General features: G+C 52.4%; 4 protein-coding genes and 1 non-coding gene across 27 annotated transcripts; 3 read left to right on the top strand and 2 right to left on the bottom strand.

The window, feature by feature from the left end:
- The first annotated feature begins 7,336 nt into the window (after positions 1-7,336).
- Positions 7,337-7,474, top strand: LOC147821625 (small nucleolar RNA SNORA1). Its single transcript, XR_015446801.1, has one exon. It is a non-coding gene; the product is annotated as a small nucleolar RNA SNORA1 (small nucleolar RNA).
- A 35,621-nt stretch (positions 7,475-43,095) lies between these two features.
- On the bottom strand, positions 43,096-56,167 carry E2f6 (E2F transcription factor 6). 4 transcript variants are annotated; one of them, XM_004869941.3, is made up of 8 exons: positions 55,800-56,167; positions 51,894-51,948; positions 49,149-49,365; positions 47,745-47,900; positions 45,790-45,904; positions 44,484-44,595; positions 44,096-44,130; positions 43,096-43,979 (listed from the first exon to the last, which is right to left on the bottom strand). In XM_004869941.3, exons 1-8 carry the CDS (start codon positions 56,145-56,147, stop codon positions 43,854-43,856), a joined length of 1,164 nt encoding a protein of 387 aa, XP_004869998.1. In that variant the 5' UTR covers positions 56,148-56,167; the 3' UTR covers positions 43,096-43,853. The 4 variants fall into 4 exon arrangements, with proteins under 4 accessions (XP_004869998.1, XP_004869997.1, XP_021104019.1 ...); XM_004869940.4 differs by having other exon boundaries at positions 43,096-43,575; XM_021248360.2 differs by lacking the exon at positions 55,800-56,167 and adding an exon at positions 53,354-55,595 and having other exon boundaries at positions 43,096-43,575.
- Positions 56,168-60,690: 4,523 nt separating this feature from the next.
- Greb1 (growth regulating estrogen receptor binding 1) lies at positions 60,691-136,893 on the top strand. 5 transcript variants are annotated; one of them, XM_087199695.1, is made up of 33 exons: positions 60,691-60,780; positions 87,985-88,232; positions 91,738-91,857; positions 94,919-95,095; positions 99,363-99,545; positions 100,836-100,982; positions 102,367-102,510; positions 104,865-104,978; positions 105,604-105,747; positions 107,345-107,530; positions 109,288-109,638; positions 110,832-110,960; positions 111,283-111,411; positions 111,843-112,040; positions 112,831-113,011; positions 113,471-113,666; positions 114,088-114,224; positions 116,929-117,268; positions 117,441-117,556; positions 118,350-118,543; positions 118,848-118,952; positions 119,110-119,660; positions 121,762-121,864; positions 123,812-123,970; positions 124,926-125,065; positions 127,662-127,823; positions 128,721-128,925; positions 129,122-129,296; positions 130,396-130,608; positions 131,969-132,104; positions 133,062-133,262; positions 134,505-134,643; positions 135,692-136,893. In XM_087199695.1, exons 2-33 carry the CDS (start codon positions 88,076-88,078, stop codon positions 135,853-135,855), a joined length of 5,796 nt encoding a protein of 1,931 aa, XP_087055821.1. In that variant the 5' UTR covers positions 60,691-60,780; positions 87,985-88,075; the 3' UTR covers positions 135,856-136,893. The 5 variants fall into 5 exon arrangements, with proteins under 5 accessions (XP_087055821.1, XP_087055822.1, XP_087055823.1 ...); XM_087199696.1 differs by lacking the exon at positions 60,691-60,780 and adding an exon at positions 61,018-61,149; XM_087199697.1 differs by lacking the exon at positions 60,691-60,780 and adding an exon at positions 79,742-79,894.
- A 7,309-nt stretch (positions 136,894-144,202) lies between these two features.
- Ntsr2 (neurotensin receptor 2) lies at positions 144,203-152,062 on the bottom strand. Of its 2 annotated transcripts, none has more exons than XM_021248394.2 (4): positions 151,425-152,062; positions 146,875-147,141; positions 145,187-145,277; positions 144,203-144,675 (listed from the first exon to the last, which is right to left on the bottom strand). In XM_021248394.2, the coding sequence occupies exons 1-4, from the start codon at positions 152,019-152,021 to the stop codon at positions 144,638-144,640; spliced, it is 993 nt and encodes a 330-aa protein (XP_021104053.2). In that variant the 5' UTR covers positions 152,022-152,062; the 3' UTR covers positions 144,203-144,637. The 2 variants fall into 2 exon arrangements, with proteins under 2 accessions (XP_021104053.2, XP_021104052.2); XM_021248393.2 differs by having other exon boundaries at positions 146,868-147,141; positions 151,425-152,056.
- Positions 152,063-155,188: 3,126 nt separating this feature from the next.
- On the top strand, positions 155,189-227,998 carry Lpin1 (lipin 1). Of its 15 annotated transcripts, none has more exons than XM_021248353.2 (23): positions 190,577-190,679; positions 191,505-191,586; positions 197,055-197,255; positions 198,506-198,601; positions 199,907-200,214; positions 202,090-202,215; positions 203,546-203,653; positions 206,582-206,711; positions 207,533-207,818; positions 208,679-208,772; positions 209,392-209,582; positions 210,000-210,093; positions 210,700-210,769; positions 215,354-215,431; positions 215,568-215,660; positions 217,576-217,655; positions 221,041-221,167; positions 222,538-222,686; positions 222,904-222,990; positions 223,406-223,558; positions 223,942-224,056; positions 225,043-225,146; positions 226,301-227,998. In XM_021248353.2, the coding sequence occupies exons 3-23, from the start codon at positions 197,064-197,066 to the stop codon at positions 226,458-226,460; spliced, it is 2,841 nt and encodes a 946-aa protein (XP_021104012.2). In that variant the 5' UTR covers positions 190,577-190,679; positions 191,505-191,586; positions 197,055-197,063; the 3' UTR covers positions 226,461-227,998. The 15 variants fall into 15 exon arrangements, with proteins under 15 accessions (XP_087055812.1, XP_087055811.1, XP_087055813.1 ...); XM_087199692.1 differs by having other exon boundaries at positions 190,591-190,679; positions 191,505-191,642; positions 203,549-203,653; XM_021248358.2 differs by having other exon boundaries at positions 190,591-190,679; positions 191,505-191,642.
- The last annotated feature ends 15,775 nt before the right edge of the window (positions 227,999-243,773 follow it).

Here is a 243,773-nt window from a genome sequence, read left to right as displayed (position 1 = left end):
CCTCTCAAGGTCACATGCTGGGGTGGCTCTCAGAACATGTGTCTGGCCTCCAGGCCACCCAGGTGCTCTCTGGGTGACAATTCTAGAATGCTCGCCTGTGGTTGGTGTTCTTCTCCGGCCCCAAGACATTGGTGTAGCCAGGCATAGTGGTGCACGTCTGTGATCCCAGCACTCTGGGAGGCTGAGGCAGAAGGATCTCTTGAGCACAGCCAGAGCAATTTAGCAGCTTAACAAGACGCAGTCCAGAGCTCCAGTGGCGCAGTTGGTTAGCACACAGTACTTATACAAGACCCAGTCCCAAAATATTGAAAAGCAGGGAGGCTAGAGATGCAGTATGTCCTCCAGAGTCACTGTCCTGAGGGACACTGGTGTGGCCACTCCAGTCTGGATGCAGCAGCATCTGTCCCCTCCTCTAGTCCCATCCCAGAGCTCCATGGAGCCTGCAGGGAAGACCCTGTCTCCATGCGTGGCAGCCAGTGTGGCTCTGAAATACAGTCCCCCAACGAATTGTGTTTATTTAGAAACCAGGAAACGTCCTCAGAACTACAGTGCCAGGCACTGTGCCTTGGGAAATACTTCTCTGTGGACTAAAATCCAGAGTTTCTAGTGGTCAGTAAGGCTTGCCTGTGTTGCCCACCTCAGAGCCCTACTCCTCTGGGCACCCCAAATTCCACCCACTGAGCTGAGCTGCGGTGGCTGATGATGATGGTGATAATGGTGGGTGTGAGGCTATTGCAAAAATACAACCCAGAGAAGAAACAGAAGGGCAGGGAAGGGAAGGGAGAAAGAGAAAGAGAGGAGAAGGGCAAGGGAAAACCTAAAGCGGTATTATTACCCAAAGGACCCCAGGTTTCAGGTGAAAGGCATTCGTAAGGTTTAAATGATTCTAACCATTTGCTTACTGGTTTTGGCCCATCAACTAGGCATTTGCCCTCTCCAGAGCCCAGCTCCCACCACTCTGCATCTTTACTGAGAAGCCTGTTTATCTTTCCAAGCTCTGGGGCCGCCCCAAGTTCTGCAGGAGAATCTGTCACCCATCACTCTGTGTTCTCCTAGCACTGTCCCCAGCCTTCTGTTGATTCCTTCTCTGTCTGCCTTCCCTGCATGTGGCACGGCTGTCATCTGTGGGCACTGTTCAGTGCCAGGATGGGTTGGAGGCAAGAGGCATACAGGTCAAAAAATAAAATAGCCAAGCACAGTGGTGCAGGCTCCTAATTCCAGTACTCACCAGGCTGAGGCAGGAGAGTTGCCAGAGGTTTAAGGCCAGCCTGGGCTACATAGTGGGTTCAAGGCCAATCTGAATTATATAATGAGACCATGTCTCAAAAAGCAAAAATTTAAAAATTTATATATAATAAAATAAAGACATGTGCCTATCCTCCAGGCTTCTGGGAGTCTTGGGTGACACCTTGGACTCTTCCCTGACATTAGGCCGGGACTCAGGCATGAACTGGCCTCCACTGAGTCTGCCTGTGAAACCAGAAAGAGAGGAAGTGGGACATTCATTCCCAGCACTTCCCACCTTAAGGGTCCGATCATTTGATACTCAGTCAGAGAGCACCCGAGACCAGGGCCGTGGATACCAAAGCCCCACCTGAGCAGGCAGAGGCGGTGTCATGGAGCCTGGGCGTCAGGTTGTAGGCCTTCCCCGAGTCTTGTCTTCTGGACACAGCCCCGAAAACCAGGACTGTGCTGGAAAGAGCGACGGGAAGCGTGGGTCACAAGGCAGAGAACCTGGTGAGGCCACAGGCACCACAATGGGTAGGTGATGTGGAGTTGATTCAGGGGAGACCCACAGGGAGGGACACTGAGGGACAGGCCACAGAGCTCTGACTGCTGTGGACATCACCGCACAGGCCCCCACTGGCATACACAGAGAGGCCAAATTGTCAGAAAACGCCACCTGCCACACCTTCCGTTCAAAGCCAGCTGACTGCACATCAGCTCTTTCGGAGAAATGGTTTTTTGGTTTTGGTACCTGGGATTGAACTTGGGACCTTGCGCTTGCGAGGTAAGTGCTGGAACCACTGAGGTAAATCCCTGGCCCTGTTTGTTTTTTTGAGACAAGGTCTTGCTATGTAGCCCAGGCTGGCCTCAAACTCATGGAGATCCATCTGCCTCAGCCTCCAGAGTGCTGAGATCACAGGTATGCGACACCACGCCTGACTGAGAATCTTGTTTTGCAGCTCTGAGTGTTTGCTTACAGGGCCAAGTTTGCCCTCAAGACACCCTCGCAGTCCATGCCTCTCATCTCAAGTCCTTGTTCCAATGTCACTTCCTCAGCACCTTGATTTAAAGGGCAGCCCCTCCCATGGCAGCATCTCCTTCTCCTTTTCTGACTGTATTTAGCTCAGTGGTTCTGCTCCCTGCCTCAATAGCGCAAGGCCCGGAGTTCAATCCCCGATACCAAAAAAAACCCCGAAACACTCATGATGGGGATGCTTCATTGCCAACTTGATTGGGTTCGGAACTGCCCAGGGGGTTAGCAAGGCACATTTCTAGGTGCATCTCGGTGGTCATGGAGGCATGACCTTGGGTACTATACTGAGTTCCTGTCTCCTTCCTCTCTGGTGCTATCCCTTTCTGTGCTTCCCGGCCACCAGGAACTGAGCAGCCTTGCTCCTCCACACCCTTCCGCCATGATGTTCCTGCCTTGGAGCAGCCGACCGTGGACTGAATCCCCTGAAACTGTGAGCCAGATTCAACTTCTTCTCCTTTAGGCTGTGGTTATAGGGTATTGTGTCCTCACAATATTAAAAAAGCCAACTAATACATTCATCATTGAATGAAAGCATACACGAATAGGTTTAGTTACCTGGATGATACTTAAATTTTTAAAGTCAGAAAACAATATGAAAATTTTAAACATAAAACATTAATTCATTGGCAGATTGAAGATTTGCTTTTTTTTTGAGACAGAGTCTCACTGTGTACTGGTCTTGAACTCACTATGTAGCCCAGGGTGGCCCTGAACTTGCAAAGATTCTCCTTCATCCTCCCAAGTGCCTGGCATTGCTTATTTTTTTCAGTTACACTTTTGTGTATGTGTGGTACTGGGAATTGAACCCAGGGCTTTTGTACTGAGCTACAATCCCCAGCCCTTTTTAAATTTGTGTGTATTTATTTTTTACTGTGAGACAGGGAATCACTAAGTTGTTAAATTGCCCAGGCTGGGCTTAAACTGAACATCTTCCTGCCTCAGTCTCCCGCAGTACTTGGGATTACAGGCATGCACCACAGTTACAATTCAAGTGGCCTAAAGCACCAAGTATTCCACGTGCCATCATGGACACGCTTCACACACACTCTGCACACGCACAGGTGTGATGTTCTGGTCCTTCCTGGTAACCTGTTTAGATCTTCTCAGTGCTCTTGTGTAGTTTCTGCAAGCCTGATCTGTGTCTCCCTCAGACACTTCTTAGAAGGAGGAAATGATGACGCTGATTAGAAGGGATAGTGTTTTCCCACAAGTGAACCGCAAATCAATATTTAGCTGCCGTTCATCGCAATGCTGAAGGCAGGTAGCAGACCATGGAAACAGAGCACTTGAGTCTGAAGAACCGGACAACTCTGGCAAGTGATTTAACCACAATTACCCAGCTCAGGTGGCTTTTTCACAGGACTTTGTCAGCTCTAATGTGTGTGCAGTTTTAAGGCGTCATCATTATTTGGCCGAGAAGTAAAAAGTACCTTATGTAGCACCAGAAATGGCGTGAGATCTTCATCACTCAGGACCCTGGAAACACGTGGTATCCATCTCGCTATCGCTGCCAACCTCACTGTTATGTAAGTGGCTGCATGACCTCCAGTCAGGGCGTTGGTTTCATTGTGTGTACAAAACTAAATGAATAAACAGCTTCTACCTCATTCCAACAGGTTGGGAGGATTCTTTCTCTGATCAGAACTGCCAGGGTCTGCAGCAGTACATTGGGCCGCTTCCAATCCATCTCGAAGACTTCTGTGCCTGGTACTTTTTTTTTGGCCTGGTGCTTCTGTGAGAGTGAAACTTCAGACTTCCTTTACTCACACACGCAGGCATTGATTGGATTAATACTTTTTTTCTTCAGCACTGGGGACTGAATTCGGGGCCTTCACACTGACCTACATCCCTGGGCCTGTTTTATTTTTCCTTTTAAGACAGGGTCTCATTGAGTTGCCCAGGTGGGCTCCAACATGGAATCTTCCTGCCTCAGCTTCCAAGAGTACCAAAATTACAGGCGTGCACCTTCATGCCTGGCTCCCCTTTGGCAGTTTGCTAAGCCCCTACCATGCGCCTGTTGTGTAGTAGGCACTACAGAGGAAAACAAAAGCATAGTTGCCAAACAGGACACAGATGGCTGCAGCTGATGAGGGCCATAACGTTACACTGAACGCCGCGGTCAGGACTGTTTGGTGGGACCCGAGACAGTTGAAGGCACGGACACGGGCTGTTGAATGAATAAGTCTACAGACTGAGATCTCCTTGCGTGCAGTCACACACCTTCCCCGTTCATTCAGTGGCTGCTGACAAGTGCTAACTGCACGGCAGCACTTGGACACAAGCTTGAGTAAGGCAGAATCCCTATCTCTGAACCAAATGTACCAATGAAGTGTAATAAATGGTGTTTCCAGGCCCTGAGCAGGATGACTTAACCAAGCCCAGGAGGAGGGTGTTCATGAAAGGCTTCCCAAAGAGCGTGATGTTTTAAGCCGACTCTGAGGGTCAATAGGATGTGTCAGGGGCTGGCCCAGGAAGGCGGCCACACAGACACGGAAGTGTGGCAGAGGCTTCCTGTGATGGTGTGGTGGTGCATAGGGGTACACACATGGGGCGTAGGGGTCACCCCATGCCCACACCTGCAGTGAGGAACTCGGAGCTTCACCACACGGAGGCCACAGGTGGGTTTTCAGCAGCACAGCAAGAAGACCAGCTTTGTACTTTGCACGTGTAGATCCGCAGCCACATCATGAACACGCCCTGCCTCCCCAGCTTGGCAAACAAAGTCGGCACCCTTCCTTAATACTCAAATCACCATCCCAGGAGCCCTACCCACTTGGGTTAGAGGTGTCACGGTGTAGACCGAGATGTCCCCCGGAAATCTCCAGTGTTCAGAGCTGGGCTCTGGAAGGTGACTGGATCGTGAGGCGCTCGCTGTGCTCTTGAGTGGGTTCTTTATGGGTGAGTTTAGGGCTGACTGTGCTGTAAGAGGCAGGGCCTGGTTGGAAGGGTCACTGGGGCGTGACCTGGGAGGGTGCGTTCTTGTCCCCAGCTTCTCCCTTCTCTCTGCTTCCTGCCAATGTCCTCTTTGCTTTCTTCCACCTCACCCTTCTGTGGTGATGTTTCCACCTCTGGGCCAGCTCCCCATGGACTGAACCCTCTGACAACATGAACCATATGAACCTCTCCTCCTGTAAGTTGTAGGTGTGGGATATTCTACTCCAGTGATGAGAAAGAATCCATCTCCAAGGGCACCTTCCCCAGATAGCCCTAAAGACCAAGTCTGCACATCACCATACCCATTCTTGCTGTCACCTCCTGAGGACCACAAATGTGGCCTTTGATGCTGACCCCTCCACAGACATGCCGTTCCTGCCTGGCTGTCTCCACTGAAGTTAGCACAGCAGGAGCTGGTGTCTTCCCAGAGTGACCATCAGGGCCGCTGAAAGGACCAGGTCTCTTCTGCAGCCACCTGAGCTGCGTCTTCAGGACCCTCTCTGCCACTTCCTTGGTGGCTGGTGTAGGCTGTGTCACTTTGATGTCTTCTCAAGAGGAAAGGGAGGCCCCTCCAGCCTGTGTCCCCTTGTGAAGAAGCCTCCTGCAGTGACTGGGCCTAGTGATTGTGACAGCTGTAGTGGGTCAGCTCCTTCCTTCACAGGAGCAGAATCTGCTTATCGAAAGGCACAGGGGGACATTTGTGGCCTGTCAGGGTCTGTAAGGCTGGCCTCGAGCTCTGCCCTCCCTGGCTGGGACACAGCCTCTCCTGTGCAAAGGTCAGTGCCTGTTTCTCCACAGCTATTCAGGGAGGGAAGCTGTAGGCCACCAGAAATGCTACCCTGTCGTTGTCACGGTTCATGAGCTGGCTGTGCCAGTGGCTTCCTGCACAGGGACCACCTGGAGCATTTCTGGTTTTTGTTTTTTTTTTTTTGGTACCGGGGATTGAATTTGGGTCCTTAGCTTGCGAGGCAGGCAGTGGAACCACTGAGCTAAATCCCTGGCCCTACCTGGAGCTTTTCAAAGCACCCTTCTCCCTCTGTCCTATGACCGCCCTTATTTTCTGCCTAGGATCTTCCAGTTTCCGGAATGAGTAACCATGGAAATGTCCACTTCCTGCAGGGGGAGTAGGGGAGCTCCCTGTAGCCTCAGCACACTGACACTGGCGCCCTTTGCAACCACAAGCAATGGGCACACAGGCACAGAGAGTCATCACAGGGCTATTTTCCCACTTTTATTTTGTTGAGGGTCTCTCTCTATAGTTCAGGCCATGAACTCACTATGTACCCCAGGCTGACCTTGAACTCACAGTGATCCTCCTGCCTCAGCCTCCCTAGTGCTCAGATTATAGGTGTGCAGCCTCATACTGGGCTTGATTTTTGTGTTTTGTGGTACAGGGATTGAAACTAGGGTCACTCTACTATTGAGGCACATTCCCAGCCTGAATTATTTTTGTATTTTTAAGACAGGGTCTCACTGAATTACCTAGGCTGGGCTTGGACTTTTGATCCTCCTGCCTCAGCCTCCTGAGTAGCTGGGATTACAGGCAGACACCACCACAGCTGGCCCTTTGATGCCTCTCTTCTAGTCCAGCTGCTTACAGGATGGTTCTCTGCCAAACTCAGACCTATTCACCCATCCGCAGAGAAGTGCTGATTGGGCCAAGGATTTAGCTCAGTGGCACTGCGCCTGCCTCGAAAGCACAGGGTCCTGAGTTCGATCTCTCTACCAAAAAGAAAAAGAAAAAAAGAAAGAAAAGTGCTGACAACTTAGAATGCACCATGCATATTTTCTCTGTAAATAATACAATCACAGAGTTATATAAATATTCACTTTTAAGTAAATGTGCATGGTCATCTAAAAGATCTTTGGGTCTTTTTAAAAAGTGGATCATACTATACACAATTGTACATATCCACTTTTTAGTAGGCCATCGCAATCACCTGAGAAAACTCTGATTTTAATGACTGCATAATATTTCATGATTTTAAAAATAACATAATATTTTCATCTGCTCCCACTATTTCTAGCTTTTGCCACTGTGAACACTACCATAACACATGCATGTGCACACACACATCCACACACCCCTGTATTGTATTGATGATGTTATTTCTTTGCAACAGATCTTCAGGAATAGGATTAAGCCTCATTCTAGATTAGAATGGGCTCTGTTGATTGGTGTCCAAAATTGGTCAATGTGGCTAAAATTGAGGCACAGGTAGGTCACGCTTCCATCACAGTAAACGTATTACAGTGGTGACAGTGAGAACTGTAACATTTTGCTCAAGAATAATGAACAATGTGGACTTTCAATATTAGAAATGAGTGACTAAGGAATAATACAGAATCTAGATCATATGCCACAATACCGATACTATGTGCAATTCAAATTCTAAACTCCTAAAGTGTAAATTGCTGGGAGGAATTTGCATATAAGATTCCAGGAGTTTTGAAGTTGTCATTTTCCATAATTCCAGTGGAGATAAAAGAATTGTGGCAGACAGGATGACTGGATTAAGCATCAGTTCTTTGAAAAGGGCCATCTTGAAGACAAAGAACCTCATTAAAGAGGACTTGATGAGTACTGAAGGAATTACTCGTGAAATTCCTTAAATAAAAATGTATTTAATTTAGAAAGACAATAGGACTTCTGGGTAAAATAGATAGGGCCAGCAACATAGATATATATATTTGGTACTGGGGATTGAACCCAGAGCCTTTGTACTGAGTTATACCCCCAGCTTTCTTTCTTTGTTACTATATTTTAAATAAATAGTAATATTTTGAGACAGGGTCTTACTGAATTGCTAAATTGCCCAGGATGGGCTTGAACTTGCCATCCTCCTGCTTCAGCCCTACAGACTGCTGAGATTATAGATGGATCTCCCCACTTCCAGTTTCTCTTTTTTTCTTTCTCCTCTACTCTCCTCTTCTCTGTTCCTTCTCCTTTTGTCCTGGAGCTCAAACCTGTGGTTTCAGGAATGTTAAGCATTTGCTCAGCACCAAGCTACACCCCAGCCTCAGCAGTATTTTTACTGTGTGCCAAGGCCTGTTGCATAGTGATAGCTCAATAAAGTGGTATCTGCTGTTCTCGTTATTAGCGGGGTGTTGTATTTTGAAACTTCAGTAGTTTATTGGTGCCCACTAAGATAAGCTGCGTTTGCTGTGAGGACAGTTATCTGCAATCAACTAGCTAACTACTGTCCTTTGCTTGTGTATCCAAAGCCAACCGGAAAAAGGACTTTGCTGGAAAACTAAAATAGACACGAAAGTTGGCCTCCTCACTTCCTTCTGCCCATCTCAAATCCATTTCCTCCAGGAGGCAGGAGGCAGGAGCTCACAGGAGGAAGGGTTCCCTCCCAGGATTCCAAATTCTCATTTTAGAGAATTTTTCCAAAATTCTTATCAGCTTATTTGCATATCTGATTTGAAAAACAAAAGCTCCTTTAAGAGTTTGCCCCTGGCAAGAAGCAGCGGGCAGCTCCTGAGCCCTGGAGCTGAATGGGCCCTGTGTCTGTGGCCCAGCAGGCCACTCTAATGTCCCCTTGTTCTCCTTGGCCACTCCCAGCAGCCTGAGGTCGTGGCTCTCACACGCTCAGTGCGTTCTGGACACCGGGGCTCGAGGGCTGCTGCCCGCAGCGTCCCAGCCTGGGCAGAAGTCTGACCCCACACTGCAGTGGAATCTCGAGAGCTGGCCGCGGGCCAGGTGCTGGGCCCAGACTCCGCCTGCAGCCTGGAATGGCAGCGATGCTGGCGTCCAGAGACAGGAAGTAGAACTCTCCCTCCATCTGCCACTTTGTTCTTTTTGTCTGGACACCGGTGGCCTGGGGAGGCCGTGGGTGTGGAGGACATGTCCCGAGCAGAGCGATCAGTCTGGGCGCGCTGTCCACACAGGAAGACACGCGCCAGCCTGCCTGGGCTCTCTCCCGTCAACTCTGTTTCATTCGGGGGTTTTGAGACAGGGTCTCCTGTAGTCCAGGCTGACCTGGCACTCACGGCGATCCTCCTGCCCCAGGCTCCTCCCCGGTGCCGTGCGGGCGACAGGTGTGCTCCACCACACCCTGCAGCGCCGACTTTTGACCCCACAATAGCCTGCTGGGCAGAATTCTGCTCTCCTGGATTGAACCCGGGGCTCTGTGGCACCATGAGCTGTGGATTTTCCCACTCCGACTACCATTCTGCCCAGAACCTCTGCAGGCTCAGGCTGTGCTGTCCACGCCGGGGGCCTTGGGGCTCCTCCTGACAGGGTCACCGGCTCAGGCTGGAGGTGAGGGCCAAGGCAGAGCTCAGTCAGATGGGAGGAAAAGCCGATTCACACTTCAGTTCCAATGCCTACTTTCCTTCCTGGTGGCTTCTACTTGAGGTTCTGTATTTAGGAATTTTTTTTTTTTTTTTTTTTTTTTTTTTGAGACAGAGTCTCACTGTGAAATTCAGGCTGGCCTTGAACTCACTATGTAGCTCCAGGCTGGCCTCGAATTCATGGTGATCCTCCTGCCTCAGCCTCCTGAGTGCTGGAATCACAGGTGTGCGCCACCACACCCGGCTCTCCTGGTTGGCTCTATATCCACTATGTTTTTAAAAGCTTGAGGCCTGATCCTTACCCGGGTGGCATCTGCTACAGCCAAGGCCAGCCTGATATCCACAGGGTCCAGGAAAAGAATAACAGGCTCTGAGGCTCAGCTGGAGTCCCTGTGTCTGCGGCACTCCAAGTCTGGGTTGGAGATGTGCATGCCCGGGAGAGAGACAAGTCAGTCCAAGCTGCCCAGGTTGGTTAGTGGCCATTGGCAGAGGAAGGGGTCAGAGGTGGAAGGGTTTGGAGGAGGGTGTCTGCCTGGGGTCTTGTACAAAGTGGGGGACGGCAGCGTCCGATACTCGCTGTGTGGTGGCAGTGAGACAGCACTGGCTGGTGTTCTCTGGTCATGGTCAGGTCTGCGGTCGAAAGGGAAAAGGAAGAGGCATTTCAAGCAAGGAGACATGCGGTTGAAGTACCCACCGCAAGGCTTGAACTTGGATCTTTTCAAGCCATGGGCCTTTGGTAGACCAAACCTGCTTCTCCTGGAGGCCAGGAATAGCCATGAGCTGCCTGCGTTCAGCAGCTCAGGGCAAGTTGAGTTGCGCAAGCGGCAGCCATGGGGTGCTTGGGGTGCCTGCAAGGCTCTGGGAACTGCAGCTCCGGAATGGGAAGCTATCACAGGGATCCAGGGATTTGCTGAGAGTTGTGGCCAAGTGCTCAGTGTTCTTGAAGTGAGCAAGATCACATGGACATTTGTGGCCTCCTGAAAAATCTAACCCGAAATATCATTTCTCACATCATATCTCAAAAGAAGACCAAAGAACAATAATAAAAGAGAATTTTAACCAGGCGTGGTGGCATAGGCCTGTGATCCCAGCATTTGGGAGGCTGAAGCAGGAGGATCTCCACAAGTTGGAGGCCAGCTCAGGCTACATAGTGAGTTCAAGAGAAGCCTGAGCTACATAGCGAGACCCTGCCTCAATAAATAAACACATAAATATAATAAGAAGAAAGACTTTTTAAAATCAGACAAGCTATATGTAAATCCTCAATTTCTCCATTTATTCCTGCTGCTTGTTTGAGCAGAATTCTCTCAAAAGCTTTTTAAGTACTAGGAAGGAAGACAGCAGGGAGCAAAGCCCCAGGGTCCTAGGCCCGAATGCCTGGTCCAGGTGGAGAGGTGGACATGGAAGAAGGCAGCCCACAAGCGAGCCTGTGGCCGTGGTGAGCAGCCAGCGCTACGCTGTTCGGGAAGCCAATGGGGCTCCTACCTGAGAAGGGGACATCTGGGGCGAGGTCTCAGCAGCCCCAAGGCTCTGCCTGGGCAGAGTGGGGCCGAAGCTGGTGCTCTTGGGCTGCCCTCGGGAGCCTTCAGCACTCAGGACTCGGCCACAGCACACAGCCTCGGGCCCAGGTTTGTCCTGAGGTGGGAGCTGTGGAGTGTGTGTGAGTCACCGGCGCACCAGATACGACACCTGTGTCTGCTCAGGCTCGCAGCAGGACCCTCCCAGCATGGGTCCCGGCTCTGCGCTGCTCTCTGACCTTGACTCTCACCTCCCTGCCCTCCGTGGAGACGCTGCACACTCAGGGAATGGAGATCCAGGCCCAAGGGGCCTGGGTTCTCTGCCACAGCAGCAACTTGGTGGACAGCAGAGGCAAATGCTGCTGCTCTCTGGGAAGAAAACTATCAGCTTATCCACAAGAGCAGCCAGGAAAATCCCAGAAGGTATTTGGAGATCCTAAAATAGAGCAGTGCTTGAAGGTCATGTAGAAGAGGTGATTGAAATATATGGTGAATATTTAAATTTTAAAGATTTATTACAGCACGAGACACACAGCCATGAACCACCCCTCTCCCCCCCAAATCCTCCCCTCACTCTGAGCACACTCATCCCACCGTCCTCGCCACTTCCTGCAGCAGCTCTGGAGTCCTCTGTCCTGAGGGTCTTTACCAGCTGTGATCACAAATACAGTGACTGCTGCTGCCGAGGACCATCCACCAGAAAGGCAGCTCGTAAACACATGATGCTGTTGGGCTGGGGGTTTAGCTCAGTGGTTCCGGCGCCTGCCTTGAAAGTGCAAGGTCCCAAGTTCAATCCCCGGTACCAAAAAATACAAAAACCAAAAACCATGATGCTATGTCCTCATCCACCTTAGTCACCGCACCTGGCACCATGTGACTTCCAGCTCTTCCCCAAAGTCACAATGACCATGAAAGGGAGACGTTTTGAATCCATCAGGACATCAAGGCAGCCAGGACAGCGCAGCTAAAGACCCTCAGGAAAGAGGACTCCAGAGCTGCTGCAGGAAGTGGCTAGGACGATGGGGTGAGTGTTCAAAGCGAGGGGAGGATATGAAGGGGGATTCATGGTGATGTGTCTTTTTTTTGGTACCAGAGATCGAACTTGGGACCTTGAGCTTGCGAGGCGGGCGGTGGAGCCACTGAGCTAAATCCCCGGCGCTTGGTGATGTGTCTTTGACTGCAACGCATTTCCAAAATGTAAGCATTTGGTGTGTTTTTAGACCTTCCGAGTGTGCACATGCACTTGTACCAAACTGATGGGCAGGCCTTGGGCTGTGCTGTCTCACACAGGACACAGAGCCGTGGGTGGCAGCATGACTTGCCAAGGGCCTTGTGAAGCTCTGACCAGAAGTGCAGTTCCGCTTCCACCATGACACGCTCTGTCATGAACACTGGGAGGGGACACGGGGAGAGGACACAGGAGGACAGATGCCTGCCCATACTCCTCCATTTTCAAGTTCAGGTCTTTGTGCCGGACCCCGCGGAGGCACTGTTTCTGTGACACTGGCAGAGATGTCACAGGGGAATGGAGATTTCCAACTGTGCTACAGACCAACCTTGCTCTGATGGCCCCAGCTCTGGACTCTGCACCAGACCTGGGGTGACCTTGCTAGCCTTTGGAACATGATCTGTCCCACTGTCCCCATGGTCTGCCAAGGGGATGGCTGGACCAGAGGCTTGGCTTCCTCCCTTACCAGCCTGAGGCTCCAGGACACAGGCGGAACTGCCTGGCACCAAGCTTGTCAGAGCTGCAGCTGCCCGAAGGTCTTGTCCCCCTTCCTCAGTTCCTCCTCAGTCTAGCTGTGTGTTGAGTGTCTGTCACCCCAGGGCCAATGGGCCCTAAAGGCACCCACTGATGATCCAGCCGCCTCACCCAAGGCCAGCCCCTGGGGAGTCAAGGCTTCAGCAAGCTTTATGTCACCAGGCTTCCCAAAGCTGTCCTTGCTTGGAATGTTCTTTGTCTTTGGCCAGGCTGAGGCTCCACCTGCCCCTGGGCTGTCACCGAACCCTTTCCCCAGCCTGCAATGGGTGCTCATGGCATTTGTCATGCCGACCCTGATCATCCTCTCCTCTCAGTCCCCGCTGGGCTGTGCCATGGTCTCCACATGTCTGCAGCTTTTAGCCTGGTGCCTAGCACACAGTAGGTCTTCAATAGTACTTAATCTGCTAGGCATGGCGGGGTGGCCCACACCTGTAATCCTAGCATTCAGGAGGCTGAGGCAAGAGGATCACCTCAAGTTCAAGGCCAGCCTGGGCTACATAGTGAGTTCAAGGCCTGCCTGGACTACATTGTGAGTCCCTGTCTCAAAAAAACAAAGAGATAAACAAACAAGCGGTACTTCATTAATGAACAAGAATGACCTAACACTTCCACACTTGCACCCAGATCCCTGCAGCCCAAACTCTCACCCCAGCCTCCATTGGAATCTGCCCTTTGGGGGGCTCTGATTTCTAGCTTTGAGGCCTCCCTGGGAATTCTGTCTTCTTCACTGATGACTTTGGCACTTAAACTGAAATATGCTGCTCTAGCCTCCTATCTACCTGGTACTCTGCTGCTGTAACACGGTAGGGAACCTGGAGTGAACGCCATATGCACCTGTCTTAGTCATTTTCCCATAGCGGGACACAAATATCTGATACCGTAACTTAAAAGAGGAGAGGTTTACTTAGCTCAGTGGTTCTGCCACCTGCCTCGCAAGGGCCCGAGTTTGATCCCCGGTACCAAAAAAAAACACCTTATTTGGGAAGAGGAGAGGTTTACTTGGCTGACAGTTTTGGGGATTCTGTCCATGGTCAGCTGCTCCAAGGCAGGAACATCATGGCAGAAGGGTGTGGGGAGGGAAGCTGCTCAGTTCATGGTGGTCAGGAAGCAAAGAGAGAAGGGAGGAGCCAGGGACAGGAATGCACCCTTCCAGGTCACAGGCCAGTGACCTCCTACAGCACAGTGAGCCCTGACCTCATGCATGATAGATTCACTGATAAGCATAGCACCCCGTGATCCAGTCACCTTCTAAAGTCCCCCTCTGTATATAGGAGACTTTGGGGGGACATCTAGTCCTAAACTACAACAGTGTATATGTCAAGATAGGGCTAGGGTGGCAGGGCGTGTCCCAAGTGCTGGTGGGCTGACCCCGCGAGTGACCAACAGCTACCCACACCCCCTCTGGTCCTCGGAGAACCCTAAGGTAAATAGATCAGCCCTCGCCCTCCCAGCCTAGACTGAGGGTCCGGGATGGAGAGCTGTCGGGCGAACAGCAGGAACAGTGCCTAGCTCCGAAGACTCCTCGGTGAGCCCCCTCCAGGCTCTGACGCTGGGATGAGTGGGTGCCCCACAGACAGCGAGAGCAGGAGGTTCTGGGTCGGGACTGGAGATGAGTTTGCCCAGGAATGGCCACACTCACTCCTCACCATGATGCCGTGCTGGGCTCTGATCTCCATGTCTAACGTTTTCCCCTGTGGTACCAGGGAACAATCCCGGGACCTTGCAGCTGCTAGGCCTGAGCTCCGGCACTGCGTACCCTCCAGGCCTGGGGTCTCATCCGAAGTGTCCCTGTGCTCCTCCCTCTTGTCTCAGCCATCTTTTTGTTTGTTTGTTTTGGTTTTTTGAGACAGGATCTCGCTGGGTAGTTCAGACTCAGACCCGTGGCGATTCTCCTGCCTCAGCCTCCCAAGTGCTGGAATCCCAGGTGTGCACCAGCGCACCCTGCAATTAGTCCCAGCCATCTCGAGGGGATTTTTCTCTAGGGCCCTTAACAGTGGCGTTGATGGGCAGGAGCCTGGGTGACGTCTATCTTGGTGCCACCAGGGCTGTAGGGAACACCTGTGCTTCCGTTGGGGGCGACTCTGAGGCCCCGATCCCAGAATAGGCACCGTCTGCCCGCCGGAGCTGTGGCCTCAGTCTTCAACTTTTTGACAGTAAACTCCAACTCCCGACTCTGTTTCCTGTGACTGAAGAGAAGAAAAGCAGTGGCTTTGGGAAGGACTGGTTCCCACCTCAACCCTGGGCCCAAATCAACAGAGGTTAATCGGTAGCAAATAGGCGGCCTGGCCACATAGCGAGAGCCTGACTCCAAATAAATGGAGAACGAACTGGAGAAGACTGGAGTCAGGAAGGCGAGGACCGGACCGGCCTGCGCCTTGCCCTGCGGCTCCCTGAGAAGAGGGCTTAGGTCAGGTCCTCCCTGGCCAGGGACCCTGCTGGCCTCTCCCGCCGCCTGCTCTCTCTGAGGCTTCCTCGGGGACTCACCGGGGCCTCTCCCTGTCTCTAAGGCATTTGTGGAATTCCCTTTCCCCTGGGTCCACAGGACTTTCTCCTTAGTGTGCAGCAGGGAAATAAAGAGGCCTCTTCTGCAGCTCGGGCCAGGGCCAGTGGGCTCAGTGTCAGGGACTGAAAATGCAGCACTGCTGAGATACCTGTGCAACCTGGAGCCAGCCCACCAGGAAGGGTGTGCAGTGGTGCCCTGTGAACTCGGTGGAGCTCAGGGCTGCCCTGGTACAGCCCCCCGAGGGGCTCCAGGATGGAAATGGTGACTTCTTCCCCAAGGAGAAAGGGAGCCACCTGCTTAGGGGTGACAAAGGGCTTGTGTAGGGAATAGAAGGGGAGTGTTACTATGTACATTTTATTTGTTTGTTTGTTTATTTATTTATTGGTACTGGGGATCGAACTCAGGACCTTGCGCTTGCGAGGCAGGTGGTAGAACCACTAAGCTAAATCCCCGGCCCTGTTGGTTTGTTTTTTGAGACAGAGTCATGCTGTGTAGCCCAGGCTGGTCTGGAACTTCCAGTGTCCCTCCTTGATTCTTTTTTTTTTTCCCCAGTGACGGGGATCGAACTCAGGACATTGCACTTGTTAGGCAGGCATGGTGCCACTGAGCTAAATCCCCGGCCCTCTCCTTGATTCTTGATTCTTAAAACTGAATAGAGAGAGCCAAGAATGGTGGTACATGCTTGTGATCCCAGCACTCTGGGAGGCTGAGGCAGAAGGATCTCAAGTTCAAGCCCAGCCTGGGCAACCTAGCAACATAGCAAGACCCTGTCTCAAAATAAAAAAATAAAAAGGGCTAGGGATGTAGCTCAGCATGAAGACCCTGGGTTCAGTAACACACACACACACACACACACACACACACACACACACACACACACACACACATGGTAGGACAAGTCATGTGGTAAACCAGGATGTCCCCACCACAAGCACTGTCAGAGCACCCATGATGGCTGCTGTGGGCCATCATGTGGGTTGGGCCCCAGCCAGAGTGAGTCTGTGGTGATGCCTCCCTCACCTCATGACTTCAGAGAGCTCCTGGTACCCTGGGCATCCTTGCAGCTGGATGAAGGCAAACACTGTCGCCCTGTCTCCCGCCACGAGGTGCAGGCTGCATGAGACCTGAGGTCTGCTTCAGATGCCCAAGTGTCTGTGTGTCACCCTTCCAATGTCGCCTCCTTTCATGCTTAGCCTGTGCAATGAGACTGAAGAATTGTGCTCAAGCCAGGTGCTGAGAGGTGCTGAGTCTAGGTCCCTACCTGATGGGCTCACAATCAGAGTGACTTTATTTTTTGTTTTTGTTTATTTTTCGGTACCAGGTATCAAACTCAGAACCTTGCACTTGCCAGGCAGGTACAGTGCCACTGAGCTACATCCCTGGCCCCACAATCGGAGTGACTTTAAATCCGAAGTTGTCCACTTTTCTCTAACTCCTGTCTGGAGCTCCCATCTTCCAGAGCTGCTGGGCAGCAGGGTCCCTGTTCCTCAGGAGTTCCAACCTCTGCACCGCAGGTGTTGGGAGAAGTGAGAATCCATCAGAATTCTGAATCCAAACCCATGGTGCCACAAATCCCCTAGCACCTGCAGGTGACCAGACCCTCATCCGCTCCCTCCCAGATCCCTGCAGGGCAGAGCTGTGGGCCTCAGAAGGATGCTCCCATTGAGTGTGGTGACACACATGCCTGTGATCCTGGCATTCTGCACGGCTGAGGCAGGAGGATGCAAGCTTGAGCCCAGTTTGGGCAACTTAGTGAATGAGTGAGACCCTGTCTCAAAATAAGAAATGGAGAAAGAGCTGGAGATGTAGCCAGTGTGAAGGCCCTGGTTTCAATCTGTAGTACTGAGAAAAGGTAGAAAAAAAAAAAAGAAAGAGAGGGAAAGAGCTACTCTCTCATCCCTGCTACCACCTCCGGATGTGACTTGAACTCCAGTCCGCATCCTCAGGCCGCCACTGACGTCCTGTGGAACAGGAAGCCCCCTGGGGACCTGCGCTGGGGTCAGCTGTTTCTGGTCAGAGGACAGTCCAGGAAGGGGTGTGGTGCTGGCTGCTATAGGTGTGGGGTTTCTTTTGAGGGCCTTGAAAATAGTCTGGAGTTAGACAGTGGTGGCGCTTATACAATTCCGGGCCTCCCCAGATCTCTGCGCTGGGCACGGGGAAACAGCCATGCTATGAGTGTTATGTCTCCGTAAAGGTCTTGTTTAAAAAATAGTGCAGAATTTGAGAATAAGGAACAATACACCCCCAGAAAATGTCATCTCAAAGACCTCTGGCCTGGCACAGGAAGCCTTACCTTTGTTCTGAATCTCAGGCTCTCTCTGTTACCCAGCTCAGAAGACAGTGGGATGTGATTTTCCGAGGAAGGAGTGAGAGATCAAAGCAGGGACTGAGGTCCAATGCAGCCCCTCCCAGCCACACTGGCTTCAAAGTCCCCGCCCTGTCCTGACGTCTCCCCCATCCCTGTCCGCCTTGTCCCCAGCCTCCACACAGTGCCCTCCAGAGCCAGGCCACTTGGACAGAAGCAGCTACATCTTGCTTTTTTTTTTTTTTTTACAGTGCTAACTATAGCTGGCTGGATATTGTGGGTCATTTATTTTTAAAGAATGTATTTTTTAAAAATGTTTAGGAGCTGGGCATGGTGGTGCATGCCTATAAACCCAGCACTCGGGAGACTGAGGCAGGAGGATTGCTGCAACTTTGAGGCCAGCCTGGGCTATGTGGTGGATTCAAGCCCAGTCTAAACTACACAGTGAAACCCATCGCAACACCCCCCCAAATCTTTAGGAATACAGCCTACTCACTGAGACCCTAGATTGCCAAAAGCTGACACGTCATCCTAGAGGGTCTCCAGCCTTTCAGCCTCACTCTGTCTAGAGATTTCCTTTGTCTTCTAAGGCTGATTTCTTCTTTCCTTCTTTGGGTAAAGCTTAATATTTATCAATTGCTGCCCACTCTTAGAATTAAAAAAATTTTTTTGTGTGTTTTTTTTTTCGGGGGGTGGTGTTGTTCTGGGCACTTCTCACTGAACTACATCCCTAACTCTTTTTTTATGTTTTACTTTGAAATAGGGTCTCACTAAGCTGCTAAATTGCTAGGCTTGAACTTTTTCTTTTTTGGTACTGGGGATTGAACTCGGGTCCTTGTGCTTGCGAAGCAGGCGCTGGAACCACTGAGCTAAATCCCCAGCCCTAGGCTTGAACTTTTAAGCCTCCTGCCTCAGCCTCCCGGAGTGCTGGGAGCACAGGTGTGCACCACCATGCCTGGATCACACTTAGAATTATTAGAAAAAGAACCTCTAAGGAAATGAGAACATTTGGTAAGGTATGAAACGTTGGCCCCTCGAATGTCAAACTCATTTTCTAATTAGGATCCAAGCACCAGCTTCCCTGGAGAACAGCGTGTTCCCCTCCCCTGCTGCCCGTGACAGCATTTACGACCTGTCTAACTGCTGTGTTCAAAGCCACACAGAAAGCCCTTCTGCCAGCCCCGGAGCCATCTCAAGGTGGAATATTTGATATGCCATGTGTCGAAAGGCTCCCAATGCCCTTGTTTTTATTATTTATTTGCCTATCAAATAGACAGCATCCATCAAAGACTAGAACTCCGTCAGCATGTCCGAGTGCGGTGATAAAGTGCAACAAATATTTCTCTTCCCAACACCCCTGAGTTCACAGAAATGAACCTATGACTGCCGCTCTCCTGTCCGCAAAAATAAAGCAGGCTTGACTAGGATGCTTTCCTCCCTGGGGGTTTTCAAGCCTCTTGGTGGCTGAAATATGAGGTGTGATAGAAAAAAATTGTGAGTGTTGAAACAAAATTCATGACAGTAAAAGCCACGCTGCCGTGAATCCGCCTGAGGCTCCCCTGGCTTTGAACACAGTCATCCCCTCGTCCTCGCTACTCTCTGCAGCAGCTCCCACCGAGGCACCATCTGTGAGGGGCGGATGGAGCTGGGCACCTCCTGGGTCCTCTCACTCCGGCGCCCCCAGGTGGGGTGGAGCAGCAGCGCTCAGCAGGGTAAACGCCTGGCCTGGGGTGCGGCTGACTCCCAAACCTGCCCTCCAGCCCAGAGACTCCTCCCTCATGGGGGCGGGGCATGGCCCTTGTCTGCCCTCCTGCCTGCTCCCTCCCACCACAGCTGCCTCCTGCCTCTGCCTCCTGGTGGAGCTCAGAGAGGAAAGGCCAGGTCTTGCCACCCAGCCCGGACCTACTGTGGGCCTCCCTGCAGCTCCTGTGGGCAACAAATCCCTGGGAATAAAAGATCCACAGGACGAGAGTGACCCTGCTGCCCAGGTCTCTGTGTGTTCGGGTCTTGTTGGACCATTGCTGGGACATGTCCTCAGCACGGAAGGATCACGTTCCTCATCGTGGGGAGTCAGCAGAGGTGTAGGACACAACACGTGTTCCTGTGTCACCTTCCCTCCACCCTCCCTCCCTCAGTCTCCTGGCCCCCTTCCCTTCTGCAAAACAGTGGCCTCCTTGTTTGCGCTGCTCTGACACCCGGTAGTAATAGCAGCTGAGGGTCACACCTCAGGCACCATTCCCGGGAGCTTCAGAGAATCCACACGGCAAAGGGACACTGTGAAATCAACAGGGAGGGAGCTGGACACGGTGGCGCATGCCTGTGATCCCAGCACTTGGGAGGCTGAGGCAGGAGGATTGCTGGGAGTTTGAGGCCAGTCTGGACTGTACAGGGAGACCCCGCCTCAAAAAACCAAAAATAAAAATATGTCTATGAACATGACCCTGGGGTAATTTTCAGTGTCTTGTTTTTCCTTTTAACAAGATTATCTTCAGTTATACAGAGCAGTTTTTCAGTATTGTAATAACATCACATGAAGAGAGAGAACTGTAGTGGAAAATGCTGGATTATTTTCTTCTCCTTGTGAAGCTGGCTGGAGCTTTATCGTTCTGCTATAACTGAATTTCTGAGCCAGGCTGGCGCTGCAGGGCCCACTCCTGTTCATCTCTGGAGCCACCTCCTGCAGCCATGGGGACCCTGAGAAACACGGTGTGCAGACTTCGCAACGTGCCTGGGGTCAGTACGCCCTCCGCAGGCCCACGTGGGCCCGGCCCGGCTGGTGACAGGGCAGGGTCTTGCTCTGTTACGGTGAGAAGCCCCCTCCGTCTTCTCCAGCCTGTCCTGTCCCAGGGCAGTCCTACTTCCTCAGGGAGCCCCTGTGGGAAGTTATTTTCGTTCCTTCAGAACCCGCAGGACCCCAGGTCTTCTCTAGGTGAACAGGAGTGGACTCTGTGCTGAAGAGAGGACTTGCTACACACCAGCCCCGCTGGCTCTCTGCAAAAGCCTCGGACATTTCTGTCTCAGACAATGGGATTATAGCTTTGGCAATCTAGTGCTTCTCAAAACTCACTGACTGGCTAACTCTCTTCTTTGTTTTGGATTTGGTTTTGGTGTTTTGAGATGGGGTCTCACTATGTAGTTAGTTCAGGCTGGTCTTGAACTCACTATGGGCCCCAGGCTGGCTTTGAACTCTCACCGATCCCCCTGCCTCAGCCTCCTGAGGGCTGGGATCACAGGTGTGGGCCACCGTGCTGGCTCTTGTGCACAATTCAGTGTCACATTTCCCAGCCAGGGCCGAGTAGGTAGAGGACGCCTACGTGGGTTAGTCACGAACCAGACCACTTTTTGGCCGTCCATCTCTAGTGCCACTTTGTCTCCTGTGTGCACGGTGACTGTCAGGCTCTGCAGCCTCGCGTCTGTCTGTCCCTCGGATGGAGTCACAAAGCAGAGGGTGTCCGTGAAGGCTGTGTGTGAACCTGCCTTTCCCGTCACAGCCGGCAGCCCTGACTCAGCGCCTGGACCCTGACCTTATTTGGAAACATGGCCAGCGACTGTCATCAGAGATGAGGTCACCCGGGACCCAGGGGCCTGGGGTGCTAATCAGCGCAGGAATTTGGTCCCGGACTGGTGGTGTCTGGTGTCTGTCAGCTGCGAGGGCCGGACTTGTCCTTCTTCCTTGAAGCTCTTGGAGAATCAACCTGAGAACAGCGAGAAAATCAGTCTGTCATTAGCCACCACTTGTGGTTAGATTGTGGCAGGCTTGGTAAACCAGTTTCCTCTCTGTGTTTTGTGTTACTTTTGATTCTCTCTCCTCTCTCTCTCTGCTAGCCTTGCGCTCACTGTGCTGGCCTCAAGCTTGTGGTGATCCTCCTGCCTCAGCCTCCCAAGTGCCCCACCTCTTTTCACTGCTTGCAAAGCCAGAAATAGCAGGGGCTGGGGAGCCAGCTTGGACTGTGCCTGACGCCAGGGAGGGTTGCCATGGCTTGGGACACCTTCAGGCCTTCGGGGGAGCTCCTGGGGCCAGGCTGAGTCCTCAGCCAGTCGCAGATGCTGTGTGTCTTTGCCAAGGTCCCGACCCTCCGATCCTCCTGGGCTTCGGTTTCTTCAGCTGTAAAACAAGGCAGCTGCTTGGAATCTGCACGCAGTTCTGTTTATAACAGCGTTTTTAGGTTGCAGGAATAAAAATATTCTGCTTCTGCCCACTCTCCCCAGACTTGGCTGGCGAAGATGATCTCAGTCATCGATCAACCCAGCCACACATGGCCCCGTCTCGCCTGAGTGATGAGTTTTAGTCTTTGTTTTTTATTTCTTCTTATTTATTTTATTGCTATTAATATTATTCTGGTTGTTGTTGTTGAGGCAGGGTCTCACTTTGCAGTTCAGGTTGGCTTGGAACTCACTGCTTAGCTGAGGCTGGCCTCGAACTCACAGCGATCCTCCGGCTTCAGCCACTGGGCAAGGCTTTTTAAAACTCTGCGCCTCTGCTGTTTTGCTGATGTTATCTCTAGGATTGTGTATTGTGAGACTGAGGTATGCTTTGCGTGTGTGCGTGTGTGTGTGTGTGCACGTGTGTGTGTGTGTGTGAACTGTGATGCTTGCTCACAGCGTAGCCACTTCCTTGATTTCCAACACACACTGTCGGGGGCCAGGGTCTTCAGAGTAACCGAGCCCAGATGGACTGCGGCAAGGTTGGACCCAGAGCCCTGAATAATGCAGTTCCGTCTTCCCTGCCCCCAGGAGAAGGCAATGGGAGCCACTGACCCCGGAGCTGCTGTGTGCGGCAGCCCCAAAGGACTGGAAGTCAGCTCCCGGGTTCTGTGCCCGGCACCTGGCCTTCCGCGGGCCATAAAACAGCAGTTTCCGGCCTGCTGGTTGGAACAGTGACTGTTACAACATCCACAGCAGGTGAGCTGTTACCAGGGGAAGCCAGGCCTACACTGGGCTTCTCTGGGGCCTTCTCCTCTGTCGTGTTAATTTCTAATCTCTTCCCCCCGTAACTATTATTCCTGATGTTTCAGATTTGAGCCAGAAAAACTTTGCCAAGGTCACACAGCCAGGGAATCTGGGGGCAAATCTAGTGTTTATGTATTTATTATTGGCTTCTTTTTTCTTTTTGGTACCGGAGATGGAACTCGGGAACTTGCACTTTCGAGGCAGACCGCAGAACCACTGAGCTAAATCCCCGGCTTTATTGGCTTCTTAAGACAGGGTCTTGCTACGTAGTCCAGGCCGGCCTTGAAGTCACTGTGTAGCGCAGCATAGCCTTGAACTTGTAACAATCCTCCTGCCTCAGCCTCCCTCCTGAGTGCTGGGATTGCAGGTGTGCACCACCACACCCGGCTTCTGTGTCTGAACAGCAGGCTGACCACACTATGAAGGAACCACCTGCATCAAGTGGCAGGCGAAGGCCTGGCACCCATAGGTGTTTCTCAGACACAGGCTCAGAGTGGTAAAGGGTGAACCGAGGCCCAGGCCTGTGAGCCTTCAGCTGTCCACAAATAGGGCACGACCAGGCTGTGGGCAGTTGAGGGCCTCCCTCAGCCAAGAGGAGGGGGCAAAGCTTGTACAAGGTGTTCAGAGAAGCAGCACAAAGGAAATACAGTGGACCCTCAAGTTAAGACCGACCTGACATACAACTTGGGTTATGACCAGAATTTTAGTTTTCACTTACAAAGCCTTGAGTTACAACCTAAATGCCAGCTGCTTGTGCTTCCAGGTGGTCTCAGATACAGATTTAACCCTTAAAGAGTTCTGAAGGAACATTATTACAACAGCCTTTCCTGTGCTGGGTTAAGTGAGAAATCCTGGGCCAGTGTCTCTCTGAGGACACTGAGATCTGTCTGTGCACAGGAGAGAGACTTTGAAGGCTGTGTGGAGGAGCCTGAGCCCTCAATTGACCAACCTGAGTTACAACCAGCCCTGGAGAACAAATTGAGTTTGTAAGTCAAAGGTCCACAGATTGGTCAGAACAGAAGTCTTGAGCTGCTGGATTCTGATTGGTGGAGCTTCGGGTTTTGTTTTGCTGTCCCTATGGAGCTGGGTTCAGAACCGAGACACAGGGCCATCTTGGCCTCAGGGCCTTCAATGCTCATTTTAACAAGAGGACGAGCAGGTGGGCGTCCACATCCGGTAGCTGCTTCTGGCTGCTTCCTGCTCTGACTTCTGCAGGGGTGACCTTGGGGGGACAGGGTGATGGGCCACCCACATGTCCCTTTGCCTGACACAGTGGCTCCCTGGTTGCTGGGAAGGCTGCCACCCCTTCAGGGTCCGCCTCAGCTGCAGAGCCAGCCAGTCGAAGGGCGTGACATCGCCCTGTGCCCGGGGAGGGAGACACAAAGGTGGCCAGCTGGCCAGACACTTGTGACAGTCACTTAGCTCCTGACACCTGTCCCCAGGCCTTCCTTCTTTCTCTGCCCCTCCCTCGGGAGGGTCCCCGGCACTCCTTAGCAAACATCCTGCCTGTGAGCAACCCGTCTGTGCTCCCGCCTGCTCTCCTTCCTCAGGACAGTTCTGGGAGAGCAGCCTTGCACCCAGGAGCCTTCTCACAACCTTGGGCTTGGCTTGGCTTCCAGGTGGGCTGCCATCTTGGACTCTCTCCATGGCCTCCACATCCCAATCCTTGGGGCTGGTGGCTATGGGTGGTGGGTTTTCTGGGCTATTCCCAAGACCTCTGGCTATCTCATGACTGTAGTGATTGTCACTCAGTGGCTTCTAGCACAGAGAGAAGCACTGCTTCTGCTCCACAGGAACTCATTTGATCATAAAGCCCAATCATGGCCAATCTTTTGCCATCCAAGTCTCTCCTGCACCAGCTGGGAGTGAGCTTACCAGGCATCAAAGGAAGACAGTGACGAAGTAAATACAGAACACTGGTGTGTTCTTCTGTAAGGCTCTTCTGCCAGGAGAAGCTGAGATGATAAAAGGCCCAATAATCTTTTTGCTCAGTGCCGGAAGTTACTTAATTTTATTTAAATCAGCCTGCAGAGTAGCATGCTGGTGAACAGAGTTCTTCAAGGCAGACAGCCTTCACCCTGCCCTTCATGCTCTGGCTCTGAAGGGATTGGACACGTAATGTGGGGTCTCTGTCCCCAAATTCTGCGTCTGTGTATCAGTGACTGAGTGTGTGTGTGTGTGTGTGTGTGTGTGTGTGTGTGTCTTGTCCCAGATTAAGTACTTCACGGTGGCAGATGGCCAATTCTCCATCCCAGGGGTTTACATATAAACATTTTAACCACTTCAGGATCCCAACTGAGCTCTCTCTCAGACCCAGTCCCAAATTCCTGACAGATGCAAGTCTCTGGGTGGTTTTGATTGGCTGTTACCTTCTGACACCCTCGGGCCAGGGTTCTTGGAAAGGGTCATGGAGTCCACAGCCAGGCTAGGGACCCAGCCTGGGGGTGTGACCAGGGACCCAGCAGGAGCACCCCACGGCCACCCCCTTGGCTGCCTGACCCAGACAGCAAGAGCTCTGGGGCCTCTGAGATCATTCGTTATGCCCTCCTGCCGCCCAGAGTAGCACAGGAGGTGACACCATGAAGAAACCTTCCCGGGTCACGTTGGGACAGACCGTGTGAGGTGCAGTCCTGGCCTCATGATGTGTCCATGCGATGGGGAATTAAAAGAGCCATGACAAGTCATCAGTGTTTAACGGAAAGGTGTTGAATGACGTCTAAATTCCAGGTACTTTATCATCTCCCCTCCCCACAAAGCTGTTGAGAGATAGTATTATCTGCCTGTTTAATTTTATATTTGTTCTTTTGAGACAGAAACTCAGTGTGCAGCCCAGGCTGGCCTTGAACTTGCAGCAATCCTCCTGCCTCAGCCTCCCAAGTGCTGGGATTACAGGTATGGGGCTCCACACCTGGTGTATTTTATAGCTCAGAAAACTGACCCTCATGGAGCTTAGTTACCCATCCAAGGTCACACTGCCGGTGGCGAGGAACAGGCAGTAGAATTTAGGCTTTTGATTCCCAGGGTCAGTCTAGCCCTAACTTTGGCCGTCTCCTGAGCGTGATATCTCCCCTTCCGAATCAGGTGTCAATGACACAAGTGAAACCTCTGTAGTGCATCCATGGCACAAGTCGGGGAGACCGAAGAGGCCCTGAGACACCTGCCTCCGCCAGCACTGCAGCCTAGACAGCAGTGTGGACGGGTTCCCAGCACCTCACTGAGCTGGTTCACTCTCCTTTCTGGGATTGGTCACTGCTCTGTCAGCCAGGTGCTGGCGTGCACTTGGTCTTGGCTTAGGGTGCAAATCTCGGGTGATGCGGGCAGAGTCTTGGCTTGAGCCACAGAAAGGAAGCGGCAGGCTGGCGGTCAGTGCACCTACCAGGCAAGAGGAGCTTGGGTTTGGAGTCCCAGTGCCTGGCTTTGCCTGAGTCCTGCTCTCGATGGTGGGGGAGGGAGGTGCGGGCCGACTCACTGCCTTCCCTCACCCCCAGCTCCCTGCTCTGCCAAACGGCCTCGTGACAAACCAAGCATGGTGGTGCAGCCCTGTCCTTGGGAGGCTGAGGCAGGAGGGTTGCTGTGAGTTCAAGGCCGGCCTGAACTACATAACAAGACTCTGTTTCTAAAATAAAATAGCCTTACGATTTCCAACTTGTGGGGGAAGGGAAGTGAAAAGGGTTGAGACGTGTTGTGTATACGCTCCAGCTGCCCATGCTGGGTATAATCATTGTGTGTTGCAAACGTGCACTGGTAAAAATAAGAGAATGAAATCCGACGCGCTGGCATCTACACTGCCCGCCCAGGCCAGCTCATGAGAAGGCAGGCGCGTGTGGGACCCTCAGGGCTCACGCCTACTGGCGCCTAACAAATGCCGAGCCCCTTTCTGTCCTCCCGGCCCATGTGGGTTGATGCTATTACCGGGCCCATTTTACAGAGGGGCTCACTGACCCCAGTGGTGGAACGCTGTGCACCAGGCTGAGTCTGCCCAGACCCAGGCTCAAAGGCAGTGTTGCTCTCCTGGCCTGGGCAGCCTCTGTCACCCGGAAGCTGTCATTGCCTCGTGAGCTCCTGACCTCGGAGCCCTTTTCCAGAGGGGCAGCCGGCGAGGGGGCAGACCCGGGGAGCCCAGCCACCTCTCCCTTCCCACGATCACCAAGGCAACAACCACCTGAAGCGATTGCCATGGAAACTGTTTAAACACTCTCTCCCTCTCGCCTTCACCTTGGAGACGGCCAATGGGAAAGGAGTTTCTTGCGTGGGCAGAGGTGGAGGGGCCAGGGAGAGGTGCACTCGTGCCTGGCTGGGGCCGTGTCCTCACCACAGAAATGCCCAAAAGGTTTGAGTCTCCCCGGGAAATCTGCTAGGTCAGCCTTTTCTTTTCCCAAATACTAGGGAACCAAACCCAAGGATGCTTTACCACTAAGCTGCATCCCTATCCCTTTTTAACACTCGTAAAAAATTTTTCCAAACAGTGTCTTCCCACACTTCCCAGGAGATTTTCCTGCCTCAGCCTCCCACTGTGCTGGGATTACAGTTGTGCACTACCACACCCAGACAGGTTTTCCCTACATCTAACTTTGGTTCCCATTGGTTGGATGATATTGGGGAATTCAAGTCCACCACCTCGGGCAGCTGTTCAAGGAATCAGATGTGGACCGGTCAAGTTCATGAAGAAAACAGGCAGCTCCAATTGGGCATCGCCAGACTTTCCTTCTGGGAGAACAGGACATAAAAATTCCAAAACCACCTGTAATCTACACAGGCAGGGCAACGGGAAGGGGAGAATGCGCGTGGCGAGGTCAGACTGGCTCACACAGCGCAGCTGGGTCCTGGCTCGAGTCCTGCTGGGGGACGGAGGCCAAGGCAGTGTCTCTGGAGCCTGGGTTACTTGTCACACCTGCCCCTGAAGTCTCCTGTGGGGACTGAGTGAGATCCATGGCCCTCAGGCTTTCACACCACTCTGGGCACCTGGTGGCACTGGATGAACGCTAGCCTCCGTATCCCTGCCACCATCACGCACAAGAGAGAGGCTATTTTAACAGCGAAAGAAGAAAGGGTCACAAAGTGAGCCGCCTGGGTGTTAAGATTGTACCCTTTAGCTTTTGGAAAAAGTCACCGTCTTGTTCCTACGGCCTTCAGAATGCCTGCATTTGGTGATATTTAGGTTGCTTCTGTTTTAGGCAAGCTTTTGTGGTCTTTCTCTTTCTCTTTCTTCCTTCCTTTCTTTCTTTCTCTCTCTCTCTCTCTCTTTCTCTCTTTTCACTACTAGGAGTTGAACCTTCGCACTAAGCTACATCCCCAGCCTTGCTTCAATTGTGAATTTCGAGCCAGAGGTCTTTGTAAGCCATTCAAGCTGAGCTCACTCTTGCAATCTTCCTGCCTCAGCCTCCAGACGTGTGCCTCCATGCCCAGTGGGCTGCCGTGACCTTAGTACCCTTTAGGAGGGCCTGGCATGTCCACGGGTCTGTGGCCAGAGAAAGATGGGGAGAACAGCAGCGTCCTCGCGCGTCTGGGCCAGAACCTTTTGCGCCGGGCCGGGTGGCTTCAGGAACTGAGCCTTGCAGACAGGAAACCGTTCCCTCACCCTAAGTCCACACTACTGTCCCGCCTCTGCTGGTGACATCAGCGGAAGCCACCTCAGCAGCTCACCGTGGTCCGGGCCTGGCCTGGAGACAGGTGTCCACTATCGAGCAATGTGCGGTGTCCCATCCGCCACTTGGACTTGAAGAGGCCGGGTTGAAACTCCGTGTGCCCAGCACCCTCGGGCTGGCCGGGCTGGCAGAGGGCTCGCCCGGCTCGCTGCTCTCTCCTCTTCCTTCCAGGAGGAGCCGCTGGGTTTGCACCCGGGAAGGGCTTCACACACGTCTTGGCCACCGAGGCTCCAGGTGTGGGGTCTGCAGCCAAGAGCTCCTCCAGCCTCGGGTTTGCACACCAGCGTGGGACACCACGGCCACCACTACCCAATCACCCGAATGCCATCCCCACTGCCATCATGGCCACAGCCCAGGGTCTCCTGTGAGCCCTGTAGGACAGACAGATCTGAGCCTTGGCCAGGTCTTGGGGATCCGCTCTCCAGGACCCTAGAGGCGTGCCGTGAGAGGCCTGGGGGAAGCGCACAGAAGACAGGGCGGAGCCCCGGGTCCACTTGTGCAAAGCCACACACAGACGGAAACCAAGTCTCTTCCCCATTGGACTGGAGGCTCTGTAGAGAAATGAAATAAAAAGTGGGAGAAGCAACACTTCACATCCTGGACACTGAGCTGCTCCGGGGAAGGTGTTGCTTACCACACAGGTGATGGCAAGGTGGCCAGAGCGTCACAGACCCCCGAGTGTGTCCCTGTGGCAACTCAAGCCCTGCGAGGGTCACAGCTGCACATTCCCACCCCCAGGCCTGCTCTGAGCTTCCCCTCCATTGCCTGCGGCTGTGGGGCCCGACTTTGTGGGCCTGGGTCGCGGCCTGGCAGCCTCCGCCCATTGCACAGACCCCGGTTGCCGCTCCTGGCTTCTCCAGGCCCCAGGTGCCAGAGCCCTCTTGGGTCCCCCGAGCCCTGGGATAGGTCTATGGGATCCCTTGTCACTCTCAGAAGCCCCTCTGTGCAGAGCGTCATGTCTGTGCGGGAATGCGCCGCGTGACAGCCATCTCTCCTATCACTTCTGAGAACCACGCAGCCAGAGGCCCTAGCTGAGCCTCAGTTTTTTCATCTATTCTGTGGGAAAATAATGCCCCAGGCTTTTTTGTTGCTGATAGACAGGGTCTGGCTATGTAGCCTAGGATGGGCTCAAACTTGCAGCAATCCTCCTGCCTCAGCCTCCCAGAGTGCTAGCATTACTGGTGTGCACCACTGTGCCTGGCTTTTCTTCCCCAGGCTTTTCTACTTCAGGGGGATACTGAGAGAATGAATGAGTTGATGTGGATGAAAATACTTAGAGAAAAATGTACAGTAGAGGCTCTATTATTAAAATTATTGAAAGTAGTAATATAAGGAGATTGTTCCTGTCCACAGATCTCCGCTGCTCTCTCTTCCCTCCAGCACATCAGTGGGGACTTGTTCTTTGTGCTGTGGCAAAGCCGCTGTCCTCTGGTGTGGAGTCCTGTGCTGTCTACGGCTGAATCTGCAATTGCAGACGGGTCAGTTCTCAGGGCTGCTGCCACCACACTTGGCAGACATCAGGGGCCTGGCTGAGCCGCAGTCCCCAGGCCTTGCACCCCAGTCCCTCCCACCTGACAGGTGGTGCAGATGCAGGCTGCTCCGAGCCTGGGCAGAAGAACTGCTGGTGGTATACTCATGGCCGAGGGAGCTGGGTACCACAGAGCCAAGAGGGCAGCAGCCCAACTGCAGACAGTTTGTTTCCTGTGCTTTTTTCAAAAGAGGAGCTTGTCCCTTGAGAGTTCCTCCTGCCAACCTCGTAATTCCTAGAGTGCATCCATTGTCGCTTCCTCCAGTCAAGGAGGGACTCCAGGAGTGGCAAAGCCAATCAGGGGCCTCATGTGAGCAAAGCATCTTGGAGCCCCAGTTGCTTACAATCAGGAGTCAGTGCCGCTGGAGATACGGAAAGAGTGGTTGCTGATCAACTTAAGACTATGTTCTGCTGCAGCACTCAAATGGGTTTGCCTTTTCCTTTTCCTCTGTCCCTTTCCTACTTGTGGGAAGGCCTAGCAGACGGACCACCCTGGACTGCTCCAGCTACTCAATAATGCATGGCTGTTAGCCCAGCATGGTGGTGTGCATCTGTGGTATCAGCACTGGGGAGGCTGAGGCAGGAGGATCCTGAGCTTAAGGCCAGCCTGAGCTGCAGAGCAAGACTCTTGTCACAGCAGTAAAAAAAAAAATGAGATTCATCTCTAAGTGTTTGTCTCACACATCTGAGATTTCATGAAAAGGCCAGTCAGGTCTATGCCTTTAGAACAGCTGGTCTCAGCCAGGCATGGTAGTGCACACCTATAATCCCAGCACTCAAGAGGCTGAGGCAGGAGGACTGCTGTGAATTCGAGGCCAGCCTGGGCTACACAATGAGTTCAAGGCCATCTTGAACTACATAGTGAAACCCTGTCTCAAAAAAGTGCTGACCAGGGCCAGGGATTTAGCTCAGTGGTTCCGCAACCTGCTTCAGAAGCGCACAGTCCTGAGTTCGATCCCTGGTACAAAAAAAAAAAGTGCTGATCCCTTGAATGTCACTAGCATTTTGGGGTGACATGGATGTCTCTGGTCTGCCCTGGGAATCTAATCCCTTGTCAAAGACATGGGTGGTGTGACCTGAAACTTGGAAAGACAGCTGACATTTAGACATGGCCAACCATATGTTGGGGGATCTGCATCAGTCATAACCAGACGTGTCACACTAGCAGGGAAGTGGGGCTTGGGAAGTGTCAGAAGGAGAGAAGAGAGGAGGGAGTGTAGGGAGGACAGTGCACCATGCTGGGGAGGCTGCAGGCCGGCCCGGCTCTGCTCTGCTGTCTCAGAAACCTCTCCTCAAGCCGCCCTTCCTGTCCCTTCTGTTTAACAGAGTCACTCTGTGTCCCACTCCCTCCCTGAAACATCCTGGGGTCCTGGCACTGGTGTGAGCTATGGAAACAGGAGCATTAGATCAAGGCCTCTGGAAGCTTCCAGATTTAAACCAATCCCACAGACAAGGGCCAGAGTTGCCCGAGAGAGCTGTACTATAGCCAAGCACCAGGGAATATATATATCTGTGCCTGAGATTTTCATCTCTTTTTAAAGAAGAAGCCACACACACACCCCCCTCCAAAAGTGGGAAAAATGTACTGTTGAACAAATATTCAGGATGATTGCTCGGAATAATGGGCTGAGTGGAATTAGAAAAAACAAAACTGCCTGCGGCAAATCATCAGCAGACTATATTTGGGGGTCCAAATCCAGGGTGGCTGCCAATGAGCCCACAGAGCCCCAGTCTTTTCCATTTCTATTTATAACTGCACGAATTCACACACAAAAAATGCAGGGGACATCGGACTTGGGTTTTAAAATGTCTAAAATGCCTAAAATGTTCTGAATGTATCAGGTTATGGCATGTGAGAGCCTTTTGGGGCCATGACTATCCTCACTTACGGGATGAGGGATAAATCAGTGGGGGCAGAGGAGTAATTGGATCCTTCGGGAATTTGAAAGTATGAAAACAACTTTTTCTTTATTTCCTTTAAAAAATGTAATTCACTTCAACCAAGCTTGATTGAGCTACAACCATGTGAAGGAAGCCAGGGGTCAGGGTGGGACCAAGACACTACGGCCTCTGGTCCCAAGATGCTGGGAATTTCCTGAGGGAGGAAATACGACACAAAGCAAGGATGACCAGTGCCTCAGTGGAACTGTTGGCCCACATATTGGGTACACAGAAGAGGGAGCAGATGTGAGGGTTGTTTCACTATTGTGTCTCAGCATGTATTCCTCTCCTGCCTTTCCAATACCCCCTTTCTACGTGGGTACCATGTGCCTTGGGGGAGTGGATCCACCCTCTCTGGTTAATCACATTACCTGACTTGGCCAATCAGTGCATACCATCTCCCCATGTACACAGTGATTGCTTCAAGGGTGACCACACCCTCCAAGGTGGACCAATCAGACTGGTTGTTTGGGTTACCATGTTGGGTGAAGCCCTAGGAGCTGCTGGAAGCTATTTTGTTTTTGTTTTGGTACTGGGGATCGGATCGAACTCGGGTCCTTGTTTTTGCAAGGCAGGCAGTGGAACCACTGAGCTAAATCCCCGGGTTTGTTTTGTTTTTTTGAGCCAAGGTCTCTCTATGTAGTCTAGGCTGGCCTCTAATTCACAGCGATCCTCCTGCCTCAGCCTCCCAAGGGCTGGGACTACAGGCTGCTATTTTGTTACCCATGAGTCAAAGAGGCTGAATACAGAAGGTGAATAAAGAGACAGAAATAAACTGGTCCCTGAGTCACCAGAATATTCCTCGCCTAACTCCTCCTATTCCAGGTTTTACAGTCACCGGAGGCAATAAATCCCCCTTGCTGTTGAAGAAGTCAGTGCTGTTGGGTGTTTCTGAGCTTCCAGCCCAAAGGACCCTTGCGGTGCCAGAGAGACTCGGGCACACTTCCTGGAGGAGGTGACACGGAACCTAAAACTTGAGACTGAGCAGGATTTAGGCCACAGAGCTGGCGGAGGCCGGGATGTCCCCGTGGCTGGCCTCAGGGCCCACCCTAAATCCAATGTAATTTCATCTCAAGATACTTAGCTATTCCAGCACTTGGGAGGCTGAAGCAAGAGGATCACCATGAGTTTGAGCCCAGCCTGAACTATGTTGGGAGACCCTGTCTCAAAAAGCAAAACAAAACAAAACAAAACAAAAGAGAAAAGAGACTGGTTCACTGTGGGTGTTTGAAGACTGGAGTTTTGGCCCTGAATTTGCAGGTTTGGCTTTCATGTACTCAGGTGTGAAAGGAGATTAATCCGAGGCCCGAAGGACACTTTGTTTCCAAGCTGGGGAGAGGCCTCACAGCGGGGGGCAGGAACAGGACCGCCCGGGTGGGGTCACAAGCTGCCCGGTTTAGAAATAAATCAGTGACTCAGCTCTGGACCGAGGCACTGGAGACAGCGTCTGGCTCCGGGGCCAGCGTGCTTGACGGCTCAAAAGACGCAGCCCCGGTGGGCAGGATTTCTGAGCAGTCAGGGAGTCGGTGCCTGGCACTCGTGTGTGTGTGTGTGTGTGTGTGTGTGTGTGTGTGTGTGTCTGTGGCCTCGCCCCGGGCAGTGGCTGCATCCTGTGTCTGGGGGATGTCAGAATGGGCCTCGTCACAAGTGCACCGACACCTGACTTCCCCCGCGTGAGGAGGCCCCTTCCCCAGGGCAGTCTCGTCCTCTGAGACTACAAGATGAAAGGATGACTCGGGTCACTGCCAGGACACCCTCGCTGATGCTGCCAGGGGGCCGGGAGGGTGAGAGCCCAGGCTTTGGGGCCGGTGGACCCAGCTTTGAATCAGAGCTGTGCCCCTCAGCTGTGTAATTGTGTAGGATGATTTTATCGCTCAGCTTTGTCTCCTCCTATATAACCTGGAGATAATGCTGGCCTTGAATGACTCTGCAGACCAGGCTGGCCTTGAACTCACAGCAATCCTCCTGCCTCAGTCTCCCAAGTGCTGGGATGACAGCTGTGTGCCACCACGCCCGACCCAAAGAGCAATTCTAATAAGTGTGACACACAAGGACAGCCCTGCAGTCAGCATGTGTCACCTCGGAAGGTCGGGAGCACCCTGCATCCGCCCAAGGGAGCCGCAGAGAGAGCCCGGGTTGTGGGCCCCACCCCACAGAGCAGGAAGACTGTTGTAGCACATCCAGGAGCTCAACCTGGCTTCATGTTCAGAGCACCTGGAGAGCGTTCTGAACAACCCTACTGTCCGGGTGTCTCCCTAATCCTGCTGAGCTTAACAGAAAGGGCGATTTGGTGCCTTAGTGTGAAGAAAGCAATGATTATTTCCATTCAGTTATAAGCAACATAGCAAATCATAGGACACTAGAACTAAAATAACATTAGAAATAAAAGTCTGTACTTTCCTTTTTTTTTCGTTACTGGGGATCAAGCTCAGGGCCTTCACCCTGACCTGCATCCCCAGCCCTTTTTATTTTTGAGGCAGGATCTCAAAGGGCTGCTAAGTGGCCCATGCTGGGCTCAAACTTGCAATGTTCCTGCCTCAGCCTCCCAGGGTGCTGGGTTGACAGGTTTGCGCCATTGTGCCTGGCTTGTCTGTGTTCTTAAAAACATTTAGCTGTGGATCTCTCTGTGGATGAATCCATAAGCAGTGGCCCAGTATTTTAAACAGGAAGAGTGGAAGGACGGAGCGCACTGGATCACTAGGCTGGGGGGACCAGGAAGCCCCGGGCCGGTGGGACAAGTGGAACAGTGCTTTGGTGGTAGAGCAGCCTCAGATCTGTTTGCCCTGCTCACCTGTCGGGGGGCAGAGGTGCCCGGGAGGGAGGAGGAGGCTCAGGTAGGCAGCGGCAGGAGCCTGGGATATATTCCTGCCACACAGAGCTCTTGGAGTCTGGAAACCCACCAACTCCTTAACAATGGCTTTGTGGGAAGGAAAGCACAACTCCGTATTAACTCCAATGTCCAAAGCTTTGAAAAGTACCAGTGAGTAGCAGCACTGGTGTACACAGTGGGCAGCTGAGGGGCCTGGTTCCAGGAGCTCCTCAGAGGCTTAGACCAAAAGGCATGGGGTCTGCACACAGGGCTGGCTGGCAAACACGGTGTGTGTTTAGGGTACAGAAGGCACCACAGTAAAGCCCCACTGCCATGAATCCCCTTTGCACACTCTCCTCCCGTCGTCCTCACCACTTCCTGCAGCAGCTCTGGAGTCCTCTGTCCTGAGGGTCTATGGGGTGGGATCACAAATACAGTGACTCCTGCTGCTGAGCGCCACCCAGCAGAAAGGCAGCTCATAAAACAGGATGCTGTGTCCTTGTCCACTTTAGTCACCAAATCAGTGTGTGACTTCCGGCTCTTCCCCAGAGTCAAAATGACCAGGAAAGGAACACGTGTTGAATCCAGGACCTTGAGGCCGCCAGGACAACGCAGGTAAAGACACTGTGCTGAGGCACAGGGACCAGAAGTTGTCCACCTGCCAGAGACTTAGGTAAAGATGAGTTTATTAAGAGCTGAATGCAGTTACTACTATGAAGTTAAAAGCAAGACTTAACTATTAATTCTGAGCGAGCTGGAGTGTTATAAATAAGCAATTACTACAAGATTTCCATTTCCCTTAATATTTCAGATCTCTAAGCAGGAAAATCACATCATTTGTCTCTCATGAGCATGCAGCAAAAGTTGGGGTCCTCTCAGCCCCTGAGTTTCTTCCTTGTTTTTTTGAGACAGGGTCTCGCTATGTAGTCCACGTTGGCCTTGAACTCACTATGGAGCCCAGGCTGGCCTCAAACTCTTGGTGATCCTCCTGCCTCAGCCTTCTTGCTCGGATCACAGGTATGCACCATCACACCCAGCTCGAGTTTCTACGAGAAGAGCTGGCTTGTGTTTCTCCAGGCAGAATGCTGAGTGTCTCTTCGGCATTTCCAAGCCTTTGGAACCACTGGGATGGTCTTGTCCATAAATGAGGTGGCAACGGACGCAGATGCGTGAGATTTTGAGTCTTAAGACTCCCTGAATGTCTGAGATTCTGGCAGAGTCAGAAGACATCTCAAATGTTTATAAAGTTCAATTACCTCTTTAATCCATTCCACTTGAAGGAAAAGCTAAGCATCTGGACCCCAGTTTTCCAAAGTGATCCAGAATGGATGTTGACCATTTTCTCCCCCTGAAGGACTGGGTCCTCTGTGGACAGATTCCAGAGAGACTAAATTGTGGCTGGTCTCAAAGTCACAGCAATCCTCCTGCCTCAGCCTCCAGAGTGCTGGCGCCAGGAGGACAGGCACCAGGCATTCTCTTATCTAAAGCTCCACAAAGTGCCTCTGCTCCTTTGGGCAGGATACCAGCTGCGTGGGTGAGAAACACTTTGAGACTATCCTGCATCAGAGAAGGGACTGAAGCTCAGAAAGATGAAATTGCTTGGTCAAGGCCACAGACAACATATGTGGTGTGTTTCGGGGGGCTGGGTTTGAACCTAGGCTTCATGAGCCCTAACAACTTCCTCTTTCCTGATATTCCATTTGTGCTTCCAACTGTGAGGCTGGCTAAACCTGACACAGCCACTCACAATTGTTCTGCTTTCCTTTTCATGTTGGAATGTAATTTCAAATGACCTTGACTTTGGCTTGTTGGTTTTTTGTTTTGAGTCAGGGTCTTGCTGTGTAGTTCAGGCTGCTCACTAGGTAGCTCAGGTTGGCCTTGAATTTATAGTGATCTTCCTGCCTCAGCCTCCTGAGTGCTGGGTCTACAGGGATGTGCCACCATGCCCGGCTGTTGCTTTATTAAGCCTAATATTGCTGCATAAACCTAAGGCGCTTGTCTGAAGTAGATTTTTTAAAAAGCCCTTCCCCCCAAAAAAGTGAACTACTGGACAACGTAGGACGTTTGGGAGTGCTGGGTTTTCTTTCCTACAGTGCTTGGCAGAGTGCTGGGAAGAGCCACACACTGTCAGCAGAGAAGCGTTAATGCCGGTGGGTGAGTGGTCAGCAAGTCTGATCCAGGAATGCTTTCCATTTGTTGCAGTTATTGTTACTGTGTAACAAAGTTTCCCACACCCAGGGCTGGGTGGCTGTGCGACAATGTATCTCACACTGAGCAGCTGGCCACACCCACTTTACAGCTACAGATTGTGTGGGCTGGAATTGTGAGGGCGTGGTGGCTCTGGGGCTGGGAGAAGTGGTGTCTGGAGGGGTGCAGCCCCCAAGGCCCAAAACCTGGGTGCAGCTGGAGGCGTAGGTGTGGCCACTGCACTGAACCTGGTCCACAGTTGCTAGTGAATCCTCTGGGATTGGGCTCCTCCCAGCATGGAGGCTTCCCACACCCAGACGCTAGAGTCCCAGTTTTCAGAGTGGCTCTAAGACCCTCACGTTTGCTGGTTAGGAACCTGCTGGTTAGGAACCTGCTGGTTAGGAACCTGTGCCTCTCTGTCTGGGTCTCCCCGGTACTGGAGACTGAACTCAGGGCCTCTGCACTGACTTCCATCCTTAGACTTTTTTATTTTTTTATTTTGAGGTAGGGTCTCCCTAAATCACTAAGTTGCTCAGGCTGGGCTTCACCTTGAGATCCTCCTGTCTCAACCTCCCAGAGTGCTAGGATTATAGGCACATGCCATCATACCTGGCCTCACCCTCTCTTAATGAGAGACAGTCAAGGTCATCCTGAAGGACAGTGGTGGAGAACTTTTGAGAGCTTTCAATAATACAAACAGCCTGCTGATACACGCCTGCCATAGGTTCGCTGGCACTGCTGTAGGGGAATGTGTGGGATGGGAGACCCTGCTGCAGCCGCCTTTGGAGAACACTGTCTCCAGTTCTAGTGAGGGCGCCTCCCCTTCCACTCACCAAGAACAGTGAGGGCAGGGATATGAGACACTCACAGGCCAGGACCACTGTCTCTCAAGCAAGCAAGAAACCAGCCACCTGGCCCAGGAGGCAGCCTGCCCACAACACCCTGGAAGAGACAGATGTTGGGGTGAAGCCCAAGGATACAGCATTGGGCAAGCACGGTCCATTCTCAAGGGGCTTCTGAATGCCAAACTTTAGGGGATTTAAAGTTTATCAGCAGAGGGCGCTGGAGAGGCACTGCAGGAGGAAGGGGCTCTGCTTCCCCAGCACAGGACCCTGCACAAGCTGCAGGGCCCCACAGATGGAACAGCGTCCAGCAACAGGAGGACACGGATCCCTCAGACCCGGGTGTGGGGAGGGCAGCCAAAGCTGTGCACTGCAGGCCAGCGGCCCCCAGACCTCCCCTCACCAAGACCTGGTGTCAGATGGTGATTTTCCCAGACGAGTCTTTCTCTGTGTACGTTCGTGACATGTGATGATCGCACCCCAACACCAGCATCACCACCTTGGCCCCACCGTGGATCACTGGTGCTGGATTTGCCTAAGGAGCCGCAACCCAGGTCCCTGCATACACAGGCCACAGCGGGCTCAAGCACCTGTAAAAATCCATTTTCACAGCATGTTTTTATTATGAGACAGGGTCATTAAGTTGCCCGGGCTGGGTTCAAACTTATTTATTTATTTATTTATTTTTGAAACCAGGGATCGAACTCGGGTCCTTGCGCTTGTGAGGCAGGTGGCAGAAACACTGAGCTTTTATTTTTATTAGTGCATGCCCACACCACATGAAGGTCACATGCATTGTGGGGAGGTGCTCCGTGCACACGACGTGCCTCAATTCTTTCATGGTCCCCACTGCTCGGTGAGGCGGAGCTCAGCTAGGATGGAGCCAGGCGCACCCCTGATGCTGCCCACAGCCTGGTTCAGAGACCCTGTCCCAAAACAAAAAATAAAAAGCCAAGGCCAGGTATGGTGGTGCACACCTAAAATCCTAGCACTTGGGAGGCTGAGGCAGGATGATCACCACAAGTTTGAGGCTAGCCTGGAGTACATAGTGAGTTCAAGGGCAACCTGAGCTATGAAGCAAGACCCTGTTTCAAAAAACCAAAAACAACCATAAAAACCCCCCAAACCAAACCGAAACATCAACAAAAGAGCTAGGTGTAGTGGTGCACACCTGTGATTCCAACACTTCAGCGGCTGAGGCAGGAGGATCAACTCAAGTTTGAGGCCAGCCTGGCTACATACTGAGATCAAGGCCAGCCTGGACTAGATAGTGAGATTCTGTCTCAAAAAAACAAAACAAACAAAAAATAAAATAAAATAAAATTTAAAAAGGACTGGGGATTTAGCTCAGTGTGAAGGCCCTGGGTTCAATCCCCAGTGCCAAAACCAAAACCAAAAGATGTTAACATAAGAAACTGCTCAGGAAGTGGGAGGTATATGGGAACTTTGTATGTTTAGCATCATTTTTCTATAAACCTAAAACTTCTCTAAAATTAAACTGCATTAAAAATTCCTTATTAGTACGTTTGCAATATACAATAAATACACTTGTGGAGGAAGTGGTACATATATATTAATAGAGTATGTTTTTATTATGAGACAGGGTCATTAAGTTGCCCGGGCTGGGTTCAAACTTTCAGTCTTCCTGCCTCAGCCTCTCAGACTGCTGCGATTCCAGGTATGCCCCACTATGTCTAGCTAAACTGTATTTTAAAAGTCACTGATGGAGAGGGAGGGGAGAAAGAGAAGTGGACATAAGCATTAAGATGTGTTACATACCTGTGCCAACTCCCCACAATGAATGTATAGCTAATTGTGCACTGCAAACATGTTCTTTTTACATAAATATAAAATTTTAAAACATTTTAAAAAAAAGCCGGGTGTGGTGGTGCTTGCCTGGAATCCCAGCAGTCAGGAGGCTGAGGCAGGAGGATTGCTGTGAGTTCAAGGCCAGCATGAACTGCATGGTGAGACCCTGTCTCAAAAAAACAGTAACAACAAACCCCCCCCCCCCCGGCATCTCCCAGGGGCAGCGCCAGCTACTAACACTGCCCCTGAACGTCAGTGTCAGTGTCAGAGTGGAAACGTGAGCCGGGCTATTTTGAAACTGAGCTGAGCGGGATGGCAAGGCCAGGCCAACACAGGTGCCGTGGATTCGCCTTTCTCCTGGTCCGGGTTGGCTCCACCTGTGTTTACCCTCTGCCCCAGTTTCCACTTTTCTTTGTTTTGGTGGTGCCAGGGATTGAACCTAGCACCTTCACACCGAGCTATGGCCTCACCCATCCATCCATCCATCCATCCATCCATCCATCCATGCATCGAGACAGCATCTCACCAAGTTCCTAAGTTGCCCAGGCTCGACTTCCACTTGGGATCCTCCTGCCTCATCCTCCCAGTGTGCTGGGGTTTCAAGTAGGAACCACCAATCCAGCTTCTTTTTTAAAACATGGTGAGTGTATTTTTCTAAGATGCTGGAAATCTAACTTAGTACACGGTGAAGTATAAACATGTAAAGATGGGATATTTCAAGCATTAACGATAATTCCCTACATTTGCTGTGGCAGACTGTTTTCAGTGGCTCTACTTAAAAATATCTTATATCAATTTCCCTGGCTGAGTATCAACATGAATAGTCCAGCTCTAAAGTTCCTCCACTCAGCGAGACTCTTGTCTCAAAATAGAAAATTCAGAAAGGCCCTGGGCTCAACAGAGCTGCATCCCCAGCCTTTATTTTTTATTTTATTTTTAATTTTTCTTTTTTTGTACCAGGGATCGAACTCGGGACCTTGCGCTTGCACAGCAGGTGGCAAAACCACTGAGCTAAATCCCCGGCCCATTTATTTTTTATTTTGAGACAGGGTCCAAGTCACTAAGTTGCCCAGGCTGGGATCAAACTTATGATCCTCCTGCCTCAGCCTCCTGACTGCTGGGGTTACAGGTGTGCACCGCTACACCCGGCTGAGAGGCTGTAATGTCCATGCCTTTCTCTGGCGGTATTTACTTAATTGAAAACAGATCAGAATCGTCCATTCTCCCTTCTATGGCAATCATTATACAGATTCCTGTTAGGATCTCACCATACTGGTATAAACAAATAGATTAGCCATTTAAAAATTTTATTTATTTAATGGTGCTGGGGGTTTCACCCAGGGCCTTCTCCCTGAGCTATATCCCCAGCCAGTTTTGTTTTTTTTGAGACAGGGTATTACTAAGTTGTGCAGGCTGGGGTCAAACTCATGGTCCTCCTGCCTCTGCCTCCCAGGTCAGTCACCTTGCACTGAGCGGGCAACGCCTGGGCTTTGTCCAGCACGGCTTGGTGTGAGGCTGTCTGCACTCCCCCACCGGTAGCCAGTCCTTCGAGTTGCCCCGAGGACTCCCTAAGCCCAGCGAGTTCTATGGCGCCGAAGAGCTGTGTGTGCACCTCGCTAGCTCAGCACAGTGCCCGGACCTAGGCTTGGGGCCAGGCGCTGACCCTTCAGAGACCTGGGCCTCCTGGTTGCTGTGGCCGGAAAGAGCCAGCAGAGACTGCAGCCCACGCCCCTCGCGCTATCGCACTCGGGGCCGGCTGGTGAGGTGGAGTCCGGGCCCATTCCGAGGTTTGGTCTGGGTGTCAGAGGGCAGAGCGGCTGCTGAGGAGGGCGAGCTGTGCCACCACATGCTGCCCCCCGCCAAGGATCTTGGCCAGCGGCAGCAAGGCCACACCCAGGAAGGGACCCTCCCTCCTGCCCCCCTCCCCCGGCTGGCTATGGCTTCGGGGAGAGCAGCTCTGGCTGGTGTCACGGTTTAGGCCTAGAGCGCCCCCCAGTGTGTCCTGTGCAGAGGTGGGGCTGTCTGAAGGCGACCGATCTCGGGTACTAATCCCCGCAGGGGAACACAGCTGACGGCACCGTGGGGAGGGACCCCTGAGAGGCGGGGCTGGTCATGGGGTGGGACTGCAGCGCTGCCCCTCATCCCGGTCCTTGCTCTCCGCTCCCATGGGGCAAGCAGCTTTCCTCCGCCTCACGCTTTGCTGGAGGTCTGCCTCACAGCCTGCCGACCGAGGACCGGACCCTTCGAAACCGTGAGCCAAAGTGACAACCTTCTCCTTGGGGTTGGCATTCCCAGGCTGTGGGCAGTGAGGAGCCAACACAGCAGCCGGCCGATCTGAAGGGAACCGACTCTGCACCTCGTCTGTGGGGCTCCTGAACGTGAGAAGGAAGCCAGTTCACAGCTGCACCAATTCCCCACTCACGTGGGCCCTGTGCTGAGCCGGCTTCCAAACAAATGATCCCCTTTCTGCCCACGCAGGTCGGTGAAAGGCCACTGCAGTCTGAGACGGCGAACCAATCTCTGGCAGCCAAGGTGACTGAGGACCTGGCTGTGGACCGGTAGACAAGTGGGCCGAACAATGGACTGCAGGCCTGTACAGACCGTCTGCTCGTTCCCGGTGCACAGCCGCACACCTCAGCCTCAGCGGCACCCATGACGCAGGCAGAATCTTGGCTGTTCAGCTTCGTCTTTTGCTTCATGTTTTGTGGCATCCCTGTCCTCCACCCCTTGATGGCAGGAGCACCCTCCAGGCACGAGGCAAAAATATCTCCAGGAAGTGGCTCACACCTGTCACCTCAGCACTGTGGGAGGCTGAGGCAGGAGGACTGAAGTTCAACCTCAGCCTGGGCAACTCAGTGACTCAGTAAGATCCTGTCTCAAAAACTAAAAATGGCCTGGGGACGTAGCTCAGTGCGAAGGCCCTGGTCCAATCCCCAGTACAAGAAAACCCAACCAGAACCAGTCACTGCCAGATGCCCAGTGTGGGGGAACTGGTGTAACAGGTCTGCGGCCCGCCTGGCCCTGGGTGTCCAGTGTGCATTCCTGTGGGCAGTAAGGTCCCTAGACAGGAGCCGACAGCATGCGCCTTCAGCATCCAGGTCCCTCCCCGAGCCCGTCACTGGAACAGCTGCTCCTCCCATCCACAGAAGTGACCGGGGCACAGCCCAGGCGGGCCAGGGACCCTGCCAGAACGCCCTCTTCTCAGGCACACAGCCGTCACAGAACCCCAGGATCCACAGACACGAGTGCTACGCCGGGCGCCTCAGTGAGGAGTCAAAGGCTGTGGAGGACAGGGCCACTGCACAGCCCAGGGCCTGGTGGGGACTGGGGAATGGGCTGGCACACACGTGTGCACACCACGCCCTCCTGAGCAGCAGTGGCCGTGACATCTGCAGGTGACACTCAAGCGTGGCAGGTGGGGCAGGAGCCCGAAGGACAAGGGCTCCATCAGTCCCAGAGCCGACTCCGGGAGACGGAGACTCCTCTATGCGGGCAGCAACAGCACTGCTCAAAGACATGGAGGGCAGAAGGCTCAGGACCTGGGCTCGGGCACCCTGGCCTTCGGTTCTGTTCTTCCATGCTTCCCTGTGGCTCCTGACAGCTGTCCTCTCTCGCCCCCACCTGTGTCTACTCTCGGGGTTTAAACCACTCCTCCCAGCCGCCAGCCACCCCTCCTGCTCTCCTGCGTGTGGACACCACCCTCACGGAGCCCGCCAGCGGCCGGGCCCTCCTATCTCCCGGGCACCTATTTAGTGCCGACCCACAGCGCCCCCTGCAGCCTGTCCTTGGCTAATTCCACACAGCTTGGTAGTTTCAGATCTTTATTTTTAAACTTCTATACATAGTCAAACCTTTCTTTGAAAGTGAGAGGCTTAACATATGAATCCATGATGCTCACAGGAATCCACCCGCCCCACACTGCACTCTCCCACACACCCACCTACCACTTCCACTGTTCACTTCCGACGGGACAGGTGGGAAGCAAGGCGCTGGGAGGGACGGTGACGACAGCCCCTCAAGGAGCTCACAGTCTAATGGTAACTACTGAGTAAACTGAGGCACGGGGTGGTAAATGACTTACCGCTGAGGTAGAGCGTGAGGTGCTTGGGGAGAGGACCAGCGCTGGGGGAGGGGAACAAGAGCCCCGAGAGGGGAGGGCCACACACAAGCTCCTGATGCCTCTGCATGCAGAAAGCTTGGCCCAGGCTGCAACGTCACCATGACTCGGTCAGCCGTCACGGATGGCATTCGTGCGTGGGGCCCACAGCCCGTGCACACTGGGAGCTGAGGGCGACACTGCGTGCTGTGGTCCTTGTATGGGCAGACCCATGGAGAGCTCTCCTCTGACCTCACCCAGGAGTCTAATAAGTTAGAGAACCGAGGGCTCAGCGCCCATCGGCCACTGTCCACAGTACATGATCTCGTGCAAGGTGCGGGGGTCACGGGATGTATTTCACAGGGAGCTAAACATGATACAGGTATGTACAGACACCGCATGGATCTGTGTGCACACGGCCCGTGCACCTGTGAGCTGCCGGTGTGACCCAGCATAAGGCAACTGGTCATGCGTCTGCAACGGGAGCCGGGAGGCCCTGCCTGCCCACTGTCTCCCCGAGGCTCTGACAGGGCAGCGAGTCGGAGTCGTGACAGAGCTGTTTTCCGAGCACAGACCACCACCATCCGGGCACCTAAGGAGGGAGCTACTTGAAGCGCTACCGGCCCGACTGCTGCCACTCCTCGGGGGTCACCGCTCCTCAGGGCTGAGTCCACCCTGCTGGCGGCTCTGGTAGCATCAGTTGCTCACCTCCAGCATCTCTTCAGTCTGCTGCGGTGGCTCCTCTGTGGGAAAGGGGCAGAGAGGGACAGGGATGCCTCAGGAGAGGGGACCCCGCTGGGAGCCTGTGCTCACAGTATCGGCGGAACCCCACTTCTCTGAGCCTCACTTGAGTAAACAGAGTAGCGGATTGCGACCTGGGGCCAGGAGCCCAGTGGGGGAGGCAGAGTCCCCACGAGAGTCCTCGCCAGCAGGGCCACCGTGGGGGGCCCATCTGCGGGCGCAGTCTGGGCACTGGCCTTCAGTCAGCCCTGCCACTGAGGACGGCGCTGGTGTCTGAGCCATTTCCGGGGCAGGAACACGGAGCATCTCCAGGGCGTCCCACCCATCCACACATCGCTAAGCCCTGTGAGGTCACCTTTCTCGGGACGTGCGGGGTGTGTGCTGGCGGCCGGGCGGCTCTGCTCCACCTCACACAGGTACACGTCGATGGGCCCCTTGGTGCTCCGGATGTGCACGGTGATGGAGTCCTGCGGGGACACAGCACAGCAGTCTCAGACGCAGGGGATGTCCCAGGGCCGCAGCCTGACACCCTCTCACCCATGGGGCTGGGGCCCCAAGGAGCAAGCCAGCGCCCCACACTCTGAGGGTCTACCGAGGAGCCGGGCTGGGGAGCCGCCCTTGCCCTTGTCTCCAGGGAAGGACCAGGAGGCCAGGACCACAGGGAGCGCCTTGTGATGGAGGCGCCACACCCCGGAAGACAGGCACGTGAAGCGCGGCCTCACTGGCTGGGTGCTCAAATCCTCAGCTTCAGCTTCCCAGGGGCGATGACAGCGCTGCTCCACAAGGAACCCGGCGAGCCACACCTGGCCCTCAGAGCAGCCGTTAGGCGCCTGTGTCTGTCAGAGTGGGTCAGCCATGCTCAGGCCTGGCCCTGTCCAGCAGTCCGGCTGAATGCCCCATGCCTGGGCTCTCAGCTACACCTGAGGCTGAACCAGGAAGAGCTTGAATTTGAGGCCAGCATGGGCAACTTAGGGAGACCCTGTCTCAAAATAAAACTCAGAAAGGGTTTGGAATGCAGCTTGGGTATGGTACTCGCTCGTGTAGCATGTGCAAAGCCTGGGTTTAATCCCTAGTACTAGGAAAAAAAGTAAAATAAATAGACTCAGCATCCAGAGGGTCTGGAACTCATGCGCCACCCTTGCTGTGCCCCTGGTCCCAGGCAGGGGCTGGACAGCACCTCCGCTCGGGTGCTGGGTGCCAGCCAGCGCTGGTCCACTGGGGACACCGAGCCTGCAGAGCCACTGCTGAACAACACAAGAAGGAGGTGCGCTGCCCTGACCACGGCGGCCCCAAGGCCACCCCTCACCTCCCCGCAGCAGGGGCAGCCGTGCTTGGTCCCAGTACAACAGATTACGAGGACAGCTGGGGCGGGTGACACTGGGCTCAGGACCCCAAGCCCTCTGAAGCCAGTATGCTCTAGTGTCCTGCTGAGCACGACTCGCGAGACTCAACTCTGGGAGCTGCCAGGCTGAGACCGACCTCGGCGACTCCAGGTTGTGTCACGGCCCCAGAGAGCCATCTGCACACCCCTCGTGTCCACCTGGCAGCCAGGCACCACGCCACCTGGGAAGGCAAGCCCTCGTCCTCAACTCATCATAGCAAGTCAGTGTGTGGTGTCTCCTCCAGGGCCACCCAACCTTCCGGGCTTGGGGGTCACCCACCTCTCTGGGCGCAGGGACGTCCAGCCTGGTCTCCTCCGGGGCCTTCACTGCGATGACGATCTGCTCGTGGAAGGCCCGGATGCTGTGGATGTCCTGGTACGTGACATAGGCCAGCGTGGGGTCCAGTCAAGGATAACTGGGGCTTTGGGCTGGGCTCAGAGTGAGAACCCAAGTGCAGCAGCAGCTTTCGTTTTCAGACTCACAAGTCAGGAAAGCAGTTGGTAAAACAAATTATTTCATAGGCAACTCACTATTTCATATACACTTCTTAAGTTTTATAGGGTCCTGTGGTATTTATAAGTCAACTTAAAAGAGTTCTTAAAAGAATTCTTGTGATTGCAACAATTGCTTGAGCAAAGTGTTAACAGAGTCTGAGTCCCTACATTCGGGGGTGCAGCTGCGTCCCTTACCCTGGGGCCACGTCCTGAGACCCTGGGGGAGGTCGGAACCACAGAGAGCACCCAGCCACATGGCTCCGAGGCTCCTTCTTGCCATGCACATGGCCTGTAGGCCTCGCCCGCAGGTCAGGCACAGTGGGTAACAGCAGGAACTAGCGATAAAATAAACACTCCTAATGACATGCAGGGAGTTATTTAAAACTCACAACTGCTCCTTCTGGAATTTCCCCCTTGATATCTCTGGACCAGTCACTGTGGGTGAGACCACAGAAAGCAGAGCCACAAGCTAGGGCAGATGACTGTGTTCCAATCCCCACCTCCACCCTATTCAGGGTTAGACCTTACTAGAAACGCTTCAGGAAAAACTATTTGGGGTTTTGATAAGCCCATTGTTTCCCTAATCTATAAAAAGTAGAAACAACCTAGAGAAGAGTTTTCGTGAGACTATCATGGACTCACGGACTTTCCTCTTCTAATATTATTTTCTGCTTCATTATCTGAACGCTTTTCAGCTTGTTTGTGCTGCCTGAAACTTAATTCCCTGATCCGGTCGTGTTGTCATCGTCGTTGTCATCGTCTTCAGTGGCACCGGGAATGGGCTCCGTTCCCAGCCCTGTGCATTTGGAGCCCGGGTCTCACTGAGTAGTAGCGCTGCCCGCCGGCCTCAGATTTGCAACCCTGCCTCTGCCCTCGGGCTGTGCAGTTGCGCACAGCCTCACCCCCGCACCTCTCTCACACCGCACACTTCCTGGCTGGCTGCAGCGGTGCAAGCACTGACTTGCGTTTTCTTTTTGCTGACTGTCCTGTGGGGAGGAGCAACCTGGAGCATCGCAGAGCAGCCTGGAGTCAGCCCCAGCCCGGCAGGGTTCAGACTGAACCCTAGTGCGAATGTGCTCACCTTGGGCACTATGGACTGCACCGAGTCCCCAGTGCGCATCTGCTGTGAGGGCTGCAGGCAAGGGTCACAGGTAACGGCGAAGCCCTTCCCTTCCCTACTGGGGCACCTGAATACCTGGCGACTGGACCACCGTGGGCATGGGTGGCATCCAAGCACCGCCTCACTGGTGAGTCTTACTGCTTCAGAAATAAACTGGTTCACAGATTAGGGCAAAGTTGATTTAGTATGAGGACTGAAACCACCACAATGGGGAATGCTGTGCTGACTGGAAACATCAGCTTGGTCGCTTTGGACTTGGGTCGCACACAGAATGTTACCCCAAGGCCGCCACTGCGAGAGGCACCAACCCACAGGACTTTGCTTACTTTCACGTTTAACGATGTAATATTATATTGTGAGCACAGAGATGAAATCCCCAAGCTGGTAACATCACTTAATCAGCTTGGGCAGCAGCAGTGTTTAAAAGAGAGATATAGCCAGGTGTGGTGGTGCACGCCTGTGTTCCCAGCACTCAGGAGGCTGAGGCAGGAGGATCGCCATGAGCTCCAGGCCAACCTGGGCTACACAGTGAGTTCAATTCCAGCCTGAACTCAGGCTTATTCAGACCTTGTCTCACTAAACAAACAAACTACAAACGTATGTACAGATTTAAAGGATATCTTTCATTCTCTTTGTCATCTGTTAACTCAAACAGCTGCTGAGCACAGTCCTTAATCAACTCATCCAGAGCATCCTCCATCGCAGACAGGTCGGACAGCTCCTGCTGCAGCTGCTTCTGCTGGGGCACTGCTGAGAAGCTGTTCAGGTCGGATCCTCTGTGGAAGACAAACCGCTCTGAGGAGCAGCCGAGACCCTGAAGAGCTGCAGCTCTGCAGAGTGACGCAGAGTGCTGAGACAGTTGCTCCACTAGCGCGCTGTGTGTGCGAGTCTGCAGGCTCTCGCTCTGTGCACGTTCTTTCTGAATACAACGTCACACTCTGCTTTTCTTTCTCTTTTTGGTTTTTCTGAGAAGGGGGTCTCACTATGTAGCCCAGGCTGGCCTTGGACTTGGGACGATCCTCCTGCCTCAGCCTGAGTGCTGGGACTACAGGTGTGCGCCATCGTGCCTGGCTCATTATTCTTAAGAGATCTTCTTTAGTTACGAATGGCTACTCCAGCAAGGTTAAGACTGAGCAACAACTGATACACACTTTCTCTCCTTTAGTCATTTCTGCAGGGTAGGAGGTGCATTTTTTTTTTGGTACTGGGGATCGAACTCAGGACCTTGCACTCACGAGGCAGAGAGTGCCACTGTGCTAAATCCCTGGCACGTGGGGGGTTATTTTTTTGGTACCAGGGATCGAACTCAGGACCTTTCGCTTTCGAGGTTTGGGGAGGTTGAGACAGGGTCTCGCTATGTAGTCCAGGCTAGGGCTTGAACTCAGAGTGACCCTCCTGCCTCAGCCTCCTGAGTGCTGGGATCACAGGCGTGCGCAACCATGCCCATTCCCCCCTTCAGGCTTTATGGGAAAAAAATAAGGCAAAGGCTGTCACTGGGGTCTGACACCCCTCTTCCGTCCTGACCCTCAGATCTAATTCACATTAGTGACACAGAGCGCAATCTGAGGAGCTCCACAGTGAACAGATCACCGAGGGAGGCCACAGCTCCCCCACACTCATCCCGGGGTGGTGCCTCTCAAGCATCACTGTTCTCAACCTTACTGGTTTCCACCGGGAAGCAACTGGAACGACGGAACTGTGGAAAAGACTTTCTATGTCTAAGTTCCCCACTCAGTCCTAAGAAATTTTGTTTTGGTACTGGCAATCGAACTCGGGACCTTGTGCTTGAGAGGCAGGTGGCGGCACCACTAAGCTAAACCCCCACTCCCAGCTAAGAAATTTTTTTAAAAGCCCATTGTGGGACAAGGCAAGAAAATCTTACAGAATCCTTTCCTATTGAGAATCACACCTGGCTTTATTACATGCTGCCTATCATTGCTAATATCTGCTTTGGTTTAAGAACAAAACTGTCACCTAACAGGAATGGGAAGCAGGAAAGCAAGGAGCTGCAGAAGCCCACTCACATCCACCGGATGTGGTTCTTGGATTTCTTCTCCACCAGGGCGATGCCATCCAGGACGTTGGTGATGTCGTATACTCTGCGCTTGCGCACACCCAGCTTGGTTGCCACCCTGTTTAAATCCAGGATGCCCCCAGGAGCAGATCTGACAAGATCCATGAACCTCCGAGTTAAATACACCAGTGATACATCGAAACGTGGCCTCTTCACTTTTAGAGCTTCTGAGAAACAAAATAAACACATTTGTAAAATTTAAGTCACATTTCCCAATTCATTTAAATAATCACTTATTCCCTTTTGACCTGAAAGCACTGACAACTGTAGACATTCCTGCCCACGAACTACATCATAGCTGATTTCCAGGCAAGTCTTCAAACTGGATAACCACCTCCACCCCTGGCCTAGGGTAAACAGAGGCCTTACGTGTCAGTAAGGGGCGCTGTGTCTACATGAAAGGCAGACTCTACTGTGTGACCAGTCTAACACGTCTGCTGTCCCTCATTGAAGCGGCCAGTTTATGTTTGGACCCACACCCTTTTCAGGAATAAGAAGAGAAAAATTTAAAATTAAATTTCTCTTCTGGTCTTTTTAAGACAGGGTTTCACTATGTATTTCAGGTTGGCCTCAAACAGCGATCCTCCTGCCTCAGCCTCCCGGGTGCTGGGATTATAGGTGTGTGCCACTATGCCCAGCTCTCTTTTGTTTTTTTTTGGTACCAGGGATCGAACTCGGGACCTTGGGCTTATGAGGCAGGTGGTGGAACCACTGAGCTAAATCCCCGGCCCTCTCCTTTGGTTTTTAAGTTAAAGAACATGTATTTTAGGAAAAAAGGTTTCACTTTTATTATTATTATTATTATTATTATTATTATTATTATTATTTTTGGTACCAGGGATCGAACTCGGGTCCTTACTTTTATTATTTTTTAATGTTTCTAGCCATGTCACAGATATAACCCTATCTGATGGGTTTTTTTCCCCCGGTAGGGGTATTGAATTCAGGACCTTGTGCTTGCCAGGCAGGCGCAGTGCTACTGAGCTACATCCCCAGCCCTGACGACGGTTTTGGAAGAACCCAGACTCGTCCTGTGGAAGGACGACCGTCCAAACTGAGGAAGCGGCGCATCCATCTACACGCGCTCATCAGGGCTCTATTTCCAGGCAGGCACAGGAAAGGGGACAATCCCGCCACACAGAGAAACTCCCGACACACACACTGTGCTGAGTTTTAAAAGCAAAAACAGGAGCGTACCATTTCTGTAACAAGCTCTCGTAGTACTATGAACATCCTGGTATGCTGAGAATTTTGTCATCCTTAATAGTCTCATGGAATATTTGCTGAAATTATTCCCATGCTGGAAATTCAGACTCTCTCCAACTCTACTATTCTGCACGACACTTCGGGGAACCCTTGCCAGGTAATTAATGTACCCTCGGCTCCTTCCCTGAGACAAAGCCCGACAGGCGCGACTGCCGAGTGGGAGAATTTTTAGGGCCTGCGGTGCTCAGGCTGTTGGCTCTGTCAGTTTACTGTTGTGCCGTGTGCACGAATGCTACCATTCTTTTCATCTTTTCCAACCTGATGCCATCCAGAAAGTCCTATGGATGGGTCTTCTGAGGAAGTAAAGCTTCACGCCTCAGCTGTGAGTCTGGTCTACATGCCCAATCTGCACACCGCTGTCCCCTCCAGTCAGGCCCTGAGGTGCTGAGGAGCAGCACACACTTGGTAAGGTCAGCGTCTTCCCAGGATGCCCAGTCCTGGGCCAGGTAAACTAGGAACCTGGGTCTTTTTAAAGTACAAGTCACAGTTCCACAACAAACCTTGGAAGACATCAAATGAGAAATTCTCCCTTTAAAAGCACATTTAGTTACACTGTTAGTAACAAGCGCAGGTGAGTACGTTCCCAGGCCTGCTGCTCATTTTCTGCAATGTGACAGCCAAGGGACACAGATGTGACCACACAGGCCTCTCTCAAGTCTCCTGGGGCTCTGAGGGCTGCTGCTCCTCAGACCCGCATGTGGGCACCTGGGCACGGAGAAGCCACAAAGGGCCAAGCAGGAGGAAGCTGGGGCAGAGCAACCTAGTGCCAAGACTTCCGGCAGGACAGGGAGCCCGAGAAGCGTCTGTTCTCCAGCCACCCATGCAGGGCACGATGGAGACAGCAGGGGAATTATGGGGAGGAGGGGGGTGTTCTTTGCGCTGACTGCCAACCCTGCAGGCAACAGCAGGTGACCTCGCTCAGGGGGCTGGGAAGACGTCCTTAAACACAGGCTTGGGTTTACGTCACTGTCACCAACCGGCAGCAACTTGATGCTCTGACACTGCAGGTCCTGCGTGTGCATCACTCAGCGCTCAGCCTCTCCTGCAGTGAGGACACTCAAGGACCTCGCCCTCGGCGACTCTGGAGCACATGCTACTGACAGCAGGCTGCGTGCAACAGCCCCAGAAGTCCCAGTCCCACAGGAACACTGCCCCCTCACTCTGTCCAGTCCACTGTTCCGGCTGCACCGAGAAGGGACAGCACATGGGGTTTAAGGTGACATCACTTCCACAGCACGGAAAGAGAAACTGCCGCTATGGCTGTGGTCCACTCCCAGGACTCGCTGCTTGGACCTCACACTTCACAGCTCAGTGCAGAAAGGTGGCAATGTGTACCTTATGTTGGTCCTCATCACTTCATGTAAATTTCAAGTAAATGCTTTTAACAACATTCCCTTAAAACCGAAAACCCAGCTAGGAATCAACTTACTTCTCATGGACACATACTGCACATTATCTTCTAAATTAATCCTGATTTTTGATGGCTGGAAAAAAGGGAAACATTTAATAATTTAAGAACAACAATGCAATTGAATAGCATTTTACTCTACAATACAAAGGTTTAAGGTATGTTTAAAATCAATTAGCAGTCAGTTGTGCATTCCTATTACAGTCAATGTAAAAACAGCGGCATTTTTTTTTTTCTCAGTACAAGAGATAGAACTCAGGACCTTGCACTTACAAGGCAGGCGCGGTGCCACTGAGCTCCATCCCTGGCCCCAGTGGTATTTTTAATAATGGGAAATAAATAGGGTAAGCTGTGGTTAACCAGAAACTCTGCTGTTGGAGGAATGTCTTAAATTCCTGAAGACGCCTTATCAGTGCTCACCATCCTGCTAGCTACTTAGTATCAAAGTTTGCATTAACTAGTAATGGTGGCAACACAGATACTGTTTTTTGCAAAAAATAAATAAAATAAAACTTTAATCTGAAACTGTATTAAGAGAAAGGCACTAATAACCTTACGCTGGGGAGGGGTCAAGGGCTCAGTGGGTGGCAGGCAGCCTGTGATCAGAGGCCAGGCTCGCTAAGGAACAGCCGCTCCACACATCACAGGCGGGTGGGCAGGAAGCACACAGGAGCCGGGAGCGGGCGCCCAGACACAGGAGTGTGGGGCAGGCAGCCCTCGGGTGGCCTGGCGGGCACACCAGACTGTCTGAACAGTGAATTGTGCACATGGAAGCAAAGTGGCTTGCCTGAGGAAGGCTCTGTGGCCGGGCAGTGGCTGGGTTTGGAAGTGGGAAGGGCACTGCAGCACCACACAGGGGCGTGAGCAGAGGAGACGCTCCAGGGATGTCGGAACAACACTTCAGTATCCGAGCTCGGGCTTTAGAACTAGTCAGTAGGGCGGTAAGAGGTCGGAAGGAAGGAGCTCTTCAGGTCAGTGTTATGGCAGGCGCTTGCATCTGGAGCAAGTCCCCTCCACGCCACAGTTCCATGGAGCAGAGCCGCCGGGGAAGGAGCTCCACCCTGAGGGAGCGCAGGGCCTGTGGTGCACTATTGGGCAGGGGCTGTGTCCTGCTAACTCTTTTGGGCAGCGCTGAGGAGGGACCAGCGACAGGACAGTACTGAGGCAGCCCCGTCACAGCCAGTGCCAGGCACAAGCAACTGTCGCTGCCGGTCCACACGGATGCCCTCTCCTGACGGAGTTTGAGACAAGGGCTGCCCCACTCAGCAGGCCCCAAAACCCTGCGGCGCTTCCTTCCGTTCTCTCCCTCCAGCCTGCATGTCCTCACACAAGTGCGTGCCAGGGTGGGCGGCCTCAGCTCCTCGGAGGAAACCCTCGTCCTGCACAGCGGCTCATAGGCTGCACAGGGACGCCCGCAAAAAGGCTGGCGCTCTGATGCAGTGCCAACTGGGGACTGAGAAAACAGGCTGGACAGCGCTCACCGATTTCTTCCCCTTGAGCGTGAACTCTTCCTCAGCAGAAGCACAACCATGGTCTCCCCAGGGCAGACTCCCCACACAGGCAGCTCCCTGGTCTCAGCTGCACCAGGGGCTGGTGGCACTGAGGAAGGAGAGGTCATGCGTACAGAGCCAGCGAATTCCCAGCCCCACAGCTAAGACCTACACAGCTGAGGTCCCAGGAGAGGGTGCCACCCCTACCCCTCACACTGGAAACTCAAGCCTGAAGTGATCGTCAGCTTCTTTAATGGTGGAAGAAAAATAAAAGGTGAGCTTTGGGGACTAACATTCTAAATACCACCTCCAAATTGGTTAAGTTTCCGCACTCAGAGGCCTTTTTCACACCAGTGTCCAGTGTGGGGAGCAACATTCTCCGTGGCCTCATGGAAATACCCCTCACCAAGGTGACGCACACTCTGCCTCATTCTTTCCTAGCAGGGTGAACCCCACAGCCCACTAATTCCATCTTCTGCTGCTTGATTCCAGCCAACGTTCAAGGCAACTCCCAGGAAACAGTGAGATATGGAACTGACCTCCTCACACCAGTTTATTAAAAATGCCCACTCACTGGTTAAGAAACACTGAAGCAGGTGTTCAACTCCCCATTTTGCAGAGAAGAAAATACACATTTAGGTGCTTACAGAGTGTCTACTCCATTCATCCAGCAACAAAACAACAGTGAAACAGACAGAGACAGTGGCAGTCCTCAGGGACCTCCAAAGGATTTGGGGACACAGAGCAGCTGCCTAACCTGTCTTGAGGTCGGGGACGGTTCTTCAGACAAGCAGCCAACGAATCTAGACCCAGAACACCACAGAAGTAACATGGAAACACATGTGTATTTAAAAAACACTTTGGGGGAGGGGAAAGGCAGTCAGCTCCACAGCCCAGATATGTGGGGAGTTCAACCCAGACTGAAAATCAGCAATGTAATAACCTAGGGAAATAAAAAAGTGGAAATACGGAATATTTAGTAGCTGTAAGCAATCCAGAAGAGGGAAGCCCAAGGCCCAGATGAGGTTAAGAGGTTTCTACTCTATCCTGAGCACACAAGGAGACCATAAAAGATCCCTTCAGCTGAATACCATGGTCAAAAACACACTCTGAAACCAAATCAGTCTCACGAGGAGCACACATGGAGTGCCGGGGTGAGAATGCAAGCAGCAAAGCTGGCCAGAAAGACACAGGACCAAAGGCAGATGATGGCAGAGGAGGCAGGGCTGGGGATCAATGCAATGGACACTTGGAGCCCAGAGACCAAACTGGAAAAGAAAAAAGGCCGAGATGATGCCCAGGACACTAGCTGGGGCGCTATGGGCACCACTCATTGGGACAGGGGACAGCAAAGCTGATGGCTGCCTGGGCAAAGAGATGATGAATTCAGTTCCAGATGTAAATCTGCAATCCACGTAAGAACGCTGCCTACATCTAGCAACAGAGATTTCAGAGTACTACATGAGCTCCCGTGTGAACAAAGTGCGAAGGAGACAGAAAACAACCCCAAGAACAACCCAGTGTCAGGAAGTGGGAGGGGCGGAGGACAAAGAGGTCAAATAAGCAGCTGAACCACGAGAGGAATGCTGTCAAAGGAGCCCAGGGGAGAGCGGTCACTAGGGGCCCAGAAAGTCAGCATCGAATCAGCTGCTGGAGCCAACAAGACAGCTGGTGACCTCAGCACTCTTTCAGGTGTTCCCAGGCAGAAGTCCCGGCACTGAGGGCCAGGTGATCTCCAAAGGTGAACGAGTGGGCAATGAGTGCAAACTGCTTCTTTCACAAGCCCGGCTGCGCAGGAGAAGACACAGTCTAGGGGAAGAGACAGGGATTTAAGAGAGGAGATGGAGTTAGGATGTAGTTTAGTCAAAACATCCTCTGGAGTCAGACATTATGACGTTCCATGGGCTTCTCCACTTACTAATTAACCACGCACAAACTACTTAATACCTCCAAATCTGACAACGACAAAACATGTATAACGATCATTTAGCCCGGTGTGGGGCGCACACTTGTGATCCCAGCACTCCAGAGGCTGAGGCAGAAAGACTGCTTTGAGTTCAGGGTCAGCCTGGGCTACAGAGTGAGTTCAAGGCCAGCGTGCATTACATAGCAAGATCTTGTCTCAAGAAAAAAAAAATGTGTATGTGTGGGAGATGCAGAAAAAGGATGGATTGATCCGGGGCCTAGCGAACCACGAAGAACACAACACCCTTTGCTAAATGGGGGGCTGGGGGAGGAGGAGGAGGAGGAGGAGGCAGGGAACGATCGCGAGGTTGCGGAGGGGCGCGGGAGGTGCCTGGCTGTTGCACAGCCGAGCACTGCGTCCAGCCAGTTCCACAGCCCAGGAGCGGCGGCCGCGCGCCTGCGCCGCGAGCAGGTGGCGGGAGCGCGCGGGCCGCACGTGATGCCCGCGGAGCCGACGACGGCTGCTGCTTACCAGCAGGCTCTCCACGTTGATGGGGTCCCGGCAGCGGCGGCGCACCGTCTCCTCCGCCGGGTCCACCAGGAGGCTGGGCAGTCTCCGCGCCGGCCGCTGCTGGCTCATGACGCCGGCCGCCCCGCGCTCCTCGCGCCCCGCGGGCTCTCCCGCCTTCCGCCGCCTCGAGCGCCAGGGCCTGGGTACCCCGCACGCAGCGGGTCCGCAGTCGGCTCGGAGGAGAGCGGGGGCAGCTTGGCGAGGCTGCCTTGGCCGCCGCCTCGTAAGCCCGAGAGCTCCCGCCGCCCGCGCGAGGGAAGCACGGCGACCCGCGGCGATCAAGACGCCGAGCCCGCCATCTTCCCGCATGCGCAGTGCACCGCCTCTTGCGCATGCCCCCACCCGCGCCTTCTGCGCATGCTCGCCACCCCTCTGCGCACGCGCGGCGCGCTCACCCGCCGCTCCCGCGCTAGGGTCCTCGCCTGGCAGCCGGCGCCCGAAAGACCCGGAGAACGGTGTACGCGGAGGGGATGGCGAGGGAAAAGGAAGACGCGGAACGGGTGTCAGGGGAAGGGTGCACAGCTAGAAATACGGGGGGGGGGTGGGAGAAGGGGATGAAAAAGAACGAAGATGTGTTATTTACCTGCACCAACTCTTCACGAGGAGTGGGATCAGTATGTACTGCAAGTATGGACTCATAACAATTTTTAATTTTTTTAAATTAAAAAAATCAAGAAAAGAATAGAAATGCAGTGGTTGCCATGAAAAAAAAAATAATTTGGACTGGGGATTTAACTGTGTGCATTCGCACTGAGGTATATCCCCAGTCCTTTTTCTTTTTTATTTTGAGACCGTCTCCTTAGTTACCACTCTGCCAAAGCTGGGCTCTAATTTACAATCCTCGTGCCTCAGTCTCCCAGCACTTTTTATTTTTAAATTTGAGAAAGGGTCTCCTTAAGTGATGAAGTTGCTTAGGTTGGCCTCAAACTTGCAGTCCTCCTGCCTCTGCCTTCCAGATGCTGGGATCACAAGGGTGCGCCGCCACGCCAGGATGTGCCAGAGAAGTCTTTCTGAAGCCCGAGATCTGTCAGTGTACTTTGGATCCTGGTACTTGTTAGGATTTTGTCCCTGTACACCGGTCACTTCCTGCCACTGTCTTCCCCATAACTCGGCCGGCTGCTAGTGGATAGGGGCTGTGTCTAGGCTCGCAGGAGCCCCTGACTTTATCATGTCCTATTTGTTGCACTGGTCTCTCTGATGCAGCCACACGAAAACTCAACTAACTCCTCCAAAGCACTCAGGGAGGCTGTGAGTTCAAGGCCAACCTGGGCTACATAGCAGGACCTTGTCTCACAAAACAAAACAAGGCAGGTGTAGTGGCGCACGCCTGTGATCCCGCACCAGGGAGACTGAGGTAGGAGGATCTTCGTGAGTTCAAGGCCAGCCTGAACTACATAGTGAGTTTAGGATACCCTGAACTGCCTAGCGAGACCCTGTGTCAGAAAACCAAACCAAACCAAAATAAATGTTCACCTGCCACGCACTGCCTCTATGAACTGTACCACAAGCGGTTTGCCCCTGTGAGCCTTTCAGTATCGCATCGCCCGAAGACTTAGTTTTCTTAGCGGCTGTTTTCCCATCTGCAGAGCATCGGGATTCCGGGCGTCATGTTCTCCGACTGCCCAGCAGGGGGCGCCGCTTCCCTCAGGGAGCCGGCCGCAGGGGCCTGTGCTGGGGTGGCCGGGTGCCAAGGGGTGGGCGGCTGGGTTTCAGTCTATGGACCAGCAGGGTGCAGGGATCCGGCCAGCAGAGGCCACCACCTCCAGACTGCGGCACCACGCGGTTCGGTTCCGGCATTGAGCACCGAGAATGCGTATTGTATTAGGAACGCCAGCGTCCCTGCCCTTGCCTGTGTTGGGACATGCAAGAGACCTGGGGTCAAGCCTTTCCCTGCGCGGGAGAAACCTTTCCTCTGGAAGTGCTGGATAGCCGCACAGCCGAGTTGCGGTTTATAGAGACATTCGTTCTTTTCTTTTCCCCAGTTCTGAGGATTGGACCCAGGGGCTTCACACTGATCTGTATCCCCACTCCTTTAAAAAAAAATTATTTTGAGACAGGGTTTCACTAAGTCATTAAGTTGCTAAGGCTGGGTTCAGTTTCGATTCTTCTGCCTCAGCCTCCCAGGGCTCTGGAATCACGGGCATGCACTGCCCCACTTGGCGTGGAGATACTTATTGTGAGAGAATTAACTTTAAGCACCACTGAGAAGCCTGTTTGACATGGAAACAAGTGGGAAAGTAAAAAATGATTCTAAACTGCTTGAGGTACACAGATGGGTGCTTCTAAAGGCTCCCCAACTCCGCAGGGTAGCTTGGGATGAATGTGACTTGGAGAAAAGGCTACTTGTGCAAAGGCAGGAAAGGAAGGAGTCTGCAGGTGTACGTGTGTGTGATGGGATACACAAACATACAAATGCACAAGAGAAGGAAATGGTATTTGGCTGGAGTCGTGTGCAAATACATGTACGGAGAAAGAAAAAGATGAGAACTGCATCTGCAAGAAACATACAGTGCAACAGGAATGCATGAATTAAGATGTTTGTGTGACACTGTGTGTGTGCTTGTGAGAGTGGGAATTTTGGTGCTCGTGGAAAGAAACTCATGTTGAGAGACATGGATATAAGTGAAAAAGCCACGTGTGTGTGCACTTATGCACATACCTAAGCACGCATGCCATGTGCATTTGTGGAAGTAGGTGTGAGTTTAAGGATCATTGCGAGCACAGGAATAGATATAAGGGGAAAATGTGTGAGATGTGTGTGTGTGCAGGAGAGGGCGAGTGTGTGTGCCGGACTGCAAGGTGTGATTCTGCAGGACAGTGTGGCAGAGGGATGACCTGGCAGCACCCAGCAGCCACTTTGCGTTTTGCTGGCTGCACACCATGTTTATACTGCTCCATTCTCACCAGCAACATTTAAACCAGCTTGAGGGCTAGGGGTGTGGCACAGCAGTGCAGCGCGTGCCTTGCAAGCGCAGGGCCTGGCGTTCAGTTCCTGGTACCAAGAAAGAAAAAAGAAAAGACCAAAGAACAAAGCCCCTTAAAAAAGGAAATCCTTAAACCAGCTGGATTCCCTTCCTTTGAGAATATATCTCAAAATCACTCATTCAAATTCAATAAAGACAGAAAGTTAGGGGGTCAGGTTCAGCTCCACAAATTGCATCATTTGTATTTGTGTTTGGTGTTTACGTCACCATGATTCTTAACGTAGAAAATAATAAAGAGCCTCTCCATGAAACCTCATTTCTTGTTAATTACTAGTTGGGAGGAGTCTATGCGTTTCTAAAATTCACGCCAGGTCTTCAAAAACAGGATTTAATTTCTCTCCATGGTCTCTGTAACGGCCGCCTGAAGTGTACAGGACGCCACACCGGGACTCTTCCCCTAAATGCAGCATCATCTTCGCTTTGTTTTGTTGTTGTTGAGCCAAATTGTATCTGTGGCTTTTAATGAAGTAATTGAGAGAACGCCTTTCTCTCATAACAGTGGGGGGCAAACCAACGGTGGCCTGTGAGCAGCATTCACTAAGCTGCTTGTTTGGTTTTGTTTGTACAGCCCAGAGCTAAGTAGGGACCCCCCTCCCCTCCCTCTCCTCCCTCCTGCCAGGCAATGGAACCTGGGGCCTTGCACACTTCCTAGCCCACTGTGCTATATCCCAGGCTCTTCCCACTTCTAAAAAGTTCCGTCTTAGCCAGGAAAAGTGCATGCCTGTAATTCCAGCATTCTGTGAGGCTGAAGCAGGAGGATCACAAGTTCATGTCTAGCCTGGGCAGCCTAGTGACTTAGCAAGTCTCAAAATGAAATGAAATAAAATAAAACAACAAAATAAAGTGCTGGGGATGTAGCTCAGTTAGAGGTCCCTGGGTTCAGTCCCCAACACTGAAACCACAGTTCCATTTTGGCTCCAAGAGGCTGCTTGTTTTCTCATGGGAGTGTGCTCTGTGCTGTGGCTTGTACATCTTTTCTTTTTTGGTACTAGGGGTCGAACTTGGGACCTTGCGCTTGCCAGGCAGGCGGCAGAACCACTGAGCTAAATCCCCAGCTCCATCTTTTCTGACTTTGTTTGGCCCAAATTCGCTCTGCAGAGCCCTTTCTCTACTCCAGTGCTTTGTATTTAAAGTACTTCCAAGGAAAGGAAAAAGACAGCGCTGCCAGACACCTTGGAGATCTGTGATTTCTTCAGGTAACAGTTCTGCCTGTTGCGGGCTGGCCGGCCGTCGCCCTCTGCAGGGGACACCTGGTTGTCAGGTGGCACAGGCCTTCGCAGGGGGTCCTGGTGAGGAGCCAGAGAGCCCAGGGCAGCTCCTCAAGTTGGTTCTCTTGCTCTCGCTTTCTGAAACACAGAGGCCCTGATATTTGCTTTTTACAAAAGATGAAGCAGGACATGGTTATGCAGGCCTGAAATCCCAGCACTCTGGGTAGGCTGAGGCAGGAGGATTGCAAGTTCAAGCCCAGCCTGGGCAATTTAAGGACTTAGTGAGACCCTGTCTATAAATAATAAATAGAATAAGAGCTGAGGTTGGAGCTCAGTGTAAAGATCCTGGGAGAGAGAGATTGAGAGAGAAAGAGAGGGAGAGAGGGAGCGCGAGCGATCCTTCCGAGCCTCCGGTCGTTCCGGGGCCTCCTGAGTCTTCCTCGCTTCCCTGTGCCCTGGCCTGGCCACCCCGGCAGCGCTGCCCTCCTCGCTGCTGCTCAGTCCTCCTGAGTGCACCCGGTGGGCACCCTGCCTCGGCCGTCGCCGGCCGCCCCAGAAGCGCCCCAGTCCGAACCCCCCGCCCCTCCCCGCTCCGACCTCGCCAGTGACCCGGCCCAGCGTCTCCGCTCCCTCTCCTGGGCCGCGTGACCCCGGGACCCCGGGTGGCGTCTTCGCCCCCCACTCCCGGCCTCCCCGCGACACGGCGACCTCCGTCCTCCGGGTGCAGCGCGGCCCCGCGGGGCCATCCGGGTGAGCGACCCTCGGGGACGGCGGGGAGCGCGGAGCGGGCCAGGACTCGGGCGCGCGTCCCTCTCCCTCCTGCGGGGACCCAGGCGCGGCGCCAGGCGAGACTTGGTCCCGGGGTGCAGGGCGACGCGGACAGGGTCCACAGCCTTGAGGCGCGGCTGTCCCGAGTCCCTGCGGCCCCACGACTCAGACCCTCCTGGCCGAGGCCCCGGGCGGCCCGGAAGACCCGGAGAGTGGAGCGCGGGGGTCGGCGGTGTCAGGGGTCGCGTCCTCCAGGGCTCCGGAGCTCCGGGCTTTGCGCGCGCCCCGCGCCCGGAGCGCAGTCTGCAGGCCGGACAGCTGGGCCGGGCGGCCGAGGACAAAGGGCGCGAGGTGAGAGCGGCTCCGCGGGTGGCGAGGGCGCAGGGCTGCGCCGGGAGCGTGGACTCTGCACGCGGGGCCGGGGAGGGGAGGGACGCATGGGGGCGGCCGGGCTCCCCGGAAAGGTGCCCGGGGTGTTCGGGTGCAGCACCGCGGGAGCGCGGGGACCCGGGAGCTGCTGTCGCGGGCGTGCGCCTGGGGAGGCAGAGACGCGGCTGGGCGCGCGCCCGGTACGGGGTGAGAGCTGCAGAGATGACAGCGGCGGCCGGGGTCAGTGACCGTGTCCAGGGCGTGCGCGCGTCTGTCCCTGTTTTAGGGAGGCTGCAGGGAGCCCCGAGGGCGCAGCACGTGGGACGCTGGAGAAAAGGGGGCTCGTCCCCCAGGGCGCCCGCACTTGGAGGGGCTGGGGCTTCGGAACTGGGTCCCGCTGGGAGTCCTGGGAACAAAGGCTGCTTCCTGAAGTCCAAGAAAGGGAGGGCGTGCGTGTGTGCGCGTATGCGTGTGTGGCCTCCAGGGCGCCGGCCGGGCGGCAGACGACGCGACCCGCCATTCAGGCCCCGGGACCCCCGGCCATTCTGCTGGGAATGTTCTTTTGATCCCTGGTCATGGGGACCGGCAGGAAAGAGAACACCGACTTTATATACTGCAGGTTTTCTTTAATCAACTTTTATTGTCGAGCCAAGTGTTACTTAAGGGTCTGAAAGGTTTTTTTTTTATTATCGCTTTAAAACAATAAATGTGTAAATTTCTCTTGAATAAACACTTTCCACCCAGGAAGGGCGCTTTCACGCCTTGCCTAGCGAGGGATGGCAGGCCAGGGGATTCTGCGCTTTCGTCGCTGTGTTGGCCTCTAGTTTGCAGAACTTTGCAAAAAAAAAAAAGAAAGAAAAAGTGCACGGGCGTCTCAACGGAAACAGGATCCGGCTTCTAGCTGTGTTCTTGGGTTTCTTAGATGTCCCGGGAGATTCCCAGAATTGTTTATTACCAATTCATTGTGCTCCCTGCGAACGTTTGTTTCTAGGAAACAAAAACCAAATTTCAAAGGTGCAGCAGCTTCGTGGAAGGCAGAGAAGGGACAGAAGCTTCTAAATACGGTTCGCGAGAGCTCGCATTACGTCCTGTGCCATTTGCAGCCCAGATAGCAGGGTGAGGGTTTCTTCTTTATTCTGAGACTCCAGTCTTTAATGTGGGCAGAAGCCAGCGCAGGCTGAATTCCACCCACACCTTTCTGGTTACCACAGGTGGTTTCCGATGGTTTATTTGTGGTTTCAGATTTTTTTTTGAGACAGTGTCTCGCTATTTAGCTCAGGCCAGCCTTGAACTCACTTTGCAGCCCAGGCTGGCCCCCGTCCTGCAGCGATCCTCCTGCCTCAGCCTCCTGAGTGCTGGGATAACAGGCATGCGCCACCAGGCCTGGGTCAGATATTTTTAATACAAGTCCAATACTTGAAATATTTTACTGGGCTGGAAATTTGAAGCTAGACTTATAAATATCTGCATTTTGGTCTCATTTTTAGTATGGAAGTTTACAGCCTCATAGAGCCTGTTAAAGGTTTCCATGCTTAATAGAAAGTTGGTTGCTCTTTCTTTCACGTAGTAAGCAATTCACCAAGCTCCTGACCTACAGCATTGCATATGTTCATTTGTTGAACCTTAGAAACTCTTTTCTTTCTTTTTTTTTTTTTAAATCTGTGTTCAGTTTGGAGCTTCAACATTTTAGCTATTTAGAGATTCCAGCATATTCTGAGGCTGACTCAAAACAGAGCTAATAAAAGGTTTGAAAATTCAAGCTGGGGCATGGTGGTGCACACCTCAGCCCTCTGAAGGCTGAGGCAGGAGGGATGTTGTGAGTTCTGGGCCAGCCTGAGCTACTTAGTAAATTCAAGCCCAGACCGAACCTCAAAGTGTCTCAGAAAACCAAACCAAGGGCCAGAGATTTAGATCAGTGGTGCCACACCTGCCTTGTAAGTGCCTTGAACCGCTCACAGTTCCCTCTACACTTTTATTCTGCCTATAGCTGTTACAGATAACAGCGGTATCACCACTCTGTATAGCACCACTCTGTATGGTTCACAATCCGCCCCAGGGATGAGTCTGAGGCTCGCACCGCACCTTCCCTTTACATAGCCAGTGTAATACAGCACAGATTAAGCAATTAATAATTATTTATTGTTCCAAATCGCTGAATCTTCTCTCAAACTAAAATTTTATATATATATATATATATATATATATATATATATATATATATATATTTTTTTTTTTTGGTACTGGGAATCGAACTAAGGACCTTGTGCTTGCAAAGCCACTGAGCTAAATCCCCAGCCCCTCAAACTAAAATTTTAAGAAGAAAATATGTCCTCCAAAAATGTGAGCTTTCAGAAATGCGTGCTTTCTGCTCAGTCAAGACCCTCTCTGCTCTCACTTCTGGCGAGCAGACAGGAGGGAAGCTGATACTAGAAGATGAAGGCAGAGGACCCCCTCTTGGAGCTACAGAAACCAGAAAGCCCAGTTCTGTCGGCCAAAGGATTAAGTCCTCTCCATCTGAGAAATGGCCAGAAGAAGGGTCCTTAGTTGGTCTTTCCTTTCAGTGTTGAAAATCCTACATCTTTTAATTTTGCCTTACCAATCTGTCAACCAACCAATCAATTAATTATTTTTGCGGTACTGGAGCTCACACCCAGGTCTCCTGAATGCTAGACATCCCCAGCCCTAACCTACATCTTTTTAAATAGTGGTGATCTGCCAGGCGTGGTGGCCCCTGCCTGTAATCTCAGCGTTCAGGAGGCTGAGGCATGAGGATCACTGGGAATTTGAGGCCAGCCTGGACTGCATAGTGAGATCCTGTCTCAACAAAACAAAACGAAATGAAACAACCCCAACTAATGAAGCAAATAAAGTTGGGATCATGTGCTGTTCCCAGCACCTCACATATAACTAACTAGCAGTGTGTTTGGAACTTGGGCCAGTGGGGAGAGCACCCGCCGCACCTGCCACTGGCTGCGTGGGTGCCGACTCCATGCACTGGGGTGTGTCTACCTCTCGGATCTTGGCTGGTGTCACCAGTGGTCTGCGTCCTATGATTGGCTCGCCAGGGATGGAGACAGAAATTCCTGGCTGAGAGTGAAGCCTTGGTCTGTTTCGGGGTGTTTGCATGTGTGAAGGCGCCGGCTCCGCCCCTCTAACCCCAATAATATGGGAAAAGGCTGCAGAGTCCTGGGAGATTCTCACAGGCAGCACAAGAGCAGCAACACCTGCCCTCAGGGTCAGGGACAAAGCCAGAGTCTGGAGCCAGGGACTCGGTGCTGCTCCTGTGGCTGGAGGTAGATGGTCCTTAAAAATGATGTATATCATTTATTTATTATCTTTGTTAAAATTTTTATTTTGAGGTAATATAGGTTTATATGCAAAGAAATGAAGCAGAGATCTTGTGCACCCTTTATGCAACATCTCCAATGGTAAACTCTTACAAAGCTCTCATGCAACAGTGTAACTCTGGTTCAGTCAGGTGCAGAGCATGAGGCGGGATTGAAAAAAACTGTGTGTTTACATTTAAAAAATATTGCAGTAAAAAACACATAGTCCCAAATCCCCCTCAAAATCCTCCCCTCACTTTGCACACACTCATCCCATCGTCCTCACCGCTTCCTGCAGCAGCTCTGGAGTCCTCTGTCCTGAGGGTCTTTACCAGGTGTGGTCACAAATACAGTGACTGCTGCTGCCGAGCGCCATCCCACAGACAGGCAGCTCATAAACACACGACGCTGTGTCCTCATCCACCTTAGTCACCGGATCTGGCACCGTGTGACTTCCTGCTCTTCCCCAAAGTCAAAATGACCACAAAAGGGAGACGTTTTGAATCCATTCAGAACATGGAGGCAGCCAGGACAGGGCAGCTAAAGACCCTCAGGAAAGAGGACTCCAGAGTTGCTGCAGAAAGTGGCAAGGACGATGGGGTGAGTGTGTTCAAAGTGGGGAGAATTCATGGCAGTGTGTCAGTGTGTTAATTTTTTTTTTTATAGTACTGGGGATCACACTCAGGACCTTGCGCTCGCGAGGCAGGTACGGCACCACTGGGCTAAATCCCTGGCCAATGTGTAAAATTTTTAAAGGTTAAACAGTCATCATATTTTTGATCACCCCTTGTAGTTCTTTTTCAGCAAAGATGTTGGAAGCTGCTCTTCTGTAACTGTAGCTATTTCAGGTCCACATCAGTGAGCTCTGGCCAGTGATGATCTGTTCTCTATTTTTATAATTTTGTTAATTAAAATGATAATAAATAGGATTAAATAGTGTGTGACCTTTTAAAATTGCTCCATTCCTCTACTCAGAGCAATTCCCTGGAAATTCATTTAAGATGCTTAAATATCAGTAGTTCATGCTTTTTTATGGCTGAGTACTATTCCATGGCATGGATGTACTGCAGTCTATTTAATCATTAACCTGCTGAAGGATGATCTATTTCCAGTTTTTTAAAAAACTTTTTATTGGTATGATTGTGATACATGATAATTATCATCATCTTGGAAAATGGGTACATATACATAGTACATCTTGATGCTTCTGGTTTGGGGCCATTATGAATGAATAAAGCTAAAGAGTGAGTGTAAGGTTTCTCTGTGGGTTTGCCAGCATCGGGTATTTTTATTTCAGCTCTTCTGACAGGTATATACTGAGTCTTGTGCTGCTAGGGTTTCCCTTCCATTCATGACGTTGCACAATTTTCTATGGGTTTTTTTTTGTCATGTCTTTATCCTATTTGTCTCTACATGTCTTTTGCACCCTTTTGAGTTGGATTATTGTGTTTTGTTTTACTAGTGAGATTTGAGAGTTTAAAAAATAGCCCAGGCAGCCGGGCGTGATGATGCACACCTGTAATTCTAGCACTCGGGAGGCTGAGGCAGGAGGATCACCACAAGTTTGAGGCCATCATGGGCTGCATAGTGAGTTCAAGGCAGCCTGAGCTACAGAGAGAAACCTTGTTTCAAAAAACCAAAAACTGAATGAAAACAAAACCAAAAAATAGTCCAGGCCTCCTGGGATACATCTTGAAGCAAATATTTTGGATGTGTAGTTTGCAGATATTTTCTTCCATTCTGTAGCCTTTCATTTCTTTCCCTAAACAGGTTCTCTTTCAGAATAAAACTTTTTAATTTAAAGAAATCTAAAGTATCAACTTTTGTTGTTGTTGTTGCAATATTGGGGATTGAACCCAAACATCACAGTCTCACACATGCTAGGCAAGGATTCTATCATTAAGCTACATCCCTAGCCCTTTTAAAATTTTTAATTTTGAGACAGGGTCTTGCTAATTTGCTAAGTTTCTAGATGGGGCTTGAATTTGGGATCTTCCTGCCTCAGCCTCCTGAGTAGCTTCAATTATAGGCATTCACCACTATGTCTAGCTCCAGTATCTCAATTTTTTATGGGTCATGCTTTTGATGTCAAATTTGAAAACCTTGACTAGCCCTAGATCATGAAAATATTTTATTTTAAAAAATGTTGAGGCCAGACATTTAGCTCAGTGGTTTCACCACCTGCTGCACAAACTCAAGGACCCGAGTTCGATCCCTGGTACCAAAAAAAAAAATGTATATATATATGGTTTTATGTTTTACATGTAAATTTGTGGTCCATTGTGAGTTAATTTTTGTATAAGGTATTAAGGATTAGGCTAAGGTTCATTCTTTGTGTATGGATGCCCAGTTTCTCTGGCACTGTTTGTCAGAAGGCTGTCTTCCACTAAATTTCTTTTGCATTGATTGATTGATTTTAAGAACGGATATAGCCAGGTGTGGCGGTGCACACCTATAATCCCAGCACTCTGGGAGGCTGAGGCAAGAGGTTCCCAAACTGGAGCCCAGCCTACGTAATTTAGTAACTTAGCAAGACCCTGTCTCCAAATAAAAACTAAAAAAAAAAAAAGGGCTGGGAGGGGCTAGGGATTTAGCTCAGTGGTTCTGCCACCTGCCTCGCAAGTGCAAGGTCCCGAGTTCGATCCCCAGTACAGAAAAAAGAAAAGAAAAGCTTTGATAGTGGAGTCAAATAATCGTGACAGTATCTACAGTCTGTACCCTAAATCTGAGACTTTCTGTACGTCTAGAAAGCCAATCCTAGGCTTTCCGAGCTGCCCCAGGTCTGCTCAGCTTAGGGACATGGCGGCGGGTCAGGACTAGGTGTCGGGTTAGTCAGGGGCTGGCTGCCAGCATAGTTCAAGTCCCCTGCTGCCGGGCATCTGGCCAGCCAGACTGCCCCTGCTGGGTGGGGTGACATTTAGTGTCCCAGCCAATCTGGGGCACCCTGACCTGCAGGGTGAAGTTGACCTTGTGGCCAGCCATGGCTCAGCGGGCTGACTCCGGAGCTGCCACCCCCCCAAAGTGCTGGCTAATTTTAGCTGTCAACTCTGGGGTGATGTCCCTACCCTGCCACAGCCCCAGCTCCCGGCGCTGCCTCTTTAAACGCAGCCTCCTGAGCCCGGGGAACTGCTGCCTGCGTTTGGAAGCGGTGTATTTCCACTGTTTAAAATTACTTTTGATTTTTAAAATGTTTTATCACACAGATGCGTTCCTTGGAGGGAAAAAAAAAAGAAAAGAAAAAGAAAGTTAAGCGGAAATGTATCTGTAACCCACATACCCCAAAAGGCTCCACAACCGATTGTGGAAGATCGCTCTTTTGTTCTTGTCCTTCCAGAATTCCATTCTTGCAGCAGTTGGGTCACCAAAACACAAAGCCAGCCAAGGAGAAATTTTTTTTTTTGCTCTCCTGGGCTGAATATGGAGCGGGAATGTGGTCTTTGTGTGCGGGTGCGGGGTCAGGCCGGGAATCAAAAGGTTGCAGCCAGGCCTGGCGGCAGCCGGCACAAAAATGACCTTTTGTTCCCAGCTCACTGTGCAGTCTGACAGCCACAGTGACATCAAAGACCAAAGACGCTCTGCTCGCTGTGCTGGCCCTGTCCCCTGTCCACTGCTTCGCGGTGGGAGGGCCCCTGAGTCCCTGCTCCTTCTGGGCGGGATCCCATCTGGAATGTTGGCCTCAGCCACCGACCACATCCGCACCTCTATTTTGTTCACAGGAGAATGCTTCGGCTTCCTTACCTGATCAAAAGAAAACAGGCCTTTTCTTCAGATTTTAAAAATTCTGTCATTCCAGAAAAGTCATAAAACGGAGGATTACAAAAGAAAACATGAATTCCACCACCTTAGAGGTGCATGCATGATTAGCATTTTGGGAGGTTCTTCCTGAATTTGTAATGTGCCATATATACATTTTATTTTGAAAAGGGTTATTATGTAGTACATATAATTTTCCTGTGGCTCTGCTAGGAACCTTTAGCCGTCTCATTACCGTGAATGCTTACTACACAAATCTTGGTAACTGAAGGTAACAGATACCCTTTGACAGGATCCCCCAGCTCTGGGGCTTGAGCCACATCCCCAGATCTTTTTTATTTTTATTTTGAGACAGGTCTCAGAAAGTCATTAAGTTGCCCAGGCTGGCCTTGAATTTGCAACCTTCTTGCCTCAGCCTCCCAGAATGCTGGAATTACTGGCATATACCACCACGCCTGGCTGGAATTATTGCTTTAAAAAAATTGAAATAGTATTGTTACCTTTTTTGGTTGGTTGGTCAGGTATTTTTATTGTAGCAACTAAGATATTGCAAATAATATTACATGTTTCCTTTCCAGGAACTATTGAAAAGTATCATTTGCACAACAGATTGTTACTTTATTAGTACAGTTGCGGCATTACTCACTTAATTTCTATTTCTAGTGGTGGTAGGTCTTGAATCCCAGGCTTTGGCGCAGGAGGTGCACACCCTGTCACTGAGCTACATCGCAAGCCATCAGTGTGCTCAGTGAGGGGTGCAGGTGGGACTTCCGCCCGCTGCACCCCTCTGGGGCAATGTCAGATGAAAAAGACCCCACAAGAACTCGAACAGAGGAAGTGGAGGGTTCTGTCAAACTCTGATTTTTGGTTTGCTTTTTTGAGATAGGGACTCGCTATGCAGTTCAGGCTGTCCTGGAGCTCACTGTGTAGCCCAGGCTGGCCTCAAACTCACTGCCATCCCCCTGCCTCAGCCTCCTGAGTGCTGGGATGACAGGCGTGCACCACCACATTTGGCCAGTTTGGGCAATTTAGCAAGACCCTGTCTTAAAACAAACAAACACACCCCAAAAGACTAAGTCCTGCTGGTGCCACCGGGCTTCCCTGCTTCAGGTACTGAGCCTCCTTGCTAACCAGGAAAGAAAGCAGAAAAAGGAGCCCGCAGAGGCAGCTGGTGAAACATTTCCGAAGGATCAAGAGGCAATGTCCTAGTTGTGTGGGGGCCGTAGACACCCTTCTCCCCTTCTGCTCTCGAGCCCCTCATTGCCCAAGGCCCCAATGGTAAGATACAAACATTCCTGTTAAGGTAAAATCCCTTCATCCCCAAGAGGACACTCGGCCATGTGGCACGCCACCTCCCTGCTCCCATGTTTACGCGTACACCACATAACTGTGCATCTATTGCTCTGAGTGCTTAAATTTGTCCCATCATAGAGCTGGGCGTGGTGGCACACGCCTGTCATCTCAACCCTCAGGAGGCTGAGGCAGGAGGATCGCAGAAAGTTTGAGGCCGGTCTGGGTATGCACCACCATGCTGGGCTAGAAATGGAGTCTGTGCTAATAAACTGGGGGGAAGGATAGTAGGTGGGGTGACAGCTGTGCATGCGGCCAGAAGTCCTGGGGGGGAGTTGGAAGCCTCCCCGACCCCGCAGACTCGGTGACCCCAAAAACATCTGGCGAGGCTTGCACAGCCAGAGCGAAGCTAGCAATGGCCCTGCTCCGCCTTCCTGGTCTCAGGGCTGAGGGCTCCAGCCTGCCGAGGAGGCGGGGCGCAGGTCAGAGGGCCTGGCCGTCCCAGTGCCTGAGAGGGAGGTGAGATTCGAGTCCCGGGAGCGCGCCAGGTGCTGGGGACATCGAGGCAGCGCGGGGAAGAGGCAGAGCTGCAGGAGTCGGCGCCCACCGTTCCCCCTGAGCACCAGGCTCCCCCCGGGACCGGGACGGCATTTCTGCAAGGCGCCAGCACTGCGTAGTCAGAAGACAGCGGACTGGGGGCCGCTGACAGAGGGAATTTGTTTAACCCACGCAGGGCCGAGTGGCCTGGGGATGGCAGAGGTGTCAGACAGCCCTTTCGGCCTTCCCTCCCTCACCTCTCGGCGGAGAGGAGGCGCTCGAGGGCCAAAGTTTTGGCCATGTTGTACCCAGTGTGTACCTGGGACCTGGAAGGCTGAGGCAGAAGGATCTCAAGTTCAAGCCCAGCCTGGGGAAACTTAGTAACTTAGTGAGACCCTGGCTCAAGATAGAAAGGGCTGGGGGTGGACCTCAGTGTGAAGGCCCTGGGTTCAACCTTCAACACTGCAAAAATCTAGAAAGGGAGAAAGCAATAGTGGTAGGGTGCTGCATCTTAGGAGCTCAAAGGCCTTGCCTGATATGGGCGGTGCTGGGAAATGGGGGTTATTTTAACCAAGATGGGAGCTTCGTGCCAGGCCACTGTCACTTCCCCAAGTGGCCTCCTACTGCTCAGTACCGTCTTCTGCTTTGGAGACCTGGGTGGCCTTGAACTCCAGAGATCCTCCTGCCTCAGCCTCCCGAGTGCTGGGATGCCAGGCGTGCGCCACCATACCCGGCAAACTGCTGTGTTCTTTATCATAACGCATTGATGCCATTAGCCCTGGAAGCCCTGTAACCAGTGTGACTGGGGTCTGCTGTCTTCTGACAGACGGTGGGTGGGGGGGAATAACCCTGCCTGGGCTTTCCTGCCGGGTCCCCCTGCCCTTGCCCTGCGCTCCATCCTAGTCTAGTTTCACTCCTCTCCGGTCCTCTGTGAGGATTCTTGTCAGTGGGAATTTTTATTTCCTCCAGGAAAAGCTCCTGCTCCTTCCATCTGGGGGAGGCCTGGTCCGCCTCGGGTCTCCTGTCTGTATCCGGAGTGCACAGGTCTGACATTGGCCCAGCCCCCGGAGTGTCACTTGAGCCCCTGCAGCCACGCTGGTCCCAGTCTGGCTTGGCCTTCGGCTGCACACCTCCCCCGCCCCCAGTGGCAGCTGTGTGCAGGACACATTGGAGCCCTCCCAGAACGGAGAGTCATCTTCCAGGACAGTGTAGTCTCAGCCCAAATTTAGATGGAAAGAAAACAAAACAAAGCGTTCTTGTACGGGCAGTGTCAGCTCTAGAGATCTGGCTCTGGCAGCATGGAAGAGGACATTTTCCTTCTGGATCTGCACCACTTCAGATCATTGCTCATCAGAGTATTTCTGCTGTCACCACCGGCCCAAATGTCCACCGAGGTGTCCCCGGGACACAGAGAAATCTCCATCCCAGAGCCCACACTGAGTTATTTCCCTTTACCGTGATTTGCCAGGAATTATCATTTCCCCCCAGATTGTCTGAAGATTCTAGGGCTAAACCCACTTAAAAAAAATTTAACCCAGCTGGGCATGGTGGTGCACAGCTGTAATACCAGCACTCAGGAGGCTGAGACAGGAGGATCACTATGAGTCAAGGTCAACCTGGGCTGCATAGTGACAGCTTGTCTCAAAACAACCAAAGAAAAATTTTTTAATCCTTTTTCTATGGAAAAATTTTAACACACGCAAAAGAAAAGAGAATAATGAACTTCCATATATACACTTTCATGCTAAAAAATAATTAACACTTTTAACAATTCTGTTTATCTGTACTCCTCCAACATTTTTCTTTTCTCTGCCTGATTAATTTGAAGCAAATCTCAGATGTATCCTTTCATCTCCAGATAACTTTTGTATGTGTCTCTGAAAGTATGCTTTCTAGAAAAAGCACAACCATAATACTATTGTCACATGTGCTCCATGTGGTAGCACATTCTGTCATCCCATTCACTCAGGAGGCTGAAGCAAGAGGATCCCTGCAAGTTCAAGGCCAGCCTGGGCTAGTGGACTACATAGCAAGATCCTGTCTCAGAAAAAAAAACAAAAACAAAAAAAGTATTGTCACACGTAAATCAAAAAGTAATGATAGCTGGGTGCCATGGCACAAACCTATAATCCGAGCCACACACATATAGAACAAACCAGAACTGAAACAAAACCTGAAGCAGGCTGGAGGTGTAGCTCAATGGTAACACTTCTGTAGTGTGCATGAGCCCCTCAATCCAATCTGTAGCATGCCCCACCCCCCAAAAAAGGAAAGAAAAGAAAAAGTAATTAATTTTACTGATTGATTACAGTACCTGAGGTCAAACCCGTAACACTTGACTAACTCAGTTACTGGCTGGTGAACGCTGGTGTCCCCATAGTTGGTAGGTCAGCCCTAATGTGGTTGGATTAAGAGCCAGGCCCCGAGGAGTGGATCAGCCCGTGGGTGGCCTTGGTGCCCTCAGAAGCCCAAGGACACAGCCAGAGGTGCGTCTGGGAAGCACAGGCCGAGCCTCACCGGTTGCCGAATCTGTTCGCTCCTTGGTCTTAGACTCAGCAGCCTGTAGTATAGGAGCCCCAGATTTCTGTTTTCTTTTCTGTTGTTGTTGTTGTTGGATTTTTTTTTTGGTACCGGTGATCAAACTGAGGTCCTTCCTTGCGCCTGTGCAGCAGGCGGCAAAAGAAACCACTGAGCTAAATCCCCGGCCCTGTGTTGTTTCTGTTTTTTGAGACAGTGTTAAATTTAGGATCAGGCCTTGAACTCACAGTCATGCTCCTGCCTCAGCCTCCCCAGGGCTGGGATTTCAGGTGTGCGCCACCACGCCCGGTTTTACTTTGTCCTTTAAGCAGTCCTGCTGTCCAGGTATTGTCATTTCCCGAAGCTGAGGGCAGAGGTCGTCGGTTGTTTTCCAGTGAGTGGCGAGTGGCTGAGCTTGGGCTCCAGCTGTGGGTCGACTTTGACCCAGGGCCTTCGCCCGCTAATGTCCACCAGCACGGCTCGGCTCGTTCAGCTTGGTGTCCCCAGGCATTTGTTCTGTGTGGCCGCTTTTGAGGGGAAAGGGTGACCCAGCAGTGTTGGTCAGGAGAAAGGGAGGGGCCGCTGCTGAGGTTTACGGGGGGAGGAACTGGAACTGGTGTCTGGGAGAGTTCAGGTGGGGTGAAAGGCGCTGCAGTCAGTTTGGAAAGCAGGCTCCCGGATGATGCTTGTGCATCCCTTGGGACTCAACCCGTGTGACCTCTTGATCTGTACGCCCTCTCTGCACACTGTGTCCTCTGCTCATCCCCTGTTCTACCACATTTGTGCTCCTGTCATCACTGCCCATGCACATCTCTGAAACCTCTGCGTCTTGGAATGCTGGTAGGCTCCCAAGAGCCAACTCTTGAATCCATCCATCCACCTACCTATCCATCTTCTCATCTATCTGTTTACTCATGCATCTGCCCACTTATCCATCCATCCATCATCCATCCATTCATCCATTCATCCACCCATCTAGCCATCCATCATCTACCCACCCATCCATCCATCCATCATCCATCCATTCATCCATTCATCCACCCATCTAGCCATCCATCATCTATCCACCCATCTACCCATCCATCCATCCATCATCCATCCATCCATCCACCCATCCATCCATCCATCCACCCATCCATCTACCCATCCATCCATCCATCCACCCATCCATCCATCCATCCACCCATCCAACTACCCATCCATCCATCCATACATCCACCCATCCATCTCTCCATCCATTCATCCATTCATCCACCCATCTAGCCATCCATCATCTACCCACCCATCCATCCATCCATCATCCATCCATTCATCCATTCATCCACCCATCTAGCCATCCATCATCTATCCACCCATCTACCCATCCATCCATCCATCATCCATCCATCCATCCACCCATCCATCCATCCATCCACCCATCCATCTACCCATCCATCCATCCATCCACCCATCCATCTATCCATCCATTCATCCACCCATCCATCCATCATCCATCCATCCATCCACCCATCCATCCATCCATCCACCCATCCATCTACCCATCCATCCATCCATCCACCCATCCATCCATCCACCCATCCATCTAGCCATCCATTCATCCATTCATCCACCCATCCATCCATCCATCATCTATCCACCCATACATCCTTCATTCATCCATTCATCCATTCATCCACCCATCCATCCATCCATCTACCCATCCATCTACCCATTTATCCATCCATCTACCCATCCATCCATCCATCCATCCATCCATCTATCCATCCACCCACCCACCCACCCACTTATTCCTCTGTCCAGTTTAATCTGCTCATCCAGTCTCTACTTTCCATCCGTCCACCCACCCACATCTCCGGCCACCCATCAAGCCCTCCATCATCCTCTCTTCACCCACCCACTCATTCAATTTTTGGAATTTTTTTCATTGTCCCAGTGCTGAGGTGACAGGTGTTGACCCCATATGGACCACGCTCCCAAAGACCTCAGAGTCCAGGTGAACGAGAGGAAAATGTGAATAGAGTTGGATGAACAGGTGTAGACAGTATTATTTCTAAGCCTGGGACTCTCCAGGAAGAAATGTTTTTGTTGTCGTCTTTTTTTCCCTTCAGTATTGGGCATTGAACCTAGGATCTTCACACTGAGCTGCATCCCCCAGCTCTTTTTAAAGTTTTTATTTTGAGGCAGGATCTTGCCAAGTTCCTGAGTTGCCCAGGCTGGGCTCAAACTTATGCGCCTTCTACCTCAGCCTCCCAGAATGCTGGGATTGCAGGCATACAATGCCACACTGGATTTAGGTTGGCTTTAAAAAGTGTCACATGGAACTAATGTGACCAAGGAAGCCTCTTCGCCCCTGTCTCCTTCCAGGACATCCGTCCCTCAGAGGTTGTTGGCACCATCTGGCTCCTGCCTTCCTCCATGGGAAGCCCTGAGATGTGAGGCTGTGGGAGCCTGCTGTGTGGGGAGGGGTGGGGCCCTGTCCAGGTAGCCTCAGGACGCTCACTCCTGTGTCTCCTCCAGGAGGGAAGCAGCTAGAGAGGCCAGAGCAGGTGTTCTGGGGCTGGACAGTCACTCATCAGCCCTCCTCTGGGGACAGGGGTGGCAGCACATCTTCCTGGGAGCAGAGGCAGCAATCCTCCTGCCTCAGCCTCCTGCATGCTGGGATTGCAGTCATGTGCCCCCACACCCAGCTGCTAGTCCAGTGCTATAGATCCATTTTTTTCTATCCTAAATTTTCCTATGAACAAAAATCCGTGCATTAGAATTTTCTTCTGGGAGAAGTCATGGCTGGCTTTCTTCTAAGGGTGAGTAACTTTTCCCAAAAGGTCCTTATTATATTTGCAAATATTTTTCCATTTGCTTCTCAGTTTGGAAATCTCCAAAAGGTCACGGCTTCTTTTGGACTCTCATAGAATATCTGCCGTCACATCTTGTGAGAACCTTTTGGGCTCTTTAAAGTAAGTGTTCCTTGACATTTCCACTTCCTGAGTTCTTTCCAGGTATGATGTTGGACCAAGTAGGCTGAAGTTTGTAACCTGTCAAACTTTTGATTTTACTATCATTTCTTGCTGTGTGACCAGCCTGAATTTCTTTTGCTTTTTTTGAGACAGGGTCTCACTATGTAGCCCAGGCTGGCCTCAAAGTCGCATTGATCCTCCTGCCTCAGCCTCCTGAGTGCTGGGATGACCCACCTGCGCTGCCACACTGGTCTAAGTTCTTGGTATGGAGGTGGCTTCCTGCAGCTGTGTCCTTGTGCTGGGTTTGGGATCTTCCTGTTTTACATGTGCGAATGTAATTCTTGCTTCAGCTCTACTGAACAGCTGGAAGTGCCACATTTAGGAGGAACTAAAGGTGCTGGTAATTGCACAAGATCCCTAGCATTTCCCAAGGAGTGTCCCCCACCGCTCCACCTGGGGCTGATTTGCTCGGTAGGGTGGTTTAGCCCCAAATGAGCCTGCAGTTCAGGCAGAGCCCAGCATGCAGATTTCTTTAGCACAGGTTTAATTCTTGGCAGCGACTTCTGCCCAGTGCAGGGCCTGCTAGGGAAGGGGACTCTTTCCAGAAAGGGCTGGCGCCAGGTCAGAAGGAACATGTAGTGCCTCCCCAGTGGGAACTGAGGACTCCATGTTCACTGAAAATTAAAAAATGAGCACAGTTGGAAATTTTAGTATAGGAAAACAAACTCATGTTCTTTTTAAAGATTTTTTTAGTTATTTACTTTTTGCAATATTGGGGATTGAACCCAGGCTCTTTGCACTGAGCTACATTCCCAGCCCTTTTTATTATTATTGTTGTTGTTATTATTATTATTATTAATCTTGAGACAGGGTTTTACTAAGTCTCTGTTTCCTGGGTTGCTCCTGAACTTGTGATCCTCCTACCTCAGCCTCCCAGAGTGCTGGGATGACAGGTGTGCACCACTACGCCTGGAAATCATGTTCATTTGAAGGTGGAGGAGGGCTGCCCCAGTAAGGTCTTAATAGAGAGGTAGCAATGACCTGCTTTCTCTGTGGTAAAGTTTGGGACAGTGTATTCGTGCACATAGATACTGTTTCCTGCATCACTGGGAAGAGGACTATTCCCATGTCAGTTTGTTTAATTATTAAAAGAAGGTATTTGGGCCTGGTGTGGTGGTGCACACCTGTAGTCTTAGCACTAGGGAGGCTGAGGCAGGAGGATCACTGTGAGTTTGAGGCAAGCCTGGGCTACAGAGTGAGTTCAAGTCCAGCCTGAATTACATAATAAGACTCTGTCTCAGAAAACCAAAACCACCGCCTGCCTCACAAGTGCAAGGTCCCAAGTTTGGTACCTGGTACCAAAAAAAAAAAACCCAAAACCAAAACCAAACCAAAAAGCAAAAACAAACAAAAAGAAATCAACTTTAAAAAAAAAGCATTTTGAGCATAGGAAATGACCAACCATCTGTCTTTCTTTCCTTCCTGTGGTATTGGGGGCTGCATCAGGGCCTTTGCATTCAGCTGCATCCCCACCCCTTTCTCATTTGAGACAGGGTCTTTCCGTATCACTCAGGCCGGGTTTGAACTTGGCAGTCCTCCTGCCTCAGCCTCTTGAGTGCTGGGATTATCGGCGTGTTCCTCAATGCCCAGCTATAAATATATTTTTAAAAAATTTTAAATTTTATTAGCACATGTCTGCAGTACACAGTGGTCACACTCCCCTGGGGAGTTGGAGCATGCGCACAGAGCATCTCATTTCTTTCTTTTTGGTACTGAGCTAAATCCCCACCCTCTTTATTTGTCCCCTCCCCCCCATCTGTTGATCCCCTTCCTATTTGCAAAAGATCTGTCTTCTTGTCTCCTATGATCTCTGTTCTATTTTGCTCTTTAAACTGTTTAGATTTTGGGCTCTCCTGTAGGAGGAACCATGTGATGTTTAAGCCTGGTGTCTGATTCTTTCACTGAACACTAGGGTGTTTGCCGGGGAGTTTGTGGCCGTAGTAATGGGGTGACTGAAGAGGCAGCTATAAAACTGACCTCTCCGTCCCCGCTTTGCGGGGAAGGTGCTCTCCAGAGCTGGATGCGTCTTGGTGCAAACCCACAAAAGGAAAGTGGGGCGTGGTGGCGCACGCCTGTCAGGACTTCCAGACCAGCCTGGGGTACATAAGCAGACCTTGTCTTTTAAAAAATGAACCGAAACAAAAAAACTAAATCCAGGCGGGGCGTCCTGCAGGGAGAGGCTGGGGCGGAGCTCACGGGGCAGCTGCCGCCGCCTCGAAGCTTGGTCAGCACCCAGGCTCCTTCTACCGCACAGCCCCAGGTCGGCGTGACCCGCGCTCCTCAGCCTGGGCCTCGGTCTCGGCGTGCTCACCGCGGCTCTTCAATCTGTGCTTTCCAAACATCACTCACCTCATCGCTGGCCGGGCCTCGGCGCCTGTGTCAGCAGCTCTTTCCTCCCCTCCTTCTTCCTGGCAGATCCCAGATTCTTTGGATTCTTTTCTCCTTTTTTTTTTTTGATACCGGGGATCGAACTCGGGTCCTTGCACTTGTGCAGCAGGCAGCGAAACCACTGAGCTAAATCCCCGGCCCCTCCTTTTGTTTTTTTGACAGGGTCTCACCATGTAGCCCAGGCTGGCCTCGAACTCAAGGCCATCCTCCTGCCTCAGCCTCCCGAGTGCTGGGATCACAGCTGTGTGCCACTGCGCCGGGGTCCCTGTGTGCTGTAAAAGGTGTCCGTGGCACATGTGTCCCCCGTGTGCTGTTCCCTTTCAGAGAGACAAGCTGTATAGAAGCCCTTGGCGGGGCGCAGCAGCACTTGTGGCTCGGTGGGAGGTGTGGCCTTGGCCCCCCAGACCAGCGCTGCCCCAGGCCTGGACCAGCTAGGGGTTTGGAAGAGCTCTGGTGCTCAGGTGTGTGTCCCAGCTCGGTTCTGACCCACTCACCCATGTGTCCTTTGTCCTCTTTCCATCTCCCCCCTCTTCCTCCTCCTCCTCCTCCTCCTCCTCCTCCTGCTCATGTGCCTCACCTGGCTTCTAGTTACTTACTTTTTGTATGCAATCCATCGCTATCTAACTGGTGATCAAAGCAAAATAAGGTCTGGGAGTGGTGCCCCATGCCTTTCATGCCAGCACTTGGGAGGCTGAGGCAGGAGGATCACTTTGAGTTCGAGGCCAGCCTGGGCTACATACTGAGTTTAAAGCCAGCGTGAACTACATGTCAAGACCCAGTCTCAAACAAAACAAAACAAACAAACAAATATAAAACAACAACAACAAAAAAGAGAGAAAGTGGTAATAGCTAAGTATGCTCATGTCAGCAAGGAAGGGGCCCCTAGTTCTTCAGAGAAAAGGACTTTTCCTTCCAGCATTAGGTTCTCCAAGTAATTCGGGGTGGAACATCGTATAAATGGAATGGTGGATTTCAGCAGGTAGCAATGCCAATGCCGATCCCCCCTGGCGATGGGTTTGGACAAAGCCCAGGTTATATTTCCAGGGGACCCCGGAAGGCCACTCCAAGGGGGCCAAGCCCAGGCTCATGGGTAAGTTGGTCACAGAGCGGGGTTGGTGCTGGCGGACCAGCTGGCATGTCCTTCACGCCCATCCAAGCCTGCCACCTCCACGGGCTGCTGGCACCAATCCCTGGCTCAGTTTTTCTCCCCTTAGCCTTGTGGAAGGCTCAACTGCCTTCTGCACTGCACTCCATTGGCTGTGGGAAAAACACGCAAAATCTCAGTGTCGCTCTGGCTGTAAACCCAGTTCTTTCAATGAGGACTGGCCCTGGGGACATCCGCACCGGAGACTCTCCAGGCCTCTGTTCCGGTCCCCGCTGCTGTCTCTGTGGAACAGGTCACAGAAACCAGTGATATGACTTTTTAAAGACAGGGTGCTTTTTCTCACTTTGCATCTCCTCCGAGTTCAAGACCGGAAGTTAATGAGTGGCAGAAATCTTCCCAATCTGTCTAGAAGAGACAAGGATTTAGTCAAGTGTGACACTGCATGCCTGTCATCCCAGCACTCCAGAGGCTGAGGCAGGAGGATCCCAAGTTCCAGCCCAACCTGGGTGACTTAGTGACTTAGCAAGACCCTGTCTCAAAATAAAAAAGAGGACTGGGGAGGTAGCTCAGTGCAAAGGTCCTGGGTTCAATCCCCAGTACTGAAAAAAAAAATCTCTTTTTTCTTACTGCTTGAAAATTAACCAGCCTCCAGCCAGGCATGGTGCCACATGCTGTGATCCCAGCACTTGAGGGGAGGCTGAGGCAGGAGGATCGCTGTGAATTCAAAGCCAGCTACAGAGTGAGGCACTATCTCAAAGAAGAAGAAATGAAAATTAACCTGCCTACCGGAGCTCGCAGTGAGTGCACTCGGTCACAGAGTCCGAGGTGCTGGGGACGAGGGAGGCAGCTCTCTGGGAGCTCTGGTCTTGGGGTCCTGGAACATCGCACTCGGCTCTGTGGCCTCTGGTACCACGAAGGCTGAGGGCTGGAGGCTCCTCGGCTGGGACCTGGGGCTGCAGGGCAGAGTTCCCATCCTTGCTGTGGCCCCAATTGCCAGGCTGTTGTCTTTTTGGAAGTCACCACCAGCGATAGCCTGGGAAAATAAAGAGTGGTGCCAGGTCACTGCGACCCAGAGCCGAGCAAAACACTTCTAATCTGCGCTGCCCATGGCCCTGGCTCCGACTGCAGCCCCACCTCGGGAGGGAAGATTGGTTGGAGCTTCTCGGCTCCACAGGTGCTCGAGGGCGCTACCAGGTGGAGACGGGTCTGCTCCGTCATGGCAGGACTGTGGCTTCTTCATTTTCTTTTTTGTTTATGTTTTTGGTATTTTGAGACAGGATCTTGCTATGTTGTCCAGGCTGGCATTGAACTGGCAGTCAGCCTGCCTCAGCCTCCTGAGTGCTGGAATTATAGGGCTGCACCACCATGCCCAGTTTTATTTTTATTAAGAATAGTTCTTGTGTACATTATCCTTTATTGAGCACCTACCTTACGCCAATATTGTAAGAAGCACTTTACGGTTCTGTTGTCACTTAGTCTTTCAACAACCTATGATCAAAGTATCCAAATCCTCATTTTGCTGAGAAAACCCAGGCTTTGAAAAGTTAAGATCCTTAAATACCTATTATATTCCAGGCACCCATAAATGTTTGTTGAGCGAATGAGGGAAGGAAAAAAATAACTTCAAGCTAATGGAAGAGAAAGGTAAAGGGAGAGGCTGGTGTATTTGAGCCAGAAGACTTGGTTTTGTTTCTTGTTTCTTTTTTGGTACCGGGGATCGAATTCTGGTCCTTGCGCTTGCACAGCAGGTGGCAAAACCACTGAGCTAAATCCCCCGGCCGCAGAAGACTTGGTTTTAAAAGCTAAGATGTCTGTGTACCTCCTAGTGACTCATCTTTTTTTGTTCTTTTTTCTTTTTCGGTGTTTTGAGAGAGGGACTATGTTGAGTCCAGGTTGGCCTGGAAGTCAACTACACAGCACAGGCCGGCCTAGACCTCGCAGCGATCCCCCTGCCTCAGCCTCCCCGGTGCTAAGACTGCAAGCATGCACCACTATGCCCCGGCTGCGCGTGTGTAAATGATTAAGAAATGCACGAATCCTGCAGTGTGTGTGAAACTTCACTTTGCGTGTGCAGAGGAATGGAAGTTTTGCACATGAGGGGCTCCAGAAGCAGGGGGTACTTGCGTGTCACTGTGGCGTGGAGGAGGCCAGCACTGTGGGGCCCTGTGGAAAGGTGTGCCAGGCAAGTGCACGAGGATGCGGCTCACATTTTCCTGAGCAGCTTAGTTCCACTGGGCAGTGAGTCTTGCAGAGGTCTCGGGAGCCCGACCGGATGTTGAATTTGTTTGGTCACCCATCCATCTATTGCTGGAAATCTTTGTTTTGGGCACTTGGGAGGCTGAGGCGGGAGGATCACCAGGAGTTCAAGGCCAGTTTGGACTACACAGTCAGACCCTGTCTCAAACACACAAGTCTGCAGTGGTGTAGCAGGACTGAGAGAGCAGGGGACGTGGTGGAGCAGCTAATGGTGTCACTGACCGAGTAAGGCTTCCTGCCAAGCCCTCTGGCCTGGCCCTGGGTCCCCTATGGTGGCTCTGGTGAAGGTTCCAGCCACCAAGGGTGCCCCGAGGTTCCCGAGCTGCCCTCTGGGAATGGCAAGGGTGGGCAGCAGTGTCGCTGCCAGTCTCCCCGGGGCGAGTAGTTCGATTTGGTCTTAAAAATTCTGTGTTAAAATCATTCTTTATGAGTCCATGTTTGCATGCGTGATGGTCACACTCCTCACGGGAAGTCTGTGCACACAACGCATCTCAGCTCTTTGTACCGTCTGCCCTCCGTTGCTTGGTCCCCTTCCCATTTACAAAGGATCTATCTCCCCACTTGCTATCATCTGTCTTTGATTTTGCTCTTTATTCATATTTTGCTTTTTTCATATAAGAGAAACCATGTGCTATTTATGCTTGTGTGTCTGACTTATTTCACTTAACATTGTGGTCTCTATGCATCCATTTTCCTACAAATGACTTGTTTATCCTTCTTTATGGCAGAGTAGTGCTCCACCATGTGTAAGTACCGAATTTTGTTTATCCATTCTGCCAAGGGACATCCAGGCTGCTTCCAAGATTCAGCTATCAGGAATCATGCTGTAGAGAGCAGGGTGTGGCGGCACATGACTGTCATCTCAGCAATCTGGGAGGCTGAGGCAGAATTATGAATTTGAGCCCAGCCTGGACAACTTAGTGACTTAGTCTCAAAATAAAATTTTTTTAAAGGGCTGGGAATGTAGCTCAGTGCAAAGATCCTAGGTTCAATTCCAAGAAAACAAAACAAAACAAACACCTCTGTGTGTGTCCCTGGCTCTCTGATTGCTTCTCTGTCTTCCTTCCGTTCCTTCTCTAAGTTCAGGGTGACCTGGGGCTTCCATGTGTATTTTGAGAGGGGCCACTGGGGATTTGAGTCGAAGGTGGAGCCAGAAGGCTGGCAGGGGTTGTTCTGCTGGTCGCTCAGGATAGATGCAGCCGGCGGCCTTGCTGTGTGGCCCAGACTGGCCTTGAACTCGCAGCGAACCTCCTGCCTCAGCCTCCCCAGTGCTGGGATGACAGGCGAGCCGGCTGCCTGGACACGGCGATGTCCTCGCCATCATCTTTGTACGTGGCTTTGTATTCCAAGTCCCAGCGCTGCCGTGTGGTTGAAAAGGGATCTGTGGAACGAGTGGTTAGACAGACGATCGATCGGCCTGTACCTGCGGAGAGCGCCGTGACCCAGCGCGCTGCAGTTCTGAGAAACCCGGGTGGCCTTGGCCCCTGAGGCGGCGCCGGCTTGGAGCAGCTGCTGCCGGTCCTGCTCTGTTGGGTGGGCGTGGGCGGCGTGGGCCGCGCGGGTGGAGCTCCGGGCCTCCCGCGGTCCCCAGTGTCCTGGGCCTCCCCGTGCCCCGCCCCGCTGTTAGGCCGCCAGCTCCGCGGGGGCGTTGGGCGCACCCCGCGTCCCGGCCCAGATCAAAGAAGGCACGGGAGGAGGAGGCCGGGCTTCCCGCGCTCCGGGCTGCGGCTCGAGCTGTTTTGGGGGCTGCCCGCCCCGCCCCGCCCCGCCCCGCCCGGCCCAGCCCTCGCTCCCCGGAAGGTACCGAGTGGTCGCGGGCGCCGCACCGCCGGGCTGCGCACTCCTGCGGCTCGGGGCTCCTGCCGCCCGCAGCCGGGGCGGAACAAGCGCAGCAGTCGCCGCGCGGGCCTTTCCCGAGGGCTGGGCCGCCTGCCCCGGTGGCTCCCGCGCGGTCTGAGGGCGTCTGGAGGGCGCTGCACCCGGGGGCGCCGCGCACGGAGGGCTGGCGGGGCGGAGGCTGCACGGACGGGCAGGTCTGCGAGTCCATGCAGCCGTCTCTCAGTGCAACTTCGCAGCGGCTTTGTGGCGACGTCTGCAGACACCGCCGTGACGCGCGGCCGCCCGAGCTTGGAGCCGGGCCTGTGGGTTGGCCAGAGCCCCCGACCCCACGCGCACCTGCGGGCCGGGACCCTCCCCTCCGTCCGGATGCACTTCCCGCCCGGCCTCGGAGCGGGAGGAAGCCGCCCCTCCCTCGGGCTCAGTGCCCTTATGGCCGTACAATCGGTGCCTCCCACGGGAGCAGCGTGGGTGCAGGGCAGGCTGCAGCTCCGATTGCTGTGCGCCGTTTCGGCTTTTCACAGCTTTGGACTCGGCAGAAAGAAACCCCGGACCTGGGGACATATCCGCCTCTAGGGGGGCTGGAAGAGGGACAGCATGGGTGGGGTGATGGAGTTTGGGGCGCTGCGGGGAGACTCTGGGCAGGGCTGTGTCACCAGGGCTGGCCGGGGAAGTGTCTGCGTCCTTAGCCACTGGCCCGCAGGCCCAGGAGTAGGGCAGGGAGGAGGACCGGAGGCCGTGGGCGGGGTGCCTCCCTCCCGCCGGACGGGGGCAGGCTCCGCCTCCTTTCCCCTCCTTCACCGGGCCCTGGGGATCCCAGCAGAGGTCGCCAGGAGTGGGGGATGTCGGAGCCCCCAGGGGCCTGGACTTCCCACCATTCACAGCCCGAGGCCGCCTGGGCTTCTGCTGTTCCCTGCTGTCATCCCAGCAATTGGGAGGCTGAGGCAGGAGGATCGCTGTGAGTTCAAGGCCAGCCAGGTCTACAGGGTGAGCTCCATGCCAGTCTGGACTGCAGAGTGAGACCCTGTCTCAAAAATCCCCCGATATAAGTTTATTTTATTAGTCCATGGTTGCAGTGCGTCATGGCTGCTTTCATTGCAGGGAGTTAGCGCCTGCACACAGCGCATCTCAGTTCTTTCTCCTCCCCTCTCCTCCCCCCTCCCTGCTTCTCTTGGTGCCCTTCCCTTTGCAAAAGATCCATCTTCTGATTTCCTGTGATCTGTCTTTTATTTTACTCTTTATTTATACTTTGGGTTACTTATATAAAAGGAATCACACAATATTTAAGCTTGTGTGTCTGATTTATTTCGCTTAACATTACAGCCTCAAGGTGCATCCATTTTGCTACAAACAACTCAAGCCTATCCTTCTTTATGGCAGTGTAGTACTCCACCGAGTGTAAACACCACATTTTCTTTATCCATTTGTCTGCTGATGGACACAAGTGGCTTCCAAGATTTAGCTGCAGTACTGTGAATTGTGCTGCTATAAGCACGGTGTGCACAGATCGCTCTGACCCGATGTCTTTAACTCTGAGACAGAACCTCCCCTCAGCACGTGGTGCCCTGGAAGCTGCGTTCTGTTCTGTCCCCACCCCCAGGGGTGATCATGCTGTGTCCCTGCGCGTTCCCTGGGTGTTGCCTGCAGCCTCTCTGTCCTGCCCAACCCCCCCCCCCCGCATTCCGTCTCACTCCCTCTTCTGCACGGATCCTGTTAGTGTTAGAAGCCAGGGGCTCCCACCTGACCCAGCTGTCCCCTCCTGGGTCCCAGTGGAAGTGACTGGCTGGCAGAGGTGACACCCTGGCCATCTCTGGGGGCCCTAGGTGACACCTCAGATGTGCTCACCTGGGCTCCTGGGCTCTGTGCTGTGGATCTAACGGTTTGTTTTGATTTTTTTTTTTTTCAGTACCGGAGATCAAACTTGGATCCTTGTGCTTGCAAGTGTTTTGATTTTTTGAGACAGGGACTCACTGTAGCCCAGGCTGGCCTTGAACTCACTCTGTAGCCCATGCTGTCTTTAAACTCATGGCGATCTTCCTGCCTCAGCCTCCCAGTGCTGGGATGACAGGTGTGGGCCACCACGCCAGCTTCCCTTGGGTTTTTCAGCTTCAGTGTTTGACCGGGAGCTAGGCTCTTCTCAGTCCGAGTCTTTAGTTCCCCAAGGGTCAAGCTTAGGGTTCCAGAGGCCACAGGGCACACAGGTGTGACTCCGCCCAGGCCTGCCAGGGTCCCTGGTCCTGAGCGCCCTCACCTGGCAGGTGCGGTGGTGGCCTGGCCCCGTGTCAGGCAGCGCTGCCTGGCTCGGGCGAGGCTCCCGCACTCTTTGGTGGTGATGGATGATCCAGAAGTAACTAAGGGCAGCCCGGGAAGACCAGGACGCTTGTTCTCCATTAGCGTGTGACTGTTGTGTGACTCCAGAGATGCCCTTAGGTGCGGAGTGCTGGGCTCTTCCTTACTGCTGTTTGCTTGCTGACATTAAAGCTTTGTGGGAACACATGCCTGTGATCCCAGCACTCCAGGAGGCTCAGGCAGGAGGATGGCAAGTTGGAGCCCGGCCTGGGCAACTCAGTGACTTCCCAAGAGTCTGTCTCAAAATTTAAAAACGAAAGGTCTGGGGCTGCAGATTGGCAGGAAAGCACTGGATTCAATTCCCATTCCCACAAACAAATGTATAAACAAGGAAAGCAAAACAAAATGCTTTGATGTTTGCTTAAGGTTGCAGGAGATTTCAATTTTTTCTGAGTTTGAAAACTTTCCTCTTTTATTCTTTTTGCTTGAGGTACCGCACCCCTGCAACCCCCACTCTCCTTCCCTCTTCTGTTTCTTTTCTTTTCTTTTTTTGTTTTGAGACAGAGTCTTACTATGTAGCTCAGGTTGGCCTCAAGCTTACAGCGATCCTCCTGCCTCGGCCTCCCCAGTGCTGGGATTACAGGAGTGTACCACCATGCCTGACCTGTTTCCATTTCTATTCCTTCTCTGAGGATTTATACCTCCTGTATTGGAACTGATCATCAATAACTCAGGAACCACAAACCTTTCATAGGCAGCCATCAAGAAAGCAAGCAGAACCTGGCTGGTGTGGATATCTGTAATCCCAGCACTCTGGGAGGCTGAGGCAGGAGGGTTGCAACTTTGAGCACCTAGTCTGGGCAATTTAGCAATTTATCAAGACTCTGTCTCAAAATATAAAATGGAAAAAGGGCTGCAGATACAGCTCCGTGCAAGGTCCTGTGTTCAATCCCCAGTTCTGCCACAGGAAATAACATGCAGACAGAGAGGGCCTCCTGGGGGCCGCTGTTGGCGTGGGGCTCGGACCTCTCCCCTGCGCCACACTTGCTCTTTGTTGGTGGGTCCCTGCCCGGTCCTCGGACAGCTCCTTTCTGTGGTTCGAGCAGAGCCCGGGAGGGACCCCCACAGGTGGGAGTTAGGGCCACAGCCCAGGTGCGGTTAATTATTTCCACTGGGTCTTAGGAGGGCAGCGAAGCCCCGACCACACCAGCGCCTGGCCCCTTCCCAAGTGAAGCCGCCGCTGCCACGGGCACACGGGGACTTCTTGGGGCTGCTGGGCCACCAACAAAGCCAGGAGAGGGGACGTGGCTGCTTCTGTCCTGAGTCTCGGTGACGGTGACATTTGCCAGGCGGTGAAACCTGACGCCTAACTTGTGTGTGCTGCGCTTGTGGAGAGGGCAGGGATGGGTTCAGCATGGCATCTTGTGCTACTTCATGTCAGACTGACCTTGAAAGTCAAGTGTGCACACTCGGGAGGCTGAGGCAGCAAGATTGCCGTAAGTCAAGGCCAGCCTGGACTACAGAGTGAGCTTAAGGCCAGCCTGAACTGCACAGCGAGACCCTGTCACAAACAAACAAACAAAAAAGTCAAGGGCACAGCACACAAGAAACACTCCGGGGTGCGGAAGAATCTGATCCTCTACCGTTTCCTTTCATCCCCTGAAGAGAGTTTGCGCATTTCTGTTCGCATATCTGTAGTGTTTTTGTAAAACTCCATTAGGAATCTGTCAAAAATGAAGCATCAATATGTTTAAAAAGCAGTTCCGAGCCGAGCATGATGGTGCAGGCCTGCAATCCCACCACTCTAGGGCGCTGAGGCAGGAGGATTGTAAATTTGAACCCAGGCTGGGCAATTTAGCAAGACCTTATCTCAAAATAAAATTTAAAACATTTACAAAAGAGGGGGCTGGGGATTTAGTTCAGTGGTTCTACCGCCTGCCTTGCAAGGGCAAGGTCCTGAGTTTGATCCCCAGTATCAAAAAAAAAGGAAAAAAAAGAGGGACGATGAAAGTGTACAGTGGACTGTATCAAAGCTGAGTAGTGGTGTGCACCTGTCTCCGCAAGACTCGGTCTCAAGACAAAACAAAACAAAAAATTGATTGTATGATGGTTGTTCAATGCTGTGAAAATCCCCCAAACCACTGAGTTGTATACTTGTTACAATTATCTTTCAATTAGGATGCTACAGAAAAAAAAAAAGGAAGCCTTTACCTCGGGGGTGGACTCAGGATTTTCCTCCGGTCTTTTGTAATCTGGGTTTTGCAGATGTAACTGAATCACCCGAGCGGCAGGGGGAAGATCTGACCAGCTAAGCACAGTCTAAGGGGAGAGAGCTAAGGCTCAGCAGGTCGTGGGAAGGGAAGGCATTGTCTGGGGCTTCGGGGACAGGTTCTCATCGGGGGCGAAGCGGGGAGCAATTTCAGGGCAGGACTGTGCCGGGCTCGGTGGGCCAGGCGGCGCTGGCTGGCGGGGCTGTTACTTTATACAACTTCCTGCAATCCCGCAGAGCCGCCTCTCCGCCTTCTCCCCCTCCCGGCCGGCCGCGGGCTCTGCAGGACTCGGCTGCTCGCGGGCCTGAGATGCAGCTGTGACCCGAGATGGGGAACTCGTACTCGGGCCACCTGAAGAGCACGCGCTTCGAGGAGGTGCTGCACAACTCCATCGAGGCCTCGCTGCGCTCCAACACCCTCGTGCCGCGGCCCGTCTTCTCCCAGCTCTACTTGGAAGCCGAGCAGCAGCTGTCCTCGCTGGAAGGTAGGAGACGCCTGTGTTTGTTGGGCTTTCCCTGTGTGCGGTTGGCTGGGAGTGTGGAGCCCAGGAGAAAAGAATCGTGAGCAAAACTTGCACACAAGTTCTCTCTTGGCCGAAAGGAAGGAAGTTTTAGCCAACAAAGTGCAAGACATAAAATTGGGAGGAACCGGGAAAGAAAGAGGACTCCGCTCAGCTGCCCTGGGTGGTCTTTCCTGATACTCTCTCATGGGAAGGCTTTGAGTAAGAATTTTTAACACACCTTTGACCCTCTCTGTCTATCTGTTCTCTCTGTCCTGTGATTTGGGGCTGTATTTTTGCAAAGATGTCCAGGTAATTTCTTAGGATAGCAGCTACGAGAACACTTTAGAGACTTTTAAGAACTGGGAGCAAATTTTTCATGTGCCAAGAATAAGTAAATAACCCTCAGGCTCGGGGTGGCCTACTCGAGGATTCACCTAAGTATCTAGGGAATCAAGCAGTTGCAGTTTCTTTTTTTCGGTACTGGGGATCAAACTCAAGACCTTGCACTTGCAAGGCAGTCACAGTGCCACTGAGCTAAATCCTCAGCCCTGGAGTTTCTAGTAGCTGTGTATTTCTATGTCAGTAGTAAGCCCACAACACCCTATAATATGAGACAGCTGCGGTTTTAGTATTTCTTTTTGGAAGCTTATGCTTTATTTATTTTTGAGGCAGGAGCTTGCTTTGCAGTTTAGCCTGGACTTAAACTCACTATGGAGCCCAGGCTTGCCTCCAACTCGCAGCAATCTTCTTTCTGACTGTTCTGCGTCCTAGCAGGGATGCCTCCCCTGCCTCCCTTTAAAGTGTCCTCACCAGCAGGCAGGGTGGCACATGCCTGTAGTCCCAGCACTCTGGGAGGCTGAAGCAGGAGGTTGCAAGTTGGAGTTCAGCCTGGGCAGTTAACAATTTAGCGAGATCCTGTCTCAAAATACAAAATTAAAAAGGGGGGGTTAGGGATGTTGCTCTGTATGGAGACACTGGGTTCAATCCTCAGTACTGCAAAAACAAACAAAACCCAAACAAACAAAGTCCTTATTAAATTAACTTTGCAGATGGCACAGCTAAGGACCCAACAGAGCTGGATCTGGGTCTAGGAACACACTGCATTCTGGACCAAACTACAAATTAGGAAAACCAAAAATTCTCTGGTATTCACGCAGAAAATACCACAAGAAATATCACCTCAACATCTCGGGGGAGTTCAGAAATCCTTAGCAAAAACTTTAGAGACTGCCTTTTTGGGCAGCTGACTTTTGGGAAATACTGAATTCTGTGGTCTGATTCAACTGTTTGCTTGCTTCCCTCCTTCCTTCCTTCCTTCCTTCCTTCCTTCCTTCCTTCCTTCCTTCCTTCCTTCTTTGCTTTGCTAAATGTCCCCATAAACCCATGGCCCATCTGTCTGTCTGTCTCCTCCCCATCACCTCTTCCTTCTCTCCTCCCCAGCTCTTCCCAGGCAGCTGGATTGCAGATGATTTTTATGGCCAGGGCGCTGGGGGATTGAGCACCCTTGGGACCCGGTAGCGTGTTGCGTATCTGTGTGGGAGACTCAGCAGGGGTCTGAGTATTTTGTTCTTTGAATTAGGACTCTTACCCACCACCTCCTTCCCAGGCAGAAAAACCTTTTTACGCATTGCTGACTTTTTCAAGAGGAAGGCCCACCACACCAGGGCACCCGCCCTGTGGGCTGAGCGTTTATCAATTAAACTCCTGACAGCTATCAGCCCTGTCTCCCCTTTCTTTTCTTGGAAGGAAACAACTGAACGTAAACCCTGGAGCCCCTGCTCTGGATCCTGGGTCTTGGGCTCCTGGGTTTCCTGTCACTACCCTGACCCCTGAGCCCTCCGGCTTTGTCTGCCAGCCCCCTAAGGCCACACCCCGTGGGGACCTCGATCCACACCGTGTCTGGTTGTCTGCTCGGCGTCGAGACAGTGCTGGGGCAGCCACCGATCCCATCAAAGGCCCTGGAATGTCCGGGGCAGACCTCTGACCTTTAGTCCTGCTTCTAGCCGCTGGACTGGAAGCTCTTTGACTCGCTGGGGCTAAAATCCTCCTGGCTCATTCTTTCCCAGAGTCCAAATTCCTCTCCTCTGCAGCTGCAGAACAATGCACAGCTGTTCAGTTCCCGCACCCTCATCCCAGCCCTGGCTGTGGGGCTGCTGTTTCTCCTCTGGGATTTTCTCTCCCTTGTCTACTCCAGTAGGAGATACTCATGATGCAATGTGACTCCCTGGAGGTGCTGGAGGATTGGCTCAGAGACACATGGCAGCTTTGGAGACAGAGTATTATTATTATTGTTGAGACAGGGTCTCACTGTGTAGCCCAGGCTGGCCTCGAACTCACAGCAATCCTCCTGCCTCAGCCTCCTGAGCTCTGGGATTACAGGTGTGCTCCACTGTGCTCAGCCCCAAGGGCACCTTTAACCTGGTGGGGACGTGCAGGTTATATGCCTGGGGCCTGTGCTTAAATCACCTCTGGAAATTCTGCACCAGCTCTGAGGCCCTTTTCTGTCAGGCCCTGTCAGAACTCTAGGTGGCCTCCAGGCCCAGCTGGGCCCACTTCATTTCCTGAGCTCTGTGTCTGCATGGGGCGTTTGCTGGGTGCCTGGGTATAGGGACCGGGGGTGGGGGGAGACCTGTATCCTCCAGGCACATGGGGATGCCCCAGGGGGCCCAGGTCACAGCAGGGGTGGAGCAGAGGCCAGGCAGTAGTGGGATTTCCGTGGCCAATTCCAGGCTCTTCTGGCCCTGTCTACCTTTCCCATTCTTCCCAACACACTGCTCCCCTTAAATAGTTTCTGAAAGCCACAGAGCAATAGGCCCTGTTCTAGAATGTTCTGGAACCTTCTGGAGTCCTCTGGAGTGTTCTGGAATGGCTATTTTTTGTGTACATATGTGTGAGATACTTAGGAGTGGTGATTATTTAGAGCAATGTTTAGATGCAGCTTTCCCTTGAAGATAAATAGCAATGTAGAGTTTAACAGATGCCTTGTGCCCCATTAAGGCAGTTCATGCTACTGATATTTTGTGTTCTGAACAAAGTAGCATACGTAGTTCAGTGGGGAGAATTCCAGCATGGGTGTCAGGCACGGCTGGGGACATCAGGCTCTGATGCTTAGCTCTTAAACTGCTGTGGGTCACTCTCTGGGCCTCTCTGACCCGCAGAGTCTGTGAAATGTCTACAGACACCATCGTACCTCACGCACACTTTTATTTTTAGATATTAAAAGCTGCATCCAGGGCTTCCCACTGAGCTACATCTCCAGCCCTTTACACATTTTAAAATTTTGAGACAAAGGATAGCTACTTCACTAAGTTGCCCAGGAACCTTGAACCTGCCTTCCTCCTGAGGCCTGCTAGATGGCAGGGTGCTCCTGGGGTCTAGTCCCTGGGGTCCTGGGCCCCAGGATTGTCAGAGTTTCTGGGGAGAGGACAAGACTCAGGCCCTGGTGGCAGCTGTCTTGTGAATCATTGCTCTTCTTCCCTGTGCCCAGGGGGCACCCGAGCAGACAATGAGGAAGAAGAAGAGGAGGGAGAAGGAGGGCTGGAAACCAATGGACCCGGAAACCCCTATCAGCTGGCTCCTCCTCCTGAAGGGTGCTGTACCACAGACGGTAAGTCTCTACCCGATCCCCTTCTGCAATTTTAATTTTTAATATTTTGAGACTTTGAACTTGTGGCAATCAGCCTGCCTCAGCCTCCCAAGTGCTGGTATTAATGGGCGTGTGTACCATGCCCAGCATCTGGCAGCCCAGCCCAGTGCCCACAGCGGAATCTCCCTCTGGGCCATGGCTGGACCTGCACTGGGTGCCTCAGGCACCCTCCACGCCCGTCTTGTGTTCCGGGCTCCCTCAGGGGGCGCCGTCTAGCGGTGGACACCTGGCCTGGTCCTGGCTCCTCCACCGCTCTTCGGCAGCCTCGGCTTCACAGGTGATTTGAGACCCAAAAATCCGCTTCTGAGTGTCAGTGGTTTGAAATCTAGAATATGCTCCCCTCTCTCCAGATCTGCTTCCACAGCACACTTAATCAGAATTGGTACAAGGGACAGAATTTCACATCTCTCAGTACTTCACTGTGGAATGAACAGAACACGTGGTGGGATTAAAGATATGGTGAATGTTTAAAATAAAATTAAATGAATTTTAAAACATTATTACAATTACTTACTATATACCTAAAGCTTTAAAAAACTAATAAGTAGGAAAAAACCATTATTACAATGTCTTTATGAGGTGTGATCAAAATACAGCGACTTCTGCCAAGTGCTGTCCCACGGAAAGGCAGCCCATAAAACACGATGCTGGGCTGGGGATTTGGCTCAGTGGTTCCACCGCCTGCCTCACTAGCTCACGGACCTGAGTTCGATCCCCGGTACCAAAAAACCAAAACAGAACAAAAAAACACCCATGATGCTTTGTTTTCATCCACCTTAGTCACCGGATCTGGCACTGTGTGACTTCCAGCTCTTCCCCAGAGTCACAATGACGAGGAAAGGGAGACGTTTTGAATCCATCAGGACACGGAGGCAGTCAGGACAGCGTAGCTAAAGACCCTCAGGACAGAGGACTCCAGAGCTGCTGCAGGAAGTGGCGAGGGTGATGGGATGAGTGTGCTCAGAGTGAGGGGAGGATTCTGAGGGATTCCTGGCAATGTGTCCTTTACTGTAACACATTTGTAAAAATGTAGGCACTGACTATTTCGATCACACCTCATATTATTTAGCTCTTGCTCTGCAGATGTGGAAAGAAATGATACAAGAGCCCCCTGCTGTTCCAGAGCCACATGCTTTGCACCCTCAGAGGGGGGTGCTGGGCTTAGGACAAGCCAGCATGCTCAGAGCGGACGAAAGTTTCCAGACACAGGTTGAGAGTTTCCAGGAGGCTTCCTCCATTGGAGTTTTGCAGAATTTGTAGGAGTTTGCCAGGAAACTTCAATGGAAGAACCAGAACATGGGACATATAGAAGGTGTGATGTTGCCCATCAGGGGAATGTTATTGATTAGGTGGTGGCCCGAAGTGTAGCGGAGCGATCAGACTGTGCCGGAGCCATGTGGCCTGCTGGAGGCCTGGACTTGTCCCTGAGCCTGGTGCTTGGCCTCGGGCTGCTGTTGGGGGACAAGGTGGTCCTGGAGGAGACAAAGCAAGCAGGTGCCCGAGGGAGGAGAGGCTGTGAGCTGCTTGGGGTCCCCAGGGAGGCTGTGTCCTTGCCCTGGGGGGCTGGGTAGACAGCGCCTGCTGTTGGTCCTGCATCCTCATCCGGCCAGATCCCGGAGGGCAGGGGCAGGTAGAGCTGGGCCCTTTCCCTCTCCTACCTTGTGGAAACCCAAATATTTTGAACCCAAAATATATTTAAAAGGTTCTGAAGGTATAGAGGGCCGGGAATGGTAGTGCATGCCTATAATTATTATGCTCTGGGAGGCTGAGGCAGGAGGATCGTACGTTTCAGCCCAGTCTGGGTAACTTAGTGACTTAACTAGACCTTGTCTTAAAATAAAATAAATAAAAAAGAGCCAGGGATGGAGCTCAGTGAGAGGTCCTGAGTTCAGTTCCCAGTATGAAACAAAACAACAACAAGGGGGAGAGAGGACAAGCCCTCTATGCGCACGCCTTTTCTGTGTATGTGAAATGCAACATAAAAAAATGTGAAATCACTCCCAATTTCTTTCTTTTCTTTTTTTTTTGTTTTGGTACCAGGGATTGAACTCAGGACCTCACGCTTGTGAGGCAGGTGGCAGAACCACTGAGCTAAATCCCCAGGCCCCACTCCCAGTTTCTTATGGGTTTATCTCATCTACATTTGAAAAAAAAAACCTTTCTGTTTTTGTTTTTTGGCAGAGTCTCTATAGCCTGGGCCTGCCTTGAACTCACAGTGATCCTCCTGCCTCAAGCCTCCCTAGTGCTAGGTTTACTGGGGTACACCACCACACCTGGCTGGTCTACATTTTTTTTGTTTTTTTGTTTTTTTTGAGGCAGGATCTTAGTTTGTAGTTCAGGCTGGCCCGGAACTCGGGGTGATCCTCCTGCCTTAGCTTCCCGAGGGCTGAATTACAGGCATGCACCACCACACCCGGCTCTGGTCTACATTTTAATTTGTCATCATTTGTGTATATGTCTTTCCTGTTAAGCTTCAGTTGCACGTTAATGTGTATTAAGCAGCAGTACCGATAGGTAATTTCCGTGATTGGTGTCATAACTAGTTAGGATTTCTTAGTATTTCTATCTGTCCATGTTCACACTCCTCCTGGGCCTTGGTGCATGCATGTAACGCATCTGAACTCTTCTTACTCCCTCCTTCCCCTCCCCCTGCCCCGTCACTTGGTCCTCTTCCCATTTTCGAAAGGTCTATCTCCCCGTTTCCTATGATCTCTCTTTTATTTTGCTCTTTAAATTATTTAGACTCGGGTCTCTCATATAAGAGAAACCATGTGATATTTAAACGTGTGTGTCTGATTTACTTCACTTAACACTGTAGTCTCAAGGTGTATCCATTTTCCTACCAACAACTTAAGCTTATCCTTCTTCAGGGCAGAGTAGTGCTCCACACAGCTGTGACTTTATCTCTCAGAATTAATTAATTTTGTACCCTAACCCAGAGTAAGGGCTACTCCTGTGTTTGCCGTGGGAACCCTGATTCCTAGGCATCCCAGGCAGCGTGTGACCTTGCTGTCCCTACCAGGGTTCTGCCAGGCCGGGAAGGACCTGCGCCTCGTGTCCATCTGCAGTGAGCCCTTGGAGGTCCCTGCGGGCTTCTTGCTGGTGGGCGCCAAGTCCCCTGGCCTGCCTGGCCACCTGCTTGTGTGTGCTGTGGACCAGCGCTTCCTGCCGGATGACAGTGGCCACAACGCCCTGCTCGGTGAGTGCCCCCTTTCAGGGACCAGGGCAGCGGCGAGGTGCTCGGGTGCCACAAAGACTTATCAAGGCCTGAACAAGAAGAGGGAAGAGTTGGCTTAGATCGGAGTACACTGCCAAGGTGGGGAGTGGGTGATGCCCAAGACAGGAGTCTTGCGGCCAGGGTGAGAGGTTGGAGTTTATTAAGGTATTGAAAGCCCAGCATGGTGGTGCATGCCTATAATCCCAGCACTTGGGAGGCTGAGGCAGGAGGATCGCCAAGAGTTTGAGACCAGCCTGGGCTGCATAATGAGACGTGGGCTGGGTCAGTAAATATAGATATCTCGGAAATGTGCTTTCTGGGGCACCCTGTTCCTCGTTAATCTTCCAGGAACATCTGCACTGTGTCTAGATTCATACGTCAGTGTTCTGAATTCACAAGGTCGTTTGCCCTGGCCTCACAGAAGGCCCCTTCTCATGGAGAGAAACACTCATCTTTATCTCCTGCTGTTCAGGCAGCACTTGGGTAGGATTTCTCGAGTGTGCAGGGCCAGGATTGGGGGATTTAATTCTTTTGTTGCTTGGAAGTGGGAGTTAAAACCTGACCGCCTTCCTGTAACAGCCACCATTCCAGCATCCAGGTTTTCATGTGTGTGTCACATACCTTCCTTCCCAAGTGGCCCCCTATGTGACGAATGGGTCACCTGTCTGGCTTTGAACTCGAGGTGATCCTCCTGCCTCAGCCTCCCGAGTGCTGGGATTACAGGAGTGTGCCACTGTACCTGGCTGTTTTTTTAATTCTTTACTTTTGAGACAGGGTCTCGCTAAGTCACTAAGTTGGCCAGGATGTGCTTGAAGTTGCGATCCTCCTGCCTCAGCCTCCCAGAATGCTGGGATGACAGACATGCACCACCAGGCCTAGCTATTTCTGCCCTCAATCGCTGTACTACAAGGGCCTGTGTCGTGGTCAAGGTCAGGAGCTGTGGATTTCCCTCTGGCTGTTGACACCCCTAGCTTTTGATTTGTGAACAATCACATGTTGGGTGTGCTGCCCCAATATTGGGGTCATCCTGAGCTTGGACTGAACGCCCAGAGCTCTGGGTTCTGCTGCTGCGCCTGACCCCGGGTCTCCGGGTGGCCCGTGGGCCGTGGGCTGCCATCTGGAAGCGGAAGCTGACTGCATGTGTGCACCCAGCCTGGTGGCTCTGGGTCCGTCCCCTCATCCTGGCTGGGGAGGGTGGAAAACGACCCACCATCCCTGGAACCGCCCAAGTCCGACTGAGGGACGCTGGGGATGAATCTGGGTTCAAACCCTCGCGGCCTCTTGTGTCTTTCCCACTTGCACCAGTGCTTTGAGACTCCAGTTTGGTGCTGCACTGGCCCCCAGCCGGGCGGCACTCTACCCGGTGGCGTTTGTTTATCAGGCGCCTTTGATGTCGCTGGTGTGCAGGAGGGCAGGGAGGCAGGAGGGAGACGTGGGCGGTGCCCTCGGCAGGTGCCTGGCGCCCATGGTGTGTTGGGGTCTGACCGGATCCTGCACTCTGGGAGGAGCGGGAGCTCCGGGGCCATAAACGAGTAAATCAGGGCGGTCCTGGCTCTGGATGGCGGCCGCGTCCGACCCCTTCCCCGGCGGCCCCTGGGTGGGCGCTGGGCCAGCAGCAGGAAGCGGGGCTTTGTTAACTGCTCGCCAAGAGCCCTCCTCGGCGGGGGGTGATGACCGCCTTCTTCTTTGAAAGCAGTTTCCACGCCCGGCTTGTGCGCCTGGCCGTATTTAGGTTTCCTGTAGTTAAACCCGCAGGCTTTGGGACCAGGTGGTCGGAGCCCGGAGGGGCTTTAGTGACCTATAAAGCGGGCGGTGCAGTGTCCTGTTTCAGTGACAGAATCCACTCTGTTCCGGGAAGCCGGGAAGACATAGCCTAGATGTGCATCACGGTTTCGCAAGGAAATCCCCCAAACTGGCTTGGATGTCAGAGACGGAAACACAGGGGCGGCTGAAAGATGCCTTGAATGGTTAATTAAGAAAAACTGATTCCACTGAGACACGTTGCCAAGGACGACGGGATGAGTGCGTTGGGAGCGAGGGGGAGGATTTTGGGAGCAATTCATGGCGATGTGGCTTTTACTGTCATAAAATTTAAAAAATATAGACATTTGTTGTACTTTTGGGTCACATCTCCTATCTTGCCGGAATGTTCATTTCTTTTCTTTTTTTTTTTGGTACTGGGGATCAAACTCGGGTCCTTGCGCTTGCGCAGCAGGTGGTGAAACCACTGAGCTAAATCCCCAGCCTGGGAATGTTCATTTCTTAGGAGTGATCGAGTCCTTTGTTCACTTAGCAAGCGAACAGTTAAGGCAGCGTTTAGGGACCATGGGACCTCAGAGGCTGGACATTCAGCTGTACCCCTGCTCTGCCCTGAACCCTGGGACCAGGAGATACAGGCAAATACAATCAGTAATTTCCCTGTCCATAAATCTTCCAACCCAGGCCTGTTACAGTAGCGCTTACCTGAAACCCCAGTATTTAGAAAGGCTGAGGCAGGAGACTCACAAGTATGAGTCCCGCCTAGGTAACTTAGGGAGACCTTGCCCCAAAATAAGAAGAAATTTTAAAAGGTGGCTGGTGGAGCTCCCTAGGGTTGAGGTGCAAAATAAATTTAAAAATTGTTCAAGTAGCCAGGGATTTAGCTCAGTGGTTCCGGCGCCTGCCTTGGAAGTGCAAGGTCCCGAGTTTGATCCCCAGTACAAAAAAAAAAAAATTGTTCAAGTAATTCCTTGGAGGCACCCTCTCTCACAGAAGACTCCAGGTGTGGGAGGCCACTGGAGCAGGCAGGATTTGAGCTGAAAAATGGGTGAGATTTTGCCAGCGGGCGAATATCATCAGAGGCAGCTAAACAGTAGTCAAGGCTGGTGTTTATTGAGCATTTATCATGTGCCAGAGATTGTTCTAAGTTAAAATAACCAGCGAGGTGCATACACTGCAATCTGGGAATTATCTAGGCAGCAGTGAAGACACAGAAAGGTTCACAGACTCACTGGGGTCACTCAGGAGGCGGCTGCCAGACTGAACTTGAACCTGGTGGTGCAGGGCTGGCGGCCACACCTCGGGAGGCAGGGCACCTTGGGCAGAGGCCCGGGACAAAGGTGCTGCACAGAGGTTGGGCTGCCCGTGGTGGGAGTTTTGAGGTGGGGGCAGGACGAGCCAAAACTGGGGCTGTGAGAGGGCCCTGGGGAGGACGGAGTGGCCCCGGCCGGCCTGTCTTGATTTGTGTTGTCCTCTTCTCCCCGAGAGGGTTTTCCAAAAGCAAATTCCAGACCTTGTGTCATCTTGTGTGTAAATATTCCAGGTGTGTCTGTCTCTAAAGGACAGGGGCTTTTTGCCTGGCTGTAAAGGACAAAGCGCTACTGTCCTGGCTCAAAACTTCGATGGCGTTCTTCAATGTGCCCAAAGATCCAACATGTTCAAATTTTATCTTACCTTTCTTTCTTTTTATAACAGCTGGGGTTTTTTTTTGGTACTGGAGATCGAACTTGGGACCTTGCACCTGCAAAGCAGGCTCCTAAACTACTGAGCTAAATCCCCGGGTGACAGTTGGTTTTTTAAAAACTCAGGACCTAAGGACCGGGGATTTAGCTCAGTGATGCTGCTCCTGCCTTGCAAGCGCAAGGTCCTGAGTTCGATCCCTGGTACCAGAAAAAAAAAAAATCAAGGCCTGGATAAGTTTTTCTTAAACCAATTGGTTGCTTCATCTTAAGTTGTTTTTTTAAATAAAGGTCCCTTTTCCTTATTTTTCCTTATTTAATTTATATTTTTAAGAAACACTGAAGGTGTTAAAGTAAAGTACCATGTTTTGTGTTTTAGAAAGCTCTCAGTTATTGTACACATAATTGTTTTTGTTTGTTTGTTTGTTTTTGCAGTACTGGGGTTGAACTTAGGGCCTTTGCACTGAGTTGCATCCCCCGCCCTTTTTTATTTTTTTATTTTGAGATAGGAGCTCACTAAGTTGCTAATTTGCCCACGCTGAGCTCAAACTTGCAATCCCCGTCTCAGCCTCCCAGCGTGGGCCAGGATGTGCGTTTTAAAGAATGCCCCTAAGCAAGTGAAATCTGCCAACCCTGCCTGGCCCCATTTCCAGGGGTGAATCTCCCTGGTGCTCCCGAATCAAGGCCGTCTGAGAGGACGGGCGCTTTGCTGGGTGGCCTTGTCTGGTGCTACTGGGGACAGGCACGCGGGGTCCAGTCGGAGTCCGAAGGGTCTGGGCACTGCGGGAGACCCATGCTCTGCTTCTCCCTAGGTTTCTCCGGGAACTGCGTCGGCTGTGGCAGGAAAGGCTTCTGTTACTTCACCGAGTTCTCCAACCACATCAACCTGAAGCTCAGCACGCAGCCCAAGAAGCAGAAGCTGCTGAAGTATTACCTGGTCCGAGATGCCCACGGCACCCTCACCAAGGGGCCCCTGATCTGCTGGAAAGGCTCCGGTGAGGGGCGGCCCGAGGGAGGGGTGTGGGAGGCGCCCCTGCATGTGCAGTGCCTGTGGGGTGAAGCCGGGAGAGCTGCTGTCTGGTGACGCAGAGAGGAGATCGTCCTTCTGGGCGCAGGCGCTCACTGGGAGGGGATGGAGGTTAAGCGCTGACCACCAGCGAACTGTGCTGCCTCTCCTCCGCGACTGTCTGGAGCAGTGGGGACAGTGTCGATGGTCGTGGCTGAGGGTGCTACTGGCCTCCAGGGGCAGGGGCCAGGGATGTAGTTAAACAACCGCAGGACCCAGCGTGATGTGGTCCCAAACGTCACAGTGTTTAACGGGGCTTGGGGAGTACACGGCTGTCATCCCAGCTCGAGGGAAGCTGAGGCAGGAGGATCGCCACAAGTTCAAGGGCAGCCCTGAAGATCCTGTCTGAAAAATGAACCAAACCAAACCAAAACAACAACAAAACAAACAAACAAAAAACCCCAAGACAAACACACACACACAAAACCCCGCAAAAGGGGCCAGGGATTTAGCTCAGTGGTTCCAGCGCCTATGGAAAGCTCAAGGTCATGAGTTCGATCCCCAGTACCAAAAAAACAAAACAAAACAAAAAATCCCCCAAAAATGTCACATGGAGAAACCCTAACTTTGCAACACGGAGAAACCCTAACTTTGAGACATCTTGGCTTCAACAATGCACCATGACCCTGTGACCTTGAACCCCGATAACTGAGCCCTCAGGGACCAACCCCATCCTACAGGCTGTGTCCCGAGAGGAGCCACCGTGGCGTGGCCTGGAGCAAGGTCCGCTGTCCCTCCAAATCCAGGGTGACACCGGTCATCTGGACTCTGCTGGGTGGGCTCTTCGGGCAGGGGAGGAGGCATGGGGTGGGAGGGTCTGCGTCCTCCCTCTGCCCCCTTCCTTGACCTCCCGTCCCCATCTGTGCCCAGGCCTTGTGGGTGGCGTGGCTCCTCCCTTGTGGGTCTGATTTTCTCCTTGTTTTCTTCTTTGCAGTGCTGGGGGGCTTTCACACTGAGCTCCACTCCCAGCCCTTTTAATTTTTATTTTCAGACAGGGCCTCCCTAAGTTGCTAAATCGCCCAGGCTGGGTTTGAACTTGAGATCCTCCCGCCTCAGCCTCCCTGAGTGCTGGGAATTTGAGTATGCACCCCCATGCCTGGTTGGAATCTTATTTCTAGGGAGCCCGCTCACCTGCGAGAGAAATCCCAGATTGGGAAACCCTTTGGTAGCTGATGGAGCGGAGCACATCGGTGCTCACACTCACCTCTTCCTCCTGCAGAGTTCAGAAGCCGCCAGGCCTCTGCCAATGTGAGCTCCGGTCCTGTCTTCCTGCCACTGGAGGGCTCGGGGCCTCTGGCTGCCTTTTCCGGGGAGCCCGGTGCTCCTGGGCTGAACCCCGGCAACCCAACGGGCGCCCAGCAGGCAGGTGAGGCGGTGGAGAAGCAGTGAGGGCTGAGGGGTGGCTGCAGCAGGCCTGGCTCACTATGAGGCGTGGTGGTGCACACTTGTAATCCCAGCATTCAGGAGGCTGAGGCAGGAGGATTGCTGTGAGTTCCAGGTCAGCCTGGGCTACACAGTGAAATCCTGTCTCAAAAGGAAAAAAAAAAAAAAGCAAAGGGCGGGCCTTGCTTTGCAGTCCAGGCTGCCCTCTAACTCGCAGTGTCCTCCTTCAGGTGGGCCTGGGACCAGCGCCTGGCGTCTCTGCCACCCTGACTGGGTGGGCGCTGCCACTGCTGTCTGAGACCTGCAGTAAACCCCAGGGTCGCCGCCCCTGGTGTGTGACTTGCGGGGAGTCACCTAGGCCCCGACCCCCGCTTCCCGCCCATGGCGTCTGGGACAAGCGCTGTGCCTGGTGCGCGCTCTCCCACGGGTGCTGGGAGAAGGCAGCAGCGCAGGTGCACACGGAGCCGCCCAGCCCGGCTTCGAGCTGCCGCCACCCCGAGTGGGGAGGGCAGTGAGGCCCCGCCCCAACTCGTGGCGGACTGCGGTGTACCTGCCCCTCTCCGGGCCGCCGCCCCCCCAGGAAAGGCCAGGCCGGCGGCAGAGGTTTCCTCCCCAGAGGCCTCGGCCGGGAGCTGAGGCTCAGCTGCAGAGGGGGACAGGGCGCGGCCCTGGGGCGGGGAGCCCCCCACACGTGGTCCCCTCGTCCTCTCCTCACCCAGGGTGTGCTCGCTGGGGCGTGAGCTCTTGCGCGTGCAAGTGCTCCTGTGTGACCACGGGGAGGAGTGTGTGCAGGAGCAGGACTGTGCTTGCCGCGGTGTGTACCCGCCCGCCTGTGTGTGAGCAGAGACATGTATGCGTGCATCAGTGTGTGGGTGCACGTTCATGTATGTGCTGCACAAGTAGGAGTGTGTGCGAGGAGCGTGCACACACGTGCGGGCAGAAGTGTGTACGTACGAGCGGGCGTGTGTGCCCCGTGTTCACACGTGCAGGAGTGTGTACGAAGCAGTGTCGCCCGTGTTAATGCACACTGCACACACAGGAGTGTGCACGTGTGTTCATGTGTGCAGGAGCGTGTGTATGCACGCACATGTGAGCGAAACTGTGCACGTGTGTGTCCTGTGCATGCAGGAGTGTGTATATGTGTGCTTGTGTGTGTGCGTGTGTCTGCAGGTATGAGCAGGAGGTGTGCGCGCGTGCACAGTTGTGTCCACACACGTGTGTGTATGTGTGTGTGTGTGTGTGCGTGCGCCTGGGTCCCGTCCGCTTCCGAGCTCTAGCTCCCCGGGAAAGGAGGAAGCTGTGCGGTGCAGCCCCGGGAGCCCTCCCCTGCCGTCCGCCCAGCCCTCCGGCCTCCTTTCCGCCTTCAGGACCTGCCCCGGCCTCGGATCAGCCTCCGTCCGCAGCAGCCCCCGGGCCTGGCCCGGCCGTCTTCAATGGCAGAGACTCGCCCAGGCGCCAGCAGCTGGTGCGGGGCAGCGCGTCTGGTCCTTTGGCCCGGCCCTCGGCCTTAGGTAAGGCGCAGCCTGGGGTCTCGGGGGCCGGGGCGCCGGGGCTGCCTGATGCCCGCGTGGGAGCCGTCACCAGGGTGAGGAGCAGTGGGAGCCAGTGAGGCATCTCCCAGCGTCAGCAGGGCTGTGGGGCTTGGGGGAACCGAGGAAGAGGGTGGGGGGGCAGTAGCGTGTTGATCGTCAGAGGGCTGCAGCTTCCAGTCCAGGGAAGTGCTGAGGAGGCAGAGGGGAGAGGGAAGAGCAGAACCAGGTGTGCTGCACACACCTAAAATCCCAGCACCATGGGAGGCTGAGGCAGGAGGATCCCAAGTTTGAGCCCAGCCTGGGCAACTTAGCAAGACCCTGTCTCAAAGTGAAAAATATCACAAGGACTGGGGATGGAGCTCAGTAGGAAGGCCCTGGGTTCGCTGAGACGCTGGAGGAAGACACCTGAGGGCCCCTCGGCCCCCAAGTCCAGCGCTCTGCCTCGGCCATGCACCCCAGAGGTCTCCCTGTCCCCTCCGCACACAGCCAGGCTGCGGTGAGGACCCCAGACACGCCCCGCCCCGGGCAGAGGCCTTCGACGTGGGCGGGCCCGGGGTCCACAGGCAGGGCGGGGCGGGGCTCCGCCTCTGTCTCCACCACCCTGGACAGCTTCCCCGCTCCTTTCCAGACCACCGTCCTGGGCCAAGGGGCGAATGTGAGTTCTCACTGAAGGCCCCCAGGGCGCAGCAGGTCTGCAGTGGAGGCTGTGTCACCCCATAGGGCAGCCCCCGCCCCATCCCTGCCCTTCCCCCTCCAGGCGCTGAGCTCAGGGCAGCCCTGTGGCCAACGACCGGACCGGGCCTCTGCCGGGGGGTGGGGGTGGGGTGGAGACTGAATCCTGTCCACAGTTCTCTCCCTGAGCTGGATCCGGGGGTGCCTGGCCCACACCCCACACGGCAGAGTTCCCAGGGCCTCAGCAGCCCCTTTTTTACATTTTTTATTTTTAGATTTTTAAATTTTCTATTTTTAGTCTCAGGAAGTTGCCCAGCTGGGCTGGCCTCGAACTTGGCAATCCTCCTGCCTCAGCCTGTGAAGGAGCTGGGATCACCATGTGCATCCCCGCAGCCAGCATGTTTTTAGCTTTTCATTCAGTTTGGTTCTGTTTCAGTCGGTCTAAAGAAGGGGGAGGTACTTTGAGGGGAACTCCAGGAGACTCCGAGGCGGCCCTGTCCCTCGGGTACTGGGGCTGAAGGTGGCATTCTCTGTGCCACAGCGGGGGCCGGGAAGGGACAGCAGTCTCTGGCCCCTGCCCCTGCGGGGTCTGTGCGGCTCCTTCTGGGGTCAGACTCCAGGAATCCCTGCTCCAGGGCCCAGTTCTGAGGTATCAGGTGCCAGGTGGCCTGCGTGCCCGGCTGCTGGGCTCCCGGGATGGGGTTGTGTCCACACAGAGAGCTGTAAAAGCCTGCAGGTGAATTTAATGTGACTCAGGCTTGAGGCCCGGGGCTCTGGACAGTGGGGAGGTCAAGAAGCTGTGGGACCAGGGCTTGGTGTCTGGGGTCCCTCATGCATGCTGCCTGGGTCTGGAGCTCACTGTCGTGTGGAGGGAGGGGGCAGCATCGGGTCCAGCTTTCCTTCCTCCTTTTGATCTTAAATGAGCTTCCTAGGCCCAGGGATTTAGCTCAGTGGTTCTGCCGCCTGCCTTGAAAGCGAAAGGCCGGGAGTTTGATTCCCAGTACCAAAAAAAAAGAAATGAGCTTTCCAGGCCAGGGAGGGAGGGAGGGAACAAAGTGGATCAGCACCGCCCCCATTGGTGGAACCCAGGGAGCCCATGGAGCGCTGCGAGGCTGGCAGGAAGCCCACTTCTCCCCAGCTTCCAGGCCAGCTCTGCAAGGTGTGGGGCGAAGCAGGGGTTAGCGTTGGTCACCCGATGAGTGCCGGCCTCTGCCAGTCCTTCACGAAGTGCTTCACTTTGGTCCTCTTTAGTCCCGAATGAACCACTCTCAGAGTAGCTTTTAATTGATTACTTTATTTTGGTCTGGGGATTGAACCCACGGCCTTGGCACTGAGTTACATCCTCAACTCTTTGTTATCTTTTTATTTTGAGACTAAGACACTAAGTTGCCCAGGCTGGGCTCTAACTTGTGATCCTCTTGCCGCAGCTTCCCATCTGAAGAGGCTGAGGGGGAAGGGTTGCCAATTTCAAGGCCAGTCAGCTTGGGCAGCTTAGTGAGACCTTGTCTCAAAAATTTAAAAGTTACATGGGTGTGTGCTATAAAAATCCACTGTAAACTGTGCTCTAAAAAAATGTCAAGTAAGTGTTTTCCAAATTAAGGGGAAATTGTATTGAAGCTCATTCCTAGTTGCAGTCTAATCTGTGGTCTCAATGTTTCTAGGGATCTTGCCGAACTCCGGGCCCCCAAAAAAGCGCCACAAAGGGTGGTCCCCAGAGTCCCCATTGGTGGCAGATGCCGGCTACCCTCAGGGCGGTGTGAACAGAGCTAAGTACGGTGAGTGACCACGGGTGAGGCTCCGAACGTGAGCATCAGTGCTAGTGGTGTGCGGGCGTGAGAGTGAGCTGGCAGGTCTGCGGGTGTGTGGGGAGGCCCAGCTGACAGGCTCAGGGCACAGAGGCCCCTGCCCTCCATCAGCCACTTCACGGAGCTTCGGATGCTGCTGAGCCCCAGAGAGGTCAGGAAGCAGCAATTGGGCAGGATCTTTAGCTGTGCCGACCCGGCTGCCTCGATGTCCTGAATGGATCCAAAATGTGTCCCTGTCGTGGTCATTGTGACTTTGGAGAAGAGCCAGGAGTCACACGGTGCCAGATCAATGACTAAGGTGGATGAGGACACAGCGTCGTGTGTTTACGAGCTGCCTTTCTGCTGGATGGCGCTCGGCAGCAGCAGTCACTGTGTTTGTGATCACAGCTGGTAAAGACCCTCAGGACAGAGGACTCCAGAGCTGCTGCAGGAAGTGGCGAGGACGGTGGGATGAGTGTGTTTGAAGGGAGGAGAGGATTTTGAGGGGATTCATGGCAGTGTGTCTTTTACTGTGATGAATTATTTCATGTCAACATGCGTCCTGTCTTCCGGGCATTCCTTGTGGATTTTGCTAACGGTCTCCTCGTGTTCCTAGAAGGCGTGGGCCTGGCCTGTGTGCCCCAGGCGGGAGTGGTAGGCCCGGCTTCAGTCACTTTTCCTGTTGTGGCCTCCGGAGAGCCTGTGTCTGTTCCTGACAATTTGCTGAAAATTTGCAAAGCCAAGCCGGTGATATTTAAAGGCAAGTTTGGCGGGGCTCCCACCTTGTGGCAGAGGGACAGGCGAGGCACAGGCCACGCTGGGACCGCGTCCCCGTCCGACCCCAAGGTGTCCTGAGCAAGTCCAGGACTGTGGGTGCTGAGGTCACAGCTCGTCCCGCACACGCAGGCCCCTCGCGTGCTCTCCCGCTCTCCTGGCTTCCCTCTCCTTCCCCCTCTTGCTGCTCTTCCCGGAGCTGTGCACCGGGTGTCACTGTTGTCCACAGCCCTAAGCGTCTTCTGAAACCAGACCCGGCCTGATCCAGCCTGGGCTTCGGCTGACCGGTGCCGGGGAGGGAGATCTTTGGCTCAGCGACAGAAGTCCCTTCCCGAGAAGCGGACTGGGCGGGACTCGAGCGGTACAGACCTGCGCGCACATCCGGTCCTTGCCTGTGCCTGTGGGATTATTGAGCGCGTAGCGAGAGCGGACGCCGCCTGGTGGGAAAGGGGAGCAGCTGCCGGCTCTTCATTAAGAAAGGACACACTTCTTTTTATTCCTGAAAATAACAGCAGCAAATCCAAAGAAGCCATTGTGGCGGCTCACGCCTGTCATTCCAGCACTCAGGGAGGCTGAGGCAGGAAGTTGCAAGTTCAAGCGCAGCTTGGGTTACACAGCGATTTAATGAGACCCTGTCTCAAAATAAAAAATAAAAAGGGCTGGGGATGCAGCTCAGGGTGAAGGCTCTGGGGCCAGTCCTCAGTGCCACAAAATAACCAAAAATAAAACAGACACCCTGCTCCCTCCAGAAAACTGCCACCGACGAACACATGGAGGTGGCCCCGAGGGAGTGGGGCTTGGGGGTGGCAGGGCCCAGGCAGGGCTCCCGAGGGGCCCACACGGCCTTGTGCTCTACATCTTTCCTGGGTGGCCACCACCTGTCTGCCCCACAGGCTGAGAGAGCAGAGCCAGGGCAGCTGCCAGGCCCTGGGAGACCAGGGTGGCCCTGACCCTGCTGCCTACATCCGGAGCTGCTCCAAGGCACCATCCTTGTCTCCCTTTTGTGTGGCTCCTGTCGCAGGGCCCTGAGTGTCCTTTATGAAAATTGTCCTTTTGAGGCAGGATCTCACTACGTAGTCAGGTTGGCCTTGAGCTCACTAGGTAGCTCAGGCTGGGGTCAAACTCATGGAGATCCTCCTGCATCAGCCTCCCGAGTGCTGGGATTACAGGCATGTGCCACTGCACCTGGCTGACATCCTTTTTTTAACAGTCACTCTTCACATTGCCACTTGTAAGTCACTGTGTTCATGGTTGTTGCCACCAGCTGTGGTCCCTGCCTCAGCATCCCTGAGCTCCGAGTTTGGCAGAGATGTGAAAGAATTTGCAGGCAGAGCCAGGCCACCTCTGCCCCAGAAGCCCTGGGTGTCTGAGCGAGCTTGAGGCTGGTGTCCCAGGCACCAGACTGCCCCAGAGCTGGCGCAGCGCCTGCACGGCCCGCATGCCGGGCACGGAGAGGTTGGCGCGTCATTCTGGTGGCAGATGGAGATGCTCCTGCTTCCTGAGTCCTCCTGCCCCAGGATCTGTGCAGCTGGTCCCAGCCACCGCCAGGCCACATGCCAGCAGTGCTGTCTCCTCCTGCACAGGCCACGGGAACTTCCCCTACCTGTGTGGGAACCTGAATGACGTGGTGGTCAGCCCGCTGCTGTACACCTGCTACCAGAACTCCCAGTCCGTCTCCAGGGCCTATGAGCAGTACGGCTCCTCCACCGTGCAGCCCATCTCCGAGGAGATGCAGCTCCTTCTCACAGTCTACTACCTCGTCCAGCTGGGTGAGTTCCCATTGGCCGCCAGGTCCAGCTGGTAAGGCTGCATTGGCTGCCAGGTCTAGCTGGTGAGGCCCCATTGGCCACCAGGTCTCGCTGGGTGAGTCCCCATTGGCTGCTATGTCCAGCTGGTGAGTCACCATTGGCTACCATCCATGGCATTGATCACAGACCTCACCATGAAGACTAGCTTGGGCAACGGAGGCTGAAACACCAGGGCACAGTCCCAGTCCCTGGGGACAACACGGTCACTGCAGTGCTCACTGCTGCAGTGTCTCAGGCAGGGCTGTGTGTGTGGTGGTGACCTGCAGAGATCTACCTTGCTCTTGTGGGGGCGTGGGGGGTGCAGGGCTGTTGCTGTGGTCCCGAAGGCGGGGGTGGGGAGGAGGGGAGTGGGGTGGGCCTCTCCTTAGATTTGGTCTCCCTGGCTCCTGACTTTCCACTGGTCTCTGAGGATGACGATGTCATTTCATCGGGAAGTGGACGCCCTGTCCTGTTGCTGAGGCTGTGCATTTCTCTGTGTTCCTCTCCCACCTATAAAGGCATTGCTGGGATTTTTCATTCAGGTGAAGTTGAGGAGGTTCTGTCTTCGGGACCTCCAGCCTGGGTGGCCCTTGGGACACCTTGTGTCTTCAAGCAGGCAGGTCTTTCTCGTTTGTGTGTTTGTTCGCTTTGAGATAGGACCTCACTATGTAGTCCCGCTGGCCTCAAACTCGCAGTGATCCTTCTGCCTCAGCCTTCCAAGTGCTGGTGTGATGGTCCTGCACCACCACGCCCAGCTGGATTCCTTTCTTGCTTTTGCAGATCCGAATGGATCTGGTTGGCCATCATGGGTTCTCACCCTGTCTCTCACCCAGCCCACTCGGGGATGCTTCCCATGGCCCTGTCTCCCACGTCCCGGAGAACTGTGAGGGGGCAGAGAGGGGACCAAACAGAGCCAGAGGAGAGGGTTGGCGGTGTCAGTGTGGCTGGGAGTGGAGACTGGGGTTGAGTGACCGTGGGTTTGGCTGTAGGGAACCCTGGCCACCTCGATGGGGGACTCTCAAGGGGGTGGGGACTGAAGCTGAAGAGGGGAGGACTGGAGAGAAGACAGGTGTGGGGCAAACAGCAGCTTCCCTAAGGAGCGATGCTGGGAGAGAGGGCTGTAGGAAGGTTTGGAAGACCAGGTTTCCACCAGCTACTCTAACTGGATGCTCACCGGATGAGTGGATTCTAATTGGATTTATCTATTAAAAATGGAAGCCAGGTGTGGTGGCACATGCCTGTGACTCCAACATTCTGGAGGCTGAGGCAGGAAGATCACAGGTTCAAGCCTAGCTTGGGCAACTTAATGGACTTAGTGAGACCCTGTCTCAAAAAAATAAAGGAAGAGCTGGGGATGAACTCAGTGCTGAGGTCCCAGGTTCAACCCCTGTAAGAAAAAGAAAGGAAGGAAGAAGGAAGGAAGAAAGAAAGAAAGAAAGAATAAAACAACGATAAAAGCAAACTCATGGGATAGTGGCTCTAGGAATTCAGTTTCAAGAATTTCAGCATTTAAAACCTGTGGAGATAACAGATTGAGAAATAGACAAAATCAGCCAGGTGTGGTGGTGCACATCTGTCATCCCAGCACTCAGGGGGCTGAGGCAGGAGGATCTCCGCAGCCTGGGCTAAATCATGAGTTTAAAACCACCCTGGAGCCCAGAGTGAGACCCATCTCACAACACCAAGTAATGACCTGTGGCGCCCGAGTCCCGCGCTGACCCCCATCCCCTGCCTTGCAGCGGCCGACCAGGTGCCGCTGATGGAGGACCTGGAGCAGATCCTGCTGCGCTCCTGGCGCGAGTCGCACCTGGCTGAGGTCCGGCAGTGCCCGCCGGTGCCCCTGCAGTCCTGCCCACCCATGCCCGGCCCTGTGGCACCTGTGACCTCGGCGCAGCTGCCCTGGCTGGCCGGCCTGGCTGCCAGCTCCTGCAACGACAGCGTCCACGTCATTGAGTGCACCTACTCGCTGGCTGAGGGCCTGGCCGAAATGTTCCGCCTGCTGGTCGAGGGCAAGCTGGCCAAGACCAACTACGTGGTCATCATCCGCGCCTGCCGAAATGCCGCCATCGACTCCTGCATCGCTGTCACCGGTGAGCTGGCCCTTGCACTACCTGGGGGGCCCAGCTTTGCAGGAGTGGTTGGTGCCCAAGGCCTGTGACCCAAGCTGTCTTCAGCAGGCAGCCCTGCTGGGTACAGTGGTAACACACCCCTGTTGTCCCTGCCTCTGGGGGCTGAGGCAGGAGGATCTCAAGTTCAAGTCCAGCCTGGGCAATTTGACATTATCTCTCTCTCAAAAAAAGAATCATTCACAGCAAGACTCAGTCCCTCATTTTCCTCACCGGTGGAAGGGAGATAAGAAACAGTGAACTTACTGTGTTGTGGGCTCATGCACCAGCCCACTTGCTACTGAGGTATAAAAGTGCTCAGTTAACCAGGCACTCAGGAGGCTGAGGCAAGAGGATCGCCATGAGTTCCAGGCTATCTTGGGCTACATAGTGAGACTCTGTCTCCAACACAACACAACAAAAAGTGCTTATTTAAAACCTACCGTGCTCAGCCCAGCTCGTGGCCAGGGGCAGGGTGCATTCATGGAGCAACTGCTCTGGTTGGGAAGTCAGACAGCAAACTCACTGTGTGTTCCGGGCTGTAGAAATGTTCACAAACTTTGTGTATTTTCAACCCCACATTTTGGTACCTCCTTCTCTCTTTTGCAGTATTGGGGATTGAACCGAGGGCCTTTGTACTGAGCTACATCCGCAGTCCTTTTATTTTTAATTTTTTAAATTTTGAGACAGATTCCAGCTAAGTTGCTAAATTGCCCAGGTTGGGCTCCAACTTGGGATCCTCCTGCCCCAGCCTCCAGAGTGCTGGGCTGATGGGTGTGCACTGCCACACCTAGCAAGCTCATCCTTTTTAGCCCTTCAAATTATTCTAACTGTTCAGTGGAACTGGACACTATACACTGCTGATTCCTTCAACAAACAGGGGCTCTTGCTAGCTGTGGTGCTGGGCCTGGGGGAGGGGAGAGAGATCAAGACACGACCTGTGATCAGAGAGCACGTGCCTGACATCCCAGCACTCTGGGAGGCTGAGGCAGGAGGGTTGAAAGTTCGAGCTCATCCTAGGCAATTTAACGAGACCCTGTCTCAAAATAAAAAATTTAAAAAGGTCTGAGGATGTAGCTCTGAGAAAAGGCTCTGGGTTCAAGCCCTGCCTTTGGAAAAAAAAAAAAAACAACAACAACAACAAAAAACAGGCCGATGAGAGCTGCCGCTGTCCCCAGGGAAGTACCAGGCCCGAATCCTGTCTGAGAGCCTCCTCAGCCCTGCTGAGTACCAGAGGGAGGTGCACTGCGAGCTGGTGACAGGCAAGGTGGACTCACTCGGGGCCTTCTTCAGCAGCCTCTGTCCAGGTAGGAGGCGCCCCTGGGGCGGCCCCCGTGTCCCCGTGTCCCGCTGGCCTGCTGGAGCTGCACGGTGCTCGGGCTTCCTGTCTTCAGCACCATCCTCTTACCCTGCCGGCCCTCGGGGCCACCGTCCCGCCTGGGGACCCCGCCGCTCAGCCCAGCTCCTCCACAGTGCCCTCCCTGGACCCCTCGAGCCTCCCCTTTGAGCCTGTGACCTCCTCATCCCTGCCCGGGGACGGGACCATGCCGTAGACGAGACGCTGGTGCAGACACTCCGCTGACTCCAGATGCAGCAAACCCACTTCCGTTTGTTCTCTGTTCCGGGCAGAGGGTGACATCGACATTTTGCTGGACAAATTTCACCAGGAAAATCAAAGCCATATTTCCTCTTCACTCACCTCCACGTCGGTCACTAAAGCAGCGGTCCTGGAGGCTGGCGGGACCCTCGTGTGCACAAGTGAGTGTCAGGGAGGGAGCAGGTGTGCAGGGCTCGCTGGGGCAGCCGTGTGCCTGGCTCGGGCCTGCACCTAGAGCACCTGTTCCATCTGCCGGAGAGCCGGGCCTCCCTGGCCCAGATGCCTTGTGTCCCACTCCTGCTCCCAGGGCAGCACCAGCTCGGCCCCCGGGATCTGATCCAGATGGCGCCCGGGCGCTGGGTGGGTGGGGGGGCGGATTTCTGCTCCTCTAGGCCCCAAGGACCTGTGGCCACTGCTGTCCTCCCGGCCGGTGTCATCCTTCCCGGGCGCTGCACCTCTGTCCTGCAGGCGCGCGCAACTCCTCCTTGCTGAGTGAGGTCGCGGTGTCCTGGTCGCCCAGCACTGGCCCTGTGACCCCGGCCGGCGGGGTCAGTGTGGGTCCCCTGCTCATCGACTGGGCGCCTGGCTGCAGGTGACCACCCCGAGCCACGAGGTGTGCGGCCCTTCCAGCTGGCTGTGGCGCACAAGCTGCTGTCACACGTGTGCTCCATTGCGGACTCCAGCACCCAGAACCTGGACCTGGGCTCCTTTGAGAAGGTGGATTTCCTCATCTGCATCCCACCCTCTGAGGTCGCCTTCCAGCAGACCGTGGGCCGTGTGTGGCACTCAGGTACGGGCATGAGGAGACAGGGAGCTTGGCGAGAACCTCGGATGTCCGCAGCCCACAGCCAGATGTGAGCACCCCCCTTGGAGGTGGAGTAGACAGAGCAAGGTCATTGCTCCTATTTTATTAATTAATTATTTTTTTGAGACAGGGTCTTGCTATGTAGTCCAGGCTGGCCTCGAACTCCTGGCGATGCTCCTGCCTCAGCCTCCGCAGTGCTGGGATGACAGGCGAGCGCCTCCATGCCTGGCTTTGCTCTTATTTTATTGACCGTGAAGCTGGTCTCAGATATGGATTTGCCCAGGGGTTTAGGACCTGATGAGGGGGGAAACGAGACAAACCCTTGCTGCGTCCCTCAGGCCAGGGACCCAGCTGTGTGACCTGGCTTCTACCTGATGTCTGTCCAGGGAGACTGGATTTAAGTGTGGAGCACACAGGCAGCTGGTATCTTAACACTAGGGAGTTGCTCTCTCCAGGCTGGTGGTGCATGCTTGGAATCCCAGTGCTCTGGGAAGCTGAGGCAGCAGGATCTCAATTTGGGCCGACTTAGCAAGACCTTGTGTCTAAATAAAAAATACCAAGGGCTGGGGCCGTAGCTCAGGGGAAGGCCCTGGGTTCAGTTCCCATAGTCTCTCCTCAGTGCTGCGACTCGGACCCGAGATGGCTTTGCGTGGCGGTGGGACCTCTCGCGCCCCTCCGGCTCACCTGCTTTTCGGTCTGTGGGTGCACACAGCCAGGCCGTGCTTGGCGCGGGGTGGGCGGGGCGGGCGGACACCTGGCTCTGTTGCCGTGGCAGGGGTACTGCGGGAGCTGGGCCTGGAGCCCGAGCCCGGGAGCAGGCAGAGGGCGGAGCGGCACGTGCTGAAGCTGGACGCCGAGGCGCATGCCAGGTTCCAGGCGTTTCTCCAGAGCTCCCTCCAGAACCCGCACACGCTCTTCTTGCTCATCCACGACCATGCGCACTGGGACCTCGTGAGGTCAGCCGCTGCCCGCGCGCCTGGGGTGGGGTCCTCGCACCAGGGGCTCAACCCAGCCCCTCCCCTGGAGCACCACCTGGCGCTGGGGCCCACCCTCCCTGACGGGTGACTTTGCTCAATTAAAATGAACATGAGCTGGGCGTGGTGGTGCCACATAGCTGTAACCCTGGCACTCTGGGAGCCTGAGGCAGGAAAATCCCAAGTGCCTGAAGTCCAATGGCACGTTTCTTTTCCTAGTTAGGGGCAGAGCTAGAAGCTTCAATTACAGGGAAACTCGAGGCTCATTCTAAATCCATTTGACTGCTTTCCCCTTTATAAAATCACAAAATGAAGCCCAGTGTGGTGGTGCACACCTGTCACCCTACCACTCGGGAGGCAGAGGCAGGCCAGTCTCAAAAAAAAAAAAATCCCCAAACAGTATTAGTAATTGCATTCATTCTCTCTTCTCTCCCACCTCAGTAGTGCCGTCCACAATCTTTACTCTCAAAGCGACCCATCCGTGGGGCTGGTGGACAGACTGCTTAACTGCAGGGAGGTGAAGGAGGCCCCCAACATTGTGATGCTGCACGTGACATCCTTCCCGTACGCGCTGCAGACCCAGCACACCCTCATCAGCCCCTACAATGAGATCCACTGGCCGGGGCCCTACAGCAACGTGAGTGGGGGACCCTGGGCTTGGGTGAGGGGTTCCAGCTCCTCGGAGCTTTGGTCTCATCCAGGGTTGGATTTTAAAAGCCTTCCCCAGCTCAGGAGTCGCCCTCTGGACTGCAGCTGGGGTGCTCTCTCTGGGGCCGGAGTTCAGGGCCTCAAGCAGCATTTCGGGTGTTGACCTCCTGGTAGAGCCCTTGGGGCTTTGGTGATGTGGACTCCGGGCAGAATGACTCTCCATGTAGCCAGCAGGCTGGGCTGGGTATGCAGGAAGATGAGGCAGGAGTATGGCAGATTCAAGCCCAGCCAGGGCAACTTGGAGACTTAAGAGAGACTGTCTCAAAATAAAAAATTAAAACAGGAAGTAGCTGGCCCTCACCCTGTCCTTCCCTGGAGCCCTGACCCAGCGGCTGGGCTCTCTGTTTCAGGGTGTGGACCTGTACCCTGAAAATAAGAAGTACTTCGGGCTGGCCGAGTTCACTGAGTCCACCCTCTCTGGACACAGCCTTCCCTTGCTCAGATATGACAGCTCCTTTGAGGCCATGGTCACCACGCTGGGAAAAAGGTACCGGTCTCCCTCTGAGTCCTAGAAGTGCTCAGCAGCTTCCAGTGTGGGTGCAGCCTGCCGGGGTCCCGGGATGGGGTCACCTGGGCCTCCCCAGGGAACGTGGCTTCTCTCTTCTGTGTGTGAATCCTGTAGGGGCAGTGATACTTTTCTCATGATGTTGCATCAGAAAATTTTATTTTATTTTTTTGAGGCAGAGTCTCCCTATGTAGCCCAGCCTGGCCTCAAACTCACGGGGATCCTCTTGACTCAGCCTCCTGAGTGCTAGGATCACAGGTGTGCACCCAGCTCAGAAAATTTTAAAGATGAGACCTGGCAGAGGTCTGTTGGGATATTTCTAGAATGTGCATTTGTCACTCATCAGAGGGTAGGGAATGAGAGATAGCTCTAGAAAGGGTTCACGGAAACAAGGCTGATGATCGCAGTGGTTTCATTTTTAATCTCTGAACCCGGTGCTATTATCATTCTCATTTTTTTTTTTGGTACCGGGGATCAAACTCTGGTCCTTCCACTTTCGCAGCAGGCAGCAGAACCACTGAACTAAATCCCCGGCCCCTGTTGTTCTCATTTTGCAAATGAAGAAACTGAGGCTCAGAGATACTGTGTAACTTTCTCAGGTCAAAGGTCTAGGAGGTGCCAGAGCTGAGTGACAACCCACTGTTGGTCTGACTTCACAGCCATTCTTCCTTTCTTCCTTTTTCTTTCTTTTCTCTTTTCTCTCTTTCTTTCTTTCTTTCTTTCTTTCTTTCTGTTTTTCAAGGCAGAGTCTCACTTTGTAGTTCAGGCTGACTTTGAACTTACTATGTAGCTCAGGCTGGCCTCAAACTCACAGAGATCCTCCTGCTTCAGCCTCCTGAGTGCTGGGATTACAGGTGTGTGTCAACACACCTGGTGATTTTTTCTTATTTTTATTAGGCCATGTCTGCAGTGCGTAATGATGGTGTTCATTGTGGGGAGCGGGTGCATGCACATAACACACTGTAATTCTTTTTCTGTTCCCTCCCCTCCCCCTGCTCCCCTTCCCTCCCCTCTCTTCATCTCCTGGTCCCTTCCCTTTTGCAAAAAATCCATCTCCCTGTTTCCTATCATCTTTCTTTTATTTTGCTCTTTATTTATACTTTGGGTTTCTCATGTGAGAAAAATCATGTGGTATTTAAGCTTGAGTGCCTGATTTATTCCACTCAACGTTATGATCTCAAGGTGCACCCATTTTCCCACAATGCCTCAAGTGTATCCTTCTTGATAGCAGTATAGTGCTCCACGGTGTGTACCATATTTCCTTTTTTTGGTACCGGGGATGGAACTCAGGACCTTGCCCTTGTGAGGCAGGCGGTGGAGCCGCTGAGCTGTGTCCCGCCTCTGTACCGCACTTCCTTTATCCACCTCTGCTAATGGACACAGGCTGCTTGCAGGATTGAGCTACTGTGAGCTGTGTGCTGAGAGACCTGGCTTTACAGATGGATGAGGAAGCTGACGGCCGAGAGCTGACCGCCCCGTGCGAGCTGACCGCTGCCTCTCCCCAGCGGGGCTGAGCTCGGCTGTCTCCCCAGCTGTGCGCTGCTTTGCTAGAACACCGTGGCTTTCGGGCCAAAGGGCCCCGGGGTCAAGGGGGTTTGCAGAGCACGACAGGACGGGTTTCTCCGCGGCCCTCAGCGCCCAGGTGCGAGGGCCCTCTAGGCCAGGGGAGCCAGGCGCTTGGGACTGGGATTCCCCAGAACACCCGGGAGGAACAGGCGCTGTCAGTACCGCTGGGTCCTGTGACGTTGAGGACGTGAACCAGGACGACCACACAGCTGAGCGGAGGGGCCCTGAGGCTTTACCTGGGGACCCAGAAGCCAAGGCGCCGCTGTGTGCTGTAGAGGCGGGGTCAGCCTGAGCTTGGGCCTCAGCCGTCCTCAGCGCAGCCCTGCGCTCACCCGACTCTGCGGACGGAGACGCGGGGCCCCGCTGCCCTGGGGCTTGGCTTCCAACTTCACTGAGTCCCACAGTTTCCCTGAGCGGCCCCCACGTCTGGGTGTTTGGTTTTCTGCACTACGGGGATTGAATCCAGGGCTTTTCACTGAGCTGCATCCTCAGCCCTTTCATTTTGTTTATTTTTATTTTGAGACAGGGTCTCGCTAAGGCACTAAATTGCTTAGGATGGACTCAAACTTGAGATCCTCCTGCCTCAGGCTCCCAGAGAGCTGGGATGGCAGGCGTGCACCACCGCCTGGCTTGTTCAAGGTTTTTACCGTGAGCAAATCGTCTCACCTGCCCAGACCCCGCACCCTCCTGTAGATCAGGGCCTCTGTGCACACACGTTAACAGGTGTGTGCTGGGAGCTGGGGCCGGGTTTGAGTCCTGGGTCTGTCACTCACTGCTGTCAGGACTCAGTGTGGGTAATAATACCTCACAGGAATAACGGTTACAGGAACTCACACCTGAAAAGCACGGAAACGTGCCGGACACGTTGAGCGCCTGAGTCGCTGTCCGCTGCCCCCCGAAACTTTCCTTTCTGGCTTCTTCTCCCTCTGCTAAATCAGATCAGGCTGAGCGCGGTGGTGCACGCCGGTCAACCCAGCTCTCTGGGAGCCTGAGGCAGGAGGATCCCATGTTGGAGCCCAGCCTGGGGGACTTGGCAAGAAGACCCGTCCTTGCCCCGGCCGGGACTCGCGAGCTGTGTGTCCTGGGCCCCCGGGTCACGCTGCTGCCCGCCCACCCGCAGGTTCCCACGCCTGCACAGCGCCGTCATCCGCACGCTGGTCCTGGTGCAGCACTACGCGGCCGCGCTGATGGCGGCGCGCGGCCTCCCGCAGATGAAGAACCACACGTCGGTGGAGACGCTGGAGATCACGCAGAACCTCCTGCACGCTCCCCGGCAGTGTCCCCGTGGCCACGGGCTCATGGTGCTGCTGCGTGTGCCCTGCCCGCCGCTGGCCGCAGTGGCCTACGAGCGGCTGGCGCATGTGCGGGCGCGGCTGGCCCTGGAGGAGCACTTCGAGATCATCCTGGGCGACCCGCGCTCCGGCCTCTCCGTGGGCACGCACTTCGTGAAGCAGCTCAAGGTGGCGCAGGGCGCGGGGCCACGGGCTCCAGCCAGGCCAGTACTGTGGAGGCTGAGGCAGGAGAGTTGCACGTTCGAGCCCGGGCGGGCTGGGGAGCCAGGCGTGGTGGCACACACGCCATCACAGCCCTCGGGAGGCTGAGACTCGGGGGGCCTGTCTCTCTCGTCTCTAGATGTGGCAGAAGATCGAGGATGCCGAGTGGAGGCCGCAGACGTACCTGGAGCTGGAGGGCCTGCCCTGCATCCTCATCTTCAGCGGGATGGACCCGCACGGCGAGTCCTTGCCCAGGTGTGGGGGGCGCCCGCGGGGCTGCTGCTGCCTGCCTGTAGGGGGCACCGTTTGCATCCCCAGGGTCAGGTCATGTATTTGTGGCCGGCTTCCAGGGGCAGCGCGGAGCTGTCCTCAGTGCTCGAAGCCACCGCTGGGCTCCTCGAGGAGCTGTGGGCGTGCAGTGGAGTTAGGGTGCAGTGGGTGCCTGTGTTGGGGCCGACCGTTGCAGAACCACGCAGCATGAGCTGGCGTTGCGGTCGCGGTTCCACTGGGACCCAGGTCACCCCCATGTCTGTCTCCAGGCCACTGAGCAGGGCAGATCTCCAGGTCAGTGTGGCCGAGACCCACCTGAGAGCTGTCATAGCCCAGCTCCCACACAGACCCTGGCCCGGAACGACTCAGTGTCAGGCTCACAAGTGTCGATGCGCTTGGATCCCATCTGGCAGATCCAAAAATATCAGAGCTTCACATTCGGGAGGCTGAGGCAGGAGGATCACTTTGAGTTTGAGGCAGCCTGGGCTACATAACGAGACCCGGGAAGAAAAACAGAAAAAAAAAGTCCCAGAGTGAGCACAGTGTCAATTTTAATCCCTTAAACAAAGCTGGGTTCCAGGCCCGCTTGGTCTGACCGGAAAGTTGGTGCCGTTCTGCTTACGTGCGACAGTGTGCACTGCAGCCGGTGTCGGGGGAGCCCGCGGAGCTCCATGCTGCTGGGGCGCAGGCAGCGCTGTCCTGAGGCGAGGGTCAGGGCCGCCCCGAGCACAGGCCCGGAAGGGAAGGAGCCCTGACCCCGTGCCCACCCATCCGCCAGGTCCCTGCGGTACTGTGACCTTCGCCTCATCAACGCCTCCTGCCTGGTGCGCTCGGCCCTGGAGCAGGAGCTCGGCCTGGCCGCCTATTTTGTCCACAGTGAGGTGGCCCCGGAGCAGGTGGCCCAGAGCGAGACCCCAGACAGCGATGGCGAGAAGCCCAGCATCTCCGAGGACGAGGAGGCAGGGACAGAAGGTGAGGGGGCCGCCACCTGGGGCGTGGCCAGGCCGCCTGTGAGTTCAGTTGGGATCTAAGTGTGGTGAACTCAGGATTCCTGGGAAGTGGCAGATGGAAGGGAGGAAGGAGGCAGGCCTGTGATCCCAGCACTTGGGAGGCTGAGGCAGGGGGATCACCCTGAGTTCCAGGAGACCTTATCTCACAAAAATCAAAGCAGGAATGATGGAGGAGCAGGGTGAGAGACATGGGATGGCGCCGGCCCGGCCACGTAAGGTGCGGGGCTGGGAGGGGCTGGTGACGCCGGTGGATTTCCGATTTCCAGCACATTTCGGAGCAGCCTGGCCTTCGGAGAGGCGCAGCCCCATGAAGAGGGAGTGGTCCTGCTCCCACGACTCGGCGTGCTCCTCCCTGTCCTCCCTCGTGTCTGGTGAGGGTCTGCGAGGGACTGGTGGCTGGGCTGTTGTGGGCTGCAGAGGCCGGTGGAGTGCAGGACCCTTGGGAGCTGGGGGCCTGGGTGCGTGCCGGGGGCAGCGGGCTTTGTGCCGAGGGGCCTGGGCTTCCCTGACCCGGGCCTCTCTCCCCAGGCTTGGGCCCCTGCAGCGAGACCGCGGCTCAGCCCCCTGGCCCTGTGCAGGGGGAGCCGGCCAGGTCCTCCCCGCCCACTGGCCCCGTGGAGGAGGCCAGGGCACCCGGGGAGAAGCCACGGTCCAACTGTGCCCCGAGGGCCGGCCAGCGGAGCCTGCAGGTGCCAGCCACCTCGTCCTCGCAGCAGTCCTCCTCCTCCCCGGGCGCGACCTGCTCGGGCGACGTGCTCCTGCAGGCCTCGAAGTGCGCCCTGGCCAAGGCCTGCCGCCAGCCACCCGTCGTCTTCCTGCCCAAGCTGGTGTACGACATGCTCACTGCCACCGACAGCAGTGGCCTGCCCAAGGCCACCTCCCTGCTGCCCGCACCCTCCGTCATGTGGACCAGCTCCTTCCGGCCCCTGCTCAACAAGACCATGACCTCCACTGAGCAGTCACTGTACTACCGACAGTGGACGGTGCCCCGGCCCAGCCACATGGACTATGGCAACCGCGCTGAGGGCCGTGTGGACAGCTTTCATCCCCGCCGGCTGCTGCTCAGTGGGCCCCCGCAGGTGGGTATTGTGCCCATGGCCCAGGCTCTGGGGTTGTCCCGGGGTCACACTAGAGAGGCAGGCTTAAGGGTGACAGTATACAGTTTTCTTAGCCATTTTCCTGTCATTGCTTAAAGGAGGACAGGTTTATTTGGCTCATGGTTTCAGAGGGTTCAGTCCATGGTCGGCTGCTCCAAGGCAGGAACATCGTGGCGGAAGGGCCTGGTGGAGGAGGGCTCTCACCTCATGGCCGCCAGGAAGCAGAGAGAGCAGGGAGGGACTGGGGACAGGAACTCACCCTTCCAGGTCTCCCCCCAGTGACCTCCTCCCAACAGGCCCCACCTCCTACAGCACAGTCAGCCCTGAACTCACCCAGGATGGATCCACTGAGGAGCACAGTGCTCCATGGCCCAGTCACTTTCTGAAACCCAGCTCTGAACACACAAGGTTTTGGGGGGCATCTAGGTCTGAATCATAACACCATGGTTTTTGCCATTCCTGTGGTGGAGTGGGCAGGTGAACTAGGGCAGACTCAGCCTCTGCTCATGGCCAGCTGACTTCCGCTGTCTAACCACCCTTTCCTCCTCTGCCTGGTTGGGGTGGAGGGAGAGATATCCTGTGGGTGCTCGTCACAGTTTCCAGTTAAGATTCTTCCTTCCCACGTGATCACATTTGGTCTTGACAGCAAACCTGTGCAGTCTCCACTGACTCTAACCATTAGAAACAAAGCTTCCAGATGGGAATTGGGGTCCTCCTGCCTCAGCCTCCCAGAGTGCTGGCATTATAGGCATGTGCTACCACACTGGCCGGATAGTATCAATATTTAGGGTTCTTGGCTATTCCATAGGAGAGAAATAGTGTATCACAGTGTCATTAAAAAGATGGGACATAGTTTTACGTGGTCACTGGTTGTTGTTACTTCTTTTTCAATTTTTTTTTTCTATGAGTATCTCTTGTTTGTTTTTTCTTTAGGCAGTTCAACTGTTTTGTTGATTTGTAGACTTTACATAGCATAGATTTTCATCTTTTGTTGATTATATGTATTGTAAATATTTTCTCTGGAGCTTCTCCTGGTTGTATGTCAAATTTTCTGTTTGTTTGTTGGTTGGTTGGTTGGTCTTTGAGACAGGGTCTCACTATGTCATTTAGGGTGGCCTTGAACTCACTATGTAGCCCAAGCTGGGCTTGAATCCGAGGTGATCCTCCTGCCTCAGCCTCCTGGATGCTGGGATTACAGGCATGTGCCACCATGGCTGGGTCATGTTTTCTTTTCTTGTACTGGGAATTGAACTCTGGACCTTGCGTTTTCGAGGCAGACACCGGAACCACTGAGCTAAATCCCCGGCCCCTCATATTTTCATTTTTGAAGTTAGTTGTTTCTGTTTGCAGAGATTTGCTGAGTTCCTGCTCCAGAGCAGGAGTTGGGTTGAGGTACTCGGAAAGTGCAGTGCTGGGTGACCATGTGGTGGTGGTGGGGGCCTTAGGAGCCCTGGGCCCCTCAATCAGCTGTAATCTAAATGAACTAGATGCACAGGGAGAGCACTGGCCGGGTGCCGGGTTGGGGAGCAGGGGCCTCGGGTCCAGGAAGAGAGAAAGATGAAGAGAACAGTTCCTTTCATGGGCTCAGCAGGAGAGAAGCGAGGCTTCACCTGATTGTGTCTTGTGCAGAATTCCTCGAGGATATTGTGTTTCACGTGGCCAGTTCTTTTGTTTTTCAGGGAGCTTTCTTCAGCTTGTGAGAAAGTCCTTTTTAAAACCCGGCTGGTGGCTGGGCGTGGTGGTGCACACCTGTCATCCCAGCACTCTGAGAGGCTGAGGCAGGAGGATTCCAAGTTCCAGCCCAGCCTGGTAACTTAGTGAGTTAGTGAGACACTGTCTCAAAATTAAAAAAAAAAAAAGGCTGGGGCGCAGCCAAGTGTGAAGGCCCTGGTTCCACCCACAGTGCTGCAAAAGCAAACAAAGCAACCACGGCTGGTTCAGGGTGAGTGTGGAGTGAGCTCGGGTGACGGGGTCACCAGGACTGCTGCTCCTGCCGTCCCCTGCCCACGCCCCCTGGCTTCAGGCTTCATCCTCCGAGCCTGACAGGAGCGGGTGGGTGTCCCTCACGACCATGTCTCTGCAGATCGGAAAGACGGGGGCCTACCTGCAGTTCCTCAGCAACCTGTCCAGGATGCTCGTGCGGCTGACGGAGGTGGACGTGTACGACGAGGCAGAGATCAACACTGGTGAGGGTCGGCCCGGGGCCCGGGGCTGGGTCTCTGCTGACTCCATCAGTGTCCCTGCACCTGTTGTTGTGCTGTCACTCTCAGGATGGGATTTTCCTCCGACAGCCCTGCTGGGACTTTCCACTCTCACTCCTTCCTTTCAGTATCTGAGCCAAACCTTAGAGAGCTTTGCAGGGATAAAATTCCTGGTGTTAAACAACTCCCAACAGCTAAATCTTGGAAGCAGCCTACATGTCCATTAGCAGATGAATGGGTAAAGAAAATGTGGTATTTACACACCATGGAGTACCACGCTGCCATAAAGATGGATAAGCTTGGGCCATTTGTAGGAAAATGGATGGATCTTGAGACCATAATGTGAAGTGAAATAAATCACTTATGGTTTCTCTTTTATGAAAACCCCAAAGTATAAACAGTAAAATAAAAGATAGATCATAGGAAAGAAGGAGATAGAGTTTTTTTGCAAAAAGGAAGGGGACCAAGGAATGAGGGAGAAGGGGATGTAAAAAGACTGAAGATGCGCTGGGCACACGCCGGCACCCCACGAGGATGTGCTCATTCTGTGCTGCAAATGCGTAAGAGTAAATTTCACGGAAAGTTTACAACAAAAGCAGGGAGAGGGCAAAGATTGCAGGTCCCCGAGTGATCGGCGAGTGGAGCGCCCTCTCGTGGCCGGGCTGAGCGAGGGGGACATTTGGGGCAAATGAGGAGTAAGCGGAACGCGGGGGCCCCTGGAGCTGGCTGTGGACCTTGAGGTGCAGCCCCCGCTGTGACCGGCTGTGGCCGAGCCGCTGTTCTCGTGAGTTCGAGGGCCCGCACGGCGTCTCAGAGACCCAGTCTGACGAGGACAGAACTCAGGACTCAGGGCTCCGTCTGCTGCAGGGCTGTCGTCTCATTTCCCGGAGAGACCAGTGACAGGGACAGGATTGGAACCCACTTCCGCAAACGTCCAAGCCCATTTTGAAACATCACCACTCCCTCTATTTTGCCTCATAAAATAGTTATTGCCGTTGTGCAGGGGGTTATGGAGATCTGATACGCACAGGAAGTGCTGGGCATCTATGCAGTATACAGTAAGTCTTCATCTCCCTCCTCCTTCTCTCTCTTTTTTATCCAGCAATTTGCTCTGTCCTACATCCCCAGCCCTTTTAAAAATTTTTATTTTGAGACAGGGTCTCGCTAAGTCACCAAGTTACCCGGGCTGGGCTGGAACTTGGAATCCTCCTGTCTCAGCCTCCCAGAGGGCTGGGGTGCCAGGCATGTGTCACCATGCCTAGCTCCCTCCTTCTGGGCACATCCCTGCTCTTGTGTTCTGGGCAGTTAGGAGATCGTGATGAACGTGGGCATGAATCACTGCAGACTGACATCTCAGTGCGCTGCAGACGACAGGTCATGCAAAGCGTGCATTGCGCTGTCTGAGTCACACAGCCTGACTGTTATTGCCCCGTGCAGTCGGCACAGGTTTGGGGAGCACCCGGTGGTGGCCCAGCGGTGCCCGTCATGTGGAAGCTGTCGCCGGTGATGGGAAGTGGGGTTGGGGCTGTAAATGCTGCTGGCGGCAAACGGGAGGCCCAAGGCTAGGGCTGGCTGCTGTGGCACCATGAGGGCTGGCGGGAGAGATTCAGGCCCCCGGGGTGCCGGACCCTGTGGTCCCAGAGGTGGCGCTGGAGGAGGCGCGGGCCCAGGGCCCCGGCAGGACCCGGGAGGAAGCAGTGTCAGCACGTGGATAGAGCCGGCCCCTGGCGTCACGGACCAGAAGGCACATTGTCACCTCCCTGGCACAGTCCCGAGAATCAGACCTTGGCAGGAGGCCCTGAGACGTGGCAATCCTCCTGCCTCAGACTCCTTGAAGCGGCTAATAAACGACAGCTCTGCTCCTGGCCTCTCCCCGGGCACAGGGAAACAGCGTCCTCTTCCTCATGCCATCCCCTCCCTGTCACCTTGCAGGCCCCCGGGAAGAATCCGAGGGGCATTACGCCCAGCTCAGTGACTCCTGGCCGGACCCAGAGCTGCTCCAGAAGATGCCCTTTGATTACCTCATCCACGACCCCAAGTACGAGGACGCCAGTCTGATCTGTTCCCACCAGAAGGGCGTCAAGAGGGAAGGTCAGACTGGGGCCCTGCTTTGCCTGAGAGTCACTGAGTTGCCCAGCTTTGGCTGTTTGAGATCCCCCTGCCTCAGCCTCCCAGAGTGCTGGGATCACAGGCATGCACAACCACGCTCAGCTCATACCAACTTATATATCACTAGAGCTCAGCTGGGCTAAGCTGTGTCTTCTTAATGATGAATCTGGTGGTGGTGGCAGACTCTGACCTGCTTCCAAACCAAGAAGGCCAGGCACCTGCTCGCAGGAGGAAGGAACCACTGTGGCACCAACTTAGCCACTTAGTGAGACCCTATCTCAAAATAAAAACTAAAACGGGCTGGGGAAGTAGCTCAGTGCAAAGGGCTGGGGTTCAATCCCCAGTACTGGAAAAAACAAACCAATAACAGCAGACCAACAAAAACCCCTTAATCCTGCCAAATCATTTGAAGAAAAAAAATCGGGGCAATTCCTCAGCATTACAGTGTTTGCATATTAAGTCCGCACGCAGTTTAAACTGATGTTTAGTAGACCCTTAAGTAGGAAGTGTGATTGGAAATATGGTGGAGGTTAAAACATTTTATTACAGTAATAGACACACTGCCATTAATTACCCTCAGAATCCTCCCCTCGCTTTGCACACACTCATCCCATCGTCCTCACCACTTCCTGCAGCGCTCTGGAGTCCTCTGTCCTGAGGGTCTTTAGCTGCACTGTCCTGGCTGCCTCTAGGTCCTGAATGGACTCAAAACGTCTCCCTTTCATGCTCATTTTGACTTTGGGGAAGAGCCGGAAGTCACACGGTGTCAGATCTGGTGACTAAGGTGGATGAGGACACACGTTGTATTTCTAGGAGCTGCCTTTTCGTTGCCTGGGCTCGGCAGCTGCATTCATTTTTGACCACACCTGGTAAAGACAGGCAGGGGTGGGACAGTACCTTTGCCCCTCCGCTCTGTGACCCTGGGGCCTTTGTGCAGACAGAGGGACCCGGAGGCCCGAGGACCCCCCTGTGCGTCGGCAGACGGCCCGGATGCGGCTGTCCAAGTACGCAGCACACAACACCTACCACCACTGCGAGCAGTGCCAGCACTACATGGGCTCCCACCCCCGCTACCAGGTAGGCGCCGGCTGGCCAGCCCGGAGCCTTGGTGACTGCTCCTGGGCAGAACATCCTGTCCCTGCGTGTCCCTTCTGCCCCTACACAGGGCTGCCACTCCCTGGGGCATCTGCATCAGTGGTCACTGGGTGTCCTGGCTCTCAGGCCCCAGCAATTCCAGATGTTGGCTTGGTGCCACATACACTCACTTCCTGTGCTTCCTCTGTCCCCGGCACTGGGGATGTGGATGTGAACAACATCCTCAGGGATGGGGCTGGGAGGGAGATGTGCATTGAGCAAGATTTCAGAACATGGGGAAGCTGGGGTGGAGGGTTCCAAACCACATCACTAAGGGGAAGAATTTGCACCTGCTGTATGCCGAGCCAAGTCCAGGCACTTTTCCCATCAGTCCTTCCCAGTGTTCTTCTGTGATAGAAAATATTTGCTTGGCCAGATGTGGTGGCACACACCTGTAATTCTGGCATTCTTGGAGGGTGAAGCAAGTTCAAACCCAACCTGGGCAATTTAGTGACTTAGACCCTGTCTCAAAATAAAAAATTATAAAAAGTAGTTTTTAAAGTGCTGGTGATGTTGCTTAGTGTGATGACTCTGGGTTCAATCCCCAGTACCGGAAAGAGAAAGGAAGGAAGGGAAAGAAAGAAAGAAGTTAATTTGCCTGGACAGACATGAATGGTATGGTGCCAGCCCGGGGCTCTGGCTCTCAGTCCTGGCTGCTTCCCAGGGTCTGTGTCCCAGCCACACACAGGCCGGGAGGAGACCCTGTCTAGTTTCTTCCTCCATTCCACCAAAACCTCCTTATCCTAATCTGAAAATCCAAAGTCACCCCTGAGCAGATGCTGAAAAACTTTCTGATTTCAGACGAGGGCCACCAGACTGGCGGAGCCTCTGCAATAGCCAACTGCAGAGCCCCCGAATCCCACACACTTCCGGCGGGCACTGTGAGGAAGGGGCGCCTTTCCTGTGGGAGGGGAAGGGACAGCAGTGGCCGCCAGGGGAGTGGGGCCGTGGCCTGATGCATCATTTGGGCTGGGTGTTGCGGGACACTGAGTCAGGGGTGTGGGGAGTCTTAAGTGTTCACTTTTTGTTTTGTTGTTTTGCATTTTTCTGAGACAGGGTCTCGCTATGTAACTCAGGCTGCCCTCCAACTCACTATGTAGCCCCCGCTGGGCGGGAACTCATGGCAACCCTCCTGCCTCAGCCTCCCAAGTGCTGGGATCCCAGGCGTGCGCCCTCCTGTCTGACTTAGCACTGATGTATTTTTTAAACTATGTAACTTTACTGTTGAGGAACTTAAGAGAGCACCTATGAGCAATTTTTCTAAAGTATTAAAATCAGTAGTCCGTAATGTTAAATAAATAAATGAACGCACAAGCTTAAATATCACAAGGTTCCTCCTATACGAGAAATTCAAAGTGTAAATAGCAAAATAAAAGATAGACAAAGGGAAGTAGGGAGACAGATCTTTCTCAAAAGGGAAGGGGACCAAGCGATGCGGTGGGGAGGAAAAGGAATTAAGATGCGCTGTGTCCGTGCTCCAACTCCCGGTGAGGAATGCAAGAAAACTTTCAGGTATTTTTTTCTTCCTTGAAAGAAAAACTCCAGCTCCAAGAAATAAAAATGTTAGAAGACAGGGCCAGGGATTTAGCTCAGTGGTTCGGCTGTCTGACTTGCAAGCGCAAGGACCCAAGTTCAATCCCCGGTACCAAAAAAAAAAAAAATGTTAGAAGAGTTTATTTGGACCCAGTGGAACTGCTGATTATTCCTTTTCTCACCTTTTATTAGCACCTTTCCAGTACATAACGCTCACGTGCACTGTGGGGAGTTGGTGCGTGGACCTGACTCACCGTAATTCGATTTATGTCCCCTTCCTGCCCCTCCATCTCCTGATCCCATTCCCTTTTTCTAAAGATCTAATCCTGGGCTGGGGATTTAGCTCAGTGGTTCCGTCACCTGCCTCGCAGGCACAAGGATCCAAGTTCGATCCGCAGTACTAAAAAAAAAAGATCTAATCTCCCTGTTTCCTGTCAGCTTTTAGTTTGCTATTTATTTATACTCCGGGTTCCTCACATATGAGCAGCCATGTGATAGTTCAGATTGCATGTCTGATTTATTTCACTTAACATTAAGGTCTCAAGGTGCACCTGTTTTCCTACAAATGAGTCGAGTTTATCCTTCTTTATGTCAGCATAGTGCTCCCGTGGTATACAAATACTGTATTCCCTTCATCCATTCATCTGCTGATGGACATATGGGCTGATCCCAAGACTCAGCTATGAGTGGTGCCTGGGACCGTAAGATACGATTTTGGGGTGTCTTTAGCTCTTTTGGGAAGACCCCTGGGTGCTGTTACACACAGCGCCTGCAGTGGGGTCTGCGTTACTGGGAGTATGAGTGGGATGTGCAGCGTGGCGGCTGTAGCTGGCCGTGCACAGGGCGGGGTCTGTTCACACCCAGAGAGTGGAAGGGCTGGTGCAGGAAGGCACAGGCGGGACCATGTGTCCGGGAGACACTGGCTGTGACCTGAGTGTGGTCTCGGCCCCCTGGCCTGGGGTCTGGGGTGGCATCTGATGCCAGCGGTGTCTCCTGCCTCGCCCAGCTATACGAGTCCAGCCTGCACGCCTTCGCCTTCTCCTACTCCATGCTTGGCGAAGAGGTGCAGCTGCACTTCATCATCCCCAAGTCCAAGGAGCACCACTTTGTCTTCAGCCAGCCTGGGGGCCAGCTGGAGAGCATGCGTCTGCCACTGGTCACCGACACGGTACGAGGGGGCGCGGGTGGAAGTGGTGTGGGCTGGGGCCTCGAGCTGGAACCCTGCTGTGGTGTTCAGCCTCTGTTTTCTCATCTGTAAAGTTGGGCAATAACGATCCTGTGTGTTACTGAACAGAGCCTTTGCATGGAGCTGCATCCCCAGCCATTTTCATTTTTTTGGGGTACCTGGGATCGAACTCGGGTCCCTGCGCTTGCAAAGCAGGTGACGGAACCACTGAGCTAAATCCCCGGCCCTCAGCCATTTTTATTTTTTATTTTAGACAGGGTCTCGCTAAGTCACTAAGTTACCCAGGCTGGGCTTGAACTTGCAATGCTCCTGCCTTAGCCTCCCAGCCTGGGCAACTTAGTGACTTAGTGAGTCCCTGTCGCAAAATAAAAAGGGCTGGGAATGCAGCTCTGTGCAAAGGCCCTGGGTTCAATCCCCAGCACCAAACAAGCAAATTAAAAAAGGAAGCCACCTCACATCTGGGGTCAGGGTGCAGTGGCCCCATGAATGTGACACAAGAGGGCACATTTATCCAAAGCCTTCCCATGAGAGTGGGCCTGGAGCCCTGGCTGCAATGCACATTTATAGCCCGGGCTTGAGGAGTTCAGGCTGGGTTGGCCCTGGTCCCCCAGGCACCTGGGGAGCCACATTCAGGGGACAGCTCTGCATCAGGCACCGCTCAGGGCCAGCAGGGCTCATTTTCCCTGCATTTTATTCGTCAGAATCACTCCTGAGTCCCCCTGGGTCCCAGCTGTCCAGCAAGACCCTGCAAAATTGCATTTCAGAGGAGGGGACTGTTAGTCCACAGCCACCAAACCAAACCAAACCAAACCAAAATGAGCAAAGGCGGGAGGGGCAATGATCTTGCTGACAAAGCCCTCTCACACCTCTGCCCTGCAGAGTCAGGAGTACATAAAAAGTCCGACGTTCACACCGACGACTGGCCGGCATGAACACGGGCTCTTTAACCTGTACCACGCCATGGACGGTGCCAGCCACCTGCACGTGCTGGTCGTCAAGGAGTATGAGATGGCCATCTACAAGAAGTATTGGCCCAATCATATCATGCTGGTCCTGCCCAGCATCTTCAACAACGCTGGAGTGGGTAGGTGGCACGGTGACGCAGCCCGTTCTTTTTCTTCAGCACTAGAGGGGGACAGCAGTGTGGACAACTCAGAGAGGGCGCTGTCTCAGCCCAGCGGTCTGTGGAAGCCAGATACATCTGAAGCCTGGGCGCAGGCGTGTGCAGCCGGGGCTCTGTGCGGGGCGGTATGGACAGCTGAGTCAGGATGCCCTTCCAGGTGCTGCCCACTTCCTGATCAAGGAGCTGTCCTACCACAACCTGGAGCTGGAGCGGAGCCGGCAGGAGGAGCTGGGCATCAAGCCACAGGACATCTGGCCGTTCATTGTCATTTCCGACGACTCCTGCGTGATGTGGAACGTGGTGGACGTGGACCGCTCTGGGGAGCGCAGCCGGTGAGAGGCCCAGGCATGGCGCTGTGTTGAACCACACGGGCCCTCGAATCCCAGCACCCTGGGAGGCTGAGGCAGGAGGTTTGCAAGTCGGAGCCCAAACTTAGCAGGGACCTGTCTGAGAGTAAAAAAAGAAAGAAAAAAGGGCTGGAGATGTATCTCAGTGCTAGGCCCCAGGTTCAGTGGTGAAAATTGAAAATAAATAGCCCAGCTTTTTTTAATGTTTGAAAATTGTTACTGAGCCAGGCATGGTGGCACACGCCTGTAATCCCAGCACTCAGGAGGGTCACTGCAAGTTCAAGGCCAGCCTGGGCTACACAGTGAGTTCAAGGCTAGGCTGAGCTACATAGCAAGACCTTGTCTTAAAAAAATAAAATTATTGAAGTATAATGTAGATTTTAAAAATCACACACTGTAGATTTAGTGCAGTATGCAGAGGATAACTTATACATGGAACTTTTCCCAAACCAAGCACAGCCATTCAACCCTGACCCCCACATCAAGGGGCCCGCCAGTCCCCAGAGGGTTTTCTTAGGTCACTAAATTGCCCAGGCTGGGCTTGAATTTGGGACTCTCCTGCCTCAGCCTCCCAGAGTGCTGGATTACACGTATGTACCACCCAATCTGGCTAGTTTCCTCATCTTGGGAAGGTTTTAAAACCTAAACTAAGGTTTGGGTTACAGGTAGTTCAAGGCCCCTGGCTGCATGTATGAGACCCTGGCTTCAATCCCCAGCACCACAAAAGGACAAAACAACACAACCTAAGCTACAGTTTGTTGTGAGGATCAGCTAAACTGTGTAAATGTTTTTCAAGTTTTTTTCTGTTTTGGTTTTTTGAGACAGGGTCTCACTGTGTAGTTCAGGCTGGCCTTGAACTCAAGGCAGTCCTCCTGCCTCAGCCTCTCGGGTGTCAGGATTACAGGCGTGCGCCACCACGCCAGGCAGGATGTGAGCATGTTTTGCCCAAAGAAATCCTGGCATTGGTGCGGCCTGCAGCAGGGTGCCCACCTCGGGTCACAGTGCAAAGCGGCACCCCGGGCGGCCGGGAGGGTGGTGCTGCTGTCCGCGGCAGCCCAGGGTCATGAGTCCCCGTCCCGGGCAGGGAGTTCTCGTGGTCGGAGAGGAACGTGTCGCTGAAGAACATCCTGCAGCACATCGAGGCAGCGCCCAACATCACGCACTACGCCCTCCTGGGCATGCGCAAGTGGGCCAGCGGGACGCGCGACGTGCGGGAGCCCTTCTCGCGCTGCCATGTGCACGACTTCATCATCCTGAACGTGGACCTCACCCAGAACGTGCAGTACAGCCAGAACCGGTGAGCGCCCCCGCTCCCGAGACTGCACCCCGGCAAGGGGCTTTCTTTTTCTGCGCTGCCCACCTGTGCTTTCTGTCTCCCTCTCTGAATGCGCTGCCTTTTGGGACCTTTAGCACTGCAGGAAGGAGAATAATCCATCAGCAGGTGTTTACCGAGGGTCTCTACGAGGTGCGATCCAAATATACAGTGAATGTTTACTGGTGCAGTAAAAGCTACACAGCCACGAATCCCCTCAAAATCCTCCCCGGCTTTGCACACACTCATCCCATCCTCCTCGGCACTTCCTGCAGCAGCTCTGGAGTCCTCTGTCCTGAGGGTCTTTAGCTGCGTTCTCCTGGCTGCCTTGATGTCCTGAATGGATTCAAAACGTCTCCCTTTCATGGTCATTGTGACTTTGGGGAAGAGCAGGAAGTTGCACGGTGCCAGATCCGGTGACTAAGGTGGACAGGACACAGCGGCGTGTGTTTAGGAGCTGCCTTTCCGATGGATGATGCTCGGCAGCAGCAGTCACCATATATTTCGATCACTCCTTGTGTATGCCAGGCAGTGGGCACAGGCCCCGATGCCACTTAAATTGTCAGTTTAGGAGCCAGACTGATTAACCCACTGCAGCCTGGGCTCCACACTTAGTGTCTTGGCAGTGTGGGCCACCCTCTCGCTCAGCCATTGTTCTCAGCTATAAAAAGTGGCCCTGGTTTCACCACAGCTCTGCAACCCCCCCCCCCCCAAAACCAACGAAAACTCAAAACAAAACAACCCACAAAAATTGCAGTTTTAGTTTATTTATTTATTTATTTATTTATTTGTGGTACCGGGGATCGAACTCAGAACCTTGCACTTGTGAGGCCGGCACAGCACCACTGAGCTAAATTCTGGCCCTAAAAGTTGCAGTTTTACCCTGAGACTTGCATTTATTTTTTGATATCGAGTATCAAACTCGGGACCTTGGGCTTGCAAGGCAGGTGGCAGAACCACTGAGCTAAATACCCGGCCAGAGACTTGCATTTTTAACAAATGGAATGGTTGAAGGGCGTGGTGGTGCACACCTGTAATCCCAGCACTCAGGAAGCTGAGGCAGGAGGATCTCTGTGAGTTCACAGCCAGCCTGAACTACACAGTGAGACCCTGTCTCATAAAACAAAAATAACAAAAAAATAGACGGTGTCTGAAGTTTCTCGCACGGTGCCGGGCACTCGACCCTGACGGTGACTGGGTGTACGTGGATGTCACTGTCCACTCTGCCTCGCCTGCCCACGGGGGAAGGCCCAGGACAAAGCCAGGACTGGCGCCCAGGCCAGGGCCGTCCACAGATGTGGGGGGCCCTGCCGTGCTCTGCCCCACGCGCCCTCTGCCCCTGCAGGTTCACATGCGATGACGTGGACTTCAACCTGCGGGTGCACAGCGCCGGGCTCCTGCTGTGCCGCTTCAACCGCTTCAGCGTTATGAAGAAGCAGATCGCGGTGGGCGGCCAGCGGGGCTTCCACATCACGTCCAAGGTGAGCGGGGCGGCAGCGGCGGCCTCTGCAGGAGCGGGGGACCAGTGGCGGGCAGCGGCGGCGGGGCCTAAGCGTGCAGCCTGCTCGCCGGCCGCCTTCCCCAGCCTCCCACTCTCCCGTCTGCTCCAGGTCCTGGTATAGCGGCCCCCAGCCCCACCCAGCCGCCCGACAGGGCTCAGAGCTCCTCTGGGAAGAACGCCCATCCCGGAAGTGGGCGGGACCTTCAAACCCAAGGCTGGAGCTGGTCCTGGTGGGGCAGGCCTGTGCTTCCCACGCTCTGGGAGGCTGAGGCAGGGGGATCCCAAGTTGGAGCCCAGCCTGGGGAACTCAGCGACTTCTCAAGACCCTGTCTCAAAGTAGAAGGAAGGAAAGAAAGGGGGGGGGGGCTGGGGATGTAGCTCAGTGTGACAGTCCTGGGTTCAGTCCCCAATACTGCAAACAAGGCGAAACAGAAACAAACCAAACCCAAAACAAAAACCAACAAACAAAAACCTGAGGCTCGTCTTACAGAAGAATTAGGAGTTACTGAGTTAAACTCATGACTGCCATCCCCATTGAGAATCTTTAAAGTTGAAACTGTATTAGATTTGTGGTTTAATTTAGAGAGATTTGAGGTCTTTACCATCTTCAGTCTTTCTACCAAACAGCTTGATTTGCCTTTAAAACGAATTTATCTTTCACATTGCTCAGTGTGATTTTTAACCTGTTAGCTCTCTTTTCTGTTTTTGAGACAAGGTCTTGCTAAGATACCCAGGGTGGGCTCAAACTTGGGATCCTCCTGCCTCAGCCTCTCAAGTGCTGGGATGACAGGTGTGCACCACCACGCCTGGCTCAAAACCTAATTTTTCTTAATGAAGAACTTGATTCTTGAAGTATGCTTTGGTGGCTGGCCGAGCGATGTTCTACCCAGCCTTCCCAGCCCACTCCCCTCGGCCTGATCCCACCCTCGCCCCACAGGTGTCTGACAGCTCTGTAGCCGTTGTGCCAGCCCAGTACATCTGTGCCCCCGATAGCAAGTACACGTTCCTCGCAGCACCCGCCCAGCTGCTGCTGGAGAAATTCCTCCAGCACCACAGCCACCGATTCTTCCCGCTGGCCCTGAAGAACCACAGGCACCCCGTGCTGTCCGTGGACTGCTATCTTAACCTGGGGCCTCAGGTAACGTGGGCACGGGACTCTCAGGGCAGAGGTGCCGCCAGGACAGGGGAACTCTGCTTCAGAGCTGCAGCATCCCTTGGTATCCATGAAAACTGCTTCCAGGACACCAGCCTCTTGGTATCCATGGAGACTGGTTCCAGGACCCCCTGGGTACCAGCAGCTTCAGCTCAGGCCTCTAGTATCACAGGATGTAGGGTTTGCTGCTAAACTTTGCACTTTAAATCATCCCTAGCTTGCTTATCATACCTAACACAGTGTAAACACTTATGATACTGTCTTCTTTAGGGGATACTGACAGGAAGTCTGTGTGTTCAGGAGAGACGCAAGTATTTTTCGTCAAATATTTTTGTTGTGTGGTTGACTGAATCCAGGGTGTGGGTGGAGCCTGTGGGTACCGAGTCTCGGGTGTTCACCCCGCTTGACAGCTGGCAGAGTCGAGGCTGAGAGAGCTGAGTTGCTTTTGCCCAAACAGAAGACCTTAGGAATCAAACCCAATTCAGATGCCAAGACACTTTTGGTTCTCAAGTGAATTCATGAATACGAGGTGTGATTGGAAAATATGATGAATGTTTAATTTTTTCCTTTTTTAAAAAAATTATTGCAGTCAAAGACACATTGCCATGAATCCCCCTCAAAATCCTCTTCCTTGCTTTGAACACACTCATCCCATTGTCTCTGCCACTTCCTGCAGCAGCTCTGGAGCCCAGTTTCCTGAGGGTCTTTAGCTGCCCTGTCCTGGCTGCCTCCATGTCCTGATGGATTCAAAACGTCTCCCTTTCGTGGTCATTGTGACTTTGGGGAAGAGCGGGAAGTCACACGGTGCCAGATCCGGTGACTAAGGTGGATGAGGACACAGCGTCGTGTGTTTATGAGCTGCCTGTCAGTGGGATGGCGCTAGGCAGCAGCAGTCACTGTATTTGTGATCACATCTGGTAAAGTCCCTCAGGAAAGAGGACTTCAGAGCTGCTGCAGAAAGTGGTGAGGACGGTGGGATGAGCATGTTGGAAGTGAACAGAAGTATTTTGAGGGATTCATAACAATGTATCTTTTACTCTTAAACATTTTTAAAAATTTAAACATTCACTGTATCGTTTCATTACACCTTGTAGATAAGTGTGGTTAAGCCTTCTGGAATTGGCTTTTAGGATAGCAGAGCGGCTGGCATCAGTTAGCTGTCCACCCCGAGTGTAACACCATTGACTCCTCGTGGACAGAGACTACTCTCAGCTTCCTGTTTTTCAGATTTCTGTCTGTTACGTGAGCTCCAGGCCGCACTCTCTGAACATCAGCTGCTCCGACCTGAGGTTCAGCGGCCTCCTGCTGTACCTGTGTGATTCCTTTGTGGGGGCTGGCTTCCTGAAACAGTTCCACTTCCTCACAGGTAATCGTGTGCTGTCACCGGTCCTCTCTGAAGACAGGACCTCACCCCCTCGGCCTCACTTACCGCTGGGTAAACTGAGGCTCAGAGAGAGGAAGTGATTGGAACCATTAGGGAAAGAAGCTGACATCTGGGGTGGATCTGGGGCCTTTCTCCCCTCTCCCTGTCCAGCGGAGGCACCTGCGTGCCCTCTCCTTTGGGGGAGTGGCAGGTATTTCTACCTTGTTTTCCTTTCCCCTCCAAACCCTTTGCATCAAAGCCCAGGTCTCCTTAAAGGCTCCTTCCTGGTACGAGGTCCTGCAGTCTCCTTTCTCTTTTCTCCAGTTTTTCTCCTTTTCCTGATACAGTAGTTGAAACTGACAAAGCTTGTTCTATGTCCCCTTAGAAAATGATTGCCAAGGGCTGGGGATTTAGCTCAGTGGTTCTGCCGCCTGCCTAGCAAGCACAAGGAGCAGAGTTCAATGCCCGGTACCAAAAATAAAAATAAAAAAAGAGAAGAAAATGACTTCCAATCTGTACTTCCATGGTGCTCAGCTCCTTGGTGACCTTCCCGTCCTTGGTTGTCAATCTGTATTTCCATCGTGCTCAGCTCCTTGGGGACTTTCCCCTGTCCTTGGTCGTCCTTCATCCTGACCTTCCTCTCATATTTTGAGTATTTTAGGAGGTAGGCGTGGTGGTGCACGTCTATCATCCCAGCACTCGGGAGCCTGAGGCAGGAGGATCGAAGAGTTCAAGGCCAGCCTGGGTTATATAGTGGGACCCTGTCTCAAAAAAAATCAAAAACAACAACAGCAACCAAAGGGTATTTTAGGACCAGCTGAGCTGGGAGGAGCAGAGAGAGGATTCAACTGTGACGTGCAGGGCGTGGGATCTGCGGAGTCAGGGCTGGAGCTGAGGACTCTTTGCTTTGCCGGCTCCTCTTTCTTTGGTCTCCTTCGTTCTGTTTTCCTCCTCTTTCTCGGTGTCCGTATTGACCTCCCGTGGAGCAGGACACCCTGGCTGGGTCCCCCGGCCTCTGGCGCCCCCTGACCTCAAGCCTCCGCCCTCGCAGGCGCCACGCTGTGCGTGATCTGCCGGGACCGGAACTCGCTGCGCCAGACCGTGGTGCGCCTGGAGCTGGAGGACCAGTGGCAGTTCCGGCTGCGCGACGAGTTCCAGACGGCCAACGCGCGCGAGGACCGGCCGCTCTTCCTGCTCACGGGCCGGCACATCTGAGCCACAGGAGGGACCGTTTCCGAGAGGGTTCTGGGCTGCCCCAGGTTTGCCCTTTCAGAGCTCGCCGACGGCGGAGCCAGGCAGCGGAGTCACCGCAGAGCAAAAGGAGGCCACCGGGGGCGCGGGGTGAAAACCCTGCTCCCAGAAAGGGCCACGGTGAAAGCTCTCTCTAAGACGCTAAGGAGGAAAATAGGGGTGCAGAGGTTGACCTGGACTTCGACTTACAAAGAAAAAAAGAGCCAAATTTCTTACTCGAGAAAAGAAAAACAATAAAAGCAACCAGAGTGGCGTGAAGCGTGAAGAACCAGACCGACGACTAATTTATAGACGCTCGGTGTTCAGTCCCTTCCGAGCCTGTTCTACCATGCGAAGTTCCTGGGGGAAGAGTCCCCGCGGACGCAGACCCCGGGCGCAGGGGAGCACAGCGGCCGGCCCGACTTCCCTTCCCCAGCCAGGCTGAACCCGCGCGCCAGCGCGCCACCTACCGGCCAGGCGCTGTTACTGCCCCTTTGAAAGACAGTTCCGGGGTCGGGGTGGAGCAGGCAGCTGGACAGAATGAAAGCACAAGCCAAACTTCGGGATTCTGGGCTCCCCTGTTCGGATCCCTGCTGGCCACCCCACTGCCCGGGAAGTGGCCCACAGTGGAAGGAAAAGTGTAAAGATATTTAAAAATGGATCAGCCAAATGGATCCTTCAATGCCCGCCTCGGACGTTTATAAGCACTCTAGTGGATAATGATCCAAGAAGAAGCTTTTAAAAAAATGATGCCAAAGAATGAACATTAATCTTTCCCTCCCCCAAGGAAAAAAGTTGACAAGTGTAAAAGTTTTAGATCAGTGTTTATAAAACGATCCCTTTGTGTATGCCACTGTTCCTATTTTGGAATAAAAACTGACCTTTCTTAGTTAAATTTGCCTTTTGTAAATAGAAATGCATTTGCCATTCTTTGCATTTTATTAATTTAAACTTGCAAAAACCACCCAAACTAATACTCTTGTGTGTTCCAGTCTTATAAATAAAACTTATGATTCACATATTGCTCATTGGTGGATATTAATCACATCATTTTGAGAGGAAATAGTATGGCCAGTGAGCTGGGGGCCACTTCCTTAAAGTCCCCTAGCATAACAGAAAGTAAGATTTGAAAGGAGATAAAAATGAAGGTTGGGCTGGGGATTTAGCTCAGTGGTGCTGCCACCTGCCTCACAAGTGCAAGGTCCTGAGTTCCATCCCCAATACCTGCCCCAAAAGAAGATAACATATTTCAGTGATCCATGCACACCCATATTGATAGGAGCACAGTTCACCATGGCTAAATCTTGGAAGCAGCCCGTATGTCCATTAACAGATGAATGGATAAAGAAAATGTGGTATTTATATACCATGGAGTACTCCTCTGTCATAAAGAAGGATAAACGAGTCATTTGTAGGAAATAGATGCACACTGAGATCATAATGCTAGGTGAAATCAGACACAGAAGATTAAATACTGCATAGTTTCTCTAAAATGAGAGACCCAAAGTGTAAATAATTTAAAGAGAAAAATAAAAGGGAGCTGGTAGGAGACAGGGAAGTAGAGTCTGTGCAGATTGGTAGGGGATCTGGGAAGGAAAAGGAGTAGAGATGCCTAAGATGTGATATGATACAGTTCCCTGAAGATTACTGCAGTTACCTGTCACAAACATATGCTAATACAAAAATTATGTTGAGGGCTGGGGATTTAGTTCAGTGGTTCTGCCACCTGCCTCGAAAGCACAAGGACCTGAGTTCAATCCCCGGCACCAAAAAAAAAAAAAAAAAAAAATTATGTTGAGAAATTCCTGAAGAAAGGGAGGAAAGGATGGGGCATGGGGGAGAGACAAATATGGAGGAGCCATGGCTCACAGGAAGCAAAGAACCCCCCCCCCCACCATGTAGCCCAGCTGCAGTGAGGCCAGAGAGGTTGCTGGGGTCAGGGGCATTTGTCAGGGTGAGGAGCACAAGCAGCAGCCACATGGCTATGGGCAAGGTTGCAACCCACACAGGAGCCCAGCAGGAGGAGGACACGGGAGCCCAGACCTTGTAAAGACAGTCTGTGGCCACTGTGTCGCTACCACATGTCCTGGCCCATGGGCAGTAGACAAACTAAGTAAACAGGAACTCCCTTGGTCAGAAATAAAAACACAAGGAAAACTCGAGAAATATGGGAAACGTCATCAGTCAGAGGAAGGAGGTAATTTTTGTGAAGAAAGAAAGCCACAGAATCCTATGATATAAATCTAACATCAGAAGGAAGTGAGATAATGGGTCTAAAAACACATCAATTACAGGTTTTGGAAATTAAAAAGCTCCATGGGCAGGTGTCTCGGTCACTTTCTTCACGATATGATACCTGACACCCACAACTTAAAGGAGGAGAGGTTTGTTTGGCACACGATTTTAGTCCATAGCCAGCTGGCTCCAAGGCAGGACAGCATGGTGGAAGGTTCTGGCGGTGAAAAGTTGCTCAAGGCATAGGAAACAGGAAGCGGAGAGAGAGGGAGGAACTGGGGAGGAGATAACCCCAGAACCGCCCCTCCATCAGGCCCCGCCTCCTAATGGCCGTCAGCTCTACGCCCCGTCGTCCAATCACCTTCCAAAAGCCCCACCTTTGAGCGCGAGTCTTTGTAGGGACACCCAGGTGTAAACCTAACAGTAACAGTAAGTGAGGTGGCCAACGGCAGACTAGAGAGCTGGAAAGTAGGGTGGAGGAGTTGGGGAGACAGCAGCGGAAAGGATGCCTGTGATCACTGCTGACCCCTAACTGCTCCCCTCACTTGGTGATGTCAGCCTGGAGGTAGCTCCCCAGACCACCTGGACCTGTACCTGGCAAGGTACCCGATTGGGTCCCTCCTCCCTCACTTCTCGAAGGCCGCCTCCTCAATGATGCCATCCCAGAATGAGTATCTACTGACACAGACGCATGTTTACTAATTAGGATTTGGGGTTTTTTGTTCTCCCCCATCGTGAAAGTAGGAGTTTTGTAAGACAAGAATGTCATCAAATTATGAATCTGCCGGGGCTGGGGATTTAGCTCAGTGGTTCCACCACCTGCCTCGCAAGAGCAAGGACCCGAGTTCGATCCCCAGTATTAAAAAGAAATTATGAATTTGCCAATAAATTAACTCACCAACCACCTTTCAAAATCCCCACCTCTGAACACGAGCCTTGTAGGGGACGGTGAAGGAATTCCTATGTCAACAATAACCAACTGGAAAATGTAATGAAGAGAAAATTCCTTATCACCACATCAACAAAATTCATAAAATAACTAATATTAAACCTACCACAGGGCGGGGGATTTAGCTCAGTGGCACCGTGCCTGCCTTGAAGTGCAAGGTCCTGAGTTTGATTCCCGGTACCAAAAAACCAAAAACCAAAGCCCAAACAAAAAAATCCTACCACAAAATTTGTAAGACCTCTGCCTGCATGAAGACATAAAAATTCTGTACAGGAAACAAATGCTATAAAACAGAGAAAACTATATCTCAGTGGTAGTACCCAGTTTTCTAAAGCTGAAGGCAGAATTAGACCCACCTATTTGGTAACAGGAGTTTTGTCCCTAGGAAATTTACAGTATGACAGACAGGGGGCTGCAGGAGTAGAGACAGTAAATTGCTGGGTTATGCAGCCCAAGTTCTCCTTCAAACACTATAAAATAAGTTTTTACTTTGCCCACGGGGAAACGTAAATATGGAGGCAGAGAGAACCTAGAATTGTTACACTAATGGTGTTCTGTCACGTGGGAGGAAACATCTGAAGTTGAGAATAAATGTTCCTGATTAATTATCTCAGTTTTTAATCTCTAACTCACTGGGCTTGCTCCTTCATCCTATGGTCATTGTGGCTGACCCCTGGGGGATGACTAGCTCTTGGAGAAAGGCCTGCTCTTGTTTGTTTTTTTTTTAAGACCATTCTCCCCAAAACCACTGTTTGCTTTCTGAGGCCAGGGCCTTTTACGTGCTCCTACTTCACTTTCTTCTTCGGGGGCACTCCTGAACCCATCTCCAGACATGATCCCAATTTGTACTTTCGATCAATGTTTTCTTCCAAGGTTCTTTCTAAGAGGGAACTCATGGGGAGGCATGAAATGGGGGTACATGTACCACCTAGAAAACCTCCATCCACAATTCCAGTGTTAGTGAGGCAGGAGACTATGGCGGCAAAGGACTGGGGAAGTGGGCGTGACCCGTCAATCACAGAGTTCCAGGGCACATGGGCAGAACGATTCTCAAAGCCCCACACCAATTAGAATGCTAGCTTCAAATTGTGTCGTGAGAATTCAAGCCGATTTTTGATAGGACGGCCTAGCTCTGACGTCATCCTGAGGCGCAGGAGATACAAAAGACTACTGCATTGCGCTCTTGGCTACTGTGCTCTTTCTCAGTGGTCCACTCACCCTGCAGCGTGTTCCTCTTTTCCTGCTATTAATTGGCCCACACTTGCTCTGCACAGTGTGTTTCTTTTCTTTTCATACCTTTCATAAATTTAATCCCTGCTATCTTTTGAACTTGTCTTGACAAATTCTTTGTTCAGGACAGAAAGAATTTAGAAATCATCTCTAGAAGGAGACTCCAGCACCACAGAACCCAGTAACAACAGGAAACCTAAGCAACTCTCTCTCAGCTTAGTTGGAGTTGAAAGGTTTGATGTTTTGGTCAACAGAGCATTTGTTAACTCTTCATTGAAAATTTAGCAGGTCTGTGGTTAGTGGAAGTGCTCAAGTTTTGACTTCCCTTCCTTCCTTTCCTGATGTCTTGAGCTCTTCCTTATGCTGTCTTTAAAGATATTCCAGCAGGAGAGACTGTGGCTGGAATTCTTAGCCAGATGTCTTTTGGGGGGCATGTGTGTGCTGGATCGAAATCAGAGCCTTTGCACTGAGCTATATCCTCAGCCCTTTCTTGATTTTTTTTTTTTTTTTTTAACACAGGGTCTCATTAAGTCACGAAATTATGGAGGCTGAGCTCCAACTTGTGACCCTCCTGCCTCAGCCTCCCAGAGTCCTGGGATTACAGACGATATGGCATTTTGAACAGGAAGCCCCAACCACACATTTCACAGCCCAAACACACCAGGTGTTCAACTCCTTATTTCTTTATTGAGGGGGCCCGCAGGGCCTCGGGAATCCTTTCCACGACTCTCAGTACGCGAGACCCTCCCTTACCCCGTCTATTCCTCAGACTTCTGGAGGTCTCCTGTTCAAGTGTAACGCACCAAAAAGTCCTCACACCCAAGAGTAATGATTAAACCAAACAGCAGAACTCAATTCCACCTGAACGCAAGGGTTCCGGGGTGGCAGGGACCATAAGTGTGTGTTTAGGTTAGCGGTCTGCGTGGCGGGGTGAGTATGCAGGGTTACACAGAGCCTTCTCTACTAGCTTCTGTTTCTCTGTTCCTTGCCGCCTGGGCTCAGATCTGCTCTTGTGCTGCACCTGGCGGTCAGAGAGCATTCCAAAAGAAAAGTATCCCTCAGTACTTTCAGCAAGTGCGAAACAGCCACCCAGCTCCCAGTGACTACTACAAAGTGAACAAACCATTTTTGAGATCCTACTGTGTGCCAGGCATTTGCCTGATGACTAAATAGCCATCGTTTCATTTAATTTGACCAATGACATTCAAGTGAGATGATCAGTGAGATCATCTAACAAGCAGAAACCGGAGCTCAGAGAGGTTAAGGGTTTGTGTATCGGAGCAGGGGTAAGGATGCTTCCGCTGACGTCACAGCTGTTTTCTGTCCTGCGCACTCGACTTCTGCTGCATGCGGTGTATTAGATTATACTTTTTCTCTTAAAGCTCTGCAGAGAGTAAAATCCCAAGCCAGTGTTTTCCCACAGAGGAAACCCTTCGTTGGCTGCCTGCGGGAAGTGGTGCTGGAGGTGGTTATGTACGCACCAAATGTGCCACATTGGATGCCATTCAGCTCCGGGGATATCCCAGCCTAAAAGTTGAGAAATCACTTTAAATGTGCAGCTGGGCGCGGTGGTGCCCACCTGAAATCCTAGCACCCTGGGAGACTGCAGCAGGAGGATCCCAAGTTTGAGCCCAGTCTGGGCAACTTAGCAACTTAGGGAGACCCTGTCTCAAAATAAGAAAGTAGGGCCAGCGATTTAGCTCAGTGGTTCCGGCTCTGGCCTCCCAAGTGCAGGGTCCCGAGTTTGATCCCCGGTACCAAAAAAAAAAAAAAAGAAAAGAAAAGAAAAGAAAAAGAAAGTAAAACAGGGCTGGGGGTGGAGCTCAGTGCAGAGGCCCTGGGTTCAATCCCCAGTACCACAAAAAAAAAAAAAAAAAAAAAAGGGAAAAGAGTCTAGTTAGCTTCTGTTGCAGAGAGGGCTGGAACGGCTTTTATACCTTTCTTAGTCTACTTGCTTGGGCAGACTTCCTGGCTCAGAGAGGGTTAGCATTTTAGCGAATAAAGCAGTTGGAAAGCTTAATGGGGATTTGTAAAGCCCTTCATGTTTCGAGAAGAAACAAGAATTCTAAGACTGTATTTGTTATTCGCTGAATATGCTGTCCCAGTTTCCCTTCTTTCTTTCTGGAACTCTAGTGAGCATGTATTTTTTGGGGCCAGTACCTCTGGCTACTCAGTGCTGGATTTTGCCCTATAAAAGCACTCTCCACTCCAGCAACAATAAGAGAGTTTGGGTGATTTAGGGGTGGAGTTGTAGCCCCCAGAAAGGATATTGGTGGCTTGGCATGGTGATGCATGCCTGTAATCCCAGGGCTCAGGAGGGTGAGACAGGAGTATTGCTGTGGATTTGAGGCCAGCCTGGGCTACATAGTGAATTCAAGGAGAGCCTCACCTGCATAATGAGACCTTGTCCAAAAAAAAAAAAAAAAAAAGAGGCACATTGGTAACCCTATGTCTTACTTACTTTTCTCATCCCTGAGACAAAATACCTAACACCCAAAGTTAAAGGATGAAAGGTTTATTTAGCTCACAATTTATAGAGGTTTCAGTCCATAATCAGCTGGCTCCAAGGCAGGGTGGCAGAGGGGCATCACAGAGAAGAAACAGTTCATGGTGGGCAGAAGGTAGCAAAGCAACAAGGGACAACTACAGCTCTTTCTGTCCCTTTTATACTCTATCTAGCCTACTGGGCTTAGGGCAGTGCCAAACCAATCAGTGGACTGATTTATTAATCACACACCCTTAATCCCAGCATCACACACTCTAGATGCAGCTACCTCTGAAAAAGCCCTACCTATGACCACACGAGGCTTTGGGGAGACATCTAGACACAAACCATAACACCCCAGCACCTCAGAATGTGGCCTTATTTGGAAACAGAGTCCTTACTATGTAGTTAAATAGGTTAAAATGAGGTCATATTGAGCCAGGTATGGTGGCACATACCTGTAATGCCAGCTCTCTGATCCCAAACCCCAGGTTCTGGGCTTTTTAAATTTTTTTTCAGTACTGGGGATTGAGTTTGGGGCCTTTGCACTAAGCTTCATTGCCAGCCCTTTATTATTTTATTTATTTATTTATTTATTTATTTATTTATTTATTTTTGAGATGGTGTCTCTTACTATGTAGTTTAGGCTGGCCTTGAACACACTATGTAGCCCAGGGGCTGGGGATTTAGCTCAGTGGTGCCCCATCTTCCTTGCTGGCAAGCACAAGGTCCTGAGTTTGATCCCCGGTACCGACAAAAAACAAAGAAACAAAAAACCAAACTATGTAGCCCTGGCTGGCCTGAAAGTCATGGCTATCCTCCTGCCTCAGTGCTGGGATGCCAGCATTTTCCTCTGCATGATTTGTGGGAAATATAACACAGATGCATCTCTGCTTTTCTGTTCTAGGAATTGCTTGGGCCCATGGCATTTCTGCAATCCACTGTGTCCTGGGATGCTGGCCCTTTCTTACCATCTTTCCCTCCACAGTGACTGAGGAGGGGCCCACAGTTCCAAGCCCCAAGCCTGGGTTTCTGGTCTGAGTTATCAAATAACAAAAGAAGAGCCTTGTTTCTCTTGGCTTCCATTTCCCACATCTGCCATGGCCATCATAATACAGGTGGAACATCCTAGTTTGCCAATCAAAGCCTGGCATGGTGGTGCGTGCGAGTCATCCCAGCACTTGGGAGGCTCAGGTAGGAGGATGGCTGCCAGTTCAAGGCCAATCTGGGCTACATAATGAGTTCAAGGCCACCCTGGACTATGTAGCAAGACTGTCTCAAAAATCAAAAATAAAACACTCATGTGTTGTTCAATTCTTTTCTATCTAAAGAAGCTTGTAAGACATCTGAGCCCAAACCCTAGAAGCATGAAACTACAGAAGTATGTGGCAAATGTCTGGGATCCCAGAAAAATGGCAGTAAGGACATTAGTATTAGGCAGTAAGGAGCCCCAGTTAAAATTTATTGAGTATTGATTACACTCAGGGCACAGTGCCAGGCACTTGGATCTTGGCCAGCAGAGAGGTGGGCCCTTCCTCCACCTCTGCCTTCTCCAGGGAGCAGGGTTAGCTGACTGGGGCACCGTGAGTGACCCAGTCTGGTTAGTAGTGGCAGCGGGCGGTCTGACAGGTGGCCGGCAGTCAGTCACCGTGTGCTCATTCACTCCTGCATCTCATCCGGGTCGGGGTTCCGGGGGAACCCCCAGAGCCTGAAGCTGTGTCTGTTGGGGGGGCCCTCTGGTGCCTCCATGGGGAGGTGGTCCCGACACAGGGTGACGAGGGAGCCCAGGAAGAGCTTCCGGAAGGAGGAGGACATGGCGTTGAACAGGAGCGGGGTGACCGCGCAGCCCATGTAGAAGAGCACGTTGGTCACCACGTGGAAGTAGTGGTAGAAATCGTAGAGCGAGCTGGAAGAGAAACCCGGGGCCTGGCTGCAGCACTGTCCCCTCGTCCGCGCCCCCCTTCCTGCCAACAACTCCTGTCCCTTCACCAGGTGGATTTGGCGGCTGTCCCCGTCCCCACCAGCTGTGACAGAGAGACAGGGCTTCACTAGGAAGCAGTGGCCAGTCTGAGAAGCCAGGCTCCTCCTGAGGGCTCTCTACACGCATGTGTAGCAGGCGCTGGTCGCTCCTGAAGGCTGCTATCCACGCAGCTGTGTCCACGGAGGCTCCAAGGGGTCTCTGTGCTGTGGGATATTTGGTTCCCGCTTGGGACCAGAGGCACAGTGGGGTCTGAGAGGCAGATGTACAGTGGACTTTCTCTTCTCATCCTGGAGTCAGGCAGCCCACAGCCCTGACTGCCATCCATGGGCTCCCGGGGTTAGAGAGGGATCTAGAGGGTGCCCTGACCCCACCCCACCCAGCTGGGACCCTGTGACCCAGACTAGGCAGAGATGTGGAGACCCCAGCCCACACTCACTCTGTCCACGCGTCATCAGCGACATAGCAGAACATGAGCCTGCGGGCGTGGTGCGGCAGCCAGCAGACGACATACACGGCCACGATGGCTCCTGCAGGACAAGTGGAGGGCAGGAGCCAGAGCAGGACGAACAGAAAGTAAACACAGCTCAGTGATGCCACCTCTCGGAATCCCTGAGGGGACAGGCCTTTCCCTGTGACTTGTTCCTGGAGTCACGGGGTGGGAAGCGAACCTGTGGGTGACCCAATGGATTTTTTGTTTTTGAGACAGGGCTTGCTGTGTAGTTCAGGCTGGCCTTGAACTGGTGTTGATCCTCCTGCCTCAGCCTCCCGAGTGCTGGGATGACAGGCATGCGCCACCAGGCCTGGCCAACCAGATGCATTTTATCTGCATCTGTTCTCAAACCCTGCCTTACCCTGTGCTCCAGGTGACGGATCGCTTCATCCATGACCTGACACTAGGATTTAATACCTAATGTCATTTGGTGATACCTACCTTGCTTGAGCATGTGGCATTTTTGCAATCCACTGCATCCCGTGATGGTGGCCCTTTCTTACCATGTTCCCCTCCAGGCTCCTGCTCTGTTGTTTTTTTCTGAGGATGGATGGCCTTCATCCACAAGGTGGTGTCTGCCATACTCTTCTACGCCCTCCTTATCAAGCAGTTCCCCCTCAGACTCTCCCTCCTCCTCACCCATCCGGATGCTACTACTCCAGAGCGCCTGTCTGCTTCCCACATGACTCCGACCAACATCCCCTCATCTTGTATCTCTGTCCATGCCCAAGATCACGATGCTGCCAAGGGCCCAGACCTGCCTCTCGCTCCGTCCTCCCAGACCTCAGTGCCTGGGGTGTGGTGGGCCTTCAAAACCTGTTTTCCTGTGACTTTTGAGATTTTTCTTACAAGGCCAAATTGTCCCAGATCCTTACAGAAACGAGCAAGCAAACAGCGGTGTAGTTAGGAATGGGGAGTTAAGGGAAACTAGATTTGGGAACCCAGCCAGTCTTGGAGTGCACAGTTCCTTCAGTGTCTTCCCGGTCTCATCTACACTGCTGGACTTCCCGGGGAGCAGCCTGGTCTCTGCTTGTCTCTGTGTGCTGCTGCCTGAAGCAGACTAGGGCTTGGCAGACTGAATTCCCACTCTTTCCTTGCTTTACCTGTTAGGGTTTAGATCTAGATGTCCTCCAAGAGTCTCATGTGCTCAAAGACACGGCTTTCAGAAAGGGATTGGATTATGGAGCTTATATGGTAGCTGACTTCCTGTTAGGAGGTGGGGCCTGGTGGGAGGGGTGGGCCTGGGGGCGTGGCCCAGAAGGGTTTATCTTGCCTCCCAGCTTCTCTCTTCCCTCGCCACTTCCTGTCTGCTATGCCCTGAGCAGTTCTCTGCCCCGCCTCTGTGCCATGCCACCCTCCCTTGGAGCCGCAGACCATGGACTAAAACCCGATCCCAAATAAACCTCTGTTTTTACTTTCTGGATGCTGGGTATGGTGTCCAAGTGACAAAGAAAGTGACTGAGACATCATCCCTTGCTGAGCCTCTGCAGGAAGCCTGTCGGTGGCTGCACAGATCCCTGGGACGGGGCGAGGCCTGCCTAGGGAGGGACAGGCGCTTGCTAAGGATGGGTGGGGCAGCCCTGGCACCCGGACCCTCTCCCTGGCGCAGCGTGATGAAGGACTTAACTGAGAACCTGGATGCTCTGCTGCAGGCCGCGGATCTGGCTGGCATGCTTGTGTCTCACCAGGCTGGCTCGGGCGCCTAAGGAGAAGGTCTTCCTCCATGCAATGAAGCCCAGGAGACCCTCCTCGCTCAGCAGCTCCAAGCGGCCAGGGATGGAGCTGACCGGGGCAGAGGCTGATGGCACCTGGGAGTAGAGGGCCACCAAGTGGTTCACGGTGACCCCATTCAGGAAAGCGGTGAGTGCCAGGGGCAGCACAAAGGACACCAGTATGTTCACCTGTGGAGGTAATGCCAGGTCAAGGTGGCAGTCATCAGGCTGTGCCCCAGGTCCAGAATCTGCGTTGGCAGAAGTGGGGGACAGAAGGGCTAGAAGATGAGGCAGGAAATCCCAAGAAAGGAGGGAGAGAGCAAGAAAAATAAAAAAGATAAGGGATGGGATTTAGCTCAGTGGTTCTGCTGCCTGCCTCACAAGCACAAGGTCCTGAGTTTGATCCCCAGTACAAAAAACAAAACAAAACAAAAAATAAAAAAGATAAGATTTGGGGTTCATTTATGGTGTTCAACATGGCTAAATGATAGGAGTTTCAGAAAGGGAAAAAAATATAGAAAAGAAGTGGAAGAACTGATCGGGGAGAAAAACACCCACATTCAAGAAAATTGTCCCCAAATTGAAGGAGCTGAGCTTCCAGATAGAGAGAAGCTGGATAAAGATCCTGAATGAAATCCTCTGGATACAGATCCTGAAAACTTCTGAAGAGATCAAACAGGTCACATAGAAAGGATGGCAGCCAGAATGACACCAACTTTCTAAATCAATGGTGGAAGCTAGAAAATAATGAGCAGTGGCTTCTGATTTGTGGGAAAATGATTTCCATTTTAGAATTTTATACCTGGCTATAGTATGCCAAAGTTATGATCAAAACAATTTCTTACCTTTAGATTTTCAAAATTTTTACATTTATGGACCTTTTTTATGTCTCAGGGGGTACAAGAACATATCAAAATCAGTTTAGACATCAGCAGAGAGGAAGAGCTGAAGCTGGACAAGGTATCTGGACAAGGTGGCACAAGCTACTTAGGAGGCTGAAGCAGGAGGATCTCAAACACAAGAGACAGAAGAGAGGAGGACACGGGGATGAAGAAAGAATTAAGATGTGTTATGTACATGTACCAACTCCCCATGAGGAGTGTGATCATTATGTCCTGCAAACATGCACTCATAAAAATAAAAATTAACAGGGCCGGGGATTCAGGTCAGTGGTGGCAAAGCCTGCCTTGCAAGTGCAAGGTCCTGAGTTTGATCGCTGGTACAAAATAACTTTAACAAATCAATAGCACTAAACAATATCGTATTTGTGCACAGTGATTTTCAGGTTATAAAACATTTTTACATAGTTCATTTATTTGGTTACTCAACTCACATATTTAAATATTACTCTTTTTTTTTTTTTGGTAATGGGGATTGAACTCGGGTCCTTGCACTTGTGCAGCAGGTGGTGAAACCACTGAGCTAAATCCCCGGCCCTCTAAATATTACTCTTAAGATTCTCTTAGTGCAAAAATTAAATGAAGCATATTATACAATTAAGAAAATGACAAAAAAGACTATGCATTAATAGCTTCAAGAAAAACAAAAGTTGCACTGGAAAGAAATACAATGAAAACTGGGCATGGTGGTGCACATCTGTAATCCCAGCACTCAGGAGGCTGAGGCAGGTGGATTGCTGCAAATTCATGGCCAGCCTGGGCTACAGAGTGAAACGGTTTCAAAAACCAAAACAAGAACAACACCAAAATGAAAATACAACAAAAATACAAATACAAATACAAAACAAAAATAAAAATACAAAAGGAAAATACAATGAAAGTATACAACCAGCTCATCTGGGAAGAACATTTACATAGTCAAAGAATATAATCACAACCTACGTGTAAGCAAATGCAGTGATGTAACTATACGAGAAGGAAGGCAGGGAGCAGGGTGTGTGGGTGAGTGTGGGGACACAGGGAGGAAAGAAACAGAGGGTGATGGCTATTTTCTATAGGTAGAGGACTGTGGGTACCGCTCAGAGCTGGGAGATCAAGACAGAGAGCTCTTTAAGACCATGAAGGTGAAGAGCAATGTGAACCAAGTGTGTATGCACCTGAGTCTTGACCAGAGAAGTAGGCAGGTGTGGACAAGGGGTGGCAATGGCTGTACATTATGGGCTGTTAAGGCTTGTATCTAGATGTCCCCCTAAAGCCTCAGGCACTCACAGGCGGGACGTTTTGCAGGTGGCTGGATGTAGGGTGTGTGATGGTGGGGTTAAGAGTGTGTGATAACTAAATTAGTGCACTGATTGGTTTAACATAGTTCTGAGTGAATAATGAGAAGGCCCACCCAGGGTGTTGGTGGCACCAGGCTTGTAGTCTGAGTGGGCTAAAAGGGAAAGGGAGGCTTGCTGCTTTGCTGCTTCCTGCCTACCCTGCCATGGACTGTTTCTCCTCTGTGATGGCCCTCTGCCATGCCACCTTGCCCTTGGGCCAACTGACCATGCACTGAAACCTCTACAAACTATGAGCTGAAATGCACCTTTCCTCCTTTAATTTGTGGATGTTGGGTATTTTGTTCCTGCAATGAGAAAGTAACAAAAACATGGGCCTAGACTTAATACCGTATTTGACTTTTTTAAAAACTTAGAAAATAAGTTTGCTACATAATACCCTGTTTTAAGTGTTTAATTTAAAATTTTAAAAATTTATTTATGTTTTGGTTGTCATCTTTTCTACTTCTAAGGCTTTCTTACTCTTTTCCCTTTGCAAAATGATATTTAAAAACTGGATAGGCCAGGTATGGTGCCATACCTGCGATTCAGGACTCTGGAAGGCTGAGGCAGGAGGATTCCAAGTTTGAGCCCAGCTGGGCAACTTAGTAACTTAGCAAGACTCTGCCTCAAAATGAAAAATAAAAAGCTCTGGGAATACAGCTCAGTGAGAAGGCCTTGGATTCAATCACAGTACCACCAAAATAAATAAATAAATGAATAAATAAATAATGAATCAACTTATTGGTAAGACATTAAAAAGAAAAGGTGAACCAAGATAATCAGATTTTTGGTCTGATTTGTTGCTTTTTTTTTTTTTTTTTTGAGACAAGGTCTCACTTCAACTCACCATGTAGCTTAGGCTGGCCTCAAACTTGCAGCAATCCTCCTGCCTCAGCCTTCTTCTTCTTTTTTTTTTTTTTTGGTACTGGGGATCAAACTTGGGTCCTTGCACTTGCAAGGCAGGTGGTGTAACCACTGAGCTAAATCCCCAGCCCTGCCTCAGCCTTCTGAGTGCTGGATTCCAAGTGCGCACTAGCACACCCTGCTCATTATCCTGTTACCCTGATACACACTGCACCCCCGCCCACTTCCCTGAGTGACCAGTGTGGCTGTGTCCAGGGAGCTGTGCATGCCACTGTCATAACACGGACCTCACGGGGCACTTTTGAAAATCTGACTCCCAAACAGGCACAGCCTGGAAGCCACTTCCCCAGTCTGCACCGAGAGGTGGAACTTGGCTTCCAAGCACTTGGGGCAGGGGTTGCCCAGTTTGTTGCCATGGTTACATCCATTCAGTTTGGGCCCAGCCTGGGCAATCTGGCTACTTAGGGAGACCCTGTCTCAAAATATAAAAATAAAATGAGGCCTCCTGCCTAGCCAGGGGTGGGAAGATTGCCTAGGGGCCAGAGTGAACACCTTGCAAAGCAAGCAGAGCGTGGCCTTCCTGTTTAACTCCCGTCTGTCTTATTCCTGCTGAGGCTGTAGTTGGCATCTGAGTTTCCTCTGAAATTCCTCATTAATAGTGAATGATCAAGCCTCCCGTGTGCAGAAAATCCCGTTAAACTGTATTTCTCTCCTGCTTTTCACGGAGCTAAAGATTACTGGTTCTGACTCCGGTGCTTCTGTAAATACACGCACTGTGGTCTCATATCCGGAACTTTGAGACAGTGTCTTGCTCCATTATGTGGTTCTGGGACTCAGAGCTAGCATGCTACATACTGGGTCTGAATCTGCTGAAGGTCTCAAAGACAATGCAAAGAAATTGAGCAAAGCCCCCATTAGCCATTTTGACTCTTTCTTTGGTCAGGAAGTTCACCCGTAGTTAAAATGTCAAAAAGTTCCATATCCCTGCACAATACCCAGTTAGCAGGCAGGCAGCACAATCCCATCCCGTTGCCTCCATCGGAAAGCATTGATTTGTTTATCTATTTATTTATGAGACGGGGCCTTGCTAAGTCTCCAAGTTGCCCAGGCTGAGCTCAAATTTGAGATCCTCCTGTCTCAGCCTCTCAAGTGCTGGAATTACAGGTGTGTGCCACTACACTGGCCATATCTGCACTTCTAAACAAGACTGTACCGTTGTAAAAATTCAAAGCCCTTGCTGTTTGAGCATATGGGCAACCACGTGGAGGCCGTGGGAGGGGGTGGCCCACGAGTTCACGGAGCGAATTTTTCAGCGCAACAGCATCACTGCACCCAGATGTCTGCTCCCCGGGGAGAAGGGAACAGGCCGCACGGCACCCCACTCCCGTACCTGGATGGACACCCGCAGCGCGGCGCGGCTCACCAACACGGTGCACACGCGGGACGCTGGCTCTGGCTCCCCGCCCGGCGTCTCCGGCTCGTGCTTCTGCCCCACGATGACACCCACGGGCAGCGCGAGGCCCAGCGAGGCGACCCAGACCAGCGACAGCAGGCGGCGGGTGCGGCGGGGCGACAGCAGGCGGCGGGCGCGCAGAGGCTGGCACACGGCCAGGCAGCGCTCGGCGCTCAGGGCGGCCATGCTGAGCACCGTGGCGAGGGCGCACGTCTCGCGCACCAAGTGGAAGGCGCGGCAGCCCAGGTCGCCGAGGGCCCAGGGGCCGTGGCGCCACACGGAGCTGTAGAGCTCCACGGGCAGCGGCCCCAGCAGCAGCAGCAGCGAGGCCCCGGCCAGGCTCAGCACGTAGTGGCGCAGGCGGCCGGCGCGCGTCTTCAGCACCACGCGCACGGACAGCGCACTGCCCGCCGCGCCCAGAGCGCCGGTGACCGCGTACAGCGCCACCAGCAGCGCCCGGGGCCCCACGCGCGTGTCCGCGCCCAGCCGCGCGTCCAGAAGGCTCGGCCCCGCGCGGGGGCTGTTCGGCTCCATGGCTCTCTCACCGAGCGCCCTCGCCTCGCCCGCCCCAGGTGGGCGCGCTGCCCGGTCCCCGGAGCCTCCTCCTCCCCGGGACGCAGCGCACCCGCCTCCCCGAGGGGGTCCCCGAGCGCCGGCCGCGCAGGAGCCCGCGCTTCTCCATCCCGGGGCACGAGCGGGGGGAAGGCGCTGGACGCCCCCACTTCCCAGCCGGGGCCCTCGGGCAGATTTTTCAACCTCTCCGAACCAAACTCCAGCGCTAAGAGTGTCCACACTGCGGCCTCGCGGGGCGGATTGCAGGAGACCCCGGCCTTGGCCATGGCGCGGGCTGCGGCTGTTGTGCGCAGGGTCCGGCCCAGGCGCGCGGGGTCGGGGGGCTCCCTTGGGCTCCCCTGGGCTCCAGCACCTCGCGCATGCTGCGGTTCTTGCCGAGGGACTGCGCAGCGTTGCACAGTAGCCTAAAGGACCCCTTGGTCGCCAGCAGATCCGTCCTCCAGCCGTGGTAGGTGTGTGGCCTGCCTCATGACGGTACCATTCGCATGGAGTCCTGGGCCAAAGTGAGACTTAAATTGGACCTGCTTTAGACATCCCACTGGTTCCTTTCTAAGAACACCAGAACTTTGGAGCTGAAAGACCGTTTATTTATTTGTTTTTTGGAGTTAGGGTCTCTCTGTGTAGTTCAGGCTGGCTTCGAACTCAGTGTAGCCCAGGCCAGCCTCAAACTCGTGGTGATCCTCCTGCCACAGCCTCCTGAGTGCTGGGGTTACAGGCATGAACCACCATGCCCTGGAAGATATTAGAGGCCTGTCTCATTGCCAAGATGCCTGGAGTTTTATGGAAACTAGATTTCCTAGCTAGTTACCCTGTGCAAAGATCAATTCAGCTCAATTATGAAATCAGCTTATATGCCCACCAACAGATGAATGGATAAATAAAAGTAGTATTTACACACAGTGGAGTATTATGCTGCCATAAAGAAGGGTACATTTGAGGCATTTGTAGGAAAATGGACAAATCTTGAGACCATTGTGTTAAGTGAAATAAATCAGACTCACAAATTTAAATACCACATGGTTTCTCTTATACAGGAAACCTAAAGTATAAATAAATTAAACAGCAAAATAAAAGATAGAGGATAAAGAAGAGAGTTTTTTTGATAGAGATGTGAAGGGGATGTGGGAGTGGAGGGGGGACACTCAAGAGAGAGGAGGAAAAGGGGAAGTAAAAACGATCGACATGTGATATGTATGTGCACTGATTCCCCATAGTGAATGCACTTATTATGTTTCACAAACTTGAAGTCATAAACACAGGCAGAGTCGAGCAATCAAGAGGCTGAGGCAGGAAGGTCGCTGTGAGCTCAAGGCCAGCCTGGGCTGCATAGTGAGACCCTGTCTCAAAGGTTTAAAAAAAAATCACAAAGACTTATTAAATTGGACTCCAGTGGCCAAAGAAAAAAATAGCAAGAGCCAACAAATGGGGTGCTGGGGATATAGCTCAGTGGCACCTCGCCTGCCTCAAAAGCACAAGGTCCTGAGTTTGATCCCCAGTATGAACCAACAAGTGAACAAATGGGACTACATCAAACTGAATAAATACACAACAAAGGAAAATAATCAGAGTGAAGAGAGCCCACAGAACGGGAGAGGTTTTGCCCCCTGCTCTTGTGAGGCACCCGGCTCTCGGCCTCGAGTTGCTCTGAGTCGACAGTGCCTGGCAGAGGTGCTCAGGGGCGGGCTGGTCCCTTCCCCACCAGACATCCGACCCGGGCCTTGATCCTGGCTGTCACTTCCCAGGTCCTGGCCCATCACCAGGATAGGCTCTCGGGGCTGTCACAACAGCCACATACGCATCACCCTGCACAGGCAGCCGAGGGCCGTGAGAGGACCCTGCCCTGTGCTCCAGGCTCTGCTGTGACCTGGCTTCCTGTCCCCGGGGATGGCTGCCTGCCAGGCGTCACAGTGCGACTCCTCACCACCTTATCGCTCCTTGGTCATGAGTTTCTTAAAATATCTCGGCAGGACGGATTAAAATAGCAAGGGTACTGGTGACCTGGTGTCCGGCCGGGTGGGCACTCGCCCTGCACCGGGTGGGGACCCCCGGGGCCTCAGACACCAGGGCCACGCTGCTCTGAGACAGGTGTGGGATCCAAGCAAGGCCTGGGGCAGAGAGCCAGCTTGACTTGCTGGGTGCTGCCTTCCACACCAACAAAGGGAGGTCGAGTCAGGAAGCTGGGTCCATCCCGAGGCAGTGGCTTCTGGCAGGAAATGTCCTTTGCTGACCTCGCTCCTTTCCCCAGCCTCGTCTGGGCCCTCAGTGAGCTGAGTGGCAGCCTTGAGCTGGGGGTGGGGTTCTGGGGATTGAACCTGGGCTTTTGCTCGGAGTTACATCCCTAGTGCTTTTTGTTTATATTTTGAAACAGGCTCTCGCTAAGTCACTAAGTTGTGGTCTTGAACTTGTGATCCTCCTGCCTTAGCTGCCCACAGTGCTGGGATCAGAGTGTGCACCTTCCTGCCTGGCTCCAGGCCAGTATTATTCCCAAAGTTCCTTCCCTCAGCCCTGCATGGGGTGCCAGCCTTTCTTCCTGTCATGGCCTGGCAGTGCTCTCTGCCCCAACCCTGTGCCTCTCTCCCAAGGCCACCTGTCCCCTGAGCCCAGAGGAGGAAAAAGAGCAGGAGGGCCAGAGCCAGCCTGACCTGAGTCCCCGGCCTGCTCTGCCACTCCCTGCGAGGAGACCAGGTGTTCTCCCACTTCTTGTTAGGGTTTTGTTTTTGTTTTGAGACAAGGTCTCACTATGTGGCACAGGCTGGCCTGGAACTCACGGTGACCCTCCCGTCTCAGCCTCTGGAATGCTGGGATCACAGGTGGCCACCACCGCACTGCCTGGCTCTGCAGCTCAATTCTGTCTTAGACCCATGTGGCCCTGGGGATGTGGGTGCTCAGCGTCTGAGTCTCCCCAGGTGGCTCTGGATGCCCAGAGTGGGACCTCGACTCATGGGCAGGAGTCGGCATCCCCTGTGCCACAACCCGGGCACAGCCTGCCGGCCAGCACCCGCTGGGAGAAGACACACCACCTGACACCGCACTCTTGCCGGCCTTGTGACCTGGCCGAGCTCCACTCAGTGCCAGGGAAGGAAGCACTGCTGCCCTGGGCTCCGGTGTCGCCCCGCAGAGGGACAGTTCCCTCCCGGCCCAGGGAGGAGGTGGCCACACCCTGGCCAGCCATGGCGGATCAGGACGGCGCCTGCAGCTCAGACTGGGGCGGTCCGCAGGGCAAGGGGCCCCTGGACGCCGCGTGGTCGTGGGTAAGGCCGGGCCTCGTGGCTTCTGCAGAGTCTCCAGTCAGAGCTGCAGGGCTGAAGGGGGCTCTGCATGTTCCAGAGGAGAGGCTTGCTTGCTCTTGGGGCGCCTGTTTCTTGGGGCTGCAGTTAGTACTTATTCAGGAACTCGCCAGGCTTGGTGATGCACACCTGTGAGTCTGGGAGGCTGAGGTGGGAGGATCATTGATCTGAGTCCAGCCTGGGCACCTGAGCAAGATCCTGTCTCAAAATAAATCAAACAAAGGCAGCCCTGGGAAGGTGGCTCAGTGTGAAGGCCCTGCCTGGCTTTGTCCCGTGGGACAAAAACACAGAATTGAAGTCGTGTTCTTCGCTTGGGTGGAGCAAGCACAGCGATGCTGGGAGATCCTGGGTGTACTAAGGGTGTGGGGGCGACACCTTGTCTTCGGCATGTGCCGCTGTGGCCCCCGGCAGTCTGCCCAGTGACACACAGGGCTCCCAAGCCCGAACCTGTTGGCACGGCCCATTGGAGACCTCATCCTAGAGGCCACCCGGGGTAGGGTTTGTTTGGAAGTAGGTATTTTCATGGAAACCCGGAGCAGAAGTGGAGGAGGGCAGCTCCCTCTGGGGATGGCTCAGGGGAGGGGGTGGCTGCAGGGGTGACAGGTGTCGGGGCCTCGCTCCACACGGGCATCCCTGATGCCCTGGTCCGTGGCTCTGCTCCAGCTTTGAGGGGCTGGTCCCGCGCAGAGGAGCAGAGAGCACCCAGGAAGGAGGGTCCCTCTGCTGGTGCCTGAAGCGCCCGCCCCCCGTCACTCTGCAGTGCTCCGGGGGTTGCTGTTTTCTTTATTTATTTTTAAAATTTTTGGTCTCACTGTCACTAAGATGGCCAGGCTGGACTGGAAGTTGGGACCCTCCTGCCTCAGCCTCCTAGAGTGCTGGGATCACAGACATGCAACACCAAGTCTGGGTGTAGATGGTTTTGTGGTTTGTCGAGGATGGAAATGGCCTTGTCTGCCCTGCCTGGCGCCGACTGCGCTGTAGCTTCTGAAACAGTCGGGGCTGGCCTCCTGCAAGTCGAGGCCACACCCACGCAGGGCGAGTCGCCCTGGACATGACCTAGGGCCTCCCTCTCCTGGTGCCAAGCGGGAGGCCGGCACTCCCCCGTAGCAACTGCAGTTCCCAGGGCACCCTCTTCTCCCCCAGGCCTCCTTACGGGGTCTGTGATCCGAGCAAGCTCTGGTTAATATCTGATTTTCCCTTTTTTATTGATTATTTGTTATTTCGCATGATTACAAAAGCATGTTCAAGCCCAGCGCGGTATCACACGCCGGTCACGCCAGCACTCGGGCGGCTGAGGCGGGAAAATGCTGCCCTTCTGAGCCCAGCCTGACCTTGTCTCAACCCCCCACATAAAAAGCGTGAAAGTGCCCCCAAACCAGAACGCCGGCCTGCGGAGGAGGCTGTGGGTGATCACTGCACGGCACAGTTTTGTAAGCGGGGCTCAGCTTCATTCCTTGAAGGGTTTGCTCGTGGATCTGCGGAAGGGACTTGAAATTCATCTTTTTGTCCGTTTACTCCCCACCCCCACCCCGGGCCCGTGGGTCTGAGGAAGGAGCCCGATCTGGGGCCTGTGAAGCCGGACAACTCCTCACAGGCCCGGGGCTGCGGCACGGGTCGGGCACCCTGCGGCTCACCGCGCCAGGGGCCTGGGGGCGGGTTCTGGCCGCCCTGTTCCTCCCCGGAGGGCAGCGGCCCTGGGAGCCGGGCCAGGGGCCGGGCCTGGGCTGGGCTCCGGAGGAATCTGCCCTGCGGTGCCCAGCGGGACGCAGAGTCTGCTGGAGCTCCAGGGAACTCAGGGGTCCCCTCCACTGGGGCGCCAATCGGGAAACTGAGGCAGGAACGCGGATGGGCCGCCGGCAGCGCAGGGGCGCTTGGGGAGGCTGCCGGGGTCTGGCGCAGACTGCAGAGGCCGCGGCCGCAGCTGCCTTGGCCCGGGGCCTGGTGCGGGCAGCGGGTTCTGGGAAGGGTAAAAGCGGCTCGGCTGCCCTGCCCGGGAAAGGGCAGAAACTGAGCCCGCAGAGGCACCTGCTGAGCTGGCACCGCCAGTCCGCTCCGCGGCGTTGGCCGCCGGCTCTGGCATGGGCGGGGCCCTGGGTTGCGCAGGGCTGGGCGGGGCTGGAGCCAGGGGAGGCCTGGGGCGCAGAGGAGGCGGGTGTGCCTGGGCCTGCAGGGACAGAGCCGCAGGTGAGGCGGAAGTGGAGGGGGAGAGGGGCGGGATTTCAATGCACCGGGCGGAAGCCGCCTTCCGGGCCGCGGAGAGAACAGTGTGTTCCCCTAGAGCTCTGGCTGTTCTCAGGCCCTCGGGGACAGTCGCCTTGGCCAGGACCCAGGCTGCGGTCATGGGACCAGCCGGGTCCCAGGGCTGAAGGCCGGGGCTCGCCCTCAGGCTTTGGGTCAGTTTGCCCGTCTGTAAGCGCGGCTGGGAAGACCCATGATGTGGGGCGCGTGAGCAGCGGCTCGTTAATGCTGCCGCTACGCTGAACAAAGGAGGCGGGGTTACAGGTTGGGCTGTAACGTAACGGCGACAAGAAATCAGAGCCCTTTGCACTCGGACACCGGATTTGGACGGCACCGTCAGGGGCCCCTCGTCGCCACCTGGGGGGAGGAGGGCCTGGGTTTAATCCTGGTTTAGCTCGGCACTCAAGGCCTCACCTAGTCCTCTAGGCCAGGGGTCCCCACCCGGGCTGCACGGCAGGGCAGTGCCTCGGGGGCTTCTCCGCGACAGTGGCCAGGAACAGAAAGGCCAACTCGGGGAAGCTGTCCCCCGTGCTGGTCACCCCGCAGTGTCTGTCCTCGCCGTCACGGGAGGGCTCTCAGCGAGGCTGCAGCCTCGGGCAGGAGCGTCAGGGGGCGGGGAAGGCAGAGGCAGAAAGCCGCGCTTCTCTGCTGCTCCGCCCCAGCGTCCAGGGAAGCGGGGAGCCCGCAGCGCCCCCTGGAGGTCTGGCTCCGGGCCTGCACACAGGCAGCCCGCTGCAGGGACTTTCACTGGGGACAATAGCAGGGCGCAAAGCTGAGCACCCCTGAATGAGCTCAAGGGCAGAGAGGCGGCTCCATCCCGAGGTTCCCCAGCACCCAGACTGCCTGGCCCACAGCCGACACCTGTCGCTGGTCCCCGAGTCCTGGTTTGCCTGCTGGTTGGGTTTGCGGGTACAGGATGTGAACTATGTGATGAATGTTTAAATTTTCAAAAACTTATTACATAAAAGGGTCCATGAATCCTCCTCAAGATCCTCCCCCTGTCTTTGAACACAAGCATCCCATCGTCCTTGCCACTTGCTGCAGCAGCTCTTTCTGAGGTGTGATAAAAAATACAATAAATGCTGCTGCCAAGCGCCATCCAACAGAAGGCAGCTGGTAAACACACGACACTGTCCTCATCCACCTTAGTCACCAGGTCTGGCTCAGTGCGACTTCCATCTCTTCCCCAAAGTCAAAATGACCATGAAAGGGACAGGTTTTCAGTCCATTCAGGACACCGAGGCAGCCAGGACAGTGCAGCTGAGGACCCTCAGGAAAGAGGGCTCCAGAAGATAGAATAGGTAGAACTTTCAAAGACATTGATAGAGGCAAAGACTTTACGCACAAAACCCCAACCGCACAGGAGATGTCACAAGTCGGAAAGAAAAGAAAAGAACTTGGCGAGTTTGTGTCTTCACCGGATTTGACTTGGGCAGAAATGGAGTTTATTAATAGCCGTGTGACCGACACCTCGCAGGGGAGAGGTTCAAGTACAGGGATGCGGGGTGGGGTCGGGTTTCCGGTTTTCTCAGTGAGAAAGGCCCGAGCCCCGAGAAGTCACCCGTGGGACGGAGCCCAGCTGCAGTCTCTTGCGCTGAGCCCTAGCTGGGGAAATCATATTTTGCAAACAAGTGTGATTCCCAAGCTTTGGATACTTCAGTGTTTTCCAAGTGATACATATCCAGGTTTACAATTGCGGTTGTTTACTGAGGACGCTAAATGCTGAGCACTCTAGAGGCCCCTAGTGGCCACTTGCCATACAGCGTTTGTCCTGTCTTTCCTCACCAGAGCCACGTGTGGGCGCCCTGTCTCAGTTTACACAGAGGAGCTTGGAGAGGCGGAGTCACTGCCCCGGCTCTCGCTTTGGGCAGCGGCTCCCACGAGGGCTGCCTGTTTCCTGCTGTCTCCTAGAAATGCTGCCCTCTTGTTCTATCCGGCGGCGCTGGAGGATGGAACTTGAATTTCCACAGCCGCGGGTTCTCCCAGCCCATGGCTTAGGGGTCTGTCTGGCAGGGATGGCCTGTCCAGACGACGTCACGTTCCGCTGATCCTAGCACTCCGGGCCTCTTCCTGGGGTGATGGCCAGAGAATAAGAGAAGCAGGGTGTGGGGAGGTCAACAGAGATGCTGCGCCCCAGGACCTCATCTGTGGAGATATCTTAGATGAGAGAACATTTGATCCAATGTTGTGTGATCCAAATATATGGTGAGTGTTTAAATCGAAAAAACTCATTACAGGAAAAGACTCATTGCCATGAATGCTCCTCGAAAACCTCACCCGCGCCCTGAGTGTTGAGCACACCCATCCCGTCGTCCTTGACACTTTCTGCACCAGCTCTGCAGTCCTCTTTCCTGAGGGTCTATTTGAGATGTGACAAAAAAAAACCCAAACAAACAACAAATAGTGACTGCTGTTGCTGAGCGCCACACAATGGAAAGGCAACTTGTAAAAGCACAACGCTGTGTCCTCATCCACCTTAGTCAGTGGACCTGGCACCGTGCGGCTTCCTGCTCTTCCCCACAGTCACAGTGACCATGGTAGGGAAACATTTTACATCCATTCAGGACATCAAGGCAGCCAGGACAGTGCAGCTAAAGACCCTCAGGAGAGAGGGCCCCAGAGCTGCTGCAGAAAGTGGCAAGGATGATGGGATGAGTGTGTTCAAAGCCAGGGGAGAATTTTGAGGGGATTCATGGCAATGTGCCTTTTCCTGTAGTACGTTTTTAAAATTTAGATATTCACTGTATTTTCCCATCATACCCTGCCCGTGGGCTCCCTGCCAGCTGGTCATCTACTCCACATTTGCCCTCAAAGCTGGAAGCTTCTTCTGCAGCTGTTTGGGAATCTCCCATGTGTGACCTTGGACGTCAGAATTGCTTCAAGGTTTCCAGAGAACACAGAATCAGTGTCCATGGCGTTGGGTGCCCACCTCTCCATCTTCTTAGAGGATCCGCAGATGACCCCGGTCAGGGCTGACGGGATAGATCTGATCACTCTGGGTTACTCAAGTTTTTTCCAAGCCCTCTTGTTCCTTTACTCCTTGTTCCATCTCCACCTCTTTTTTGTCTCTCATGGCCCAAGCCCCTGTCACTTTCTTCGAGAATTTTCTTGTCTAACCTTTGAGACCAAATGAGCCCACCTTTCCTTCTGCCTCTTGTGTCAAAGCCCCAGTGCACTGAGCAGTGTTTGTTTTCCCTGCTGGATTATGAACTTCAGGAGGGCAGAAATTGGTCAATGTCCCAGTTAGGAGGAATAAATCCTTGTATTCCATCACATGGCAGGGTGACTACAGTTAGCTAAGGTGTTGTGACCATTAAGCTTGATTGTGTCACCTTCATTGTCTTAGCAGCTGCTCAGGGATGAGCGGGTCACACTTCTGGGTGTATCTGGTTAGTCACGGAGGGGTGAACTTAGGGTCTGTATCTGGTCCCTCCCCTTCTTTCCTGTCACTGTTCCCTTGTTCTGCTTCTTGGCCTCCATGAACGGAGCAGCTCCATGAACAGAGCAGCTCCATGAACTTTGCTCCCCCACGCCCTTCTGCCATGATGTTCCTGCCTTGGAGTAGCTGACCATGGACTGAATCCCCTGAAACTGTGAGCCAGATCCATCCCCTCCTCCTTTAGGTTGTGTGTGTCAGATATTGTGTTTCAGTAAGAGGAGACCTAAATAACAAAAGTGTACTGTATATTTCAGAGTAGCTGGAGAGAAGATTTTCCTGCTGTTTTAATATCCTCACCACTACCTTGTTCTCTGACCCCCTACTTCAAAGATGCTGCCGGAGAGACACCTCAAGTTTCATGTTTTTGCTGTCATCTCCCCAGGGACCCAGGCACTGCTGAGATGCTCTCTCCTAGCAATACTGGGGAAATGTCCTATGCATCGTCTCTGAGGTGGCCTTTGGGGTGGCTCTACTTGTGGTGTCCTCACCAAAGCTGACCTCCAGACCCACCATGCTGAGCTTCTGAAGCACAACTTGAAGAATGATTTCATGATGCTGTCTTGACCATGAGCCCCAAACCTGGTTTTTATCCTAACCAGCATTGATAAAATTGTTAAAGAAGGAGGCGCAGAACCAGGGGTGGACATGAATGCCTGTCATCCCAACAAACTGGGAGGCTGAGGCAGGAGGATACAAGTTTGACCCCAGCCTGGGCGACAATGAAGGAAGTTCCTTCACGGAAGACCCTGCCTCAAAATGAAACATAAAAAGTGCTGGGGATGTAGCTCAGTGTGGAGGCCCTGGGTTTAGTCAGAGGCCCACCACAAGAAGCCCTGGTTCTACTCCTAGAAATGTTATTTGAGTGGGCCCAGGAACAGGTGATGCCGGTGGATTCTTCAGCCGGCCCTGGCCAGCCCCACGGTTGGCATCTTGGGGCCTTAAGTGTGATGATTATGAAAGTGCCCAGCACACTGTGTGCAGCGCTCAGTAAGTGCCCCCAGACACCCCACCTCCTTCCCTGTACCCACGCCTCCTCGTCCTCAGCTTCCCTCCTTGGTACCGGGTCTCTGTGAGTGGCCCAGGCTGGGTCACAGAGGGCAACTTAATCTTATTTTCTATTTTGGTCTTTTGAGACAGGCTCTCACTCTGCAGCCCAGGCTAGCCTCAGACTTGCAGCATTTCTCCTGCCTCAGCTTCTCAAGCGCGGGGATGATAGGTGAGCACCACCACACCCAGGAACAGAGAAAAAGTTTGGAGAAAAACTCATTTAAATTGCTTTGCTGTGGATCTTTTACTTTGACTAAAGTGGCCAGAAAGAAGGGTGAGACTGAACTCAGTTTTCACTTAAATCCACAACCATATGGGGTCTGTGATCTGGACCCTTTGTCTAAACCCGTTAAGAGGTCACAGGATCCCGGCCTTGGCCCTGAGACCGTGGGGGTGCGTTGAAGCCTCAGGAGATCGAGGCACAGAGGAAATCAGCCTAAGTCAGTGAGAAATATTGTTGGGGAGTCTGGGGCAGGGTAGGACCCCCCCCCTCCCCTGGCTTTCTCTGGACTTGTGGTGACAATTTGGATCCAGTAGGTGGCGCTAGAGAGTCAGAGAACTAGGTGACCTCTGGATACTTTATTTTCTGGTACTGGGGATTGAACCTGGGGCCTTTGCACTGAGCTACATCTCCAGTCCTTTTCTATTTTTTGAGACAGAATCTCACTAAGTCACTGAATTGCCCAGCCTGGGCTCAAAGTTTCAATCCTCCTGCCTCAGCCTCCCAGAGTGCTCAGATGATAGGCATGAGCCACCACGCCTGGCTAGAAAAATGGGAACAGGCAGAGAGTTGGGTCCTCAGGGCCTCAGGAAAGCCAGGTAGGTGGTCAATGTGCAGAAAGGGCTGGTATCAGAATCACCTCAGCGTTGTAGGTTTCCACTCTTTTTCAAGACCTTGAATCCCATATCCAGTCCTCATGGAATTCAGTCCCCAGCACTGAACTTCCAGTATGTTTAGCAACTGCAGCGCAGGCAGGCTGGGCAAACTCTGGCCTGGATTCTGGAGTGACAGTGTGAACCAACGAGGTGCAGAATGGCCTGGTCACCCCGACGTACCTACCGAATCAGAGTCTGAGTGACGAGAATCTCTGGTGGCTCTGTGAGTTAGGTCAGGGGCCCAGTGTCCTTTATGTCCACTGTCCCCAGACACCTAACACTCAAAATTTAGAGGAGCAGAGAGTTACTTGGGCTCCTGCCAGCTGCTCCGATGCAGAAGCCATGGCGGATGGGCCTGGCAGAGGAAAGCGCTCACGTCATGGTGGCCGGGAAGCAGTGCTGAGAAGAGCCAAAGAGGAAGAGGCAGGGACCAGAAAAGTCCCCAAGGCTGTGCCCCTGTGACCCACGTCTGCCAGCTCAGCTGCGCCTCCCAAGAGCCGGGACAGCTGTGAGCTCACCAGTGGGGCCTCTGAGCCCTGACCTGTGACAATGAACATTCATTGACACCCCTGACCTTCCCGAGGATGGACATCACATTTGACCCTTGCTGCCTCTGAGCCTCAGCTCCCTCATCTTTCCTGGGGGTGATAACCATCCTTGCTGTGGCTCCTCCTCAAGCATGTGGACTCCATGTTAGAGTCCAGTCCTTGGTGGTGGAGCCATATGTTTCTGGGAAGGTCTTTCCAATGGTGGCCTGGTGTTATGGAACTCGCCACTTGGGCAAGGAACGAGGGAACCTTTGAACCAGTGGAGACTTCGGGGTCGTGCGGCTCGAGTCACTCTGCGGTGGACGGAGAAGTCGAGGCCAGGCTCAGTGGGATGGTGACGGTTGGCACTGCTGCGTACCCAGGTGGAGAGGCTTGTGTGAGGTCTCTCCATGAAGCCCAGCACCTTCCCTTGCTTCCTCCCAGCTGCTCCCAGATCACCACCTGCGTGAGGCCCTCTGGCTCCTCTGCCCACGGCCACCTCTGTGCACTCTGGGCTTCTGGAGCTCGGGGTGGCACTGTGACGCTGTCGCTCAGGTCTGCCTGTGAATCCCAGGCTGGTTTCCTCCTCTCTCCATCCAGAGGCTCTGGGGCTGCAATGTGGTTATCACAGCAGGTCCCAAACTCTGAGAAGACAGGAACATGGTTCTTGTGGCCCTGCCTGACCTCCAGCCCAACACCTAGCACAGAGCTGAACACAGAATGGGCTTGGATAACTTTTAAACACCTGCTACTTAAAAAATCTGCCAGGCGTGGTGGTGCATGCCTTAACCCCAACACTCAGGGGGCTGAGGCAGGGGGATCACAGTGAGTATAGGGCCAACCCGGGCTAACAGTGAGTTCAAAGCCAGCCTGCACTACGTAAGGAGACCCTGTCTCAAAAAGGAAAAATAAAAAACAATATATAAAATCTTTCACACATACAAAAGGTGTGGAAAATAATAAGATGAACACATGGGTCACCACTACCACCCTAAAAACAGGACAATCCTCTTGCCTCAGCCTCCCCAGTGCTGGGATTGTAGAAGTGCACCACCACACTCCACTGGCCTGGTTTCTCTTATGTGATAAACCCAAAGTCTAGATAAACTGACGAACAAAATAAAAGATAAACAATAGGAAGTACGAAGGCAGATCTTTGGCAAAGGGGAAGGAGGCCAAGCGATAGAGGGTGGGAGGGACTTAAAAAGAATGAAGGAAACAACACCTTTCACAACAGCATCCAGAAAATGGGATACCTGGGACTCAATCTAATCAAAGAAGTGAAAGACCTTTGCGTTGAAAACTACAGTGTTCTGAAAGAGGAGATTGAAAAGGATATCAGAAAATGGACAGATATGCCTTGTTCTTAAGTAGGAAGATTCAATATATGGAAAGTGGCCATACTTCCCAAGTTATTATACAGACTTAATGAAATCCCAATCAAAATCTCAATAGCATGTCTCACAGAACTAGAAAAAACAATCCCCAAATTCATTTGGAACCAGAAGAGACCTAGAATAGCAAAGGCAACTCTGGGCAACAAAGGGAAGCCAGGGAGCATTACAATCCTTGACTTGAAATTATACTACAAAGCTACTGTGATAAAAACAGCACGGTGGGCCGGGGATTTAGCCCAGTGGTTTCGCCGCCTGCTGCACAAGTGCAAGGACCCAAGTTCAATCCCCGGTACCAAAAAAAAAAAGCATGGTACTGGCCAAAGAAACAGACCCGAGGATCAATACAACAGATTAGAAGATGCAGAAACAACTCCAGACACACTCAGCCACCTCATCTTTGACAAACGAGCCAAACACCCTTACTGGAGGAAAGATAGCCTCTTTAATAATTGGTGCTGGAAAAACTGGATTTCCACATGCCCAAGATTGAAACTGGACCCATATCTTTCACCCTGCACTAAACTAAAATTAAAATCTAAATATTTAAACAGAAACACTGAATCTGCTGGAAGATACAGTAGGTAGAACTCTCAGAGACATTGGTGTAGGCAAAGACTTTATGAACAAAACCCCAATAGTACAGGAAATGTCACAAAGAATCAATGACTGGTATCTCATCTTATCAAAAAGCTTTTGGCCAACTTAGCCTAGGGGTCAGAGCGGTCTCGGGTGACTGTGCCCTGCTCCATCTGGCTCACTCCACCCACTTGCGACCAGGAGACTGTGAGGACCCCCCTAGGCATGCCCACCGGCCATCAGCTGACACCCCCTCCCTGCCTGCCCCACCTCTGGCCTCTTGGATGTGCAGCTACCTGGTTCCACACTACAGAGGCACAGCAGGACGTAAAGGCCATTGCCCTGAGCTGCAGAAGTGAACAACAGAGAAAGGGCCCCTCTCAGGCTCCCTGATGAAAATTGAAACCCACTGGAAGAATGAAGAGAATCTCTGCAGTAAAGGCACAGCAGACCACTGTACTTGGTAAGTTGGAGGGATCATCACCTGCCATTGGAACCTGGACTCTCTTCAGGGGAAGGGCAGCTGGAACCTGCAATAGAACCTTGCAGAGTTCAACCCTGCAGGAGGACAGGGAGCTCAACTTGGGACTTGCAGCCAGAAATCTGCCTGAATCTCACATGTCTGTGACTGGCTTACTGAGACACACTGACTTATACCTGCACACTGCTGTCCACGTTGTCTATTGTGACAGCAGAGACACACCCTGAAGGAGGCCCTTCATTTTTATCTTTTATTTGTTATTTTCAAAATAGCACTATTGTTTTTTTGCTCTTACTTTTATTTTTTTTCTTCTTTTTCTACTCTTTTAAAACTTTTCTTTTTCTCTTTTTTCTTTTTCTCTTTTCTTTCTCTCTTTCTCCCTCATTCCCTTGCTGTCCCACATTGTTCTTCATCTCTTTTTGTGTTCCTGTTCTGGCCCTAGTTCATATTTCTTCTTTATTTTTCTTTTTTTTTAATCTTTCCTTCTCTCACCTGTGCCCTCTGTCTTCATGGCTAACCTTCCCCTATCCCTCTACCTACCTATTCCTCCCTCCCCCACTCCTTCTAACTCCCCGTTCCAAAGGGTAAAGTTGCTGTATTGAAGAGTTTATTCACTATAAACATATGTTGGGGTGGTCCTTGATTTTGATTTAATTCATACATTTAAAGGTGATAGGTTAATAACTACCACAAATTGTCATTTTCTAAGAGGTACTTGATGCTATTGTGTTGTTGATTGTATCATTTGGGCTAAGGTGTTGTGATTGATCTAATCAGTTGTCCTTCCTGGTATAATGAAAGTGAGGCAGCCTCAGAACCATTAGAGACTCAAAATATAAAGACCAGCTATACCTAGAAGACACCTCTGAGAAGCAATCATTCTATAATGGTTCTAAATATATCAACAATGATACTTACAATAAGGACCTTCAAAGTATCAAACCAGGAACTCAACCAAGGACAGTACCAAAAACAAAAATGGGAAGACATTTAAGCAAGGCACAAACTCAGACTTTCACCCCACAAAAGGCAAATTCTGGGGGGAAATGAGGTGGAAAAGTCTGATAATCAACCACCTGCACTGATAGCACAGGAAGTAACAAAACAGATGAATGAGGCTCTAGAAAAATTCAAAGCAGAAATAATCTCCCAAATAATTGCAGAGATGGTGAGCAGAGTGAAAGACATGATTAGAGGCTCTAGAACAGAAACAGATAAAAAAAATAGATGAGCTCAGAGACATGCTGGAAGCCATGAATGCCCAGAATAAGAAAGAAATGGAATCCATGAAACAGATTCAAACAGATATTCAGGAGATTAAAAACTCCATTGAAAGCATGCAGAGCAGATTAAGAGAATCTGAAGATAGAATATCAGATATAGAAGACAGGATTGCAGTTAAGGACCATGAAAACAGAGATTTCTTAAAAATAGTAAGGGACCATGAGAAATTAATCCAGCAGCTGCTAGATGATGCAAAGAAGAATAACATAAGACTGATAGGAGTCCACAAAAAAACAGGAGAAAGTACAATTGACATAAAAAAACTGTTCACAGAAGTAATAGTAGAAAACTTCCCAGACTGAGGTGGACAATTGGACATACAGATAAGTGAGGCATATAGAACTCCAACTAGCCATGATCAAAAAAAATCTACACCTAGACATATAATAGTCAAGATCCCTGAAACCCAACAGAAGAACAAAATCCTACAGGCAGTTAGAGAAAAGAAATAAATCACCTACAAAGAAAGCCCATCAGAATCATGGCAGATATCTCAACACAAACCCTCAAATCAAGGAGAGCCTGGAGTCAAGCGTTTCAAGCCCTAAAAGAAAATAACTTCCAACCTAGACTGTTGTATCCTGCAAAATTATCTTTCAAAATCGATGGGGAAATTAGATACTTCCAAAACAAAGAACATCTGAGAAATTTCATGAACACCAAACCAGCACTCCAAACAATTCTAAGCAATATCCTTAGAAAAAGACAATGAAGGTCACAACTCCGTGAGGCCCAACAGAGGGAAGCCACCAGGCAAGGTAAGAAACTAAAGGGAAAGGGAGAAAAATAAGAAATAAAAGAGCCAACAACAGTAAAACATCATGACAAGGATGAGTCAATATCTCTCAATTATAACTATCAATGTTAATGGCCTCAATTCACCAATCAAAAGAAATAGATTGACAGAATGGATTAAGAAGCAAAATCCAAAAAAAAAAAAAGAAGCAAAATCCAGCAATATGCTGTATACAAGAAACACACCTAACTCAAAAGGAAATTCGTAGACTGAAAGTAAAAGGATGGAAAACAGTTCTCCATGCTACAGGATCCCAGAAAAAAGCAGGGGTAGCAATCTTAATTGCAGACAAAGTAGATTTCAAACCAAAACTAATCAAGAAAGACAAAGATGGTCACTACATCCCTGTGAAGGGAACAGTCCAAGAGGAAGAGATGACAATCCTAAATATATATGCACCAAATACAAATGCCCCTAACTATACAAAACAAATATTGAAGGACATGAAAAACCAAATAAGCACTAATACAATTGTAGTGGGGGACCTCAATACCCCATTGTCACAAATAGACAGATCATCTAGACAAAAAATTAACAACAAAATTCTAGAGTTGAACCAAGCTATTGAACAAATGGACTTAATAGATGTTTACAGAGTGTTCCACCCCACAAAATCAGAATACACATTCTTTTTGGCTGCACACAGCTCATTCTCCAAAATAGACCACATGGTAGTTCATGGGACATGTCTAAGTGAATGTAAAAGAATTGAAGTTACCCTCTGTATATTATCAGACCATAGTGCAATAAAATTGGAGATCAATGACATAAGAAATTGCACAACTCCCACAAACACATGGAAATTAAATAACACCCTCCTGAACAACCAATGGGTCATAGAGGAAATTAAAGAAGAAATTAGACAGTTTCTACAAGTAAATGATAATGCCAGTACAACATACAGGAATCTATGGGACACAATGAAAGCAGTTCAACGCAGGAAATTCATAGCAGTGAATGTCCATATTAGGAAAACAGAGAGAATTCAAATAAATAACCTAATGCAGAACCTCAAGCTCCTAGAAAAAGAAGAGCATAAGAAACCCAAAGCTTGTACAAGAGAGGAAATTGTAAAGATCAGAGCAGAAATCAATGCAATAGAGACTAAGAGAATGATATAAAAAATCAATGAATCAAAGAGTTGGTTTTTAGAAAGAATAAACAAAACTGATAAACCCTTAGCCATACTTATCAAAAAAGGAAAGAAAATGCTCAAATCCATGCAATTAAGAATGAAAAAAGTGAAGTCACAACAGACCCAGCAGAAATGCAGAGCATCATCAACACCTACTTTGAGAACCTGTACTCTAATAAAATGGAAAAGATAGAAAAAAATGGACAGATTCCTAGATATATACAAATTGCCAAAGTTAAATGAAGATATAGAAATTCTAAACACCCCAATTACAATGGGTGAATTTGAAAATGTAATAAAAAAATTATCAACAAAGAAAAGCCCGGGTCCTGATGGCTTCACTGCTGAATTCTACAAGACATTTAAAGAAGAACTATCACCATTACTCTTTAAACTCATCAAGAAAATTGAAAGGGAAGCAAGGCTTCCAAATTAATTCCTGGAAGCAAGGATTACTTTGATTCCAAAACCAGGGAAAGACCCAACCCAAAAAGAGAACTATAGGTCAATCTCCCTAATGAACATAGATGCAAAAATCCTCAACAAAATCCTGGCAAACAGAATACAGAGGGTCATCAAGAAGATCATACACCCTGACCGAGTCTGATTTATCCCAGGGATGCAAAGATGGTTCAATATTCATAAATCAATAAATATAATACACTATATTAACAGAGTCAAGGACAAAAACCATATGATCATCTCAATAGATGCAGAAAAGGCATTTGACAAAATCCAACACCTATTTATGATAAAACCCCACAGAAAATTGGAATAGAAGGTCTTTCTCTCAACTTGATTAAGGCTATCTATGACAAACCAACAGCCAACATGATACTAAATAGTCAAAAACTGAAAACTTTCATGCTAAAATCAGGAACAAGACAAGGATGCTCACTATCACCACTCCTGTTGAATATTATTCTGGAAACATTAACCACAGTAATTAGAAAAGAGAAAGAAATAAAATGAATAAAAGATAGGAAAGGAAGAAGTGAAACTGTCATTATTTGCTGATGATATGATACTTTACATAGAAGACCCAAAAACCTCTGTCAAAAGTCTTCTAGACCTAATTGACAGATTCAGTAGAGTAGCTGGATATAAGGTCAACACTCAAAAAGCAATAGCCTTCTTATACACAAATAATAGACTCACTGAGAGAGAAAGTAGGGAAACAATTCCTTTTATAATAGCATTCAAAAAAAAGAAATATCTAGGAATCAATTTAACAAAGGAAGCAAAAGATCTCTACACTGAAAACTGCAGCACTCTGAAAAAGGAGATCGAGGAGGATATAAGAAAATGGAAAGACATCCCTTGTTCCTGGGTAGGAAGAACCAATATAGTGAAAATGGCCATGCTTCCAAAACTACTACATAGATTTAATCTAATGCTGATTGAAATTCCACAATATACTTCACAGAACTAGAGAAAATCCCAAAATTCATTTGGAACCAGAACAGACCTAGAATAGCAAAAGCAATTCTAGGCAACAGAGACATGGCAGGGGGTATCACAATCCCCAAGTTGAAACTATACTACAAAGCTACTGTGATAAAAACAGCATGGTACTGGCAAAGAAACAGACCTGAGGATCAGTGGAATAGATTAGAAGATCCAGAAACAACTACAGATATGCTCAGCCACCTCTTCTTTGACAAAGGAGCCAACCATCCTCATTGGAGGAAAGATAGCCTATTTAATAAATGGTGTTGGAAAAACTGGATTTCAACCTGCCAGAGATTAAAACTTGACCCATACCTATCACCATGCACTAAACTAAGATCAAAGTGGATTAAAGATCTAAATATTAGGACAGAAACACTAAATTTGCTGGAAGATAAGTTAGGTAGAACTCTTGAAGACATTGGCATAGGTAAAGACTTTATGAACAAAACCTCAGTGGCATGGGAACTAGCACAAAGAATCAAGAACTGGAATCTCATCTTATTAAAAAGCTTCTGCACTGCAACAGAGCAAAGAGACAACCTACAAGGTGGGAAAAATTTTAGCAGCTGTACCTTAGACAAAGGATTACTATCTAGAATATATAAAGAACTGAAAAAAAATCAGACCCCCCCCCCAAATTCAAAGACCCAATTCAAAAATGGGTATCTGAAATGAACAGACATTTCTCAGACAAAGAAGTAAAAGTATGAAATAAATATATGAAAAAATGTTCAACATCATTGGTCATTCAAGAGATGCAGATGAAAACAACACTGAGATTCCACCTCACCCTAGAAATCAGCCAATAACAAATGCTGGTGGGGATGTGGGGAGAAAGGAATCCATCTCCATTGTTGGTGGGAGTGCAGACTGGTGCAATCACTGTGGAAATCAGTATGGAGATACCTCAAAGAATTAGGCTTAGAGGTCCCATTTGACCCAGCTATTCCCCTGCTGGGTATCTTCCCAAAAGAATTAAAAGAATCATACCACAGCGATATATGTGCACCCGTGTTTATAGTAGCACAGTTTGTAATAGCTAAAGCTTGGAAACAGCCCAAGTTTCCATCTACTGGAAACTGGATTAAGAAGATGTGGTTTTTAAAAATAAAATGGAGTACTACTCAGCCATAAAGAATGAGAAACTCGAGACATTTATAGCTAAATGGATGCATATTGAGGACATCTTCTTAAGTGAAATAAATAGGACACATGTGTAAATACCAAATAGTTTCTCTAGTGTGAGAAACTGAGATTGTAAATAAGGATTAAAATGAATAATTGATAATTTGAAATAGGAAGAAAAGGTTCAAAGGGGTAGGGATTGCAGGAGGGGAAGGGGAGAGATCAGAGTTACAGGCTGGAATCTGGAAAGAATCCATATATAGATTGTGTTTAAAACTATAGGAAGAGATGTAGATAGAGACTAGGCTGGAGCTCATCAGTGGGTTGGGAAGGAAGAGCCACTGAGATCAAAGGAGAGAAGGGTGTGTTTCCAGAAGCAGCACATACAACTAAGTACAGTACACAGTACTCGATAGTGTGATAAATGACTGTTACAGTTTTAGGCACTTATCATAACATGCTGTGCTTTTCATCCTTTAGAACATAATCCTACTTATATAAAAGAGTTTACTGTAAATCAGTGTGCTGCTATGCCAGTGGTAGCCTCATGTATCTCGTGTTTAGCTGCATATTTGGATAATATCAAGGGCCCATCACAGATGATTGACGTATACCTTCTCAGTGTGCACTTAGAAGTTGGAACTCTGTGTGGTACTCTGTGATACACTCAGATGAAATTGCCTAATAACATATTTCTCAGATCATATTTCCACCATGTGTCCCATGACTGTATTGAAATTTAAATTGAACCAATTTGCTCTATGTGGAGTCTGCTAGCTAATTAGAATTTTTTCCAGACTACTATTTGTTCAATATTAGTTTTGAAAATCTTTCTAAAACAAATCACATCCTTTGATGTCTTGTTAATGCTTGAGATGTTTTTTAAAATTATATGGAAAAATGTTTAAGCACTTTTCAGTTTTGCTTTGATTGAGTTCTATTATATTTGAATATTATTTTAGTTTTTTCCCTTGCGTTGCTTTTCTTTGAATAATTTTCATTTTTGTATATATGTGTGCTTAGTGAATGATAATAAAGTTATTAAAAAAAAGCTTTTATACAGCAAGAGAAACCACCAACAGAGTGAAGAGACAACCCTTTTTTCCAGGTGTTCCTCAGACAAAGGACTAATATCTAGGATATATAAAGAAGTCAAATAAATCAGGCCCCCAAATTTGAAGACCCAATCTAAAAATGAGCATCTGAAATGAATAGACACTTCTCAGATAAAGAAGTAGAAACAGCAAATAAATATATGAAAAAATGTTCAACATCACTGGTCATCCAAGAGATACAAATTAAAACGATGCTGAGATTCCATCTCACTCCAGAAAGCATGGCTGTTATCAAGAAATCAACCAATAACAAATGCTGACAAGGTTCTAGGGAAAGAGTACCCTTCTCCACTGTTGGTGGGAGTGTAGACTGGTGCAACCATTGTGGAAATCAGTGTGGAGATTTAAAAAAAAAAACCCCACTAAAACCACAGGTACCATTTGACCCAGCCATTCTCCTTCTTGGTATTTTCCTGAAAGAATTAAAAGCATCATACCACAGTGATGAATGCACACTCATGTTTCTTGTAGCAGTTTTTAATAGCTACATCTTGGAAACAGCCCAAATGCCCACCAATCAACCAATGGATAAAGAATATGTGATTTTTAAATACAGAGGAGTAGTACTATTCTGTCATAAAGAAGGATGAGCTTGAGATATTTCTAGCTAAATGGATGCACCTTGAGACCATTCTCTTTTTTCTTTTCTTTTCTTTTTTTATTTTTTTGATACCAGGGATTGAACTCGGGTCCTTGTGTTTGCTCAGCAGGTGGCGAAACCACTGAGCTAAATCCCCCGCCAGAGACCATGCTGTTAACTGAAATAAATTGAACACAAATGTTTAAATACTGCATTGTTTCTTTCCTGTGAGAAACTCGAAGTGTAAATAAAGACCAAAATAAATATTGGGAAATGGTAAGAAAATGTTCAAATGGGAAGGGGAACAAGGAATGGGGGAGGGGCGAAGGGAGGGACAAGGAAAAAAGAGAATAGAAGGAGAAATGGAAACAGAGCTTTTGTATATAGGGAGGGAGGGGGTCAAGGGGAGGAGGGGAATGGGAAAGAAAGAAGAGGCGGGAGGTACTGTGTACAGGTGCAAATTCCCTGTGGTGAGCGTTATCGTCATGTAGATCTGAAATGCACCAATAAATGTTTTGCTTCACAGAAAAGAATGAAGCTGTGCCCTGTGCCTGTCCCGACTGCCCACAAGGACGTGTTCCTTGTATACTGCAAAAGCATACTAATACAAACATTAAAAAGTAGCAAAAGAAAAAAAAACGTCCTATAGGTGAGGAGATTAAGTGCCTTGGCTTTAAAAAAAAAAAATGTTTCCTGTTTGCTGATGCCATTTAAATGCGTTAAGCTGCTCGTGTTGGATTCTGAGCTGTGGTCAAATAACAAATTCCAACAGCCCGAGTTGAGTGAGCGAATTGTCCTTTGTCAGTGACCCATGAGCGATCGCTCTGCAGAGCAGTCTGCCAGGTGTGCCAAGCGTCAGTTTTTGTGAAGGGGCTTGGGCGGGAGCAAGGAAATGCAGACTCAGGCCACCAGGTGACCTTGACCACTGTCCCTGAGGGGGTCAGAGCAGGGGTTTCTCGAGCAGGTTCAGGGGACCGGGTCTTCTGGACTGGCCTTGTGGGTGGCCTTCAGCTGTGGAAATGGCCTGTCTGGGGCTGGGCCAGCCCCTCTCCTGATTTCCCGGAAAGTCAGGAAGAGCCCAGGTTTGTTTGGTGCTGGGGAAGCCTGTCGGGAGTGAGTCCATCTTGAATTGGCCACTGGGGCCTTGTGTGGGGACCTAGCACATCAGTCCAGACCAATGGCCTCCCTCGATTTTAGCTGACTCTGAACATGTGGGTTGGGTTGTCAGATTTATTAATAAAACCTGTTCTAGTCTCTTCTCCGAGGCGGGCAGGCTCCTCCCCCACCCTGAGTCTGAGGCTGCTGGTTCTCAAACTCACTCCCTAAGGGCCAGGTGGGGTGTAATTCATGTCTGAGTCCCCGGCATGCAGGCCTGGGGTCATGGCTCTCAGGAGATGCGGAGTAAATTGAATTTCACGCCACAGACGCATCGCTGCTCCTGGGGCTGTGTTCTAAGAAGCGGCCATTAGATGATTTTGTGGTTGGGTGAGTGAGCATCGCAGGGTGTTGACTCAGACTAAGGTGACAACTGTGTCACTGGGTTATAATTTTACTGAATTACTGTTATACATGAGGTCATCCACAGAACCACTCTTACGTGTACATAATTATCTATCATCTGTCTATTATGGATCTATCTTCACTGCTAGGCTTCAGGTATATGTGGGGTAAGATCACAAAATATAGTGAATACTTAAATTGAAAACTTAGTACAGTCAAAGACACATTGCCGTAAATCCCTCAGAATCCTCCCCTCACTCTGAGCACACTCATCCCGTCACCCTCGCCACTTCCTGCAGCAGCTCTGGAGTCCTCTGTCCTGAGGGTCTTTAGCTGCGCTGTCCTGGGGGCCTTGATGTCCTGAGTGGATTCAAAACGTCTCCCTTTCACGGTCATTGTGACTTCGGGGAAGAGCCGGAAGTCCCGTGCTGTCAGACCCTTGGACCCTCCTGCCTCTGCTGCCCTCCCCTCGCTTGGGCTCTGCTGACCGCAGGTGGCCTCGTGCTGGGCAGTGTTCCTGCGATTTCTCAGGACACTCGATGCTCAAGCAGAAGGGACGGGATGTGTGCAGCTCTGAGTTCTTTGTTTACAAACCTCCCTAGGGCTGGGGTGCTGTGCTGGGCAGCCGGGCCCATGACCCTTCTGAGAAGAGCGAGACCAGTGTCACAGGGATGGGGACAACGCCATGGGGCTCAGACATCACTGAAGCAGGGACTCCTTCTGGCTCCGGGTGGCTGGTGCGGCAGGAGCCCACTGCTGTGGACGAAGGCGGACAACCAGCTTACTGCAGCCTCAGCTTCCCGGGCCCAGTGCTGTGGCTTCTTCTAGGGCCAGCCCCGAGCCAGTAGCTGTTATCTGCCCCTTGACGGGGTTCTTACTCTTCCTGTGTTCTCGGAGCCTCCTTTAGGGCCCCTTCCCCTTTTGGGAACATATGTAGAGGAAAATCTACAAGTCCTGTTTTGTTTTGTTTTGTTTAACTTCTTTGAGACAGGGTCTTGCTAAGTTGCCCAGGCTGGCCTTGAACTCATGGTGATCCTCCTGTCTCAGCCTCCTAAGTGCTGTGGCTTTAGGTATGTGCCACCACGCCTGGCCCAGTGAGGGGTGTGGAGTCCTGGGTTGTGCTAGGGAAGGACAGTGGGGTCAAGAGGAAGCAGAGGCCAGGTCTGCTCACCTGAGAGACACTGGTGGCGTCTGGCAGCCTCGAGAAGATGCTGAGAAACTGAGCAAAGTGGCCCCCTCATTCCGCCCTCCCAGCGTCCATCACTGGACAGAGGGGCACTGAGTGACCCAGTGCGTGCCCAGCACTGGGGCCGAGGCCCGGGCCTGCTTTGGGGCAGTGCCTGGTCTCTCGGAGGACAGACAGGCACAGGCACCAGGAGCAAGGGGTGGTGGGAGCTTTGGAGTGGGCCGGACTCAGGAAGGAGACAGAGGGTGCAGAGGAGAGCCATGCTGGACAAAAGGGACAGAGCCATGTATGTGCTGTGTGACCTTGGGGCAGTCAGTAAGCCGCTCAGAAGCCTGGCTTCTTCAGCAACCGTGACAACAATACCCATGGTGCTGAGTGGGAATTGGGTGGGGCGAACTGGCAGGGATCCTCCTGCCTCAGCCTCCTGAGTGCTGGGATCACAGGCAGTAGCTTGATGTTGACCATAGCTCTCACCTTCCCAGTGCTGCCCCTCTGTGCCCTGGGCTCCCAGGTGGCTCTTCTGTCACCCTGGCCTGGGTCACATTGTCATGCTCCTGGAAAAAACATCTTAGCAGCCCCAGCTCCCTCTCCCTGCGCAGCCTCTCCTCGGCTGGCTCTGCCCTCACCCTGCTCCTGCTGTCCCTGCTGGCTCAGGACACCCAGGAGGCACCCTCTCCACCAAGGCTGTGCTCCTTCAGGGCCACCCAGACCCTTGCTGAGGCTCCGGCGATGGCATGGGTCCCACTGGACCAAGGGCCCATCTGCCGGTGGCTCCTGCTGGGCCATAAGTGTCTGAGTGAGGGGCTCCTGTCTTCGTCGTCTTCGCTGTTGTCCGGGGAGGATCAGGACTTGGAGTAGGACGTGCAGATCCCTGCCCACACCCGCCCTGCCCCGTGCCCTGTGGTGCTCGGCTATCTAGTTTCTGCATGAAGTTCTTCAGCCTCATCCTCCCTAAGCCCGCAGAATAACGGTTTATCCTCAGTCCCATTTCACAGAGGAAAAGGTTTCAAGGTACATTTGCATTTGTGCACAGCAATTTTCACAGCTCTTGGCTCTCCCGTGACATTTTATTTATTTATTTATTTATTTATTTATTTATTTATTTATTGGTACCGGGGATCGAACTCAGGTCCTTGCGCTTGCGCGGCAGGCGGTGAAACCACTGAGCTAAATCCCCGGCCCATCTTGTGACGTTTTAATACACGCCTACACTCTGATCCTCCCTCCCCTCCCCTGACTGCCCTCTCCATGTCACTTTTTGTTTTTGAGACAGCGTCTCACTATGTAGCCCAGGGTGGCCTCCAACTCCCAGAGATCCTCCTGCCTCAGGCTCCAGAGTGCTGGGATAACAGTCGTGTGCCACCATGTCCAGCTTCATTTTTTTTTTCAGACTCCAAATGTTAGGGAAAACATCCAGGACTTGTCTTTGCAGAAAAATCTGGAGTACTGAGAGCCTAAATGACTTGGTCAAGGTCACACAGCCGGGCAGATTCTCGAGTCCGTGTTCTAGGTGTAGAAAGCGACTGAGTCACCTCCTGGGCCTCCGGGGCTGAGGGCTCTGCTCCGGCGGTCAGCAGTGCCAGCCCTGGTCCTCCTCGAGCTGGTGTCGGCCTGGTGGCCTCTGCTGGACTCTGTCTCCTGGCAGCCCTGTCTGGAGGGTGCTCGGGGGCTGCTTCCCCGCTGGGAGACCTGGGCCTGACCGTCACAGAGCACGGGTCTGTGGGCCTGGGAAACGGAGGGCGGGACATGCGGCTCCAGCCGAGTCTGCTCCGGGAGGGGCTGGGCGAGGCGCGACTGCAGGCTGAGTGTGCGTGCGTGCGTGTGCGTGCGTGCGTGTGCGTGCATGCGTGTGTGTGAACGCAGGAGGAGGGTGACAGGACGGTGACAGCCGAGACAGGAGGTGCTGGGTTGAGCCCTGGGCTGCTCGCCTTGTACGTGGAAGGGTCTCAGGGCCAGTGCCAGGCCCGAGGAGCCCTGTCCAGGGTCAGCGAGGCCCCAGGGACCAGAGCAGGAAAATTTGGACACCAAGAAGGAGAGGGCTGAAAAACACAGGGACCCCTCCCCCCCCAAAAAACCCCCACGGGGAACCTGGGTGTGGAGGCACACGCCTGTCATCCCAGCACTCGAGAGGCTGAGGCGGGAGGATCCCCTTGAATTCCAGGCCACACAGTGAGCTTCACAGTGAGTTTGAGGCCACTCAGGACAAACCTTACATCTCAAAGCAGTGGAAGTTACTGATAGTTTGTCACGGTGAGGGGACTGTGCTGTGGGCAGAGCTTGGAGGTGTGGCAGCAGGACAGGGGACACCCAGAGGTGCCGGGTCCTGACCCCTGGGCCCTGAATGTGTCACATACACAGCAAAAAAGAAAAAAGAGCTCAGATGGAATTAGGGTTGTTCATCACCTGCCTTAACATAGGACGATTACCCGGCTTATCCAGCAGGACCGGGTCAGCGCTCAGATCTGGAGAACAGGTTGGAGGCGGGGAGTCACAGGTGCTCAGCTGCTCCTGCCAGCTCTGATGTAAATGCAGGAAACAGCCTTTCTAAGGCCCAAGGGGACTGATCAAGAACAGCATTATTCAACTCTAATCAGCTAGGCTGGGAGCTACACACCTGTAATACCAGCACTCTGGGAGGCTGAGGCAGGAGGGTTGTAAGTTCCAGTCCGGTCTGAGTAACTTAGTGATTTAGCAAGACCCTGTCTCAAAAAACCAAAGCAGGGGGCCAGGAATTTAGCTCAGTGGTTCCAGCGCCTGCCTCGAAAGCACAAGGTCTGGGATTCTATCCCCGGTACCAAAAAAAAACCCAAAAACCAACCAAAAACCCCACAAAAACCAGCCAAAACCCCCCCCAAAACCCCCAAACCACGAAAACCCAAAGCCAAACCAAACCAAATGGCACTGGCTGCTGGCTGCAGTGGGAGGTACAATGCAGGAGGCTACTCCCATTAGAGGAGTTTGGAAAGACAGAAATCCTTTAGGAGCCACCTAGTGTGTCACGGAAAACAGAGGCCAGATGAGGATGCCTGTGTAGCATCTCTGCAGTTGGCAGCTGCCCCAGAGGAAGTGACACCACCAGTCCCAGCCCAGCGAGCTCCAGACCCTCTCTTCCATGCCCTGGGGTCCTGGGAACCTGGCCTGGGCTGTGAGACACAATGGGGCCAGCGCCGTTTCTGGGTCTAGCATCGCTACCTGTGCCATTACCATATCCGCCTATTGTCTGTCAGTCATATCCATCTGTCCGTCTGTTCATCCATTGTCCGTTCATCTGTGTGTCATCTCTCTACCTGGCTCAGTTGTCACCTACCCCTCCCTAGTTCTGTCACCTACCATATCTTTCTTGAGGTCCTGAACCAAAGCACTTCCTTTCTCCTGAGAATGCAGCCTGCTCCGGCCGGGGTGGGGGCTCTGTCCTGGTTTGCAGCCCCTGCCTGCCAGCTGAGCGCATGAAGATCGGATGGAAGGAAGCAGGATGGCTGTTTTGTGTCTTTCTCTGTGTTTGCATTTGGGGATTGAACCTGGGCCTTCACACTGAGCCATGTCCCTAGCCCTTTTATTCCTTTTTCTTTTGTGACAGGGTCTTGCTAAAATGCCCGGGCCGGGCTGGAACTTTTTGATCCTCCTGACTCAGCCTCCTAGAGTGCTGGGCTCACAGGTGTGTGTCACCACACCTGGCTTGTGTCTCTCCTTGTAGGGGCCCACCCTTAAGACCTCGTCACCTCCCAAGGGCCTGCATCCAAGCATCCGCACACTGACCATACTTCAGCACAGGAATTTGGAAGTGGGGCCTGAACAGGCATCCGTGGCTGCTGTGTACATGCAAGCTAAGTGAGGCCATTTAGATAAATTACGTGAATTCAAGGAGGAAAGAAGTTGAGGCAGAAAATGAGGCCAGAATGGAGCCCGTGTCTGTGTTCATTCTGGGAGGCTGAGGCAGGACAGTTGCAAGTTCGAGCCCAGACTTTTTACACGGTATTGTCTCTCTCCAGGAGAGCACGGTGCATGTGCTGGTGGGCTCATGTGGCCAGGGACGAGAGACTTTCATCCCCCCCACCGGCCCAAGTCCCCTGGACCCGAAGCACTGCAGTGGGACCAGGCCCCAGGGGGAGCACATTGGTCCTGGAAGTGGCTCAGACACAGTGTCCCCTCTGACCCAGACCTAAGGAGCAAACTTGGCTTAGGGACGAGAAATCAGTCGCCTTGGGTGGACCCTTGCAGCTGTGGGCTGGATCCAAACACCTGCCCAGATTCCGACTTGTAGGCAAAGCCACTCTTTCTATTTCAGATGTGTCCCAGAATGTGACCTTATTCTCCCCTCAGTTTCTCCTTCCTTCCTTTCCTCCTGCACTCTTGCTCTTTTTCTTTCTTTTTGAGGCACTGGGGATTGAACCCAGGGCTTTTTCACTGAGCGGCAACCCCAGCCCTTTTCTTATTTTTTATTTTGAGACAGGATCTTGCCAAGTGGCCCAAGTTGAGCTTGAACCTGCAATCCTTCTGACTCAACTTCCCAGAGTGCTGGGACTGCAAGGTTTATGCCACTGTGCCTGGATATTTTTTTCAACTGATAAAAACATAAAAATTGCTGGGCATGGTGGCACATGCCTGTAATCCCAGCACTCTGGAGGCTGAGGCAGGAGGATTGCCATGAGTTTGAGGCCTGCTTGGCCTATGTAGTGAGTCCAAGGCCAGCCTGAACTGCACAGCGAGACCTCCCTTTCTCAAAAAAAAATTGTATAAGGACAGGTATTGTGTGATAGTCCAATATATGTATATCAGTAATTCGTGTCTAACATTTCTGTTTTTCAGATTCCGATCATGAAGGACCCTGGGTGGATTCGAAACGTGTGGCCTGCAAACATTAACGTGAGTGCTGTTGTTTTTATAAAACGTCCTTGCTGTGCTCTGAGGTCACAAAGAGAGAGCAATGCTTCTTGTCTCAATGCAGTTCCCTGCCGTGGGCGTATGCGTCTTTGAGGCATATATGTGTGCCCTCTCTCCCTCCCTTCTTTCTGTTTTCTTTTTATTTACTTATTTTTTGAGACAAGGTCTTGCTGTGTAGCCCAGACTGCCCTTGAACTCTTGGAGATCCTCCCACTCTGGTCTCCCAAGTGCTGACATCACAGGTGTGCACCATTGTGCCGGACGAGCACTGTGCTTTTTGGTGGCTGCTGTCAGAGGCCACCCAAGCCCCTGTGGAGTAGAAACCCCTCACTGGTCCCTCCCTCTAGACTGTTGGTCCCATCCTGCCCGCCTGCCCTCTCCATGCTGGGGGCTCTGCTGAGATCTGCTCTGTGGCTTGGGGGTGGCCCCCACCTTGCAGGGCTTGGCTTCAACCTTCCAGAGCATGTGCAGCTTCCTGAGAATTTAAAACCCGACACCATGGGGGGTGGGAGAGGTTGGAATGGCCCAGGCCAGAACTGATAAAGCCAGAGGGCTGTGCGTGGTGGTGCACACCTGTGATCCCAGCACTGGGAAGGCTGAGACAGGAGTATCTCCAATCTGAAGCCACTGTGGGTTACATAATAGAGGATCCTCAAAATAGAGGATCACTTAGTCTTTGCCCTGGAGGAGCTTGCAGGCTAGAGGAGCATTTGGGACATGGGGTGGACTGAGGACTTGGCAGGAACCTGGGCCCTGGTATGGTGCCCACCAGGGCAAGAGATTGGAGCTGGAGGAGGACCCAGAGGCCCTGCTGCAGCAAAGGAGGAGGAGGAGGCTGAGAAGGCGGGGCCTGGGATCTGGGGAGGAGCTGAAGTTGTTTCTCAGGAGTGGCAGGGACAGGGCCCAGTGGGAGTCCAGGAATCCTGGGTGGGGGTGGGGTGAGCAGCGGCAGTTGGGCGGGGAGTGGGAAGGACGGAGCGCGGAGAGCGTCCCCTCATCCTGGTGGGTGCACGGGTGGCTTCCTGTGCCACGTCCGTGCTCTCCAGGCCCTGGGGCTGCCTGGGCCACGGCCACACACAGGACAGTAGCTGGGCCACAGGGAAGCTATCGGGGAAAGGCGTCAGGTGACCTGTGCCATTGACCCTTCGGGAGCTTGCAAGAGAAGGGAGTCTGCTGTGGGGTATCCGAAGGGCCAGCAGTTGGCTAAGCCTGCAGGTAGGAAGTAGTATGGTAGCTGGGGCATGGGGCACGTGCTCGTAATCCCAGCGCTCTGGGAGGCTGAGGCAGGAGGGTCACAAATTTGAGCCCAGCCTGGGGAGCTCAGTGGTTCACTTGTGTGAAATGTGTCATCGCAGAGGGACAGGGCAGCTGCTCAGTGCAGAGAAGCCAGCCGGGGTCACCTTCTTCATGGACCTCGGAGTGTTCCAGGGAAGGTGTGGCCAGGAGACGCCGCTCTCAGCTTGAAGAATCTAGCTGGTGCGATTAAAAAATAATATGGTGTGTATTTAAATACACAAAAATACAATACCACAAAAGACACATCAGTATGAGTCGCCCGCACTTGAACACACTCATCCCATCGTCCTTGCCCCTTCCTGCAGCAGCTCTGGAGCCCTCTGTCCTGAGGGTCTTTAGCTGCGCTGTCCTGGCTGCCTCGATGTCCTGAATGGATTCTAAACGTCTCCCTCTCCTGGCCATTGTGACTTTGGGGAAGGGCCAGGAGTCACACGGTGCCAGATCTGGTGACGAAGGTGGAGGAGAACACAGCGTCATGTTTTCACGAGCTGCCTTTCCACTGCCCTTTGCCTTGGTCCAAGAGCAGCAGTTCCCAGAACGCCAGGTCACCCAGGCCCAGTTACTCAACACCATATTTTGCTTGTTCCTTTTTATTTTCTGTTGTCTTTAGATTTCAGAAAGAAATGGACTTGAATTGTAGTTCTCTTGCACATTTTGCAGGGGGAGAAAGTGAAACATGGTCTGTATCTTATTTAGTGTGGAAACTTTTATCCATGCAACTCATGTGCCTGGTTGTGGAAAATCCACTGGGAAACGCTGGCCATAGTGAAAACCACAGTGCCCTGATCCCGCCCACTTAGTTTACATATTCATTTGCATGTCACTGAGGACCACGCCCCAGTGTAGGAGGGGCCTATTGACCCAACCCACTCTATGCAAATAATTTTCTTTTTTACACTCCACTATTTTAGCACATGCTGGTTGTTTTAGTTTGTTCTAGTTTCAGAATCTTGTCTTTCTGTCTTTTTTTTTTTTGGTACTGGAGCCCTTGTCTTTCTTTTTTGGGAGGGATGTGGGAGCACCACAGGGGTGTTTTCCCCAGAGGTTATGTTTTACCTTTTCCTTGTTAGAAAGTGAAAAACACCCAGCATGAGGTAGGCTGAGGCAGGAAGATCACAAGTTCTATTCCAGCCTGGGCAACTTAGCAACTTAGGGAGATTCTGTCTCAAAATAAACAGCAAAAGACTGGTAATGTATCTCAGTGCAGTGACCCTGGGTTCAACCCCCAGTACCACCAGATTAAAAATAAATGTAGCCTAGCATGGTGGCACATCCCTGTAATCCCAGCACTCAGGAGGCTGAGGCAGGAGGATCACCGTGAGTTTGAGGCCAGCCTGGGTTACATAGCAAAAAACCAAAACAGATAGAAAAAGAGACGTCAGAGAGAAAAGTTATTGTAATCCAGCATGGCCAATGATTTAATAAAATTGTCTTGTTTTGTATGTTTTTTGTCCTGCTAGTCTGGCTGTTTAATCTGTTTTTATGAATTTGATAAAAGCTTATAATATAAATAAATCTGGTGCTGGCAAAAAGAAAAAAAAAATTTTAAATGGGGGTGGAGGGGAAGGGAAAAGGAAACAAGATGTGTTGTGTCCCCTGCCAAATCCCCACCGTGAATGTCAGCACCATGGGCTGCAATCACAGACGCATGATAAAAAAGAGATAACTAAGTAAACGGATGGAGCACACTTCCTGTAGCCCTGAGCATGTGCTGGTCTTTTCTCTAAGGGCCTCTCGGATCTGAGGTGCCCTATCTTGTCTCCCTTTGAGAGGTCAGGGCGGGGGACGAGAGGCTACATCACAAAGCAGGAGGTGGTGGGTGAGTTGGAGGCCTGGCCCTCGGATTTTGTCCTCCTGCTGCGTCCTTGTGTTTGGGACCTGTCTGATGCTCTTCTCTTTGGTTTTACCGGCAGCCTTGCTCTCTGAGGAGCCTGGGTTTTTGCCCCGACCTCTCTCCCAAAGCCCTTTTCTCCATCCTGGCAGAGCTGTCCTGCTGCAACAGCTCCCTAGGGCTCTGTTCCCAGCTGTTGTTTTCTTGTTTCTTGGTTTATTTATTTTTTTTCCAGTACTTGATGTGGAGCCAGGGCCTTTGCACTGAGCTGCATCCGCAGCCCTTCTTGTTTTGTTAATTTTGAGACAGGGTCTCCTCAGTTTGTAGGTTGCCTAGTGTGGCCTTGAACTTGCGATCTTCTTACCTCAGCCTCCAGAGTGCTAGGATGACAGGCACAAGCCATCGCACTGGCCCTGGGTGGTTTTTTTTCTCTGCTCAAACTTGGTCATGGGGAACAATTCACTTTTTTTTTGTACTGGGGATCGAACTTGGGTTCTTGCGCTTTCGAAGCAGGCGGTGGAACCATTGAGTTAAATCCCAGGCTAAACAATTCACTTTTTTTTTGGCACTGGGGATCAAACTCGGGACCTTGCGCTTGCAAGGCAGGCGCTGGAACCACTGAGCTAAATCCCCGGCCCCAAACAATTCACTTTTAATCCACTGGGCCAGCTGCTGAAACCACCACAGAGCATGTCCAGGGAAACAAAGAAAAGTGAAAAGAAAACAGGGTTTGCTGGGGTCTGGCAGAATCTTCTCTCTCATTTATCTCCCATTGTCCAGATATTTTCTGAGACAGTCTCTATGGAGCCCAGGTTGGCCTCGGACTCAGGGTGATCCTTCTGCCTCAGCCTCCTGAGTGCCAGACCTAGGCGTGTGCTGCCACACCAGCTCAACTTCTGTTATTCTTTTTAGCAAATTAATATTATTTTGTTTTTCAGTATTCTTTCTTGTTGTCGTTCTCTAACCAGTTCCCTTTCACAGCTCTATTCCGCTTTGCCCTTATGAATGACGAATCTCTCCAAATCTCCATGAGATCCTAATATAGGGATTTCTTCCTACACATTTCTCCTCTGCGCTCTTTCATTTTTGTTTTTATTTCTTCTGGAATTGTGGCTCCCTGATTTTCATGCTTTCTCTTTAGCACAGTGAGCTTTGCTCAGATGTCTTGGCCTGGTGTCTGCATGTGTTTATTTAGCTCAGGGAGACAGGGCTGGGGTGGCAGAGATCACTCTGGGTAAGAAGCCCTGCCCAGCACAACCTGGGACAATGTGGTCCCAAGTCTCAGCCTGCTGTGCGACCTCAATTCCATAGGGACCTCCGCCACCTGGAGCCACCCCGACCCTGTCCTTCCTGCCTCAGCCTCCTGAGTGCTGGGATACACTGGAGATCTCGGAGAAAAGGCCAGTGCTTAGCACTGCAATCTTTGCTGCGGGGTGACCCAGTGTGCTCGACCTGAGTCTGACTTAGTGCAGCACTGGGGGACCAGAGCGCTGCACATCTCTGGGCACCGCTGGAAGCCGCTGCCCCGCCTTTGAGCAGCAGAATCAGCTTTGCAGGGGCGGCGTCTGCCCAAAGGTCGTGAACTAGAGATGAGGAAAAGCCCTCTGCTCTAAGGACGCATCTTCCTCTGCTTCCCAAAGGCCTGGAGAACCGGGAGGGCAGCAGGTTTCTAGGCTGAAAACCAAGACCTCGTTTCCGAGCAGCAGCAGAAGGCCGGGTCTCCGGGCCTCACCTGACCGGGGCGCACCCGTGGAAACAGCTGGGGAGAGGCAAACCCGCCCCGGCCTCAGCGTCCACAGGGGCCGAGAGGGAGGAGCCAGGACGTGCCTGACGCTCAGGGAGAAGTCTGGGGTCCCAGCGTCCCTCAGCCGCCCCTGTGGCAGCGCCCTTTTAGGTTTTAACAGGAGTTTAATAGCTTTCCATTCCACAACCATTTAAACACTTAGATCTGTGGTCAGTTGGAGCCGAGCGTGGTGGCGCACATCCGTGATCCCAGCACTCCCCGAGGAGGCTGAGGCAGGAGGATCGCCTTGAGTTTGAGGCCAGCCTGGGCTACATAGTGAGTTCAAGGCCGGCCTGGACTACAAAGAGAGACCCTGTCAAACCAAACCAAACCAAGCCCAGCGAGAAGAAATCGGATCCCAGGAAAGGACTCAGCCTGCCGCGCCCTCCTGTCCGCCCCGTCGTGTTCCCCAGGCTCCACGGGCCCAGGGCCGTCTCCAAGCCCCCTCGGCCTGTCCCCTTCTCCGGGGCCCAGATGCTGAGGTCACAACTTGCGTGGGGACCTCACAATCCTGCAGGCCCGGTGAGCGCCCCCGGAGGGCTGGCGAGGCACAGCGGGGTGGAGGCCCAGGGCTGGGGGCCACGCCCGCCCTGACCCCAGGCCCCCAGGGGCGCCCCGGGGACCAGGCGGCGACAGGGGTCCGGGTCCGTGGGTGCTGAATGGGGCCGCCCAGCACTCCGGGGCGGACACGGAGACGGGCTTCCTCCTGGCTGCGAAGGTACGGGGTGCTGGGGGGCGGGGCCCCGGGGCTCTGCGGGGGCGCCCAGCACGGTGTCCCCAGAGGACAGTCGGCCACCAGGCTCGGGAAGACTGAGGCCTGGGAGTCTGGACTCCTGTTATTTGAGTCTCTCCAGACTTAGAACAGCACTTTCTTTCTTTCTTTTTTTTGAGATAGGGTTTCCCTATGTAGCCCAGGCTGCCCTCGAACCCGCAGAGATCCTCCTGCCTCAGCCTCGGGAGTGCTGGGATCACAGGCGATCTCTACTATGGCTGGCTCCATCTTTTAAACGTGACTGGATGCTGGGTGCCTTCTCCAGGGGCTCTTAAGAATGAAGAATATGACCCTGTTTCCAAAACGCCGATTACACAATATGCCTGTCTTTCTTTCTTTCTTTCTTTCTTTCTTTCTTTCTTTCTTTCTTTTTTTTGTACCGGGGATCGAACTCGGGTCCTTCTGCTTGTGAGGCAGGCGGTGGAACCACTGAGCTAAATCCCCCGGCCTCTTTCCTCTTTCTTTTTAATTAATTTATTTTTCTAAAATTTTTGAGACAGGGTCTCTGTGTAGCCCAGGTTGCCCTTGAACTCTTGGTGATCCTCCTGCCTCAGGCTCCAGAGTGCTGGGACACCTTTGCGCGCGCCACCACACCACATCTGGCCCAGCTCACCATGCAGAACTGGAACTCAGGCTAGATGTGGTGCTGAATGCCTACAATCCTAGTGCTTGGGAGGCTGAGGCAGGAGGACTGCAAGCTCCAGCCAGGCTTGGGCTACATGGCAAGAGCTTGTCTCCAAAATCCAAAGCCAAACCAAACTAATCAAAAATGAAAAGCAAAACCCCCCAAACCAAAAGAATTCAAACTTGAGAAAGATCGCCCAGTGTGATGCTATTTTCTCCTGTAAGATGGGCGGGTAGCAGGAACTGCTGCATGAAAGTGTGCCATGCTGGCTGGTGTTTGCAAACTGACTAAGTGACCACTACTGTTGCTGGCCTCTCTGAGTGTTTTGCTTTTTGGGGTTTTGTTTTATTTTGTTGTGTTCACAATACTGGGGATTGAATACAGGGCCTTTGCACTGAGCTGCACTCCTAACTCTTTTTATTTTTTATTTTGAGACAGGGTCTTGCTAAATTGCTAGGTTGCCCAGGCTGGCTTTGAACTCCTGGCCACCCTCCTGCCTCAGCCTCCCAGAGTGCTGGGATCACAGGTGTGTGCCACCACTCCTCAGTCACTACCTGGCTCTCAGTTGAAGCTCCCAGTTCTGCTCACTCTCCCTCTGTGTGGCTGGCACTGCTGAGAATGTGAGATTTGCCTCTCGTGACAGAGCCCCACACCTGTTTACCGAGGTCGTGGTGACTCAGGGACTGACACAGGGGATGGAGGTGATTCTGTTCCTGCTGGGACTCAGCCCGGTGGAGCAGGACAGCAGATAGCCCTGTCATGGCAGTGGGGTTCTCACCTGCTGTCCTGGGCCATGTGGAGGCCTTGAACTCACTCTGTAGCCCAGGGTGGCCTGAAAGTTGCAGTGATCCTCCTGCCTCAGCCTCTGGAGTGCTGGGATCACAGATGTGCACCCCCAAGCCCTGCACGATGTACTGGATTTTAGGATTTAAAAGCCAGGGTGGCACTTTGCGGGGGTGTTAGGTACCAGGGGCCGCCTCAACCTCAAAGTGGACCCTGTTTCCTGGGCACGGAAGCCCAGCACCTGGACCAGCTGGGGGCCCTCCTTCCTCCTCCGAGGCTCCCTCTCTTCCAGTGGGCTGCGCTCTTCGGTCAGGGATTGGCCCAGGGAATCACCTCAGCCTGCTGAGTCACCGGGTCACCCGGCAGGTGGCGAGGGCAGGCAGGCGGGGCCTCCCGGGGGCTCCCAGACGGCCGGCCGGCCACGGTGTCTGCCCTCTGCTGGAGAGCCAGCCCAGCCCCCCGCGGGGCTTTGTGCCGCAGCGCTGGAAGCTTTGATTACTTTCCTTTCCTTTTCTTGCTTCAAAAGCTTTTAGACTCCTCCAAGTCTTCATATTTGAGTAACTGGGATAGTTGAAAGTTTCCTTCCTCTCTCTCTCTCTCCTTCTCCCTCCCTCCCATCTTCCTTCCTTCCACAGGCGATTACTGTAGCCCGTGCTGGCCTAGGCACTAACAGTTTGCTAGCACTTCCTTCCTCCTTCTCCTCCCTTCTCTCTCTCTCTCTCTCTCTCTCTCTCTCTCTCTCTCTCTCTCTCTCTCTCTCTCTCTCTCTCTCTCTCTCTCTGTCTCTCCTTTCTCTTCTCCCTTCCTTCCTTCTCTCTCTCAGTGCGTCCTGAAACAAGACCTACAAATCTGTACAGGGACGGGAGGGCTTCCATGGGGCATCACAACCTCTGCCATCTGGTGAAGGAGAGAAGCCCAGGGTCTGCTGGAGCTGTCAGAGTGCCACTCCCGACCAGCTGGCCCCACCTGCCCTGCCACTGACCTTCCAGCCCCTGCATTTGGCCCCAAATTCCTGGCCTCTCCCTTGGCAGGGAGCACTCACCCTTTAGGGTGTGGGCAGCAGCCTCTGCATGGTGTCTCCAGTGTCCACTCCTGTGGCCCATGGAGGTGCACAGTCCTTAGGCCTGCTGCATTTCTTGGGATAACATCTACATAAGACCCAGCACCTTGCTTTGGGGTGCTTTCTTGGGGTGCCATGAGACCCTCAGTATTTGCCGCTGGCATCCTTGCTGGCCTCAGGACCTTTGCACTTGCTGTTTGGGCTTCGAGGAGGGGTGCACTGCTCCTCCCCATCTCTGGTTGACCTGCAGTTTTCTGGTCAGGTAGGGTCTCTTCACACAAGATGCCCTCTGATCCTGGGGTCCTGGAGGCTGTGAGCTAGGGGGGGTCACAGGGTGGCTCCTTGGTCATCAGGTTGTGGGGACTGAGGTGGAGTGAATGAGTCCATCACAAAGTGGTCGGCAGTAGTAACTGAGGGGAAAGAAAGGCAGGGCCAGGAAGGTCAGGGTGTGCATGGCCAGGCTGTGGCTACCAGGCTGCCCCTTACCCTGTTCTGTACCCCACTCCACCCCCAGGATTGCTGGTACATGACAGTGACCCAAATACATGGTGAATGTTTAAATCTGAAACAAGGTAAGATCAGTAAAAGACACACTGCCGCGAGTCCCGTTCAAAATCCTCCCCTGGCTTTGCACACACTCTTCCCATTATCCTCGCCGCTTCCTGCAGCAGCTCTGGAGTCCTCTTTCCTGAGGTCTGTACCAGATGTGATCACAAATACAGTGACTGCTGCTGCGGAGCGCCATCCCACAGACTGGCAGCTCATAAACACACGACGCTGTGTCCTCATCCACCTTAGTCACCAGATCTGGCACCGTGTGACTTCCGGCTCTTCCCCAAAGTCACAGTGACCATGAAAGGGAGACGTTTTAAATCCATTCAGGATGTGGAGGCAGCCAGGACAGCGCAGCTAAAGACCCTCAGGACAGAGGACTCCAGAGCTGCTGCAGGAAGTGGAAAGAAGAGCTGGGGGTGGTGGTGGTGGTGGAGTGCAGACCGGTAATCCCAGCACTCTGGAGGCTGAGGCAGGAGGATCACTAAGAGTTTGAAGTTTGAGGCCAGCCTGGGCTCCATAGAAAGATTTGTCTCAACACCCTCTTCCCCCCCACACAAAAAAGTGACAACCAGGAGGGTTGAGTGCGCTCAAAGCGAGGAGGGGGGGGTTTGAGGAGGATTCATGGCAATGAGTCTTTTAATGTAATAAATTTATAAAAGTTAGACATCCGCCACAGTTTTCGATCCGTGCAGTCTGCTGAAATGCAGGACCCTGGCTCTGGCGGGGAAGCAGAAACACGGCCTGAGAGCCCCCAGCCCGGGAAGCTGAGGCAGGCATTGCTTCAAGGTCAAAGGCCCTGCAATCAAGGCTGCCGGGCACTGAAAGCAGCCGCATCGCCCGCGCTTGCGAGCCCCCCTGGCGCCGCCCCGCAGGCCTCGGACCCGCCCACTCTCCGCCCACTCCCCGCCCACTCCCCTGCCGGGGCCGCGCGACGCGGACTTAGGCCCAGGCAGGTTGTTTGCATACAAAGGCGGTCACGCGCGACTCGGAAGGTAAGTGTCCCCGTGGGGCGTCCGGGCGAGACCCACTGTGTTCTGAGCCTGTCCGGTCGCGGGCCCAAGTCGCCGGGGCTCCCTGGGCCCTGGATCGCGCGGGCCCGGCCTGGCCGAGCTGAGCCCCAGAGCGGGCGGGATGGGAGGGGGTGAACCCTTCCGGAGCATTGAGAGAAACCGAGGCCCGGGCAGGACCACCCGCGCCCAAGTCGCACGGTCTGGCCAGGCGGCGGGCAGGGACTGGGCTGGTTCTGGTGAGAGATCACTGCTGTGCGGGCCAGGCCCTGGACTCCTTCCCGGCCGCCCAGGGTTTGTTGGGCGAGAGACCCAGGGTGAGAATGGGCGGTATTGTTTTGTCTTGGGGTCAGTTTGAACCCAGGGTCTTTGCACTGAGCTGCAGCCCTAGCCCTTGAAAAATTTTAAATTTTGAAACAGGGTCTCACTAAATTGCCCAAGCTGGGTTGAACTTTAAATCCTCCTGCCTCAGCCTCCCAGAGTACTGGGATTAAAGGATTGTGCCACCAGGCCTGGCTGGGAAATGATGTTTTGATAGTAATTTTTTTGTTTAAAAATTTTTTCTTTTGTTTTTTGTTTTTTGGAGACAGTCTCATTATGGAGTTCAGGCTGGCCTTGAACTCACTATGTAGCACAGACTGAACTCACAGTGATCCTCCTGCCTCAGCCTCCTGAGTGCTGGGATGACAGGCGTGCTCCACCACACCTAGCCTGCAGAGTTTTTAAAACCAGCCATTTCCCCCAGGGTCATAGAGACGTTTTGGGGAAGATGAGCTTGTAGTAACCATTTTGTTTTTGTCTTTTAATCAGCGATGGTGTGGTTGTGAAGATTGTGCAATTCACTCTTCATCCTTCGGTCCCTAATCTGGGTTTTGTGAGTGGACTCAGGCAGGTGAGGACTGTACAGAGACAGGAATACAGTGGGCGCGCCTGCAACCCCTGAGCAGGGTGAGTCTGAGCCCAGCCTGGGCAATGTAGAGAGACCCTGTCCTGAAGAAGGGCCAGGGCTGTGGCTCAGTGCCAAGGCCCTGGGTTCGTTCCATCCCCAGTAGGAGAAAAAACCAAAGCCTACATAATCTGCTGCACCCGCCCTTTCTTTCCACCTGCCCCGTGTGGAAAGATCGGGTTTGGTTCTTGGTTCTGTTTTGCTAACACTGTGTTTACTGCCAGTTTCAGGGTCTTGTTTCTGTGCACGAGTGGGGGTTTCTCTGGCTTTTATCCTGGTCTTTGGTGGGGTCCAGTGGTGCCAGCTGGGCATCGGGTTGGGTACCCTGTGCAGGCACCCCCAGGGCAGGTGACAGTCAGTCAGCAGTCTCTTCACTTTAGGAAGGAGCACGCTGCCGGGCCCACACCTGCCATCCCAGCTCTAGGGAGGCTGAGGCAGGAGGATCACCATGAATGTGAGGCCCGCCTGGGCTACCTAGCGAGACCAGCTCAAAAAAACCCAAGAGGGCCAGCTGAGGCTTGCCTGGGACAGACTTGGGTCAGGGCCAGGCGAGACCTGGGGACTTCCTGGTGTGTGATCTGCTGTGATGGCCACCAGTGAGCTGGGCCGGAGTGCAGGGGAAGGTCAGGAGACGCTGCTGGAGGCCGGGCAGCCAGGCTGAGTCTTTGCTTTTTCCTTGTGGAATTTGGACTGGAAGCTGCTAACGCCGAGTCTCAGTTTGCCGTTTGTGCAAAGAAAAGAAATCACGTTCACCTACAAGGCTGTGGAAAAATGAGCTGAGGTGCCGCAGGGCCATTAGAACACAGCGGTGGTCAGGGAATCATTATGTTTGATGATGATGATTGTTATTATTTGATACTGGAGATGGAAGCATTCATCCTGAGCTACACCTCCAGCCATTTATATTTTTTATCGTGAGACAGGGTCTCGCTAAGTTGCCCAGGCTGGGCTTGAACTTGTGAGCCTCCTGCCTCAGCCTCCCGAGGGCTGGGATCCCAGGCTTCGCCCCGCCCTGCTGGTCGTGGTAATTCTGAGCCCTGGTCCAGTTTATTCATTATTTATTGTGATTTTTGAGGCAGGGTCTTGTTACGTAGTTTAGACTGGCCTTGAACTCACTCTGTAGCCCAAGTTAGTCTTGAACTCACAGCGACCCTCCTGCCTCAGCCTTCCCAGGTGTGCACCACTGTGCCTGGCTCTGATGTCTGTGTCCGAGGGTGACCATAGCGTGTGCCCCTGGTTTTTGTACCCTGCAGAGTTCTTTCCTGGCCCTCCTGTCCTGCGATCCGATCCGGTGTGCCGGGTGTTATTGAAATTGCCCATTTTATAACTGTGAAGCAGGTGCCTTCAGCGAGTAACCCGCCCCTGGCTGCAGGGTCCTGGGAAGAGGAACCCAGGGTGTGCACCCGGTCATTCGGCCCTCCTGATCCGGGATGAGCAGGTGGCTGTGGGAGAGCAGTGGAGACTCCCACACCTGCTGGGGCGGGGCTGGCCATGAGAGGGCACACCCTCAGGTGAGATGGGCCCCTCCGTGTGCCTTGCTGTGCAGTCGGGCCAAGCTTCGTCTTCAGTGTCCTTACGCCCGCTGTCCAGGCCCTTTGTGTTCCTTGGCAGGAACCCTGGGACACTTGTCATGTGGCATATGATATCCACCCATTGCAGCCTTGGCTTTGGAGAAGCCAGCGGTCACCCATGTGATTCTCTGGTGACAGCAGGCGGCCCCAGTGTCCCTTTCTGTCCATTGGTTCAAGGATAGGGAGACTGAGCTGAGCGTGTTGGAATTTTCCACCTCCCTCACCCCCAGCTCTTTGAGATTATTAAAAACTGTTGTTAGGTACTCTGGGAAGCTGAAGCAGGAGGATCTCAACTTCAAGCAAAGTCTGGGAAACTCAGTGACTTAGTGAGACCCTCGAACTTGTGGTGATCCTCCCGCCTCAGCCTCCTGAGTGCTAGGATTGTAGGTGTGTGCCACCATGCCCAGTCTGAGGCCTGGTGATCTTGTTTAAGATTCCTGAAAACATTTCTTGGCAGTTTAAAAGCCTGGGGGTGGGTTTGGCCAACTTTGGAGTAAAGTTTCCTAATGCACAGCCGGCGAGGAGTCACAGGGCCCATGTCACTTCGTCCTGACCCTGTCCACAGTGCTGCCCTTTCCGGAGCAGCCTGAGATCGTGGTGATGACTTCCAGCATTTCCAGCCCTGCACTCGGTCCTCCATGGGCCCCCAGTGCTCCCTCAGCCACCTGCTTTCACCAGGGAGAATTCACTGGAAAGACTGCATAACCTCAGAAAGCTCACATTGTCTCGGAAGGTCAAACTGAAGATGCCACATTTAGGGATACAAGCATGAGCCCAGCATGGTGCCACACGCCTGGGATCCCAGCACTCTGGGAGGCTGAGGCAGGAGGATTGCAAGTTCCAGCCCAGCCTGTTTAGCAGTTTAGTATAAAATGGTGTCTCAAAATAGAAAATAAAAAGGGCTGTGGATGCAGCTCAGTGAGAAGGTCATGGGATCAATTCCCAGTGCTGGAAAAAGAAAGAGAAGAAAAATATATGTTTATGTGTTAGTAACCTCAGAGTTCCTCAGAAGACACACAGCATAGTTTATCATATCCCCTTCACTGAGTCCTCCCTCAAAAACCTTACAGCTAGGGATTGTGGAATCCTCTCTCAAGGAAATCGAGTCCTGTCATGTGAAGCAGCCATTTCTTGTCACATTTTGAGATGGAAATCAATAGATTGAAAAGTAACTTTGCGGGGCATGGTGACACACGCCTTTCATCTCAGCAGTCAGGAGGCTGAAGCAGGAGGATCACTTCTAGTAGGAGGCCAGCTGGGCTACAGAGCAAGACCCCCTTTTCAAAAAAACCAAAAAAAAACCCCCACAAAAAAAGGTGGGTGGGGTGAATGAGAAGGTGTCTTAAGGTGTTCCACTGGAAATGTAAGTGTTTTGTTTTGTTTGCTTCTTTGCTTTACTTATCTTCAGTTACCTTGAGGTTATAAAACACTTTCCTTGGTCAGAACAACTATTCCCCCGCCCGATCCTGATCAGTGTCTCCTCCCGGGGCTGGGGAGCTAGCAGCAGCTCTGAGGAGAGATCTGGTGGACAGAGGCAGGATCCAGCTGGTCTTGTCTGCTTTGGATCTTCTGATAAGTTGGTTTCTTCCTTCAGTCTTAAACTTCAAAGGCAGCTGAAGGAAGTGAGGTTTGGGAATCAATGTGGTTTATGCTGTGATCTCTAAATATTTGCCCAGCGTTTATTACAAAGGGAGCCTGGAAAGAGAGCTGAGGGAGAGTGTTAAGTCATGTTTTAAAAAATTCTTTCTTTTTTAAAAATTATTTTTGAGACAGGATCTTGCTATGCAGTTCAATCTGGTCTTAAACTTACTTTGTATCCCAGGCTGGCCTCAAACTCATGGTGATCCTCCTGCCTCAGCTTCCTGAGTGCTGGGGTTAAAGGCACCACCACGATGGGATGGGCTTTCCAAGTAATATTTTAAGCTATCTTCCTGACTTGGTTCTGGTTAATATAGTATTCTCCCTTCCCTCTTTCTTTAAGAATTAATTGAGGTGGGCTGGGAATTTAGCTCAGTGGTTCTGCCTGCTTTGCTAGTGCAAGGACCCAAGTTTGATCTCTGGTACCAAAAAAAAAAAAAAAAAAAAAAAAAAAAAGCTAATTGAGGTAAGAGGCACCTATCCTAAAATGCATTATCTTTACCATTCAGCGCACCATTTGGTGGCATTAAGTGCGTCCACATTGGCATGCCGGTCAAGTACTAAGCCCTGGTTTCTCAGTTCTCCCAGCCCCTGGTCACCAGCATGGCTCTCTCCTGTCACTCTGTTTGCCTCCTCCAGGAGGCTCAGATGACAGAGTCCTGAAGCACCTGCCTTTGACTGGCTTAGCGTGCTGGCCTCATGGTTTGTGTATGAAAATTCTCCTTTCACTGGGAGTGGTGGTGCTTGCCTGTAAGCCCAGCACTTGGGATGCTGAGGCACGAGGATCGGAGGCCACCCTGAATGACATAATGAGACTCTGTCTCAAAAAAATTGTGCAATAGGAAAATTCTCTAGTCTAATGCAGTGGCAGCCACAGGGGACATCACCTAAGGAATCTGAGCTTGGCCCCTTCTGCCATGCTGGAAGCTCTAAGTGACTTCAGTCTCTGGGTATATTTTGTATTTCCTTAAAACAGAGAATCCTCCAGCTCAGAGCCCTGGCACCTCGGGGTCACCTTGAATTGCTGCTCCCTATGAAGCAAGGAGAACAGCAGGGCAGAGCTACAATTTAGTTTCACTGATTAACGATGCCTCTAGGGTTGCTCGCCTGAAGGAGCTGGCCTTCATGTGGGACCGTTTAGTGCTGGAATTGCACCTTGTGGGTCATCAGGCTCACTGTGGAGATGTCATAAAGTAAACCTCCTCTTCCACCTCCCCCTCGGCTTTCTTTCACAGTGTGCAGGTTAAATTCGTCAGCGGCATTTCTCAGCAGTATCGCCCTGGGTTGGGGGCCCTGTGGCTTGGGAGTGACCTGGTCATGCAGTGACCAGCATGGTTCCTAAGGTACAGTGATTTAAGGTTGCTGTTATACAACTACGCACTGTGAGAAGCACCAGGGTTACAATGTATAATTTTAATGATACATTGTCCCAACAACATCCTATTCTGTGGTAGACCATAGGAACAATGTATCACCATTAGGATACATTGTATCACCTTTAGAATACATTGTATCATCTTTATAGGAACCAGGCCTCCTCCCTCTTGCCCCAGGTTCGTTAAACCTGTGAGCTTGCAGACTTAGAAAACATGTGTTATTATGGCTTGTGTCGAGATGTCCCCGGAAAGCCTCATGCAGTCATAGATGGGGCGGTTTCAGAGGTGGCTGCATTTAGAGTGTGTGATGCTGGAATCGATTCACAGTGCAACACTGGGCTCAAGGGCACTGGGATTAAGGGTGTGAGTGCTGCCCACCCTAAGTTGGTTAGGATAAAAGGGTCAGTAAGATACTGTTAAGGATCCCTTGTTGCTTTTTGCTGTCTTCTGGTGCCATGAACTGTTGCCCCTTTGCCATGTGCCACCCTGCCTTGGAGCCAGCCGATTATGGACTGAAACCTCTACATGTGTTTAGGCCAGGTGTGGTGGGGTTGAGCTCAAGGCTTTTGTACTGAGCTTCTATCCCCAGCTATTTTTATTTATTACTTTTAAAATTTTGAGATAGGGTCTTGCTGAGTTCCTAAGTTGCCAAGATTTGGCTTGAACTTGGGATCCTCCTGCCTCAGCCTCTCAGAGTGCTAGGATGACAGACGTGCATCACCACACCCAGCTTCATAACCTAATGTTTGAACTTGGCAGGAGTTCCTCGTGACTGTCTCCGGGTGGCCGTCCCAAGTCCATGGTTCTGGTGTTTCTGTGTCCCTCCCAGGCTCAGACCATGAACTACGTGGGGCAGCTGGCTGGCCAGGTGTTTGTGACGGTCAAGGAGCTCTACAAGGGACTGAACCCCGCCACCCTGTCCGGGTGCATCGACATCATTGTCATCCGCCAGCCCAATGGGACCCTCCAGTGCTCCCCGTTCCATGTCCGATTCGGGAAGATGGGTGTCCTGCGTTCCCGGGAGAAAGTGGTAAGGCCTGGTGTGGGGGGACTGCCGTGTGGCTGTCCTGTCCCGGGTCCTTGGACGCTGCTGCTCCCCAGCTTGACGGTGACCGGTCAGTTAGGCAGGGGCTCACCGGCGCTCTGAGTCCAGGGACCCTGGGCTCAGGGATCGAGAGCTGGGGTGGCTCCTCCACTCCGCTCCACTGTCCGCTGGAGTCGCTGAGCTGGTCCCCTCCGTGATGAGGCTGATGCAGCTCTCAGCTGGAGCTCTGGCCAGGCTCCCATGTGGCCCCTCTGTGTGACCTGGGCTTCCGTGGTGGCGTCTCCTGAGGACAGGTGTGCAGGGAGAGCGGGCATGAGGGAATCACAAGGCTGAAAAATATGGGAAGATTTACACTCAAAAAGTTTATTACAGTGAAGGGTGCATTGGCACAAATCCCCCCCAAATCCTCCCCTCCCTCTGAGCACACTCATCCCATCGTCCTTGCCCCTTCCTGCAGCAGCTCTGGAGCCCTCTTTCCTGAGGGTCTTTAGCTGCGCTGTCCTGGCTGCCTCGATGTCCTGAGTGGATTCAGAACGTCTCCCTTTCATGGTCATTGTGACTTTGGGGAAGGGCCAGAGTCACAGGGTGCCAGACCCGGCGACTAAGGTGGATGAGGACACAGCGTCTTGGAAAAGTCTGTCTGCCACCCAAGTGGAGAGAAACCATTAGAAAGTGACTGTTGCTTGGCGCATGCCTGTAATCCCAGCACTTGGGAGGCTGAGGCAGGAGGATAGTTGTGAGTTTGAGGCCAGCCTGAACTACATAAGGGAGACCCTGTCTCAAAAGAGACTAAATATTCGGACCCCTACCGGGTGCGGAGCCGAATGAAGCTTGGTGTGTCCTGTGAAGTGGAGGCACAGGCTCTGGGCTAAGGGTATTTCTGGGGTCCCAGTCCACGTAGGCTGAAGTTCCATCGTGTCCAGGCTGAAGCCCAGGCTGTGGATTGCAGTTTGAACTTCACCTCTGCATTCTCTGGCTCTGCAGCCCTGGGCCAGTCACCCCCTTGTCCCAGCTCAGCCTCTCAGCTGGAAAAGGGGAAGCTGGGCCTGGTACCTGGGGAGCACATCCATCCCGGCTCGGGCTCCGTGCAGCAGCGTCAGCCCCGAAGTGCTCGGCCCCTCGGGTTAGAGGCTGGGGCGCATGCGCATGCCGTGGGGCTGTCTGTTGTCAGAGGCGCCTTCGCCCTCTCACTGTCCTGCGGTGGCCGCGGCTGCTCATTGCTGTCCCCCCTTTAGGTTGACATAGAAATCAATGGGGAATCCGTGGACTTGCACATGAAATTGGGGGACAACGGAGAAGCGTTTTTTGTGCAAGAGGCGGATAACGATCAGGTGAGGACGGCCGTGGGGGTCGAGGTTTTTGACGTGGGGTCTGGGGACCCTGCTGCGCCCGCCGTGTGACCTGGGCAGCGGGGAGATCGCAGCTGGCGACCCGGCCCGATTTAGTTCCGGGTTACGCCCGCGCCCCACCCTGGCCCGGCCAGCGTCCAAAGCGAGGTTACCCACCGTCGGAGGTCACCTGCCAGAGGATCTGAGTTTTCCTTAGTGAATGACTGAATCCCTTTTCTTTTCCATTACTTTCTGTTCGTTTACTTATTTTTGTTTTTGTGGTTTTTTGAGATAGTGTCTCACTGTGTAGTCTAGGCTGGCCTTGAGCTCACTGTATTCAATTGACCCATTTTAAGTGTGTAAATCAATGGTTTTATATATTTATTTTTTATTCCAAGGTGTAGATTCATTCTCTCTCGTGTTTGGGACAGGGTCTCACTGTAGTTCAAGCTGGCCTTGAGCTCACTGTGTAGCCCAGTTAGGCCTTGAATGAGGCCTCCTGCCTCAGCTTCCTGAGTGCTGGGACTTTTTGTTTCTTTTGTTTTTGGTACCAGAGATCAAACTCAGGACCTTGTGCTTACGAGGCAGGTGGCAGTGGCACTGAGCCAAATCCCCAGCCCCAGACTTTTTTGTTTCTAAGGAAGGAGGTCAGGGTCTCACTGCTCGCAGCTGCACACCTAGATACTGTGTAGGTGGGCACTGTGGGGACAGCTGTCAGCTAGTGGTTTGTTATTTTATTTTATTTTTTATTTTTTATTTTTTGGTACCAGGGATCGAAGTTGGGTCCTTGTGCTTGCGAAGCAAGCAGCAGAACCACTGAGCTAAATCCCTGGCCCTAGTGGTTTGTTATTTAAAAAAAATTGTATTACCTTACTTAATTCAGTACATATTAAAAATACTCATTCTGGGGCCAGGGATTTAGCCCAGTGGTGCTGCTGCCTGCCTCAAAAGCGCAAGGTCCCAAGTTCGATCCCCGTAACAAAAAAAAGAAAGAAATACACATTCTGTATTTGTCTTCCCTCGCCACACCCTCACACTTGGAAATGTAAGATCGAGTCCACTTCCCAGAGAGCGGTGCTGGCTGAAACCCAGTATTTGCCCTTCACTCAGTACATTGCTCCGAGTTTGTTTGGCCTGAAATCACAGATACACAGCTCGCTCTGCTTTCTTCCTGTCATTGGTGACGAGTGACTTTCTGATTGTCTGGGGTGGGGCAGCCAGGTCTCCAGGTCCCCGTGGCTGTGACCCCCTGTCCCTGAGGGAGGCCCAGGCCTCACTCCCCAGCCCTGTCCCCACTGTGCCCTGCAGGAAGTGATCCCCATGTATCTGGCCACGTCCCCCATCCTGTCGGAGGGTGCCTCGCGCATGGAGTGCCAGCTGAAGAGGAACTCGGTGGACAGAATCAGGGGCCTGGACCCCAGTGCCCCCGCCCCAGTCCTGCCCCCCAGTGAGGCCCTGTCCAGCAGCTTGTTAGTGAAGAAGAGGAGGAAGCGGAGGCGGAAGTCCCAGCTGGACAGCCTGAAAAGAGATGATGCCACCAACACGTCCGAGGACGAGGACATGTTTCCAATGGAGATGAGCTCTGACGAGGACTCGGGGCTGCCCGACAACAGCAGGTAACCAACCATTAAGCGTCTCGCTGTGTGGCCCAGCCTGGCCTCGAATTTGCAGTCCTCCTGCTTCAGCCTCCCAAGTGCGTGCGCCACTGTACCTGGCCTCCAAGATGAGTTTTACAAGCTCTGTTTTTCCTGCACAGAATTTCTTATTCTTTCATTAGCCTCAATTTTGGAATCAGATGGGTCTGGTTGTAGAGAGAGAGAAAGATGCAGTTCGTAACTAAGACAGTTGGGAATGTCATGCCTCCTGGGTTGGAAACTTCAGCTCTCTAGGACAGAATTGAGAAACAGGAAGGGAAATCGGGTGTGGTGGGCGTACACTACTGCAGTCCCAGAACTCTGGGAGTCTGAGGCAGGTCAAGCCCAACCTGGGCAGCTTACTCACTAAATGACACTGTGTATGAGATGAAATAAAATAAAATAAAATAAAATAGACTGGGGATATAGCTCAGTGTGAATTCAGTGAAAAGATAGCCAGACTTAGTGGTGTGTGCTTGTAATTCCAGTACTTGGGAGGCTGAGGCAGGAGGATCGCTGCAAGTTCAATGCCAGGACTACATATCAAGACTGTTTGAAGAAATAAAAACAAAAATGACTGGAGCACACAGTCACATCTACAACCTTTTTCCTTTTTCATTGGTATCAGGCCCAGAATTTAATGAATAGGGCTGGGGATGTAGTTCAGTGGTTTTTTGCCTGCCTGGCAAGCGCAAGGGTTCTGACTTTGACTGCTGGTACCAAAAAAAAAATTTAATAGATAATTTTTGCCCCCCCCCCCCCCCATTTTATTTGCTTCTAACTGTGTCAGGAAATTCTACTTGTGTGTGGTACTGTTTTGGTGAAAAGTGGCAGTTTTGAACAAAACTCATTTTGAAAGATCATTTGCTGTTTCCAAATTCCATGTCATTCAGTGTACCTTTTTTTTTTGGTACTGGGGATCAAACTCAGCACCTTGTACTTTCGAGGTAGGCAGTGGCACCACTGAGCTAAATCACTGGCACCCTTCAGTGTACTTTTTGATAATTATTTTTTATATCCTGGTAACAAAGAATTGATGAAAGCCATGTTGGGAGTGTCCCTTGGGTTCGTTACTCAGAATCGAATATATATAATTTTTTCTGGCTAATACTGGGGCGGATTGGCAGTGCTGCTGTTCCTTGCTGTGGATTGGGGTGAGGTCCCTCACCAGGCCTGGTGTCCCAGAGCCAGGACAGGCACCCTGGGTTCATCCACAGCGCAGATGGAGGCCCGGCTGAGGCTGGAGGAGCGGTTGTGTTGCGTGATTTACCCAGGCTGGCCAGCCCTGCGGTCACTTTGTAACCACAGCCACATTGGCTTGGAGTTACTTGTTTTCCTTGCCAGACAGCACACACCTGAGTGGCCGCAGCGACCTGGCTCCAGCTGCAAGTGACTGGTTCCGCCACCCAGGCCTAGAGGGACAGTGCCACCTCTCAGGACTCTGTGCTGCGAAATAGGAAAGGCAGCAAACAGCCTCGGTGGTGTGCTACCATCTTCTCGCCCGTGCATGAGTCCGGATGTTTCAACAAAAGCTCTCTCTCTCTCTCTCTTTTTTTTGGAGGCAGGGTCTCGCTATGTAGTTCAGGCCAGTCTTGAACTCACTATGTAGCCCAGGCTGGACTCAAACTTGCAGTGATCTTCTTGACTCAGCCTCCTCAGTACTGGGATTGCAGGTGTGGACCACCATGCTCTGCTCAACATAATCTTTTAAAATTTATAATTCAGCCAAAGCACAAATACGCACACACATATATTATGCTTACATCTCTTTCCCCTCTCCACTGCTTGAAACGTGCCTGTTTAAAAGATGTCAAGAGCCTGAGAATTTTTTGACTTTCTATGTTTTGATCTCTCTAGAGCGCTTCCTGACGATGCACCACCATTCCAAGATGAAATCCCTAAGGAAAACCCCCCCTCAGTCTCACTGTACCCGCAGTCAGCTTCGTACCCCAGTTCAGACAGAGAGTGGTCCCCCTGCCCCAGGTGAGTCGCCGTGTGTGTCAGGGCTCACCTGTCCTGGTCCAGAGGCTTAGAAATCAGTTATGGAGCCGGGCTAGGAGGTGCACACCAGTAATCCTCGAACTCAGCCTCCCCAGTGCTGGGATCCCGGGTGTGCATAACCACACCTAGCCTGGATGTTAGACATTTTAATGGGTAGTGGCCTTTGTCCAGGGTTGCAGCTGTGACAGGTCACAGTAGGGGGTGGGCTGGACTATTAATTTCTCAAAGTGCTGGAGGTTATGGAGCTCAGGAGAGCTTGCCCGGCCCTGATCTGCTGATCTTGGACATTCTTGGTTCTTCTACCCAATTCCTTCTGCTTTCTCAAGGCTCAGGATGGCATCAGGCAGGCCCTTGGCGGCCCTGCTGTGTGCGGCAGTGGGTTTCTACCCAAAACAGGTTATGTCCCAGCTGCATGTAGTGGCGAACGCCTGTCATTCCAGCACTCTGGGAGGCTGAGGCAGGAGGATCTCACATTCAAGCTCACCCTGGGCAATTCAGTGATTTAGAGAGATCGTATTTTGAAATAAAAGAAATAATAAGGGCTGAGGATGTAGCTCAGTGCAAAGGCTCTCAGTTCAGCCCCCAGGACCACGAAAAAGGAGATATTCCACGTTCTTGTTTCCACGCCAAGTCTTAAAAATGTGCCGTGTATTCTGCACGTACAGCACAGCTCAGTCGGAACTGACCACGCTGGGTACCAGAGAGCAGCAGCTGGTGCCGGGCAGAGCAGGTGCAAGCCCTTTGCAGACCCCTGTTCCTTCCCTGGCTCTGGGGAGACAGCTCCGGAGGAGAAAAACCGCAGTTTAGGAATAAAACAATTGAGAATTTGTAGAAACCACCAGTAGGATGAGAAATCTGTGTATTAGTCTTAAGAATTCAGAGGTGTATTTTCAACCCAGCCCGAGTACGTTTCTTGGCCTTTAATATTTTGCTTTCTGTAGTCGCCACTTCCGGGGTGGAATTACACCGGGATGAGGAGCCCATTTCCACTCCGAGTGGATCGACAGCACAAATAACCAAACCTTTGGATTAAGGAGTTTGGCTCTGCAGAAAAGTGACCTGAGACAAACAGTTTCTGGGGGCCAGTGGAGGAAATGGGAAGTGAAATCGGTCTCAAGCAGTTTCCTGTTTGTGGTTGGGAGAGTTCTTGTCCATTTCCGGTCGATTTCAAAGCAGAGCACTCAGCCTTCAGATGCCTAATGCTTTCATTTTCTTGCAAATGTCACTGAGCAGCCAGAGAGTGGGTAGGAGATGCCGTTTATTTGACCTGTGATGCTTTTTCTGTTTTAATGTGAATCCTGCGTGTACCCAGCAGCCCAGTGGACTGCACCAGGAGCTACCCTCACCTTGAGGATGCCGCCGAGGGAGGCCTCTCTAGCTCCTGCCCGCCGCCGTCTTCCTGTCTTCATGCTTCGGAAAGGTAGACCAGCTGCCCCCGCCCTGCGGACGCATTCAGTAACGGGAATCTCTTTTAGATCGACCTCACCGTTAACCGCGAGACTGGAGCAGAGAAAACTGTACCTGTAGATGATACCAAGTGGAAATTGGCATCTAACAAATCTGTTTTACTAACCAATTTACTTCTAGAGCTTATTATTTTTCCTTTCACTTTAAGCATTTATAGATTATTAGCTTTTTTTTTTTAAGTCTTAATATTAAGTCTCTGGAAGTTATGGTTGAGGGCATCATTCATTTCCCTTCTTCTGCAGAGTATTTTGGAAACTGGAATAAAATATAGATTGAGAATACAATCTTTTGTTTTATGTCTAGGATTGTTGGGGAGATAAACCTACAAGATATTTTTAGGATGCCACTTTAGTATAATTTAACTTTTCTTCTTATAAACATTTAAATAGCCAGGGGCCAGGGATTTAGCTCAGTGGTTCCGCTGCCTACCTTGCAAACTCAAGGACCGGAGTTCGATCCCCGGTACCAAAAACAAAACAAAACAAAACAAAACAAAACACATTTAAATAGCCCATTAGACTGTCTAAATGGTAGATTTAGACATTTCCCACTGAAATCCTGCAACAGAATTTAGAGGACTAGTATAGGAGATTAATTAGCATGAAATGGATCTGGGATTTGTATATTTCATTCGGTACAGCTGTCTTATATATTTCTCAATATAACTCACACTTTGACTTCCCTGCTTTGTAGCCTCACGTGGTTTACTTTATCAACCTTACCAAATGAAGCTATGATTAGTTTTTACCTGGAAAAATTTTCTTTGTCTTTTTTTTGGTACCGGGAAAATTTTTCTTTTTGATTAAAGAACCAAACCAAGTTGGATGCAGTGGCCCAAGCATAAACTCAGCACTGAGAAGGGCTGAGGCAGGAGGGTTACAAGTTTGAGTCCTGTCTGACATTTAATGAGACTCTTTCCAAATAAAAAAAATTGAAAAGGGCTGGGACTGTTGCACAGTCATAGAGCAGCCTTGGGTTCAATCCCCACTGCTGAACCCAAACAAAAACAAAAACAAAAATAAAATGCCAAACAAACCCCAACCAAAAAACCAACTAGCCAAACAAAAAACCCCAAACTTCAGGATGTCCCTCATTAAGATGTTATATATGAGGAAGAAAGATCATTTTAAAATGAGGAAAATGAGGTTACAAAGAGTGACGATGCAGAGTTATAATTAATTTGCTTAACTGAGACTGCCAGAAATTCGGAAAGCCCTCTTTCTCTCTCTCTCTTTCTCTCCCTCTCTTTCTTTCTTTCCCCCCTTCCCCTCTCTCTCTCTGTCTCTCTCTCTCTCTCTTTCGTCAGGTCTTTCTGAGTCCAGGCCAGCCTTCAACTTACTATGTAGCCTAAGCTGGCCTGGGCTTGAACTCTGGGCAGTCCTCCTGCCTCAGCCTCCTGGACGCTGGGATTACAGGCATGTCTCACCATGTCCAGTTAGGGCCTGTGAGCCTCTTCAATGGATGCACGTGATGTACCTTGGGCAGTGATAAATCAGACCAAACCCATCAAAGAGCAGTTGCTTAGACAATGGACAAAGTCTGAAAGATGGAAACAAAAATTGTGGTCTGCATTTACTGTTCTGTGGAAAACTCTGCTGTGGTGTCTTCCTGTAGAGGAAATGATGTGAGAGAATAAAGACAAGAAAGAAAGAAAGGGCATTTTCTTCCCAGCTCTATGTTATTTAGCGTGGTGTTCGAATCTTGTATGTGAAGTTGATTTCATTTTTTTGAGGCAGGGTCTCGTTACATAGCCCAGGCTGGCCTCGAACTCATGGTGATCCTCCTGCCTCAGCCTCCTGAGTGCCGGGATCACAGGCATGTGTCCCTACGCCCAGCTATAATGTTGATTCTTTCGGACAGTGACTTTGGCCTGGCAGAAGTGAGACATTGTTTAGGTCTCAGAAGTAGAAATATAAGCCAAGTGTGGTGGTGCGCACCAGTAATCCTAGCACTCTAGGAGGCTGAGCCAGGAGGATTGCAAGTTTGAGTCCAGTTTGAGAAATGTAGCACCTTAGGGAGACCCTGTTTAGAAATAAAAATAAAAAAGGGTGGGGATGTAGTTCAGAGCAAAGGAACTGGGTTCAGTCCCCAGTACTGTATATAAAGAAAAGCAATTGGAGTAGAATTACAGGGGACATGGCGGTGAGAGGATGCTGCACCTCCTCCGGGCTTGCCTTCCAGAGAAACGCATCATCAGTTGGTACCGAGGAACCTCAGCACCTTAGCAAGTTTCCTGGTGGCAGAGTCAGTCGGTGACAGTTTCTCTGTTTCCAAAGCCGGTGCAGACCTGCGAGCATTTATTTGTTCGTTTATTTTGGTCTCACTGTGGAGCCCAGGCTGGCCTCGAACTCGCTGTGGACCCTCCTGCCTCAGCCTCCTGAGTGGTGGGATGCACCCCCGCTCCTGGCCTGCGAGTGTTTTTAACAGAAAACCAGGGCTGCCCAGGGTCCTTTGGCACCTGTCCCCGAGCCGTGACGCCTGATTTGATTTTTGTTTTTTGGTACCGGGATGGAACTCGGGACCTTGTGCTTTCGAGGCAGGCGCGGCGCCGCGGAGCTAAATCCCAGGCCCTGACACCTGATTTGAGACTTCAGGAGGGCTGAGCTCAGGGTGAGGTGCGGAAGGACGGGGACTGTGATGTTAGAACAAACGCCTCCTCCTTCCTCTTTGCATTTCCTCCCAGGCTTTCTTCCTGCCAACTGTTTTCCTGGTCCTCTCCCTGGAGTTCCGCGCCTTTCTCCTGGACGCGGGTGCGGCGACCCCTGGTGGCCACAGGCGGGATCGCCATGAGGCCCTTTGTGGGCTTCGCATTTGAACCGCAGGCCTGGGCCAGGAGCCCGAGTTTCCCTCTCTCCTGAGTGATGGTTTGTGTTTGCTTCAGTCCCTCAGGCTCCCGGCCTGCCACCCCGAAGAGCGACTCGGAGCTGGTGAGCAAGCCCAGCGACCGCGCGGTCCCCAAGAGCAACCTGGAGATGCTCTGGCTGTGGGGAGAGCTGCCGCAGGCCGCCAAGGTGAGCCCGGCTGGCCTGCTGTGCCCCGGGGTCTTCGGGTGCCGCTTCAGTGCCACGGGGTTCCTGTCGGTCTCAGCCAGGGGCCTGAAAACCAGGAGCTTGAGGGAGACATGGAGCTGTGCATTTGCCTCACAAGAGGACTCAATGTGTTTATATTATATTATATTATATTTTAGAGATGGGGTCTCGCTATGTAGTTCAGGCTGGCCTTGAACCTGTGGAGATCCTCCTGTCTCAGCCTCTGAGTGCTGGGATTATAGGTGTGCGCCACCTTGCCTGGTTGATGTATTTTATTTTATTTATTTATTTATTTGGTACCGGGGATTGAACTCGAGTCCTTGCACTTGCGCAGCAGGCGGTGAAACCACTGAGCTAAATCCTGGGCCCTGATTGATGTATTTTAGACACACAGGATAACTAGATAGAAAGGCGCCACCCAGCTGGTAGTGTGGGGATCCCGTCTTTGTAGCCGCTGCTCCCACGGACCGCCTCCCCGCAGGGTGAACATGACCTTGCCTCCTAGCAGCAGAGATTAGTTTTACCAGACTCACTTTGGGAGGCTGAGGCAGGAAGAGCGCGCAAGTTTAAGCACAGCTTGGGAAACTTAGCAACTTAGCGAGACCCTGTCTCAAAAAAACCCAATCAAACAAACCAACAAAAAATTAAAAAGGGCTGTACTGAAAAGAAAAAAATGGAAAAAAGCCTTTGCCACAGAACGTTACTAAGTGACTAGTTTTTCTCCTCTGGTGACTCAGTTTGTCTTTTTGCCTGTGTCCTGACCTTTCCTCTGGTCTTTTTCTTTCTCCCTCTCTTTGCTCTAGTCATCCTCTCCGCACAAGATGAAGGAGCCCAGCCCCCTGAGCAGCAGGAAGATCTGTGACGAAACCCACTTCCAGGCCATCCACAGCGAGTCCTCGGATACCTGCAGTGACCCGTCACCAGTGCTGGACCAGAGCCAGCCGCAGGCGGAGATGCAGCTGGTGGCTGAGGAGGACCTCGAGGGCCTGGGAGCAGCCGCTCCACCTGTGCTGGTGACCGAGGAGCCCAAGCCCCCCGCTGCCAGCGGGGCTCAGATGGCGAGCAAGACCGACTCTCCCCAGAGGAAAGGTGGGAGGCTGGGCAGACCGGGCGCTGTCCTACACGGTGCCTGTGTCCTAGCCCGGATCCAGCTCTGCCAAGGCTGGCAGTGAGCCATGACATGGATTGTTTCATCAGTGCTCCTCTGATGAGTGTGTCCGTCTGCTTTCCTGGGCTGGGATGAGAGACACCTGACTCCCACAGCTGAGGGGAGGAGAGGATGGATCCGCCTCATGGTCTCAGGGGATGCAGTCCATGGTCGGCTGCTCCAGGCGGGAGCATCATGGCGGAAGGGCGTGGGGGAGCAGAGAAGGGGAAGCCAGAGAGGAAGTGGAAGGAACTAAGTATAGTACCTAAGGGCACAACTCCACATCACCCAGACACACCCAGAAAGGAGCTTTCCTAATCTGCCAGGAGTTTCTAACCCAGTCGACAGCCAGGGTTAATGGTCATACTGAGCACCCAGGTTGAGAGTCCCTTATCCCAAGAGCTGGGGACCAGAAGTGTTTCGGACTCCAGGGTTTGCTGGATTCTGAAATTGTTGCACAGACTTTTTTGTTGGTCATCTGCAAGTCCTGAATCTGAGTGCACACCTGTTTGCCTGTCCCTAGTGATGATGTTAAGCTCAATTGTGGACCTTGCTCTGTGCAGGTTTTTTGTTTTTTTGTTTTTTTTTTTTGCAGCACTGAGGACCAAACCCAGGGCCTTTGCACTGAGCTACATCCCCAGCCCATTTTCATTGAGAAACAGGGTCTCGCTAAGTTGCTAAGTTACCAGGCTGGGCTCGAACTTGGAACTTGTGACCCTCCTGCCTCAGCCTCCTGAGTGCTGGGCTGCACCATCACTTCCTGCTGGGAGAGCTCTGTGACTGGATCCCTTTACCCTTTCAGATAAGCGGAGCAGACATCTGGGCGCCGATGGGGTCTACCTGGACGAACTCACAGACATGGACCCTGAAGTGGCTGCCTTGTACTTTCCCAGAAAGTAAAATTTCCTTCCTTCATAGCATTTTCTATACCCCAAGCATTAGTCCGCATGGGTCTGGTTTTCCCTGGTGTTTGATTAGGAAGTGGGGGAGGTGTGGTATGCACGCCTGTTATCCTTTTTGTTTCTTTACCATGTCTTTTTTTTTTTGGTACCCGGGATCCAACTTGCACTTTTGAGGCAGGTGGTGGCACCACTGAGCTAAATCCCTGACCAACACCTGTGGTCCTTGCACTTGGGAGGCTGAGGCAGGAGGATCCCAAGTTCCAGCCCAGTCCCTTTCTGTTTGTTTGTTTATTTATTTATTTATTTACTCATTTATTTTTTGAGACAGGGTCTTGGTTTGTAGCCCAGGCTGGCCTCAAACTCACAGTGATCCTCCTGCCTCAGCCTTCCTGAGCGCTGGGATTACAGGGGTGCACCACCAAGCCTGGCTCTATTTTTTATTTTTGAGCCAGGGTCTTGCTAAGTTGCCCAGGCTGGGCTCAGACTTGGAATCCTCCTGCCTCAGTCTCCTAGACTGCTGGATGACAGCAGGTGCCAGCACCTCTTGTTTAGAGGGCCTCCCAGGACCGGAGAGGAGGGGCGGAGTCCTCAGACAGCTTCTCTTCCTCCACAGTGGAGACCCCTCGGGGCTCCCGAAGCACACCAGTGACCTGGGACCCCGCTGGGCCAACCCGTCCCCGCAGTCGGTGGGCAGCTCGGGTGCGGACAGCGGCATGGAGAGCACCACGGACGGCCTGCGGGACCCGCCGTCCATTGCCATCTCCCTGTGCGGGGGTCTCAGCGGCCACCGGGACGTCACCAAAGGTCACCGCCCCGCCCCCTAGTGGCTGCCGGTGGGAAGCCGGGCGCGCAGGCTGCTGTGACCTCACAGCTTTCTCGGGCGTGGGGAGCTTGCGCTCCCACGTTCGTGGCTGGCGGTTAGCTGACCTCAGAGGTCTTTTACAAGCTTTTTTGTTTTCTGAGAGAAGCTCTCACTATGCAGTTCAGGCTGGCCTCGAACTCCCAGCGATCCTCCGGAGTGCTGGGATGTCATGTGTGAGCCCCCCATGACGCTGACCCCTGAGCAAAGCAAACTCCCCCTTACAGATATAGTTTATCGGATCACTTGCACAATGGAGTAAGCTCTCAGAAAATACTTGTGAATGAGAAAGTGACACATAGCCTGCTTTTAAAACCAAATTTCCTGTCCATTTTCCTTTACCCCTTCCAACTGCTTTGCAGATGCATTTTTAGAGCAAGCTGTGTCCTATCAACAATTTGTGGACAACCCTGGGCTCATCGATGACCCCAATCTTGTGGTGAAGATTGGGAATAAGTGAGTACCTGCCCTTTTGGCACTGCCATCATACCTTTTGGGTTTTATTGTAGATGTTTAAATTTTAACAAATGTGTTACAGCAAAAAGCACACTGCCATGAATCCCTCAAAATCTTCCCCTTGCTTTGAATGTGCACATCCCACCGTCCTCACCACTTCTTGCAGCCGCTCTGGAGTCCTCTTTCCTGAGGGACTTTACCAGGTGTGGTCACAAATACAGTGACTGCTGCTGCCGAGCGCCATCCCACGGACAGGCAGCTCATAAACACACGATGCTGTGCCCTCGTCCACCTTAGTCACCGGATCTGGCACTGTGTGACTTCCGGCTCTTCCCTAAAGTCACAGTGACCGTGAAAGGGAGATGATTTGATCCATTCAGGACATCAAGGCAGCCAGGACAGTGCAGCTAAAGCCCCTGTCCCCCTCCATCCTCTGCCTGTGCTGCTGCTGGCTTTGGGGGGGGGAAGGGAGCTCCTCCTGGGCAGAGGCTGCAGGGAGCCCAGCAGGAGCAGCACAGCAGCTCTGCAAGGGCCTCGCCGGGACCCTCAGCTCTGCGTGACCTTGAGCCTGGTCCCCGAGTGACTGCCACCCCTCTGTTTTGTCAGGTATTATAACTGGACTACCGCAGCCCCTCTGCTCCTGGCCATGCAAGCCTTCCAGAAACCTCTGCCCAAGGTGAGCTTTAACTCGAGAAAGAAAAGGACAGTTGGGTCCCTCGGGTGGTTGGAATTTAACTTTTATTTTAGGGACCACAGAGTTAATTTCGTTGTGTGCTCTTGGAAGTCATGAGTATACATCAGGAGCTTCCGATCTCTCTTTGCTCTTTCTTTTTGTGCTACTGGGGGTTGAACCCAGAGCCCTTCACACTGAGCTGCATCCCCAGGTCTTTTCATTTTAATTTTGAGTCTGGGTGTCTCTAAGTAGCTAAGTTGCTGGGGCTGGGTTCCAGTGTGTGATCCTTCTGCCTCAGCCTCCCATGTTGCTGGGATAAGTGTGCACCATCACGCCTGGCTTCTCTCTTGCATCTCGAATAGTCTGCCTCTGCCTCATTAAGTCAGTCTCCCCTTCATGGCCCTGGAGACTGAGACCCCACTCCCAGTGCCTGCCGAGCCAGGGGCCGAGTGGCAGCTGTGAGTGACCTCAGCGTTGGTGGCTCTTTGCATCTGCAGACAGGACCGAGGCACATTGTTCTACACAGTAGTTTTGGTTTTGTCCTTGCCAGGTTCCTCAGAGTATGCATGGTCTGGGATATATTTTTATGTTGCATTTTTCAGATCTTAAAAGTTAATAAAGAAAAAGAGAAATGCAGTGGAGTTGAAGCATTTCGTTTACAGAAAGAGTCACATGCGCTTCAAAAGCTGGTGTGATTGATCCTTGTGATATGCCCGCCAAACAAGTTTAGCCTGCGGTTTTTAAATTTTAAATAACTTTATTATCAAACACACACATACAAAAAATTAAAACCATTCAAAGAAGAACAATGCAAGGGGAAAAAACCTATGATAATATTCAAATACAGTAGAACTCAACCAAAACAAAACTGACAAGCACTTCAACATTTTTCCATATAACTTAATAAAACATCTCAAGCACCAGCAAGACACCAGAGGATGTGATTTGTTTCAGAAAGATCCCCAAAACCAACACTGAACAAATAGTGGTCTGGATAAAAAAACTCCAGTTACTTAGCAGACTCCACATAAGCCAAGCTTCTCCCTAATTTAAATTTCGATACAGTCAGATGACACGGAATGGAAACACAATCTGAGAAATATGTTCTTAGGCCATTTCATCCGTGTGTATCCTTGTTTACACTTTCAGTTTCTTACACTGGAGAAACTACTTGGTATTTAGGCATGTGTGTCCTATTTATTTCATTTAAGAGTGTGGCCTCAATATGCATCCATTTAGCTATAAATGTCTCTAGTTTCTCATTCTTTATGGCTGAGTAGTACTCCATGTTATAAAAAAACCCACATCTTTATCCAGTCTCCAGTTGATGGACACTTGGGCTGTTTCCAAGCTTTTGCTATCACAAACTGTGTCGCTATAAACATAGGTGCACATACATCACTGTGGTATGATTCTTTTAAATCTTTTGTGAAGATAACCAGCAGGGGGATAGCTGGGTCGAATGGGACCTCTAAGCCTAGTTCTCTGAGGTATCTCCATACTGATTTCCACAGTGGTTGGACCAGTCTGCACTCCCACCAACAATGGAGAAGGGTTCCTTTCTCCCCACATCCCCGCCAGCATTTGTTATTGGTTGATTTCTTGATAGCAGCCATTCTTTCTGGGGTGAGGTGGAATCTCAGTGTTGTTTTCATCTGAACCTCTCGAATGACCAGTGATGTTGAACATTTTTTTCATATATTTATTTAGTGCTTTTACTTCTTTGTCTGCAAAACGTCTGTTCATTTGGGATGCCCATTTTTGAATTGGGTCTTTGAATTTTTTTCGGTTCTTTATATATTCTAGATCATAGTCCTTTGTCTAAGGTACAGTTGCTGAAAATTTTTTCCCACATTGTAGGTTGTCTGTTAGCTCTGTTGGTAGTTTCTCTTGCAGTGCAGAAGCTTTTTAATAAGATGAAATCCCAGTTGTTGATTCTTTGTGCAAGTTCCCGTGCCACTGAGGTTTTGTTCATAAAGTCTTTTCCTGTACTAATGTCTTCAAGAGTTCTACCTAACTTATCTTCCAGCAAATTTAGTGTTTCTGTCCTAATATTTAAATCTTTAATCCACTTCGATCTTAATTTAGTGCATGGTGATAGGCATGGGTCAAGTTTTAATCTTTGGCAGGTTGAAATCCAGTTTTTCCAACACCATTTATTAAATAGGCTATCTTTCCTCCAATGAGGATGGTTGGCTCCTTTGTCAAAGAAGAGGTGGCTGAGCATATCTGTAGTTGTTTCTGGATCTTCTAATCTATTCCACTGATCCTCAGGTCTGTTTCTTTGCCAGTACCATGCTGTTTTTATCACAGTAGCTTTGTAGTATAGTTTCAACTTGGGGATTGTGATACCCCCTGCCATGTCTCTGTTGCCTAGAGTTGCTTTTGCTATTCTAGGTCTGTTCTGGTTCCAAATGAATTTTTGGATTGTTTTCTCTAGTTCTGTGAAATATATTGTTGGAATTTCAGTCAGGATCACATTAAACCTATGTAATAGTTTTGGCAGTATGGCCATTTTCACTATATTGGGTCTTCCTACCCAGGAACAAGGGATGTCTTTCCATTTTCTTATACCCTCCTCAATCTCCTTTTTCAAAGTGCTGTAGTTTTCAGTGTAGAGGTCTTGTGCTTCCTTTGTTAGATTGACTCCTAGATATTTCATATTTTTGGATGCTATTGTAAAAGGAATTGTTTCTCTAATTTCTCTCTCAGTAAGTCTATTATTTGTGTATAAAAACGCTACTGTTTTTTGAGTGTTCACCAAGCCTGCAGTTTTTCGAATCGGTTTATTTAGGCTGTTTCTCTAATACAGAAATTTCTTTAAATGTAGAATTTGTCGATCTTAGTTTTTGAATGCTGGGTTTTGTGTCACACTCAGAATGATCTTGCTTCCCCATTTCCAAAACTGGTGAAAAAAGGGTCCCGTCCTTGCTTCCATTTTACATCCTTGAGCCATACGTATTTCATTTTGAGGCTATGCAGGGAGACTTTAAGAACCAAACCAATGTTTCCCAGCTGGCTATTGGATCAGCATAGTTTGGGTTGCAGAAAACACAGTGGCTAAAAGCAGTTTAAATAACTCGGGTTTGTTGTCTCACATAATTAAGCTTGGGCGCGATTGATTCCATCTCTAATTTCTGGTGGCGGTGACGATAGGATGACTGCTGAGGGCGTGGTTTCCTTGTGCAGCCTGCAGAGCCGGAAGCTGGGGCAGAGGTCTTGTGTTCTCTAGGCTTAAGCTCCATCTCCTGGAAGCTGCTCGTTAGTGTAGTGCCGGATGGACTGGGGTGGTGTAGATGAATTGGGGTTCACCCGCTGCCCTGCGTCATACTGTGCCCGGGTCCTGAGCACAGTTTGGGATTCATTGCCTAGAAGGAGGTTGGAGGAAGGCAGGCAGGCAGCTGGGAGGATCTGACGTTCTCTGAAATGCCCCGTCCTCCACCCACTGGCAATTACACTTCTGTCATTGATTCAGGTTTTCTGTGATTTATTTTTAAATCTGAATTTTGGATTTATTTCTCAATCTAAATTTTAGGTTTTACCTTCTAGTGATGTTTACTCATGGACTAACAGTGCATTTTTAAATGACACTAGCTTTTAAATATATCTTAGTAGCCTGTATGGCTTGGGTGTGCTTACATTACTTCTGAGTTTTCTTGACTATTTTTGTTTGTTTTTCAAAATAAACTTCAGAATTTGAGGCCAGGTCTGAAAATGTAATCCTGTGGCTTCTTTCTTTTTTTAAAAAAACTGGGGGTTTGTTATATTTATGGGTGAACTTAGGGAGGACAAGGTTATCCACATTTTCCTGCATAAAGTGGTATGTGCCTGAAATACATTTTGGAATACCCAGGTCTTCTATTATGCCTATTACGTATCTTGTAAGTGATGATAACAAGCATACTTTAGACTAAATATGTGATTTTTTTTTTTCCCCTGGTACCGGGGATCAAACTCAGGACCTTGTGCTTGCTAGGCAGGTGCGGTGCCACTGAGCTAAATCCCTGGCCCTAAATGTATGAATTATTTATCTGCTGCTTAGCTACTTTCTATTAGATTGAAAGAACTAAATCCTTCTTTCATTACTAGCTGAGGTTCCAGCTACTTGAAGTTCGGCAAACTGAGTCAGGGGGATGAGGTGACATTTGCCTTGCCCTGGTAGTAGCCTTAGGGTAGATATCGTTCTTTATAAGTGCTCAGACAAGTATTAAATTGTATATAATCGATGCTACCAAACCTTAATTCCTTCATGCTATCAATGTGAATTTTCTTTTTAATACTTGAGATTTTAAATCAGATGCATCTGTTAAAATTCAGTTTGTCAAATTTTAGGAATTTACATTTACTAAACACACCCTGTGATCTTAGGTTTGGTTTGGAACCATTTTATCCTGTACCATATTAATGATTTCATGCTTTATTTTATAATCTTCATATTGAGGATAACAGTATCTTAATCAGTTAGTCACTTTAATTAGAAAACTCCTGGTTTTACTAATCGCTAATGATTTTTTAATGCTTTTTTTCTCGTTGTTGTCATGTTGTATTTTGTTTGTTGTTTGTTTATTCTTTTAACATCTTCTTAAGTCTTCATGCTTAAGTTACCTTATTGTAATTTTGGATGCCATTAGATTTTGTTTCTCTAAAATTTTCAATCCACAAATAGTATGTTGTGTTTTCTCTGATTTCTTCTTCTTTTGTTCATCTTTCTTTAGTTTGCCTGTGTGTTTCTTTTGCTTTGAATGTGCCGAGTTAATCTCCTTTTGGTTCCATGATTTATGTTCCCATCCATTTGAAACAGGCCACGGTGGAGTCTATCATGAGGGATAAGATGCCTAAGAAGGGAGGAAGATGGTGGTTTTCGTGGCGGGGAAGAAACACCACGATCAAAGAGGTAACCATGGAAAACAGAGCAGTGTTTGTATCTAGCAGAGCTTGGCTTGGTGTTGTGAAGAAATAAGCACCAGCCGAGCTGTAGCCGGACTGTGGGAGCCGCCCAGGAGGTAGGTGATGCATAGGTTGGAGGAGCAGAGGCGGCTTCTCCCCCAGCCCTGTTCCCAGTTCCTGTGGGCCTGGGGTCCAGCCATGCCTTCCTGTAAAATTTCTTCATCTGTAGAAGGAAAAGGTTTCAACAGGATCATTTAATATATTTTTTTTAAATAGATACCTTCCTGGTGCCTGTGAAGACCGCGCCACAGGCCTTCACAGTTAGTGTGTGGAGTAATTCTCACCCGTCTTTTCCTAGGAAGCCCCGTCTGCACAGCCCTGGCAGGTCCTTGGCTGTCTCGGCCTCCACCCTGTCTGCTTTCCTCTTGCCTTCCAGGCCATGGTAGCTTGACCCTCCTCCCCTAGCTGTGGCGGCTTCTCCCCTTGGGACCTTTGATTCTGCCTTGAGCCTTGCTGTTGCCTGGCAACCCATTCATGTCCACACGATGGCTCCGCTTTTATACCCAAACCAGACAACCTGCTGTCCATTTACCAAACAGCCGACTAAAGAGACATCTCACCTGGGAGCTTTGAGCATATCAGACTCTTTCTTTTTTTTGTACTGCTGGGACTGAGCCTCGGACTTTGCACTGAGCTGCATCCCCAGCCCAATATTTTGTATTTTGCGTTTTTAATTTTGAGACAAGTTCTTGCTAAGTTGCCCAAGCTGGGCTCCAACTTGTGTCCTTGCTGCCTGAGCCTCCCGGAAAGCTGAGATGCCAGGTGCGCACCACCTGGGCTGGTTGGTTTGTTTAACTATTGGTACATTTTCGGTATACATAACGGTCACATTCATCATAAGGAACTTGGACCTGTACCTAATGCATCTTTATTCTTTTTTCCCCCAATCCCCTCGCCTCCCTCAGACCCTCTTCCCCTCCTTATTCACAAAAGCTTTTTCCATTTTTCCCTTCTAGTCTCTCTTTGCCTCCTTCCTTTCCTCCTTCCCCCTCCCCTGTTCCCTTCCTGTCTGAACATTTTCTTACTGTTTCCCAATCTCTATTATATACTTTGGTCCTTATTTACCCTTCCGGTTTCTCACATCAGAGAAACAATGTGGTATTTAAACATGTGTGTCTGATTTATTGTTTTCTTTTTTGTTTGTTTGTTTTGCTTTTTGTTATTTTTGGTTTTTTTGGTACCAGGGATTGGACTCAGAACGTTGTGCTTGTGAGGCAGGCAGCAGAACCACTGAGCTAAATCCCTGGCTATCGTTTTCTTTATTAAAGTGCTACAGTGGAAGTCATTAGATCCTGACTCAAAAATCCAAAACCCGGGGCCCTCTGGGGTACATCCAAAAGAGCATTTCCTATTAAAATAAGTAGCATTGCAAAAGAGAAAAATGCCTCCCTGCATTCCCCAGCAAAGCCTGGCATGATAATGTCTTCAAGCATTTCTATCCGCAATCACGAGAAAGCAGCCCTTCTCATGCACTTGCTGCTGTGTCACGGAGATGACGGAGTTTGGTGTGGTGTCACGAATGCACATGGAAACAATCGCATTTCTGTCAAAAACATTTCCCAGGGTGATCATGTGGTGAGCACATGCCCAGATAAATGGACCCAGAACCTCCTGAGCCAGCCCTGGGGTGTGTGCTGTGGGGTAAGGGTCCCCCATGAGGGTCCTGCCCTGGGAACTAGGGATTTTTTGAGACAGGGTCTCACTGTGCCTTTCAGGCTGGCCTCAAACTCACCACCACCCTCCTGCCTCGGCCTACAAGGTGCTGGGATTATAGGGGTATGCCACCACTCCCAGCCTAGGCAGGAGCCTTTGTGCAATCTTGCCTCCTTATACTTCCCTCTCTTTCTTTTCCCCTTCTGCAGGAGAGTAAGCCGGAGCAGTGCGTGGCCGGAAAAGGTCACAATACCGGGGAACAGCCGCCTCAGCTCGGCATGGCCACCAGGTACAGGAGGGGGATCCTCTCGGGGTGTTTCTGCCCCTTCCCACCTCCAGGTCTCATCCAGCTCAGCCTGATGCTGACAGCCTTCACTAGACGGCCCTGGGGTCTGTGATTCGCTTAGTGACCTGGCACGATTTGTTTAGATTGCTTTTCCCATCCATCCCACCTGCTGGGGAAATGGGAGTGAAATGAGGTGCTGTAATGTCTTAGTCACTTTTCTTATTGCTGGGACAAAATGCACAACACCTGGAGATTAGAAGAGGAAGTGTTCATTGTGGCCCACAGTTTGCAGAGGTTCAGTCCCTGGTCAGCTGGTGCCAGGGCAGGGTGGTATGGCAGAGGGGCCTGGAGGAGGAGAGCTGCTTACAGCACGGGGGACAGGAAGCAGCGAGGGAAGGGAGGCGCTGGGAAGGGAGAGAAACCCTTCCAGGCCACGCCCCTGGGACCGCCCTTCCACCAGACCCCGCCTCCTAAAAGCCGGTCAGCTTTAAGCCCCCATGGTCCAATCAGCTTCCAGAAGCCTCGCCCATGAGTGTATGCAGCTTTGGGGGCGTCTGGATATGAACCATGGCAGATAACTAGAGCCTTTCATGTGGTACTGGCCTGTGAGGCCCCGTTGGCAGACGCCGGTGCGGGAGTGGATGTGATGACGATGATGACGACGACGATGACGACGACGCTGATGCGGACGCGGACGCGGACAGATCCCTCCTGGAGGAGCTCACCTTTCTGTGCGGTTTCAGCACTAACCGGGGCTTGTCTGAGTATCGATACAGACGTTAACCTGGCACAGCAGACAGTTTGTGATGCTAGCGATCGAGACCGATGATTTGGGTTTTGGGGTGACTCGGCTCCGCAGGAAGAGACTCCCCAGAGGTGGACTGTGACATTGGGTGAGCTGCTCAGAATGTTTTGTGGGTATTCCCTCAATTTACAGCACCCCTCGCCTACAGAAACCCAGGATTGCACCGGGCAAGCCCGTCATTTCAGCACCCTGGGAGGCTGAGGCGAGAGGATCCCAAGCTTGCGCCCAGCCTGGGCTTCTTAGTGCCTTAGCGAGACGCTATCTCAAAATAAGAGATAAAAGGGCTGGGGGTGGAGCTCCGTGCAGAGGCCCTGGGTTCCGTCCCCACTGCTGCAAAACATTAAAAAAAGAGGAAAAATACTAACAGATGACTTGAGGGCATGACCTGTATTGTGATCAGTTCCGCCGTGGAGTAGAGGTGACCTCAGTGTGGTGAGCTCTCTCTGGACCCGTGAGGCTTTGCCGTCTTGGTCAGATTACAGGGTACACCGGCTGGATGTCTGGGGGCTGTGACCGTGGCCGTTGCTCTCTTTTTTCTGGAATTCCCGGTGGGAAGTGGGGCCCCACGTCGGGGGTGGCAGGAGGCTTTCTTTAGGGTTCCCTGTGTGGAGGAGCAGCGTGCAGCCCGGGACCGCAGTTCTTGGTCTTTGAAGGTGGCTTTCCTTGGAACGCTCTGGAAAGGAGCCTTCCGTTGGTGGGCGAGGCCGTGGCACTTCTCCCCCGGCCCCTGCTGCTCTCGGTCCACTCCGACTGTGATGGAGTTTTCTTTCCGATCCAGTCGCAGTTGCTGTTGACAGTGCGACTTTTCCCGTCATCTAGAAATGGTGGAACCACTCATCACTCCGCGTCGGTCACACTGCAGCTGTGACAAAGGCAGGATTGACACTGGTGCCGCGGAGCTGAGGTTTGAAAAGTGTTCATCAAAACTTCTCCCGAGAAATCAGAAATCCTTTCCTTTGCATCGGCACCGTCAGCTTTTAGTTTTCCTCATTAGCACCATGTAGGTGCTTTGAAAACAAAAGGCAAAAAGAGAGGGTGTCGGATGTTCTCCTAACGGCAGACGTGACTGACAGTGGTGCCCGAGCCCCCGTGATGGAGCCAGCAGCTCAGCACCAGGAGAATAATTAGAGCACCATTGGAAAAGCATGCGTGTGACAGCGCTAAATTAGATGCTGTTCACAGCCACTCGTCAGAATGAAGATTTCCAAGTGATAGGAGCCCTTTGGTTTTTGTTTTGCTTTGGTTGTTTTTTTGTTTTGTTTTGTTTTGTTTTTTTTGGTACCGGGGATCAAACTCAGGTCCTTGCGCTTGCAAGGCAGGCGGCAGAACCACTGAGCTAAATCCCAGGCCCTAAGGTTTGGTTGTTTTGAGATGGGGTGGGAAGAGAACCTGGAGGTGATCCAATGCTTTTTTTTTTTTTGAGACTGGGCCTTGCTGTATAGTTCAGGCTGGCCTTGAACTCACTGTGCAGCCCAGGCAGGCCTCGAACTCTCAGCGATGGTCTTGCCTCAGCCTCCTGAGTGCTGGGATCACAAGGGAACCTTTTATTTTAGTTTGTTGCTGCTTGCAGAGGCTGGTAAGCAAAAGCCACATTCAGTGAGCTGCTGCCAGGGGACATTTTGAAAGTGCTACCAGCAGCTGTACATAGCTGCTTTAGTTTTTAAGTTTTGTGCCTGTGCTTTCTGTTTTTCTCAAATGAGGCATGCCGTGTGGACTCCGTGGGCTTTTTTCCAGTTGTTTACAGCAGCAGGTGGAAATCATGCGATTCTCTCCAGGAGAGAGGCGGGTTGGTCTGCTGTTACCCAGAGCCCTGGCTTGCACACAGGTCCCCTTCCACTCCGAACTGTCCGCCGGGGACAGAAACATTTTCTGGGTCCGTGAGGAGCCAGTAGCCTCCTCCTCCTGCTTGATGAGCAAATCTTTGCCCCAAGATCAAGCTGTCCCCATTGGAGACCTCTCTGCTGTTGGTTCCGAAGAGCCAGCATAGTGCGTAGGATCTGCAGGCTGGGAACCGAGGGGCCCTGGGTGAACTGTGTCATTTTCCCGAAGGGATTTGAGGCCCAGCCAGGGGCCCTCTGGTCAGGAGGCCTCTCCTGGACTCAGATATCCTGGTCCCCTTTCTTTCCGGGATGTCACCTGCCCGCAGATTGAAATTTTTGGTGGGCAGTGTGCAGTGTGTTCTCCTTTGTCTTAAGGAAAACAGGGTGGGTGTGGTGGTGCATGCCTGTCATCCCAGCACTCTGGGAGGCTGAGGAAGGAGGATCGCAAGTTCAGGCCCAGCCTGGGCAACTTACATTGTGAGACCCTGTCTCAAAATAAAAAAGGGCTGGGGATGCAGCTCAGTGTGAAGGCCCTGGGTTCAGTCTCCAGCACAGCAAAAAAAATTAAAAAGTAAAGAGAGCGATGACAGCTAGTGAGCAGCAGCGAGGAGAAGCGGCAGCTGCGCTTGGCTAACCGGGCGATGCATGAACCAGGGTGCCTGAGAGTTCCCGGATAAACTCGGTGCCCTGGCCGAGTTGTTGACACAGGGCAGGTGGCCCCACGCCTGTCCTCCCTGGCCACCTGGTGTCCTGTGTGTTCCAGAGTGAAGCACGAGTCGTCCTCCAGTGATGAGGAGCACGCAGCTGCCAAGCTGGCCCCTGCCAGCCACCTCCCTCTGCTGTCCAGCGTCAGCTACAAGAAGACCCTGCGGCTCACGTCGGAGCAGCTGGTGAGTCCCGAGCTTATTGTGCAGGTCCTGGGGGGCGTGGGGAGGCCGGTGGGGATCCCCTCACTCTCCAACCCACCTCTGCCGCCCAGCATAGCAGCTCGGGCCCCATAGCACCTGCGACCTCTGGCAGCTGCACACCCCTCTTTTTCTGTTTGGTTTTTAAGACAGGGTCTGGCTGTGTAGCTCAGGCTGGCCTTGAACTCACAGCGATCCTCCTGCCTCAGCCTCGTGAGTGCTTGGGCTGTAGGTGTGCAGCACCACAAGAGAGCAAAGGCGAGAGGGGAAATCTGTTAACTCACAGCTTTAAAATTCGTGTAAATTTAAACAGCTGTGAAGGCATTGAGGGAATCTCAGCCAGCAGGGGCTTTGTTGATTGTGGTGTTGCACATGCATGTGTGCGTGTGTGTGCGTGTGTGTGTGTGCGTGCGTGTGTGTGTTCGTGTGTCCCCACTTCTAATTAGCCCCTTCTCTCCCTGCATCCTATTTCACACCATGCCCAGTTGTGAGCAGATAGCGCCACCTTTTCCCAAAATCGTTGCCGTTTACCCCAAGAGTGAGTGGGGTGCAGGCTTAGTCTTCAAGGAGTTAATGTCAGGGGACAAACGGCCCCGACACCCACGCCAGCCCTGTGTGGGCCCTGCAGCCTCCAGTCCCTGTGACACAGCTCTGCCTGTGACCCTGGGGACCCCAGGCATCCCGGGGACCCTGGGGGTTGGAGCAGCTGGAGGTGCGCACCTGGGCTTCCCAGCAAAGAGATGGGGCTGCCCCGAGCTTGCCTGCATTCTGAACTCGTGTTCTTCCTCAGTCTAGACTGTGATCTTGTGGCTCTGAGGTGGTGGCGCATGCCTGCCGTCCCGGTACTCAGGAGGCTGAGGCAGGATTGTCACGAGTTCGAGGCCAGCCTGGGCTGCGTAGTGAGACTGTGACTCAAAAAACCCAGCCCAACCGAAGCATGGTTATTTAAGGAGATGTATTTTCACACTGGGCTTAAATCTGTGTCCCCATGTCAAGCCCCGTGTGCCGTGGAGTGTCATGTCCTATTCTCCATTTGTGATTTATTTTACTGGAACAAGAAATGGGAAACCGAGCGTCCTGGGGGAGGTTTTGTTTTACGGGGGACTGGATGTTGAACCCAGGCCATTGCACTGGCTACATCCGAAGCAGGGTCTCGCTAAGTTGCTAAGTTCCTCAGGCAGGACTTGAATTTGTGATCCTCCTGCCTCAGCCTCCCAGAGTGCTGGGATGACAGGCGTGCAGCACGGTACTGGCCTGAGCAGGGTGGTTTTTAAAGCTTAAATTTCTTCACGGCAGAGAAGCCAAGCCTCCCTGCCTCTGTGCCTTCCCCTCCAGCAGCCCTTGGTGTTTTTCAGAAAAGTTTAAAGTTGAAGAACGGCCCCAACGACGTGGTCTTTAGTGTGACCACGCAGTACCAGGGCACCTGCCGCTGTGAGGGCACCATCTACCTGTGGGACTGGGACGACAAGGTCATCATTTCCGACATCGATGGGACCATCACCAGGTAGACAGAGTCTTTGCTCAGTCACTGAGTTGCCCAGGCTGGGCTCAAACTTGGAGTTCTCCTGCCAGCCTCCCAGGGTACTGGGTGACAGGTGTGCATTGCCATGCCTGGCTCCTCTGTGTTTGTTATACGGCACGAATGGCGCTTGGACTCTGAATGGGCTTTGGTTTTGCGCCTCCCAGTGCCTCTGCAAGTTTTGTTTCCCATCTTCATTCAGATCAGACACCCTTGGCCACATTTTGCCCACACTCGGGAAGGACTGGACCCACCAGGGCATCGCCAAGCTCTACCACAAAGTGAGCCAGTGAGTACGGGGCTGGGCCAGACTTGTGCTCCAGGGTACCCTGCCTGCCACCCACACGGGGTGACGGCAGGGAGACCTCAAGGACTGGACAGACCCTGCTCCAAATAAATAAATAAATAAATAAATAAATAAATAAATAAATAAATAAATAAAGGGCTGGGGTGGGGTCCGTGCCGGGGCTCTGGGTCCATCCCTGCCACCCCCCAGTCATCTTTGTGCTGGGCGTAGTGGCACACAACTGTCGGCTCAGCACTCGGGGGCCTGAGGCAGGAGAATTGCTGCAAGTTGGAGGCCAGCCTGGGCTCCATAGTGAGTTCAAGGGCAGCCTGGAGTACACAGCGAGACCCCATCTCAAAAAGAAAGATACCAGAGTTCTGTGTCTGCTGCCGTTCACAGCGGGGTTTGTGTCTTCCAGGAACGGGTACAAGTTTCTCTACTGCTCCGCCCGTGCCATCGGCATGGCTGACATGACGCGCGGCTACCTGCATTGGGTGAACGAGCGAGGCACGGTGCTGCCCCAGGGCCCGCTGCTCCTCAGCCCCAGCAGTCTCTTCTCTGCGCTGCACAGGTGCCGTCCTCCGCCCGCCCTCTGCTCTCCTCTTCTCCCGGGAAGCTGCAGGGTGGCAGCCTGGAGGGGACTCTAGGGCCCTTGTACCAAGCTGCATCCCCTGCCTTCAGTTTTCATTCGGAGACAGTGTCTCAGGGGGTCGCTAGGTCACCCCGGCTGGGCAACTTGCCATTCTCCTGCCTCAGCCTCCAGAGTGCTGGGATGACTGCCTGCACTCCCCGCCCCGGGACTCTGTGTCCCTTGTGTGTGGAGTTCTGCATTTCCTTGTGAGGGCTTGGAAGTACAGATTGGCCCCCAAGGTCCCTGACCCTGGGGCAAGTCGACTGGTTCAATGTGGGTGAGGTTCTGGCCCTGATCTGCGATTTGTCTGTTGGTTTTAACAGAGAAGTGATTGAGAAGAAGCCGGAAAAGTTTAAAGTCCAGTGTTTGACCGACATCAAGAACCTGTTTTTCCCAAACACGGAACCCTTTTATGCTGCTTTTGGGAACCGCCCGGCTGTGAGTACTCGCCCGGAAGGGCTCAGGAAACCCCCTCTGACAGGCCAGCCTGCAGGCCTGGCCCAGCACTGCCGCCCCTGCCCTGTGAGGCCAGCCTGGCCAGAGGCCACATCAGCAGCTGGGCGCAGTGGCCCACCCCAGTCCTCCCCGCACTCTGGGGGCTGCAGCAGGAGGACGGCGAGCTCAAGCCCAGCCTGGGCCACTTGTGGGGCCTGGTCTTGCACTAAAAATAAAGGGCAAGGGATATAGCTCAGTGCAAAGGCCCTGAGTTCAACCCCTAGTACCGCAAAAGAAGAAGGCCACATTTAAAGCAAAGGGACTGAGCTGCCCTGTGCGCGGCCTTCGCAGAAGTGTGGCTGTAGGTCTGACCCAGAAGTGTGGGAGCAGCCTCGGGCCCCACTCTGCTGGCTGAATGAGTCAAGCTTGAGCCCTAAACTCACTAGGTCCGTCCCGCGGGGCGTGCCCTGGTGGGGTGGAGAGCCGCACGCCTCGTTTCTGCTTGGCCAGCGTGGACTCACGCGTGGACTCGGCACACGTGCTGGGTGTGGCCCAAGTGACCAGCAAGGCCATTATGCGGAGGGTGGGTCGGGCTGAACTCATTCTGCAGCGCTCCTGCCTTCAAAATCTGTGACTGAGGCAGGGATGTGGCTCAGTGGCACCGCGCCTGCCTGGCAAGCACAAGGTCCTGAGTTTGATCCCTGGTACTGGAAAAAAAAAGAATCTGTGATCGATGTCCCGGAAGTGGGAAATGGGTCGGAGAAGACTTCAGTGAGCGCTAGGGTGGCAGGGGCCGTGGCAGGAGCCTCCTTGACTTGGGTCCCCTGGAGGTGGGTGCCAGAGGGACTCAGGCTGGTGTGGAAGGTGGAGTCTGTGGCTGCCCTGCCCGGGGAGAACCCGATGTTCCCCCACCAAGCCACAGACAGCAGGCGTGCGTGGCCCACGAACTGGGCTTTCTCACTGTCGCTTCTGGGCTTTGCCACCCCCAGGACGTGTACTCCTACAAGCAAGTGGGGGTCTCTCTGAACAGGATCTTCACGGTCAACCCCAAGGGAGAGCTGGTGCAGGAGCACGCCAAGACCAACATCTCCTCGTGAGTGTCCCCAGGGCTTCCCAGTGGAGAGGACCCCGCTCAGCCATCGCTGCCTACGTTTCATATTTAATCCCTGTGAAAATACAGATTCTAGCCAGACAGTGGTGCACACCTGCAATCCCAGCTCTGGGAGGCTGAGGCAGGTGGAACCCTGTGAGTTTGAGGCCAACCTGGGCTACAGAGTGAGTTCATGGTCAGCCTGTACATAGTGAGACCTTGTCTGAAAAAGACAAACAAAACAAAAACCAAACAAACAAAACTTTAAACTAAATTCGACTTTGCAGTAGAAAGGAATTGAATAAATCTGAAGACTAGCAATTTAGGTTTGCTTTGCGAAGTTAGGCTTGGAGGCCTAGAATGTGAGTTAGAAATGTAGGCAGGTTGGAATATGAGGAGCTCTGTATTTCTTTACGTATTGAACACTTCTCCCTCCTGTGTGATTAGTAAGAATTCCTTGTGTATTTTTGGTCAGAGTTTGGTTTGTCCCAGTCAGTGGGCTAAACTGGATTTCTGAGTTTGGTTTGGTTTGGTTTTGCAGCCCTGGGGATTGAACCCAGGGGCTTCTCACTGAAGTACATCTCCTTGCATTCATTCCTTTATTGGTTTTTTATTTTGAGACAAGTTCTTGCTAAGTTGCCCAGGCTGGACTTGAACTTGGGATCCTCCTGCCTCAGCCTCCCCAGTGCTGGGATGACAGGCGTGCTCTGCAGGCTGCAGGGAGCCTGTGTGACCGCAGTTGCAGCCAAGTAGGGATCCGGGCCCCTCCCCGAGCCTTGAGCCTCAGGCCTCGGAGCCAGAGGGGCTGTAAGAGTGCGCAGTCTGCTTTCTTTCTGGCTCAGCTCCGCACTGCGAGGCTGTCCGGTCTTGTGCAAGGGCGCCGTTTCCCACGAGGACCTCTTATTTAATGAATGAATTTCTGCCCGATCAGCTAATTCCGAGCCCAGGTTTCAAAAGCCCTTTTGGATCTTCAGCGAGCCCAACCTGCAGCGGAGCCGGGGCTGGCGGGCGGGGCCGGGAGGGCTGGGGTGGAGCTGCAGTGCAGACCGCAGACACTCAGGCGAGATCTCCCCGGGGTCAGAGAAGATGGAGATGCCTGAGCTGGAGGTTTCTGGCCCCACGCGGTGACAGGGAGCCACCTGTGCCTTCCCTTGCAGGTACGGGCGGCTCTGCGAGGTGGTGGACCACGTCTTCCCGATGCTGAAGCGGAGCCATTCTTCCGACTTCCCGTGCTCGGACACGTTCAGCAACTTCACCTTCTGGAGGGAGCCGCCGCCCCCCTTTGAAAACCAGGGCGTCCATTCAGCCTCCTCGTGAAGGAATCGGGCGGCCTCCTGCGACAGTGCTGCAGGGAGCCGGGGTCCCACTGGCCGCCGGGAGCCCACTGTGCCTGCGGTGCCGCCCTGGCTTAGCGAGAAAGAACGGAGCCAGGCTTCCTGCGCTTCCCGCCCACGCTGCGTGGGCTGACAGCTTTAAATGCAGTGCCGGACCCTGCAGTGCATCCGCAGTCGGCCGTGCAGTGCTGTGCTTGGGTGTCACCGTGATCAGGCCGCACGCCAGCCTGCTCCAGCAACTGGCTCTAGATGTGCAGTAGGGGTCCCGGGGCCGTCCCTGGGGTGCCAGTGCCCCCCGAAGGGCCTGTAGGGCAGGGCAGCACGTTTCCCTGCTCGGCAGAGTCTCCTGTGGCCCTAGTGGGTGGGGGCCAAGGGCTCCATCCCTGCAGTCGCTTGCTAGCGCTTAGGTGTTGCAGCCTTTCCCTCCTGTGGTAAAGACGCTGTGCCCTCTCTGCAGCTCAGGGCTGGAGTCTTCTGCCTTAATTCACCCGGGGTGCGGCATCTCGTGTAGAGCTCACTCCCTCGCGCTCGCAGTAACTTTGCATCGCCTTAAACCAAAACTACGGCAAGCAAACAGGCAGCGTTTTGAAGTCAGCTCAGCGCCCTCCAGAGGGGCTGGGGGTTGAGGGTGGGGTCTGGAGCGGAGCTTGAGGCCCAGACATCACAACCTTGGTCTTTATTGGGAAGTCTCGAAAGAGACGGGGTGGTTTTAAGACAGCAGTTTCAGGAAGTTGAGCCCTGTTCTTCGCGGTGTTATTTATCGCTTTACTCCCACTGGGTTACTGCTGAAAGCCTTCCAGCCACGGGCTTTCGGTGACAAATGTCACAAATACAGTAAAAGATGAGCATGCCGGGCCAGCCGAGGGGCCTCCTCTGCCCGTCACACACTGTGCACCTTGTGGAATTTACAAATAAGTTATTTTTCTTAGCTTTTCTTTCCCACTCAAATCAAGGGCAGGGGGAGAAAGTGATCACCGGAGTGACCTTTGGGCCGGTGGCAGATGGTTCCTTCATTTGTTTAGTAAGCTGCCTGGTGGAGAAGACAATGTGAAAAGATGAACTATTTTGGTAAAAGATTTCACTTTCGTTTTTGAGGTATTTTTTAAAAGAGTGTGTTTTACTTCATTGGCTGAAAAGCTTTCCTATTTAAATTGCGTTGTTAGAGTCTTAGGAGGCAAAAGAACAAACCAAACAGAACAGTCGAAGGGAATGTTACTCTTTCTGTGAAAGAAAATCCAGAATCCTCGCCTTGGCTGGACTTGGCGGGCACTGGTGGGCCACGCGCGGGGACAGATGGCTTTGTGGACACGCAGGACTTGGCATCGCCTGTCGCAAATTGCAGATTCACGCCGAACACGGGTGTGTGCGAGCATCACACTGTGGAGATACTGAAAGCAATTCAAGTAGCCCTGTCGGGCCGGGGATTCAGCCCGGTGGTTCCGCCGCCTGCCTCACAAGCGCAAGGACCCGAGTGGGATCCCGGTACCAAAAATAAAATAAAGTAGCCCTGTTTACCCAGCACCTCTGGGCTCAGCTGTTCTTGTGCACAGGTGGAAGGCACCGGCTCTGCTCCGGCAGTGAACTCTCAGGCCTGCGGGCCGCACGCTTCCTCCCTAGCCCCGGCAGGCGGCGCTGTTGTGCAGCAGCGGGGCAAATCTGTGGGGTGATTTACCCTCCTTCGGGCCTCTGTGGTCCTCTCTTTCCATCCTGATCACCCCACATTGCACCGCAACGCCTCCCGGCCAGCATCACACCCAAAGGTCTCCACCAAGCTCACCGTGAGCTCGGCCGGACTGTGACCGGAAATGGGGTCCGCGTGTGGGCGTCGTGTCCCCCACCCCGTTAGGGGAGTTGGCTTACCTGTATCCTCTGCGGTCTGGGGTCCCCCGTGGTCACACGCTAGATTAACTGTATCTGGCCACATGTTTCAAAGTTGCCGGCACAAACCAATCCCCAGAGTCTCCAGATGCTCCTCCACACGAAGAAAAAAAGAAACCGGAAATGGAGCCAAAGGCTTACACCTCCAAGGAGAATTCCCTTTGAATTTGAGATTCAGATCACCACTTTAAATATATTTATTAACACCGTTTCATGTGTATTTGTACATGCTGGTGCCAGGTGAGAATCCCATGCTGCTTCACTGGCTTGTGCTGGATACGAAGCTAGAGAATACTGTAATAGATGAGATGGATGAAAAAAACTTCCCTGAAAATCTAGCCTGTGAATTTTAATTTTTGGTAAATTTTTGAGTTGTTTTTCTGGTGGGTTATTGAGCATATTATTTTACTGACTCAAAAATAATCCTGGGGACCGGGGATTAAGCTCTGGTTTCGCCGCCTGCCGCACAAGCGCAAGGACCCGCGTTCGATCCCAGGTAACAACAACAAAAAGAAAATCCTGGGAGTGGGTGCAGTGGCACACACCTGTCATCCCAGCACGGGGTTGCTGAAGCAGTAGGATCACCAGCCTGGGCCACAGAGCCCTGGGCCAGCCTGGAGTACACAGCCTGTCTCACAACAAAATCCTGAAGATTATGAACCGTTTGCTCTTTGGAACAAACATCTCTGATGTTCTAGGCTCAGATGGGTGAAATGCTGACCTCTTTGGCTGGGGAGGGACGGGACCCTCGCTGGCCTGGCCGGTGATGTAGGAGTGGGCATGCAGTACAGTGCCGATCACAGTGCCCCTCGGGGCCCGGCCCCAGTCCGTGCTTCCCTCTTGGGCTTCCCTCGCCTGCCCCATCTGCTGCCCTTGCCTTGGGGCTCCCGGCTTCTCCGTGGAATCCCAGGTTCATTCTTCACTTCCAACGACTCCATCAAAACTCCCGCCTCAATCACTTAATTTCCCGTTTAGAAAAAAAGTTCAGCTCCCTGACAACCGTCGCTTACTTTTCAGTAACCAAGAATCACTGTACTTTTAAACTGGTGTCTTGTTTCCCAAGCCTGGGCGAGCTAAGGGCTGCGAGGGCAGTAAGAGTGAGACAGCGTGTGCTTCCGATGTGGGGTCCGGGCGGGATCCGCTCGGTGCACGGCCGTGGGAGAGCATTCTCTGCACACTGGGACCGTCGCGGCTCCTGCCGATGTGGTGCTTCGCCCGCGCTGGCCTTAGCGTCTGGAACACACGGCCCCACCTTAGGCCCCAGACGCTGAGCCCAGGCCGGAGGCTCCTCTGGGCTCCGTGGGATCCCCGCTGGGTCCCCTAAGGAGCAGAGCCAGCCTCATCTTGCTGTCTTCCAGGTGCATTCTGACCCGGCTCTTGTATCTGGAATAAAAACTAGTAGCTGGGTGTGCTAGTGCACACGTCTGTCATCCTAGGCAGGAGGATTGCAAGTCTGAAGCCAGACTGGGCAACTTACGGACTTAGCAAAATAAAAGGGCTGAAGATGTATCTCAGTGCAAAGACCCTGGTTTGATCCTCTATACTGCCAAGAAATTTTTTTTTAAAGTAGGCCATTGGCGCCCAGATAGTCCCAGTCCCCCCGCCCCCCTTTTGAGATAGGGTCTTGCCATGTAGCCCGGGCTGGCCTTGAACTCCCCGCGATCTTCCTGCCTCAGCCTCCCGAGTGTTAGGCTCACAGGTGTAGCCTTCTTCACCCCCCCCCCCCATTAGTGGGTGCTCGGCTCTGCTGCGTACGGGGGCCTCTGGTGTCAAACGCTGCCCGCAGCTTGCAGGCCGAGGAACCCCGGCGGCGCGGCGGCCCCTGCAGGAAGGCCCGGAACAGGGGAACTGCTCTGGGGAGGCCCAGGAGACCTGGGACCGCCGAGGGCCGGCAGGAGCCGCAGTGCGCGCCGGTAGCCACCTGGGGGCGCCATCCGCTCGCTTTGGCCGCACGGGACTCACGGCCGGCCGGGGGTGGGGTGGGGTGCGGGGCGTTGCTGAGCGGCGGCTGGTGCCGGAGAGACCGCCAACCCCGCAGCCTGAGCTCTGAAATCCATTTCGGTTTGAGGTTCTCCCAGTGCGGCCTCAACCCTGGGAGCGCCTTAGAAATACAAAAATGTTCTTTTCTTTATTTTTTTTGGTACCGGAGATCGAACTCAGGACCTTGCGCTTGCGAGGCAGGGGCGGTGCCACTGAGCTAAATCCCTGGCCCCTGTTCTTTTCTTTTTTGAGACAGGGTCTGGCTGTGTAAATTCACTATGTAGCCCAGGCTGGTCTTGGACTCATGGCGATCCTCCCGCCTCAGCCTCCTGAGTGCTGGGATGAAGTTCAAATTCTTGGGCTTTTAGGTTGGACTAGCTGAATTAAACTGTGGGCAAGTGGGTCTGCAATCTTTTTTTTTTTTTTCATTACTGGGGATTGAACTGAGGGCCTTCCTACTGAACTATACATCCAGCCCTTTTTATTTTTATTTTGAGCCAGGTTCTAGCTAAGTCAGTAAGTTGCCCAGGCTGGGCTCGAACTTGCCATCCTCCTGGCTCAGGCTCCCAGAGTTGTGGGATGACAGGTGTGCTCCACCCTGCCCTGGGTCCTGATTTTTTAAAAAATAAAACCTTCCTTCGGGAGACCCTGAAGAGTGCTCCTTCGAGAAGCATGCTTTGGATGGGTCCGCTTTCTCCCGATTGCTGTGTTCAGGCACTGACTGCTCAGCGCCAGGGAGGCCCCTGAAAAATCCTCCTGGCTCGGCCGCTCACCGAGAGAGGCCTTGGCACCCAGGCCAGGTGCTGGCTGGAGTCACACAAGGTGTGCTCGTGGCTGTGATACACAGCACCGGGTTTCGGCGCGGCCGGGGACTCGCCCTGAGGGGTGGGAGCGGGCAGGCGGGGAGGTGGGGTGCTCAGGAGGGAGCGGGCTGTGTCCGGATTCCGGAGGCTCCACCGCCCGGGCGTGCCCGGCCGGGATCTTTTCAGCGAGGCAGGAAGTGCACTGAGCCTGCGTGGCTCTGAATGGGGTTGCTCGCGGTGACCTCTTCCGGTGACTCACCACCTTTTGTGCGGGCGCCGTGGCTTCGAGTTTCACTTTGGAAAATAACCACCGCCCCCGCCGCTCTCTCTGGGGTTGGAAGCCGAAGGAGCCCATTCATTTTGCAACAAAGAGATGTAAATGGAGGCGCTGCCGGGTCTGTCCCTGCCCTGTTTGTAAAAACATCCTTTTCCGAGAGCCAGCCGGTCGAGAAGGGGCCGCTTCTGTTTGCGAGCAGCACATTCATTTGGGAACTTCGTGTTTTTTCCTTCCAGGGTGGCTCGCTAATGCTGCCTTTGTTCTTTTTCTTTTTGATCCGCATTTTGGGGCCCCCTAAAGACGGTGCTTGTGGGCCGAGGGACGCTGTCTCTAGTTTATGAAAAGAGATTCGGTGCTGAAAGGTGGGGACTTATTTTCAGGCACAGGATGAAGACATGAGAGAATTTCGTGCACACAAGAAATGTTTTCATCAGTTGATGGAAGCCGAATAGATGGATTTCTTAGGATAAGCCGGTTAAGTGGACAAAATAATACGGCATTTTTTTCAAATGTAAACAGTCGTCATCTGTGGAACACCTTTAATGGAAATCTTTTCAAGTATGTATAAGCACAAAGCAGTGGCTTTTGTCCAATTATAAAACCGAAATGCATTAAAAATTAAGTGCAGATAAGACCACAGCGCTAATAGAGTTCCAAATAACGTCATGTAGTGGGAAATGCGGATGTAGTGAAGCTGCAGAAATGATGCTGGATTTGAGTTTCTTTTCTTTTTGGTATTGGGGATCGAACTCGGATCCTTGCGCTTGTGAGGCAGGCAGCGGAACCACTGAGCTAAATCCCCGGCCCTGCATTTGGGCTTTTAATGGATGAAATTCTGTTTTGTGTTTCATTTGTTGACTCAGTTCTTTCAGCTTTTGAGTATAATGGACCATCGTTTATTGTTATCAGCTGGGGATGGTGGCACCTGCCTGTAACTCAGCATTTGGGTGGCTGAGGCAGGAGGGTCACCATGAGTTAGAAGACAGCCTGGCCTACATTGTGAGTTCAAGGCCGGCGTGGGTGACATAGCAATACTGTCTCAAACAAACAACAAACAGAACAACAACAGCAACAAAAAAGCAAGTTGTTGGAATTATGTAAGGGATTATATCTATAATCCCAGCACTCCAGCAGGCTGAGGCAGGAGGATTGAAAGCTCAAGCCCAGCCTGGGCAACTTTGTAAGACCCTGTCTCAAAATAAAAAGATCGATAAAAGGGCCGGGGATGTAGCTTGGTTTGGTCCCCAGGACTGGGGAAAAATTGTTGTCATTTAACACTGATTTCTACAAGATAGAGTAGGGAAAATTCTCTACGTTCCCTCAAGCAGCCCTCTCAGAGGGTGAAGGTGACAGTTAAGCGGCCAGGGATGGTGTGACCCTGACGTGGGCCGTCCCTGTTTCCTGAGTGCCCAGAGCCAGCCTTCCTCCCTCCTTGAACTTGGGGGTGTCAGGTGTTGCATCCCAGCAACAAGAAAGGGACTCAGACATCTTCCATCCCTGAGGACAGAGACTTCCTCTCTAACTTCTCTGAGAGTCCTGCAGTGGGAGCAAAGTAGCCGGCCCTGCGGTGCCTGAGACGAGCAGTTTCTGTTGCTGGTCTTGCTCCTGGTCCTGGGGGCAGAGACCACCCCAGACAGAGACATCAGACTCACACGGGAGCAGAGCTGCCGCTGGGGCCTGGGAGCTCACGTGCCCCAGACTCGCCCTGACTCGCACAGCCATGGGGGAGAAACGCAAGGCTCGGAACACGGGGACCTCAGCTGGCGTCTGGGTGGCGCCCGCCCTCCGGCCCTGGGCCCTGGGCTGGGCAGAAAGCCCCAGACCCTGGCATGTGGGGGCAGCAGGGTAGGACAGGAGCCCTGACTTTGGACCCAGGGGCTCCTGGTTTTTGCCCACGGCACTCAGGGACTCATGGGTGTCCGTGTCCCTGCACACTGCAGGCAGCCAGGTGGGGGACCCGGGCTGGGCGTGGTGTCCCACGAGTCTGAGTCTCTCTGTGCTTGTGGAGAAAGGGTGGCCTTTGAGGCTGAGGCCCTTGAGGCTTTGAGGCCTTGTGACGCCTGAGGTGCTATTCGTGTGTTCGTGAAAGAGCAGACTCTGAGCCAGGTTTGATGGTCACTCTGGGAGGCTGAGGCAGGTGCACTGCAAGGTGGAGCCCAGGCCGGGCAACTGCGACTTAGGGAGACCCTGCCTCAAAATAGACAATAAAAACGTCGAGACGTAGCTCAGTAGTAGAGTGAGCCTGAGCTCCATCCCCAGTACCTCCAACACACGCACGCACACACACGCACACACATGCACACATGCATGCAACACACACGCACACACACGTGTACACGTGCCCCCAAACCAACTCAAACCAAACCTTTGTGACTATATTATTTAGGGTTAGAAAAACTACAGGTTAACAGCTCCAAGAAGTAGATCAACAGAATAAAGGGATAAATAGGGGTAGGGATTTAGCTCAGTGGCACTGCACCTGCCTGGAAGTGCAAGGTCCTGAGTTCGAAATGCGGTACAAAAAAAGAGATAAAGATAAATGAAAAAAGCACAACCGGAAAGGAAAGTGGAGAGGAAAGACGAGGGAGAGGCTGGAGAGAAATGAGGGGAACACGGGTGCGGTCACCCAGACCTCTCTCCCACTTAATGTGTCCTAAGGGGCGAGCATCATTTCTGGTCAGATTCTCCAAGATACTTTCTTTTATTCAAGCTGGGGCTGATTTTGAGAGACCTGGAATGAGTGTTTTTGAAACAATCCCCCGGATGTCTATGTGCATGGGGTTTATACGTCAGCACTCTGCGCGATGTTACAGTTTAGACCAAGAGCGACCTCAAAAGTCTCCTGTGTTCGGAACCCGGGCTTCAGAAAGTGACGATGGATCGTGGGGCGCTGTGCTCCTCAGTGGATCCATCCTGGGTGAGCTCAGGGCTGACTGTGCTGTAGGAGGTGGGGCCTGGTGGGAGGAGGTCACTGGGGGGAGACCTGGAAGGGTGCGTCCTGTCCCCAGTCCCTCCCTGCTCTCTCTGCTTCCTGGCGGCCATGAGGTGAGAGCCCGCCTCCACCAGGCCCTTCCACCACGATGTTCCTGTGTTGGAGCAGCCGACCATAGACTGAATCTTTTAAAACCAAAATAAACTCGTTCTAGTTGTAGACGTCAGGTATTTTGTCTCAGTGAGAAGAAACTAACTAAAGCACTTGCCGGTAAAGGCGGCTCTGGGAGAAAAAAACTACCTCGAAGACCTGGTATTAGTCCCATATGATGGTGTTAGGGGACCTGAGGAGTTTATGTCCTGCAGGAGGCAGGTATTTAGTGACCTCTGTGATCCCAGCACTCTGGGAGGCTGAGGCAGGAGGATGGCAAGTTTGAGCCACACCTGGGCAGCTTGGCAAGACCCCCTCTCAAAGTGAAAAATTAAAAACTAGGGCAGTGGATTTAGTTCAGTGGGGCCTTGCCTGCCTGGCAAGGGCAGGGTTCTGAGTTCGATTCCCAGTACTAAAAAAAAAAAATTAAAAACTGGTCTGGGAATGTAGCTCAGTGCGAAGACCCTGGGTTCAATCCTGTACTGAAGGGAAAAATTTTTGTGCAGGAGTGGCAGAAGCAGGAGTCAGTGTCCTGGGACAGCTCCATGGAGTGGAGCGAGGGCCAAGTTCCTGTGGGTGTGGGGAGGACGGGTGTTCTCAGGGAGAAAGTCACCTGGGAGGGACTGGGGGCTGAGTCCAGAATGATGGCTGAGCGTCTTGCCCCTTGGCAGTGGGGCGATGTGCTCCAGAGTGGAGATGGGGGTGCTGGTGTGGTTGGGAATTGGCTTTGAATGCCTCGTGGACAGGTGATGGGAGCATGGGGTGGGGTGGGGGGCACAGCGGGGCCTGTCTCATTAAGGCACAGCACCAGGGGGCCGGCGATTTAGCTCAGTGGTTCAGCCGCATGTCTCGAAAGTGCAAGATCCTGAGTTCGATCCCCGGTACCAAAGAAAAGAAAGGAAGGAAGGAAGGAAGGAAGGAAGAAAGAAAGAAAGACAGGAAGGAAGAAAGGAAAAAACAGGGCACCACGGGGAAGGGGCACTCAGAATACAGTTCTGGCTATCATCACAGAACCAATCAGAAAAGTGCTATCTTGGACCAATCAGAACCTTGCTATTTTCTTTCTTTTTTTTTTTTTTTTTTGTCCTTGCGCTTGCACAGCAGGCAGCGAAACCACTGAGCTAAATCCCCGCCCGAGAACCTTGCTATTTTCAATCCTTCATTTGAACAAGCCGGTGTTCACTGGACCAATCAAAAGAGGCTCTCTTTAATCCTTAATTTGCATGTGGGCACAGCCAATCAAAAGACACTCTTCCTAATCCCTCATTTACATGTAACAGGAAGCCCTCAGAGTCTTAGGACAGGATAGTTTCTGCATGGCCTGAGGCCAAGTGAATGTTGACTTTCTCCACATCTCAGCTGCCTGAAAGAGATAACTTGGGAATTTTGGATACCAAAGAGCCCTTTTCCCTAATCCCTGGTGGTTGCTGTGAGTGAGCCTTTTCACCAGCCCCTCTAACTCTGCAGTGTACTTCTTTTCCACTTTTGAGAAATGTACAATTTCACCTCCTTTTCTGTGTCATGTCCAATTCTTTGGGACACTGAGAACCTGGAAAGAAGCCCCATAGGACCCTCAATTGGTTAAGGTCATCTTGCGCACATTTGGTGGCTGCTAGAGAGAAGAAGGAATCAGAGTAGCCGGGTGGAGTTTTAGAGACAGCTTAGAGAGAGGTAGGTGGAAAGGCTCCCTGGGTAGCAAAGGCTGGACAGGCTGCGGCCCCAACAGGAGTGAAAGGAGCGGACACTAAAGCAACCCCAAGGGGAATCTAGGACAAACTCAGGTTCCAGCATAGCCATGAGAGAGCGTGGAGGACGTTTACCAAGCCCAGGGGCCCAGAGAGACAGAGGCAGCCACAGGCATGGATGGGCAGGTCCAGGATTAGCTGGCACCAAGGTCTTTCCCCTGAGGAACACACCCCTGATTGGCCAGTGAGTAGCAGGTAACGTGCCCCATTGGGACACATGGTGCAGGTCTACAGGCATGGACAGCTAGGGTTCAGACCCAGCTAGAGAAGTTATTGGAGAAGATCCACTCTGACTAGTTCTGACATGCTGCCACTTCCTGTCCTCCCACTTCCTGTCAGCCTGACCTTTGCTGCTTTTTCCGGAAGTCCTATAGCCACAGGAAGAGGAAGGGCATGCTCAGTTGGTGAGATGCTTCCTTGACCCACAGTAGGGCTCCTCTGGCAGGCTGAGGAAGAACCAGCCTCTGACCCATGTGTGGAGCCTGGCAGCCTCTGCTCACTCCCTCCTGGCCCGTGCCTGGCCAAGTGGACCCCAGTCCGTCTCCACATCTGTGGAGAAGCAGACCAAGAGCCTCCCTGGTCCTTGGAGCTCAGCGTGGCTCTTGTATTCTCGAGAGGGTGGATTTGTTGCCAAACTGTTCAGATGAATAAAACTGATATTTTGGCTTTTATATGCCTTTCTTTTTACAGTTTATTGACTTTTAATTAACAAATTAAAAATTATGTATATGTGACAGTTAATCCTGATTTGCCAACCTCACTGCATTAGGAGATGGCTAATAGATTAGTAAAGGTCGCTTCTGGGTATGGCCGGTGGGTCATGGATATGTCACCTTAGGGTCTATATATGATCCCTCCCCTTCCTCTCTGGAGTTGTTCCCTACTCAGCTTCCTGGCCACCAAGAACTGAGCAGCTTTACTTCACCTTGCCCTTCTGCCATGATGTTCCTGCCTTGGAGCAGCTGATCATGGACTGAATCCCTCTAAACCATAAGCCAAAATAAACCTTTCCTCCTTTATGTTGTGGTGGGTACTTTGAATTGTATCCTAGCAATGGGCAAGCTGATTTATAGACATATATTTATTAAGTACAATGTGATCTTTTGATGTGTGTTTACATTGTACAATGTAGTAATTCATTGTATCCTTGAAAATTGCTAAGATGTAGATTTTCAGTACAAAATGGTTAAGCAGAGGTGAAGGATAGGTTTACTAACTTGATTTATTCATTCTACAATGTGTACATATGTCAGTGATCGGTCTCCCACCACCTCAGCAGCTATTATGTATAGTGGCGGCCCTCTTCCTATCATGCCTTGCCCCCTCCCCTGTGTGACGTCATGCCAAGATGGTTGCTCCCATCAAAGAGTAAACCCTTCTTCCCAGCATGCCCCTGTTCCCGCCTAGAGAGTAACCTAATACTCGCTCACCTCCTACCACCTAGTGACATCACCGGCTCCTCCATTCCCTAGTCACTACCTCACTCAACCCTGCCTCAGCCCCTACAAACCCCACTCCAGTCTCTATAAAAGACTCTCCCTGTCCCGGCCATGTTGCTTTTGTCTTTCCTTTGTTCAGAGACAGCCCGGCAGATCTATTCCCCTAATAAAGGCTTGTTGTGGCCTGGTCTGGTCTTGGTTTTCGGCCCTTTTGCCTGACAGTCAGGACTGTTACTTCTTTATGTTTCTATCCAGTAGTAGCACAATGCAGAAGTTGACATTGACCTTTAAAAAGTAGCATTTTAGCTGGGCAGGTGAAGTGGGGCTGAGGCAGGAGGATCATGAGTTTGAACCCAGTCTGGGGAACTTAGGGAGACCTAGTATCAAAAAAAAAAAAAAAAGTGAAGAAAAGAAATCAGAAACAGCTAAGGGTGCAGCTCAGGATATGAGAAGCCCCTGGGTTCAATCCCCAGTACTGCAAAAAAGATAAGGAAAGAAACAAAAGACAGACAGAGAGAGAAAACAGAAACTACGCCTTTTAAGGCTAAGCCATCTCTCCAGGCTTCCTCAAGCTGCACATGCACTGCCTGTCCAGCCCTCCCAGGCCTCAGGGCGAAGCTAGGCTAACCCTGTGCACATGCATTTCCCCGCTTCGGTTCTCCCCCTCTGCAAATTGGAACGCTCTGGTGTATTTAGAGGGAGGTGGACCAGCTGGCTTCCCAATGTGGCTTCCCAATGTGGTGAATAAACCCGTTTTCCCATCTTACGGGCTTGGCTCTGGCCGTTGAGTGAATGCACCCCGACACTAAGAGTCTTGGCCTGGCCCCGCCTCTGTCCCAGACCCGGGAGGGTAAGCACAGGAGCAGTGCCTGGCACACATGGGCAGTTTGGCTGGGAATCTTGGGGTGACAGCGTGTGCGGTGCGTTTTCCACGAAGGGAAGGAGGTTCCTTGGGGAGCAGAGCTGTCCCAGAGCCACTGGGGCGGCGTTGAGACCACTTGTCCTGCGTGGGATGTAAGAGCTGCGGCTGATACCGTTACAGGTGTGAAGCGCTGAGGCCCCTGTGGGTCTCCACAAGATTCTCAAACTTAGTTGCAATTAGAATTAGCTGGGGGGGATAGCTTGAAAAATTATGGATGCTAACTGGGTGCTGCCCAGTTTTGGACCCCTTAAATTTGAATCTGAATCTACACATGGGGTCTGTCTGACTTGGAAGTGTTTACTTCTGATTTTCTCTGATCATCGCTGTGCGTGGGAATGGTCCAGGCTGTGGGTGTAACCACAGCAATGTGATGGTGGAGTTTTATCTATAAAAAGAGATTTCTGTGGGCCGGGGAATGAGGCTACTGGACAAGGGCTCGTCTATCTTCTTGAGTAACACAGAGGGGGAAAAAACCCATCAAAATGGAATTATCAGGAAACTGTGTTTTTTTTGGTACTGAGGATCGAACATGGGACCTTGCACTTGCAAGGCAGGCACCGAAACCACTGAGCTAAATCCCCGGCCCCAGGAAACAAAATATTAAAAATAAATGAAGCAGGCTGAGGATGTAGCTCAGTGGCACCATACTTACCTGCCAAGCACAAGGTCCAGAGTTTGATGCCCGGTACTGAAAACCAAACAAAACAGAGGCATGCTCTGTGGACAGGAAGGAATGGAGATAAAGCCAATACTTTGGTTCAGCAAGAGGAAAGCAGACTGGAGCCTCTCAACCTCTTGAGTTTGCAGGAGGAGACAGATTTTCCAGTGTCACCAGGAATCCGCTGATGAGGTCTTCCTGTTGAATTTGCCTTTATAGAAAACACACCAAGCAAATGGCCGGGCACATTGTCATTCTACAGGGCTGAATCACAGATGCTCAAGGTTTTCATGTTTTCTACTCATTTTCCTGTCCTTCAAATTCCCTGTGTGTCTGTGATGATGTCGGCTGGGGGCTGAACTGTGCTGTAAAGTGATCCTGCCACCACCATTTAGCTTGAATGACTTTTCTAAGGGCTTTCTATTCACTTCTGTGAATGAGTGGTGGTACTGAGATAAGCCCCTGGCTCGATTGATTGGCTTTTTGGAAAAGTGGTGAGACTGGAGATTGGGGTGTGGCCAGCCATCTGGACAAGGTGGGCGTGACCTGTCAATCATGGAGAGCCCGGACACGTGAACCAATCAGATTATACTATCTTCAATTCTTCTGGCCAGAGATCAAGCAAGTGTTTGGTAGGACACCTGGCTCTGACCTGGTGTGGAGGGGCACAAAGGGCGCCATCGGGAGCTGCTGCAGTGGCCCACCCTTGCTCTGCAGAGCATGATAAGTACAAAACCGTGCTAACTTTTTGGCTTGTTTTGTTCAGGACAACAAGAATCTGGCAAGAATCTCTAGAAGCACACAGCATGCCACAACCCCAGCAACAGTGAGGCTCACAAGAGATTCGGCGTTGAATTTGTGGTCCTTTGCAAGTCCTGAAAGAATTATTTCCTTTTAGCTGAATGCCAAGGCCCTGGGTTCAACCTCCAGTAACACACACCTGTGCAGGCACATGCACAGCGAGCAGGAAACGAGAGCTTCTGGAAAAATCCATGTGAAACTCACTTCTGTCAGGAGTCCCTCTCTCTAAGGCTGAGCAGAATGTGATATTTGAAAAGAAAATTATTTGAATGTCATTAGGACTTTAATTCCTATGTGGAGATATAAAAATTGGGGTTAAAAAAATCCCTACATCTATGCTGGGGAGCCGTCTCAGTGTCTGATTCTCCGGGGTTATTTTAAACCACATGGTGGAACTTGCACATGCACCCCAGGAACCCTGGACAGCAGCCACCCTGTGGATTTGGTCTGCAGCAGCACAGATGGTGTCCTGGGGGTCTATGGGTGATGCTGAGCACCTCAAGGCAATTCCAGCCACCTCCTCTACCCTCTGTCTGTTCTGTGCTGGTGAAACAGTCCTCAAACAATACGAGGTGACCAAGGAACATGGTGATTGTTAAAAGAAAAGAAAGGAGGTAAAAGACACATTGCCACAAATCCCCTCAAAGCCCTCCCTCCCTCTTGCTTGGGGGCTTACTTGGTTTTTGCGATGTGGGGGGATGCAACTTGGGGCTTTTGCTGTGAGCTACAGCCCCAGCCTTTGAGTTGCCCAGGTTGGGCTCAAACTTTGGATCCTCTTGCTTCAGCTTCCCAGAGTCTATCACATTCTTTAGCTCACTAAGTCACTCGGTTGTCCCGGGTGGGTCCAGATTTGTAATCCTCTTGCCTCAGCCTTCCAGAGTGCTGGAGTGACAGATGTGCAGCACCACCCATGGCTGGGAACCAAAACTCCGGTCCCATGCGCTGCTCATTCATGTGGCTTCTGTCATAGTCCGCGTGGGCGTGTGGAGAGACACAGGGTCACTTCTAGGGAGAGAGATAGACAGGCCTCCCTCACTGGCTCCGTCTCTCTGCATGGTGGGGATGGATCGGCCGGGACACTGGTGTTCCCAAGCCGTCGCCTAGGATCTCACCAGAAATGCACATCCCTGGTCCCCCAACCCCTGAAAGGAGAAGTTCAGGGCCACAGCTCGGCGGCTGGGGAGGGGACACTGAGTCAGCCTGTAGCTGGGTGTGGGGGTCAGGGTCAGGGCCCCCTCTGGCTCCCACAGTGCCAGGCCTCTGCTCCTCACGAGGACGGCTGTGCCCTTCAGCAGTGCCTTGTGCTTCCCACTGGGTGAGGGATGGGGCCACTCGAGAATGCGTCCCCTCGAGGCCCTGGAGGTGTCACTGCTTTCAGCCAGAGCAGATGGCCCGCCGGAGCCTGATGTCCCTGTTGTGGTGCTCAAGGGACAGGGCCGGGGTCCCCACAGCCTCCCGGGTGCCCCCCAGGGAGCCCCAAACAGCTCTGAGTGCCTCGGAGCTGATGCCCTTGTCTGCAGCATAGCCCTCAGCCCAGAAGGGTGGTCTGTGTCCCAGGGCCACATTCCCAGCCCTGGACACAGGCCTGGGGCTGCTCCCCAGAAGGGCTGCTTTCCGGCCGGCCAGGGTCAGAGCTGAGAAGTGCTGGTCTCCGGCCCCTGCCCACTAGGACTGTGGGAGGGGTGGGCCAGCTCGCTCTTTCTCTCTCTCTCTCTCTCTCTCTGTTTTAGCTTTTATTTATTTATTTTTTTCTGGTACCGGGGATCGAACTTGGGACCTTGCACTTGTGAGGCAGGCGGAGGAATCACTGAGCTAAATCCCCAACCCAGTTCTCAGTTTTAGCTTTTTTGAGACAGGATCTCGCTTTGGAGCGCAGGCTGGCCTTGAACTCGAAACAGTCCTCCTGCCCCACCTCCTGAGCGCTGGGACTGCCGCCCTCTGCCATCACCTGGCTGAAGGGTCTGGCATCACCACAGTCCACACCTCAGTGCCCAGGGCTGCGTGTGCCCAGGGGATACAGGGAGGGTCCCTGTCTGTCCCGAAGCCCACACCAGGTGACGGCCCACTGAGGGGAAGCACAAGAGGATGAGGACCGACGCCTCGGCCAAGACTCTGACTTCACAGACCCAAGAAGAGCAGGGCAGAAAACACGCGGCCTGCCCTGGGCAGCGGCCGGGCTTCGGGAAGGTGTCCACCATCGCTGCCCCCTAGAAAGGCAGAGCCAAAGGACACTGAGATTCCACCTCAGAACCGTGGCACCAAGAGATCAGGTAACAGCAAATGATGCCACTGGCAGGGCTGTGGGGACAAGGGGACCCTCTGCAGCGTTGGTGGGAGTATAGACTGGTACAACCACTGTGCGAATCAGTGAGGAGACTCCTCAAAAAACTACAACCAGATGGGCCAGAGATTTAGCTCAGCGGTTCTGCCACCTACCTGCCTCACAAGGGCAAGGTCCTGAGTTCGATACCTGGTACCAAAAAAAAAGTATTAGTAATGTGACATTTATACACAATGGAGTACTATTCAGTCATAAAGAAGGATAAACTTGAGTCATTTGTGGGAAAACGGATGTACCTTGAGACCATAATATTAAGAGAAATAAATCAGACAAGACTAAATATCACGATTTTATGAGAAATCCAAAGTATAAATAATTTAAAGCGCAGAAGAAAAGACAGAAGATAGGAGACAGGAAGGCAGACTTTGTGGAGATGGGAAGGGAAGGCAGGAGGGAAGGGGACATAAAAAGCGTCAAGATGCGGCCCGCACACGGGCGATTCCCCACCCCGCACGTACTCAGCATGTGTTGCAAACATACGAATTAAACGCGTGGGAGAAGAAAAGAGAAACAGACGTGTGGGTGCAGCGAAGCCTGGTGGGGTCGAGGCCCGGGCCACTCCTCCGCGAGTCTGGGGTCAGGTGCCCGACGGGCTGTGGCCTCTACACTGAGTTCGGCGAGCCTTGGACCTGGTGGGCTCGGGGTCGCCTGTGGCGGGCGTGGGCGGGGCCTGAGTCTGCCGGCGCTGCTCCCCCACATGTCCCGGAGGGGTCTGCGCGTCGGACCCAGCAGGGCCCAGCTCGCACGTGGCGCAGTGCGCGGCTCCCGAGTGGCTCAGGGCCAGGGCGTCAGGGAAGCAGCTCCCCGGGTCCTCGGGGAGCCACGCGGGGACTGGATCCCAGGGCTCCTGGCTGGGGCACGAATCTCAGCACCGGCCTCGAGGATGGTGTGCAGGATTCGGGGCTGTGCGGCCTGCGGTGTAGACCGAGCCAGTGGATCACAGGCTTGGACCCCGGGGTGGTGGGGCTCGTGGGAGGGTGCGAGGTCCCAAGCGAAACCAGCAGGGACGGGGATCCTCTCCTCAGGGCACTGGTGGTTGTGAGGTAGTGGCAGAGACAGGGCCCTCACCTTCCTAGATGCCACAGGACGGTGGCCTTTCACCGGAACTGTCAGATAGGAGTACAGGCCCCTGTCATTTTGGGCTTGGAAGATGGGCTTTGAAGGTTAAATAGGAGTTTGCGGGAAAGGTGGGTGTTCATTTGAGCCAGAGGCAGTAGGGGAATAAAAGCACTCAAAGGTTGAATATGTGAGGGATTTCAGGGTGTCAGGCCGTGGCCTGTACTGGAGTCTGTGCGAGGGCCAAGGCCTAGGAAGCTTCCGTGTGTGCGCGGGAGGGAGGGGCTGGGCCGGGGAGGGGAGAGCTGGTGCTG

Source organism: Heterocephalus glaber, unplaced genomic scaffold (assembly GCF_053883595.1).
Source record: "Heterocephalus glaber isolate CG9 unplaced genomic scaffold, H.glaber_assembly_v1.0 deba00001724, whole genome shotgun sequence".
NCBI classification, from domain to species: domain Eukaryota; kingdom Metazoa; phylum Chordata; class Mammalia; order Rodentia; family Bathyergidae; genus Heterocephalus; species Heterocephalus glaber.
This window is presented reverse-complemented; position numbering and strand designations above follow the sequence as displayed.

Coding starts and splice junctions, on each gene's coding strand:
- E2f6 (XM_004869940.4), bottom strand. CDS start 56,147: ATGCGGGAAGATGGCGGGCTCGGCGTCTTGATCGCCGCGGGTCGCCGT. Junction 45,905..47,744: donor GATGACAAAGAGAATGAAAG/ATATCCTTTAAA, acceptor ACTGGACCCCAC/GCTGGCCTATGTCACGTACC. Junction 44,596..45,789: donor ACGTCCCTGCGCCCAGAGAG/GTGGGTGACCCC, acceptor GTGTCCCCGCAG/GACTCCATCACCGTGCACAT.
- Greb1 (XM_087199695.1), top strand. CDS start 88,076: ATGGGGAACTCGTACTCGGGCCACCTGAAGAGCACGCGCTTCGAGGAG. Junction 114,225..116,928: donor GTCACCACGCTGGGAAAAAG/GTACCGGTCTCC, acceptor GCCCACCCGCAG/GTTCCCACGCCTGCACAGCG. Junction 128,926..129,121: donor CTTCAACAACGCTGGAGTGG/GTAGGTGGCACG, acceptor ATGCCCTTCCAG/GTGCTGCCCACTTCCTGATC.
- Ntsr2 (XM_021248393.2), bottom strand. CDS start 152,021: ATGGAGCCGAACAGCCCCCGCGCGGGGCCGAGCCTTCTGGACGCGCGG. Junction 147,142..151,424: donor CGCTGCGGGTGTCCATCCAG/GTACGGGAGTGG, acceptor TTACCTCCACAG/GTGAACATACTGGTGTCCTT. Junction 144,676..145,186: donor GCTGATGACGCGTGGACAGA/GTGAGTGTGGGC, acceptor TTTCTCTTCCAG/CTCGCTCTACGATTTCTACC.
- Lpin1 (XM_087199685.1), top strand. CDS start 155,231: ATGGCGGATCAGGACGGCGCCTGCAGCTCAGACTGGGGCGGTCCGCAG. Junction 200,215..202,089: donor GGGCTGCCCGACAACAGCAG/GTAACCAACCAT, acceptor TGATCTCTCTAG/AGCGCTTCCTGACGATGCAC. Junction 222,991..223,405: donor CTCTACCACAAAGTGAGCCA/GTGAGTACGGGG, acceptor TGTGTCTTCCAG/GAACGGGTACAAGTTTCTCT.